This window comes from Harpia harpyja, chromosome 5 (genome assembly GCF_026419915.1).
Source record: "Harpia harpyja isolate bHarHar1 chromosome 5, bHarHar1 primary haplotype, whole genome shotgun sequence".
NCBI classification, from domain to species: domain Eukaryota; kingdom Metazoa; phylum Chordata; class Aves; order Accipitriformes; family Accipitridae; genus Harpia; species Harpia harpyja.
The window spans coordinates 41,996,303-42,284,660 of NC_068944.1; the positions used below are offsets into that span (position 1 = coordinate 41,996,303).

A 288,358-nucleotide genomic window follows, 5' to 3' on the forward strand; every position below is an offset into this window, starting at 1 on the left:
TTTTTTGCAAATTACAGGTATTTATTGATAGCTATCTTAGTGTGGCTTTTCTTAAATCTAGCAACAGTTTTTGTGCTTTCTTGGAAAAAAAGAGGAAAAAACACTAACAGTGAAGTTCCTTTTCCTGCTCTGTCATGTCACTGAGCCTATGCTCTCTGCAGGAGACACCTGCACTCCCATACTTCAGCACTCAGAGAGCTTTCTGTCAGGGAGCTGCTGGAGACCTTCAACTAGGAAACAGTAGCATGAAGCTCTTGGTAAGGAACTGTCTGTGTTCATATCTCCCCTACAGTGCCTTACCCATATCAAAGGATAACCTGTCAGTTAAGTGTTATAGGAGCTGTGGGATTACGAGATGTGTCTGTTTAGAAAGCTAATTCTGCATTTGGCCTTGGAAGCTTTCCCAGCCACAGTAGGATTGCTAGTGTGTCTCCCAAGCCAACTGGAAAGTCTAGATTGTAAGTCTGGGTGAGGATTAAGAGAGGGAAAAGAAGGTCTAGGCACATAGGAAGCAAAAATGAGAACAGATACCAGAAAGATCCATCATCCTTGGAGATACTCAAAAGCCATCTGGAAATAGTGCTGGGCAACCAGCTCTAGGTGACCCTGCTGTAGCACAGGGGCTAGACCGGTCCCTTCCAACCTCAACCATTCTGTGATTCTGTGGGAGAAAAATAAAAACTACAACCAAACCCCTGAGGTTTTAACACTGAGAACTTAGGATCTAGCCAATTGCACAATATGCAACCACAGACAGTTACGCTATCTTTAAAACCTCATTTAATAAGTTCTCTTTTCTATTTGTATTGCCCATAGTCTTGTTTCTTTTCTTCAGTCCTCATATTGGTTTACATAGAGCAGTGACAGTCTGCAGGTCCTGGTGTGGTCAGGTCCCAGCAGGTCTGGAAGTACTACTGCTTTGAAAAGTCAGGCTGTGTAGGGCCATAGAAACATATGTTCTCATTTTTGGATCATGGGAGGAAGCATCATTTTGCAAAGTGGGAGACTTTTATCTATTGGAGCAGTCTGGGTTCTGGTGAGATTTGTGAAATTTTACAAACATCCTCATCTGATGGGAATCATTAGAGCCACTATAGAGGACCTGCATCACTGGCAATTACCATTATGATTGTATGATCCTCATTAGGCTGATTAAACTAGGTTAGCACCATATTATTTAAGTGGCACCAGGCAAAGCAGCTGTACTTTGCTGGAGATGATATGCTAAAACTCTAAGCTGGTATGAATCTTAGAAGACTACCAACACACTAAAAATCCAAATAAAAAAAGGCCATTTTTTAGTGGCTACTATGGAAAATAAACACTCTGCCTCACTAAGACTGTGATGAGCAGTGAAACTGAGTATGTTCCAGCAAAACCATTAAAGAATTCTACAAGCTATTGCTTATGTTACAGGGTGCACTGCAAACTCTTTATAACACACTTACACCCAACCTCCTTCTAGGTAGAGGCATGAGTTTTAGGTCAGTAAGGAGGACTTTGAAGTCAAATGACAATCAATGGCTGTGGGAGCAGAACTCCCAATCTTTTGACTCCTGAAAAAATTCATCCTTTAACAGTTTCTGAATCAGGAGAGGCTTGTACTCTCGCATTTGCAGAACCCTACTTGATTGGGAGCAGGCAGCCTGATTCAGCAGATGTGCTGAATGTTCCCAATATTCTTCAAAGCCGTTTTGTGCTTTAAAAAAAATCTTTTAAAAAAATAAGATATGTGTTCTTTACTGTGTGGCCTTTTTTTTTTTTTTTAACAGGTGAATGCTGGTACAGCAGAATCAGTTATTGCAGAAGAACATAAGTGTCAAATCCTGAGAAGCTTGTTTTTGTTTGTTCTTCTCTGAGGGAGGAAAAAAAAAGCTGGTTATGACCCTGCTTCCAGAAAAGGTGGGGAACTAATTACTTGAAGTGGAGAAAGAATAAGTACTGCTTATTTGATGTAGCCATTAACTCACTACTCCCTGAAGCTAGCTGGAAATTTCTCATTTCCTCCACCAGGTTTTGGACAAGAGCCCTTGGCTGTTGGAGGGAACTCGACACAACCTGCAACCAGGGCACACCTACATAGCTGCTTGCATTATTGTATTGAGATGCTCGGTGTCGCTAATTGGGAATTTCATCGGTATCGTAAGAAAGGTAATATTTTAAGATTTAAAAGTAATTTAAACAAAATTTAAGGAAAAGCGCTGGCTGTAGTCCCTGCATCCCCATTCCCTTCTCTCCCAGAGACTCATTTCACTCACTCCCCGCGACCCTCCACCAGGTGAAGTTTGCGAGTGCCGGTCAGGCCCCTCACACCGGGCGGCCCCCAGCCTGGGGGCGCAGAGCAGGGTGGGGTCCCTGGTAAAACGCCGGCGCGCAGAGCAGCGTCCCCGGGGGGGGAGAAGCCCGTCCCCGGGAGGGCAGGGGAGCGGTGGCGGGAAGGAGGCAGAGCAGCCCCCACCTCCCGCCCGCCCGCTCTCCTCCCCGCTCTCCTCCCCCTTCGCTCGCTCCCGCCTTTTGTGCGCCGGAGCCCGGGCGTCAACGGGCGCCAACGGCCGCGGTGCTGACAGGAGCCCCCGGCCATTGGCTTCGGGAGCGGCGCTGTCGCGAGGGCGGCAGCTCGAGCCGCGGCTGTTCCCGTAACCAAGGCGCTGCCAGGCACAGGCGCGCGCGCACACACACACACACCGCACACACACAGAGCGCGGAGCGGCTCGGGCTCGGGGGCCGCCTTTGCAGCTCTTCTCTTCCCTGCACCATGCTCCGCTCCAGGCAGCGCCCGCCCGCTGCTCCCTGAGGGGAGACAGCCCGCCGCCGCCCCGCGCCCCGTTACAGCGGGCGACTGGCACCCGGCTAACCGCCCCCCCCCCCGCGGTTACCTGAGTTAGCTCCGTCCCGGGGACTTCGGGCTGCCGCCCCTTCGCAGCGCCTCACCCCGCTCCCGCTGTGGTAGCCCTTGGGCGGCGGGGGAGCGAGCCGCGAGCAGCCGGAGGGACTGCAGCCGCCGACGGGGGAGAGGAGCTCCAGCCCCCGCCTCCGGAGCTCTTCATGGCGTCTCACCAGCAGACCAGGATCCAAGCCTACCTGGAGAAGAATAAGATCGGTCCCCTCTTCGAGGTAAGGTGCGCTCTTGCCCGCCGGCCCCCCCGATGGCCGCGGCTCCCCGCGCAGCCCAGGTGAGCGCAGGGGCGAGGACGAGTTTGAGGCGCCGCTTCGGCGTCTGCCCGGCCGGGGAGGGGGAGGGCAGCGCCGGCACCCCCTGCCCTGCCGCCCCGCACCACGCGTGTGCCCTCGTGTCCCTCCTCCGCGCCCCTCCGAGTGTCTGTCGGAGCTCCGCGCAGCCCTCCCTGCCCCGCTATCCCGCCGATGTGCCCCGCTGGTTCGCCCCGCCGCGGGCGCGCCGCCCTCTGCTTCACACGCGCCCGGGCGGGTCGTGAAAAAGGTGCCCCTTCGCCCGCCCACCCACGGCCCCAGTCCCTGCAGGCGCCCACGCGGCGCTGCCCGCCTCGCCTCGCCGGCCCCGGAGCCCCGCCGTGGTGGGACGGCGGCCCGGCGCCGGCCGTCCGGCCGCGGGGAGCGGCGTACCGGCTCACCTCCCGTCCGCCGTGACGGGGAGGGGGCGCTCCCAAGCCCCCCTCCCCGCCTCCAGGGCGGCAGCGCTGAGCAGCGAGTCTCGGGGGGCGTGGGTGGGCGCCGCACGGCCCGCGGGCGAGACCCGAGACGCTGTCCTTCCGCGACCGGCTAGCGAGGAGGGAGAGGGTGGATGCCTGCCCGCCGGGAAACCCGCCCTCTGGACCGGTCACTCGGGAGGAAATCTGTCCTGCGAAAAGTCCATGTCGATGGTGTTTTCAGAAATTTTTATCTGCAGTCATACACTTGGGAACCGTATTTTTGTTATGGATTTTCCTTGGTCTTACAAAGATCCACTTGCTTGGATTTGTAGGTGCACAGATGTGAATATTTTACTATTTTGGTGCATAAGCTATGAATACTTAGAATTTAAAAGGGTACTGGAGCAATCGTGATTATCACCATTTTATCATCCTGTTTCTCATACAGTTTTACATCTAAATGCACATATATTATACTCTGGCAGTATTATCCCAAGACACAAGTCTCCCTTTTTCAGTATTTAACTTGTTCTCAATCAAGCTTACTATGCATGAAATCTTTTTTATTCTGGTACGGTGAATGCCTTGTCTTCAGTGTATGTCTTGGGTAGCATTTGCCAACCCTAATAAGAAAGGTTCAAATTTTGTAGAAAACTGTTTGCTAAGGGTCAGTTTTTGTATTTTGCATGGGCTGAGGCTGTTGTGAAGGGTTATATTGGCTCAGTGTCAGAGGTGTTAGATATTTTGCAAAAAAATAAACCTCCGTTTGATGGAACGGTAACTGGGTACTAGGGAACAGCAGGTGATTTTTCTAGTTCTAGAATTCATATAAACTGAAACATTTGTGTGGTCCAATTTCCAAATAAAAGACTGTTCAATCAACACAGTTGCTGGGGCTATATATGTAACTGACTCCTGTATATTTCAATGGGAATTAAGTGCCTTGGGGTTGTTGAGGAGTTAGGCCCCTGACAGCTGTCATTTTCTTCTAAAGTTTCTTAACCCATTGTCTTACACATTAAAATTCAAAGAAACTACTTGACATCACTGTTCTGAGTCACTGTGTTTTAACCTAGTTTCTCCGTAGTGTAACATGCTCATCTCTATTGTTTAAATAGGAGCATGCTTTAGTTATCAATAGTGGAGGAAAAAATGAAGAAGTTGTATTTGTTATAGCATTTCATATATCACTAAATATTTCACTAATCACCATAATGTAGGAATTTCATCGTGGTAGAAGGACTCTGTGGAAGGCTCTTTGCATAACCTTGCAGGCTGTCTACAGGTTGTTAGTGCACTCCTGTATACCGGGAAGAGATTTTTGTGTGAAACCCATTAGACCTAAATACTAGGGAGTGGATTTAAGATATAGGGCTGTAGCATTCGTGTAGCTGTTTAAAGTTATTTTAATCCATAACACTGGGAGGAAGGGGATCGTAATTCTTATCTCCTTCACTTCCTGATTAGCCGTTTAAAATCTACTTACATATTTAATTTTGGTGATGTATTTTTTGTTCTCAACAGTCTTTTTTAAGATCTATAACCTGTGCTTGATCTTGTAGTACTTGGTAAGGGGAAGACATGTATTTGAAGTTGACGGGAATTGATCAAAGACTATGCATAGGGTGAAGCTTACGCTCTATACTAGTATTCCTCTTATATATGCATTGTGGTATATCAAGAATACCATGTGTTCACAGTCAGATATATTCATTAAAGCATCAGTTTTTCATGTCTCCAAAAGTTCTGACACATTGAGAAGAGAGACCTGTGCTTCCTTGTTCATTGAGGAACAGCTCGCATTTTCTTACACCACTTCTGTTTTTGATGCTAATTAATCACCACTTGTCATGGATGACAGCCATCTTTTTTTGCAGTGAGTACTAATTTTCTCATGCCAAGTCAGAACAGAGTGGACTTGGATTCAGTTTTCTGCAGTGTTATTTGCTGAGCAGGTTATGACTAAAATTGCTCAATATATGCTTCAAGCCAACATTTTAGGAAGTGCATAAAATAATACTGGGTAATTGAGGGCAGTCACAGGAAAGAAGAAAGTGGAGAGAGGACATGCAGGCTTTCTGAGATGAAGGCAGGGATGGTGATGCATAAACAAGTCATATTGCATACTTGCATAGTGAATGATCAGTGATCAGGAGGACTTAACGCCATAGATCTTAGACACTTATGAAGGCACAGTTAGCTGATGACTGGAACAGTGGTTTCCTGATGATGAAGTACAATTCCCCTGCATTACAGTTGATCAGTAGATGCTGTTAGTTGCTAGCTGGTCATTCTGTTCCAGTTGCTTGCAGTTATCCTGGTAGTGTCTCTTTTCTCCATTCTGTCCTGTATTTGTGGCCTTCTGTTACTATGGTTAGGGCTTTTGGTACTTCATTAACTAGCAGTATCTACTTAAGAACCTCCGTCAGTTTTATTTCTTTGCTGAAGTTTTATATGGTTTGGCACTTGAATTATCTTTCTAATTTGTGTAAAAGAGAAGCGTTCAAAAGAAGTGCTGACATGTGATATGCAGGAAGACTGTAGGCCCTCCCTTGGTTAAAAAGTTGTTTCCATCTCTATAAAGAAAGGTAGGAGTAACCTTATGGTGAAAGAATTAATGAGCTTAGGCTGACTCAGCAGGCATCAGTCTTGTACTGACTACCAGTACCTGTTAACGGATAGTAGGAAGTCCTATCCACTCAGCTATGAATAGTAACACACAGATTCGCTTGATTCCAAACATTTTTACTAGTTAAATTGTTATTTATGGCTTAGAGGTGGGAAGGCAGGTGGGTGGGAGTTAGTGTGTACATCTAAGACTGTGTCAATTTTGAGATTTAAAACAGATTGCAAAACAACTTCGATACTTCAGCCTCATTTCCCCCTGCTGAATGTAGGTCCTCACATCATGGTTTTTCGAAACTGTTACTTCTCTGCCATTTCATTTTACAGGTGCCTAAGGTTTTTGCAGGTAAAATTCCTGTGAACCTATAGGTCAACCTCTAAATGCCCCAGGCCATGCAGGTGTTGTTAGTGCTGACAGTAAGGTCTTAAATTAACCCCTTAAATTCTGCCAGGTTTCATGAGCTGGCTTATCCTGTTCTGTGTAGGTTGTGTAGGTTTTGTGTGTTATGTTTTTACTTTTTTTTTCTTTCGCTTTTGAAAGCTTAGACATCTTTCTGTAAGAGATTATTGGCATCTGAGAATACTGTGGTTAGACACCTAGTTTAGATCGAGGAATGCCCTTTAGAAACGCCTCTCTTCTGGGATTTTTGTGGTAATATGTAGCGTAGCACTACCTGATTTATATATATTTTTTTTTTTTAGATTTTTTTTTTTTTACATTTAACTTGGAATGTAACAAGAATTCTAAATATGAATTATTTCTGTGATGAAGCTTCTCTGTTGTTTTTTTCCATCTTTCTAAAATGTGAACAGGAGGTGTGTGCCTAAAATTGGCTGGGACAGAGTATTCAGAATCAGCACCCACTCATTTCTGTCTGAGTGAAGTGTTGACCCACTTTGCATTTCAAGCATCCAATCCAACCAATTCTTTTCGTGTGCTAATAATCTCAATGAATAATCCTGCTGCCTGTGAGTATCCATACATCTAGACTTCTGTATGACTCTTCAGTTGTGTTCTCATTTGGGCAACCTGACAGTTAGTTTCTGTGAATTTGAAAGCTGCATCAGCACTCTTAAGAACAGATTGCAATAAATCTTCAAGAGCTCCAAGATAAATTTAGTGTTTTGGAGTTTTCTTATTTATAGAACTGCAGCTAAAAAGCATCAAGCAGGTACATTGTTGTTACACAAACCAGAATACTGTAATTTCTTTGAGTTATAAAAAGCTGAAATAACTCTTCTCAAAATAAACATACCAAACCCCTGGCTACCTAAGAATTTTTCTTGAAGTAATGTGGGTTTAGAACTATAATTTTCATTTTGAACAACACAAAGGCTGCGTTCATTTTACCACACTTACCTTGGTTTTTTTTAGCAGACAAAATTTCTGAAGCAAATATAATAGGAAACTAATTTTTTTTTAATTTATGGTGTTTTTTTTCCTAAATGAGACTGCATTATTGGTGTATATTATGCACTGGCTTCCATTATTTAATTTAAATAAAATAACTAGGCTTCTGACTTAAACCTTAACACATCCTAATGCACCTGTTTGGTGACTAACAGTATTTGTAGTGCACCTTGTGACTGAGTTAGCCAAAGTTCGGGAATGAATTCTGGAGTTTGGACCATCTTTTGAAGCAACGTTTGCCCTCATTTCTTAAATACACAAATGTAGACACAGTCAACTTGAGCATCTCATTTACCAGTTTAAGATTCCTCACAGGATCAAGTTATGTTTTAAGCTGCAATATCTGCAGTGTGAGTGATAGGGATGCTATCAAAGAATTGTTTTCTTTTGAGCTTGCTCAAATCTTCTTTTATTTTATTTTGGTATTATGCTTAACTGGTTAGATTCTGTTGCTAGCATGAAGGGGTCTGTATTCTGGATGATGTGAATTCGCTTTGAGAACCATTTAATTTCAGGCAGCTAGATGGAGCCTTTGGAAGACCAAGTTTTTCAGTACTTAGACATCACAAGCATCATTTTAGGTGCTAACTGATTACCCAGTGACATTGTTTCAGCCTGGCAGTCCCTCTTTCAGAGAAGCCAATATTAGCTGTTTCTTCAACGGATGTGTGGAAACCAGCAGTGATGTAGAAATGCCGCAGTGTTACACAGTGGGGGGTAGGGAATCATTTATAAATTCTAATTTTTTTTGTTGCCTGCTACAGTAGGACTTTGTGGTAGCCTTGATGTGCACTGAAGTAAAAGACCTACTTAAGGGGAATGAAAGTCAAATGGAAAAAAATGGTGCAGAGATGTCCTTTGCTTTTTGGAGAATTCACTGTGCGTTCTAATAGTTGCCTTGCTAAAGTTGTCTTTAAGGCAAAACAAGTGAAAAACCCTAATTAAAACTATGGATAGACCCTTTCCCAATAACAAACAGTTCCATGAGCAACGGCTTTATGCTTTTTGCTTGGATTTTGTGGTGACCAACAAGATGCAAAAGTTATCAGAAATTTCGCTGCGGATGAGGCATTCATAATTCTTCTCTCCTGTGGAATCTGGGCTTAAGAAAGGAGGTTGGTTCTGAATGAGGAGAATCACATGTTTTGGTCTTGCTACCTGACTAGTTAATCTCTCAACATTTGAAAGAACTTGCATTTTTGTGATGTCTACTCCTCTGGGAATTTGTCTGAAATTAGTCGAAGGTTTAAAAAAATACTGGAAAGAGACAGTGAAAGAGATCACTGATACAGGTATGCATTTATGGGGTCATAAACCTTGTTTCCACAGTGGCAAAAACATTACTTTCCTGAAAGGGAAATGTGAGCTTTCTTAATTGCTTTTAAAAAAAAATTCCTTCTGGGCACAAGACACAGAAAGAAATAAAAATCAAAGTTATATTCTTTGTCTAATAGTAATAATTACATTTGAGGAATTGTATCTAAAATATGGAATGATAAAATGAAAGAATCAGAATAACTTCTTTTTGTTACATTAACTTTTCATGTTTTTAAACTCTCAAAATAACAATTACTTTGTTTCTTGAGAGGGGGAGGAGAAGGTATTACTGGCTTGCCATAAAAAATAGCTGGGAAGATGAGACGTAGTTCTCAGTTGAGTTGCTCTCACTATCATGTACCAGCAGAGCCTGGCTGCTCAGTGCTAAGGTCTAGAGCTAGCAGATGTTCCTGTTTAAAATAAAATAGAATAAAATAAAATAAAATGAATCTAATGTCTTTGCTGTAGGACATGCAGTGGGACAATGATGATTTTGAATTTTTGTCTGGCAACCCTTGTAGTAATGAATCAGTCTGGATCAAAATAAGCCCATTACTACTGCTGTTTTTTCTCTTTGTGTTTTATCACATTATGAAGTCTCTTCCAAGTTTTGGATGACATTTAATGCATGGTGTTAATTAAGCCTGAAGTAAGCTCTTCAACTGTTTTGTTTCTTTTGATTAATCCAGTCTTTTGGTACAAAGGACAAATGTAAATGTCAAATATTAAATAAAAAACTTTAATGGCTTTAACTCAGTCTTTGATTTTTTTCTAATGTGTTCTTTGCTGTTACTGATCTATGCTTTTCCAAGTGGGCTAGATGCTATCCGTACCCCAGAGTCAGCACAGTCTCAGCCCTCTGGTTGTTTTGGAGCTTCTGAGAGGGAAGGGGGAAGCTAGTACCTCAACTGGCATTTCTGCCATGTGTGATGCGCTTCTTTACTATTCTGGAGCAAGTGGGTTTCTTACTCAGCTTCTTTATCTTGGCACTGACTGAAAAGACACCCCTAGAAAGACACCTGTTATTAGTGCTTGCTTCTTTTAAAAGTGTTACTTTGTAAATGGAAGTGATAAAAAATACAGTTAGAAACATAATATTTAGGAGCATTTTAACATCATGTTCTTTTACAGTTTGCCAGTAATTTTGAAGATCTAATCAATATTCTTTCCCTTTTTTCAATGTCTTTTCTTCCCACTTCGTACTTTCAATTTTCTGTCTTGTTTATGTAAATGAATAGGTGGGGACCGATAATTTCTCATTTTCATTTGTCTAGTGCTTGTGTTTTTTTTTTTTTAATTGAGATTTTTAATTTTTTTTGTCTTGTGGTATTTTATTTTTTGGGGAAAGCATCTGTGCTTTTGTATGAATGAGAGGTAATGGAGATACTTTGTTACCTCTGGACTTTGAGAGGTGGCTTCAGGCATTTTTATGTTCACCAACTTTTGGAACAAAGACTACCCAAACCCCTTAATGTCTGTAATATCCAGATAAAAATGAGGTGTTATTGACTGTCTTCTGTATTATCCCACTTGCACAGATGCACACTTTCTTATTCTCCTAGCTGTGAAGTATGAGAGAGGGATATCTTGTGTGTTAAGAGAAGATGCTTCTCCACCTGAAACCATGAGAAACAGTTAAAATCCAGCTGAAAGCAAAATAATTTTCAAATAGAATTGTTAGGAAACTGTTGGCCTCCTGACTAAGGCAGTGTGCTGTTGCAGACATTACTGAAGTTGGTGAAAACCAGCACTCATTTGATAGGAGGAACAAGGATTCATGACTTTAATTCTAGGATGTAGGAAAAGAGCTTGATCACTTGAAGTGCACGCCTATGCCTTTGCCAAGACAACCCAGCATCCGTATCTGCTCTCAGTATAGAGAGTAATATCCTTTTAAAAAGCTTGTAACAGAAACATTTGTGATGGCCTTAACTTTTATGTGAGGTACCATATGCCATGCTGTGTTAATGTCTCCTTTGGCTACTCAGTTTCACTGAATACCTATTTTTAGTTCCATCCAAAAGTGTTCAGGCAGAGTTGTTAAGTGGAAGTTATGATGCCCCTCTGGTTTGCTCTTCTGTTGGTTTGGGCAGTTTTCTTTCCCTATTCACATAAAATTCAAGTATTATCTTTGCATTAAATGTAAGAGTTTCCAGTGAAACACCTCAGTTTTGAACCTAACTTTACATAGCACTGTGAAGAAATGTCCATACAAAATGAAGAATGCATGTGAACCTGCTTACCCATGATAAGTAGAAGGCTATTTTACATTAGCCACCTCTTAAAAAATTTCTTTCCATACAGAGAGTGGAAATTGTTACCTTCTTGTGTATTTACATGAAGCATTCTTTCTCTCTACTCATTTTGCCAGCTCCCTGCAATGTTCAGTGAGTAAAATCACTCTATTCATGCACCAGATTTCTCTATAGTGGCTGGAACAATATGCTTATCAAGCTCTTTTGTTGGCTTCTGGAGGAGCTGTTTTCTGGGGCAGGAATCGTGAGAGTTTGGGTCTTTCAGCTGTGTTGGAGCCTTTTTAATCCAATCATTCCTCCTTTCATTGCTTGTTTTACTCCAGACACTGGTGGTTTAGTACTCAGAACTGCAGGTTTTGCGGCTGATCTTATAGCTAGTTGCTGCAGATCCTGTTCATCTTAATTGCTGGCTGCCCATTTCTGCTGTCCTTGTTCCAGAACTCGCGGTAGTCTCATACTACAGTAACCCAGTTTGGGAAGGTGAAATAGAAGAAAAGTAAGTCTGCAAAGAAGTGAAAAGTGTTCAGTTGGTTTAGCTTGGTGGGTCACCATGTGGTCTGATGAGGAGCATGGCATTGACTCAGGAGAGAAAATGTAGGTGGCCAGAGGGTGAGGAGGAGAGGACTACAGCTGCCTTTTTCTGCAGTAGCAAGCTGCTAGATGAGCATAAGTGATCTCCAAATCACTCCATGAGTTTGAACTAACTGCTCAGCCCTGTACACCAGGAGCTTGTGTGCTTAAGTTAGCTTCATATGGATCTTGCCTTTTAAAGGTGCGGTTCCCCATAGGTCAGGAAAATGTCATGGAGTCCGGCCCAGTCCCTTCTGTGAAGGAGCAGAAGAGGGAGGATGAATTGAATAATTAGGGAGGATGGCCTAAAGAATTAGGAGGAAATGGATCATATGAATACACTGAGCGTGAAAGTGAGAATGGATAGGAAATGGAAGGGGATGGGATGACAAAGATTAATGCTACATTGCCAATGCATTCTTTTTCTTTTCTTTTCTTTTTTTTTTTTTTTTCTTGTAATCTCAGTCCCTACAGTCAAATGGTTACCTGGGATCTGCACTTTCTTTTTTTAAAGAAAGGTTCTAGTGCTTGTGGTTGCTGAGAGTATGACTGAAGGGTGAGAAACACAGGGCAAATACAAGAAAATATAACTTCTTATCATCTAAAGAAATGTGCATGTTTTGCAGTGTCTGACTTACACTTCTAGTACTTCATCTTGGCAATACTGCTTGTGTATAGATTTGCCAGGGAGTTAAAGGTGTCCTTAGCACTACTGTTAGCACTGGCTGCTGTGCCACAAACTCCTTCATCAAGATTGCATTACACTCCAATTTGATAGGCATTGTGTCTCTGCTGCCATTTGTATGAGTGGAGAGGTAAACTGATGATTCGGAAGGATTCCTCTGGTCAGGTATCTATCTCAAGGAAAGGAATTCTGAATGATAAGTTCTGTGTTTCTTTTGGCGCACTAATGCAGAAAGGCTGCTCTGTGTTGTTGATAGCAGAATTTGTCCTAGAAGCCTAAATAAGTGGAAGCTGTCTCCTCTGGAGACTTGGGAGATGGTTCATAGAACTGAAAAGGAAGGCTAGTTTCATCTGTAGATGACCTTAGGAGAGAACCTGTGGAAGCAATTATGGATAGGGCAGTTAGGAAGAAAAAAATTTTATGAGGCAAATTCTGGGATAGTTTTGTAGAGATGAAATCGGGGGGCATGGATGTGAGTAAGGCTATAGTTTCATTTGAATGAGAAGAAAAGAGAGAGGCAGGTTAAGATTACTGTATTTCTGTGACTGGGTTTGCTGGGATTTCTCAAACTGAAATGTGTGTGTGTGTGCATGTGCATGCCCTATGCAATGCACGTAGGCGCTCTGAAGCATTCGGACATGCCGAGAATCCCACATGCGCTGGACAAAGATTCCACATAGATGTGGTAGGTGCTGTATGTTCCTGTTCAGACATATTGTATTAACTGCACATGTCCAGGCCCATTTGGCATGGCATGCTCAATGCACCCAATGTGATGTGGGTATTTATCTTCCTAACCATTCTGAAGAATCTTGTCCTTCCTGCCTAATCAGGACAAAGCAGAGATGTCCAGGGAAACACAAGCTGAGGAGAAAACCAAGGTTTGCAGATGCAGAAATTCCTCTGGGTGTACCATCATGAAACACCACTCCTAATTGTGCTGAGGATGAACTGCGCAGGATTAACCTTAGAGAAATGGCAGGCTGCAACTCACTCACTGAGTTAGACACATCCTTTTGCATGATGTAGAGCCCCCCTGAAAAAAAAAAGGTGTTTCAGAGCTCCTTGTAAGTGTGCCCTGGTTCAGAATAATGCCAGTAGATAATAATGCCTGTAGTCTAATACAAAGTGTAAGATAGTGAAGCTATCTGGAGACAAAGGCTGAATGGAGACTTACCAATATGGAACAAAGAAGGGATACACAAAGGGAAGACTAAATCGCTAGAGTAACAGGTTTAATCTCGATTTGTTATCCTGTGAAAGAGGAATACCTGAAAGAAAAAGATGGCAGGGGAGAAAAAGGGACAAAGGTAAATGAGAAACTCGGGAGAATTTATTTTATTCTGTGTTTCCCTATGGTAATAGAAAAAAGATTAGAGGAATGAAGTTGGCCAAAATGAAGATCCACTTAACATTTACTTAAACACTGAAGAAAAAGTTAGGAAGTCAGGAGAGGAAATAAAATATACAGTAGCTACGGTACTGAAATGGTAGCCAGTTATCTGGCTGCTGTTTCTACCTCTGCTACTGCTGTCCTGCTGCATTATCATGTATTATTCTGTGCTTGTGTTTCCCCTTCCTTTGTCTTGTTTATCTGAACAGAAACTGCAAACCGCTCTGGCTTTTACAGTCTTCACATGGTTTAGGAGTTTTCACAGCAAGGCCCTGAGCTCATTATGGCCCTTCTGCTTCCTCTTCTTTCTTTGTGCTGCCTCAGTGCCTGGTAGTGCTATTAATCCCATTAATTGGTGCCACACATTCAAAAAAATTGATTTCTCCTCCCTTCTCCCCTGCTTAGTGTGACAGTTCAGAGCATTGACAAGTCTCAAGGCTGCAGTGCAGTCCATGTGAGCACGTTGTGTTCCCACAGGGAGCCCTGCTGCAGTTGGTGAGGCCCTGATTTACAAGAGGAAGGCCTTCACTTGTAACCAGGCAGATTTAGTCTAACATTAAATTAATAGCAATCAAATTATCAGGAAGCTTTAATTGGGCAATCACTGTCAGGGTTGGGAATTTACTTTGCTGTGTCAGAAACAAACACAAACATACACCAGTGATTTGGAAGCATTGTTTTCTAAATAAAAAGCATAAGAGAATAAGATTAATAATGCTTTGGCTGTTGTTAAAAATAGCTCTACAACCCAAAAACCTATCACATCTTCTAAAATTACCCAGATCTCAGCTTCTAGAAATGAAGCGATTCTTAGTTGCCTAAGCTATTGCAGTCTTGATGGTAGAAGTGTCTGATGAGAAATGATGGACCTAACTATAGGTCTAGGTACAATTCAATTGTGTGTCCTTAAAAATTACCATTGCCACCCATTTAAAGTTTTCAATCATTAGTACAGTAGTACTTATTTAAATATCCACTTAAGGCTCTAGTAAGATATACTCCTTTAGTCCTTTGTTTGAAAACCTAAGCCAGAGGACAGCTTGTGGATGTTAAAGGTTATGTCCTGGGTAGGTTAGCAAGGGCATGCTGACTATATCTGCGGTGCCAGCTTACATGGAAGAGATAGTCAAAATGCAAATGACAGTTTTTAGAAATATACCAGTTTTGTGTATGTGTTGAAGTTACCTTGTTTGGGCTAGAAAGTGATTTTAGTAAGTTGATCCATATGATGTAATTATTTGAACTTGTGTTTTTTTATGACTTCTTTTAAAGCCATTTTTTGCTGCTATTTTTTCACTTGGAAAAAATATTTATTCATTAGCTCATATTTTTGTTACACAGAGACCAATATTAATATTTTCTCTTATTTCATACTTGTGCTTTGCATAATGTAAAAATGGCTTTAATATTGCTATCATATGTGTAACTTAGCTAATCTATAACGTATAGAGTGGAAAGTGTATCCTGCTTATGTAAGCTGATATTTATTTAGCTGTCCCCATTATCTCAGACCTACTTTATTTGTGGGCATGATATGATAAGTGTCAGCCTTAAGCCTGTGCAACCGATGCTCTTGTCCTCCCAGAGGCCAAACAGAAGTGTCCAACATCCTCTCATTTCAGAGACTTTTTTTCAGCTCGGTATTGACATAGTTCTCAGTTTTCAACTGCTCTTTAAAGCTGGTGGGGGGGAGTTCACGTTACTTAGGTGAGGATTCTGTAAGGACCTGGGCATTTTTAATGGAACAAATGATGACTAATCCATGCAGCAAATCATGAAGGTAAACTATATACATGCTTCAGCTTTTTTTCCAGTAGCATTACATATGAATCTGCATTTGAATGAACCTTGTTTTGAGCCATAAGTGCTGGTATTATACTGAGAGGTACAAAAGAAAGAGATCCAAAAATATGATTAGCAGTAGTTAGGTCACTTAATACTTTAGTTTAAGTCTTCATATATCCTGTATTGTGTTTGTCTTCAGGATGCAAGGTATGCTACCTTAAATTCCTTCATAATGACACATTGATGAGCAGATGTGAGTAGGTCTGAGAATGTAAAATTTTATAGTCTTCATTTTTGGAATATAGGGATTGACAGCAATGTACAACTTGGAGCTGGGTAGAAATATTTTATTCTTTTTTTATTCTTGTTGAAAAACACAGCTCCTTTAAACCTTGTTAAGTTTGATAAATTGAGATGTTTTGTTAAAGCAACCTGTAGTGTTTTTGTGATGAGTTGACTTTCAGCTGACCTTCCTCATTTGGCTGAACTGCTTGATGGAAATTACAGTTTGGATGTCTCTTAAGCTCCTACCAGCTCTCTCCATGGCTTGACTATGCTGAGAACAAACTGATAAATCGTGTGTGGAAAACATAGGCCTTAAATATCAATGACATTAATTCTGTCCTCCCTCTTCATGGTTCTCTTTCACATTGAGCAGTAGTGATCACAAAAGTAGGCCATCCATATAAAATTGAATCATTACACAGGAATGCAAAGGTAGGATTTATAGTTTTGGGTTTTTTTTGTTTTCCAGAAGTAACGTCAAAAAAGTCCATTGCTGATGTTTAAAAAAGTGAGCATTAGTATTTGGGTAAAGCTAGATTATTGCTTTAGATTTCAAAAAGAAGCCCATGAGAATAGACTGTTATGCCTGTGATGATGTTTCTTTCTGGAGATGGACTATTAAGTCGAATGGCTATTCTAAGAACCTTCAGAAGAGTGTTTGGCCAGATTTTTGGACTGGGAATAGGTGGACATTTATTCACTGGAAAAATATTGCTGTATCTTATTTATGTCACATTACTATTTGTGTTCAGCTGTAATTAAACCCTACATATTTAGAGGCTTTTTCTGATTTTAAAAAAATTGATATAATTGGAAGCATTGAATTTAAGATGTTGCAAATAATAGGCGTTATACTGCAAAAGTGCTTGAATGGTTTTTTCCATGACTACTTATACAGTGTTTTTGTCTAATATTTGACCATATGAAAATTCATCATAGTATTACACAAAATGGGATCTTGCCATTCTTGTAAGTCCTTATAATAATAGGTACCATTATAATAATAAAAGAAGCCTTTCTCATAGCATCTTTTTGCCCTACATTCAGTGGAACATTTAGTTTATTTCTTCTAGTTTTCTATGATATAAAAAGATTTTGTGAGCCTGATGTATATCAATAATATAATATGTATGTGTATATATATTTGTGGGAAAGGGGAATACTTTCTATGCCTCCCACCAGCTGGATGATTTTTGCATTTGATCCAGTACTTGAGCATTATTTTTATATTTTATACAAAAACTGTTCAAATAATGACATTCAAGTTGAAAGTCAAGCTGAATGAGTGTTACAGAATATGTTTCTAAAGGTCTGTGTGATTACTGCGATATATATAAAAGTGAACCACAGTAAGTTGTATGAGCAATTATAAACCTAACTTTCAAGTGTTTGTAGTGTTGGTTTTTTTTTTTAACTTTGAAGCATACTTTTGTTTTAACATAGGAAATGAGATTTGAAAACAAACATGAAATTTATCCAAATCAAAAATGAAGAAGACAAAACCGAGTTATGTGCTGTTATAGTCCAGGGACATTTACAGCCCCAGCTTGAAGCAGAGTCTGCAGCATTGGTGCAGCTGTGTAGTGCTGAGTGTTTAGAAATACACATTTGGTGTTGGACCATCTCTTCTGTTAAACACGTGCCTGGCTGTAATCCATCGTATCTAATATCTGTCGTATATTGTCAACAAAGTTTGATATTTTCCTTTGTAGAATACAACAGACACACTGTTCTTTCACTTCTGCTAATCAGTTGTCTTTTGCTGAAGAGTCATTTTCTGGGGCACCCTTTTCTGGGCATTGTAGTTAAATCAATTATCTGCTGAAAAACTCCGCTGTGTTTATATTGTATTTTCATCTGCTGGCTGCAACAAGAAAGAGGTACCCTGTTGTAATAGAAATTGTCCAGACGTTGCAAATGAGAACATCTGCCCAACGAGTTTTGAGTCTTACTTCCAGGCAGCACAAAGCCAGTAGATGAGGTGAGCAGGTAAATGTGTGGAGAGGATCTTGGAGGAATTGTAGTATGAGCATACATTTTTGGAAGGTAAGCTCAGTGCCTGCTTTGCAAGCATAGGTTTTGCTTTGTAGGAGCAGTCAGTTAGGCAGCTTGTTGTTCATCTTCAGTAGGCTCTGAATTCTCCTGGGTTCAGACCTCAGCCTTGCCAGGTCTGTGTGTATTCAAACCTTGACACTGAAGGGCCTGCTTTTCATGAGAATCCCGGATGGCAGCCTTGGGTGTTCCACAAGCCTGGGCCATTTTTAGGCGGAGACAGAGGCAGTGACTGTACTTTCTCAGGGATCAGGCAGAGCAATGAACCTGGTAGTGCCAGTGGGAAGCAGTTTGGGAACCCTGGAAGGTGGCTGGAGACATGTAGACCATGCGTAGCTTTGCGCTCAGGGTTAACATTTCCTTCCCCTAGCAATTTTGCTACTGGGTCTCTCATACATGATTCTTTGTGGTTCATGTTGCACTCTAAACCTGAATACTTCAAGCCTGCACTGTTTAGGTCAAAATGGACACCTGCATGTCTTTTTCCCTATGTGTGCCTAATTTTCAGTTTGTTTTTTAGTTTGACTATGATGGGATAGTCTTTCTCAGAAGTTTCTCTGCTTTGAGCAGCAGAAGTATATATTTTAATTTGACTTGAAATAGAGATTATCCATGAAGGCAGAGCATGTTAGAAATGTCAGAACTTTGAAAATAATATTAAGAAAAAAAAAAAGTATCATTAAAGCAGTTTTTCTGTCATCTTGCTCGCTGATGGGGAAAATCATACAGGTAATTTTGGCTTAACTGATGGATGATAAAAATGCATATGGAAGCAATTGCAGATGGATTTTTACTTCCAACTGAACTGGAATTATTAATGTGTCTTCCCAGTTGGGGCTGAAGATAAATTCAGGTGCACTGATACTCAACAGGAATAAAATAGTTGCCGGTATCATGTGGTAGCATGTAATAGATGGTAGTACACAAAATGCTGGAAGATCCCCTAGAGTGTAGAAAAAAAATGGTTAACATTGTTTTTTTATCAGTTAACAGTTATTTAGCTACTTTTATAATATTATTATTTCATGCATTTATAATAAAATTTTATTGTTATATCCATGGGCTGATGGCTTCTGCATGGCGAAAGATTCCCATATTCTTGCATTTAGAGACCAATTCTTTTTATTCTGATTTCATTGTGGGTTTTGCATTTTTTTTAAATGGCAAAGTTCAAGTGTATGTATAATTAAGCAAAAACTTCATCTACCCCTAAATGAACACAAGTTAAAATAACTGCTAATATAACAGTGTTACTCATAATAGTAAACAAGGAGATTTTTTATAATTTCCACTTGCAGTTAGAAAAGCACTGAGTATGAGCTGTGTTGAACCAAACTGAATGTGACTGTGTGTTCTCAAAGGCATTTGAGAGCTATTGGGTATCTGCTTGCAGATGGTCTGCAGTGGCTTTGGTGATTATTCTGACAAGATACTGTGCATCTTGTGTTACCTGTGAAAGGCAAATCAGTGTGACATTTCCTGTGGGGAGGGGGAAAAGGATACAAGTAACTTTAAGTCAATCAGGCAACTGCTTATATGTGAAATAACCTTTTGTCTTCTTAAAATGCTGTATAAAAACTACTTGTTAGTCTTATTTAAGGAGTTCCAGCCACATTTGTAGTATATAAATTCTGCAGATATAAAAGAACCCTTTGTATTTTGTTGTGATAAAAATTAATTTCCCGATTTTTCTATGGGAACAAATTCTGACCTTTTCAGTTCAGAAATCTCTGTTGTATTGGTGCATATTAAACATTTAAAAAGCTGATTACAACATTGATATCAAGTCTTATGAGACCAAGTCAGTCTCTCAAAGGTAAATAAAAGGAAATTAAGATGCATATCTGAATAGATATTCATCTATTTGAAGTGTATGAATAAAAGTTGTAATTAGACTGAGTATTACCAACAATTGTTTAGCTGCTGTAGTAAAGGAACACCTCCAAATGACATGATTTAAGTAAATTCTAACAGTCAGGGAGCATCTGTTAACTTCATTGGAATTTGTTTAGTGATCATTACTTGAGCAAATTTAGGGTTAATGTATTTAGGCAGCTAAAGTCCGGATAATTAAATCTGTGTTAGAGCTGCCCTATCCTGGACTCTGGTAACTCACATTTTCCATTTTGTGTCACTGTAATTGCTGGTTATTATTTGAACTTCCATGTGAATAGTTTAAAAATTCTTGGTCAAGATTAAAAAAATATGAAAGCATTTTTTATAATTATTTTAATGCATAGAACTTATACAGAATATTTAATAACTTTGGCTACACACACTGGACAGCAGAACTTTTTAAAACATCATCTCATATTTATCTTTCTATATAACTTGAGTAAATGTAATGCTGTAGTAATGCAACATTAGTTGTATCCTTTTTCCACAGGAGAAATAATATTGATTTGCCTTTTACAGGTAATGCAAGAGCTACAGTGCCTTGTTCCAAAAGCTGTCACAGCAGAGTGCCTGCTAATGAACACTTGATAGCTCTGAGTTTTAATTTTTCTGCTAACTTGGGCTTGACTGTCTGCAGCTTCATCATGTCTATTATCATGTGGTTTGTATATTACATGTTAGTTGCATGTGCTGGTCATGTGAGTGGTGGTTTCCAGAGGCAAATTTCAAATTGTGGAATGAGCATCAGGCCAAGGGTCCATTGAAAATAAGGCTTTGATGTATGAATGGGATTTTTTTGTGTAAAAGTCATGCTAACTTACAGAGGTTCCCTAATGTTTGTACTTCTGTGATGGCAGTTACGGGATTTGTCAGGACCTCCTTTTTTAAAGAAGGCCAACAAAACAAAAATCATTGAGGGTGTGATCAAAGGAATGATGTGCATTTAATTACAAGCCAAACTGCTGAACTTTTAGTGGAGTCTGAGGTTTGTTAGTCGCATTTTTAGGTCCAAACACTGCATGGGTGGTAGTATGTCTCAAAATGGTGATCCAGAAACCCCACGTATTAAACAAGAACTCACCCATAGTACTAAATGCCAAAGCACAAAGCAATGTCTGAAATATTAGCGAGGTCTAGAGTGTCAAGCTGGAGTTGAGAGGAGGTGTTGCTGTGCAGTGTTTCAGAGGTAACAGTTCCCTGTTTTCTCTTCAAGTGTGGCTAGAAGTGAAGCAGCTCTCCACAGTGTCAAAGGACTATGTCTATATTTTATCTAAACGCTATTTAATACTAGCCACTGGATTGTCAAATCGTGCTCCCTCTTATGTCACTGCCTGAATTATCTATCTGCCTATCTATCTTACTGTGCAGTAGCATAGGTTTAGCAGGCAGCTTAGAAACTTTCTTTCCTGTGATACAGCATAGCCTTGAGTTTAAGACAGTATCCTATGGGGTGAGGGATATGGGTTTGAATTTCCTCAGGCTGATGGTAGCCTTATATTGTATCTAGGTTCCAGTATCCTGAATGAGAACCAGAGCTCGTATGCAACTGGCAGGTATTGGCTTTACTATATTAGTGAGGCATCTAACATTGGTCATGGGTTAGGCATGGTCAGAGAACAGCAACTCCATCAGACCTCTCAGGAATCTTGATTTTCTTGGGAATCTCTTGTAGATCCTGTTATCTTCTCTAGCACCTGAGTTACTAATCTCCACAACTGTTTACATCCCAAGACTCTATTACACGGACAAATGATCCCATAGTGGCCTTATAAAATCAATATTCTAAATTCTTTTTTGTGTCATTACATCTTTAACTTTAAGCGTGAAGTTTAAATGTGGTAAATGTGTTTTGTAAATCTTTAAAAATTATAATCCTTTATGCTGAACAGATCTCTAACTAATCTATTTGAATCCAGTCCTATTTAGAAACCTGAAATCCAATGTCAGTATCATCTCTCTTCCTATAACTGAGGCTGCTTGCCACAACTTTGTATGCAACAGAAGTATGGACTTTCTTCATGTTAACCTAATGTTCATAGGTACTTCCCACCTGTAATCTCATGCAGTCCAACATTGCCTATTCACAGTTGTTAATTTCATTATACTTAATACAATTTTGCCCCAGGTATCACGTTATATTTGCATGTGAAACCACTACCCAAAGCCTTAATTAAGATGGCAAAACCCTGTTTACTCAGGCTGTTTGGTGGTTTTTTGTTGGTTTTTTTTTTTGAGCACTTAGTCCACTCTAGAAGATTGGGGTCTGCCTTCTTTCTAAAGAGCACTGATCAAGGCTTGCATCTTGAATTTAAAATGTGGTCAGAAGAGGTGGTCACAGAATCTCTCTTCTATTCACTTGCTCAGGGACTGTGACGTCCTGTGTTCAGTCCCCTGTTCAGCGTGCAGGGATTAGACTCATATCTCTGACCTCCTTGCAGGCGAGTGTCAGCAGGCTATAGCATAGCTATTCAGGCAGCTACCTTGGAAAAGTAATCTTGGATTGTGGTCACTTCCCCATGATTGGCTTTGTTTGATCCTGAAGTTTTTGGATAAAATAGGCACATCCCTTAGGTATATCAGATCACAAAGGTTCACTTACTGTTTATGTACCTGGAATATTTTCAAGTCAAACTGATGGTATCAATACTACAGAGATTGTCAAGATGCAATTTTATTTTGGGGTAACTTCTGTAACTCTCAGTTTAGATACTGAAATCTTTTACTGGCCCATAGTTTTCCTAGTACAATCATGCATAACCACACAATCCTTGAAATTATTATTTGAACTCTGGTAATAAAAAATTTTAATTTAATTTAAAATGATTGAACTGAAAATTAAACAGATCCACTCACTCTCTTTTGTAATAAGGCATACTTTAAAAAAAAAAAATTCCAGTAGATTAAAACCCTCCGTTAGATTATGCTCATACTTCAGAAGTAAATTTATTATAAGGGATCTCATTAAAGAAAGTGGATATTTAAGTGGACAGAAACATTATTTCTAATTCTAAATTTATGGCCAGTGTATGATTCTACTATCTTCGTTCAATGGGTAATTTCAAAACTGTTTGTATAGTAAAGCCACCACCTAAGTAGCACTATGCAAGTGATAGGATTTGAACTTCAGTCCAAGGCCTGAACTGGGTGTCAGCCTCAAAATGGCCCAGAAGGTCTGATGTGGTATGCTGAAATCTGTACTGTGGACATTCCAATAAAACTAGAATTTCTAGAACTGCTAATTACTTAAATACTGGAAATCTCTGCATGTACATACATACATACACCTGTGAGAGATTCCTGGCCAGATTCAATGTTTTAAGGCCTTAGGTCTGTGACCTTGGAGTTTATTTTTTTTTACTTACACTTCCAAATATTTGTATTTCTGTTAATATGCTTATGCTAAATACATTATTGCTTGTTTGGTTTTCTGTTGTGTTGTTGTCTCCTTCGTTCATGTGGGAGATCAGCCTCAGAAGTCTTCCTCATGCCTGCTAGTAAATTATCCTGTGGTGGCTGATAGTGTACCTGCTGTGCTGAAACCAATGAGTAGGCAAAGCTGCGTGACCAACATGAGCGAAGGATCTAGGATTTGGAAACGTATATCCACAGCTCACCAGAGAGTCCTAAGCGTGCTTTTCTTTCCTTCTCTCCTGCTGTGTTGGTGACTGCCAAACAGTTCCCAGCAGGAAATTCCTCTAGCAGTACACGCTATTAAACAACTCACAGTGACTTCTTCTGGAAGTTGCTGTTTGGAAGGGCTCTGCTCCTTGCTGGCGTTCTGCCTCAGGTGCCATGGTTTTGCATGCAGTTAGTAGCTTTTAAAATAGAAGTGTAAAAAAAAGCTTGTAGAAAAAATGATTTTAAACAAAATTTTTAACATTAACTGTTGAAGTGTAAAAGTCATATTGTCATTTTTTTCTTTGCTCCAATACTGCTATCCACAGGGGATGTTGTCTGAGTACAATATCAGGCCTTCTAATGTGACTGCTCACCACCAGTTTTTATTATACAGCTAGCAAAGTTTTGACAGGCTTTTAAAAGGATGAAATATGAAGTGAAGAAAACTTAGATTTTTCATTTTGCATGTCAATATTTCATGTATATGAAGAGCCATTTTATTACATACAAGCGATATAAATTTGACTGGCTTACACAGACAATTCATGGACTATGTGCCTTTTGAACTTCTAAGATGCATCTGATACCAAAAAAGAGGGTCGAAGAAACTCTCTAAGACTTGATTTTGGAGTTTTAGAAAGCAGGCATTCTTTATTGCAGCACTGGGTGCATGGGGGATCGCTCCACCTATCATGCACACCGTCAGGCCTAATTGTGCGGGTTAAGTACATGTTCTACATACATATTCACTAGATTTCCAAGAAATGTTATACATATTCATTAGTTTTCTGGGAAACTATTAGCATATGCAAATGTCCTTTATGCAGGCGTATTGAAGGTCTCTGGTGGTCTTCAGGAGTCCTCTGGTGGTCTTCCATAGTCTTCCTCACTTGTCCGCTACTTGACCCTTCTCGGATGATTCTGCACAATGTGATCTTCTGCATGGTTGATACATCTTATCCTGAAGAATGCTCGTTAGTGCTTCTATTATCTATGCTTACATTTTGATGTAATCCATATGGATACTTCTAAGCTAAGTTACCTAAGAGGGCTAAAGTCCTTATCTTCTTCAGAAACTGCAAGGCCATCCAAAAGCAATTTCTCACACATTTTGCAACATACGGAACCCCCATCCACCACTGATCAGCAAACAATCAGGCAAAGAAACAGCAAGGCCATTGTACTCAGAAAAACATCCTGCATCACACCACAGCCTGTAATATCAGATCTATGTTAACGTAATTTTACAGCAAATATATGTCTTTTACAAACAGAAGGAATTAATGCTTCTATGTTTTAGGTAGAGTTTGCATTGTATATTATGAATACATTCATGAGTATATGAATTACTGTTTACCTCAGTTGTCCAGTCATTACAATGATAATGAATGTATTCTCTTGAATATATGCAAAACACTGGAAAATCTTTTTCACTTTTTTTGGCATATGTACCCATAATAATAAAAAAACCTATTGAATATATTCAGTATTTCCAGCTATGCATGTTTTGTCCCCATATGTATATAATTTTTCTGCATGAGACCATAAATCTTATTCCTATAAGGAATTTAAGTTACTGTATTTAAGCCCTGTTTTTAAGTTACCTATTTTCAGGTTGCTTTAAAATGTTTCACTGACCATTTTCTGAGTTAGCCTGATGCTTTCAGTATTAGTACAATTCAATACTGTGAAATTCAGCAGTGCTGAAACTCTAGGTGTTAGAAAATATTCTTTACTTACACTGTGAATTTATCTGGGGTGTGGCTGAGCCCTAAGCTTCTTTGAAGTTGACTTTTTCTCTTCCAATTGCTTGTGCTCTTAGCAGCGTTTTGGCAGCTGACCTAAACTAGAAGTTCATGGGAGCGATCGAAGGCAGTGGCTCTCTAGCACAAGCATATTAGATTCATGCTGCCACTAGGTACTTTGTGGTTATCTACAAAAATGTAGTCATTATTCACTTGTATGTGCTTTGTATGTACAATAGACAGAAGAGTAGTAGTGAGCCATGTGAAATGGGAGAGAGAGGAGCACAACACCAGGCTGTCAAACTTGTGGCTCTGAGGAGTTTGCTATAAAAAATGATTCGACAGTGCTTTCTTTGAGGCCATGCCACTGTTGGTGGAACGAACCCCAGTGCACACCTTGTAGCTACCAGTGCAGTGAAGCAAGCAGGGGGGATTAGGGGATGTTGTTTCTGCACTACAGCTGGGACTGTTCTTTGCTGGTTGTAATATGGTTTCAGGCAATGGGTGGGATGGGTGTGCACCTTGCTCATGAGTTTAGGTAGGACTAGGACTTCCACCAGCTTTACACTATATCATCACTTGTTGCCCAACTGCAGATTTAGGTTCTTCTGTCTTCTACTGGAAAAACTAAGAGTAACAGTGTTGAAATCTGGGATTTTAAGTAGTAAGAAATTGGGACTCTTAATTCCTAGACCAAATTTATCAGTCATACTTCTAGTATTGTGCTTTTAGATATTATAATGTGACTGCAGTTGAAAAAATATATGAAAGTATAAAATCATGCCTTGCATAGTAATTTTCTTTAAGCACTGACAAATCAATCAGTTTAATTCCCCTAAACTGTGAGAACAGGAACTAGAAAAAGCATGAGAAGTGATACATGTGCAACATGTATTTCTGGTAAGTTTTTTTTCTGGTAGTATATCGGTAGTATATCTAATGTGTGATCTAATTCAGAAACATGTATTTACATTTTTTTAACTTTATTGGGATAAGTGATCCGGGGGTGGGGTGGGGGGGGGAAGACAGAAAAGCACCTGACAGGTGTGGTTGGTTGCTGCACACATTTTGAAAATGTGTATTGTCCAAGTTTTCCATGGGATGCAATGGAAAGGATTTCCATCAATCTTCAAAACATTTCCATAGTTAGATTCTAAAAAAGATCTGACATTTTTTTGGGTAGGCTCCTGGAAGGAAGGAAATGCTTGCAATTCTGCAGTCACAGAGCTGTGATCTAATTCATCAAGGCATTTTAAGCATGCACCTGGCTTTATAATCATTTACTTCTCATGCATAAAAAATACCTAAGCTTAAGTGCTTTGCTGAGTCAATCCCTCAATAAACCAATTGTTTTTTTCATGTGCAGCCTTCTCCTGATCGCCACTCATAAACCCTTAATAACCATTACTATAGTGGCACTGTACTGGGTCTGGCTGGGATGGAGTTGATTTTCTTCATAGCAGCCCATATGGTGCTGTGTTTCAGATTTGTGACTAAAACAGTGTTAATACACCTGTCTTTTATTGCTGAGCAGTGCTTTCACAGGGTCAAGGCCTTCTCTGTTCCTCACTCAGCCCACCAGAGAGCAGGGTGGGAGTGGGCAAGAGGTTGGCAGGGGACACAGCTGGGACAGCTGACTCAACCTGAGCAAAGAGATATTCCATACCAGATAATGTCATGCTCAGCAATCAAAGGTGGGGGGTAAATTTTCTGAAGTAGCCACTGCTTGGGGACTGGCTGGGCAGCGGCAGGTGGTGAGTGATTGCCTTGGCATCACTCATTTAGTTGTTTTTTTCCCTTCCCTTTGGTTATTAAAGTGTTTTTATCTTGACCCATGAGTTTTTCTCGTTTTTGCTCTTTTCATTCTCTCCCCCATCCCTCTGTGGGTGGGAGTGAGTGAATGGCTGGTGGGTGCTTAGCTGCTGGCTGGGATCAACCCACCAGAGGTAGCCACAAAAATACCTACTGCTTTAGTTCCTAGTATCACCCTCCCTCAGAAAAAATTTTGTGCCAGGTAGGTAGAAGATAAGTCAGTGAAGTTTAAACTGGAAATATGATACAATTTTTTTAACATTTGCAGTAACGAATCACTGAGCACAGGAACAAGTGGCTTCACCTTAGACCTTGAAATTGGAATAAGATACTTCAGCTGATCAGAGGAAGATGAGCTCTAGCCTCTTGAGTTAACTTTTACGAAACGCAGTGATGTGCAGTCAGTGTTGTTTTATGGCTGTAATTTAAGGAAATCGGTCCAGGTTGTAATAGTCTTTCCTAGCCCTTATCTGTGAGTATTCCTTTTGATGTAAATCCTACAGACCTCTCAGAAAACCAGTAGTTTTCATTTTCTTTTGGTTGAACTGTGAAGTGCCTCACCTTCAGGGTAGAATTTCCACTGGTTGATAGAGTGGGTGGAAACTGAGGAAGATTTCTGAATTACACTTTAGGGAAACCTTAGTGTGTTTCTGCCATAACACGAACTACGCTTGTTTGATAAATCCTGGCTTAGTTCAGATAATGATATGGTAGGCATAATTCCACAAGCGTGAGATTGTTACGCAGAGAAATAGCACTGCTGAAAAAAGCGTAAGCTGTTGTAGAAAATCTCTGTGATTTGAAAACTGTGGGAGAAAATGTGGTAACTGTTGACATGCTTGGCATATCTGAGAGCATGTCTTTAATATTTTGTTCTTTTACTGAGAAGTAGTTAATGTTTTAGAGTAACCTAGTACCAGTGACCTCCCTTTTGACAGCATTCTTGTCTGAAATGATTGAATGGGAGAAAGGAAATCTTTCAATAAAAAAGCCAAAGAACAAAGGCGTTTGATGCTATTTTGTGACCCCTGAAGTGGTATACTACATTTGGGACAATGATATTTGAAATATCAAGAATAAGATAGGAGGAAAAAAATCCCTCAAAGGATACATAAGTAAAAAAATACATCAAGAGGTTTAGGTAGATATTGCATGTTATGATGTGCATGGTGGAGTTTGATAAACTGTCATGAGCTCACTCAGTGGAATTTTGGAACTGTCCACCAGACCTCATCTATGCAAAAATTGCTAAGTAAGGTCAATGATGCATATTTTATCAACTGTTATATACATGAGTTGATTAATATCAGATAGGGCTAGTTCGTCCAACTCAGGGAACTGAGTATATGATTTGCAAAGGATTTGTAGTGGAAAGAATTTGTTGTTTCCATTCTGCTCTCCAGAGTCTCCCTAAACATATGGTTAGTAACTTAGGCCCCAAAATTGGTCTTCTGTTGTTGAACTGGTAGAGATATTTAATAGATGAACATTGAACGAGGACTGTTAGCTATTCGATGATGTTTGTTTTCAGACTCCCTCTTATTATTCTCATTGTATGAACCAAAAGTTTACCTCTTTTGTATATCAGAGTTAAAACCCTGATTTGAGATGTGAAAAAAGCAGTTTGAGACTTTGAATGTTAGTAGTCTGAGTCTGACAATGTTACCTGGGCCACTAGTCCCATATCGTAGATTTCCCTACCAGTGCCACCTTCAGGGGAATTTCGTTTGCACCATAGTATCAGGGCCACCATATAAGCTTTGTATTTTCTCTTTAGTTGTATGTCCAAAGTAACTTCTTTGTGGGGTGGGTTCCATGCTGTGTACTGCAGTTTTGGGATATTAAATTTAGCTGCACAGCTAGCTGAAACAGCGGGAATGAGTAGTGTTGAGGCTTTGAACAAAGAAAGTTGGTTGAAAATTTTTTAGTCAATTCCAGGTAAAAGTTTGAATATTTTCACAAGCTGAGTAGGACTACTAATCCTATAGAGGTTTGCTCTCAACTGTTTTTCTACCCTGGTTAATTTTAAACAACTAGTGTGGTGCAGGCATGTGAATTGTGTTTATGTGGAGATTTGCTCTGTGTTGAATTTTATTCCATAGGGAGACGTGGTGATAATTTCATGAACATTTAAAATACATTGAAGTCCATTTCGATTATAGTCTATAATGTGATTTTCTTCTTTTAATTCTGAATTGCTTGAGAAGATTTAAAGCCTAGCTATCTTCTGAAAGAAGGATGCTGGTATTTTTCCTTCATTTCCATCGAAAATAATCTTTTGTGGTAGAAGCAGTGATGTTTACTTTTATTCTCTCATTTAAGAATTGCAGACTTTTATTTTAACCAGTAAGAATAATGTTGAAACATGCATTTTTAAATATTTTTTTTTATTTCCTTGCTTTATTACTGCAGAAGTCGGAAAGGAATTCTAAACAAAAAAATGTGCCAATCACTAAAAAGTTTATTAAGCTTACTTCCCTTCCACAGGTTTTCATTCAATTTTATATCTTCTTTGTTCACTTACAGCCTGTATGAAGTGATTAGCAAACCTAAATTTAGAAGTTTGCCTGTCTTCTAAGTGTCTAAGCTCCATTGCAGTCAATGGATATATAGCTAATACAGCCAGTAGAGCCTGGAGAGCAATTCTTCTTAAGTGGACATACACTGGCTAGTCAACTGGGAGCTCTCTAGGCTCCCTTGACTTCATTGACAAGATCACCATTCACGTCGGAGTGAAGACTGCTGTATTTAATTGTCTTAATTTGGAACTGCATTCCATCAAAACCTTGTAGTTTAAGCTGAGCCACCTAGTCTCTTTGTTTGGTCAGGAGAGAAGGAGACAGACGTCTTCTGAGGGCAATTCACTCTACCTACTTTAAACATCTAATTTAAACCATGAAATGAGAGCATAATACAGTCAAAATCTGTGCAAGTAGTGCAACAGTCTGTAGAAGTCTATATAGTTAAAAACAAAACCTGTGATTGTTGTGTAGTTACTGTTATCAATTACAGAGCAAGATAGAATGTCTCTTAATTAACTTAATAACCTGATAGGTACATTTAGACATAGCTAATTAGAGTTTTCTTGTAATTGGGCCAAGGATTAATAGACTGTGAAGACTGTTTCATTTGTATTAAATGCATAAACAGTCACAAGGAAATTAAAATTTGAGCCTGCATTGAATAATTAATACAGGACCTCAGGATAGCACAATAGTGAAAGATTATTCTCTTTATAAAGAATTAATATATTAAGTTGCTGGTTTAGACCTGTTTTTTTCAAGATCTTTTGCAGCCTTACCAATATGTGCACGAATCTCTCTTGGAAGCATCCACAGATCAACTTTTGCAAGCTTCTTTTAAAACAGTCTGTCTTACATAGTTTAATAAAACTAGTGAATGTAAAAGCATATGAAGTTACCATTGCAGAAGAAAGTAGAAATAACTGGTTTCATTTCTGGTTTGCACAGTGCAAGGTAAAATCCTTGGAGAAGTTAACTGCCAGTTTTTCTGGAGCTTATATCACCTTTCTGCCCGTTCTTTCTCATTCTGGTCAGGGCAGAACCTAATTTTGGGCAATACAGTGGAGAAGCAGCAGAAACAGTGTCTTCACCCTAGTGCTCCAGTCTGTAGTAATCATGGAAGTTCGCTTTCACCCCTTTTCTGTGCTGCAGTGTCTCTTGTGGGTGCACAGGGAAATTAACAGCTACTGACATCTGAACAGGCTTCTTCACTTGTTACACAGCTGGAAGGGAGAGTCTGAGGGCAGTCCCACTGATAGAAAAGACAAAAGGACATAGACTGAAAGGAAGACATAGCAGCAGAAAGAAGATAGGAGGAGAGAGATTATGGGTAGTGAGCAGTTGATCTGGCAGCATGGAGACTCAATCTGCCATGACTTTTTATTTGTCGTTATAAGGCATACTGTGCATGGAAGAACATATTATAAAGGTAGAGAAGAAATTCTATTTTTCTTACTTGAATTAGGTAAAAATGATAACAAGAAAACTGAGAAATTTGAGCTAGAAAGGCAAAAAGTATAGTTAATATTTTAAGAGACATGTAAGTGTCTTGCATTTCTGTTTTCATGCATAGTTGAAACTGTTGAATTTTTCATCAAGAAATGAATCTCAGTTTCAATGATCTTGTGCCATTTTTACTCTGCTGTTAATGCAGAGGCGGCTTCATTGAGACTAGTTGGTCTTTTTCCTTTTCTTTTTCTTGTGGAACCTTGCCTACTTAGCACATTGTGAGTCAGACTGCTGCTAACCAAAAAGGAATTTTATTTTTGTAACTTGTTGTACAATTTAGTTTTTCTTATTTAATACATTCACTTTTGTCATCTTTTTTTGAAACATTTCAAACTTGTAAGAGTATATTTAGAGTACCACATAGTATGTTATTCCTGCTGTCTATGAAGGTGTCACCCAAGCAACAGATGAGAGCATCAAATAAACTTTGGATAATTTCATCAGAAGTTTAAGATAGTTTTACTAGGGAATGAGGCTAAGATGAGAATACCCCTAATAGGCATTCCTCATCTGTAATGTCTTTTTACCTTCAGTGAAGTGTATGTTTTTATTTAAAAAATGAGCTGAGTGCTCACTAAGTACAGTAACTGCCTGTGTGAAGTTTTTTGCTTTTTTTGTTGGGTGGTGGTTTTTGTTTGTTTGTTTGTCTTGCCCCTCCCACCCCTCTACCCCATGCCATAGCTAAGCAACCAAACACAGGCAGATAACATATTTCTTTGTAATTGCCAATTTGCTGGGGATGACAAGAGTCTCAAAGGAAGCATGAGCTTGAAGAGCATGGGTGGGGGCTGAGCAGATGGAGTTAGGTCCCTTGATGGACTGGGTGGCAGAATTTGGTAGGAGGGCAAAGGCAGTGAGGATCATGGAGTTGTGATCCTACTTCTGGGATCTCTGACAGTGTGACAGGAGGATGTGGAAGGAGATAACACCTCCTGCGTGTGAATGTGAATTTACACAGAGCATATGTCTGAAGCTATTATCACTGCTATTGTTATTGCTGGTTGGGGTGGAGGTGTTTGCAAATTCTGCAGAGTTTGGGAACGCAGCTGTGATAAGTTGGAGACCACTTTCACACCTTGCTTGGAGCAGCTTGAGAAGCAAATCTCAAAGAGCTTCTTTACTCCCCTTTTGCAACAGAATACTCATAGTAAAGAACTATGTCTTCTTTAAATGGCAGGCTTCGTAATCTGGGTCACCTTTGTGTTGACTTGAAGTTGTATTTACTTTTAATGACAGTGCTTAAGGCAGATCAGTTTGAGGCTTTTAACACAAATAAGTAGTATTTTTTTTGAACTGCATACTATTTTCAGTTTATGAGGATTCCAGCAATGTTGTTTGTTTTTTGCTTTAGATGTACAGGATTGGTACAACTCATTTGTTACTCCAGATAGGTAAAAGAACTACAGATATAGGCTACTTTTAAATTTTCTTATTGCTGTCACAGAATAGAACTGATTATGCTCTGGGACAGCACAGATCTCTATATCACTCAGGCCTTACTATCAATATGTTAACAGTAGATAAAAAAGTGGTCCTTTTGAATAGGAGCTAATTTCACATCACCTCAGAATAGCACTTTTTTTTTTTTTAAATTTGTGCAATTACGTTCTTTAGTTTTATTGCTGTGTCTCAGAATAATGTAAAGAATCCTATAATCGGTTTTATTTTATTAGGTCTGTTTCTGTTAATGAAAGACCATTTCTTCCGGTAAGAAGCAAATCAGTGATGGCAACAACTCAGTAGCATTTGTCTTACATTGACATGTAGACATTCAAAATTGTTCATCTCTGTATTATCTTTTTTAATGCTACATTAATTTTGCAATGTATTATTAATAGATTGTCACCCATGCATGTCTTTAAAAAATTAATAGTATTAATGCATGTATCTCAGTTCTCATCATCTTGCTTTTATTAATCTAAGACATAAAAATCATTTTCAAACCATGATTCAGAGAAATTATTTAAATTACAAGTAAGCTATTACAACTGACGCTTTTCTCTTGGTAATAGAATTACAAGCACAAGATTACATCTTTCCACTTGTCACTAATTCTGCATTTTGGCAGGGAAAAAAAGAAAGGTTTGCTGTTACAGTGTTGCCAAGCAACCAAAATAAGAGTTACTCCAATTTCTGGATTTTTCTTGTATGATGTCGATCAGAGGGTTTCTCCTACCTTGGTGAGAGACAGTCTAGATGAAGTTACACTCCATAGCTTTACCGTTTCCAAGATTAGTAAGTAGCTTAATTTCTCCCTGTGGAGTTCCATTCAAAACCAAAGTTACTCTTTTTTTTTTTTTTTTTTTCATTCCCTGTAGATAGTTATCAAAAATCATATCACAGATAAACATGTCTTCACAACACATGAGATAGGGCATGTTTTCTCTTTTTTGTTTTCTGAAGTTTAAATTTCTCTTTCTGAAATGGAAAGCTTGTTTCTGTCTCATTTTCACTTATAGCTAGTTGTTTATACCACTACTTGAATAAAAAAAATGGAAAGTCTTGGAGTGGACAAAGATAACTTGCTGTGTCTTAATAATCCTGCATGCTGTTACTCATGTTTACTGCTATTTGGTATACTCGCTCTTAAGTATCTTTTCCCAACACAATTAACTGATGGTAATACCAGGTAACTACCAGTATTTGAAAAATCATTTATTAAATGAAGGTGTACAGAAAAGATGAAGCAGAGATACGACTTAAGTGTGTGGAAGTTATGGAAAGATTTATGCTTGGGAATAGATGAAGAAAGAATAAATGCTCTTAATAATTTAGTCAGTTTTTTGTCCTGATTTTGTTGTAGATTCTTGTAATTTTTTACATCTGTGGAGCTTTTTTGTTTTGCAGTGGCAGCCACACATGTCCTGTGAAACTGTGTGGATTTTGGGCTCACATCCCACATTAGTCATTGATTTCCTCTCAGGGCACATGTCCATCACAGAGCCACAGCTTCTTTCTGGACTCCTAATCTGTGTAGGGAGCCAGGAAGAGCCTCGGCAGCAATATGGAGAGTTGCTTTCTGCAGCCCTGCAAGGCCAGGGCATGTAACAGTGATTAGATAGTATCAATGCATGACATAGGAGATGGTTTCATGTTGACAATGGTTTTGTATCCGTATCTGCAACAGTGTAATAAAATATTTGCTCACGTCTATACAGTAATATTTTGGAGGACTTGCTTTAAAAAATGTCTGCCTGTTTGATCAGACCTTGGAGTTCTCCGATACGAGTACATATTCTAACTAGATCATTGTTCTATGTCTGGGTGAGATCAAAGATGCACCAACCTTCCTGATACGCCAGTTTCCAATGAGAAGAAGTTTGGATGTATGAGTCAGAGAAGAGCTACTTGCTGCTCTGAAAAGGTGCTTGTTCAGAATGGTTAAATGAACAGTATTAAGATTGTTTTGGGTAAATTTGAGCAGGTAGCAGGGGTTGGGTTGTTTAACGTAAATTCCAGTGGATAAGTGACTGTATAGGGTAAGAGCACTTCAGACATGAACACTTCATAGGGCAAAGCTAGCAGTAGTTTGAGGACATGGGTGTTTCCAGCTGTTTTCTTCAAAGTTGAAAACAGGCTTTTCATTTATAAATGCTCCTTTACTTTTGGTAAATACAAGATTAGTTTAGGTGAAATATCCCACTAATTTTTTGTTTTGTTTTAATTTTCTAAAGGAGTTGATGACCAAGCTGATAACAGAGACACCTGACCAGCCAATCCCATTTCTAATTGATCATCTTCAGTCCAAACAGGGGAACCGCAGTCAGCTTCAGAGAACGTTGTCTGGCTCTGCTGCCCTTTGGGCAGAGAGTGAAACATCAGGTATGTTCTGTATGCTGGAAAGGGCTAGTCTCCTGTATAATCTTCCCAAACTTTTGTCCATGAATTCCTGGATGCACATGTACCTGCTGAACAGGTACTACTCTGTAGTTTTGAGCATGCACAATAAATCCTGTTTGTCCAGTAGATACTGAATTTAATATATATTGTTGGCTGTCAGCTCAGCCTCTGTATATATCATGTGAGTATGGATCAGAGGTACAGGGTGGAAACAATCCCAGTCTCAATGAGAAAGAAGGTGCATATAAAGGTCCCTTGATTCCCCTGCTGTCCTCTTTGCTTTCTCTTTCTCTTTACCTTGTTTTCCTTTTCCCTCCCATGGTGTATTTGTGCCTGAGATTAGCCTCTGTTGAGGTATTTTCTTTAATAATACACATTTTTTAACAACCCATCATTCCAACACTTACTGAGAAGATGCTATTACTACTTTATGAACTCCAGTGTGAATAATTTATGACTGTAGATCTTCAGAAGCATAAAAAAAAATTCTGAAATAATACCTGCTCTGATTCTAAAGTAGAAATTTTAGCTTTGATATTCTGGTACAAGCTATTAGAATGTTGGGTTTGTATTTAAAAATTGACTGTGATCTGTTTCAGACTATAGTAGATCTCAAATTGCTGATAGTCAAAATGTTAGTTGCCTGACAAATCAACTTTTTATTTCTATCAAATGTAAAGTTTTAAGCATAGGCAGTCAGACATGTAAGAGAATAAATGGAGGTAAAGGACTTTTTAATAACAAAAAATAAGATGTTATGTTTTTAATGAAAATCACATTAATGAATTTCTAAACTTTGTTTAGGAAATGGAAGAACTATGAAATTTAGCATAAATCAGAGATAGGAGAACAGAAGGAGCTGACTTTGGTTTGGACTGATAGGTCTTGTTTTTTCTGGATTAATTGTTTATTTTTTTTGAAAAATGACCCTACAAATGTTATAATTGCCTGATTCAATTCTTTTAACAGAAAATAAAGGAACAAGGAGAGATTTTAGAAGTTATGATAAACCTTGGCAGGTAAATGCAAAAAAGCCTAAAAAGTCAAAGAGTGACCTTGCCGTGTCCAACATTTCTCCACCATCACCGGAGTCCAAGTCATGTAAGAAAGCTTCACTGCATTATTAATTCATGCATACTTCCAAACCCATAGTATGTTTTTCTGTTGAATTAGGATTAAAATGGAAAGCAAACTATGAGCAGTTGAAATGGCTAGATAAATGTTAGAAGAGTTTGATTCATGCTTTACTTTCACTTGAGTTATGAATATTTAATAATATCCTATGTTGTCATCTACAGATAAAATAGAATTCTAGATAGATAGATAAAAAACAGAAGAATATCTGGGTGTCACGCACAATTTTATGTTCAGATACCAATTATGATTTTATGTTTTAGTTTGCATTGCCATTTTGCACGTGTAAAATCTGTTCTGTTGATATTCGTCCGAATAATATTTTTTTCAGTGGGTCAGGCAATACAAAACTATCAATTATGAACAGATACCGTTCAAGATATGCGGGCAGTGTTAGCAGAACAGGTGTACTGCTCTGAGGTTTGCTGAAGGAATCTAAATGTACACTGAAAGAAAAGGCAGAATAGAAATAGAGTGACTGAAGAGAATATTGTCAATGACCTGTAAAATAGAAGTAGTAAAAATAGAGGCAGCAAGCCTTAATGAAATATAGTGCTTCCTGTGTACTGGCTATTGAAGAAATTTAATTTTTAATCTTGATTTTTAATGGATTTTTTTTACATAAATATATCATACATCTACATATATATATGTGTAGGTACACACACACGCAGGTGTGTATACAAGATTTGTTCTTGAAAATAAATTGCAAAATTATATTTTTTTCTGTTGACTATTGTAGCTTTTTGAAATTTTTATAATAGCTAAATCTTTTTAATAACTCAGAGTGTGATTAGGTGGGCCAGATGAGAACAGATATATACTATACTGCAATATAAGGCTTGCTGTCTTTCCTCTAAAAGCAAGATGGGAAAGTCTAGACTGCAGTGGAGTCAAAGAAAAATCTCCCAGTGGCCTCAGTAGGTCAAAATATAGCACAACAATGGGTAAAGTAAATCATGATAGATTTATGCAGTAGAGACACTGTGCTTTTGGGTAATTAACAGTCTTACATGGTTATGAAACCTTTTTGATTGAGAATAAATAACTGTAACAAGTAAAAAATAGCTGTACAGGTAGCTTTTCTCAGGACTGTATCATCCTAGCAAGATTTATGGATTATTTTTTCTGGAAATGGAGCATGTGTGTCTGTTTCTTCTTCACAAAGCACATTCCTTGCTTCAAAAAGAGTAAAATTTGATCATCAGTTCCACTGTACCTATCTATGGGCACATGAATTTTTAAGTCAGTTCAAAAGAAGCGTGTGGATTTTAATTCACTTTCAAGAGAAAGTAGGGATATTCAGAGAAGTGGTCATAGTCATTCATAATCTGAGTCTAATCTAACAGTCTTTGCTGGATAACAGAAATTTATGGAGATACTCTGTTAGAAACAGTGGCCAAGGGTGTTGTGAGCTGTTCCTGTCATCATACTGTGTTCTTCTCCCTCCCTGTGCTTGCACTTCAGACTCTGTGATACTCATCAAGTAACTTCCATGCCATTTCCTAAAGATTCAGGTTCTCAGTCTTTATGCCAGGTAGAGGCGTGACATCATGTCACTCCATTTGTGTGCCTACTACAAGTTTCATGCTTGTTGGTCCTTAGGTTGTCCCAGGAGAGGGACAAAGAGGAGGCTGGGTACTCTAAACTACCAGGTCACATGTCAAGCAAGGAAATAATTTATACATCCCTAATAAGACTGGTCTCAAGGATCTGTCCTTGTGGACTGAAGGACAGCTAATAATGCTCTTCAGTTGGTAAGGCTTGCTCTCAAGCTACCCAAGTCCCTAAGTCTAGCAGCAGAGTTTGTTGGAGTGCAGCTTTACCCACAACAGAGGAAGATAGAATTAGGGTGTGTTTAAGGCAATTGGACGTACATAAATATGTGGCACTATATGGGATTCATTCTAAGCATAGTGAGAGGAGACTAATATTATTGCAAGGCCATTCTATCATCACTGAAAGGTCATGATGATTGTGGGAGGTTCCTGATGACTAGAAAAAGGCAAACATTGCATCAATTTTGAGGAAGGGCAAGAAGGAGACTTTGGGGACTACAAGCTCATCAGCCTAACCTCACTCTCTGGGAAGGTTATTGAGCAAATTTTCCTGGAAGGTGTTCCCAGCCAAAAGAAGAAGGAAAATGTGATTCAGAACAGCAAGCATGGATTTATGAGCTCATACATGCCTGATCAGATCAACTTGATTACCCCCTTAGATGAAATAACTGGCCCTGTAATCAAAGAAAGAGCAGAAGATGTTTAATACTTTGACTTTAGCAAAACCTTTGTCAGTCTCCTATAGTATCCTTACAACTCAATTGGTATGATATGGACTGGTTAAGTGGACAACAAGATGTGTGGAAGATTGGCTCAGCTGTTGGATTCAAGGGATTGTGACTGGCAATGCAAAGTCCAGTTGGAAACTCTATCACTAGTGGCATGCTTAAGGGACTGGTACTGATACCAATACCATTCAAAAGTCTTTCTTAATGTCCTGGATGATGACATAGAATGTTCTCTTAGGTTTGCAGGTGAGACCAAACTGTGGGAAGTGGTTGGTATTCTGAGTAGCAGGGATGCTATTCAGAGGGACCTCAACAGGATTGAGGAATGGGCTGAGAGGAACCTCATGAAGTTCAACACAGGCAAATGAAAAATCTTGCATCTTGGGTGGAATAACCCTGAGGAGTATTATAAACTGGGTTCTGAATGGCTAGAAAGTAGCTTTGCATAAAAAGACCTGGGGTGCTGATGGACAAGAACTTGAATATGAACCAGCTGCAGCTGTGTGCTCTTGCAGTGCTGAGGGTGAGCTGCGTACTAGGCTGCATTAGCAAGAGTATAGCCAGCAGTGTTTATTTTGCACTTTGAGATGGCATCTGGAGAATGTCATGGTAGACAATGGTATACTGGAGCAAGTCCAGTGGAGGTCAACCAAGGTGATGAGAGGGCTAGAGCATGTGATGGACAAAGAAAAGCTGAAGGAAATTGGTTTGTTCATCCTGAAGAAATGAAAGCTAAGGGGAGATTTCATTGTCAACATCAACTGTTACACTGGAGGGTGGTAGAGAAGACATAGCCAGATTCTTCTTGAAGGTATATAGTGAAAGGACAAGGGGCAACAAAAATTGTACTGTGAGGGTGGTCAAATACTGGAACAGGTTGTCCAGAGAGGCTGTGGAATCTACATCCTGGGAGATACTCAAAACTCAACTGGACAGTCTGAGCAACCTGCCCTGAATGGACCAGTTTTGAGCAGCAGGTTGGACTAGAAGACTTTCAGAGGTCCTTTCCAGCCTAATTATCCTCTGATTCCATGCTTTTCTGTTTACACCCTTTCATATTTTTTTGTTTTAAACCTTGATTCCTCTTATTATTTTCATGACTTACCCCTGCAACTATTTGTCTCTGCAGCTTTTTGAAAATACCTTGTGTATTTGAACTACAGTTTTTTTAATTGCTATCACAGAAGCTGGTTTCAGCCATGTCCTTTTTTGCCATATCTTGCTTCTCTTATTTTCTGCCAACAGCCAAATTAATACTGACATTTTTTTGACTTTTTTTTTTGCTGGGTTTATGCCAGAATCAGTGGGTGCCATGTGCCCCTTCAACCACTCAGATCAGCAGAAGGGAAGCATGTTCAGAAGCCATTTATTGCTCTGTCCAGACATGCACAGCATATTCCATTTGTTTTGTGCCTTCAGCTTGTACTTCAAAACATTTTTGGATGATGGTGTACATTTTTTTCCAAAGCCTCTCCGAAGAGGTAGTAAGGACTCATCTGAGAAACAGAATGTTTTGGGCCTGCTGAGACCTAAAGATTTACTCTCAGATTTGTGTTTAAGACAGACCAACCCCCACACCCAACAACCTAAAAAGCTCCCCAAAACTGCCAAAACAAACCCAAAATTTAATGGAGTCCATCAGCTGTAATATGTTCTGTTGCAGAGCTTTTTTCTTATGGCTGTCTTGTTCAAATGATGCTGAACTTGTAAGTTCATTCAGAACTGAGAATTGCCATTTCATAGGAATCTTTGGAAACATCAGGAGAATTGATTTATTTAATTCGGAAATATTTTTTTCCTTCAGCAAAGCTGATGTTGACTGCAGTGTGCATGTTATTCCTGCACAGATATCTCTTTCTTATGCATTCAACTTTTTTACTGGAAAGATTCCTCTTGTCCCTCCTCCTGCCTGTTACAATCTGTCACACCTGAAGCAAACACACAAACAAGAAACCCTGGTATCTAAGGGATCTGACCACTTGTTTGGTGTGTGCAAAACCAGAATTAAGCAGAAGCTACTGTTGTTGTCTGGCAAGGAAGAGGCTTGAAGCTAGGGCTCCTAGTGTGTGTGTGTACGTGTGTGTTTGTGTATATATAAATATATTTAATGAAATGTTTAGATGATCACATTCTGTATTTGAAGAAGAACAAATTGGAAGTTTCTAAATAGTTTGTGAAACAGACTTCCTGCTTCCCAGCTAGCTACTTTACCTAAAAAAGTAGGGTGATCTCTTCACTACCTCCATATTAAATTAGATCACACATCATCCTTTCATTCTGCTTCAGTTCACCATTCTCACCATAGCCCATTTACAATTGCATTGTTGGGTACTTCTGATTGTTCTTGGTCAGTCTAGGACTGTAGGCTATCATTCTCTTAGCCTTTTAATATCCAGGGACTGTGTAAACCAGTTTGGCTGTATTATCAAAGAACTCTCATCTGAATGCTATTGCAAGATTTAAATACATGAGTAATTTTATGCTCAATAATAACACTTTTTTGTTGTTGTTCTTTGAGATGCAAGATGGTCATACAATGTATTAATGAAACATAGGATTTAATGAGCAACTGGTCTGATTCTGTCTGCAAATCATGTCTTGAAAAGGCACATATATATAGCTAAAACAGTACTGATCTTGTACCATCATCCAGTAGAAAATAAATCTGCTGATTTATGACAGAATTCATGACACATCTGCGAATGAATCTGATGTGCATTTGTTGGGGGGGCGCCCCACCAGAAAATCAGAAATACTGGAAAGCATGTCTTTGCAGTCTTCTAAGATGAGATGGGGAAATCTCAGCTCCATAAAGGGAAAACCTAAATGTTTCTGTACAAATGCTATGATGTAGATGTAAAAAATCTTTTGAATTGTAGGCATATAATTTCAAGATAAAGTGTTATATAAATCTCTCAAGTAACAGAGATGAGGTTGAGGCAGGTAATGTGATAAGGGGTTTAAAATTACTGATATGATGATTTTGAGGAATGAGTGAGTATAATAAAGAGGAAGGTCAGCATATTATGAAAGGATTTTCCTAAGTGTGTGGTGACATATGCATGGAAATGATATATGATGGACTTCATATATACAGAAGAGAATCATGTATTTCAAAAGATCTCAAGGAAGGGTCATATGGTCTTTATACAGTTCTGCATGCTTCACACAAAGCCATCCATTTGAAAATGACCAGTGCTTGTTTATCCTATAGTTGGGAAGATACAAGTTTATATTTTAAAAACGTTTGTAAGCAAGCAGAAAATGAACCTTGGAAGAACAGACACATGCCGTATGATGTAATGAAGTAGATTTTAGTTTTAGTATCAGTTCAGTAGTTGGAAGAGTAGGTAAGTAAGAAGAACTATGTCTTCTCTAGAAGTAATAAAAATTTCAGTCAGTTCTAATTCTGCTTAACTTCCCCTCAGTTTTGGTTCAATAGAATGAGCCAGACTCATTGTTGAAACAAATTCTATTGAAACTCAGAAATGTTCCATGACAGCATATCTGTTTTGATACGTTTTCACTGAAGTACGAAATGGTTCACTGAAACACAGACTGTAGTACACCAGCATGCAAAGCAAATTTCCACCATGTTTTTGACTGGCTTCCTACCATCCATCTAGTGAGATGCAGTCCAAGCTTCCTGTGTTTGTGGGACATTTTTCTGAAACTAGGGACCAGACCACTGTCTCCTGAGCAAGTTTCCCTACTTTCCAAGGATAGAGCCTTGATACTCTCATTTTCCTGATGCAGGTTGGTCCATATACTCGGCAGCTGCTGGTCCTGGAAGCTCCACAGCTGTGGAGCAGAACTTACATTTGTTTCTCTCAGCTTCTGTCCCATGACAAATTTTATTTCAAAATCATATGGTTTCTCAAAAATACTGTCTTTTGGTATTTTGAAAAATGTGGTTTGTTTCAAGTTGACATGATATCAAATCCCAGCTTGTTGAAATTTTCTGCAACCTGGAAGCTCTATGGTTTGGTCATCTTTGTACATGGTTTTACAATATTAAATTATTGCCTGTTTGTATTTTGGTGGTACTGTGAGATTTCTGTGGTGTGGTGAGTTCAGTATAAACATGGAAAGAAAAGTCTGTCAAACTGCTAGTAGGACAGAGTGAGTGATGCTGTAGAATATACTGTTGGTACACTGAAGGGAAAAGATGAGATGGCTCAAAAAGCAGGCAGTAAAGGAGCATGTAATCTCAATATAAACCACAGGTGAGCGAAAATAGAGAGATCTTATTATAGAATGTCTTTCCTAGTTTATTAAATATTTATATTTGCAGTTAGTAAAGGTTTAGAAAAAATACTAGATGGGACATTTTGTTTTCTGTAAATATGAAAAAGGATGAGAAATACTGAAGTTGAGCTATTAAATTTAAGTTAATTATGCTAGGATCTATGAACAGAGGCAATTTCTGGTCACACAAAAATTTAGATAACATTTAATGATCATGGTGGTTCCTAAACCAGGGAATTATAAATTAAATGATTGGCATTTAAAAGTATCAACGAAAATTATAAGCTGTCCATCTGAGTAAAGGCTGGTCATACCCTAATACCTTAAGGCCTGTATATACTCACTAGGAACCACCATAGCTCATTATTTCCATTGTCCTCAGAAGGAAATACATGACTTGGCTTTTTTGAACACAAAGCAGAACCGGACTCTGACAGTCCAACTTGCCCCTCTCTTCTCCTTATTGAGGCTTCCTGTGTCTCTTTCCTCCTACTCTTATCTCTGTAGGTCCTTTTTAATGTCTCCTTTGTCTTCTGTCTTTGAGAATGTCTGTAATTGCAGTCTAATGTATTAACTTCCCTAATACTTACCCAGGTTCCTGAGTGGATGTTAACAGATCAGAATATACTCTGAGTTGTCAGACCCAGTATAGATGTCCAGTTTGAAGATGGCTTGGTTTATGTCTATGGGAGATGGAATCACATTCTTTGTGGTGGGAGGACTTAAACATACCATTGTCCCATTTCTTTACCTGGAAAGGATGGCTATTGACTTTTAACTTCAACTTTTCCTCGTGGACTTGATCCAAAGTGGAGCAGATTCTATATTCACACAGAGGGCAGTAAGCAAAAAGGCAAATTTCAATAGCAACAGTTATTTAATACATTTTGCAGTAGCTATCAGAACTCAAAGTCTGAGCATAATTTCCCCATACCATCATAAAAGCATTCTAGAATTCCAAATGATCATAAGATACTGCTTTTTTTGCACAGTCTGTAGGTGTCTGCAAATTTCCTTCTTACCATGTAAATGAAAATGAAGTTTGTAAGCATAAATTAGTTGACAACTGTCAAAATAGTAAATAAAAATTTCAGAGCTGTCCAGGATATATTGGACATTGTAGGCTTTGTTTCTGAAGTTATTTTTAAGTGAGTAGTTAGCAACCATTGAGAAATGCAACTGGTCCTTTCTGTTGGGAATGTGGACTAGGCATCATCATCTTCACACCAGCACGTGCAGTTCTCAGCATGGTAATGCTGTGTTTGGAGACAACCCAACAATTGCATTTGGTGGCGAAGGCGGCAGATTGCTTCGTTCAGAACACTGGCAAAAAGAACATGTTAAACAGCAGTTCCAGAGACAGCATCATTTTTTGTTTTCATTTCTACAAGTTGTTCAAAAGGTTCACATTGGTCAACGCAGCTCTGTTCATTGTGGGTCTTGCATATCTCAGAAGCTCCTTCTCTTTTTCCCTGCCATTGTAGGTGAAGTTAGCTCAGCAGTTGAGAAACTGTTATTTTAAAATTGAAATAAAGCTTTGGGTAATAGATAGTGAATAGGAGACTGTAAGCTCAGGACTGTGCTTCCCAAGGATCAAGTTTGTTTACTTTCAGTATCAGAATAAAGATTACAGGCTGTACAGCATGAGCAATAGGGACATATTTTGTTTCACTGTTTTTATGAACTGTTACCTACATTTTATGACTTTTTTAAAAAAAGATTGTATATACTTGTTGTTTTAAAAGCTTTATCTAAAATATTTCTCTTTCTTCTTGATAAAATGACTAGCAAAGCTAAAAGTACCAGTTACTCATTTTCATTTTGACATTTTTCCTTATTGGCCCTAGGACACACAATTCTATTTTAATGTAAATGAAGTACCTTCATATGCAATGTTTTTATTACATTTTTATGTTATTGCATTATTTTTATTATTTTTAATTGTTAATATTAATTATTCCTGTTTACTAATTAAATCAGTTGCAAGAATCATCCCAAGTATGGATTTGTTCATAGATGTTTTCATTTTTACTTCACATTGACCAAAGAAAATATTTCCAGCTGTTAAAATAAGAGGATAGTTAAGTAATTTCCACTCAGGGTACTTGAGCTTGTAAACTCATTTTGCAGCTTTTTTTCTACTGTAGGAGTCTGAACTACCAAATCTAAACTTCATGTATATATCTGTGTATATTTAGTGCCAAGGTCAATAGAGCATCCTAAATGGGATTGGAGGACAAAACCGGAGAACCATGATTTTGATGAACTAAATCATATTCTTCAAGAGAGCAAAAAACTTGGAAAAGCCCTTGAGAATCTGTCTCGCAGTAAGTTGATTGATTTTAGTTTTTTAATGTAACCATGCAGCCTGAATTGTAATTTGGAAATTTGTATCAAGAAGGTGGTCTTCTATTCAATGAAGACCAAGTTCATTGACATCAGTAGTTACGTTCCTGTTGATGAGGTTTACAGAATGTCTGAGATAATTTAGCAGCTCTCCTGCTGACTGAAGCTACTTCCCCTGTATCTCCTTTTTTTGTTACATTAGTTTTCTGCCAGTTTAGTGAGCTGAATTAGCTCATAAAAAGATCAACACAAGAGGCTGGTTTAAGGAAAATGGTGGGAACATGCAGCAGTGAGACTGCTCCTTTGGGTGGTAGCAGTTAGATTGGATTAACCTTTGTGAAACCTTAACCTCATTGATGGAGATCAGACCTGTCATTGAAAAACAATTAGGTATTTTGTATCCCCAATTAATTCCTTCCAGTTTCCAAAAGCAATTCAAATAAATATTTTAAACCATCTCAAGTAAATACTCAAAAACATGGTACCCAATTATTTCATAACAAAACCCAAGTATTATCCTGTAAAAGACATAGTCAAACAGGAGCCGTTTCAAAAATAGCATGCTAATATAAGGAGTAGCTCTGAGAATTACTGGATATGATTTGGAATAGTTTTTTTTTTTTTTTCCCCTTTCCTGTAGAAGAGAATTCTGAAGGACATTGGTGGGAGCAAACACGACTAACAATTATCAAAGTATGAAAAGTACTCTCTGCCATGGTACATGAAAACTTAGTACGGTGTGGTCTGGGAGACATTTGAATGAGAAATACTTTCTTTCTCCTCTCATTAAATTTTATCCATGGCACTTCTTGATTCACTGGAGAAATTGCAGATGGTGAGGTCAGAAACAGAGCTGAATGAAGAATGGAAGATCTGTTTTGTGGAGAGTTTTGAGATTCAACATTTTTCCAAATTGTGTCAAGTACCCAAAACTAGTTTGCCCAAATTCCCTCTCTCCCAAATGTTTTAGGTTGATCACAACGATTATATTCTGAGCAATTTTCATTTTTATATTAATTATAGTAGTATAGTTACAGGGCTCTTTTCAAATACATTTCTAGTACATTGGTCTATCTGCCTCTAAGGAGCTAAACCACCTCCAGTCAGGGTCTCTGATTTGCAGCCCCGCTATTGCCTGACCATGTTACTGTGATGGGTGCAAGTGTTGTTTTCAAGCCTTTCTCCTTTAGAGACTTGTAACCAAGCTTAACACAGATACAGAAACAGATACAGATTTTTTTTTTTCAATTTCAGAAAGGGTTATTTATTCACTGTCTGGAGATACAAACCAACAAGATGTGAGAGTTCAATAATAAAGGACTAAATCCACCCTTCAGTCCTACATCTTTGCCTTTCCTTGTGAATATTGTGTAGGTTCCACTGAGCTCTGGCTTCCTTATATCTAAAATACAGTTTGCAGCATTCTGTACCGCTCTTTGCCACAAAGTTTTCTAACCGAAGTGCAAAACACTGCAGCTCTTCTGGGCCCTAAGCTTGGACTGGAGGTGAATGTACCTGGTCAGCGTTGCTGGAGCCAGGTTTTCATAGAGTTATTTCACAAATGAAACATTCTTCACTATTTCTTGCTAGAACTTGATGTTGTCTGATGATTTATCAAGATAATATTGAATTTTAATCCTACTCCCCAGAGTGCTTTAAATCACTTGCAGCCTGATAGTAAGTTCACTTTCATGAATGTGCTCTCTATTTCTTCATCCAGATCATTAATGGAAATATTGTCAGACCTCTTCATGATTCCATTTCAGATCTGACAACCAGCCCTTGAAAGCTACTCAGTAAGTGCATTTTTTCCCACCTTGCAGTGATTTCACCTAGAATGTAATTCTCTAATTTGTTTACTGCAGTATCATCTAGGACAGTAAACAAAGTCTTATTATAGCTGGAAGTGTTTTTACATCTACTTCCTCCTCTTATCCACTAGGCAAGTTTCCCAGTTGAGAAAGCAATTAGACTGATTTGATGCAACTCATTCTTGATAAATTCATGTCAGCTGGTTCTTATCACCTTTCCTATCCATTAGATGTTGATAAATTATTTATTTAACATATTTTGTCAAATATTCTTGCTGCTGTCAGATTTAGGCTTGCTGGTTAGTAGTTCCCCACATATTCCCTTATTCTTTTCCAAAGAAAGATACATTATTTGCCCTTTTCTGTCCTCTCTGTTCCTGAAAGACAGTTGCTAACGGATTAGAGGTTTCTTCAGCTAGTTAGTTAAGTGCTCTAGAGTGAATTTCACAAGATTCTGCCACCTTGAATGTATCTAAGTATCAGAATATCTTTCAGCTTTCCATCATCTGGTTTGCAGTTTTTCCTCTTAAAATCACTAGCATTAAGCATCTGGCCACAATTAATTTTTTTGTAAAGACTGAAGCAGTGAAAGTATTGAATACTGGGATTTCTTTGTATCTTCTGTTATTTGCTTTCTCTCTCTTCGATGTAATAGTTCTGTATTTTACTTTGTCTTCATTTCCTAGTGTATTTATAGTATCTTTTCGTGTGGCTTTTTTTGTTCTTTGATAATTGTTACTCATTTTGCACTTTAGCCTTTTTGGTTGTATCATTTAAACACGCATCAGATTAATTCTAAGCTGTACGTCCGTGTTCCCAGTTTTTGTACTCCTGATTTTCAGATCACTTCAGGAAATAAATCTGTTCTGTGCTGTGATTTCTTCCATGTTCGGATGATATAAAAATTAAAAATGAAAAATGTGAAAAGTTTGGAAAAAAAAAAGAAAAGTTATAATATTGAAAATAAATGTGGTTTTATTGTTCTTCTGAAGGTAGAATACAGATTGCACATAGGAAGTATCTTAGGGGGTTTCAATGAATAGACACGTCTAGAACTTTGAAAGTATAAGACGCGTGAAACTCATTCTGTGCTGTACCCAAACAAGCATCCCATGTGGTGAATTTTACAAAAGCTATGACAAGGTCCCATAGCTATCTTCTCCAGTGTTAATGCTTGGTTTGGGCAGGCTAGTCAGTGCTTTTAATTCTACAAGCACATCCGTAAATTCTATGAGTCTAATGCTACATTTGATACTAATCTTGTTTCGAAGCAGTATGGGACAGGCACTGGGGCTCAACAAATAGTTGAGTATGCAAATGATCACTATGTACTATTGATGGCTTTTTACAGCACCCTCTCGTTTCATTCTTCAGTATTTTAACAGGGAAGAGTGCCACATAAAACCAGATGTTTGAAGTTAAATGAATTTTCCATCAAGTCCTGGAATTCATTTTCATTTTTAAAGATGAGCTTTGGATCTTGTAGTGAGTTTCCAGGACTTCATTGCCTGCTATGCAGCTGACACAGCCCTTGAATTAAACTCTAGTTTCTATTGCTTCATTCACTATGCAGTCTAGATACCTGCTGTGAGACAAACCTGTGCACTTCACACAGAATTAGAACTGCCTGAAAGCTTTGGAAGGTGAGATTCAGGCACTTGGATGTCTGGTTTCTCCTATGTTCAGTCCTCCTAGTGATTAAAACTGAACCTCCTTGTATTTGGAGCCCTCCTCCCAAGCTCCATCAAGACAATATGTGAGTAATTCTGTGCTGCAGTAGATCTGAGAAATCAGAAGTGACTTCACACTCAATGTTAAAAGTATCTTGCGAGTTTTGAGAGACTGGGGAAGAGTATTGCCATAATTACGGTCTAAGTGTGTTGGAGCTTGGTGATTTAAGTATACCGTTTTCCAGAGGCTTACCCATGTGGGAAATCTGGGTTTTGTTTGCTTCTCGAATCAGCTGTGTGTTATTGAAGTAGATTTTGAACTATCAAGTCAACTATTTAGGGGAGGCTTTTGTTTATGAAGCAACATACAGGAATATACTGTATTTACCTCGTGCATGTTTTGTTTTCTTTGATTGCAAGGTCTCTCACCTTTATTGCTGTCATCCTTCTCCATCAGCTGATCATAAGTAAGAAAAGTTCCATGCTGTTTCAAATGTATGCTCTTGTATTTCCCCTTCTGGCCTGTTTGCCTTTTAAAGAGAGTTAAAATCTCCTGGATAGCTAAGGATCTTGCTCATGAATATACCTGTCCTCACCCCCCCATCTTCTGAGGATGGAAAAATAGATAACAAGAGATGGAAACCAGTGAATTTTGAGTGTTTTGAGTGGGAAAAATGAGGACTAAGTCAGCAAGAGCTTGCTGCAAAGTAGGTGTGAAGTCTGCCTGCTTTGTGAGCAACTTTACGTCTTTTATATGAACAGTTAAGTATTAGAGTGCATATTGAAAATGTGTGCATATTGGATGTTTCAAATTACACATGGTAACAGCATTAATATGTTCTACTGTGAAATAAGTACTTTTTCATAATTACACATAGCCTTTCAACAGAGGTAACCAACATTTTGTTAGTAATGTTTGAATCCTCGTTAAGGCTACGTGTATACTACAAATTAGAGAGGAAGAAACAAATTTATCATGCTTTGAATTCAGTGAACGTTCTAAGGCCAGAAAATGGTAGTAAGTTAACATTAACCAAAGCTATTTGGTAATGAATCCAAGTCAGTTAGTTGGAGAGAATCCCAGAAATAATGCTTTCTAGCTATAACCAATAGGAAAAAGTGTACTGTTTTGTTTCTTAATTTGGAAGAGGAGTAATCAATCAATAAATAGTAAATAAGAAAGCCATCTGCAGTCTAGTAGAAAATATTGCTGGAAACCATAAAGAATTGTAGAATCACAGAATGGTTGAAGTTGGAAGGGACCTCTGGAGCTCATCTGGTCCACCCCCCCTGCTCAAGCAGGGCCACCTAGAGCCAGTTGTCCAGGACCATGTCCATGGCTCTTGAATATCTCCAAGAATGAAAGACCTCTGAGTCCCTCTGGAGTATCTGAGTTATTTCTCATAATGTTAGAATCAGTTGATGTTGTTTATGCATAGCTTAAGACAGACAAGCATAATCTTACCCTTTTAAGAAAAAGATAAAATAGTGAAATGTAAAAGCCTATGTTCTGTTTATCTTTTATGAGGAAGATGATAAGCAACAGGAGTAAAACTCTCATAACAATAAGGGTAGAACTAGTTCAAAAAAAGATCAGAATATGTTAACAAACCACTAAAATAATGTCCTTGGTTTTGTGGATGAACCTGCGAGTATGTGGGATGTGAGAAGTTTAATATATATATCATGAACTACTTCAGTGCATTTAGCAGTCTCTGAAACACATTAGAATGGGGCTTCATTTAGACGCTTCTACACTATAGGAAACTATTAATGATTTATTTTGCGGTTATGGAAGATGTACTTGAATGGAATGCCACTAACATTTATCAGACACCTCTGAATTTTCCCTCCTGATGATATAACTGATGATGATATAACTGCAAATGCACACCTGCATGACATGTAACTAGACTTTTATCAATCACCTCATGAGGGGCATTGTTTTAAGACATAATACTTTAGTATTTTTTTTCAGTCATACACAGTTGTTGATCTGAAATGGACTTTAGTCTGTAAAAATGACATATCCATGATCAGTTGAGCTACTAGCCCTAAATGTGCTCTTATAATTGAACCACAAAACTAGTCATCAGTATTCTATAGAGGCTTTTTCCTTTCTTGTGTTCAGGCTGAACTTTAAAATCATGTTATTCTTGTGTGAGATCAATGTTTGTGATTTATTTTGAGATCGACATTTTTAGATAAGCTCAATCAAACCTTTAAGGAAGATAATTTTATCTCAGTACTGCAGCTGTTATCCGATACTGCCTTTGCTCATAAAATCCATTTGCTTTTAGTGTGATGTATGAGTAATAATACAAAATAATGATATTTTCTGAGATTGAAGCAGGAAGAATGTGAACCTAATTATTGCTATTCAATTATAAAGTGGGGCTTATATGGCCGGGAGATCACTGGTACTTCAGTTATAAGTATCTTTTCCCTACAGATGTTAAATTTTTAATTACCGTCGTGGAGGTATTTGCCATTCTGATCTAGCCTGCTCTAAGCTTCAGGACTAGGGTCTCTTTTTGAGTTACAGTGTCCTCTGGAACAGTATTTGGCTTGCTAAAAGTTTCCCTAATGCTATTGCAGAACTGGGGTTTGTGTGACTGTCATCTCAGGTATGGTACTTTCTAGTTCTTAGAAGAAGGGGGTTGGCATTCAGGGGGTAGTAGAAGGGTGAGCTATGACTCTGTCCTTGGCTACTGGCCGTTGTGGGCTACCCACCTTAACCAGCCTACTGCAGTGTACACCTTTGCCTAAAATGAAGATTCTGCAGTGTTGATTTTTCTCTTTTGAGATGACCTTGGCCTAGAAGAGTTTCTGGAACATAATATTTGGTAGGTACTTTATTTCTCTCTGTGATTCATTACTCATCAAACCTAATCCTATAACCTGTATTCTCCATTGGAGCCACTCAGAACTTCGGATATAGAAATGCTGCAAGTCTAAAGCACTGATTCTTTTGCTGGGGATTAATTATTTTTATTTTTTTAGAGCCGCTATGGGGAGGAGAGATTAAATCTGTGTTTCCTAGATAGTGACTATACTGATGTATAGTATGCTGATATGTTAATGTGTAGTGCCTTGTAGATACACTGTTTCCCCTGTTCTTATATGGCTAGATGTTGGGAGGAATATTATCCTAATTCAAAGTGGATACCACTACAGAAATTTGATATATAGTTGTTTAATAACATAAGGACATATGCCCCTCATTGGCAAGAACTCTGAGGTTTCGATTCAATATGCCTTCACAGAAAATATCTGAGTTACTACTGGAAGAAATACGTCTAATTTTGAAAGTTGTAAAATGACTCAGTGTAAGTAAAGGAAATAATAGAATAATGTCTATTATGACAGTCAATGACAAATCTATTATAAAGTTCCTATACAGAAATGACTGAGCTGTTTTTGTTCTTGTGTATGTATTTTCTGGGCGAAACGCTTTGGTGCAACCAGAGGGTGGCGTGAAACAATTAATTTCTTCAGTTTACCTTGTGTTTAATACATGTTGTAAACGGGCACAGGGACTAGAATTTACTATGCTGCCAGCTGCAGTATGGCACAAGATTTTGCCATGGGAAATGCAAGTACATCTGAGATGGCCTGTCCCACCGGTGAGGGAACATATGCTTCCCCTAATTTACAATGGATAGGACAATGCATTGGGACAGTTAACTGCTGGGCAGTTGATACATGATATCGTATTCCTGTGTTCATGCTCAAGCTGCAGTATTAATAATGGTAGCATAATAATTATTGTCCTGGAGTTTGTTACAGAACCTGTGATGTACTATGAGGTTGACAGTCCAGCCATCCGCAAGTTCCCTAGCCTAGACTGATCCTGAGAATGAATTTTGTCAAGTTAGTCAGAGTTGCATTGGGGTTGTCTTAGTATGTCTAAATTCTGTATGTCAAAACCTGTATGTCAAATCCAGAAGGCTTTCTTTGGCAAGTAGGAAAACTGGCTTTTGGGACCTCTGTGGCCATCTTCTGGATGTTTAGGAAAATGCATAAGGTATTTACTCCCATTGAGCTGAATAATGGTAGTCTGGCACACATTAAAGTAGTAGCATTTTATTTTCTTATGACTGGGTACACATTAGACTTGTCAGATGTACGTTGTGCATTTAGAAAAAAGTAAGTCTTAAAAAAAATCTCAACTAATTTTTATTTTGTGTTATGTTTTCCTATAATTATTCAAGGACCACAAATAAGAGCAAAAATGGTAGCTATCTCTGAAGTTTCACAACTTTCATTCTATTCTTATACACACCTTATAATTTCAGGTGTGTATAGCATATGAAGATATTGCAAGTTTTTAAGCTACTGTAAAGCTGATCAGGAATAATGCAGCAGGCAGGGATTTTATGACTTACCATTTCAAAAACACCTGAACTTGTGTGATGCATACTGTTTTGAAAATTAATTTTATGCTGTTGAATTGAGAGCATCGAAGTGTCTAAAAATCATTTCTTCAAAGAGGAATAATACCACTGAGTGGAGAGGCATTAGGTACTGGATTAATTGTATTTGCCGCAGGAGAGCAGCAACAAATACAACTCTTCTGCTAAGAACTGCATACGAAACAGCTAGGCATTTTTAAGAGTCATGGAATTGTTACTAACAATGTTAATTTTTCTTTTGAAAGAAAGTTAATTTCCTGGTAAACTAGAAATTAAGCAGAGTGACCTAAGCAGAAAGTCTTTTCTTTACTGTGGAAGATACTCATTCTAGACTCAAAAGGGATTTTATTTCATTAAAACATGGTGCAGATACATTTTGGGAGGTGGCTTTTTCATCAAAGAAGATGCTATAATGCTGTAATGATCATCATCTTTATTTCTCCATTCTTACCATTGTGCTGCTGCAGATTGCCATAGGGATAGAAGATTGGGAACAGAAATCTAAGATAACTGTGTAAAGAATGGTTTTAATAACCCATGCTAATTTTAAAAAAAGGCATGACAAACAACTGGTTTAATATTTTAGGTATAAAAAAAGCCGTAAGGTACATGGCTAATACAGTAAGATATGCTTTTGGGCTATCTGCTTGATGTAGGCCTGATAATAGTAATTAAAGTATAATAAGTATTAATAAATTGCATTGTTATTACATTGTCTGGTAGTCATGTTTCATTTAATCCTAGTGTGCAAGACCTTTCTTGCAATCAGAGAGTATCTTGTTCATCCAGTTCTCTTAAAAAAACAAGCTATTGACAGGATGAAAGTGTTCCGGTTGAGCAAGGCTGTGCTACCATGAACAGCCCTGCTCCAGTTTTGTTGCTGATCAGAGATGGCAGTAATTGTGGCTGTGGAGCATTTCTGAAGGACTGTGAAAGCATGTTCAGAGCAATTACTTTATTGTTCCAACACCCTTACAGCACAGAGGGTCGTTACACTGAAAAGTAGAAACAAGTGCCCTGAATATGTCTGTGTAATTCACCAGACAGGTGAGTGGGCTGGGTACTTGTGACACCTGATCAAAATTCAGCACCCTTAATTACTTGTAAAAAGGAAGATTTTTTAAAGGCATAAAGTTGGCAGTTAGGTATGTAACTAATTCCCACTGTAGACCTTGTCTGTGAGCCTTAGCTGATGGTGGCAAGCAAACTCTCACACCGTTAGTCAGAACACTGCACTTTTTCTTTGCAAAAAATAAGAATGGTAGGACTATTGTATAGTTGTCAATCATAGTATGATATAAAACTATAGCAAATGTTGTCTGTGAGAAACAGCTGCTATGAGAGAAAGGGTAAAGCATGCTCCTTTATGCCTTTGACATCAGAAGACCTTCCCCAACAAAGGCAGGAGAACTTTTTCAACAGCCCTCTTCTTATCCACTGCTCAGTGACTTGGGACAGAGAAATAATGAAGCAGCCCTAAAACTTCCATTCTCTATGTTCACCATCATGCAGAGTCAGGCTTTAAATGCTTTAAGCTGAGGGAAGTCAGAAATAGTTGTTCCTAATAACATGAAGAGGAGGCTGAGGGGAGACCTTATCGCTCTCTACAACTACCTGAAGGGGGGTTGTAGTGAGGTGGGTGCTGGTCTCTTCTGTCAGGTGGCTGGTGATAGGATGAGAGGAAATGGCCTCAAGTTGCAGCAAGGGAGATTTAGGTTAGATATTAGGAAAATTTTCTTTACTGAGAGGGTTGTCAGACATTGGAATAGGCTGCCCAGGGAAGTGGTTGAGTCACCATCCCTGGAGGTATTCAAAAAGCGCGTAGACGGGGTACTCCATAACATGGTTTAGTGGGCATGGATGATGGTTGGACTCGATGATCTTGAAGGTCTTTTCCAACCTAAATGATTCTGTGATTCTATGTTCTAACAAAGCCATTGGATTCAAGGTTGAAGAAACTAGATGTGTCAATTTTTCTAGTATTAGAGCTTTTTGGTGATTAGGATTAAGTTGTGATGGAAAAAGGCTACAATTTGAGGAAGTGACTAAATTGTTAGGTAAAAAGTTTTTAGTGTGTGGACATTTTGGCTACATCTATGGGCGATTTGCCTAAACCTGAAACATAGCTGTTTCCATTTAGAGTAGTTTCATGGAATGGGCTGTCGCTTTGTCTCTAGCATTCTGTGATTTTACAATGACATTTTTCTATTTAGAATATATAAAAAATAAAATTTTATATTTCCTCTTTTACGTTGTATGAAAGCCACACAGAAAAAAATGAAAATAACTGTACAAGGTAGAGAGAGCACAACCAACTATTTGTTGTCAAATATACAAAACAGGTGAAAAGAGGGTTTTCTTTTTGAAAAATGCTGATCTCTGGATATTAGCAATTATATTAACTGGAGAGGGCAACCACTGTTACCATTACTTTGTAGAAATTCAGCTATTTTAAATTGTCAATGTATCACTTTATTTTCAAGTACCTGACAGTAACCTCTTTGACTACTGAAAAGTCAGGAGTTTGGTAAGGGTTAAAAGAATAACAGAAATCCTAAATAATCCTGTATGATAATTATGACTATCTCTAGCTGTGTTCTTAGGATTCTGGTTTAAGGTGTTTGGGGTTTTTTTTGATGTTATGGTAAATATGCAATGAGTTTGATTTTTTGAGGAACTACTTTGTGAAAACTGGAGTCCATATTATTTCACCTGAGAACTGCACCCAAAAAATGACCTCACTGTTGTGATTTTCTGTCTACTGCACACAGGGTGCAAGGCCCCCTCCTCTCAGTTTCAGCCGTGATATTTTGTCAGTTTGGCAACTGTGAAAGAAAATTGGTAAGAGTGGAGACACAATAAGTGTGTGGTGCAGTAGTGTCTTAGAAGAAAATGAGAAGCTTTTTTACACCCACCTTTTTATGGATTAATTTATCCCTGTCTCTGCTAATGGAGTTGTATTATCAGGAACTAATGGAGTTTTGTTAATGTTAATGGGGCTCAAGCCATAACATAAAGAACTTTGACTGACAGTATGGTAAATCCTGCCTCCAGAAGAATCACCATGCCAAGATTACTGTAACAAGCTCCTTAAGAAATTTCTTCCCTAGAATCCTTTTCCTCTTCTCTTGATACCACATCAGAGAGAGAGAGATAAAAAGAGTTTGCAGGTTTAATTCTGTGATTGCAAAGATAAAAATTTTCTAAACTTCTGAAATTTTATTTTGGGAAGATGTCCTCAGAAACTGCTATCTCTCTACTTGCTTATCTAAGAAACACAGTTAGTTTTGGTGTCTTGCTGCTGTTTGCAATTTAGTAAAGAAGAAATTTGGGGCATTCTGATCAATTAAATTACTCAGTGTTCTCTAAATTCAGCGTAAATTCTGGGGAACCAATGGGACTTATACAAAAAAGCATTTTACTAAAAGCACTCCTTTAGATTATGGATGTTTTTCAATTTTGTGTGCTTATGTGTAACTTAGAGAAGTTAGTAGAGCTTTTTATGTGAGGCATATAGTTGTGTGTACAGTACTTTCAATACTGATCTTCGATTAGCAACATAGGCAGTTGAATAGTAAAAGCGTTTGGCATTTTTTGGAATGGAGTCTTGGAAATGGCAGGGTTACCTTTTTGTAGTTTCTTTTGCCATACTTGAAAATAAATATTTTTAATGAGTAAGCCAGCACAGGGTACAATTGCTCTTGTATCCGATCCCAGGTTTCAAAGACCTATTCACAGAGCATCTGTGAAAGCAGAAGAAAAGGGGACCAACCTCCAATCTGAGGAAATAAACCCATATCAAAACAAAATGAACTGTCTTAATATTATGGGAGATTGCTGAGAAAAGGTAGTTTGTCTGTTTAGAGAGAGCATTTGTAGTCATAAAATGGATTGACCTTGGTTATGCAAAATATATCCAATGTGATAGAGAGCTGGTTGATGGAAATCAGGTTTTCAAAGTTGAGATAAAGAGAACCTTGAATTAGCTTTTTACTACCTTCAAGAGTGCAGTTATCTTCTCTCTAGTAAATGCCCATTGGGGGTTGAAGAAATTCAAAACACACTAAAGTCCTTTTGAATGATTCAGGTTGGTGCAACATGCTGATTATACTTATGGACATTAGTGTAGTGTCTGGGCTAAATAAAAAAGTCTGAAGTTATTAAAATGGGTTAATTGCTGTGAGGGGTAGAAGGGTTAGGCAAAATGGATTTTTTTCAATATAGTCTATTTTAGAACTATTGAATAACTGAAAATATTCTGTTAACTCCTGGCATATTTCTTATGTGTTGATGAGGTCTTAAAATTATAATTGCAGTTCTCCTAGGACTTCACTGTTTTTAAAACAAAAATTGATATAAGGAAGTCATCTAAACTGAGGATTAGCCATATAGAGTTAATGATTAAAAGTACAGTAAAAAACCAATTCATATAGTTATGATATACCAAATAGTAAGAAATAAAAAAGTCATGGAAATAAGCTTATGCTGCTGCAATCTTTAGTACGATTTTAGAAGGAGTAACTCTCCCCTCAGCTGATACTACATATTTTGCAGTATCATCTCTTGCATTCCTTGGAAGAAGTTTTCTTGATAACATGATGTGAATTAGAAAACAACTTTCAAGTGCATGTTCTTCCTATGCCTGGGTACTTCTCTATTTTGTTTTTACCACCAGGAGATGCTTGTCTTTAGTTTTTGAAATGAAGTTTTAACCTGGAAATGTTTCCTATCAAACCTCATAGGAACCCGGGAAATACTTTGCTTTCAATATATCAAAATTTTCAACATGGTAGCATTACATGTATGATTACTTGATCTCTCCATGTGACATGACTGAGGCATGTAGATGTGTAAAAAATTCTGAGACCAGCTGTGCATATTTAATGTACTACAGGATAGTCATAATTAAAAGAGTTAGATGACATGATGGAAGCAAGCATAGGAAAGCGTCAGGCAGGCATCAGCAGAAAGGACAAGAGCAAATAAGTTCTTGTTCAGAAGATTTAGAAAAACAGTTTTGCGTTCTATTGTGAAATTTTACTTTGAAATTTTCCTCTCTTTAAATTCCATTTGTTTTCATAGAATCGTTTCTACATTGAACCATGGAAAAAGAGAGAAGAGTCATGTCCGTGTTGCCCTGTAATTGCAGCATGACGTTATGCATGCTGGTCAGGGTGAGATTTGCATAATAATGTGTCCATATGTAAATATTATGTTGCTGGTTTAATTTTAGAAAGCAGGTAGAAGTATACTTAAGCTCGTTATCACTTTACTGGCACATCTGCTGTTTTCATTTCCATAGTTTTTCGAAAACTCATTTTGATAATATTGCAGCTGAGGAAAGTTAAGAGTATATTGTTTCTAGGCAATTTCACTAATGGAACAAAGTATGATACACTGTATGGTACAGCAGTGTGTACAGAACAATATGTAAACTTTTCAGATTAAACCTTACTTTTACTCACTGTAGTAAAAGATATTTATAGAAAGAATGTTTCTAAATCTTTTTCTTTTTTAATCTGTTTTATTTGCAGGCATTGCTATTTCTGATGAACTTGATAAGGTAAGATTTATTGTATACCTAATGAACACTACAAAAAGACAGATGATTGTAATAATTTTAGGTGATGAGAGCTGCTTCTCCCTGTCCTGGCATAAACACTTCAGTTCTGTTGGGTTCAGAGGAAGTTTGCCTATGGAAAGCTATAGGGGTAAGTACCATATATGTTGATACATTAAGAGCTTGATCCAGGATGGGCTGTCAACTATGGAAAAAAAATCTCACTGAGTTTAGGAGACTCTCATTGAGGACATGGAAATGCTTTTGATCTTGATACCAGCTTTGCTTAATATAGTCTGTTGGGTTACTTTGTGTACTCTTGGAAACATTTAGCTTTAAATACCTTTTATTCATGAAGTCATGAATTCTGCATTCTCAGATGTATTTTGTAAGAATATTTAAGAATAATTTTTGCTCCCCAGATTTGATCAGGAATGCACAGGGCATAAAGATCAGTCTTTACTTCCTTGCTGAAAGGAACAAACAATGATCTTTTCTGTTTTGGCCTTTTTGATACATTACTCAGTTAACATGAATTTTAGTTTTAGCTGTAAGAACTCTATGCTGAAAGAGTAATCAAGCTAATTTTTCAAAGTTCCAAAGGAAGCAGAACACCTTTATCTTCCCCGTTCTCACCAGTGAACAGCAGTATGCTTCTAGTGCCAAGAATCTTGGGTTGTGTTCTTGGTGTTAGAAACCATTACTCTCAGGGAAATAAGATCAAAAGGTATATAAGACACAGGAATAATGCCTAATACAGGAGACAATTTTAAAAATATCTTTCCTTTCTCCTGGTAAAATGAGGGCACGAACCTTTTGGACACAAGTGTGTATAAAATACCTCCATTGGGTTCTCCAGGAAAGGCCAGTTAGACAAGACTGATCACTGTTACCATGCAGTCATGTGCATATGGGGCTGCCATTTCAAAGCCATGGCCTTTACTTATCATTTTGCCCTTGATCTTGCTTTATCTCATTGTTCATATTGAGAGTATAACAGTATCTAAGTCTTCCTTCCTACTATTTCCTTAACTGTGCTTAAAAGTGATGAGAAATACAATTAGAAAGTCCTTCCATTAGAACACTTACCTTTAAGAATATTTACGAAGAACTCCATTTGGTTTTGTTTGCTGAAAAAAACCTATGAAATACTGTTTGTGGAAGGAAAAAGATGTTTTGGGCTAGAGCTTGTTATTACGTGCTTTTTACATATATTTTAGATACTTCCATGTTAATTTTTTTAAAATGATGATAGATTATTATTCAAAAGCATTCATTTTTTTAAATTTAATTATTCAGTATGAAAATTGAGATGGGAAACATTGTTTGTGAATTTCCTCAGGATCCAGTCTGAGTGAAAAGTTAATTTTCTTTTTGTTACCATATACTTCATTGTTTGTGATTTAAAATTGGAAGGTGGTGGGTTTTTTTTACATAAAACTTGCCATTATGTTATGTACATTCGATAGCTTACATTACCTGACACTGTTACAATACTGCATCTGCTTTAACATCTGTTTCTGATGAAGACAGGTAAAGTGAATGTTCTTGAAATCAAAAGTTATTTGTAAAATAAATAAAACCCCAAACAATAAAGCTCTTAACATGCTTCCTTTGTGCAGCATTGCTCAACAGGCTTCCAGGATAGATTTACAGAAGCAGTGCAATTTATCATCTCCATGGGCATTAGTGAGCTTCATTTCTATTTCTTGTTTGGCCCCTTAAGGATTTTTAATGGACATAAAGGCTAGTTCTGTGTTAAGAAATTAAGCATAGCCAGGACCATTCTGTGGAATCGTGCCTCCTAGGAATAATCCCTTACATGAGCTAATTCTTGAAATGTTCCTGTGACTTGTTTCTAAGTGTATTATTTGGGTTGGGCCAAAAGCAACCAAAGGATACCTGATAATGGTTTAACATTAGACAGAATTTGGTTCCATTTCACCTGAGCATGTTCCCAGGCGATGTTTATTTTTCAGGTATAAAGGTAGTCAAGTTCATTGTAATTTTTCCCAGAAATACATGCTGATACTACAGCTTCCTTATCTAAGCTGTGGCAGCACTGAATCATTTTTCAAAAGACATTCATCTGTGGTTTGGATTAACCATTTAACACTTCAGGTGCATGTCATGGGTCTAGAACAACATGCCCAAACTTGGCATTAGATTCTGTTAGAACATTGGCATTAGATAGTTGTCATGAGAGACATAAAACTAAACACAATAATAAATTCTTCTATACACTCTTCCTTGCTTTATTTTCCTGATGATCAGAAACATTCCTGGGGGTTATGACAGAGCCCATAATCCTGCTAGTTTATCTGTGGTTTAGACTATGAACCTGGAGAAAACAGAGAATGTGTGTGTATATTTCTTTATTTTTGTTTCTCATTATGTAAGTATTTAAAAAATTATTTCCTTCTGGCTGCAGTAACCTCTAGCTGCCTTTGTCAGGAGAGTACTTGATCAGTATTGTTGGTTGATGTAACTCCTCCTCCAGGTAATCCAGTTAATTAGTTAGTTGCTTAGTTACTCGAGCATTTAGATTTGGAAAACCAATTTGCTCTGAATTACAATCACTTTTGTGATTTTGGATGGGTGTTTCATTTAAACAGATTCTTGTCAAATATCTGCTATTATTAGCTTTATGCCAGTACTTAGGGCTTCAGTCCAAGAAAGAGGTAGAGAAAATACAGGCAGACAAGGTCTTCAGTCAAAATGGAAGCTTTCGGTTTGCCACTGTAATAACATTTCTAAGTTCACTGGTATCTTTGCAAAAAAAAAAAAAAATCCTAAGATTACTGCAATTAAAACAGATTTATTGCATAGATTCCCTTCTTTTTCATCTGATTTACTTCAGGCTTGCATAGTTTCGTGTTCTGTCTCTCTTGATGATTCAACCGGTGTCTCTAGGCCGTGGAAGCTATGTAAAATCAGCAACTGGCACTGCAAGTGTGGTGTGTAAAGAAAGAAAATGAGAAGGGATGCCTTGTGGCTCACAGATTTTAAGGCTAAAGTGCAGTATTAATATAATACAAATTTCTGAATTGACTCACCCTCCTTACTACTGAACAGAAACCATGCATGAAAGTGTGTAGTTTCCTAAAGCTCCTCAATCATGTGAAGAATTTCATGTAAACAAAGAATTTGAGCTAGGATGTTAGCCTTTGTGCAAAATTCATGGAATTCTAGGCTGATTTAAAAATTTTAAAGAAAAACACTGAATTCATTGTGAATTTCAGGTTTTTTTCCTAAGTCTTTGGACACTTCCCTGGGAAGTGGAAGTTCAAATACACACAGAAGTATAGAACAGCTATACTACTGACCATGGGGCTACTGATGATGTGCCTCCTCTAGAATTTGCTGCTGCTGGAAGACATTTGTCTATATGTCACAAAATAAACTGTAATATATGTTGCACTGTAGAATGTCTGCACTGTAAGATACATTGAGGCAAAATGTAGCCAGGATGCTACAGTGCAGAAATAGGTTTAAAATGGCTTTATATGGTTGTACCCATTTCAGCAATGTTTCTTAACCAGACTGTGCAAAAAAAAAAAAAAAAAAAAAAAAAAGGAGTCATGCCCTTTACCTCTTGCCACAGTTGGAGACTGACTAAAATATTGCCATTTTAAAGGAATTTAAAAGGAGGTAGGGGAAGGTTTATTCATCTTCTGGCTTTTGATTCTTTAAAGAACACTTAGTGAAGGTTTTCCAAGCTTTTTTTTTACTGCAAATACAGAGACTAGAAATATTTTCTTTTTAAATAGATGAGATTTTCACATAAACCCAATATTCAATGGATTGGTGCTTTACTTAAGATTCATGTAGTGGAGCTCTCACAGATAACGTGAGACCTGTTGTAACATTGTGAGATTTGTCTGGAATTCCCAACAAAGTCTTTCAGTCACTTTAAACATTAATAGTGGGAGACACCTAAGTGTTAGAGATCCAGAATTAAACTCAAGTGAAGATGATCTAATAATTTATAACAGATTTTGACCCTCAATGTTAATACTAAAACATTTTTTCTATGCTGTGTGTAGGGTGTACTTTCTTCTTATATGTAGTATTACTACAATGAACACAGGTTATAATTAATAAAATAGAGGAGACAACTACTCTGAGTCACAAAAATAAACAAATTTTGTCTCACCCAAAAGTATTTGTCACTATGGAAGTTCCCTCAAAATCCGTATCAGAAATTAGGAATACTGAGCTTTTTAAACTATGCTTAAATAAATGGATACACAAATGTTGTTGTGCTCCCTAGTAGGGGTTGCATACTGCAACCACATCTCAGCCCAATGTAAAGAGAAGATGCAGCTGTTCTCCAGTCTTTCTGTTCTTCTCCTGGTCTCCACATAAATGAAGCTAGAGTGTGTCAAGTTGGTAGCCACTGATGTGGATGGTAAGTGGATGACACCTGGACTGCATCATAAAATAATCCTCTAGATTCATTTAGTGCAGATTTAAATATGTACCTGTCCTGAAAATATTTCTGTGTGCACTAATGTCACTGTCAATCTCTTCTGCTATTTATGGGGGAATATAAATTGGAAATGAGTTAAGATTTTAAGGTTTACATAAAAAAAACCCCAAACTATAAAAACTTGTTTGAGAACAGAATTCTTCATCTGAATTTATTGAAGCTTTTGAAATAAGGTGCCAAATAAACACCCTGGTATTCTGAATAGACAGTCTCTGATTCTCCATTTATTGTTTTCACTGTGGCTGCTTGTATAGTTGAAAGGAGGAAAATAAATTAGGTCACTGAAACTGTAGTATACTAGTCTAATAAGATTCAAAAAGGAAAGCAAGGTGATAAAGTGAGGCAAAGCATGACTATGTAATGTAAATTACATTTCTATTAAGTAGAGTATGAAAGTGCTACTTTAATCCCTAAAATGTCTAGAAAAGAAATCAGCATAACAAGGATAGACACTGCATTCATGGTTTGCTTATTCATATGCTGATGGTGCAGTGTACAGTGTCAGGAAAATCTTATGGTACTGAAAAAAGGGCAAAATTTTAGGTGCTTTTCATTTTCACTTAAGGGACTGAAAGCTTTTAGCAAGATTAACACTGCAAGTCGTTGAAAGTTTAACTAGCTCCAGGAACCATTTTTATTAATTATTAGAAATGATCCTAGAGTGAAAGGGAAGGGAGAAAATGGCTAGAGTAGCAGGAATAAACCTTAGAAGGGGCCAAATGGTTCTTACTTAAAGAAACTAATGTAAGCACCTTGTATAATGAAGGCATTGTGGGCAGTGGAATAATCTTTTTGCCTAGCTCGTAAGCATATGATGGTAGCCACACCTGTGACAGGTTATGCCTGTCAAGTGACCAGAGGCCACTGTCATCTAGTCTACATTACCTGACTGACACAGCACCAGACAGATGCACAATATCTATATTTGTAAGTACAAGACACCAGTGGTTAGGTATTCTAAAACCTCTGAAGCTGTGGTGTTTTCCTCAGATTTCTCTTCTGTATTGGCTGCATTCCATTTTCAGTGGTCCTACTGTGTCACGTCAGCCTTGCAGAAAACAGAAATTGTGTAAAAAGTGAATTAGTCAAGTGATGGAGAACTCTGGAGAGACGTATGGAGAGTAGAGTGCGGTAATGCACTCACAGGCACATTGCAGAAAGCAGAACAAAAGAACAAGGGTGAATGAGTCTAATCCAGGGCCCAGGTCACATTTGGCTCTGTCAAAATGGAAGCTCTTGGAGTTCTGCTGAGCAAAATTACAGCATCTAGCCAGAGCAGGGTAAATACATTAATATGAAAGCAGTTTGCAGCCTTTTTTTTCCTTTGTTTAATTTTAGTAGAGGCCTTGACTTCAAACTATGGTTTTACCATACCTGTGTCAATTAGGAAGAGGCTTTAAAAATGGTTTGTTTTTAGGAGTCACTGTGCTGTACTTTTTCCAGATGCTCTCTCTTTGGAAAGCATTGTTTTATGGCGGGAATATTTATTTGAGACACTGAGCTAGGTAACAGCCAAGGATTTGTTTTCCTAAAATTTTCTCTCATTAAAGGATAGGAATAGAAAATATCTCTCCTAATTAGGAAATGTCTTTGCTAGCCTAGAAAAGAGTTTAATTAAAGCAAAATAAATATTCCTATCCCATCATTTCAGGTCTTTTTTTTGCATACATGTGTGTGTTTTAGTTTGACTGTACTGTTGTACGTGACCCTTTATCTACAACCGTTCTAGTAACATTGAGAACAGAGATACTCATCACTTCAGAACAGCTTTTTCATAAAATTTTTAAGGACAATTTGTTTCCTTAATCTAATTTCCTAATAAAATAATGCAAATTATTGCTATTGTTTTGAATAGTCCAGCTGCATTTTGCTTGCGTCTTGTAATCCTCTCCAGCTATCTTCTTCCAGTAAGTGGTTAAAAATAAGAATACTAGTTTCAGAAATGCAGTTTATTAAAATGTGAATACCATTTTCAGAACTGAAAGATATGTTATGTAAATCCCAGCAGGGTTATTTTTAAAATGCCAAATGCAGATGTATTTATTAGTTTTACATTAATTCATAATGCAAATAAGAGTGATGCTATTAATGTATGACAGTCTTTTGGTTGGGGTGTTCATTATACAACTGACCTCATCTGTTGCTTAGCAGAACTGACACAGTGCCAGTTTTAAGAGTTGTGCATTTATTAAAAAAAAATTACAGTTTTTCAAGACGATACCCCAGATTTCTACAGTTGCTACTGAAAAGTAAGAAATATGAGAGATTTGAGGCATCGGGGTGGTCAAATCTCTCTTGCATTTTTGTTAACGGGAGTCTTTTCATTAGTCCACAATTGTTTCTGATTATTTTGTAGCCCTCTGAAATGGTAACGTACTGTACTCTTTTTGTACTTTTTTTAATTAATGGTTCTATTTTCTATTTCTTCTTTTCTTTTCCTATTTACATGTGTGGTTGAGAACAAGCAGTGCAGTGTTTCTGTGGCTTTTTATTTCTCTTCAGGACACAACAGGTTTTAACACCCCCCTTCTTAGACCTCGTGTGATTGGAGAATGGATTGGCCGTGAAGAGAATGATGCAGACCCACTGGCTGCTGAGATGCTGCAGCCACCAATACCAAGAAATAAAAATGAGCAGTGGGACAGCGAGGATAGCAGCAGTCCTGGAGGAAGGTGGGATTTTTGTTCAACCTAGAAATTTTATAATTTGTGAAGCAGAGCTGTCTTTGTAACACCCTGTTTCTGAGAGCAGAGTGCAGGGCTTTTAAATTCCCATGCCATAGTGTGGTAGCATGCAGAATAAATGGAAGACATTAATGTGTGGCTGGTTTCTTCTCATGCTTTTATGTAAGATTAACTTTATACTCATTTGCAATCCCATGGGTTTATTCCCATGTATAAAGCTAAATGTATGTTGACATGATTGGGGTCCATTGTATAATAATTTTCTGATATATAGCTTCATTCAGATACTTCAAACCCTTCTGTCTTTCAGTGGTTGGTAGTAGCTCTTTGTTAATCTTCTTGACACTTTAGTGATAAATCTGATTTTCTCATTTAAAGGCAAGATAGACAAGGAAAACAGTATCTATGTTATTTTTAACAGGACTTCTGAAATTAATTTTCAGTTCTTATACTTAGCATCTGAGTGTTAATAACAATTCATTCTCAAAGAGAAAATTGTACTCAGCAGTAAATAATTTCTGATGATTTATTGCGCTTGACTGAAGGTGGGGGGGAGTTTGTTAATGTGCTTCAGCTACATGGAAGAGATTATCATTTTTACAAGGAGTCCATTTTCTGTGATTTAAAGATACCTTTTTATCACAGAAAGTGAAGTATTCACTTCCTTAAATCCCTTAAAAGGGATTCATGCTTTTTTTTTTTTCCCAAGTGTAAAGCTTGTGCACTGCCTCTGTCAATTGGCTTAAACACCTATGGCTCTCCCTTAGCCCTGTAACCTTTCTCCTTAGTTATAACTAGTACTCTGACTGCAACACCTACCTTTTTCTTCCTCTTAAGAAGGCAGAAACTCTCTGCTTTCCCTTTGAAAAGGTCTAAGGTATTCTTTCACTGTATGCTCCATGTGCCTTCTACATTGGAATTCACCTCCCTGTCACAAAGAAACTAGCCTGTCACTTGCTGTACTTATACAGGCTGCATTCATTAACTTCCCTCTTATATTGGGAATGTTTGTTATCCATGAGTACTTCTTTCATCTTTTAATTAGATTATTGTGGGGGAAGCTGCAAGTACTACTATTTCAAAGAAGTAGCAGCATGTAGTAATGATCCCTCAGGCAGACATTGGACTGGAACCAACAGAACTCAGACACTAGGTCTCTCCAGTGCAGTTCCTGGGAAAGTAATGGAGTCAGCAACTGGCACTGCAGCTTGATTGTGAGGGTCTGGGTTTCTTTTTCCTTATTCAGCAGTCCAATAAAGACACTGAATAAAGATCTGTTCCACATTGCAGAGCAAATTGAGGATATTGTATCCCTTCTCTCAATAGGAAGGAGCAGAAATAAGCATCTCTGCCTAATCTCTTGAAGGGAGCAAAGAGGTTTAGTTCTGAGTAACAAAGATGATTCAAAGCAGTGAGAAACCTCACAGCTAATGCTATAATTAAAAAATGTGATTAATGGCTTTGAGAATAGTATTTGAGAAGTCTCGTTGAGTATCATGACAAAATCACGTTGCCTGGTGTATGAAATAAGGAGAATATGGGATACCTGATGCCCAGAAGGACTCATGGGACACTGATATCTCTAGTTTTTAGGTGCAATAAGTGCTGAAGACCTGTTGAAAAATATGTATCGTTAAGTGGGAATACTGATTTTCAGTGAAAATGAATAACTGCTAAATTACATACAGCATATGGATTTACATTTGGATGACTGATTTTATGTCTGGGATAATTCTTTGCTTCATTAGCATTTCATCAGCTTTTGTAAGGCATTTATAAAAAGCATGTTTGCAGTCTTGCAAAATAATCATAAAATTGCAGAACTTCAAGATGGTGGTGATGCTAAAATTGATGCCACCTATATATGGACGTTTAAAAGACCCATATTGATCAAGGTTAATCTGAATGTTTAATAGTAGTTCACTAATAACAGGCAGTTTCTTCTAGGTCTCATTCTGTTTTCCTGGGAATTAAAGTACTGTTAGCAGAATTTGGAATTGACTATACACCAAATGTATGAGACAAGTAGTAGGTAATAACAATTTAGTTTTAATGTAGCATATACCTAGTACATACAAAAGTAGTGGGAATAATATGGGTTTTATGAGAACAAATGAAACTCTCAAAAGAGTGAAGTTGTTATCAGTTGTAAAGAATTTGGCTACTTCGTCTGTATTTCATTCATCTACTTCATAGTTAATGTAGCCTAAAATAATTCAATTACATTTTTACCTGGCAACTGAAAGAGGGAGCAATTTGAAATTCACATTAAATGTTTCCAATTATATCTTATTAAATTTGATTTAGCAACAATTTTAATAAAAAGTGATATACTATTGATCACTAATTCTCAGGATTTATGTGATAAGCCAGAAAACTCTCAAAACTAATCCCATTCTTCAGTTTACAGCATAAGAACAGGAAAGTGAAAACTGTAATTGTCCCATTATTTCCAGATAATATGTTTTCTTTTACCTATCACTAGGCATAAGGAAATGCTACATAAGTGAAATACTATATAAATATCCAGAGGATTAGGCATTGACAGATCACTGGTAGACTAATTGCCATCAGTGTTATGTGACTCCCTCCCTCTGTGTTGTTTTCACAGACCATAGTGTACAAGTTTTTTTCTGTTTGGTGGAAGGGGAAGCCCTGGGTCCTTACACATTCATAGCATGCTATGGGCACTGGATATGCTGCAGAGAATGGCATATTCCTATGGACCACGGGTCAGTTGATAACATGCCCATTTTCAGTATTGGTCTTTTCAGCATAAAGCAGATCATAGTGAGTACACACAGTATGTGATATTGGGGAATCTGTGAGTCGTCTGCTTTTTCTGTCTTTGCAACTGTGAACGTCACTTTTTGCTCCATTCAGTATTGGACAGTGGGAAAGAACCACTACTTCCTTCTTAAAAACATACATTTCTGTGATGATGAGCAATGGAAGCGCACATGTTGTATATCTGAAAGCCAGACCCAGTTACTTAAAAAAAGAAGGGCAATTAATTTTGAGCAACTGAAAGGACAGGTTTCACTACTACTTTGACTGGGAAAGATAGTGTAGCCAGTCTGAGGTAGCTGTATTAGTGGTGTCTTGTCAAACTGATGAAGGGTCATCTTTTTGCCCTTAATGTTCTCGATTGCTACAGAGGAAAGATTGTGTTTGTCACTGGTTTTGTACTTCTCTGTTGCTGCTGTAAGGGAGCACGGCAAGATTAATACGTGATAAGGGACCATATAAAAGTGCTGATGGCAATCCTGCTGGTACTGAGCTCATCTTTCAGAAATTTGAACACCGTGAAAATAGGATTAAACTCATTTCCAAGTCATTGTTATTAGTTTTCTACATGAAAAATTTCCTGGAGAAATTCTGAGAAGCAAGGCTTTTGGGAAACTTCCTCAAGGGATAATGTATGTACACAGTGGGGAATTTGAGTTATTTTTAATATGATGCTCTTGTTTCTTAGAGCCCAAAACAAACTAGAGCTTGCAGAGGCCCCATCCATAACCTGATGTCCTGAACAAGAAGCCTGTTCTTCATCTCCAAGGTCCACTTTGTCTTACTAGCATTTCTCTTTGAAGTGGGAAATGAACTATCATTGATTATACTAAATTTCGTACATTTGCAACAGATCTGCCTTCTTGCAGCAGACTGTAAGACAGGCTGAGGTGTTGCTGATGCCCTCATGTGGCGCCCCAAACTTCTGTCCCATTGTCTTTATCTTGATATTGTAAGGAATCAGAAATTGCTAACTGTAGCAAGTCCTGCCTTAGATCCTTCTTCTAACTTCTGTGCAGTTCCAGTTATCTGTTACTTAGCTTAGGGACAAAAGTCAACAAACCATGAGAACTGTTATAACTATATAGTTCTTAATCCTGTGGGGTCATGGTAACATAACCGCTGAAGGGAGCAGTTCTTTGTTGTCAGCTTTGTTGCTGTGCGATCAATGCCTTAGCAATACTGATCAGTAATTGACATCCTGTTGTTCTGTATATGTAGCTTATTTAGACTTGATTAATGCCCATAAAGTCAATGGGAAATTTCCGATCATCATTCAATCAAAACTTTAGATAGGAACTGAAAACACAAACTGACTTACAGCATCCAATGACCAGGGAATGAGTGACAACCGGCATTAACCTTCAGAACTGGAGGACATCATGGGCTACAGTAATTTGACAAATGTGTGACATATTTTGTAGAGAGCAGCAGTAAGAGAAAGTTGTGCTTTCCTCCCTCACAGCTTAAAAATGGAGCCAAAGACCAAAGGACTAAAACAACAACAGCAACAACATAAGAAACTGCTGGCTGCCATGCTTTCTCAGGACTCCTTTGATTCTGCTCAAAGCACAGCTCCATCTGTAACTGAAGAAGATATTGACAATGAAGATGATGCAATGGAACTGCTGGGTAACTGCAAAAAATTATGTGTATTTTCCGATACTTTTTTAATTATAGATTAATCTAAAAAGGGTAATATCCGATCAACCATAGATTAGTTTGAAACTGCTCCCTATGTTTGAAACTAAAGTATCCAGCAGCTGTGTGAAGGTTCATAGGGTTTAACTTGCAACTTTCAGGAGTGAATGTAATGAAGACCGTATATATGTGTGAATAAACTGCCAGCTGCATCAAAATCCCATGAAATATCAAGCTCTTCAGGTGCTAAAAGTAATTGATTTGATTTCCTGTGTAAATCACTTGCAGGTTCTACTTAGAGAATGTATTTATGTACAAGGAGCAAAATCAGCTTCACTGGCTTTCGTCTGGTTCTTCTTTTTCTTAGCTATATCACAGTTCTAGCTTCAGTGGGTTTTAACTGAGACTTCCTAGCTACAAATAGCTTACGCAATGTGAATTTGTAACCTCTCCAGAGGATTTGATTGTAATTTTCCAGTAGACTGTATTGTATGTTAAGTTGCACTCTGGAAGGCTCTATGGTCAGTGCTTCCTCCCTTTCCTAGAATTACTAGTTGTGAAAGGAGGGAAGTTGTTGAAGAAAGTTAATTAATAGTCTCTGCCATTTTTAAAAGCTTCAATGTAAGATGCTTAAAAGGTAGTCATGGATTTCAATTCCCCCCCCCCCCCCAGAGTTTTTGCTATATAGAACTTTGTGGGATCAAAGCATGGGAAATATGCAATCTCAGGATAGCTCAGCATTCTTACATTTACAAATTCTATCACAAATTACTTGTTTTGTGTTGGACTGTAATCTAAAAATCAGAAAAACACATGGTGCTTTACTCTGTTTCTGTTATGTTTCTGTTGCTTCCTTACTACAGTCTTCATAGAATCACAGAATAGTTGAGGTTGGAGGGGACCGCTGGAAATATCTAGTCCAGCCCCTTGCTCAAAACAATCAGCTAGAGCAGATTGCTCTGAACATTGTTCAATTGGGTTCTCTCCAAAGTTCTCTCTCCAAAGATGGAGACTACAATGTCTCTGGGCAACCTGTTCCAGTGCTTGATCATGCTCATGGTAAAAAAGTGGTTTTGTTATGCTTAAATAATTGTGAATTAATACATACTTTCTTTTTTTCAGTAGTGTTAAGTTTGATGCATGCATTTGTTTTTACAAGAAAGAAGAGATAATGGGCTGGATCATTCAGGTGTCACAATGGGTCAATTAGTTCTTTGTGCTTGAAGGAAGTCACAGTGTTTGTGACTGTGGGCTTGCAGTCTTCATGGAATCAGTTGGTATTTCCAGAACTAATCCATGGATTCCAGTGAAGGCCATAATTAGTCTGTAGCTGTGTTGCCTCCTTATTTCCTCCTGCAATTTACAGATCTTTCCAACTTTATCAATGTGACATAAAAAGAAAGCTGAATGCGTGTCTTGTGCTGGCATAAACCACAGGACTCCTCTAGGATTCTGTGGCATCTGGAAGGTACAGTAGGTAAGTGTGTGTGTATGATGTAATTGGCCTCATTATGTATCACATACAGAATAGAATCTTTTGTTAACTTTTGTGGGGATAGTGAGAAAAAGGTATCTGACAGATGTGTAGGTCTTCCCTTCCAGACACTTGAATCCCTGAAGGTATCTGGAACCAGAAAGGCAGTATAAGGGAAATTTTATTTTCTAGTGTCTTGACGTTTGGGCAGAATATTACCTGTGTACAAACAAGAGTTTTGTTTTTTTTTAATAAGGGCTCAATTGTAAGAATCCCTTCTGGTTTTGTGCCATGCAAAACCTGGAACGTTTTTCTATCATGCATTTCATCAAAACTGGCAAAGTTTATACAAAATCAACTTGGAACTAGGAATGGTCATAAATGGGACCTCTGGTTTGGATGGGGTGTTATATAAGTGATTCTGAGATTCTGAAGCAAAATCGTGGCATATTTGATGAGTAGCCACGGTTATAGTGATTATAATATAACCATATTGTAGTAACTACCACTGATAGAAAGTTCAATATGCACATCTTGCTGTTGAAAGTGTTGTGCTTCTGAAAGACTGGCTTTTATTTTAATTCTCATTTTGCAATTTGCTGACAGTATGTATTTTATATTTGATGTAACAGTTAGGTTACATCCTGCAGAACTGCTCAAAACTTGAGGGTATGACAAAGTGTTACACAGGAAGGGAGTTTTATTTACTTTTGAAGGTAACATAAAGAACTTAAGTTTCTATCAGCAAACATAGGTATTTGTCATTGCTATATTTTCCAGATCAGTAACTGTATGATACTGGGATTGAATTTTTTTATTATGTACTGCATTAATCCATTAACTGCTTTGATGCTTTTTACACTGCTTATATGCAGTATAACTAATTTGAAATCATGGCTTTCTGCCATCACTGAATTGCAGGGCATTGTTGCATATAGCTACTTGACTTGTTCCCTTTAGAGTTCAGTATTTGTTGCTTATTCAGGCCTTTCTTAAGAAATTGCAAAACCTCATGCTCCTAAGTCTGGATTCTGCGAAAACAAATTTTACTATTTATAGCAGATGATTTCAATGCGTACCCTACTTATAATGCAGGTTTTTGCAGAACGAAAACTTCCATCTTTATGTGTGTTCAAGAGAATCTTTTTCAGAGTTTGCTTGATTTATTTAGGTATTAAAAGCATGAAACTGACTGTTGGTATATTTTCTTTTTAAAAACCCCCTCCTAGTAGTCATCTCAGAATTGTCAATGAAGGTTTAGTTAGAATGAAACATTCTGAATAGAAGAAGCAATTAAGCTGTTATACTTCTGAAGAATCCATTTCAAAAGAAATATATATGCAAAGATGAAAAAGAATATTACGGGGCTACATTCTGATTTCAGTTACCATTCTTTATGTATAACATAAGATGCATAGGAAGGCTGTTAACACACTGGTAACTTTCTAACTGTGTTCAGTTATGCAGGGGGCTGAAATAGATTACTGGCAGATAACATCATAGTGGAAAGGATCTTCCTGACTTTACAGTTACAGTTCTCAGCTTTTTAATATTACATGTATTTATAAATGTAAAAGGTAATGTAATTGAGGTTTGTGACTGAAAATGATGTCAAGGGGCTTGTTTTGTATACATCGTAGTGCCAAGTATCGTGTTTTGTAAATCTAATCGGGAGCTGAAGTAGTTCTTTGTGAAACTCTGCAGGCCTTTTGAAATTCCATGACATTTGGGCTTAAGCTTTCGCGTTTGGCTGAACTCCACTGAGACTTTGAAATCACATTATTCCCTCAGTATCTCACTGATGTCCATTGGAGAGGACTGACATGTATTTTCCCTGAAATTGCCAGGAATATTGATTGAACAGTCACCAAAGCATGACTCATTTGGTTTTAAAAAATCAATTGTTTGATTAAGTATAAGAATATAATTGTTTAAATGTATTGCTATGCATAAACATACACATAGTAAAAGCATAAAGTTTTTTATAGCACACTTGGGACTTACATATACATTCTTGAGCTTTTTACAAATAAGGAAGATGAAAAAGAAATTCTTGTTTTACACAATATTGAGAACAAGTCCTATGAGGAACGGCTGAGGGAACTGGGGTTGTTTAGTCTGGAGAAAAGGAGGCTGAAGGGAGACCTTATCACTCCCTACAACTACCTGAAAGGAGGTTGTAGCGAGGTGGGTGTCAGTCTCTTTTCTCAAGTAACAAGTGATAGGACAAGAGGAAATGGCCTCAAGCTGCAGCAGGGGAGGTTTAGATTGGATCTTAGGAAAAATTTCTTCACTAAAAGGGTTGTCAAGCACTGGAACAGGCTGCCCAAGGAAGTGGTTGAGTCACCATCCCCGGAGGTATTTAAAAGACGTGTAGATGTGGCACTTAGGGACATGGTTTAGTGGTGGACATGGCAGGGTTAGGTTAATGGTTGGACTCGATGATCTTAAAGGTCTTTTCCAACCTAAGTGAGTCTATGATTCTATGATACTTAGTCATAATGCTCAATCACCTCTTTTCTTGTTGTCCAATCTTTATGCATGCTCATGATATTAAAAATGTTACCATATGTTAATACATGCTATGCAATAGTTAACTATGAAGCACCACTCCAAAGATAAGTGTACCCAGGAAGCCCACATGGGTGTGGTTGCAGTGAAAGGTGGTGATTAACTGAAGTCTGTTTCCTTCAATTGATGCATACACCAGTCTGTATGATTCTGAAAAGCCTCCATGATTTCAATGCAAATAATCATATATCTGAGATAAATTTAAGTGTTTGCAGCATCAGGACTTGTAAAACCACCTCTTCTTTTCTTCAGAGCTGGTTTCATAGTAATAGTGGGTTTTTGCTCAATGTAGAAATATTAAGTGAAAGTTCAGTGATTGTCTGCCTCATGTTTATGTGTAATTCTTGCTATGCAGTGACAAACCAGAATCTTTAAAGATAGAAATGCACTTTAAGTAATAATACACTTTTTAAAATTATTGCTTTGGGTAATATCCGGTATGTTCTGTTTGCTTTAATAACTCTTCTTCTAATCTTTAAAATTTCTTTTTTCCTCAAGAGCTTTCCAAATGTTAATTACTTGATCATTGTAACACCTCTGAAAGGTTGGTCGGTGATATATTTACATTTTATAACAAGAGCAGATAAACAGAATTTAGTGGAGATTGCCTTTGCCTGTAGGATGAGGCAATAACTCTGGTAGTCTACCCCTTATATAGTCCATACTGCTTTTCTAATAAGTCTCCGAGTGCTTTAATGAAAGGGTGTCCAATCTGCAGTGCTTTCAGTACATTTCCTCTCGTTCAGCAGACATTCCTGATCTCCTTGTTTCCTAGAGGTCTTTGTCAACATGCAAGAAACAGACTCTAGACCTGATAAATTATTCTAATATTAGCATCAGGTTGGTTTTCTTTGTTGTCTCTCCCAGCTAGACAAAAACTTCTCCTCCATTATGTGACTAGAACACATCATTTGCTAGAAGAGAGGCCACAGGGCCCTGGGAAAGATGGTATGTGACTTGCACTGCATCTTCAGAACAGTTTTCTGGCCCTCAGCCTGTTTTGTTGGGGTTTAAGTAGAGTGATTGTGTGGGAGAAAGCTGTGCAAAATGCTCATCATGTTCCCTTTTGCTGACTGATCTTTTTTGGAAGCTATTGGGAAATTGGCAACATTACCAGTGAGTATCTCCTGTGTAGTCCATGCACAGAAGCTGACACCACTGGGAGACAGTAGGCCTCTTCTGCATGCAGAGACTGGCTGTACTATACATTGCAAAATTTTCAGTGGCAGATGTAATGCACTGGTGCAAGTGTGTGTTACAGATCTCCGTTAGAAGGGCACTTGGACTCCATTAGGTGTGGATTTAAATACCTTTTTGAGGTGGTAAAAGGAGATAGTGTAGATAATCTTACATCCCTTCAGATGCTGGGAACTCTTAAGTTGCGCAACATTGGACAGACATCCAGTCATGGCATGATATGCTGCACAGATCCTGCCATGCTAAGGTTCACCGGCATTACAGACCTTAGAGCTCTTAGAAGTAAATTATTTAGTTTAGTTTTTCTTATAAGTAAAGAATTTCATTTAGCATTTCTACTATCAAGCAAAAAGATATTCACATGACAACATGGTGGTTCACTTTTAAGATAAGACCATGCAGGTGGTGTAATTGCCAAATGCCAAGTGGGAGCTGCCTACAGTCTTCTCCCTTACAATGACCAGGCTAACTTTATCCTTCAATCAAATGGTATGTGCAGCACAGCAAAGCACAATACAGACCTGCGGCTGCTCAGCTCAATTGTGTGGATCACGAACTCCTCATTGTACAATGGTCCTCAGGTTTGAATCACCAGCAAGCAGGAAAGTCAGTGCAGTACAGTATTTTTATGCCACTGGAAGAAGATAAGTTTTCTGTCTAGTCAGAGATGGTGATCACTGCTTTAGCCCAAGTTACGGGAAAGTGATAATGGCAGTTGTTTGTCTCATGTTCTTACCACTGAATTCTGATTCTTTACACTCAATGCAATAATAAACATCGATGTTCTCAGAGTCCAAGGAAATATTTAGCAAGGTATGATCCAGCATTATTCTTCTCTTAAAAAAAAAATGCAAAGTTGTTCATCTTGTAGTATGTCTTCAGAAGTCAAATGAAATGTCTTTGTATACATGACTTGACTATCTGCATCAGTACTGCCCTGCTGGTGAAACTTCTGAAAAAAAGTTACTGTATAGATAAATACTTAGATGCAGCTTTTTTGGAAATTGCCATATATCTACATGCTTCCATTTCTAATGTCTTACAGAGTGGTGTTCATAGCTTTTATGAAGCTATTAATATGAAGTTTTCTGTTTCCTTCAAATTTCAGCAGCTGGAAAAAGGAGGCATGCTTTGTATCTAAAAGAGAAAGAAAAAAAGCACTGTTTTATTGCTTTTTTTTTTTTTTTTACTTGCATTACCTTCCAAAGTGTGTAAAGCATTTACATACTTTTGTGCTCCTTGATGGTTATTACTGGAGCAAAAGAAGGTTTGTATTATATGGACCAGGCTTAGCATATGAACAGTCATGATGTTACTGCTCTGTGACGTATGAATGAAATATCTTACGCTTTACTTTTGTGAGATGTAATTGACTTTCTAAGTGATAGGTATTTGACATTCAGTGGCTTTTTCTTTAGAGTCTGATGTGGAAGATATAGTTCATCCCAAGTTGAATACAACTATTTGATTCTAGGAAATGCAATTTACTGTTACCACAATTTCTAAAAGGTCTGATCTTCAGTCTTTTGTTTATCTTCCATATCTTCAATCTTCTTCTATCTGTATGGTAGGCAATTTCTGATAATCTTGATTGCCAGGTACTTTGAAACTCCTGAAAGATTTAGAATTTGGATAGACAATGAACAGTTGAAGGCAAAAGTTCCAAAAGATGCTTTTTCCCTCTCTGTGGGTTGACCCCAGCAAGCAGCTAAGGACCACACAGGCCCTCACTGCCCCACAGTGGAAAGGGGGAGAGAATAGGAAGAACAGAAGCAAGAAAACTCATGGGTTGAGGTAAAGATAGTTTAGTAACTGAAAGGAAGAAGAAAGAAAGAAAGACCTGAAAACCTGAAACAAGTGATGCCAAAGCAATCACTCATCACCTCCCACAAGCAGACTGATGCCTAGCCAGTCCCCAAGCAACATCTACTTTGGCAAAAACCACCCCCCAGTTTTTATTGCTGACCATGACATTATATGGCCTGGAACATCCCTTTGGTCAATTGAGGTCAGCTGTCCCAGCTGTCTCCCTTCCCAGCCTCTTGCTCATTCACTGTGGGACAGAGCAAGAAACAGAGAAAGCCTTGACTCTGTGCAAGAGCCATTCGGCAATAGCTAAAAGATTGGTGTGTTATCAAGACTGTTTTATTCACAAATCTAAAACACAGTGCTGTGTGGGCTGCGGTGAAGAAAATTAACTCTATCCTAGCCAGACCCAGGACATCCCTTAAAGATATTTTTTTCCAAGTAACTACCGTCTTTTTGAAGACTGAGAGGTTGTATTGACATGATGGAAGGTTTCTTCTACTCTCTCTGGCATCTCCAGATACATAGTTCTCATTTCTTTTAGATAAAGGCTTTTATTCTCCTGAGATAGGTCGATCAGTGTACAGTTAGATCTCTTGCAACTGTTCTCCCATTTTATGTTGCCTTTCACTTATAGCTGATTCTGTTCTCCCATGGGTGTTTTAGACCACAACTGTGGACTCCAGAATGTCTTTCACACTTGCCCCATCTTTTGTGTTCTTTGCTTCTTAATTTGCCTTTGTTGTGCACAAAGGCCTTAGCATAGCACAGAGGGTACAGCTTGTAAGTGATGGTATCTGGCTGGGATTCTTAGGCTATTGCATAAATGTACTGTAAGTGGTAAAGACTGTAAAACCTGTAGACCTCAACAGAAAGCATTATGGTTACTATTCAGACAACTATTGGTCTTCTGTGGACTTAAATAAAGATGCATTCTTTCCTTCAGGAGGTCGTATTTGCAGTAACTTCTTTCTCTCACATGTATATTCTGCTATTTCTTTACTGTAGTTGGTTATGTGGAGTTTACCTGGAGGGATCCATATGCAGTATCTAATCTTGAGAATGTGTGATAAATATTGAAGTCTAGTGGAAAGGGTAGGGGAGAAAGAGCAGCAAAGAAACCACCAAGGTTGTGAAAAGGAATTTCACTTTTGAAAATGGGCCATTATGGATAACTTCTATTTTTATATTCAGGTTACAGGGATTAGCTTGCTCTAGCTCCAGTCAGTCTCATTAAATCATTAATCATCATCTTTTTTGCTTTTAGTGCAATATATGAATTGTTATTCTGTGCTTCAAACAATACAGTAAATGCTGATCACTTTTATGCAAATCAGTATACAAATGCCGGGTTTAGTAAATCAGTTGGAGTAATTATTTTTACAAAACAGCTAAGGTGAGATATAACCTCAAAAAGTATTTTTTTTAATTTTTTATGGCATTTTCTGAAATTTTAACTACAACATTATTGCAGATACTGTCAACAGTATTATTTACCGGTTTCCTTGATCTGCAGGACTATTGTCTAGAGAGAAGCCATAAACTTGAAATCTACTACTAATTTTAAAGCAATGTTTTCATGCATTATACTTGTCACTGAACACCTGTGTAAAAGTTTAACAGATACCATATTCAGGATTTTTTCTTTCTGCCAATATAACATCACTGAAGTAAGAGAGATGCACAAGTCTGTTTAATGTCATTCATGGAGTTCATTGATTTCAGTTCATCTTGTGGTCCTTTGCTAAAAGACAGCAACATCAATGAGAATCTTTTAGTTGATCTGAGTTTAAGCAAAGCTTTAACTGGTTATTCAAAGAACAGGGATTTGGTGTTTAAAGTCTTAAAATAATGGAATCCTGCTCTTGAATTTTACTGCCAGTAATACCACAGGTGTTTGATGTTTACACAGAATTTTTAGACTGACTAACTTCTAGTAAGCTTAGTAAGTTCTATAGTTTGGTTAAGAGAGTGTTTGTAAGGTTAGAATAAATTATTAATTCAATTAGTCACTTACTGCAACAGTTGTGTAGTTATTTCTGGTTTGATAAGCATAAAATGGGTTGAAACAGAAGTTGATTGTGCTTCATATTGCTAAAGGGAAAATGAAGAGAGAAAACCAATTATAGTTAGAGATACTAGATTCTCTTGAGTTGAAATGAGTTACATGAGCTAATAAAAAGCTTCGAAAGAATGATTCATTTTCAAGAAATAGATGGGTACTGAATATCACAATGTGCAGGAGCCTAAAATGTCATTTGCTTACAATTTACACAAGGAACCAAAGCTTATTTTAAGCCTATACCTAAAGAACAGAGTTGAGACACTGTGTAATCCTAGTCCCCGACTGTCCAGATCAGAGACCTAAATGTCTGTATTACCATAGCCTTTTTATGGCCTGTATGCCTGGGATTTCTTCTAAAGGATGGTAAGGGGACACAGCAACATGGTATAGATCACTCATTATGATGTGATATTGGTCCCAATAACATGGGATCGGACTGATACTCTTCTAGACTTGCAGTTCTGATGTTTAATGGCTGTTGGGACACAGAGGTTCCTTTAGAGAAGCTATAGGAAGAAGCTTCCTCCCGCCCCAATGCCATTTATAAGACAGACAAGAAGGTGATTCTCACAGCCCACTCTGTTCCCCAACCTTATTTCTCTGCCCACCTCCAGATGTGCCAAGCACATCAGGTGTTGGGCAAATAGTGAAGAGCTGTAGTTGAGTCAGGTGGCATATTATAGATAATATTTTAAGCTATGAAGTTTAAGGAAGTATCTTTTCATGAGTTGAGCATAGTTGTTTTGTGGAATGCATTGCCACAGAAGGTTGTGGAGACTACAAGCGTAAATATACAAAATCAGATAAATTCATGGAAGATAGATCAATACCACTTTGCTGGTACATTATCTCAGTCCCAAATTTGGAAATTGCGGGTAACTGAGAGGTTCTTTTCTTGCCATCTATATGCTGCTGGCTATTTTGAGTCAGGACACTATGCTAGCTGCTCCTCAGGTCTGATCCAACATGAATACTTCATGTACCTTGGTGTCTCCCATCATTTGAAGAGGTATAATTGAAGCTGTATATTTGAGGACTGTATGCTGTGTAATTCTGATCCTTTCTTGAAATTTTAGTGGCTGAAAATGGCCGAGGATTTTCAATAAATATTCATTATTTTTACAGAGTAGAAGATCTGGGATAGGAAAAATGTGCCCTTTGGTCCAATAGTGATTCTGGTCTGAGATCTTCTGACACCTTCTGACTCCTTATTGGATTCCTCCACTGTCTCCAGACACGCGGTTCTTTATCTTGTCGAGTTGCAGGTGCTGTTGGCAGTTGTAGCCTTGAAGCCTCCTTATCTTCTGAATACGCTGGCTCTGGAGGCCCCTGTTTTGACTAAGTAGGTACATGTTCACTAAATCTAAGTGAAAAATTACAGCTTGTGGCCTAAGGCTTTAGCAAATCTAGCTACTCATGCTAAGTAAGTAAAGCTAAGCAAACAGCATACTAAATCACACAACGTTATAACTTTAAGTGATTCATTCTATTTAAAACTTACTTATTTATGGTAAATGACTAATATCTCAATACTGAGAGGTGTCCCTGCTCAAGGGGAGAGTTGCCTGGCATGCAGTCCAGTTGCTGTCCAGGGAGAACTCAAATTGGGCTCATCCAACAATCTGTTGTTGGTAAAAGACCTTGTCGCTGGAGATTGCCACCACGCAGCCCTGCTGCCTAGCAGGGAGAGCTCAAAGAAGGCTCACTTAGGCTGTCATACTTATGGGATAAAGTGGTTGGCTCGTAGTGAAATTGCATATGAGAGAGGTATGCACGAGACTCCTTGTGCCCACAACTTTCACTGTGTCACTCTGCTCCTTTGTGGGTTTCCTAGAGGAGTTCTTGGCCTGACTACAGCTCAGGCCTTTACCTCCTTTGGAGCCTGTACCAAACTGCTGCTGGTTTGGTTAAGGGAGGTCGAGTCCATCCTTCACATAGGGTGAACAAGGTACAACTGATTACTGATTTTTCCTTTATAAGAATCATGGGGCTTCAGTTGAAACTGTCTGTAGACAAGTTTAAAACAAAGAAGACATACATTTTCATGTACTGCACGGTTAATCTATGAATTTATTTGGTAATGGTGTTGTGGATGCCAAAAATTTACATATACTGACAATAAGCCGGACAGGTTAATGGAAGAAAAATATATCAAGGGCGCAAGATATACATACTACCGCTGCTTCAGAAAGTCCCTGGCCATGAATCAGTGGGGGCTGAGGGATTATGCTAGTAAATAGAATCATAGAACTGTTTAGGTTGGAAAAGACCTTTAAGATCATCGAGTCCAACCATTAACCTAACACTGCCAAGTCCACCACTAAACCATGTCCCTAAGTGCCACATCTACATGTCTTTTAAATACCTCCGGGGATGGTGACTCAACCGCTTCCTTGGGCAGCCTGTTCCAATGCCTGATAACCCTTTCAGTGAAGAATTTTTTCCTCATATCCAATCTAAACCTCCCCTGCTGCGACTTGAGGCCATTTCCTCTTGTCCTGTCACTTGTTACTTGAGAAGAGAGACTGACACCCACCTCGCTACAACCTCCTTTCAGGTAGTTGTAGGGAGTGATAAGGTCTCCCCTCAGCCTCCTTTTCTCCAGACTAAACAACCCCAGTTCCCTCAGCCGCTCCTCATAGGACTTGTTCTCTAGACCCTTCACCAGCTTTGTTGCTCTTCTCTGGACACGCTCCAGCACCTCAATGTCTTTCCTGTAGTGAGGGGCCCAAAACTGAACACAGTACTCAAGGTGGGGCCTCACCAGTGCTGAGTACAGGGGGATGATCACTTCCCTAGTCCCACTGGCCACACTGTTTCTGATACAAGCCAGGATGCTGTTGGCTTTCTTGGCCACCTGGGCACACTGCTGGCTCATATTCAGCCAGTTGTCAACCAATACCCCCAGGTCCTTTTCTGCCAGGCAGCTTTCCAGACACTCTTCTTCAAGTCTGTAGTATTGCATGGGGTTTTTGTGACCCAAGTGCAGAATCTGGCACTTGGCCTTGTTGAACCTCATACAAGTGGCCTAGGCCATCGATCCAGCCTGTCCAGATCCCTTTGTAGATCTTTGCTATCCACAAGCAGATCAACACTCCTACCCAACTTGGTGTCATCTGCAAACTTGCTGAGGGTGCGCTCAATCCCCTCGTCCAGATCATTGATAAAGATATTAGACAGAACCTGCCCCAATACTGAGCCCTGGAGAACACCACTTGTGACCGGCCACCAACTGGTTTTAACTCCATTCACCACAGCTCTTTGGGCCATCCAGCTAGTTTTTTACCCAGCGAAGAGTACGCCTGTCCAAGCCATGAGCAGCCAGTTTCTCCAGGAGAATGCTGTAGGAAATGATGCCAAAGGCTTTACTAAAGTCTAGGTAGACAACATCTACCATCTTTCCCTCATCCACTAAGTGGGTCACCTTATCATGGAATGAGATCAGGTTAGTCAAGCAGGACCTGCCTTTCATGAACCCATGTTGACTGGGCCTGATCACCTGGTTGTCCTGTATGTGCCCTGTGATGGCACTCAAGTTGATCTGCTCCATAACTTTCCCTGGCACCAAGATCAGGCTGACAGGCCTGTAGTTCCCCGGGTTCTCTTTTGAGCCCTTCTTGTAGATGGGCATCACGTTTGCTAACCTCTCACATTAACTAACCTCTCACATTCACATAACGATAAAGTATCGTTATGTACTTGCCCTGTTCTTGCTCATCCCTAGGAATGAGATATCCCTAGGATGCTGGATAAATGGATGTCCAGACTACTTTGTACTCCTTAAGGACACTTAAGTTAGTTTAGACATACTGCTGGGAAATCCTTCAGCGGCAATATATAAGGAAATCCAGCAACAAATATAATTTCTTTTGTGGCTGGATCTGTTTTAGTGAGGCCGCTGACTCTCCAGTATTAGTAATCTGCAATAACTTCTGCATATACTTATTCTTTAGTTTACACTGAAGCTCAAAATATGAATGTTGGAGTTCAGAAGCTGGTTGGGGAGATCTGGCCCACTTGATTGACTAGTCTGCATGCTAAACTGCTGCCTGTTCCTGAGCAATCTCCTTCTCTTTTCGGAGTGTGCAGGGAAAGGAAGCACAAGAGAAAGAGTCAGTTACAACTGTCAAGCTTGTACTTTGGTAAGAAATGACAGGATTTCTTCACTTGGAAATTCAGAAGGCAGTAGTGGAACTGCATGAGCTCTGGTGAGGCTTCCTTGCTACTCAGTTCAACACATCTGAAATCACTGTCTCTGTGGTGGGAAAATAGGATTGATGCAGAGTTATCAGACCAATTTAGGGAAGTGGGAGCAGAGCAAGAGGTAGTATGATTACCTGGTTTCAGGTTTCATAACCTCTTACAGCTAGTGTTTGACCTGCTTCAGTGAATTCCTCTGCTTTGGGGCTCTTTTCAGCTACTGAGGAGAGATTGTTCATCAGAGCAGTAGATAGGGAGAGGGCTTATTCAAAGAGACATTTGTGAATTTAATTCATATTGAGAGGCAAGGATGCAAATGCAAAAAATTGTATCTAAACACAGCAGAGCTTAAAGTTATTTTTCATGTTAATATGTGGCTTATTAGCTTATTAGTGTCATGTTTTTCTGAATTGCCAGAGAGTCGTTTTCTCTGAATAAATTGTCCTTTGTTTTATATACAGATGCTCATATCATAAGATGCTCACAAATAGATAATTACTGCCAGTAAGTGCATTCAGGGAAGTATAAATTTAACAGGGTTTTGGTGGATGGCAAAAGAGATTTATTTGTATATTTATTTATATATAAAATAAAACATATGGATTATAAAAAAATATAATAAATAAAATATATTTATTGCAAGAGACCTAGGTATTACACCCCGTTGTCGTTTAACCCCAGCCGGCAACTGAGCACCACATAGCCGCTCACTCACTCCCCCTGCGGAGGGATGGGGGAGAGAATCGGAGGAGTAAAACTGAGAAAACTTGTGGGTTGAGATAAAGACAGTTTAACAGGTAAAACAAAAGCCACGCACACAAGCAAAGCAAAATAAGGAATTCATTCACCACTTCCCATCAGCAAGCAGGTGTTCATCCATCTCCAGGAAAGCAGGGCTCCATCATGTGTAATGGTGTCCTGGTTTCAGCTGGGATAGAGTTAATTGTCTTCCCAGTAGCTGGTACAGTGCTATGTTTTGAGTTCAGTATGCGAAGAATGTTGATAACACTGATGTTTTCAGTTGTTGCTCAGTAGTGTTTAGACTAAAGTCAAGGATTTTTCAGCTTCTCAAGCCCAGCCAGCGAGAAAGCTGGAGGGGCACAAGAAGTTGGCACAGGACAGAGCCAAGGCAGCTGAGCCAAACTGGCCAAAGGGGTATTCCATACCATGTGACATCACATCTAGTATATAAACCAGGGGGGAGTGGGGGCGGGGGGAACCGCCACTCGGGGACTAACTGGATGTTGATCGGTGGGTGGTTAGCAATTGTACTGCACATAATTTGTACATTCCAATCCTTTTATTATTACTATTGTCATTTTATTAGTGTTATCATTATCATTATTAGTTTCTTCTTTTCTGTTCTATTAAACTGTTATTATCTCAACCCACGAGTTTTACTTCTTTTCCCAATTTTCTCCCCCACCCACTGGGTGGGGGGGAGTGAGTGAGCGGCTGTGTGGTGCTTAGTTGCTGGCTGGGGTTAAACCACGACAAATGGTTACTTGGGAAGACAAACACTATCACTCCAAATGTCTCCCCTTCTGTCTTCTTCTGCCAGCTTTATATGCTGAGCATGATGTCATACAGTCTGGTGCAGGAGGTAGAAATAAACGGACGCCTGTAAAGCTGAAAGCAGACGACGTTTATTGCTAAAACACACACATATTTATAATCACATATTCTGCAAAGTCACTGTACACGTGCACCAGCATAAAATATGATTGGTTATATCAACTCTGTACACGCGCATAAACATAGGACATAATTGGTTATACCAACTAAAACATGCGAAACTTGTCTCAGTCTAATTGGTCAAGATAAACTGCTGAATTGAGGTTCTTTGTGCCAAGTTCCCTTTATTGTGGAATGCGCACCTGTGTTCTTCTAATTGGCATCTTTCTTTTTTTGTCATCTTGTTTATTCTGTTCAAGGTCTTCTAAAGGTGTCTGGAATGCTCTTGCGACAGTTAGCTAAATATGTGTCCACGGTCTGGAATGTGCCTTTGGCCAGTTGGGGTCAGCTGTCCCAGCTGTGTCCACTCCCAGCTTCTTTTGTACCCCCAGCCTCCTCGCTGGTGGGGTGGTATGAGAAGCAGAAAAGGCCTTGAGGCTGGGTAAGCACTGCTCAGCAATAACAAAAACATCCCTGTATTATCAATGCTGTTTCCAGCACAAATCCAAAACATAGCCCCATACTACCTACTATGAAGAAAATTAACTCTATCCCAGCCAAAACCACCACATGCACCAACTTATGGCGCTGTTTATAATATCTGACAGAATATGGTGTATATAACAACATGAAGTAAGAATTGAAACAAATGAACCAAGACAAAACTATGAATGAAATGCTTCTAAATGTGGTTTTCTGTCTGTCTTTCTAAACTGGAATTTGTTGAGAGGAAGGTGTAAATCCCTGTAGAAAAACTGATTCCATGGCCATGCACTGCACAACACCACAGCACCTTTTCCAAAAATTCATACTATGTTTTTCAGATATATTCATTACTTGGTGAAGCCTTTCCAAGTCCTGGAACTGTTATTTAATGCTACTTACAGAAAATAGTTATTTAGTTACATTTCATAATGCATACAGATGTTTTAGGTTCTGGTACAGTTAGTGGAAAGTATACAAAATTTCTAAGGTAAAATATTTGTTGAATCCGATGCACCCAAAACTAAGGAAGCAGTATTTTAAATACAGAATATTATTAATATCTTACCTTCCTATGTAAATATTATGATTAAAAACTTGTTAGGTATTTTTTCCCAGTAGTTTATACTGTATTTGCTTCATTTTTCTGTTTTGTTTGGGTTTGACAGTAGAGTTTGGTACTATAAATGTGTTTGAGATGTAGGTTATTTGTGTTTTATTCCTAACTAACATATTAAAGTAGGTTTTAATTACTGCTTTTTTGATGTTGTTCAGTGTATTACTGGCTTCTATTAATAGTTAGATTTGAAACTTCTATTTAGCCTGTTTCCCCCCCCAAGACTGATGATGTATGCCATGTAAAATGATCACCAGAACACATTCGTAATCAAAATATATAACTTTTGTTACATTCATAATCTTATAAACTTAATTTTACATGACTTAGTGAAATTGTATTGGCACTTGTCAAGACATGAGCTTACATCTTTCTCATGTGGAGCACTATGCCTCTTTCAGCAGGGTTTTGGGAGAAACTAGTAATTCTTATGTATTAGACTTGAGTGCTAAAGTTACTCCTTCCTCTGCCATTAAAGAAAAGTAGAAATAGGGAGGAGAAGGTATATTAATGTTATATGTTAGTGTAGATAAATATCAGTTATATGAGAACTTCACTTAAGCTACCACATATGAATAGATTCTGGAAGGGAACAAAGCATATTGTGATAAATCATATCCTGAAGTTGTCACAGAACTTGAGAATCACAGAACTGTGTCCTAGTCTCAAGGACAGAGTCAGCTTTTAGGTGACGAGCCATGAAAAGGCTCAATCTGCTTGAATCTCATACTTAAAAGGTCTTGTGAAAGCTAAATGTGTGTGGTTGAAATACATAGCTGTACTCGAAATAGTGTAAGGCCTAAGCAGGTCAGAAGACTCAGTGGCAGCAGAAAGAGTTACTTTTTCATACTTTGCTTTAACTGTTTTCTGCACCTTTCTCTCTCTGTGTCTCAGTAGATCAGTTAAATTTGTTTCTATTTCAGGTGGAGTATTTAATGGAGTTGATCCCAAGTCTGATAGTGCTAGAATGGGGCCATGGGCTAGGATTTTATACATGCCATCACAGTCATGAGAAACCAGGTATCTAATACATCGCTGTCCTCTCACTCTGCTTCACACAACCAACTGTCTTTTGATGTGGAATGCAGCGTTTGATAACTAAGTACTAGGTACAATTTGGGGACTTCATACGGAGTAGTCACAGGTAGTTTGCCTTGAAATGTTAACTATTTCTCTTATTGTTTGAAGTTAGGTAATGCCTTTTCTATATTTACTGTTTAGGTGATACTCTTAAGATATCTCTTTGCCCCATAATCACTCATGAATTCATTCTTGCGTTAATTATTCCTGCTCTGCCAATAGTATGGGAAAATGACACAGAGTTAAATTAAAATTTATTCCCTGAGGACTGGTTCCCTTTCTCTCTTCCTTAAGAAAATGGACTGAATATTTTTGGCTTTTCTCTGGGCAGGAAAGGGATTGCTTCTTGCTCATTCCAACAGTCTGTACATTTTGATTCCAGGATTTTCCACCTCATCTACCCCAACTGCTTTTAGTTAAAGGTAAGGTGATGTAAAAGTTGTGTGGTTATTACTCCATTACTACTCCATTATCCTTTTGATGGGTTTTTCCATTGTTACAAGATAGTGCTTTGTGTCACTCAAACTAACTTGGCCTCTGTTTGCAGGGTAGTTGTTTGTCATGTGGCACAATAACACAGCACCTGATGTTGTATCTTCTAAGATTTATAGGCAGCAAATCATATGACTTGGTAATATAGCTACCATCAAAACCAGTAATAAAAATCAGTGCACAAGAAATATTAGTGGATCGCCAGGGAAAAAAACCCCAAACCCAAACAGCATCTATACTACCAGTTACTAAAAGCCAACTCTTAATTTTGGCTTGTAAGATTAGCATGTGCTAAGACTTGCCATCTGGTTTAGCAATTGGTATAATTAAATTCACAATTGTCACTACAGTTTATTGACGCAGAACTAATAGAAAGGAACATTCAAAACATATAGATAAACCCTGACAAGTTTCTGAAAGGCAAAAGATGAGTAGGGAATGCTGAATGTCAGTTCATTACTTTGGAAATCAGGTTGAAATCTGTATGTCACACTGGACACTACTGATGTTGTTAACTCCAGAAGACTGATCACTTAGTTGTTAATATGTAGTTAATTATTTGGGTTTAGATTCACAGATTTGCAATGTAGGTATGAGAAAAAGACTGAGAATTTTGTGGATAATTTTATTGCAAGGAAGTAACTGGATTGTAAGGTCTTTGCTCAGACTGTAAAACTGCCATTTTTTAGTATGAATCCTAGCACAATGAAATTGGAGGTGACAAGTACTGTAACAGCATGAGGGAATAATATTAAGAGCTTCAGTAACACATTTTTCTGGAGATGCGTGGATATTTCAGAATAACTAGTATTTCCAATAGAAACTACAATGAACTAGTACTTAAAATATTTCATATCCCGTGTAAGCATAATATTGTCGACTATAGCTAAAATAATGAAATTAGAGGAAGTATTCATGACTTAGGGAAGTTGTGATGGTATAGTTAGGAGCATGAACAAAAAATAGAGCCTTACCTTGCTTTTTCTGCTAGGCTATAAAAAAAACCCAAACAAAACCATGGCAAAACCTCATGAACAGAAATGTGGATCAAATGGGAAGTTCAGCTTTCCTGAAGCTCCAACTGCTGCAGCAGATCTATCTACTTTGATGTGATGGGATATAGCGGTTTTGAGATAAGATGATAGTAAAGAAGCAGAGATGTTGCCTTTTTCATGTGGAGATTCACCCTGTTATTACACCTTGTGTTTTCTTGTAGCCTTTCTGAAAAAAAAAAGTGTTAAATATGTGGAGTACTGTATGGGATATAAGTTGTGTAGTAAAGAGATTGTGGAAGTTACGCTGCAGGAAGTGTAGCAGCTAAGAGCAGATGACATCCCTTTTAAGACTGTCCAGCATTCATAACTGTCGTGGTTTAACCCCAGCCAGCAACTAAGCACCACGCACCTGCTCGCTCACTCCCCCCCACCCAGTGGGATGGGGAAGAGAATTGGGAAAAAAAAGTAAAACTCGTGGGTTGAGATAAGAACAATTTAATAGGACAGAAAGGAAGAAAACAATAATAATAACAATAATAAAATGATAAGAATAATAAAAGAATTGGAATATACAAAAGAAGTGATGCAGAATGCAATTGCTCACCACCTGCCAACCGATGCCCAGTTAGTTCCCGAGCAACGATCCCCCCCCGGCCAACTCCCCCCGGTTTATATACCGGACATAACATCACATGGTATGGAATACCCCTTTGGCCAGTTTGGGTCAGCTGTCCTGGCTGTGTGGCCTCCCAACTTCTTGTGCCCCTTCAGCCTTCTTGCTGGCTGGGCATGAGAAGCTGAAAAATCCTTGACTTTAGACTAAACATTACTTAGCAACAACTGAAAACATCAGTGTGTTATCAACATTCTTCTCATACCGAACTCAAAAACACAGCACTATACCAGCTACTAGGAAGACAATTAACTCTATCCCAGCCAAACCTAGGACAATAACGTAGGGGTCCTACCTATGGGGTGAAGCTGAGGGAACTCAGTTTGTTTAGCATGGAAAAGAAAAGGCCTCAGGGGTACCTAAGAGCAGCCTCCCAGTGCCTAAGTGGAGGCTCCTGAGAAGAAGGAGCCACACTCTTTACTGAGGTGCACAGCAGGAGGGTGAGCGACACTTGGCATAAGTTAAAACAGGCAAGGTTCTGATTAGATATAAAGAGGGGGAAAAAAAAATCAGTATGTAGATATTTAACTGCTGGAACAGGTTGCTCAGGGACTCCTTGGACCTTGGACATTTTCAAGTCTCAATTGGGTAAAACTCTAAGCAACTTGGCTGACCCTGCTTTGAGTTCCTGAGGAGAGACAGAGAGTTCCTGAGGTCCCTCTGAGCTTGAATGATTCAATGAATTGTTAGTGTAGGGAGGGCCATGAGCCCCTGAGATGTAATTTTGTTGTACTCTACTTGCAAAATACTGAAAATGAAACTATTAGAAAGTAAATGTTAGTCTTTATCTGAATACTACTGTGCAAATAGATGTTTTACCAAACAGAACATGCAGATTAAGACAAAGCGATAAGATGTGGACTTCAGAAGGATGAAAAAGTGAAATAGGCAGTGAAACAGAAAACTTTCTGTGTGATTAGAAGACATGCGGAGGAATTTATAATAGTAGCTAGTTTGGATAACCTGTATAAGAAGTATATCCATCATGCAAACATGCATGAATGATTGCTGTATTCCCTTATTCCTCTCATAATGTATCTATATTACTTAATATAAAAACCCAGTTTCAAATGTGGTAACAAGTTTTATAGGTGCAAGTTGAGCTTTTAACTAAGTAGTAGTTGATTAGAAGTTCAGTCATCCAGAAGGGAGATTAATTTACTGATGAGAATTGTATTAGCTCTCTAGTACTGCCAAAATGCTGTCAGACCTCATGGTTGTCTCCAGAATGTGCAGAAAAAAAGAAGCTGCAAGCTGATTCAAAACCAAAATGTTGATTTGAAAGAAATCAACAGAAATTTAGAAAGAAAAATAGATGAAAGAGGAGAAAAAAGTTGAAGAGTAGTGTCAAGATAAACGCTCAGAAGAAAATATATTTTTATGCCACATTTTAGAAGTTGATATGCCAAAGTAATTAGTATTAAAACTATACAGAGAGAAAGTTAATATAAAACTACCCAGACAAGTAATTACAGCCCATTACAGTTGTTGCCCTCTTCTGAGCCCTTAATGTGAACTGAAATGTCTGAAGTTATCTAAATAAGTGTTAGTGAATGGCTTCCAATTTTTGCTTTCTCTTCAGAGCAAGTAACTTCTAAAAAAAATGGTGGCAGGTTTTAAAGGTTAATACGTAGCTTAGTATCTCTGAGGGCAATAACAGGAAGTTAAAATGCGGAGGTGAAGTGCTGTGAATAAAAGTTAGTAGAGCTAATAAGTTTGAACCGTTTAGCTCTGAAAACACACCTAACTGACAGGTTTTGGGGGGAATAGGAGAATGACAAGATAGATGGAAAAGTCAGTCCTCTAAGCACAAAGTTGAAGGCATCCCAGACTTTGTGATAGAAACACGTATTTAGCTAGAAGAAACAAACACAGCATTGACATCTCAGGAAGTGAGGAGAGGAAAATACAGAACTAGAAAAGACTAGTGCTAGGTAAGGCGAGTGGGAGCCTGAGAGCCAGAAACACCTTGTCCCTTTCGACTGCTACACAGCCTAGTCAGGATACTTTGGAGCCTCCGCCTTTGTTTAAATTTTCTGTTTCATATTCTTCAAAATCCATTAACATTGTAGTATTGCTGGGGCTTATGATTATTTATTTAGATTAAAAAGAAATGGAAATAGGGTTTTGCAAACATGTAAATTTTTGTTCAGATTTGATGAGATTAATATTGTTTAACAAAAGAAATAATCTAAAGGCAAAAGAAACTTCTGATGGATAAGTAATATTTTCCTTTAAATCAATGATGAACAAGCTATGTGAACAGGGGACAATAATGAAATCTTCTATTTCTGTATTGACCAAACCTAAAGATTTTTGCTTGTTTTATATTGATCTCTTACAAAAACAGGTTCCCATTAATTTCATACAGTACAATGAATTCAATGGAAGCTTGTTTAAAGGTTTGTCTTTGGATGCAAAGTTATCTCATAACTTGAGTATCACCCTAGCACAAGTATTTGGACATACACAAAACTTGTTGCTCAAAAAGTCATGGTTTTCTCTCAAAATGATTGGTATAGACTTAATCTTCTGCAGTTCTCTTCAGTACTGACTCAGGCTAATGCCATTGCCATCTGTGACAACCCGGAAGCGTTTATTTCCAGTTCAAGAAAGGAGTTTTCTGTAATACACTGGAAGGAATAGGTAGAATGACTTGGCTTATGGATCACTGAGAGCCATGGGATGTGACCTGAGATAGATACTTTCTGCACGCAGAGATGAACACAATTCCAGAGTGGACTGATAGGGGTAACTGCTTTTGGCATACTGGTTCAAGGTGCTGCTGTACATTTGCAACTCGCTCTGTATCTCATTGGTGTTGCAGTGATATCTTTGTCCTGCATCAAACCTTTTATACTCTGAAGACGTTCCAATTGGGATACTGTGATTGCTGTTTACCCTGAAATTCCAATGAAATCAGTGGGAATTATGTTCAGGTGAGACTTCTATCTGATAACCTTACATTTTCTACGAATCTGCAATGTTAAAAGCCATGCAAAACTATTTACTGTGAATAGCGCTTTGAACAAACTTAGGCTTTGACCCTGCAAACAGCCTTACTAAAACAAAGAGACTTGTTTCTTAGTGCGTTAATGCTCCTATACATTGTATGGACTATTACGTCCATTTGCAACAGGATTGGACCCTACAGGTTCAGCCTGTCATTCTCGTGTTCTCTGTTTGAGTTTGCAACAGTTTTCAGCATATTTTAGAATAACTAGCCAACATAATAAATGCAATTGACTAATTCTAATTCATTTACGAAGAGATTGTCTTTTAAACACATGGCTAAAATAAAGAACTAACTTAGTTACAGATATATGCTTCTCCAGTTTACAGATCTAGTTCCACGGTCTACTGGGTGATTAGAAAATAGGAATGTCTAGTAAGGGAATTCAATATGATTATTGATGAACTGAAATTTTTTTTACGGCTAGAGGAAAACCCCCTGGATCGTGAAGCCCATGTTGTCGAAAGGGCGCTGTGCCCACCAGGGGGCGCTGGCGGTTTGCTCGAGGGGTTGATTAATCTGACTGTAGATTAGATTTAATCTATTTAGAAGGCGAACAGTGCTTAACGTTGCTGGAAAAAAATCCCATAGGTACAAGAAAAGGGAAAAAATCAGTATACTGTAAACCTGCAGTATTTTTCTTTTCAAAGGTTATAAAAATAAAATGGGTGCTTTATTCTAGTAAGAGGTGCATGCAAATTCACACTGAAGACTGCATGTGACTGCAAGAACTGATAACCAATTTTTAACTAATGTTCTGTAGTTCACTGTTGTAAGCTCTGACAAAATCTTTTTTGCTGCTTTTTGCAATGAACATGAATTTTAAACCTGTAATTGTAGATAAGTGTACATCATTTAAAAGAAACATGCAGAAGAAATGAGAAACTTTTTTTTTTTTCTCCTTGAAATTAAAAAGTAACATTTTCATATGAGGGAGCAAACATCTTTTTCTTCTGTATAGTCAAGAAATGCTGTATTGTGCGGCAAAAAATTAGGCTTTACAAACCTCCATTGTAGTCTGTTACAGTGGCTATCTTTGAAACTACCCAGATTTTTCCATATTAACAAAATGTGTTTCTTTTTGCCAAATTTTCCAAGTCTAGGTCAGTGATACTGTAAGCCTGTCGCATGACTCATCTAATTGTACAAATTGTGAATATCTGGCTTATGGCATCTTGATTAATGTAGAAGCAAGTGAACTGAGAAAGCAACACTTGTCAAAATGTGGCAGAATCATATCAAAAATTGTTGCTCATGAAGACTGCTGCTTCCCACTTATATTTGTAATTTATCCCAAATTTTGTAAACCTGCTGGCAAAGCAGTTCCTTAAGCATAGGGAAGGGAATAAATGCGTAGGGAAGAGAAGTGCTGATATTCAGCTAAGGATGATGAGTTTAGATTTTTGCAACAATGAACTTTGTTGTTGTTGTGATGCACTTGAACTTAATTTAATTTTATAGCATTTGTAATTAATAGCATGAAGTTAATGCTAGACTTATCAATAGTGACATTTAGATAGTGCTGGGAAATGATTTACAGACCAAAATCCTGAAATAGTATATAATGTAACATGTGTTCAATCGAATATATATTGGTATGTAGTACAAAACTACAGTTAATTGTATCAGAATAAAAGAACTAATTTGCGTGGGCCAAAGGAGAAGTGAAACACAAAGTGGTCATCAAAATAGTCATCTTTGATTCATCCTTCTACCACAAAATTTATTAAATTCAACCCTGTTTAGCTACAGTGATTATGGTATTCTTTTCCTGTGTATAAATTGATACTATTTCTATAAAATGTTTATCGCATAATAAGGTTTAAAAATAGTTTCTGTGTAGAGACCAGAAAAATAATCTCTTTGAAAGAAGAAGTAAATGTATAGAAATTAAAAAACTGGTTCAATATCTCCAACTTCAGCTGTTTAGAATTTTAACCAATTTGATACTTTCTCCTGAAAATAAAATGGGTTTTGTTGGTAACAGAATTTCTGCTCAATTGGTGCGTTCAAAAGACATACCGCATTGGAGTAATGGGACAGTTAGATTTTTTTTATTTTTTTTTAATTTTGATTAAAAGTAGTGATGTATATTCAACTTTTGTGATTAACTTCTGAAGTGTATGTTGACCACTGTATACAGCTGCTGTCAAATCTCTCCCACTGAACTGATTATGTAATTTGTTTTCTTCTAAGATGTTGTAGGTTGAATGAGTTTAAAGGGCTTCCATCTCTTTGGCAAAGCAAATTTTTTGCTGTATATGTATTGCTTTCTCTTTTCAGACTTTACTTCAGACTTTTAGTTTGTAGCACACCTGGTCCTTTGTTAGAATCATGTGGAAAAATTGAATTTTAAACGGTTCTAATCCTGCCACTATTTTTGTGGTGAGTTGTTTAAGGTGTGACTATTTTAGCTTCTGGATTTTTTTATTGTTTGATTTGTTTATACAAAAGCCTATCTTAAATAATTGTCTGAGTTAGTTAAGTCTGTTTAAAGAAGGTAGTGTTCAGAGAACCTGTGGCTTAAATGAAAAAAAAATCTAATGCTTCCCTTTATTGTGTAAGGGAAAAAATAGTTTATTTTGCAAATCATTTTGTAAAAGGAAATGTAGCACTGAGATATAATCACCTATATTTTAAGAGGATCTTTCTACAAAATATTAATAAAAGGTTTTGATTTATGAATATGAAAGGCTCAACAGTCTATGATGTAAAAGCCACTGCTGATAGTTTTTTTTTTTTTTTTTGTGAGTGATCACTTTCTCATGGAATATTAGAGGAAAGAACAAGCTAATACTATTCAAAAGATGCTTTTAAATAATATCTGTTTCTAGAGCACAGGCATTGCCTATCTTCCTTTCAGTGAGATTATGTGTAATAAACTAAGGTGTTCATTATAAACAAGTGCAAGCTTGCACAGAAAATACTACTGAAAACCATCAGTAGCTTGACTTAAACTTCGCTATAGAGAATAAAGTATTTACCTGAATCTGTTGCTGCAATTCAACTGTAATTCCTCAGAGAAAAGAGTGCAGAATGGAGAATAGTGTGAATTATTTTGTCAGGGCATGCCATATATTAACGGAAGTGAGTTGGAATGAGCAAGCAAGAATGCAAGAGAAAAGAAAGGCATAATTATAGCTTAACAGGTATAAAGTAAAGTACATTTATAGGGAATTTCATTTGTGATAAAACTATACCTGCAGGAGTACGTCAAGGTGCAATAACTTTGTGAGCTCTACTATTAGCAAGTGGCTTATCAAACATATAACCAAAAATAGTAGAAAAGTATGTATATAAGTAAAACAGCGGGACACTTAATCAGAAACTCAGAAATACTAGGCTTAGGGTTCTGCTGCATATGTCATTTGAACTTCTTGTGCATATATGTTACAAGATAATTTTTAGCTATATGATTACTTTTTCTTGTTCTCCGTGCCTGTTTCCAGCCAAGCCCATTCTTCACTTTTCTCTCCATCTTAGTTGCACTTCATCTTTTCTTTTTTCTCTGCTGACTGCGAGGCATGGTCTCAAGTTCTGGTGCCTGGTAGAACAATGCTGACAAGCATCCAGCAGAAAAATTGGTTTATTGTCCAATATTGGAGCCTTTGGTAAGAATGTATTATGTAGAGACGGAATATTCACCAGATAGGATATATCTGTCCATATTCCCATATTGTAGACACAATAAGATGTTAATCTTAAGAGCTTTTACTAACTGTGGATGAGTTTGAGCTTTAGAGACACTTACGAGGAGGCCACATTGGCTGGGTTTTCCATAGAAGTGTCAATAAGATGCCTGATAGCAATAAAGTTCTCATGACTTGCCATAAAATTTTGGATTCCTGCTTCAGTGTCTGAAGTCTAAGAACTCCTTAGTGATATAGATTCTTAATTTTCTTAACATGGGCAAACTTGCTTTTACGTTCCTAACTCTTAGAAATGGTTCAAACAATTTAATTCAACAAGTTAAAAAAAATCCTTTTGAGAGGTATAAGAAGTAAGGAAAAAAAAGAGCTGAAATTGCATTTTTTAAATAATATTATAAGAAATTGAAAAATAATCGTACACTGGAAATTGTTCAATGTTTAAAGCTGTACTCATCACAAATGTCTCTATTTTGAATAACTTTTCAAGGAGATGACTGGAGTGGTAATCTGGAGATCATTAATTTTCTGAAGTAATCTGCAGAATCATAGTTGGTATTGGTGAGAAAATATACGTCACTTTTTCCACCTGAAGTTCAGTATATTTAGATGAATGACCTCAAGTAATCTCCATCAGAATAGTCTGTAATGCACATATATATGTATATGTTTGTGTATATATGTATACATACATATATAATCTTTTCTGTGACTGTAGGATTTTGCTGTTCTGTATTACTGACTATAGAGTAGTATTCCTGAGACATTGCCATGAAGGGGAGGATTGATTTAAGATTTTAAATTTGAAGTCAGGAATTACAGTTTGAGAATGAATGTTGCAGCATTCTTGTAGTTTGTTGCTAATAAAAGGATACGATGTTAGCTGTGACAATTAGTTATGTCTTTCTGCTGTGTTTCCCTGTACTGTGGGGATCACTGAACGTGGCAGATTATTTTTTCAATGCACTTTAGTTTTGAAATTGTAACATTTATAATTCACATGGCTATTTAGACATGCCTTAAAGAAAAGTGTGAATATTAGATTGGACTGACTATCAGACATTTTAATTATTTTTTTAAATGTTTTGTTCCAAATATGATCAAAACAGGAATTTAAAAATTTGCTCTTTGTCTGAAACTGCCCCATATCCCTGCTGCGGGCTGGTGAAACTGACATTCTTGTCAGTTTCCCTGCTAATAGTAGCTGTGAAATTGACAAGAATGTTGATGTCATGGAGGACCCAGATAAGACTGGCAAGATCTGTGGCTCAGGGGCAGCCCCTGTGTGGATTGTGCAATTACAGACCTCGGCCACCTATCCCAGAACTGACAAGCATGGTGTGTGCCCAAACTCTGCAGTTAGGAGACGGTTATAATGGCATTTTGACTTAAGTGTGTAGCATGGAAACCTGATCTTTGGTCAGAGCTAGACCTTCTTTAAACTGCAGGCTTCTGGCCCCTTGGAAACTCCAAGGCCCTGTGCTTTGGGAGGCAGATGCTGGCTGGTGCCAGGTAGGCTTTCTCAGGATTGTGTGATAGCAACAAGCAGGTTCCAGCATCACTGTCTCTGAGACAGACCTACCAAAATCATTGCTGCTGGGGAGGAAAGCTGGAGTAAATCTGTTCTGGATTGGGCCGAAGTATAGGAAACCTGGTATTTTTTGAATTAAATATGTTTAAGCTTAATGACACAATTCTTTTGAATATAGCTGAAAGAATTAACGTGGAGATCTGAACATCAGTCATCTGCTGTTAGTTAGTGTGAAGCTATTTATCACTGAAATACTTTTGGTGACATTCAACTAGAAACTAGCATGAAACGTGACATACAGAACAGGTTATACGAAAGTTATCTTTTCATTATCAGCTCAGAACTGCTTTTGCTAAAAGAAGTGGTGAGAATCTGGAATATTGTTCGTGATCATCAAACTACATTTCTGTTTTCAGTGGTCCAGAACAGTTGCTCAATTCTGAAAAGCTTGTGCTCTTTTCACCTCTAGAGAGGCATTCCTTTACTTACAGTATAGCAAATACTTCTGTCTATGGTTTTACATATTTTAACAGGCTCTTGGATATTGCCCCTTTGCATGTTCAGTTAACAAAATGAGCTGAAATTTAGATAAAGAATAAATAGTCCATGTACCCCCTAGGCTTTGCATTGTCCCTTAAAGGCAGTCTGCCCAATACAAAATAAATGGATCTTGGCTGTGAAATAAATAATGTTTTCTTGGTGTAATCAGGCTGCATCAAAGGGGAAGCTGCCAGGATTTACAAAACCATTTAATACAAGGAAGGGTTCTGCTGACAGAATTGTGAATGCAAGGCAAAACCACATTTCTTTACTTGTATCTTTGCCACATAATTAAGTTTCAGAAAGTTTATAAGTTAGACTTTGACTCTTAGTGGTGTAACATCACATTTATGTGGTATTTCAAGTCACCTTTATGTGAAGATTAGTTATGATTGTGATACAGCAGTATTCAGGAGGTTATAAGCATGTTCAATGTCTCATTGGGAATAAATAGTCCATTAAGTTCTGTTTTGTTTGCTTGTTAACCTCCCCTGATGCACACATTTTATCAGCATACATCAGAAACTTCTATTGCACCCTGCCATTCCAAGAATTGTCAAGAATTATAAATCTATAAGTATTTTGTTGTATGTTACTAGCATCAGTTTTGCGACATGGAAAATTACAGGTTTGTTTATCAGCTGGTATGTAATGTCCCAGTGTCATTAACTCCCACTGAATATCTTTCTACAAATATCTTTACTTGAAATATTACAGAGCCCAGTTCTTATTTATTAACCAACATCTTGTGTAATAAAAATAGAAAATACCATTTTTCAAAGTAAATGCTTATTTTAAATTAAAACTAAAAAAATTTGAATTGATTAGAAAATTTGTTTCCAGTGGTATGACTTACTTAGAAAAATGGTATTTAAATTTTTCTATGAGTTTACCTATGCAGTTTGATTAATTTTTAGTTAGTTAGTTATTAGGTCCAGTTTTGAGAAAGAAGACATCAAAGAGGTTTCTGTATAAATATTTCACAGCTTCTGATAAGAAATGGATGGTTAGGATGTGAGGTGTAACATTTTTGCTGAGGTTAATATTGGGCTCAAACACTAAATACTTAATCATTGCTTTCTCTTTTCTCTCAATATTTAGTAAACCAACCATTTTAGCGGGGGGGGGGGGTTTACCCCCTTTTTAAAGGTGGACGTGCACAGTGATGTTGAAATTATTTTTCTCCCTAGAAAGCTATAAAAAGGGAACTGTTCTAGTGACTAGGCTTGAGTGCAGCTGTCTTTTCCTTTTTTGTGTATGTAATTATGATTCTGTGAAGGTGTCAGCAAAATATTGGCTAAGGAGTGCCAGTATGTATGACTTACTTGGACTTTCATAAAAAAACTTTTGTCAATGTCTGTCACAAACGGATACTAAGGAAATAAAGTATTCACAAGGTGAGAAATAAAGTGCTGTCATGGATTAGAAGCTTCCCATGTGGCAAAATAATAATAATAAATAAATACAGGGTACTTTATTATTTTAGCAATCCAGTAGCAGTGGAGTACCTCTATTAGAATATTATAGTTTAATATATTATTATTCTCCACTGGGAGGTAGGTGATAAGTAAGGTGATATTTACAACATTTCACAAAAATATCCAAGTTGATCAAGACCAGAAACAAGTGAAGACTTTTCTAAAAATTAACAACATGACAGTAGGTGAATTTTGTGGTTGAGAAATGTCAGGGAACATATGAGAAAGAATGATTTGAACTACAGCTACAATTTTCAGGCTGCTAAATTAACGCGAAAGATTATGATGAGGTGTTTGCAGGCCCATAACTGTTGTGGACATAAAAAGAGCCAGGTATGTTTGGCCCATGCTATTAGGTCAAAATATAACGTTGTCTGCACTGCATATCCTGCTTGACTTCTTTCAAGTCTCTTTCAGTTGTCCCTGTGTGTATCCAGTGAGCTATCTTGGTTTGGTATAAAGGCTTTCCATTCTAGTCACCCTGATCTCAGAGCGGACATAGCAGAAGGAAAGGAGATTGGAAAATGTGAGAGGGAAATGACTGGAGACAGGCAGAAGTTGAAGAGTTTTATATATATCAGTCTGGAGAAGGAATGAAAAAGGGCATGCAAAATCATAAGTGAGTATAAATTGGTTCTTGTTCGACTTCTGACAGATTTGCAGCAGGAGATTGTTGGCTGAAGTTACTGCCACCCTCAGCCATCTGCCTTGCCCTGCACCTTTAATAGATATGGAAGCCCTCAGGGCAGAGACATCTGATCTGCTTGTAAATCAGCTTGTGAATCACTGTTGTTTTCAGCCCAGTGCATTAAGGAAGCCTGTTTCTGCCTAGGAGAGTAGCAATGTCTGTCAGAGGAGAGGAAGGTGGTTTCGGCTGGTAGCAACATCAGGCAGGGTGAGTCTGCCAGAGACCTCATACATTTGATATTTCAAGGACAAAAGCTTATATAACTGTGACTACTGAAATCTGATAAAAAGGGAAATGCTTGTTTTATCCAGTGTGTATTTAACTGGTGGAAACGTTCACAGTAACGTAGTTGCAAAGCCACCAGCTTAGTGTGTTGTAAACCAGTAGCGATACCCCCTGTATACCATTTTTCCCCCTCTTAAGTTTTCAGTCCCTGGTTTCCCATGAGGCTAGTTTTCTATGCACTTATATGATTTTATAAGGTGTGCTCATCTGTCTTTGAGTTCTACTCCTAGTAACTTTTAAATCTACTGACAAATTTCTGGCAACAGAATTTGACAGCTCTCAAATATATGAAATTTCTTCCAATTACTTGAAAATTGGTATCTGGATAGAAGACAATCTCATTAGTACCACCCCTGAAGCTTCAGTACAAACTATAGAGGTACTATTGCAGATTGATCAGTATTATGGCTCTGAATCAAACAAAGCATCTGCTGACTTGCTCAAGCAATTTGGGACAAGCTGTTTGAGTTAATGAAGGAGAGGAAAAGAAGGAAGATGGGCAGAATTACTAGGGAGACGATACTATAAGAAATATGGAGGGAAACAGCTGAAATTAACATGAAGGAATTATTCGGATGTAACATAAATCCATAAGAATTCAAGAGTCATTAAGTTTGCTGCTTACTGAATAACTACCTCTACTTTTTTTTGTTTGTGTTTCTTTCCCTGACCAGGCAGAATTTTAATTTTTTATTGTTTGTTGCAAGGTGTGTGCTTTTACCATTGAACATGATATCAAGTGCAACATTGAATTTAAAAATAGTAAGATAAAAATAATTTCAAATGCTGCAAGCAGTAAATATGACAAACAGTAAATAACATGACAAAATCCAAACTTTGTTACCTGTTCTTACTTGAAAACAGTTCATTCAACATATATTAAAAGGCTGCTCCTTGGCCAGCCATTCTTTCCAATAGTGTTTTGCATGTGAAGAGATTCTGAGAGTGTTCTGTTTTGTAAAATTAAATTGGAGTGGAATAATTTTTTTCTAATGGTTGTAATTGCTGAAAGCAAAAAAGAGGGTGGAGGAAGAATAAACATGGAGAAGAAAGAACAGAGTGAAGTAAAAGATCATTTGTAGCAAAGTAGGAAGGGAACAAATGCTTTTTCAGAAAGGTAACTTTTCTGATACTTGCAATACTCAAAATTAGATTTGGAAAGCCTTGATAAAAATGAGAGGAGAGAGAGACTGAAAACAAAAAATAAATAAAAGCACCTCTAAACAGCTGTTCAGCCCACCTACAATTTCAAGTATTCCATTTGTCTACTTTGATTGCTGTCTTAACAAATTACATGACAGAACATTCATCGGGTAAAATTATGAATACTACAGTAAATGCTGTGACTGCCCTGCAAACAAAGGATAGCTTCAAGCAGTCCAAGTCAGATACCGCTAGCAATGCCAGCTTTTGTAATGTGCATGTAGCAATTTTGAGGAGACCAAGAAGCTCATTAGCCATTGCTGTGCTTCATAGGATTACTGTGGCACACAATACCTTGAGTTTGCAAGTTCACTGCTAGCTTAGACACATCACTGTAGTAACTGCAGTGCACCTGCTGACATCAAAAGTAGTGCTACCAGCTTCTTTTCTTGCCTTTTCTTTAATGACCTGGCATTCATGAAGACATAGTTCTTTGTATGAGAATTTACTGGCAGTAAGTATTATTATATATAGGACATTCTGACTATTAATGTAGCAAAGATGAGAAAGAGGCAAAATATAGCAAAAGCTATACTGAAGAGAAGTGGTGGAGTGGCAGTCTGCAGAGACTGAAAAGAATTCAGGATATGAGAAATTCAAAACCAGGAGAATTAATGAAAAGAGAAATCAGGGGTAATCATCAGTTTATACCATCACACAATAAGAATGCTGGAAAATAAATAAAAAAAACCCTAAAGGAGCATTTCAGCTGAAGGATGTCTGTCCGTTGTCATAAATAGCTACTTGATCCTTTGCATAATTAGTGAGGACTGGAAGGGTGAGGGAGAGGCAAGTACAGTAAGAAAGAATACACCCAAATACCAAATCTCAAAAAAAAAAAGTGTGCCCATGGGCAAAGATGAGGCAAGAAAGAGGAAAGATGCTAGATTTAAATATAATGATCTGAGTTATCTTTAATATTAAATCATTTGAAGTCTATGAAGTTACAGTAAGTATGGGTTGACATTGGAAGCTGTTATATGTAATTCTGTATTCTGAGTCCTTTCTTATTATTACACTTATCATCGTGGTTTTTTTCTGTACTCAGAAGGAGCATTGGTTTAAGCTTAATATCTATTTTTGGAGCAAATTTATCTTCTAACCATTTGCTTCGGAGCTGTGAAAGTTTTGGCAATTTCTGTGTGTTGTCTCTGCACTTACCTACTACTGCAGTGATCTCAAGATAATACATACAATATTTTTTGCAGAAACTAAATCCAAAACAAGAGGTGTTAAAATAACTCCTAAAACTCACTTCTAATGTCTACTGAATATTTCCTCAAATTGTAGCCTGCAGGATTTCAGCTTCACATTCCAAGGAAAATAAAAATTATATTTCAAGGGGACTTGCATCAAGGGGACATATTATTGTTATTTTCTCTGAAGATCCTTCCTAACGGTATCCTCTATTTTAACTTCAGTAACCATCCATGACCCTGGTTTAATTTAACTGGTTTTTATATCACCAGACACTGAATTGAAAAAATGTTAAGCTGTATTTTAAAATGATCTCTTCTGATTGCCTGTTTAAAACAGTGCATCTCTGAGCAAGAAACCTCAAAGAAGATATCGAAGAGTGAGTCTGATCTGGGCCAAAAATCAACCCAGCAAAAAAGAGGTAATCTTCAGACAGCTGATCTCCTTGGCCCAGCTCATTGTGGGCCACAGAAGCACTACTGCTAGCTAGCGTAAGGATGGGAAGTGCTAGTCGGCTAAAGTGGGAGACGGACAGGTCTGACTCTTTCAGTGGCAGTGCAGACTTAGTTTAGCTTAAACTGATTGTGAAACTGCTCCTTAAATCATCACTATCTTGGAACAATAAGCTGCACAGGAATCGCACTTAAAAGAGTTAAGTCCTGGCCTCACTGCAATGAAATATGAGTTTGGCCACTGATGCATATAAGCCACGGTTTTGCTGGGAGGGAGTATGATCATGGGAAGAGAGATGGTGAGTCCCCTTTGGAAGAATATATAAAAAGGAGGATGGAAATGGTTAGCAAAATATTGAGATATTGAGCAGCTGAAAAAGAAATGAAAATTTAATAGGTTATGTATGTATGTATGTGATGTTAAATGCATAAAGTTTATACATTCCTGGACTGAGAAGCTGAGGTTACAATGGGCCTTTGTGACAGAAGGAGGAGTTTTGAACACAAAAATGTTACATTTATTGGCTTGCTGTTTTCCGGGTAACATTGATGTAGCCCAAGTTTCTTCTCTGTAGAGAAATGCGGTATCTTTGAAGTATACAATTATGAAGGAATAAAATAGAAATGAAAAGAATTATAGTCATTCCATTGTTTTTAATTCTCTTCAGAGAAAGTTTACAGTCCTGGAAATAATTAAATATAAATAAATATGCAAATAATAGGATTTTTCAGTTTTGATTTTTAACCAGATGCAGAGAGACAAATCCAATTGTAGCTTCAAAAAGGTTTCTCTCCTTATTTTATTAAAACCAGAAGTTATAGAGAGATTGTTTTCTTTTCAATAGGATGAGAATAAAAACTTGAAAAGATGTTGTAAATGAAACAATAAGAATACAAAATTATTCTTAAAGGCATAGTTCATAATAAAAAAGTGATAGTCACATATTTGTCCTTTCTAACAAAGGTAAAGAGCATACTTCCTTATTTCTCTAAAACATACCTACATTATTGCAGAATATTTAAATGTTACGGACTTTTAAATTTTCCTATTTTTGAAACTGTAAATGCTGACATTGAAGTACCAAAGTAGTATTCCATATAATCCTTTCTTAGTCTTCCTTCAAGTCTCTTCTGATGTGAAATTTCAGCTTCAAGTTTGGTCAGAGAAATAAAGTATTGTCCAGTAGGCTGGAAAAAGTAACATTTGTATTATATAAAATTTGCATTTATTGTTGTTGTTTATAGATCATTATTATAAATCATTATTTATTGTTTATGTGAAATGCAAATGAAGGATGACTAATTTTGTTCTCACGCATAATCCTTTGCCTAACTCAACTCAACTGAAAACATAGAGCTTCGAGATTTGGAAGATAAGGCATACATGCCATGTGCACATTTTACAGTTTTTATGTAGAAATATTCCTCTTGTTGCTTGTAGATTTCTGAGCACCTGAAGGCAAATCAGCTGGTTTCATCTGCAAAACACTATAGAGATGGGTGCATGTCCTGCATATGTCTTACAGAGAAGTTACCATTCACTGTGGTAGTTTGCTATTACAGTATTAAAAAAATAACTGTAACTGAATATATATTTCCTTCTTCAAACATGGAACTGTCATTCCTAATTAATGCCTGTGAAATTGTTTCCTCTTGCTCATCTGCCACATCTCTAAAAGATTACTCCAGCACATCAAAGTCAAATGCTCTTTCTTTATACATGGATTACTCTGCATTTTATTTAGGACACTCAGAAGCTGATTGAATGATTGTCATTTTTACATATACAAAGGAACTTCATGTATCATTTCATTTCTATTTCTGACTCTGTTAGTTAATTAGTGTATATATGACCATAGGCAAATGTGAATTAATGACTGTGGAGAGACAATTCCTCAGAATGTCAGAGATTTAATTATTCAATCACTATCACCTAAATGCAGAAGTACTCTAAGTAATGTTTGGGATAGAGGAGACTTGGCAAGGTGTCTGACAATAGTTTGCAGACGTATTTCTCCATTTGGCTGTATGGGGAAATGTATCTTTGCAGGGAATTTTATCAAATGTTTTTCGTGCTTGGATGCCCTTAGAGGGAGAGAAAAATCTTTTGACATGTTTGAGTATTTCTGAGAGGAACTCATTTTCGTGCCATTTTTCAGGAAATGGATAGCAACTGGGTTATGTCAGTCACAAATAATTAGGCTGAATTTATCATTGTGGTTTTTTATGAATACTCACATCATGATCTGATAAAAATAATACTTGTTTTGTGAACTTTGCTCTAAAATTATGTCTAGTTATCCGAGACAGAATATTGTTAAGGTCTAGCTGCTGAGCAGTAGTTATTTTTTCATCTTTGAATATTGATTGTCTATTGATGTGTTCAAAAGCATTGTTGCATGCAAAGTCTTGAATAATGTATTTGCTTAAGGAATTAGAACTCTTCTGTTAACACTTCCAACTTCTGTAAACCAGAATATAATACCAGTGCCTTGGGAATTCTGTTTCTGATAACCTGTTCTTTAGAATTTGTATTATATTGGTTTGGTTTGTTTATATTGGACATAATTTCTAACTTGTAAATGAGCAGTAATTTGGCAATATTTCACATTATATTGAGTCTTCATATAGATAAATATTTCATAAGTAGGTGATACCTGAAACAGAACATTAAACAGATGGGAGACTTTCACTGGTGTGATGGCAAGTTATGTTAGCTGCTATAGGTATTTACTCAGGGTGCTTATTGAAAGGGTTATGAGAAGGTTTACAAACTAAGCTGCTCAAGTGATAGGGAATAGTAAGAATTTTTGACAGTTGGGAGAGCTTCTTGCTCAGGACTGTTTTGGGGTGCTCATCTGAAAGGGAACTTAGAGTGTACATAGGTAATTGAAAATGTCATTTGGAAGCTGAAAAAGGTATTTCTGTGGATCTGCTGAAACATTATCAGATGTTACAAACTGTTTCTTGTGTTTTGGGAAACTGAAGGGGCGTTACATTTGGAGGAATGCAGTTGAATTGATGTGACGTCATTTTATGGATGAGCAAATGTGTCTGTACGTTAGTTTGAGAATAATTTGTATCCATGATAAAGAAACTGATAAATTACTAAGTTTTGAAAATTTCTTTGAGCACATTGATGACCTCTCTCATTTGCGGTAACTTTCAAAGTAGCTGCAACTTCAGTTTCTCTTTCAACTATTGGTAGAGTAAGACTTATCCATGAAATCTGCATTCACTTTTAAAAATCTTTATACAGTGATAATATCAGAATTCATTTAATTCATGTACATTATCATATTTCAGGAATTCTAAAATAGATTATAAAAAGGTGATGAGAAGGGAAGACATTGTGTGGATAGCAAGAAATCTTAACCTGCTTCTCATGTTCAAGCTTATTTACAAGTTCTAATCGAATTAGATTATATCACCTTGGCATTACTCAGTTAAATAAGAAAAAACCAGAAAGGCAGTGATTGCTTGGCAAATGTAATAATTTTTTTTAAAAAATCCAAAATCATATTTTTAATGTACTACCACGTACTATTAAGAATCATATTTTGGTAATATATTAGGAATGCTTTTCTGAATACATACTTTAATACCAGTTTTGAAAAACTTTGATTCTTGAGAGTAGCAAAATTACACTAAGTTTTAAGGTCCTTAAAAGCAGCAGTGGTGAGTTGCAGATGGGATATCCTTCCATCAATGTAAAAATGATGTCTTGCTTACTTTTGTTTCTGATAGTTTGATAAACATCTGGTTTTTTTCTTCTGGTGCTTTAGTCCTGTAGAAACATGTTCATATTCCGAATTGTTAGTGTTGCTGAAATACCTAATGTTTTTACCCCTTAGGGTATGGCTGTGGGAGATGGGCTGAGCCTAACTGAATACGATAGATTTCTTTCACTAAGGAAGCTGGTCCTACTTCCTCCTCTGTTCCTTCATGCAGGGCTATAGGCTCCTGTTATTTCCTTTAAACTGATTTTAATGCTTGTTTGACCCATCAGTGCGCCAATGCAGCTCACTGAGCCAGATGTAGAAGATTCCAGCCATAACATAGTATTTTTCCCCTGAATGAGCTCACACCAAGGTCAGATAAGAATCAAGTACTGGTATAACTGGGAAGGGTAGAAAGGCGTAAAAGCATGGAAATAAGTGGGACTTTATCACTGGGAACAAACTACTGGATTACAGAACTGCACCCGTAATGACTGCTGGTTAGCACCTTGGAGTTTGACCTCATTCATCTACCACCTGAGCTAATAGTATTTGAAGGCCAGTGAGCTTTGTTAGTGCACCTGAAGACTGAAAATCATGAATCACTTGGCCTTTTTGTGTTTACCTAACTTTCCTCTTAGTGCAACGCTACCTGTTTTCTTTTTGCTTGAAATAGATCTCCTCTGATGTATATTGTTGAAGATGCTTTCAGTTTAGACTTGTTAATTTTTTTATTTTCTCTGTTCCTCCTGTTAATATGGTTTGTACTGCAAGTTTGACCTCATTTCATTTTTAGATTATCTATCAGTCAAACTGCCTACACTCTAGGAATTTAGTACAGATGGTTCATTTTGAGAAGGAAAATATACTGAATTAGTAATTTGTCTTCTGTGATACTATGTACTCTTTTCTGCCACCTCCTTCCAGGATATGATGATTGTGCTTCCTAAGGTTTTGTGTTTCCTTCATGCTTGTTTTTTCACAACTCTTTGAGGAACATTTTCTATCTGATGTTGAACTGGCTTTCCATTCTAGGATCTCTGCCTCCCTCTCAATTGGTAGAATTGCTTTGAATGGTTAGCCTGCAGTTTTTATACTCTACAAAGGATGGCATACAGTGGCCACCAGGGCATGTGGTTCACATTCTGTTCCACTGCTGTGGGCTCCAAAGTTAAACACATCCACAGGATTTTCACAGCTCTCATATTAAAGAGCTGAAACCCAAAAGAGGGAAACTTGCAATATTTTAGATAAATTTTCAGTCTGTGGAGGCAATGGCAAATGCCACTTGAGTTCACTGGAGTCATGATTAACCTTAGTATGTCTTGAGAAGCAGAATTATCAAGTAACCTCTGATTTGTTTACAAGATAGTTTTATAGTTCTGAAATGAGATCTTCTGGAGAAATGTGTGGTTCTAATTCATATCCAGAAGATAAAGTAGTATTGAGTAAAAGCAAATGTATCTCTATGATGTATAAGAGAGTAGGCATGAGCTAACATTACATGAACTAACATGCTGCAATGCCTGATTTATTATTTAGGCAATAATCTTGTCCTGCAATATTCAGTGGAAGTGTAGCAACCACGTGTATTGTATGTACCACTAGATTATTTTCCATTTCAGCCAGCTCTGTCTTGTACTGCAGTACGCTTGCGCAAGCATTGTGGCAAAACCAAAAACCTTCTAATTTTCTCTTATCCAAACCAAAAGCATGAGCAAACATAACCCAATAGTGCACTGAACTGGTAGGTTACACAAAACAATCTAACAGAATAAGCAGCACCTATACAACACCTGCAATTACACAGGTTTTTCAGTAACCAAAAGTTTCTTTAAAAAGCATTTAGTTCTCTTCAGTAAAAAAATTATTGGAGAACTCTGTGGTTTATTTGGAACTTTATTACCTGGCTAATCTATTGGGTGTGTGGGATGGTTTTGACATACCTGCTAGTTTATCTGCTTGACCCAGCTGGAGAGATAAAATTATATTTAAAAATTTTGTTCTACCCTCTCTCAAAAAACATCGGTGGTATGAATTTAATCAATGAGTGAGGAAGAGCATGTACTGTCAGCTGTGATGCCATTGGTATGCTGATGGTATCCAGCTCAGTGTCTGCTTCTCTGAGTGTAGATAGTGCAGTCTTCCAGATGTCCCAGTGTCTGGCCAAAATAGGGGTAGTGATACAAAACAGATGGTCTCGTCTCAGGACAAAGCGGAGTTGACGCAAGCTGATAGAGGGGTGGAACTGGAAGAAACAGCAGAGCTTCAGTTGTTGGATGCCATCTTACACACTCCTCCTTATCTTTGATTCACAGTTAGCAGAGGTGGTGTGGTTTAACCCCAGCCAGCAACTACGCACCACGCAGCCGCTCACTCACTTGCCCCCTGCCCCCAGTGGGATGGGGGAGAAAATCGGGAAAAGAAGTAAAGCTCGTGGGTTGAGATAAGAAGGGTTTAATAGAACAGAAAAGAAGAAACTAATAATAACACTAATAAAATGACAATAGTAATAATAAAAGGATTGGAATATACAAGTGGTGCACAATGCAGTTGCTCACCACCTGCCAATTGACACTCAGTCCCTGAGCGGCGATCCCCCCGCCCCCACTTCCCCCGTTTATGTACTAGATGTGACGTTACATGGTATGGAATACACCGTTGGCCACTTTGGGTCAGCTGCCCTGGCTGTGTCCCCTCCCAACTTCTTGTGCCCCTCCAGCCTTCTTGTTGGCTGGGCTTGAGAAGCTGAAAAATCCTTGACTTTAGACTAAACATGACTTAGCACCAACTGAAAACATCAGTGTTATCAGCATTCTTCTCATACCTAGCTCAAAAACATAGCACTGTACCAGCTACTAGGAAGACAATTAACCGTATCCCAGCTGAAACCAGGACAAGAGGTAACAAAGAGGGCAGTTGTCCCTTTGCAGTTCGGCAGAAGTTTGAAGACCAGTAACAAAGATCTACAGTTTGCTTCTTCTAGTTTATTACCTAAGAGTTTTGGTGATTATCATGGAATTACTGATATGTTACTGTCTCAGTCAAGACTTTAATGCACCTAGAGCTTACTATGACCTTTCACATACAACATACTAAGTATCTTTTGCTAAATGTGCCTATGCATGCAGAGAGTTTAGAGATTTCTTCGCTTTCTCTCTGCCTACCCAAACCGTCCAGTCTGAGATCACTCATATATAAGTCCCTAAATTAAATCGAACTTTGCTAACACAAGAGCTTGGTCTGCAGCTGGGTTCATTTGGTTATAGTGCTTGACTGAAAAGCACTTTTTAAAAATGGGAGATGTGCTAGTTTCTTGGTATAAAATTTAAGCTGTACAAGCATCTTGTTTCTTACTTAGTGCATTTCTCTCTTCATGAAGAAGATTCTCTGAAGGACAACTAAGGTGTTTGACTACATTTGGAATTTGATCATTTTGATAAAAAAAAAAAAAAAAAAAGAAATTGGGGAAAAAGAGATATTTCCACTGTAGGAATACTTGATCTAGATAGGTTTATGGAAGAGAACATACAGATGCTCTAGTAACTGGCACTCCAGAAATGCTTGTACTAATTTTCAAAAGCAAGCTGTTGGAAGGTTCAGTGTTACTGGAAATGTTTGGCATAAGATTATTTGTAATTTTTATGCTTTGCCTCAACTTTCATTTCAATAAAAGGTGTATGAATTTCCACTGGCCTGTTGACAAGCCAGCCAAGCTTAATCCTGCCAAGGGGCTGGTAGAGTAAATTAGGTGGATGCAAAGAAATATGAATGTGGCCCTCAGTGCAAAAACTGATTCATACAAAGCTAAACAGTTTAATATCTTCTCTGACTGGCTGAAAATTCGCTGTAGTTGCTTTATGTTTAGTGAGGTATACTACTGAATTAATGAATTATTATTCATCTTAGATGATTTTTGTAAAACTTCAGATAAACAGCATGCAAATTATCGGTTTAAGTCAAAATAGATTTAATAAAGAAAAACGTAAGCGACAATGTAATGTGAAATTCAGTATTTTGGATATATTTTGTAAGGAACATCTGTACTACGTTAATCAAATACACTTGAAAAACATTATGGCTGGCTCCTCTCTGTTAGAAAACAAAAAACCATACTGAAATTAAAAACAAAATGAAACCTTTTAAATATACATTCCTTTCTAATGCTGTGATATTTTTGATATGATTGGAAAAAAGCTTACTGATTTAAACACGGCTTATTCTATTATTATGACAAAGCTTTTTTTGGTGGTTTGCTTTAAGAACGCAGAGTTGGACTGAGGTCTGAATTGCATATTCAAATAAATATAGTGGTTGCTTAAATAAATGACATCAGAATTGGAGCTGATTAGAAATATTGATCAAAATTTGCTTTTAATTTTAAGTTTTTTTACTTAAAGGTAAAGTGCAAAAAAGAAAAGTTTGCCAAGGAAAAACATTAAAATACATTCCTTTAGATGCCTTCTGAAGTCCAGAATTTCTGGTTGTTTTGTGGATTTTCTCATGACCTTTTTGTGCTTCTATATTATTATTATAGTGCAAGTACTTTTGTATAATTATGGCAGTTGCAGTAATGCATTATAGAATGTGATGTAACAAGTGAAAGATTCTAATTTTTTTTTTAAATGTAGAAGTAATTAATGTGCTCAAATCAATAGTAGATTCCTGCTATTATAAAAATAAAGTGTTTGAAATAATTCTTTAGTACTGAATGAAACTACCTAGTTGATAGTTTAAACCAATGTGTTTGAAATTACTATTGGTGTGCAGCAACAGTGGTTATATAATCAGTTATTGTTGCTGAACTAGTGGGTGAGCAGTGGTTATTTGGTGATATTAGATCATTTGTCCTAGGATTACCAGTAGGGAATGATAAGAAGGCATGATGCCAGTCCTTTTCAACTGTGGTTATGGACTTTCTCAGTTAAATAAAATGAGACTATAATGTTGCATTCAGTCAGTAGTTTGGGCAGTTGGGATATCCAAGACTTGTTTTATAAACTTCATCTCCCTGATTTGAAGCAAGGATCTGAAGCCCAGGCACTGCATCTTAGAGACACTCCTATCCCCTAAGTCAGTGCTCCATCAGTCTTCCCTGCAAGTAGTTTGTTTTCTGTAGTAAACAAATATCACACCTAGTGGAAAAAGGGAGAATAAGCAGGAGCCCTGTGGGCCAGTGCTTAGTGTAGTTGCCTAAGATACTGAAGTGTGCTCTAATAAAACTAGAACATCTTCATCAGAAAAGGCTACCTCCTATGTTAATTCTGGTCCCAGCTTAAAATAGGAAGATGGAGAAACTGAAGACAGATTCCTCTCACTCTTGCTGATTAAAAGTGAGAACTCTAATCAATGATTCATTGTATGTTTCAGTACCTGTGGACAATGCTGCTTTCTGTACTCCCATGTTGGTTTTGTGGTTTTGATTGTGGGGTGGGATTCTGCTAGATTGGCTCTGACAAATCATACAGGTAGAGGTGGACAAGCAAACTCAAGGACTTAGCAGCATCATGTTTCAACTGGTTTTCAGTGGATCCATCAGTGGAAGCACAAACATTAGGGAATTCATTGTCAACTTGAGACGCTTATAAAGATGTCTTCAGAACATTGGGTTCAGGAATCTAAAATGTCTCTAAGGAGTGCAAATCTCTTGATGGATTTACTTAGGATGATATTTGCATCAACAGTCTATGGAATGGGTCTGAACTGGGCCAAATTTCAATATTTGAAGATGTTAATAGGAAGACATATTAGAACATATGCACCAGACTAACAGGATTGTCTACTCCATGACATCAAAGTCATAGATGAATAAGAGGAAACAAAATGAGATGTTCTGTAGCTAGTGTATTGCAGAAGATAACTCTAGTTTTGCTTCGGTTGAACTAAATGATTAAACATCATTTTCAGGAGTGAAGCATCAAGTGTTCTAGATCAATGGTTGTCTTTGTCTGGAAGCTTAATTCCTGCTTGTCCCAACAGTTCTTTCAGAATTAAGGTGGGATTTTTATTGGGTTCTCTTGGTATTGGTAAGAAAATTTATCTAAACTAGAGAGGATTGGTTAACGTAATAAGAAACATATAAGTATGACATAAAAAGCAGCATAAAATCCTGGAACACAAGCAGAACTGCTATCGGCAAGTAGGGTTTTGTTGGTTTGTTTTTTGGGGTTGATTTTTTGGGTTTGAGGGGGGGGGAGTTGGTTGGTTGGTTGTGGGTTTTTTAATGAGAGTAGTAGAGCGTATTAAGAGTCTGTGCTTCAGTCAGCAATCCTTGACAAGTCAATGCTATATACGTGGAATACATCAATGTCTATCACGATGTAAGAACAGTGCCCTGAGAAATTCATTGCTTCAGAGAAAGAGGCATTATTTTACTGGTGGTGCATCAGAATTGACTGGTGGCCTGCAAGAATATAAATCAAAATTCATTACCTGAATTTTTTACGCTCACATGAAAACATTTAGTGCTTTTCTTAGCATTAGACTGAACAGACTTTGAGGTGTCATAACCTCCCTAAAGATGAACCAGGACTTTTTCCAGCTTTGCACCCTATACTTCTTGAATTACTCCTGGGAAATTACTACATGTTTTGTAATGGAGGAAGGAGACAAAAGTGACTGGATCGTATCAAACAATGTAGCACATAACCTGATTATGTGAGCCTTTTGTGCAACTGAACTTTCACTGCATTTAATAGGAGTTTTGCATAAAAAGAGCTCTGTCCTTAAAGTGAATGGTGTGCAAGTCTTGTAGATGTTTGTAAGATGATTCCACACCCTGTCATCCCAAGACATTAAGCAATCTTGCAGTTTCTAGAATACTTGGCATTAGTGCCCTTTTCCCTCTCCCCAGCCCTTCCTCCCCCCAAAAAAGGAAGTAAATAATTACAAACAACATCCTATTTAAAAATATTACCTTGTTACTGGGCTATGTTCTTGTTTAGCTGAAATAGATACCCTTTTTCCCCTTCCCTTTTTGATCAAACTTGGCTATAAAAAACCACAAAGAATTTAGCTTAGTGTGGCATTATTATTAATACAGAAAACATCTGGTTCTGTGCTATGCTATATTACATTTGTGATCTTTATCTCACTTCTAAGTATTTTCGTGTATTGTTGTTATGGCAATGCATGAAGATTGCAGCTGTGTGAATTTATTTTGGTGAAATGCTGATTTGAGAAAAATGTAAGGGTTTTTTGTTTGTTTTGTAGGTAGTTTTTTTTACTACACAGAACATACTTAATGGAAATTGCGATAGGATCAAGGTGGGGTCTAGACATACCCTATTCATGTAGAGAATAGCAGAGAATTAACATTAAATCAAAGAAATACAGTACACAGTCATGCATTAAAATAACAAATTTTATTAGCACAAGTGAGATTGTTTCATTTATGTGAACTTCCAGCTTATCACTGTACAAAGACAGGTAACAATTTTCTAGGGATTTGAGAAGTTTCACAGAATTCTTGTCTTCCATCACGTAAGCAGTCATCAACTTGGCTTTTCTTTCTCTCTTTTCTCAGTGAATTACCTCATTGCTGCTCAATAAAATCACTGAACCGCTCAGCTGTATCATCACTAGTTGGTCTAGCAAAGAAAACAAAGAAAGAGAAAAGATTCAGTGGTCCAGACCCTGTAGCGGAATTGACTTCTCAATGAAATCCTTTTTTGCTAAGACTGATTCTTTCCGATGTTACATAGAAACATCTGAACCTTTGGAAACCTTTTTTTTATTCTTAAAATGCATTATTGCACTCATTGTTTGTATTTATTTTAATAACATCTTTATTTATGAACAGATATTCTTCTGCAAAACATGCATCAATTGTTGAACAATATATATACACACACACACAGAATTTAGTATTAAAATTACTGTGTGATTTATTGTTGTTTTTTGTTTTTTCTTTTTAATTAAGGGCCTTCAATAATGAATGTGGTCAATCAGGAAGATTGCCAGATGGCATGTAAACTTGCTCACAACTCAAAAGTTCCCATCCAAAGTTATGGGTATTGGGAACCAGGCAGCTTCTCAAAGCCCAGTTGCTTTAGTGAGAAGAAAGTGCAATATCTGCACTGTAAATTTGAGGCATCCAGGAGAAACTGAAGTCATTCAATACTGAGGCAGAATTGCAGTAATCCAAGTTAAATCAAAAGCTGCAGTTATTCAGATTTGGTAGATGGGGTTATACTTCTCTGTCTAGCTGGAATATTAACAGCTTTTTGTAGCTTGCCATGGACAAATTCCATCCAATGCTGAATTAGATCAATGAAAATTCCTTGAGAAAAATTAACAATTGTATATGATGTAGTTGGTTTTGTTTTTTTTTTTTATATCTGCATTGTAGCAAGCACATTACTGCTATTGGTCTTAACAGCATGTGACAATAAATCAATACTTCATAATATTCTGCCTGCTTGTCTGTTAGCTACAACTATAGGCACCTCTGAAATCCACGTTTTGTGCACAAAGTTTCGCTTAGTTTTCTCTTGAGAGAAAAATGTTGGTAGTTGACTAAAAATGAAAAAAGACATGTTTTTGATACACAGATTCAAATATAAAAAGTATGATAGAGGGCAGCCTATGTCATCACTGTATTTGAACAGTCTTAGTTGTCAGAGAGCCAAAAGTTAATCAAGCAGAGAACAGTTGAAAACCTCATTTAAAGAAATCACATCTGTTTAGGGGAAAAAAAACCTGAGGCATATGCTTCAATTTCATTTAAACTGTAATCCATCCAGTGGTTTACATCGGTTAAAAAATATGGAACTTTTCACACCTCTTTAAAGCACAATTAAACTGTATTTAATACATAATGTGTTCCGAATATGTAATACCTTTTCTGAAATGACTCACAGATGATTGATTTCGTGATTCTTTATCATATAGCCTTCCAAGTCCTTTGAATTAGTTTGTATATTAACCATAGATGAAATTCAAAGGAAAGGGTGTGGAAATGGTGTAAATAGATGCCAGAAGCTTCAGTGGAACTGTCAATTTATACCAGCAAGCCAACAAATTTTGGGAGGGAGGAGAGTTTTCTCAAGCAGTAAAATAAAACCTTACAGATAAGAAAATCTAGTTCAAGGACTTCAGTCACAGAAGTTTCATATAAGTTTAGCCTTGCTGTTCTTGGATGTTTCTTATTAAATTGGGTGTCTCCCCAAAAGACTGTTGTTAGCATGGCATAATCCTGAGAATCTGACCATACTGCCCAAAGTTTGAAGCACAGTGGTAAGAGTACTGTGTATGAACTATGGAGGACAACTAGAAATATTTCAGGTAATGATTCAGGGGGTTCTATCTCACTCTTTCATGTATGAAGAGGAGCCTAGTACTAAACTGTGTGTCTATAATGACTACTTGTGTATTTTAAATTCTAGCTGAACATGGCCTCTTCTGATTTTAAAGTTCTCTGTGACTTTTCCCCATCTGATGTTGGGATTTAAAGTCTGCCTTTATGCACTTTCTGCTCCACTCAGATCCTTTAACATCAGGTTTCTTTAGTAAACATAAATATATGAGAATACATGTGTATACATTATCTGAAAGACATTTTAATTAGATGATCACATAATGTATACCATAAGCCACATGCATCAGTTGGTACATGGAATGGTTGGTGCTCATTTAGTAGCAGCCAGGTAGTGTTTTGCTTGTTTACCTTTCAGCTAGAACCTAACCAAATTATAAACAACTGGAAATTGGGCTTTATGGATACATTAGGTATACAGAACTTGCCTATTTTATGTTAGCAAAAAATATACAGATTATTCCCAAAGAATGTCCTGACTGTAAACCAAGAGAATTCATTTACAGTCTAACTGAGCTACCCTATTCCAGTGTGGTCTTGGGCAAAAAATTCTCTGAGACCCCCAGCTGTCTTCCTGCAAAATGGGAGTGATTTTACAGTAGTAGAAAATCCAGTTGTTATTATTAGGAGTTGCCCAAATATTACAGCAATATGGTGGATGTAAGTATGCACATCATGGTCTCTTTCAATGTGATATATTGTATCCATTTCACATTTTCTGGGTCTAACAGAGCACTTTTATTTTAGGAATATTTTTTCATTGCTAAGTGAATAGATGATGAAAAAAATCAGAGGAGGAGCATACACTCAAAAAATGAATTTTCTGTTTGATATGCCCTATGTCAAATGGAGCTATTGGACAGCATCTCTTGATGACAAGCTTTTTATAAATGAATCAGAGAAATAAAGATTGAAAAAATATGCAGCACTGTTTGAAGTGGAAATGATACTGAATATTCTTCAAGGAACCCCTTGTAATAGGGTGATAATATATATAAATAAAAATCCTCTCAAATGTTTTTTCTTATTATTATACAAGTAACTGTGTGTGTTTTGATCCCAATTTTTGAGTTGTTCTATTCTTTATTGATTCTACAGGTGAAGCACCTTTATTGCTACAAAATTTAATCGTGTGTTCATCCAGTCATTCTGTCTTGTTGCAGAGGATCTTGATGATCTAAGAATGGAAGGAGTAACAAGTGTGATGTCTTCTGGGAGCAAATTCAATCAAACTCGAAGTGCTCATACGTCTGAGCCTCAAGCAAAGGTCACATTGAATATCTGTGCAAGATGTGCCAGGTAAAAAGCAAAACAAAACCAGATCATGCTAACCAATACATTCTTTTCCCCAGGTTTTCAGCTATGTGTTGTGCTTATGGGCCAGGTGATGACCTCTCCTGTGCTAAAGAAAAAATAATTACTGAGCTACTGGCTACCCTATGACCTCTGGCATTTGGGTTGTGCAACTTATGTTTATGCTTGATATGTCGCATCAACAATGAATCAAAGAACATAGTTAGTATTAGGCCTTACTTCACAGCTTGAAACTATTTTAAGCCTTTCTGTCTCTGAATTTCATTAGTTATTTGAGCTTCTGTGGTTTTTCAGGGGATGAATCAGGGAATTTAAAGGTTCAAATCCAATTTGAAAAGCACCTGTATAAATGGAGATTTAGTTGCACAGGTGCAGTTCAGGATTTCAAATAGTTGCTTCTTAGCACTTTATAATCTCATCCTGTTTCACCTCTGAGAAACAATTTAATCAAGTTGAACCCCTTTTTGTTTTGACAGCTGGAAATAATTCTTGCATTTACAGTATGAGGGCCTAATAAACAGGTTGCTATTCCTGTAGCCAAGTCAACTTGAGAATGCAACACTAACAGAAACCCCTTAAATTTCCTAGATGCATTCTTCTATGTAGACAAAAGCTCATTTGGAGAAAGGATTTAAGCCTGTTTAAATGACAAAACTAGCCTTCTCACCCTTCTGTTAATGGTTCAGATTAGCAAGAACAATACAGAGGCATGCCAATTTTATCTGCCTGCCTTTGCCAATGGCTGCTCTATTGTGTAGTTTGAGAGGGGATTAGCCGCTTGTAAATAAAAAGCAACCTGTGGTGAAATTAAGTCAAAAGTTTGGCCATATGCCACCCTACGTTTCTACTTTTTTCCCATTTTGCTTGTAAATTAGTAGTTTTAAAAGGCACTTATGTAGGAAGAGAGGCTTCAAAACAGTTTGTGATGCTCTGGGAGCATATCTACAGGCATACCAAATCTCTCGTGCAATAGCATCTCCTTAGCAGGGTTGTGGAGCCTCAGGGAACTTCAGCTCACAGTACTGTCAGAGCAGAAGTGACTGGACAGCCTTGTAATTCTAGAGAATTTTGCTGTCAGCAGTGTGGCCTTATGCTTTAAGAAAAGAGCAAACACACTAGTCATGGGATTCTTCCCAATTCACTGGAAACAAATTGCTTATGTTGTAAAATGTTTCCAAACAACTAGCTACATGAAAGTGTGGCACCTTTTTTCAACTGGCATCGGTTGTCCATGAATTAACAAGTAGAAAGGTAAGGAAAAATAGAAGTGTTAAGTTTTCTACATGGTCTTTTTGAATTTACATAAAATCTTGTATGGATTACTATGAAGGTTAATTAAATTTTAAATTCCCTAAAGTAGCCGCTAACAGCAGGTGCCAAGATACTATATATTCTCTCAATCCTGCACACCAGGGAACAAAGGGCTCAGATCTTGAGCCAAACCTAGCAACCTTGGCTATTGCTATTGTCCTTTAACTAGCTGTAGTATATGACTCTGCAGTCTAAAATATGATTTGTGAGAGAAGGATCTCACAAAATGCCCTTTTGTCACTTCACTTATCAGAGAATGCAAAGCAGTGCTTTATTTCACCTATACACCTTAATTTCATTCCCTACCCTGTTTAATGAAGTCAGCGAGCAACTGCATGATACCTACTTGGCTGTGGTTCTTTTCACTCTTGTTGCAGTTTAGGAGTTTCTTTAAACTTTGGAGGAATCAAAAAAATATAGCATCTCATCAGTAGCAAGGGAAGTCAAAAGAGAGAAATGGGTATTGCTGTTGTATTCAGTAGTGATGAAACTAGCATTTATTCTTCAAGATGATGAAGTCTGTCTATTCTTTTGAAGCGTTCCTTCTTACTGAGTCTGAGGACAATTTTCCACTCTTACTTCAAGAGAGAGTTATTAGTGCAGTTAGCTCTCTCTTTCGATACCTGCACAGCAGATTTGTCCAGTGCCTTCTTGTAGCAGCTGAAGTAGTGGGTAGAGAGAGTTGCATGAAGCAAGTGGCTTCAAGGACACAAAGATAGGTGTTTTTCCAGTTTGATTCCAAGAGCAATTCAATTTTCTGTTACTCGGTGATACAGCCATTGAAAATACCGTGCTATAAAATCACAGCCTGAGTCATCTCTATGAAAGTTTCTCAGTGTTGGCATTTATCTCCATTGGTATGACAAAGCCTAGTATTTATTGTAAGGTCATAATACAGAACCTATTAGTATATTTATTTATTTATTTTAGAAATGATTTTTTTTTCATATTCTCTTCTCTAAGTAGTCTTGTGTGCTGTACAGTTTAGATAGAAATACTATGGGATTTGATTGTAGGCACATTTGAATACAGTTGAAAAACAAGTCAGTGTAAGTTGTTGTTATGCATACTTTTGTTTACAATTAAACAAGTGTCTTTCCTCTTAATTTTACCCATTTTTTTTGATTGTATAAAGTGATTTCAAATGAATGGAGCTATTAATGGCAGTAGGTGTTCTGCAGATAATAAGGTTTGTGAAATCAGATTACCAAATCAGGTGTGCTGAAGCTATTTTAGCTGTCTGTAGGAGGAATACGACTTTTTACTTGAAATTTGGTTGGCGGAGTTCCAAATGTTAGGAAACATGCTTCTTGACTCAGACAAAAAGTTTAATTTTACTCTTGCATTTGCATAATCTAGTTCTTTCACCTTGCTGTATTTTTTTTTTTAAAATGTTCTGCTCTGATTACTTTCCAGTCAATTTACCTTCTATGATGCCTCCTCCAGAAAGTTTCTCGCTTCCTCGGAGATGTTGGGGCTTTTCTGAGAGGGATTTATTTAAACAATTGAAGGAGTTCCTCAGTACTAGCTTTAATGTAATTTGGCTTAAATTTTTGGGTCTCACTTGGGAAGGACAAATAGTCTTATCAAAGTTCCACCCTACTTCTTCATTGAAATTGTGTCTACGTTTTAGACCCTTCTGCTACTAGGATTACATTTTCTTGCCCTGTATCATTAGAACTCCCTCGTTATTTGAGAGTTAGAGAGAACAGGTCTATGGCTATGTGTAGGTTACTTTAGCCTGAGAGGAGTGCTGGTTTAATTCTGTATGCCCACTGAGAGCACCTGCAGTAGGGTACAGTGCAGCGATATGTCTTATCTCTTCTGTGGCTTCTATAGCTTCCTACAAATGGGCTAAGCATGGGAGTACAGTGACTTGTGAGAGGAATGGACTAAACTGTTTCCCCCATGCTGACATATTTGTCATTGGACTTCATTTAACTCCAGTTTAGCTCCTTCCCTTTGTACCACTCAAATATATGAGAAAACCAGGACCCAAATTCTAGAATGTAGTAATAGGAGGACAATACTAGCAGCTTCTGGTTCCCTCTTTCTCTGTCAGTACAGCCTTATTCCTTTGCTAGTAACTGGCATTTAGTTCAAGGTAGTATTAAATGTCCTGTGTAGCTGGTTTTCTGGGACCGTCACTAGGCTGTTACTCTGCACAGTAATAGTTCTTCCCTTTGAACTCCCCTATTCTATTTCTGATGCAGTACTTAACACAGTGTCAGAGGAAGATCTTAAAAAAAAATGCCAAATGGGAGTGACTGTAGTTAGACATAAAAATCTACTTTGTTACAAGGCAAATTAAATCCAATTTATATTGTGGGGAAAACCTGCAATGCTGTTGAGGCACTGCATTTGGCAAAATATTCTCCCTTACCTTAAGTCTCTTAGACAAAAGTAAGAGCTTTTTCATGAATCATAAGAAATGAGACTGAGAATGGACAGAATTTAAACTAGAATAAAACCCCCAACCTTTTAAGGTTTTGTTTGGGTTTTTTTTTTTTTTTTTAGAAACTGGTATCTAACCTTCGATGCTGATAATTTCACCAATCACCTTCAAATAATAGATAGATAGAGTTATCACAGCCCAGGTCAGTAATTTTAATAAAAGGTGAAGTTCCTCACCCAGACTTCTACGAGGTAAAGATGGGGGATGGGGGATTCTTTCAAGCTGTCACACCAAGTTAGTTTTTACAGCTTATGATTAAAAAAACCAAAAAAATCCCCCCCAACCCAACCAAACATCCCCCCTCCCCCCCCCAAAAAAAGTAAAACACAGAGAGAGAAAAAGAGAAATAAAAGGAGGGGTTAATTCTCCTGGAGTATAAATTGGTTAGTAGACTGGGATATAGCTGTAAGAAACAGAGAGCTTACTGTTTTCTGTATAGATGTTTCACACACGATGAGCGCAATGCAGATGGATAACAGCTTTAAGAGGGTTTTCAAATGGGAAAGTAGCTACAGAACAATGTTATTCCCATAGTTGCTCTTGGAGTACAGTGCGAGTTAAGCAGCATATTAAGTCATCTAAATAAAGGGGTGACATCATTCACAAGGTGGAACAAAACAAGGTTTATAGATACAGAAAAAAAGACTACAAAACCCCCTGTATTTGGAAGGTTTGCTTTTTGCTATTTAGTCCAGAAAATTAGCAAAGACACTTTTAGTACAACTGATCTGGATTTAGATCATTTGAGTAAAATTATTATAATAAAAATTCCTTCTTCATCTAAGGGCACAACTAGTGCAACTGACTTAGAGAATAGACTGACTCATTCTATAACACGATTTCATGAATCCTTTCTCACATACAGGCAAAACAAATGAATTTCAGGTTTGGCCGATGAATAATAAGACACCCTTGCACGTAAGCAAAACTCATATGGGTTAAATAAAGATGTAAATGACAATTTGTAAAAGCCAAGCAACAGTTTCATATTTTCTCATGTATTGTGACTTGCACTCTGAGCATTTTGCAAGAATTTAATCATGCATAAGGTATAAGATAATATTAATGTACTATTGAATGAATTTTAGGTGGTTTTCTTTTTTGTTGTTGTTTTTTTGTAGGGACCACCCATTAGCCATGTATGCCCACTGCCATGCTCAAAAGTTAAATCTTGTTCTTGTGGAGTCTTGCCAATGCATTCCTAGAAGTAAGAAGCTTTTTGTTTTTAATAGCGCAAGGGCTGCATTCATTCTTCTTAACATCAATAGAATACAAAAAAGGGGTTGCATGTGATTAAAAAAGAAATGGGATTATAGAAAACATACTGTGCCACAAGCTTGAAGGCTTCTGAACAAGAATGTTGGGAAGGAGCACTAGTCACATACAAATGTAGGTTTGAGATGCAATATTTTAGTTAATATTTTAAGATTAGCTAGAGCAAAAGCAGAATGTCCTAAGGCCTTTTAACATATTAGAGGAATCAAATATATAGGTGTAAACAAAGTACATCTGTACATTAAAAAAGTAAATGTGGGTTTTCTAACCATCACCATTGGGATGTGGATTATAGTTCAAGTGTAGTAACTTGTGTGCTTGAGCTGCTAATGTAGAATGAATGAGATGCTCTTTGCATACTACCATTTATAGGTCCTCCAAAACTTGGTTTGGAAAAAATACTCAAAAATTCTCATGTCAGTTTGCCTTGCCTGTGTAATCTTCATTGTTGCCCTGCTCATCATCTGTATCTGACTCCTTTAAGATGTCTTGTCCTCCAAACAATCTTCAAGTTAGCTTGCTTATTTACCAAGACCAATTAACTTTTCTTTAAGTATCTGGGATTTTTTGCAATATTTTAGTAAGTCTGGTTTTCTACAGTGTGGTCTCCACCATTTCCATGTGTACTTGGGACATAGTTATATAAACTATGTGGTATTATGTGAAATTTAAGAATCACATGTAGGTTCTCTGACATAGACCACTGGACTTCAAGCAGATCTTCATGACATAGAGCCATGAGGACCATGAATGTGTGTGGGAGGAGACAAGAGAATTGAAGGATGTAATTTGTCATAAATTGCAGAATAATGGAGGAAAGAATGGAACTGTTGTCTGAATGGGCCATGATGTATCTCTGTAGAAAAGAACAGGAACTAATTGTTTGGTTGGGGAATTCTCTGGTGTTAATCTAGCTTTGACCATTTTAGATTCTTACAGAGTAAGAGTTTGTATGGAGATGCTTTATCTGAGTATCACAAAGCTATAACAATACTAATGAGACTTGAGGTCATTAAGAAGCATTTGGTGGAAAAATTGATAATGAGCTGTGCAGAAAATAGTGTCTGAAGCTTGACAAGTGGATCTCATTTAACTATCAAAAGCAGAAAAGCTGATGACTGTAAATAGAGAAAAAACTGCTGTTAAACAAGCTGTGTTACTGTATGTACTGTCCGCAGACAACACAACTGAAACTTCAGACAACAAAGAGAAAAATTAATGAAATTAATTACCCCTGTGAGGAAGATCATAAATACTGACAAAAGACCACATTTAAAAAGCAGTTAAAGATGATGGGCTCCTGGAAGATTTTCTCAAGTGAAGGAAGGAGGCCTACTGAGCTTCCTCAACTTCAGCTGTGCACTAGATCCCTTCTTTATTGTTTATGGCTAGTCTGCTCTCATTGTCATTGTGTTCCCTGCACAGAAACCATTGGGATGGCTCACTTGTCTCTTGAAACAGGATGGGTCCTCCTATCTTGTCCAGGCACGTAATCCCAGACTAACTCCACAGCTGGGGATGGGAAGGTGTCAGGGAATGGGTGCTGCACCATGCAACATTGGGATAGAGTCTGATCAGGTAGGGTGAAGAAGAGGGGCAACCTCTGACATCCCATATAGATGCCATAGATCCTGAAAGAAGGGAGGATGCAGAGTTTGCTGCTGGTGTGGTTTTTAACAGGTGGTCTAGGTTTATGTTCTGCCAAATTAGACCAAGCCATCGCTGTAGATGCTTCTGCTCTGTTTTCAGCAGACTGCTGTTAAAGTCTGAGTGTGAAGTCTTTCCCAGGCTGAGCCATTTTGGTGTGACTCACTAAAGGGAGTAGTACCTTGAAAATGCATGCAGGACTAAAAGATGTTAAAACTCCATGGACTGTTTTCCCCTTATTCTGGGCATATGTAACAATATGTGGTGTCTGGGTGAAATGATAAAAGGCTATGCCTACATTGAAATCTGGCAGGGAGATTTCTGCTTGTGCAAAAATTCCTTAGCTGCTACATGAGTTGTCAAAACTATTCAGTGCATCTGCAGATGCTAATTTAGAGGTGGTTCAGGTATGTTTACATGAACTATAATCATCCCTTTAACTGCAGCGTTAATATAAACCAAGAGGTGATGGAATTAGATAGAAGAGAACCTGATCACTGGGAGTATACATTTATCTGTTCCTAACAGAGTTAGGAGTAGAGCACTGTGTATGTGACTTCAAAGGATGTCTTTAAATTCCTTTTTTTCTTTTTAGACTTTATCTTCCTTCCTAATTAAATGTTTTGTGGGGAATAACCTACAAATGGTGGATCCTGGAATGCATATGACTAGAAATTGGGAATTGAGGAGAATAAATTATAAATTCTGATATCAAAATCGTGATATAACATGATATATCTGTTTGGAAAATCTAACATTAAATTTCCTCTTTAGACCTGACCCATAGTTTTGATTCATCTTTCTCCTAGCTTTCTTTGCTATTCCCCCAAAACCTGTGTAGATAAATGCATAGTGAGTATTCCATCAGAGCAGAAGGTACAGAGCATCCAGATCACCTGCATCTGAATCTTTTATTATGTTCCCCACTAAGTTCCATTTTTTCTGTTTTTTATTGACTGCTTGATTTTGAGTCATTATGACCCCCTTTTCCCTGCTAGCTTTATTCTCTATGGTGAATTTTAGGTAAATTTGTCCTTTTGTACATTTAAATGGTTTTTGATTTGTCTAGAGTGCAGCCTTTTACACAGAAATGTAACAAAAAACCCCCTAGAATTTGTATTTTTCTTATTTGTGGGTTCTATGAAAGTTTTTAGTCCTTTTCAGTGTGCAAATACCTTTGAAAGATGTAATCTTTTAAAGGAAACAGCTAATTTCTGTCTAATCATGCAGCAGAAAGGTAGGAAACAGGACAATATGTCATACAATTTATATTTCTAATTAATCAATAATAACATGGATGTGTCAGAAAGAATAACCTCTCAAATCCTCCATATAATCCCTGGCTTGGCTCTGTACACTGTGATGTAATACTGGGGAATGGATACAGGTGTACATGTGGTTTGGTACATGTATTTGCATAAAGAATAGTTTTTGTACATCTGCCCAGTAGTGGTAAGGCCAGCTTAGTGACTCAGTTTCTGGCAGAAACTTCTGGTTTATTAATATTCCTGAAATCTGGGAACAAATTACTTCAAAGTACCAAGGGAAAAAAAATGTTTCCAGACTAAAGTGGTTGGTACAGAAATCATTTTGGGGGAAAAATTCTTTGATTGGAGTTCATGCACAGAATCTTAGGAAGTTTATGTCTTCAAATGTTACCAAACTTTTTGATTATGTATACATATTTTTTTCTTTCCCCTCTTGCATTTCATATTAGCTTTCTGTCTGTGTACTGCTATTCTTACAGAGGAGAAAGCACTAAACGTTCCAGATGACTCGTGTCACTATTTTTCATTCTATTTTTCCTTTATTTTATTTTTTGTAACCTTAGTTTTATTGGACCTCTTGTTTCAAAGAGCTGAATTTTCCTCATGTTTGTTTGTGCTAGTTTCACAGACCTTGTCCTAAACAAAGTGTTTTATCTGCATCTTTTTCCTTTTAAGAGTGGCAAACAAGCAAATGAAACTCTGTATAGTAGTGCTTTATAACTTTTAAAAATATCCTTTCACTTTGGAAAATTGTGGAGAAAACCCATATTTTTCCTTTTGCTACTTAGAACTTCTTATAAGGTAGAAAAACGAAAAGAATTACAAGGAAAGAAAAACTTGCGGCAAGAAAAACTAGTAAAAAAATTTTCATTTGGCTTTTTGGCTGAGTTGAATCTGGGCAGTGATTAATTTGCCCAGCTTTGATGCATAAATAACCACAGTAGCGTCTTCATTGTCTTCTCTTGATTTTGTAAGTGTTAATACAGCTAAAATAAACCACTTTATCTTTCCTTTTCTGGAGTGGTGTACCAATTTGGTGTCTTGTTCTTTCAAAAAAATAGGAAAACACTAAAGAAAAAAATAATTCAGAAAATTTTTTTACTGGTCCTAGTGGTTATCAGAGACAGAGAACATAAATTAATTTTTAAGAGTTAGTAGGCTGATTTGCTAAGTTGTCAGAGTAACACACTGGCTTGCCTTTTCTTTCACTGACTCGTGTTTCTGTTGAACATCTTACTATATGCAAAATAGAGAATATCTGTGTGATTTCAAATGATTTTTTGAGTTCGTGGATCTAAGTTTGACCTCTAAAATGCACAAGATATTATAATTTTTAATCCCAAACCTTAATTAGTTTTATGGCAAACTCCCAATGAATGTGTCTTTCACAAGAATGGCCAAGGTCTCTCTATTTTGAAAATCTTAACTGTGTCTTGGGAAGGGAACAATATAAGACAGGAGGTTTATATCAATTGCTTAGACAGAAATCCCAGGAGGATCAGACTTATTTCCTCCCTCTTTTTTACCACAATTTCCCACTGATAAATCCATAAAGCAATAATTTCAGACCTATCAGAAGTTCCACAAAATACTATGATAATAAAAACATCATCTGTTATCAAAAATTATGTAAGCTGTGAAGAAACCAGTATTTTCAGATGAAGCATATATCTCTTTAAAAGGAACAGTGTGTGTCTGTGTCCTTGCATTACACAGTATTTTCAGATGAAACATTTCCCTCTGAGTTTGATATAACAGCTATTGTATTTCCTTAAAGGCTGCACGTGTGGGGTAGACTTGTTGTTTTTGACATAAATAACTGTCAATCAGCATGAGAGAAATGGAAGAACTCTGAAGAAAGATAAGTGTTTGATGTTAGTGAAAATAGACTTATACTTGAAACGTGTGCACTAGGTACATAAAATTTGCACGTGAATTGCATCTTATACATACATACTAACGTATTGTTCTCATGATAGGACTGGTTTTGGAAGTGTGGCACCTAGTGTGCCAAGTTCATCTGGAGATAGCCCTACTATAACTTTACTGACAGGGAATTAGTATCTGGTTTTGGTTATGAAGGAAGAATACAGTAAAAGATGCTGTGAATTAATGATGTGTCCCTAGAACATCTTTTCTAAGAACTATTGTTCAACAGTAGCTATATTTTTTTTTAACTCAGGCTGGTTGTAAAAAGATGGAATTGGTATGAGGAGGTTGGTACACTTGTAAACATTTAAAAGTGCTGTTGAGAAATTCTAAGAAAAGTAGACTTAAAGGATTTTTTCATTCTTTTGCATGTACCAGTCTTGATTTGTAATAATGAAAGCAGTAGGAGCATATCTGAAAATGAAATTAATATTATTTTGTCTAGTCCTGAAAATTATTGTACTGTCTTTCAATTTAATAGAGGGTAACATCCATTTCATCCTGTTCTTCATTTCTAGATCTTGTCAAGACATGTCTGTCTTTTCCCCTACAAAACACATTTAACCCCCTCAATAATTTAAAAAGACAAGTGCTTTCCCAAGCCTTTCCCCTTCCTTTCCCCTGCTCTCTTTGATGTGTGCTTTGCAAGCTAATTCTTTACTGCAGTGTTTATAGATTCTTTCTGTTTGGTGCTACACTGTGATGTATATCAGCAATAGCCGTTGCTTCTGGATGCAAATGATATAGGGAGGAAGTCAGGAGATCATGAGCTTGGGGAAGCTTGCTGGTCATAATTTGAGGCTCTGGATAACAGTTTAATATAGCTCTTAAAGACACACATGCACACACACACACACAAAACTCTTTCACAAGTCCTAGAAAAAATGGTTCACAGAGGAAGAAAGAGTGTTAAGCCTGAAAAGACTGACAAAGACTGTAATTTTTCTCCTGTGAGATAATGGTTTGAAGCCAGCAGCAGATAAAAGATTGCCATAAGAATAGCTTAATTCCCCATCTTGTAAAAGGATTAGATAATTCGGTCTCTTTATGGATTCCTTACTCTGGGAGACATATTTCCACTTTTGGTTCTCCTCAGAAATAGCTGCAGAGTGTACTTATTTAAATGCACAAAGACCTGCATTCAGACATTTTGAAAAGGCAAACAGCACACAGAAAAGATTATGTTGCAGGCTGTGTCAATGTGTAAGTTTTGCTCAGCAAGTGGATATTCTAGTTTTACCAGCTGAAAACATTATGGTTGTGAATTATGTATTGGTGATATGGAAACTTTCCACAAAAATCTTCAAGACTAACTGGAAAATAATGCTTTTAATTTGCAGAAAGAGAATGGACTTCAACCAAAATTCATTTTTAACTGTAGTTTTTCTGAATTTTCAAATAATTTGGTGTGTTTCAGTGTGCATGCACTTAGTGTCCTTAAGAAAGTGAGTGCAAAAGTAAGAAACAGACTGTGATCTGAATAATATCAGTGAAAATGGAGTTATTTTAGATTAACTGTATCTTAGATCAGGGTGAAACTCAAAGAATATGAATGCTGTATATCTACATAAATAGAATTGATGGTAGTAACAACATACTCCTGCCTGAGAGCCTTGCAGCACTTCTTTGAAATGGATTTAAATGAATTTTAAATTTCTGCTGGGGAGCATGCTGAATATGTCACTAAGTTTATATTCCTACATTTTATTCAGAAATTTTGTTAAATATCCCTATTTATTCATGTAGTCTTATAGTTTTAATTTTGGAAACATCTGCCATCCTGGATAGTGTTCTGCAGGATAATCCAATAGTCCTCATGCTTCATTTCTCTTCAATGCAGAAGCTTCCTGTATTTTGGTCTATGGTGAAAACAGAAGCTATGACACTGATTTTTTTAATATAACAAGGTGACATGCTGCAGAGCTTTCCCATTATTACTTCAGACTTGAGAGGTGCCAGCCACTCTCATTACTCACTGAATTCACAATCCTCTGTTGTTTGCCTTCATAGATCTAAGACACTTTTCTTCTGTAGATTATTGATCTGAAATTTGTATAAACTTCTTTTAAAATCTAATCTTTGTTAGGAAGCTAGAGTATGTAGCTAAAGCAGATGGAGAGTTTTACCAGCAAGAGTACTTTTGCCTATACATTGTTTAGTAATATTTATTTAATATAATTTTACCATAATATTAACTAGCATAGTCTATACTGGAAAACTGCCATCTTTTTGTCTCCGTACCTGTGAATACACTAAGAATTTTGCTGGCACAGTTTTAACATTTTTATTTTTGTAAAAGACATTAGTAGAACAAATGGAATAGGTCAGAAATTCCTGGCTTTGTATTTAGGTGCTGGAGAAGCTTTGGATTTTACACCAGTATAAAAGAGTGCAGAACTTGTGGAGACAGTAAGTCAAGGTACATGAGATCAGAATTTGGATCAGTATGTTTGAAAACAAAGAATGAAATAAACTCACCATATTATAGGCAAGTCAGGACAAATGATTATAAAGCTTGGAGTACTGTTACTGGTGTGGTGTTGAGGTTGCTAGGGAAAGGTGCAAGAAAACATTCAATGCAACCTAAAGCATGTGGGAGCTTTCAAGACTTTTGTTGTCTGATCTCTGTTGCTATAACTTCCCCGGAGTTATGTATTTGTTCTAGGGAAATTATAATTCAGTAGTACAGTGATATCAAAGAGAGATGTTAGATGTAGATGTAATGTTTTAGATTACAGAAAGGAAGCAAATGATTTGAAAGGGAAAAAAAAAAAAAAGGAAGTCCAATAAGTCCAATTTATCCTTCTCAAAGGAAGTCCAATAAGTCCAATTTATCCTTCTCTTCATCTGTGATTGAAACTCCCTTTGGTTGCCAAAGAAACATCATCATGTTATATTTTTAATAAGTTTCTTTTGTTAATAAGTTCATGATATTAATTAATCTTACAAAATATATGTTACAGTTTTGGATCCAAATTAATAACTACTTCATAAAGAAACTAACTGTAAATCACTGAAGTATCTGTTGGGATGTTTTCAAAAGCATAGTTAACCCACTTTGAAATAATTTAAGCAAAACCAGTGATTCAACATGCCAAAATCTCCTTAATTAATATTCTAATACAAACATGACACTACTTCTGTTTTTCAGAGTTGAGAACTTTTCTTTGGAGTTGTAGCCTTAAAAATGTACACTGGTCTTGAGTGAATATGAAAACAGCTTTACTGCTCTTTTTGCTGAAAGATTTAAGGATTCTTTGCTGAACTTTCCCCTACTTCTCACCATATTTATCTAAAAGAAGTCAGCTGAGTCTAGCAAAGCAGATCAGGAGTTTTGCAATGAAATGTGTCTTCTTTAGGAAATAATGATTCACAGAAACCAAAACGTTTTACAGAAATTGTCCAGATTCAACAAAATTTAGCTGACACAGGGCAGAGCAGAGATAAAGGCTGGAGCTGCAATTCTCAGACATGTAATTTCCCACTTCCTCCTCGGGGAGTGCCTTTTACTGTCTTGGAGCCCCTGGAGGAATTTTTCTTTAATAATAAAAATCCAGCAGAAGCATTTGTATTGTCTTGAAATAAGAGGTTTTCAGGATTTCTTCTCATGTGGAATTTCAAAGTTTCTGTTGTTCACCTCTGGGGAACATCAGAATTTGAGCAAATTTATCCAGCTCTAGTTCGCTATGTTTAAAAAGAAAAAGAAGTCCCATAGTCATGTACCAGAATTTGAAGGCCAGCCACATACACAGTTATTCTGTAACTCATTGCCTGTAGTTTTTTGTTTGGGAATTAAAGGAGAGTTTGTCCAAAAATGATAACCCTTGTTCTGTTTGGGGTTTTTTGCTTCATTTCTGGAAGGAACAGAATGGGAATTTGGTTATCTGAGTTTAGTGACATATTTCTGGAAGACTATGTCAGAATAGTAATCTAAGTATAATCCCAATTCCTCTGTCTGTGAGTGAACAATCACCCTCCTCTGAAGGTGAATCTCCACTCCTGTTTAGTATTTGATTTGACACAAAAATTTCCTAAAGCACAACCTCCACTATACAGTAGCACAAGGCAATTTATGATGCACATACTTTGCATTAGTAGTCTACACAAAGAACAAATACTAAAGAGCATATATCTCAATTTTAGCTATCAGAAACATTTCCATTTCTTTGTTTTCAGGATCCTTAATTCCTTCTCATTAGGCCCTGATTTTAGAAAGTACCTATGCTTGTGGTTAAGTGTTTTTATTTATTTTTATGAATCTGATGTAGTCCTTTGAAGTAATTTTTTTTTCTTCTAATCCATTAATATTGTGAGAATGCTGTTCACCAGTGAACTTTTTTTTTTTATTGTAGTATTATGCTATAACATGGAGTTTAATCTCATTTACTGCTAATTTTAAGAGTATCATAGGACAACAGTGTTGACATAGAGGACAATCATAGTGTATGTCTACATTTAATGCACTGGAGGAGTTATAGGTAGGAATTTGTCCTGCATCTGTACTTGCAGTCTTGTACACACTGAAGCATAGACATACCCATAATTGCCCTCAAAGTAGGACTTTGTTTTACCTCTTAAAAATATGTTTTGCTCAAGTGTGAATGTTTCCACAAATTTCAAATCTGAAAATGCATGCCAACTTTAAATCGTGGAGAAAAAAAACAATTTTAATTTGGCTTCCTCAACTGTTGCCTGTTATTTTTTTCTCCAAGATATAGTTTAATTCCAGTGTCCTATTGCCTAGAAGCTTTGCGGCTGTATTAGGGCTACTGCATTGTTTTAGGGGTGGTGCAAATGGAGAAATCACAGCTCCTCTAGCATTACTCTCTCCTTCCATCCCCACTATACCCACACTTTATTAGGTACCCATTATAATTAGTCATTTTAGTATGGTGTTAGATGGATTTTAGATTCATACAGGGAATTGTTTTGTAGGATCATCTTTTCTCTTTCTTTTCAGCTTCTAAGTTAGGTCATCAATCTAACATGTTTCTAAAGCAGCAATTAACATGTCAAGAAGCTGTCCTCTTAACAGCTCATGTAAATTGGATATTGATGGGTATCAGAGAGATATGAAAACAAGACCATTAGTTCTGTCACAGAAAAAGAATGGAGAAGTGTAATGACATGCTATGTAGCTGATTACAATACAGAAGAGCAATAAACTGAACTGGACTTTGGATATTTTCAACATTTATTTTCTTGTCATATATGTCAAGTTTTGGGAGGGACTAACTTTCAGATAGTAGTGACAAGTTTCACCAACCAGTCTGCTTAAGTAATACCAGTTTGATAGAAGAAACGATCACCAAGAAATATGTCCTAGTGAACTGTGTTAGAAAAAGTAGATGTTATTTCAAAGATTTGCATATTGCAGAGAACAGACCTTCCTTATGTAAGGGTCCTTTCTTGTGTCTACTTCTATATAGCTGTAATTAGATAAAATTCTGTAGATAGCTACAACTGTAATATTTTTGGCATAATTAAGTAGCATGTGTTACAGTATCAAAAGTACTTACTGGTAAATTTCAGAAACTAAAAGGGAAACACTCTTAGTTTTTCCAGGTCATCTAATGGGCAGTATGTTGCTGCTGTGGAAATCTCGTTGACTGTTAAAAAGTCTTACAGCAAGTATTCATTCATACTACTTATTCATTCCTTCTTTAGTACTAGCAGAATACTCTTTGCTTTATGCAAATACATGGAGGAATCTGACTCTATAATCTCATTCAAACAGACGGTACAATCTAGAAACAAACGATATGCTGGATGACTGTTCAAACTCAAAGCAAAGCTAATCTTGCAGAATGACTGCTCTTACTGTGCCAATTTATTTCTGGCTGCTAAGTAATGCTAGAAGTAAGATCAAGATGCACTCAGTGTTTTCTCCTGATAGTAATGATTGGATTGCCGCAGGGATGTTATTGTGGCTTTGGAAACAGGGTGGGAGGATGAGGAGGTTGCTATGAAGGAAAATAAAGTTAGTCCACGAGGCATTTCCTCATTAAGTTGTGCCATCAGAAAAGCTCAGGAGTCTTTCTTTGAGTGCTAGAATGGGTCTTTCTGAAAGGTCAGGCACAAGAGAAGCTTGAGACTTTGTAGCACTTGATCAGTCTCTTGCAGCTGGACTCCAACAAAAAGACACTCAACAAAGCTCATCTACCAGGCAGGCAATGCAGATCTGCACCGAATCCTCAGCCCACCTGCATGGTGTACAATGTCCCTGTCACTAAATTCATGTTACAGATACTTACGTGCTGCATATTTAATCCTTGTAAAATTCCCCTGGAATATTCTGTCATCTTGAAAATGAAAGTAAGTTGAAACATTTATGGCCATTAGTGTGCTTTATTTCACTTTTTTTTTGGAACAAATGGAACTAGAGCAGGAACTAGTATCTGATACTTCTCTAGCGTATTGCTTCTTGCACTGCCCGCAGGATGAAATCAATGAGTCGGTGAGTTGTAATCATAGGGATTTACAAGTGTTTCATTAAGACTGTTGGTAATTGTGATACCACAGAACAATGTGTTCTGAGGTGTTGTCGGGCACTAAAAATTGCCAGAGAAATATTGAAGATGTTCAAAAAGAGGTTGTCATATTAGTCAGAACGGGGTTTTATGTAGGTTTTCACACAGCCTCATTGGTGAGAAGTTACACAACGTAAATAACAGAGTTAACTTCATTTTCATTTCAGTTTAGCAACTGGGATTCAAATAATAGTTTTATCTTAGTATTTTTTCATCTGGTAAAACAGGTGACTTTGATTGAAATATCAGATTGTAATATCCTCATCTTGATGACATGCCCTGTTCTCCAACAATCTATGTTTTAAGAAAGAAAAACATCCTAAGTGCTTGAGTTCAGCAATGCACTTGGGCATGAGTTTAAACCAAAGAGTAATCTCTATAGATAAATGTGTTACTGAATCAAAACATTTATTGTTTTGTATCACCTTTGTGCATGCTGAAGTAATTTTTCATTTCTCTAGTGAAAATTTAAGATGGCTGAACTTTTAGACAAAAAAAAGAAAGGTTGGTTTTTTTTTTAAGTAGGTTACTCCTACTTCCAAATACTGCACCATCACTAACAGAATAATTAACATAGTAGATAAAGGCAACTCACATGGAAATAATATAAAATCTTTGATAAAGTGATAAATCTTAAACAGTTGTAGAAAACATTGCTTTTTCAGATATCAAGTCAAGAGGAAAGATTTCCCTAATCTGAATCCTAAAGGAATCCAACATGTTTTCTTTTTGCTGACTTTAGTCACTGCTGTTTCTTAGATAATACTGTGTGTGCTTATAGATTGTTCAGGAGTGTGAAAACACCTTTTCAATGTAGTGGATGAAAAAAAAGTATCTATGATTTCAATCTTGACTATTTTTCCTATTTGCTGTTTCCTTCCTCTGATGAGGCAATATAGGATTTTATTATGCTGTGACTCATTCAAGGAATGTAGTTGAAATCATTTTGTCCTCTTTTTGCATACTCCTATAGTATCATATTTTCTAAATCATACTGGCAGTACGACCGTGTTTCACACACCCACAAGCTTGTTTATAGTGATAGGCCTGGTATAATGCTGCTGCACCCATCCTGTAGAACTTATTCATAATGTCTTTGGTCCTGAAGTCCTTGGCAGTTTTCATGGAACAAATCTTACAGAATGCATTTTTGGGTCAAAGGAAATTGAAGTATTTGCCTGGAGGCTGTTTGCCTTTGTAGCTCTTGAAGCTCCAACATGCAGCTGATTGAATGTAACTGAAACAATGGTCTTTAAGCAAGAGATCGCACTATAAACAGAATGTATATAGAAAAAAATGTTGGCTATCAGCTATCAAGTTTAGACTCCCATTAAAATAATTAATAGCTGAAATAATGTTTCGGTTACTAAGTGAAAGAGTCCATAAAGTATTAGTAAGATAGTAATTTTTAGGTAACTTGTTTTTTTGTGTTGTGTTTTTTTTTAAGAGTACACATTGAAAATAACAGCCAAGATTTTCAAAGCTAGCCACCAGTTTGGAAAAGCTTGACTCTTTTTAGATTGCTCTGCAAACAAGGATGTGACTCTCATATATGTTGTTCTTTTTATAATCACCTTTTCCAAAGCAGTGGATTAAAAGCTTCAGCACAACATTTTGGTCATAATTTTACCTTTTTTTGCTAAAGCAATTTCTATCTGGTATCTGGCAATAAAGAATCGAGTCTACCTTGGAGTTCACACTTCCGTGTACAGCTAGTCTGCAAGGAAAAGAGTTGGAGATAAAAATGCTTTTGTAGTACCAGGGACAAGATAAGTGGATCTCATAGTTTAGGCCTTCTAACATTAATGATGCTCGCAACATGGTGCAATGCTCTTTTCTTGGAAGACATTCGGCAAGAAAGAACTAGGGAAGAAAGTAACATAAACAAGGACAGATCAGAAAATTACATCTCTGATTGTATAATGAGCTTCCGAAGCATTCAGAAGCTCTTCTAGACGTATGCTTCTTTCTCATCGATTGCTTAAGAATTTTTAAGTGTCTTCATTTTACTGTGGAGGCATCTTATGCATAGAATTACTACTGAAGAAGAAGTCAGAATTGTCCAAGTAACAAAATTCTTTTGGCGAGCAATAGTGTTTGTGACTTTTTTTGTTGCTTGAGTCACATGAGAATCTATTCCAATACAAATCCACATGTAAGAAATAAATAAGTTGAGAATTGGATGTGAAAATGAGGTCTAGATATGTCAAACATTTTATTCACCCATCCAGCTACCCATCCACCCACCCAGTTCACCCAGCCATTTCCTCCTATAAAGGGAAATCATATGAAATGGCTTTTCTGACTAGATACATTGAAAAGATTTTTTTTGTTTTTGCATGTTTTTCATAAGGCAATGGGCCACTTAAATATATGTAATTTCTAGAAGTTGAGAATAATTTCACTTTTTCATGTCTGGTTTGGATTTATGAAAGCTCAGAATGGGAACGTATTATAAAATCATGAAAATTCTGATGGGATAAAAGCAGCAGCTCCTGCTTCTAGAGATAATTTTTTTATGACTGCAATATAAGCAGAGAAAGTTGGAGTAATTTTCCTTTTAATTAAACACAAATAAACTATCAACATGGCTGCAGAGAAGAGTACATCACTTCTGGTTCCTGCGATTCCATGCATATCCTTATAAGCTTGAATATGCGCTTGCAGTAAATGTGTGTGTATGTAGTAAAGGAGGACAGGTCAATTTCAATACAAAGGAAAATGATGTGATTTTTGAGATCTTCCTTTTTCACGTGGTTATTTCATTTGCAATTTGTTTTCTCCCTATTTGAATATCTTTATGATAATGGTACAAAGTTATTTGCTTCTGTTTGACTGTCACCTTTAGAAGAGCCTGTTTGACAAGCTAGGCTTTTAAAGAATTGGTAACTAGAGCATTACAAACCAGGTACAGAGCTATAAAGGATTCATAGAAGTAATTTTCAAAATTAGGTTTACAGCTTCTAAGTTTTACACTTTTGTTGCCTTGAGGAGTCCTGTGTTCTGTGGAACTGCCTCCTCAGGTAAGAGTCATTATGAATTTACATTGAGCTTTCTGTCATAAATAAACCATTCCAGGGACAATAAAAGGGAGATAAAGTAATTGGGGGGGGGGGGGGGGGGGATGGTTTTGAGAAGGTACATGACAACAAATAGATGACTTAAGATCCAAATATATTAGATAACTGTGAAAGTCATAAAATGTGAAATTCAGATAGGACAGATATGGGTTTCTGCTTGGTTTCAAAGGTTAATTCAAAGTTTAGTGTAAAGCAGCTGCAGAGGGTGAGAATACAGAGTGAAAGGAACTTTTTTTAAGAGATAAGTTATTTCTTTCCCCAAGGTTTTACTTCAGTGCATTTTTATGATTCCTGAGCTTTGCAAAATTGAATTGCATTTTCCTTATTCTTTTCATGTCCGAATAAATTCAAGGTAAGATAACTTTTATGTAAATGGCAGTTATATTGTATTAAGAGTTACAAACTATTTCTTCAGAGCAGAATCGGTACTCAAGATTCATAAGAGCCTGAAGAAGGATGGTGGGACTCTTGGGATGCTCATTTAAAAGAGATACAAGGACTATTTTTGTAAATTGCTGTCAAGGCATTGCAGTCAGCTGATGCAGGGGGAAAGCCGGAAGACAAACCCTGCCATAATTACTGTATTTTTATTTTAAAAAGTAACAAAGGAGAAGGAAATATTCTTGCATGTATTTCCCTGTGGTGGGTTAACCTTGGCTAAGGGCCAACCCCCCACCCAGCTGCTCGCTCACTCACTGCCCTCAGCAGGATGAGGGGAGAAAATAGGATGAAAAAGCTTGTGGGTAGAGATAAAGACAGGGAAATTGCTTGCCAGTTACTGTCGTGGGCAAAACAGACTTGACTTGGGGAAAATTAATTTAATTTACTGCCAATTAAAATAGATTAAGGTAATGAGAAACAAAAAGACAAACATTAAACCCACGCCTCTCCTCCCCGCTTTCCCAGGCCCAACTTCACTCACTCCTTCCAGACTTCTCTCCCACCCCCGAGTAGCGCAGGAAGGACAGGGAATGGAGGGTTGTGGTCAATACATAACATCTCCTCTTTGCCCCTCCTTCCTCCTCACACGTATCACCTGCTCCGGCGTGGGCTCTCCCCACGGGCTGCAGTCCTTCAGGAGAAAAATCTGCTCCATTGTGGGTTGTCCACAGGCCGCAGTCCCTCCAGGACATATCCACCTGCTTTGGTATGAGTCCTCCACGGGCTGCAGAGGATATTGGCTCTGGCATGCTCCTCGCCATGGGCTGCAAGGGAGTATCTGCTCCGGAGTGTGGAACACCTCCTCCTCTGACCTTGTTTCCTACTGCTGTTTCCTACTCTTTCTCTTCCCTGCTCTTCTGCCTGTGTGGCATTGTTTGCTCTTCCTTAACTATGTTTTTTCTGAGGTTTCCCTCATTTTCGCTGAGGGGCTCAGCTGTGTCCTGCCATGGGTCTTCTGGAGCCAGACTGAACTGCCTGTGTCTGGCACAGGGAAGCCCCAGCCTCTTCTCACCAAGGCCACCCCTGCAGCCCCGCCACCGCCAACACCTTGACATGGACACCCAGTACAGTCCTGTTCAATTAAAATATTTTTGAATGTAGTGAGGAAGCTTGCAGTTTCATATGCGCGTGAGCCAAAACCCCACTGTTGTTAAAATAAGTCTTACAAAAATACATAAGCTAGGATTCAATTGACTGTTTCTTAGAGGCCACTTTTGGTTACTAGATGATCTGGGATGGTATGATTGAAACATGGATATCGGCTTTTCAGCAAAGCTACCCTTTTAATTAGGACAATGTTGTGAGTAGGGTATGTAGTCAGAGATAACACTCTTCTGTGTCTTATCTGTGGAAAATGATTACAAATGTTCCATTTTTCCACAATTTAGATTGCAAGGAGATAATTTGGCAGAAAGGCCAGAAGATGTCTCCATGGTATCTCAAACATCTGAGCCAGCAGTGTCAGACTCTGATGGTAAGTTACATAAACGTTTGCTGCTCATAAAAAAACCAACCCAAAACCAACATCTTGAATTTAAGAGTAGAGGTTATGTCTGTAAAAGATTAAACACTGCCAGAGATGTTCCTGGGCATTTGAACTCATTTGTCATGGCCAATTAGCACTCCAGAATAATTCCTAGGCATATTTTGGGAGCCACCTTGGGTCAGGATTCATTCTTATTAGACACTTTGTATGTTAGCACACTATTTTGGGTGTAAAATAGCTTAATAGTGTAGATATGGGCTGTTCATTTCCAGTTGGCCTCTATGCCTAAGAATGGTCTTTGAAATATTTAATTTAATACTACAAATGCGTCCACAGCATTCAAATAATATACAGTAAAAATAAAAAGAGTTACAGAATTTCTCCCCTGTTTCTAAACTAAGTATCAGAAATGCTCCTCTGATCTCTCCGAGCACCACTGACTAGAATTAAAATATAATAAAAGGGAGTTTATACAGTAGCTCTGAAGAACAGTTTTTCTCCTCATACAAACATAATCATATGCTGTGCTAATCTGCAGTCAGGACATTCAGCCTTATTTCAATTTCTGCTCAGGTTTTTGAACAGAATAACACCTGAAATCTAATGGAAAAGGTACTTCCTAAGGGATATCTTGCCAGAGAATGCCCTGCTTTCCTCTGAAAGATTAAGTTGATGAAGGTTAACTTTATCTTAGCTGTCACTGGAATGGAAACAGAAGCGAATAGAGGTTTGAACAGAGAATCTGCAAAGATAAATCTTTCAGTCCATTCTCTTACTGTTGGGTAGAACCAGCTGCGTCTATTAATAGGAGGATTTGATTTGCAGTTTAGTCTTCAGCAGCCACAGACAAGTTAGCTATGTTGATTAATTAATGCAAAACAAATCGGAACTAACTTTTGTTGTTTTTAATTATCCTACTAACTCTCTGCTATTTAGTGGTACTAGGTTTGCTATTAGGTATCACGGCAACCTGAGTTTTTGCGCATTTCTCTTGCCTCATTTGTAAACCAGTGTATGTCAGCATTAGTACCTAGTATGGCTTTAAAGATAAATTTTTCAAACTAGTTTTGTGAGAATGCATGGCTTCATGCAGTCATGCCATTTGTTTTTCCTTTCATCTGCCATTGATCACTGTATAAAAAAAATTAATAGGGGACTCAGAATCTCAAAATATGATGTTCTTACAAGCTTGATGAAGATTATCAGCAAGAGAGACCCAGACTGGTGACTGCACTCAAGCCCTGTGAAAGGAAGGCAAAATTCTTCCATTATGAGAGTAATCCCCAGGAAGGGAGGTGGTGGTGGCTTGTTTGGGATAGGTAAGGGGATATGCAAGCATGAGATTATTGCAGCAGAAACAAGTAGAGGGGTAAGATATACATGTAGGAAAAAGTTCTACAGTTCCTGAAACAATTTGTTTTGAACAGATCTCTGCCTTCTTTTTTCCTTCCTGCATACCCATGTTCTTGAAGTGGAAATACGCCCACTTTGCCATGCCATCTTCTGAAACTGTAGGCTTCGGTAAAATAGTAAGCTGTTGCTAAATGGCAGAGGCACCAGGATTAAAGGTGAAACTGTCAGAAGGTGCTGGATGCTGTGTAATAATGAAGCTGGATCTTTCGTGGTCACAGAGTATGGAGCACAAGAGTGCTATAGCCATTGTAACTTGGACTACTTTTATCCACTTCTGGATACTCTGTAGTCAGTATGGATATAGAGAAGATGGAGAATGCTTGCCCTAAAAAAACACCTCCAATAAAAATATAGGGAGTAAAAGTTAGATAGGTAGGTGGGGCAATGACATTCATGTTGTTCTAAACACATCTACCTCATGTCTGTGAATATACATGAATCTGTTAGTCATATAGCTAGAAAATAGCAAAGCCCCTAGGGTAGAAGGACTGAGGTCAACAGTGAGGTACTGCCAAATTTCTGTCAAGAAGCACTCTCAGAAATGTTCAGCTTTTCAAAATATTTTTTCTTTTCCTGAAATGTTGGCTAGTAATACATTTTGATTTGAAAAAAAGCACAGCTGGATTTTACAAGTACGCACAGACTAGAAACAGGCACAGAACTCAGGCAACTGCCCATTCTATCAATCTTTCCTATAAATGCAGCACAATCCTTGTTTTCAGTGCATCTGATATTTATTTCCAATAAATACTATGTATGAGAAGAAGATAATAAAAGAGACTCCTAAAGATATTGTTAGAAAACCCTAAGTAACCAAGGCATCATGTTGCACTGAATTTTTAGTTATGTCCTCTTAAGAATGTATTATATCATGAAAAAGTGACTAACAGGCTTCACTTACCAGGTTTATTTGAATTTATTTTCTGCTTTTACTTACCAGTACCAATGACCTTACTGAGAGAAAACTATGTGTTGGGAAGTGCTGATGTAAACCATTTGTTCAAGAATATGCAAGCAAGGTGCTGATGCACAGCAAAGTTGAGGGTCGCTTTCTTTAGATAATGATCTGTTTCTGGGTTAGTGGGAAATTGTTAAGTTGTTGGAGCTGGAGCATCTCTCTTGTGGATTTCAGATGAACAAGGTTCAGAAGTAATTGGCAGCACATCTGATCTAACAGCCCTTATAAATAAGCCTTACTAAAGCAATTCCACCTAATAAAGTCAATGTAATAGCTTATGTAAAAAGATCATCTGCAGCATCAGGCAAGCATCAGGCACGCATCAGGCACTATACTGACTCCACTGGCAATCTGGATCTGGTTCTAATTAACCGCTATACTGATTTCCCTCTAGTATAATCCTGCTGAATTGGACAGAGTTGTGTTTGATCTAAGTAGTGAAAATGAGAGATGGGAATTGGGTCTCAAGATCGGAGAACACAAGACACTTTAATGCTGCAGTTTCTATTTACTGTCCTAAACTATACCGCTCAAAACTGTTTCTCTTTCCCATTGGACCACTTCATTGGAAAGAACTAAGGGAAGAATTTGATAGCTAGGTTCTTGATTTTGATTAGAAGAGGCAGCTTTGGTGACCACACAGGAAACTTCCCCTGTAGATGCCAAGCCTGTCAGGTTTGTCTCCTGCATCAGTCCTCCATTGAGCCTTGCTCTTGTTCTGTACAGATGGATGGGCAGAATGGCTGAGGCTTCAAAAGATAGACACCGCAACAGGATTGATCCAGTAAAAATCTGCATTTGTCAACCCCCAGTCTGTTTTTCAGGTTGGGGGAATTGTAAAGGTTGTCTACTGCTGTGTATTTTTTTTTTAAATTTGGATATTAAGAAGTAGTATCATAAAAGGATAATTGTTCATTTAATCCCAGTTGCCTATAAGTACCATGGGACCTTGTTTCACTTGTTTTGGTCTTTTTTGCCGAAAAGTACCTTACTCTTTGAGTGAAAGCCATGATATAAGGCAGAAAAAGAAGACATTATTGCAAATAAGATTTTTGCAGTCAGTCCATTCTTGTAGAAGAAAGCTTGAAATACAATAACTTATTAGGGAGTAAACTCAATACTGGATAAATGAAAAGCGTAGCACTTCTAAACTTCTAAACCACTCTTCAATTTGTCTGAGAAAAGCTGTTTGTGAGTTACTTTACAGTGTAGTATGCAACTCCACATATTTCTGAGGTGTGGGCAAAGACTTGTTTCTTTTGTGACTCTACCTGGAATGATATGATTGGACTGAAAACGATAGATTATATGGTACTATACCACAATGTGTACATGTGGTATTTCCTATTCTATTGTGTTATTAGATCTACAGATTATGCTGTGATACATAATATTCAGTTTGCTAAATAAATTTTACTAAGCAAATTTCACATCAGTAGTTCATTTCCTATCAAACAGGAGTCACTGGTTTTTATTATTTGCAGTTAGCCAGCTCCTGTTTCTATCCAGTAGAAACCAGAAAGTTTCTACTTGAAGAAACTTGAATAGACTAGGATGTGTAGCTCCTATGTATTTTTTTTCCTTTAAAGTAGGAAAGTATAGTATATACTTCCAATATAGTAGAAAGTTCAAAACAGGCATTTGGTTGTAGACGAAAAGTTTGACATTGGGGATGTTCAATAGAAATAGCAGTGTATGAAACACATATAGTGCTATTCCAGATGGAACTGCATGACCAGGGTAAAAAATTAGTAAGGATGCAAATATGTGGGAATTAGGGTTGCAAACTAGATATGGCAGTGGCAAAACTGTGGCATCATCTCGCAACTCCTGCACAGTTCTCTGACCACAACTTTGCATTATCATCACCTCTTCTTCCTCCACTTTCATTTGTGTTTGCAATGAATGTGGTAACCACAGTTGCTGTACTTCGGTATAGTTCTGTCTTTATAGTAAATATAGGCTGCGATGTTTAACAAATCAGGGCACTCTGGAAATATAAGGACCTCCCTGCTAAGTGTCTGAATAACAGCAGAACCTAGGGAAGATCATGGCATCTTGTTTTCTTAGACTGCTTATGAGCAGCATCTAAGTGCCTAGCAGACTGTCAGGCAGAGTGAAAATGCATAGCATGTTACTTGGAAATTGCGTTCTCTGACATAGGTACATAAATTCTGTTTTAAGTCATTACGTATGTGTCAAAGAGGCATTCTAGACTTCTCACCAAGTCATGTTGTTTTACAAATGTGGCAGTATGGGGAAAAATTATAGCTTGCATGGCTTTTAAACATTGCCTAAAGTGACCAGAACTTTTACTTCAAGGTTTTTAACTATATTCTAATTAGTTTAATGGAATTAATTAAATTTAATTTTATTGATTTTATTAAAGCTGAAGATCTACTACGCACTTGTGTAAAGGACAAACAGTATTTATTTTTAATAGTAAAAATAATAAATAACCTATGAGACACCTTGGCAGCTGAAGGAAGCTTGCTTATCACTCTAATCATGTTAGAGACGCTGTTCCACGTTGCATTAAGCTTATAAATTAAAATCAGACATAAAATCAGACATAAATTAAAATCCATTGAAGTGTAACTGAAAAGCAGTGCGTTTACAGTAGCCACATTTACCTTCCCAGCAGTTAATTTATAGGCATTTTATTTTCAAAGTGACTAATGCTTACTTAATTAAAGTGATTTACTTTTCTTCTACCTCTTTGGAACAGCTCAAGTACCTGGGGTTGAAACACCTACAGAAGATATTGATGAATTTCAGAGTGCCTCTCAAGTGGCAGGATCTGTAAGTATCTTCCCTTTTGGATAATCCTGTAATTTTGAAAAATAGTTTGACAAATACTGGATTTTGCATAGAGATAAAAGTTGTGCTTGCCAGCACTGTCATCCTAGAGAGAAGAAAACTTAATTTACCTAACCCTTCTGAATTTTCAGTTCTCTGGCTGTTTTAATTTTTTCATTCTAGGAAGGGTAATATTTTGAAATAAATTATTATAAAGTCATACAAAACCGTATGTTGTTGGACTTACTTGTATAGCTCCCATTGAAAGTGCAGCCATTTTATACTATGTCTATATGTTCTTAAATGTTAGTCAAATATCCATTTTACCAGATAATATTTAATTTTACAAAATTAAGAGAACAAAGTAATTAAAACTCTAAATTTCATTATGAAATATGACATTATAATATCTCAACTATAATTTAGCTTTATGGTAACATTTGCTTGGAAACTAATAAACAAGAGGTGTCTATTTAAAATGTATGGCTAATTTATATATTTTTTTAAATAATGCAATATTATGCTTGGTAATATTTTCATCAGTTCTTTTATTGTGAAATTTAAGAAAATCTTTTCAGATTTGCAGTTTGCAGAAAATATAACCAGCAATAAAATAATTTTTGAAAAATTATATAATCAGAATTTTGGTGCTAGTTGTATTGCATCAGAAATTTGAATATAGGTTAAAGAAGGGATTGCTTTTTTCTAAGGCAAATAACTTGATGATAGTTGTTTGTTTTTGCAAAATTTTAGACAGCTGTAAAAGGACACATTAATTCCTGTTCAACCATAGCAATACTGGTTTATAGCACACTTTAGTGTTGATAAAGTAAGTGAAAAGAAGGGCTCAGTATTTGTCAGCTAAGGAAAAAAGGGCAGTATTAACTAAAAAAAAAAATGATAATGCAGACTGATCCTGCAGTCTTTCAGGAAGCTGATTAAGTACTACAAATAAAGCTAAATAATACTGAACATACAGTATTTCCAACCAGAGTTATCAAAGCAGTTGGCAGATACGGAATTCCAGGTCAATTCCTAAAGCTCTTTGAGAACTTGGAGTGCAAGAACCTTACAGAGCATTTGCAGATATTGGTCAAAAGGAGTAAGGAGCAGAACTTTAGTTGTCATTGTTTTGAGCTTCTTTCTCAAGCCTCCTTTCTGCTTCACACCAGTGAACAGACAGGTATAATAAATTTTGCAGCAGTTTCTGAACCCATGTTTTTCTTATTGATTTGGACCTGCAGCTACCAGCTTTGATTTACCAGTTCTGCAGACATGTAGCATAGGGAAAGAGCAACAAATAAATTGAATTGCACAGAAAAATAAAGATACAAGGAAAACAAAATATTGTTATGTTGATTAGCAAAAGCTTGCTATAGAAATATAGAGCCTTCAACTGAGTATTTTTAAATATATGCTCTGTGTGTGCATGCTTGTGAACAGACAAACAATATGTACGTGTATTGTTTAATGCTCTGCTAGTTCTAGGCATAGGTAAGGTTGCCTGGAGTAGTAGACTGCCAGAGGCAGCAAAGCTGCCTGGGCTCAATCCCTGAAAGCCACACTGGCTATTGCTGTTATTGGCAGTGCTGCAAAGAGAAGGTGAGAAGAGCAGTTGAAGCTATTGCTCTGCCCACCCAACCTCTCCCTAGGGCAAAGGCAGCTAGCTTCACTTTTCCTGAGCTCTTGGAAAATGCCTTAGCCTAAGTTACTAAGGAGCCATAAACCAGTAAATGTTAGTTGACCTGCTTTGGGGTTTTTTTGTGGTTTGTATCTTAAAGCTCTTAAATAGTGTGTAGCTAGCTGATTGGGTACTTTTCTCTCTTTAAAATGGCTTATTGTTTAGAATAAGATGCAGCTATCCAACACTGTATGTTTGTCTGCAACTGTATCTCCTCAAAAAGAAAAAAATGATCCAACTATTGTTGTTGCCTTTTAGGGCTCTGAAGGAATAGAGATCTGTTCCATGGTCCCCTAATAACTTCCAGTGAGACTTATTCTTTGAGTGTTGACATATAAAATATAGAGGTAAAACTGAGGCTCCTCATAGGAAGGCTGTGAAGATAAATGCATTCTTGCAATGGATTCCCACAAATCCTTCAAAACAGTAAGAAATAGGCCTGTAAAATTACTTCAGAATTGATACCAAAATACATTCTCGTGACTTGAAATGATTTTCAGATATTATATGAGATCCAAGATGAGGGAAAAATAGAATAAATACAATGTTGATCAGACATTTCTCATAAATTGGACAAATTGGTTCCTGACATTTACTCAAATGTGCATATTACGTGGAAAAATTCCTGATCTGGTTCAAGGTGTGCCATGTTTAATACTGGTACTGCATTCCAATAGGGTAATTTGAGTCTGTTGCTAGTTAAATGGATCATTATCATAAATTTCTCTCTACTCATGTATATTTGACAAATTTTCTTTAAAAGTGCCTTGGCCTTCAGAGGAGAAGTGTTTTGAGAAAAATTGTAGGATAAAGTAGCAAGAATTATGCATAAGGATCTTTAGAAAAGAGCTCTGTGTGTTCTTTGTTCAAGTCCTGTATATAAGTCCACATGTAAGATCTCTGATGGGGAGACTAAAGCAATCTGGATACCAGTACTTAGAAGAGATAGGCAACATCTATGTCTATAACATGCTTCATGTAATTTATACTATGGTTACATGATTTTCTTAGAATATTGTATATGTTTACTGTTCAATTTCTGAAGATTCTGGAAGTTTTTGTAATTAGACCTTTTTCCTTTAAACCTTTTTAATAGAATCTTTTGCTATGCTTAATTTTTCATGGAGAGAGTTGATATTTGAGAAATCGAGAACTTATATTTTCAGTGCTGCACAGTCCCAAACAAGGCATACTGAATGAATAAACGAGTAAAGCTAGCAAAAAGCAATCTGAAGTATTTACAGGAATCGGCACTCTTCCCAAGTGTTTTGCAAGGATTCAAAGTGGAAGCAGCATTCAAAATGTCCTTAGAGATCCTAATTTACTGCAGGGCTCATTTTCTGACAAATATTTTAATGTAACAAAAAGTGCTAGGCAAAATGCAAAGCTTTTTCTTGAGATTTTTGCAGTGTGGTGAACTCAGAGTCCTATTTTACTTTATGATTTTGTAAATGAGTTTTATAAATATTTGGTTAGCAAGCTTTAAGAAAACACTGAAGTAATACTAGGAAATAATTAGGTGGGCTGGATCACTGACCGAAATGGAAAAGTAAGGTATCGGGGAAGTTACTAAATTTACAGTGACTAACATAAAGAAAGAGAGCACATGCACTGGGCAATTCACATTGAGTAGCCTTTGCCTTCCGAGTTGCTTCTTTTACCACCTGGATCTAACAGGACTCATACTTACTGGTTTTTTATGTGAATCTTTGCATTCACTCATCTTTCTTTGCATGTGCACATAAAAAGGTATATTTTTCTTTGCAAATTATCCATGTAAGGCAAACCAATCCAAGTGTAACAGAAACTGTGGAAAAAAAAGTTGTCCAACTGCAAAAGGCATTTCTGCATGAATTTGCCTTGGGTTTTTGCTCTTTATTACTGTGGGAAAAATACTCTAATGAATTCTTTTATAAAGGTGTTTTGTTTTAAATAAGTTTTCTCCTGTTTTCCCTACTGCTTTGGAACTTTTCAGTTGCTTTCCTAGAAGGAACACACACATGGATTTTCTGTGATACATACAGAAATTCCTTAATGGTAATTCTATTTGTGAAGTGCCTTGAGACTTCATGCACAAGGAAAAATTAAGCTTTTAATTCTTGCTATCAATGATGTTGAATTCAGCTATATTCTGGTGATACATGATTTAAATTGTAATTGTTAGAAATTTTCTTAGCTTTTCCCACTATTTTCCCTGGGAACAATGCTGAGAAGTAACTTAGTTACTTGTACAAGTTGGGGTGTAATTGACAGCTATAAATCACCCAAAGTTCAGTATTTAAATCTATAAATTATTTGCTGGATTGGGGTCACTGTTTAGCATTTATCAAGTTAGTCATTTTAAGGTTCCACTGCCACATCAGGAACAACAGCAGTGTGCCTGTGAGGTAGGATGAATTATAAAGGTCATATTTATATATTATACACACAAAATTAGAGTGTTCTGATACAAAAGTTTTCAAATCCAAGTTGACTTTTGTAAGTATGTGGAAATTCAGGCACATAAAGTTAAAATTTTAAATTTTAACTTTAAATTTTTAAATTTTCTCTAAAAATAATAATAATAACAGATAACATTAGATTAGTGCAACTCCTCCACAGCTAGTCCAAAAAAACCTGCAAACATGTAAGTTTGATTACTGTTAACTAAATTAACGTAACATCAAGGTTCTTGGGAAATAAGTGATATTTCCTGCAAGTAGTTAAGCAAGTAGTTTGAATTACATACCTTGAACCTCTTTGGTTGAGACATTCCTATGTAAAACAAATCCCATAGAACAGACAGCATTTTGTAAATACAGCTGCAAAATAATTATTTCTTACTTTTAAAATTCTCTTTTACTTTGGAGAACACCTGAAGTACTTAAAAATTTTTTTCACTTCTTACCTGCTCATATTCTTTTTGCTGGTATCATGTTGCATATTGCAAAACTTGAGCCCCCTAGGTGTCTGCCTGACCCCTGTGATGTGTGATGAGGCTGCCCCATCTCCCTGCCCAGATCCCCAGGGATAAGGGCTGCTTCCAGAAAGTCCCTGGCTCCTCACAAGTTCAGTTCATCAGCCCTGCTGGCAGGCGTTGCATGCAGCATGTGGTTAGTGCTTCCAAGGAGACCTTTCATGGGGCAGACAGAAGGGCAGATGTCTTCTGGAGTGAAAATACTCTTATTTGAAAATATTTAATCCTCTAGAATGTAATTTTAAGTTGAAAGAATTTTATGACCTTTAAAAAAAATATGTAAAAAAAATCAATGAGTACCTTGTTTTTACATGTCTAAAATTTTGGTTTCTTGGGCATGACAAATTCAAAAATACTAGTCCAAATAACAGTAAGTAAAACAGGACTGAAGCTTAGAAAAAAATTGTTCTGGTTACACTTCAGAAACTGAAACAAATGTGATTCCCAGGTGCCCACATATATCTTCCTTCCCTCTTGCCTGTAAACAGAAAAACTATGTGTAAGCTAACTCAAGCCACCATTTTTTTTAGTGTAAGGTTTAGTGTAAAATGTACTGGCTGACTGCCATGGGAAGCAAAAAGCTTGTAATTTCAATTACATGGCATTTCAAGTAGAACAGGCCCTGATGTGGAAGGTGGGGATTAGAGGTGGCTGCCAACATTGCAACAGAGCTGTGAGAAGGTTTATTAGTTTTACAGTACCAAAAAAACATGTTGACTAGCTCACCTTATGTACTAGAACAGACTACGGAAGCTGAAAGATTAAACATTTGGTGAACGCTTACAGAAAATACATATTGTGTGAAGAATCTTCAAACAAAATATTGCACAAAAAGTTCTGCTGCATGAATAACAACTGTCCTTGCCAGCTGCTTGGTCAGAACGGAAGGGACACTTGCAAACAAATTGTTCAATAAAGGGGATTTTTTTTTTATTTTGAGGGATCTCTGTCAAATGTGTCTATTTAAGATATTTAAACTATTCAGCAAAGAAATGGTAGGTTATACATAGAAAGCTAAGCATGGTTGTCTCTTACAGTATTACCTCCTGAAGTTACCAATAAAATTTGCACTTGATTAGAAAACTATGTAGAAGAAAAAGTTCAATCAAAATCCATTGCATATATTTACAGCTTGCCAGGGACTAGCTAATTAATTTGGTTTCACCTCCTTTTCCTTGTTTCATTGTGATCATGCAATTCAGATAGTCTTTAAAAATGAAGAAGCACTTTCCCTTGTGAGACGGGGACTGTTCCCACACCTGAAAAGAGATGTGTATGTGTGCTTGAATGTGCATGTGAGTACCTGGGTGTTTTACTCTGAGGGAGGCCAAAATGACATAGAAACATAATGCTGCATTGTTTATTAACACTTTTTGTGGTCCACAAGAAAGAGTAATTTATTTTCTAACAAGCACTTGATTTCCAGATGATGTTGTAGGTGATTTGGAGGCCTTCATCTTGGCCTTAGCTATTCTGAAATGTTGCACCTCTGTAGAAACTCCCCAGGTGTGAGTGGGTATTACACAGCCCATGTCAAGTTAGCTCGATGCTGAGATCAAGCCATTCACATCTGCACTGGGTTTTTTTAGGGATAAAAGCTTTACTGATGTATGCTGTCAAACTAACATTGCTGCAGATTGAAGCACATACAGTGATCTTGGAAAAACTTTCTTATTCATGACCTCCTTAATTGTATTTCTGTTCCACTGTGGCATTCCCAGTAAGTTATGTTTTTTTCCAGAAGATCAGAGAATCAGTGATGAGAGAGGCTACCTTTGGCTTTATTGTTTGTAATTTTTTATTTTAGCAGTAATTTGGCTAAGTGGTCTAAGTAAAAAAAGCATTAATGAATGTATTGCATGTGAAGAAATTATGATGATATGTAAAGAAAGCCACTTAAGAAATGGACACACAGTTGACCTTAAAAGTTGACAAATGTGTCTTGAGGGCTTTGTTTGAACATATTTCTGGTGCAAAGAGACAGTGCCTCACCTTCAAAGTTTGAAGGTGATGACCAGGGCCCAGAGCTGTTTCTACAAGTTAGAAAGACAAGGCTGTCTTTCAGGAACATCCTCATATTTAGATCTTGTTAATCTTGTTAATGTAAATAGGCCATTTATAAATTTTGTGCTAATATTTATAAAGCTTAATGAATAACCAAGGGCAATTGTAGTTTGGAAGATACTTTCGGCTTGTGTTTATCTATTAGGAATAAGGCTGTTGCATAAATTGTGTGCTGGAGACACTGAGGACCTCTGTCTATGTTTATGCATTATTCACTTAGATGAACTCATAGTCTCAAAATGTTACAAAATATTTTTTATGTTCAGTATTATCTAGATATATAAAAAAAACATTACCTGAGCCTGCCTCCAAAAATGTTGTTGGTTATAGCCCTGAAATATCTAGCTTCAGAGAAGGAATAAAAAATGGTTACACTACAGTTTTAATGTCTTAATAAACTCTTTTACCTTTTTTTTTCCATGTCATTATTATTTTCTGTTAAGTGAGTGTTTAATTGGAAGGCACTATTATAAGCACATAATTTATCATGAATTAAATTGCTAATATTAAATATCACATCTTTCATAACTAGCATCACAATACTGTTCTAGTCTTTTGTGAAGCTATTGTCTGACAAAATGTTATAAGCTTGTGATATTACTTAGAACAGAAAAATGCACAGGAAGAGTTACGAAAAATGGGCAGAAAATTCATCCAAAGTTACCTTGTTAATTTCACAGGGTGTTGGAACTGTGTATCTGAAAGGGAGTTTGAACATAGAACAATATGTAATAGTAGAGACTGAATATATGTACATGTATTTGTTTTAAATCATATACAAGATTACTATTTATTCTTGGAAAGAATGTATACATCTGTGCTACACCTAGAACTGACCACAAACTCTCTATGTCTTTGTAGCTGTGTGTTAACAGGATGAAGGCAGACACAAATATTTATTAAATGCACGTGTGTACCTCTCTTTGTATGCCTGTATGTGCTTATACACAGGCTTATCTATATGTCTTACATGAACTTATATAAGATTTTAAAACCTGTATTTAAACATACAAATGTATTGTTGATGTTTGATGATCTTTGTGATTTGGAGTCTCCTAATTGCAAGGGATTTAATTTAAACATTACTCATGTCTTTATAAACATCTAAAGCACTATGATGATGACTACCATTAAAGAATCATTTTTCACCATTTATCTTAGATTCTACTACAGGCAGTAGAGAGCTGCCTTTACTCAGACAGTCACCTTAGTTGTATGTGTCTTACATGATTGCTGTGCATAAAGGAAAGGAGTACAGTAGAGGAAAAGGCAGAATGTAAGAAGAAACAGTAGAGGTTTGTAGAAGAGAAAGAGAACTCCATTTCATTTCCAGAAAATAGGACATGGAGAGTGAAACCCTCTCACCAGGCTAACATTTGGAAATCTGTGTTTTTAGGAGGTTAGAGAGTTATTGAAAACCCATAATACTTTGCTTATGATAAACTTGAATAGTCTGAGTTAAGAATATTAGAACAGCAATTTGGTTTTCAAGTATTACCATAGACCACTGACTAGTTTTTATTCCGTATTTCATCAGAGTTGTGTTTGTGCATGAAATTGTATATTCAGAAAGGATTCATCCTTATAACCTTGGGGATTTTTCCCCCTATAGTCGTTATTGAAGTTCTGCTGCTTTTTCCCCCTTATGAAAATATACACTATAAAATGTATATAAAAATGGCCTTTTTCCACCATAAAAATTTTGGGACAAGAGTATATCTAAAAACAGATTGAAAATTAAAATATTAGAGTTTTGTTACAGACTGTATTGTCCCTTCCCATCTCTTATTTAGTTTTGTTTATTTATTTCAGAGGAATTGTTCACAGAATAAAATATTCTTCCATCTAGAGATAGATATTGGGTAACTAATACAGATTAATATTCTGTAGTGACATCAACAAGCCAGATTATGATTTGGATGGAGAATTCACAATGAGGACTGAAGTGACAAATGCTTAAAATCTCTTGGGGGAACAGGTGAATCAGGTCTAGTGATCTGTCTGAAACAAATGTGTTTGCAGGATCAGTTCCACTTCTGAATAACTTACTGTTTTATTCAGCTGTTCTTGTGTATTTACCTGGGATTAAATACAGGTAACTTTAATCAGAGCAGAACTAGTATAAAAAACAATTGGCAAATCAAAAAATATCATTAGTGTTCTAAAAATGTTGTGAGTTAGTAACAACAGAATTATCTGCAGCTTCCAACTATTTCGTATGCTGATAAACATGACTAGGCTTTTTATGTATGCATGTGCAGCATTACAGTATAGCTGTTGCTTTGTAAATACGAATCTGTGTTAACATATTTTAAAGATACGTGGTTCGCAATGATCAGTTGCATATGAGGCAGTGTTTATTTGGAACAGATTAAAAATGGTGTAAAATATATCCCATTTAACATTTCACTTCTGCAGAATTATGCTTACTTTTCTAAAAGGGAAGGCAGCTACAGTGTTTTATTTAGTGTTTATGGTTAAGCAAATTTTTTTGTGACCAGAGATGACATCAAACCTGTATTTTCATGTTCATCCTTTGAACTGTGGTACACCTTTCCCTATGACATGAGAGTCCAGCCAGAAAAGTACCATCACGTGCTGCAGCTGTGTGCAGCAACCCACATGTCTGCTGGTGATACAGTTCCAGACTGGCAGACTGCATAGCAGCGGAGCCCTGTGTGCCTTCCGTGAACAGCGTCACCAGTTTGGGTTTCCCTCCTCTGCTCAATCATTCTTCTCCCTGAAATTACATCAGATTAATGTCTTTGAAACCATGGCCCCTATCTAAATTTGTTTGACATTTACCAAAAAATTAAAAAATTGGAGGTGAATGACAATGAGACCAAGGCATAAACCTTGTTTCTTTAGGAAACCCGGGAAAACACCAAAACCCCCTAGACTACAGATGAAATGTTTTGGTGAGGTAATAATGTAAAATTTATTTCAGATAGGCTGTTAAGAATGCTTTAATTAATGGTTTTGTTTGTTGTTTTTATGACCAAGTCTTGCACACATGGTCATATATTTTTTGTGTATTTCAAATAAGCATTAAAAAAATTAATCAAGTTTACCTCATAGTATATTTTAAAATCATTTCTTGTAGCTGTATTGAGTGGGTTCCAGAAAATGCAGGTAATTTTGAATACCACAGTGTTCCAATAGCAGAGGTGACTGGGGAGGTGGCCTGTTTGCCAGCATCCTTTCCAAACTGCTCTGTTGCCCTGATGATTTAGTTGCTGTTCCTGAAAGGAATACTCCTTGCAGTGATAAAACAGCACTGGCAATTTTGATTTAGGAAATGCTGTGATATTCCCAGAAGTGCTGCTTCTCAGAGATACAGTGCCAAATGTTACGGTAATTTAAAGTAAGTGCAACCCCCACTAAGTAACTGGAACTGCACAGAATGTAAATCATTGAAGAATTTGTCCTGTTATGATGTCTCAGCGTGGAACAAGAGCTTGTGTGAAGGTATATATTTGAATTACCTCAGAACTGTTGTTTTTAAATAATGCCTACTATTTATGTTATTTAAGGTAAGAAATGATACTTTGTAATATTTTGCATAAAATATTATATATTCTACATAAAAAGCACCAGATTCACTGTTCTAAATGAGGATACCACTTTTTTTATTGTTTCATGTGTAAATGTGAAACTACATTAAAAAATATTCCCTTTTCTTTTTATCTGTCTAATTCTCAGACGGTTTGGACCCTGGATGCCATGGGTGTCAGACCTGGAGGTTCCCCAAGGCAGAAACTCTTACAGGAGTCCTTAGCAGCAAAAGAACTTCAGACCATGGAGAAACACTTAGCTGGTATGTATGGTAGCAAGGGATCATAAAACACCTAGCAGTACTTACCCAGCTAGCTCTGCAAATATTTTAGGCGAATGAAAAAATGATCTGTCTCACGTGCTGATGAAAAAGATAAAAACTTTAAACTTCCCTCTTTCTCCATTGAAGAGCAACAGCACAATTACTGTTGTGTTTGTAGATGTAATGAACTTTTCTGTAATTACAGTAAATATAGTAATTAAACACTAATTAAACCATGTTAAATATGCTGCAGTCTGACAGCTTAATAACACACCTTTTTTTTGTTTTCACATTTCACCAAGACTTATGCAATAAGGAGGTACTGATGATTCACCTACATTTAAGTAGTCTTTAGAAAAGGCTGCAGTGGACCTTTAGCTTGAGAATAGCTTGCTTTGCAGGAAAAGCCCACCTTGTTTATGAGACTTCTGGCTAAGTGAAGTCTGTTATCTTGCATGCAGTGGAACATCTGCAACATCTTTGATGGAGTAACCATTTCTGAAAGGTCAAACAAACCCCCCCTTTTTTTTTCAGTGAAAATATGTTTCAGAGCTCTATAAAAATTAGTGAGGGATATCCTAGGATATAGTTTGCAATTTGTTGTTCTTTGTAATCAATATTTTCTTATCTTCAGCTTTAGTTATAAGGTATGACGTAGACCTATCACATGCTAGTCCTATGTTATGCATACTATTTGTCATACGGTGAAAGCTGAGCTTCATGGGCCAACTCTATGAAATGCAATGCAGAAGTGGAACATAAAGACTGTGTATGTGAGGTGGAGGGAGAAATGAAATTTATCTGACCCTTCTTTCAATTAATTCAGAGAGTAAAGCAGAGGGCTTACCACTTTCAGTGTGATTTTCTAAAAGACTTCGGACATTTATCCTACCAATAATATTGGTGTGAAAGGCTTAGGAGATGTATGCTCTAGAGAGAGGTACAGCTGTTGTAGTTTTGTCCAGGGGCTGTTACAGCTGAAGTCAAGGCAGAAGACAAAGCTATGAGCACAATGAGGGAAGCACTTTAGAAAAAGGTTTTGCTTGGAATGGAACAAGAACTAAAAATTATGGTATCTACAAATGAAATTTTAGATGTTTTTTGTTTCTGAAGACAGAGATACTGTCATTCAATCTTTCTTGACAAGTTCAAGTCAGTGTAGCTATTAGAGATGTAGCCACTGCCAAAGTAGACTGAAAATCCATGAGCCCTCTCTCCGAGGAACATCTAGTGGGAACCAGGAGACCAGCAGGCCGAGCTGTGGTCGCCAGGTTTCTGTGACATAGCAGGGACCTGAGTACCCCAGGGGCCTCTGCCACTGAGGTGGCACTTGCCTTCCCTTGTGTTGCTGCAGTTGTCACTCAGGAGGATTCTGGTGAATATCACCCTACTTTGACTGATGTCCTAACTGGTCGCATTTCCATGGTTGTACAAGCTGTTCTTGTATGGAGTATGTTTGGAAACATGCAGTTCCTTTAGATCTCCCTTGACAAAGCTGACAGTAATAACTACCATATTCAATAGAATATGGAATTTTAAATACTTAATTGACCATAAGCTAACTAGCTACATTCACTTAGTCTCAGAGATTTGGTCTGCTGTTGCATGACCTGCAAGGTCTTCTCTCTCACATCAATGCTGCTGTTGTCATTTGGCTTTGGGCCCGTTATTTCAGTAATGCTGTAACATGGGGTTCAGTTGTTCTACTCTTCAGTAATTTTTGTCTGCCTGAGAAATTGACAAGAAAACAGCCCAATTATTAGACATTGGACTCATATTCCTAATAATTCATGTCCTATTATAACACCAGTGCTGCTTGAGACAACTACTCCCCTCACAGACAAGCATAACATAATTTCCATGAAGAATTATCTCAGAGGACCTCAGATAATAATGCTGTGGTTTTGCTTAGCCTTATTTGTCTCATACATTTGCAAAGTTCAAGTGTCTCTGATATCAGCAAGTCTCTTTGTTGCAGTTCTCTTACCAAGCGCACTGGAAACTATTAATTCTACCCAGTACTAGGCAGTCATTTAGATGCCTGAACTATGACTTGGATTACCTGTGTAATGATGAAATGTGGTCCCCTGTCTCAGATACACTTTCTTAAGGAGCCTGTCTTTCTCTTATGGACTACGTGCTGGATAGAACTCAATCCTAACATAAACCACAATTTAGTGCCTGTGCCTAAATTAGGGACTAGCACCAACTGCCAGCAACTGCGTCAGTACCTTGATATTTGAAAGCAGCATTTTTACAAAATCAGATATTGAAGCAATCAGGTTTTTTTTCCTTCTCTACATATGGCTCAGTAATACTTTTGTCTAAGATCCAGTCTCTTATGTTACTATGGCTGCTTTATATCACACGCAAGTGGAGAATATTTTTTTTTTTTGGTAGTTAATTTCAGTATCTTGCCAATTTGGTTTGTTACACTGATTCTGTGGTCATTGGATACTTCTGGAATATATTTTATCACAAAAAGAACTGTTAGATGCATAAATGGTTTGTAAGTGCATTATGAATCATATCCTTATTCTGGTATTTCTGATATGAAAGTAAAATGCCTTTGTGTTGCTCTGTTGCCTGCATTTTATTTTCCTTTAAATGACATTGACAAGAGATTTAAAAAATCCAAAGTCATAATTCAGTTCTGGTATTTACTATGGATCAGATAATACTGTAAAGCTGGAGATGTGTGATTATTTTTTTTTTCTTTCTGGTTGAAAAGCTGATATTGAAGCAAAATCAGAAAGAAGATGTGTGCTAAATAAAACTGAAAAATTACACTATGGAAACATGTTAATTATATGTGGGGAAATGATTAGAATAATTTGTTTATCTGCAGGCCTGATCATGGAATTAAGGAAACATGAGCCAGAATAAAATGTTTATTTAACTCTTATTAAATCATTCAATATTCAGATAATTTCTTAGCATACTGAATCATCATGGGGAAGTTAGAGGTCAGTAATTTTGCAAAGACATAGGCTAAGCTGAACCTTTAAAAGAACATATTCCTCATTTGGTTTAAATCAGGTAGCCCACATCATTGTCATTTATTGGCCCCTGAATTTTTGCCAGGCATCTTACAAGTTCCAAAGTGATGTGTATTGATTTTTTTAAAAGCATAATGGAAAAGTACTTTGAGACATAATTATTTCAAAATGGAAATAATTAATAGGTCAGCAAGGTGGCAATTAGAAATATTCTTAACTGTGTGCTAGAAACAATAACTATGTTTTGAAATTTACTAACAGCAAAACATTTAATCCTTTAAGAGTTGAGAGACACTTTTATCTGAGGCTTTCACAACTATTTCAGTTTTACCAGCTTTTCTAATAATAGCATTTGAAATGTGTGGAATATCTTAGACTATTAACATGAAATTAACATAGCTTATTTTCCCTTTTTCAAGGTGTTATTATAAAACAAGTTAATGTTAAAGGCAACACATCTTTAATTATTTTACATACAGCATTCCTCTTATATCTACTGGTAAACACAAGTGAAAGAAAGTCTGATTTTCCAATATGCAGTTTAGAATCTGTTTCTTTTTGGACTTTTAGAACCTGAAATTATTGCTATCAAAATAAAAATGAAATGCTTATTTTATATAATTTCAGTTAATAGGTGTTTAAATCAGTAGAGCCTTGGTGATTTACAGCTTCTGGGACTGTGATTCATACAGTTTAGTGGGAAATGGCATTGCTTTTCTAAAGATAACCAACTGTCCATATCAAAACCAAGTTACAGTAGAGTACATGCCAGCAAGAGTGAAAATTTGTAACAATTGTGTAAGATAAAATAAACTAGTAAACTGTTCCTTAAGCTTGACATTTTTACTTGGGAGGACTTTCAGTATGTTAGCAATGCTAACCTAAATTCCAGCTACCCTCACCTTTGTTGGATGTATCTGATTTAATTCGTTAGAAGCATTAATATGATTTAAATTAATTCAGAAGACACTTTTCATCACTACCCCTGATCTGTTCTGTTTTTAAATAGGATCTTATTCCTTATGCCTGTGTGAGGGGTAGGGACTGGACCATCAAATGGTGGCCACCTCTTCTCCTCGGATTCTAGATGTTGGTGACCTTGTCACCTGCTGTGGCACTGCCGGCAGCCCAGAGCACAAAATTCAGATTCAAACAGGATCACAGATCCAGATGTGCCAGAGTTCAAGGGTTATTTCCCTCAGAGATTTGGTTGGGCAATAGACAGCGAGGCCAGAAGCAAAAGTCTCGCTTTGAACCAGTTTTGGATTGCCTTTCACTGCAGCTGAAGATGTCAAGTTTAGCTCACTGCACCATCTTGGTTTGATACTAATGAGAAACTGTGCAAAAGCCAGAGAGAGATAACTCTGAAGAAATGAGAGGGATTTTTATAGGTTGTACTGATGTTCAATGAAGAAGTAGTATTTTGTTTCTGTGGGATAGCTGTTTGTAGTAAATCAAATGTAAATAAACTTTGAGGAAATGCTTGTCAAACATTTGAACTGTTAATTCTGATGCCTTATATTTTAAGGGTGAATAGATTTTCTCTGCACAGCTTCAGGTTGTCACTTACATTGGAGAAAATCACTGAGTTTTAAACCAGAAAGAAACAGAAAGTGAGTTTCTTTCTTTCTTTTCATTTTTGTTTGTGTGTGCACAGATATTGAGAAAGACCTAGCGCTATGGGAAGAAGCAAGGCTCTCAAGAAGCCCTAGTATCCAACATCATAGTTTAGTTACATCTGACCATCAAGGCCATCTTCAAGCCACACAGGGCCAAAATCCGAGGCCTCAAGTGCCAGCTCAGACAGGGAAGAACATTCAGCTCCAAGGAAACAAATCACCACCGCTGCCCACTAACAGCAGAACACAGATCTCCAGTGTTGCAAACAGTAGGCCTCCAACGCCCGGTACACAAACCAACAGGCCACCAACTCCATCAACTCCAGGGAGCAGACCTGTGACCCCGAATAGCTTGCTGTCGCGGCCTCTTACCCCTAGCAACCAAGGAAATAGGGAAGGCATCATTAGTATGCAAAGAAGCAGATCTTTGACATCTAAGAGCCAAATGGGGAGGACCCTCAGTGCTGCTTCAGGGCTCTCTGTGCACATGAGTGGAGACATTGTTGGAACTGTCACTACTCAGAGAAGCAGTTTATCAGAAGTAAGATTTTCAATTTAATGTTTTTGCTATATTTAAGAGTGGCTATAATGTGAAGACTAGATTATGTTTTATGTTGAAGTAACATCAGTATACCTAATGTAACTTACTACTCTGAAAAGAACTTGAGATATAATGATGAGAAAATTAGCAAGGAAATACTGCTCAGCTTTGAGAGGTACTGATTAGAGAATGTCAGGATTATTACAGAAATCATACTGAAACACTTGTGTCCCCCAATTTTTCCATGAGCTCTGTAGGGTTTTGCCTGCATGATGCATAGCAGTTTATTAGCCTCACAGTTTTTTCTAAGAGGTGCATACCTCTGGAATATTAAACACAACTTTATCTTATCTTTATGATTCCAAGGTGTTTTTTTCCTGCTGCACTGGCAGTGGATAATATTTCCTTGGTCTGCTTCTTTCATTTTTTGGACACATTGGAATGATTAGTTAGGCATCGCTGAATGGACAAATTTTCCGAAACACAAAACTGAACTGCAATGAGAAAATGTCCAACATTGTTGAATCACTGTCTAGTACTATATGCATGTTAACTACGCTGATTCAGAGCATAAAAACTTCCTGTCCCATATTAATGGCTTTTACAGGATTAGTCTTTGTTTAAAAAAAACCAAAATGTTAAAGTACCTTGTAAATTTTGAGTGGGATTCTCCTCTGCTAACCTTAGCTGCCTTAAAGATAACTTTAGTGTGTAGGCAGTGGAAATGAAAGCACCTGCGAAAGAATAGCCCTGCTGTCTATCTCAGATACATGCCTTACAAAGGTGAGTTTTTTTCTCAGGAAATGCCAGTCCTTCTATACTGACTCAAAAAGGACGTATATATCTAGATTGCTAATTTTTTAATGGTGGAATAAGTCGGTTCCCACCATTTATTATGAATCTCTTTGTAATCCATTTGTCAAAGCCTGGAGAGCTTTTTTCCAAGACTGAAAAAAATACCATACCTTTAGATAATTATTTCTGAGAAGTATCATTTGTTTTAAAAATCTGTTGGGTGTGACACTTGACACAATGTATTATCAGTCTAACGACTTCTTAAAAAAATTAAAAAATGGTGTTCATAGTGATATTGCTTAGAGATGCCTGTAGGAAAATTAGAGATTTGATACTTAGTATAGTCTTGCAATTAAGTATATGGCCTCCATTATTTATTATGAAGGAAAGGAAATGAGGCACAGATAACTCTAAAACTAAAGAATTTGGGGAGAAAATCTTACTTAAATTTGGTGGTGAAAAAAAATCCTCATTTTGGTGTTTGAATGGCAGTGCACTAATCCCATCACTCGAGCTACTTCTTCACCTAGAATTGGATATCCAACTTAAAGACATGAGGACTAAAGGTGACTACAGTTCTGTTGAAAGTATTTTCACGGACAGTTAATATATTTTCAAACTAGAAATTTTCCATGGGAAAAAATACGTAATTTTAAGAAATATCTGTTTTGACAAACAAACCCCGTTTGTCTCCTGTTTTGAGGGGTGGGTGTGTTTGTGCGTTGGAATTTTCTCACATACCAGAAAAGGAGAATTGACATTCATTTTTAACTAAAAATGTTCAGAAGAAATGAAGGGGTTCATTGTTTCTCACTGAACACTTCACTCCTCTTTTTTCTTTCTTTCTTTTTAAGCAGTCCTGTTCTTAACTGATACATAGTCACGTGATGCCAGCTAGAATTACTGTGTAGACTCCTGAAAGTGCCATGTAATGAGCAGTGCATCTCCACCAAGGGACATCCAGTCTGTCCATCACTTCTGTTCTTTCCTGTAACAAGGCAGGCAATTAAAAATGCTTTCTTCCACAGCCTTTCTGTAGTTATAGTAGTAATAACCATGATCCCATTTAATTTCCTGTGACTTTTTACTTCTGTTTGCCAAATCCCAAGCTTTGCTGATAGCTCTTACAAGAAGTGTCCTCTTATGCTTTTAATATATATATATGTCTCAAGAACTTTAAGAAATGAGCAATATTCTTACCCTGTTTTACCATTAGAGTAGCACGTCCAGTTTCATCCAGCCAGCTCACTGTAAAGCTGGTGTTAAATCTCAGCATTTCTATGCAGTAATTTATCCTCTGTTATAATCCCTTCTAGAAGTGGCAAATTCTTTTCTTTCTCTTTGCTCACTGGGTACAATAGTACATTGGCTGCTAGTGACCCAGCTCAAACCGTATTTATCCTTTCCTGACATGCACAGGTGACCTTTGACTTAATGGAAACTCGTCTTGGGACTAGCTCTGCTTGCAAGGGGAAGACTGCTAATATGACATGTTCATACTGAAGACCTTCCTCTACCAAGCTGTAAAGGCCCTTGAATGTCATAAAGTAGCTGGTGGAGGTCTGGCTCATCTGCCGCTCCTAGCCCCATCTTTGGAGTGTTCTACTATAAGCTTTGGGAGCTCTTTTAAGCTATCTTTGCCCACTGAAGTTCCTGGTCACTTAGGGAAGTGGGCTTAGACAGAACATATCCAGGACATATCTCTGTTCTAACATTTTTTGCCATGTTAGAAGTATCCCCCTATTTGTGGCCATGTGATTTCATTCTCTTATGGCACAGCTTCTCTCTGACCATGATGACAAATTTTTAAAAGTCAAAGGTGGTCTGGGGTAGAAGAACAACAAAGTTCTCTCTTTCTTTGCACTTTTACAGATCACAAGCATATAAAACTCAAGAATGATACTGTAAATTATTTTGCAGCTTTCATTGTGGGTTCTGTATCCTCTTCCTGTATAAAACCAGTAAAATAAAAGAAGGGAAATTGCCTTTATTCTTTTTAGCCTTATGGTGTGAACTGGGAATTTTCACTAGATGTGAATACACTGTGGTTATATTGCCAATCCTATAGAAGATACTATGATAAGATTTTGCAAATAATTCTCCTTCCTTACTCTTAGTTGATACATATTTGATGAGAATAAGTCAGTTGAAAAGGATGTGATTACTGGCTACCAGGAGCATGTTTTACCAGAAGGAGCTTGAATTAAAGAATTCAGAATCTGCATGGGTTTACACTGTGTGCTGTCACTTGTTTATTTATCAGGAATTTTAACATATATCTCAATGCCTTACGTATGCTTCCTAGTTTGTAATCTGTTTCAGAGTAACATAACAAGTCTAAAATACAAAAATATTACTGATAAATACAGTTCAGAGTTCTTCTTAAGTTTTAGTAAAGTTCATGCTGTTGCTCAGGGTGGTTTAATCTTGTTATAGCACAAATCTTAAATAATTTGGCAAGTACTTAACATATCAGCTGTTAAGAATGTTTTGGGTTTTTTTAATGCTCAAGACTTAAAATTATCTGAGATTTTGTGGACAAATTTCTGCCTCTTGGCGCACATAATATTACAAAGTTCTAACAGGTGTGGTTTATTATCAGCTCTGTTCAGGGCTGAATTGAATTATAGCAAAGAAATGCTACCTAGAGAAATAGTTTTATAATCTCTATAAAACTAATAAATCAGGGTTCCAGATCCTTCGGCAGAGATACTTTTATGCATTTACTTTATCCTTTAGTGTTTTGTATAAATTGACAAAGGAATGTTGAATCCTGCTTATCTCTTTAGGATGGATTCCATTAAAGTGACACAATTCTGTGATAGTTATCAATAGCTGTTGAGATGAAAATACTACTGACTCCCTTGTTTGCCATTTCATTTTCTGAACACTTGGAATTTTACAAGCATTTTATTTATCCAGATAGTTTAAAGTGGTATTCAGTAATCTTTATTGGTCTGTCATTGTTAACAGCGGGAAATTTCAGCTTATTTGAATATAGCATTGATTAACACAAGTGTTCCTCCTACTTACTGGAGTACAGAGCATAACTTTATGTGATGAGGACTCTCTTTCTGGTCAGATACTTCCATTCTGTTCTGCTGCCTGGCTCAGTTCTTTGCTCTGTGTTTTGGAAGATTAAAAAGTGTGCTGATCAGTGTGACAGCCACTCGCTTCTCCTGCAAGAATCCTGTTCCATGAACCAAAACACTTTGCCCAGTTCAGTGTTCTAGTCAGCAACCTTCTCAAACACTGAGCACATTTGAAACAGCAGTACCTGCATAAGGCCTGGAGCTCCTGCCTGAGCTTAGTGTTGGGCCATTGCAGCGGTCTTTGTGGATTTTTTTAACAGATTACTAACAGAATTAATAATTTACTCCCAGTGAGTTAGATCTTGATTGAACAGCCTTTGGTCTCCAAGAAGTTATTTAAACAAGCCTGGTTTCTGTTTTTAAACCAGATAGCCTAATAAAAATTATGCTGTAGCATTGTGCAATACAATTTAACTTTGCATATGTAGATTCTGGTTTTCGGCTGGTGTAAAAGAAGACAGGGCTATTACCCCCCCTTTTTTTCAGGTACTTATAAGAATTTATGATACCTGGCCAGTGTTTAAGTTTGCTTTAAGAGACTAGACTTGCATGTTTGAACTGCTTTTGAAAATAAAACTATGCATTCCAGTCTCATCTCTCGCCTTGAATATTGCAAAGGAACCCGTCAAAGTATTTTATATGTCTGTGTGTGTACATGCTCACATATATATGTGTGTGTATGTGTATGGAAAAATATTTTTGTATACATACATATATACATTATATAAAAAAGGAGGCAATTGTAAAACATTTTAAAAAGCATATATTCAGCTGTGTATGGATTTTTAACTTTGTAAAACATTTATATTTTGATGCTTAGAGTTTTGTGGTATCTTGGAGACAAAAGTTTCCATATCATTTTTCCTTCTTAGACTTTCTCCTTCTCCAATAAAACCGTAGGTTCTAAATGAAGTTTCAGGTTCTTGTTCTTAGGAGATTGGAGACAATGAAAGATCTGACAAATCAAAGCCTTACTTAAGCAAATTGTGCATGACATGTCTAGGCATAGTCCAAAAACTGCAGGGACAGATGGCATATCTGCATTTTTAAGATGAGTATGTATATATCTGTGGCTATAGCAGATAGATAGCTAGAGGCACCTTTTTTTTTTTTTCCAGAATAGATAAATAAATAAGAATTAAATAAAAAAAAATCTGGGGAGCCTGCATATCCTCTACATTCTGGTTTTATTTCACAGCAAGATATTTGTTTTTATTAAAGGTTTTCTCCTCCCTAGTTAATTGAGGCTATAGTGTTCACTACAGTCTGCATTGATATAGAACCATTCTTTATCATTTTATCTAAAATAGATCTGTTTGTGGCAGGATGAATTCTTACAACAGCTTCAGCTTGCTCATCAACCTTGGATATTGCCAAGTGACACAGAAAGTGAAGGAGTGGAAGCTGACCAAGACAAATGTAAGTATATTTGTTAGGACCAGATAATATGTCAAAAATCCTCAAACTTTTAACTTCTCTTTTTCATATCTTCAAATCCTGTGAAGATGTCATGCCTGCGCACTGGAGCTTTTCTCATAAGTACCAATTACTCATTTGTTTGAGGGCTGAACTTTATAGGATTGGTTTACATAAGCCTTCCTATAGTCACTGAACAATGACAAAATGATCACAGAACACAGTTTACTTAGCTAAGTGAAACAATTTGTCCTGTTGTGTTAAAGTAGCTGTTGCAGAGAAGTAGCATGAAGGTGAAATAGGTACTCCGTTTAGTAAATCTGTATCGACCAGCAAAAAACACCACAAAAACCCCCAGTAGCTCTGAAAGGTAGAGCCTTCCTCCTCAGGCCTGTGACTCCATTTTCTCTATTTTGCCTGCATTCTTTTGAATTCCTCTGTATGAAAAAAAAGCTCTTAACCATACAAGTAATCCTTCATATACTACACTCTTTGAAGCAGTTGTCTAATCATGAAAGCAAAGGTCAGCAGGATCATAACCTAAATGACAGTACAAGTAACAACAAGTAACATGCTATAAATTGCAATACATTCAAACTGTAACAAGTTCTATCTGCCTACAAAGTACCTGTAAGTAATATTGCTGAAAACATTAAATGTTTTGCATTTTCTTTTTTAATTCACAGTAGTTTTGTGATCTGCAAGGGTGAATATGCAAACTATTTCCTAACATATTTTAGGTGATATACTTGAAAAGAACAGATGATTTAATCAGCATGTTTAGAAAACTTAATACATTCTACTAAAACTACTTTAAATGTGCAGAGTTAAAATAAGAAAAAGCCAATTTCTTCACAGAATGGAACAGCTGTGTAAGGGATTAATGATTAATAATCATTATGGCAGATAAACAGAATATATTTTTAAATTATGCCACTTAAAAAAACTAAGAGTTTTCTATTCATATACTAGTTTCACAAATCCATACATAGCCCGGGGTTTGACTATGAAATTTCAATTTGCATAGTGAGATACTGAAGAGCATGTGCGAGTTTTTTTCACACTAGTACAGTGTTAAAATGAAGTTCTGTGTGTCCACCTGATTTTAGTCCAAACCAGTAAGTCCAGTTTGACTTCCACCTGAACCTTTCACTTATCTTTGGGCTGAAGCTCTCCTTAGGTGGCCAAAGGGAGAGCCTGGTACCTGCCTTTTCTGTGCACATGAATTTTCCTGTGTATTTTCAGTAAAGAATTTACAATCCCACAAACATCGGTAGGACTGGCTGTGCACACATAGACTGGTACTAATTATGTAATCAGGGAGACTGATGCTTCAGGACACATCAGATGCACAGCATGGTTCTTTTATAGCTGCTGTACCTGAATTGCATGGGTGTGAGGACTTCTGAGCATCCAAGGTCCTGTGCTATCAGATTCCAAGAATCCTGGTAGATCATTGTCACTGCCCAGTGTGACAGAGTGACAAATTATAGATAAAAGTTTCTGTCCTACCACCAGATCAGTAGAGATGATAGTTGCCTATACTAATAACAATTGTTTTTCCTGGATCTAATGGCACTTAGAACAGAGAAGTGAAAGAAGACCAAAAGTTAAAGCATGTTGTTAAGGGCATTGTCCAAATGGCTCTTAAACACTGGTTTGGGGCATCAACCACCTCTCTAGGAAGCCTGTTCCAGTGTTTGACCACTCTCTCGGTAAAGAAAGGCTTCCTAATGTCCAATCTAAACCTTCCCTGGTGCAGCTTTGAACCATTCCCATGCATCCTATCACTGGATAGAAGGGAGAAGGGATCAGCACCTCCCTCTGCCCTTCGCCTCCTCAGGAAGCTGTAGAGAGCAACGAGGTCGACCCTCAGCCTTCTTTTCTCCAAACTAGACAAACGCAGAGTCCTCAGCCGCTCCTCACAGGACATGCCTTCCAGCCCTTTCACCAGCTTTGTTGCCCTCCTCTGGACGCATTCAAGGACCTTCACATCCTTCTTAAATTGTGGGGCCCAGAACTACACACAGTACTCAAGGTGAGGCCGCACCAGTGCTGAATACAGCGGGATAATCACCTCTTTTGACCGGCTGGTCATGCTGTGTTTGATGCACCCCAGGATGCAGTTTGCCCTCTTGGCTCCCAGGGCACACTGCTGGCTCATACTGAGCCTGCTGTTGACCAGCACCCCCAGATCCCTTTCTGCAGGGCTGCTCTCCAGCCGCTCCTCTTCCAATTTATGTTTGTGCTCGGAGTTACTCTGTCCTAGGTGCAGGATCCGGCATGTGGACTTGTTAAATTTCATCCCATTAATCATTGTCCAATGCTCCAATCTATCTAGATCCCTCTGCAAGGCCTCTTGTCCCTCAAGACACTCAACAGCACCTCCCACTTTGATATCATCAGCAAACTTGCTAACAGCGCGTTCAACTCCTGCATCCAGATTGTTGATAAATATATTGAACAGAACTGGGCCTAGAACTGAACCCTGAGGAACACCGCTGGTGACCAGTCACCAGCCAGATGTAGCCCCATTCACTTACAACCCTTTGAGCTCTGCCCTTCAGCCAGTTCTGCACCCAGTGCACCATGAACCTGCTCATCCCATAGGTGGACAACTTGTCCAGAAGGATGCTGTGAGGGACAGTATCAAAAGTCTTACAAAAATCCAGAAAAACTACATCCACCACCTTCCCTTCATCCACTAGACAGGTAACCTTATCATAGAAGGATATCAAATTAGTTAGACAGGACTTTCCCGTTGTGAAACCATGTTGACTGCGCAGTTAACTGCAGTGTAGTTAACTGCTGCACCCTTTATACTAGGTCAGTGTCTCTACTAATATAACTAAAGGAGTAGAACAAAAATGTTTGATCAAAGCAATACTTTCTGTATCTGAAATCTAATAATGATAAATGTTATTAAAATAACAACAATAACGTTATCATCCCCATCTGAGGTTATATGCTAGTGTCATTGGCAAGCAGAAAGTGCAGAACTGCCACTGCTGACAAAGAGAAGCTGCCAATTCACAGTTGTAAAGTGGAAAGTCAGTGAGGGGCTTGGCATACTTGCTGATGCCAGTGCTTGTAGGTAGAGCAGCTGGCAAGATTACACATCATTTTTCATCCTAAAGTTAATAAATCTGTGTGGATGTTGTGTGTGTGATTTAGTGTTGAGGGGGCCCAGGAGTTCATAATTTATGAGTTTGAGCAGAAGAGCTGCAAAATTAATCTTTACAATAGCAACACCTGTTCTTTGACTGAGCTTTTAATAAATTATATGTGGATAATATTTACCACATTCTTTGACTACTTTGAGATAATAGCAGCCAGGTGTAAAGCTAATTTTTGGTAGTGGGAAAACTAACAATGCAAAAAGAGAAGCTATGTGAGTCACCTTGAGTTCTTTTAAATTAATACCTTTTGATTAGTGTTCTACAAGAAAAAGAATGAAAAAATTTGGGGGTAACAATTTCAAATGTAGTCAGACATAAGAGTTTAAAGAGGCTATTTTCAAAGCCAATGATAGCTGAACAGAATTGGGTCACTTTGGCATCTCAACATCTCCCAGCAAACATCATTTGCAAAACAGATATGACAGTGCACATCTTGTCTTATGGAAATGAGATCTAGGTTCTCAGTTCTTGTAAATCAGACTTTACTTTCTAAATCCTTCAGTCTCTCTGACAGCATTTTAAAAACTTGTCCTTATCAGCAAGATCCAAAGATAACTGGAAGTCAATAATTTTTAAACCTTCATACCAATTATGACAAAATTTGAAATCAAAGAGGTACTCATATAAGAGTATAAATGATTACAGCTTAAAAGATTTTTTATGTTAAAGAAGGAAAGAAAAACATTTTTAAGAAGCATTGTTGAATTTTTTAGCATACATTCTCCTTCCTCTTTATGTGCTTAATTAAGTTTGTGGCCATGTCAGAGCGGGAGATAGGGGTATAATTATTTGCTCTTGTGATGTAAATTTTTTATTAAAAAGTAGGAACCAACACATGCTTTTTTAAGAAATCTTTGACACTCTGTACACACTAAGCAAAGAGAAATGAAAATGGCCAAGGCAGTATGATCCAAAATCAAGGGTTTGTGGTTCTTTTTTCATTTTAGTGTCACTAAAAAGCCTGTAGACAAGGCCTCATGTGTCTTTCTCCTCAGCTGTCATTCTAAAGACAGTTCTCCATTATTACCTGTAGTAGTTTCCTTGTGTGCTGATTCTCTGCTAAGAGTTTTCAGAGGATGCATAGAGATTATTCTTGGAAAGATGAGGGATCTGGAGAAAATACCACTTCCACAGTTCTTCAGTTTGGTGGGAGTTCTTTGAGCTGGCAAAAATAATATTCTTCTTTATGGGGTACTGATGCAAGGAAACGGAAGAGCTGCATCTACAACCACCAGGGCATTTCTTAGCCAGCTTTCATGAGAAGAAATTTGGCCTTTCAGGGGACTGGCAAGAGTCAGCTTGAATTTTCACTTGAGAACAGGTCCTACAGGGACTGCTGGTTGGAAATTTCTAATGCATCACTAGCTTCCAAGAACCTTGAAAAGTCAAAGACCGTCTTTTGGTATAATTTGACCTACTATCTCTAGTCCTGGCATGGATTTACTGCCCAAAAGCCCAAGTCTGCTTTCTTGGGTGCCTAACTCAAGAAGTGACCCACGCAGCAGATTTCTGCAGGTCTCTCAGCCTTGGACATGGAGGATCCCTACCTGCAGTCAGTCCATTTGGCAGATATACATGATAGGTGAATAACATAGACTCTTAGCAAACTTGCTACTTGGTTAATCCATCTTAAATATATATCTGTTTATACATTTATTTGCCCTTATCCGCTTAAGGCATCTCAGTTTCTGTAGTCAATGGCACACTAAGTGGTGTGGCTACGATCACTTCACTCTAACTTCAACTTGCCAACAGGAGTACTAGATGCTCATTTTTAGCTTGGCTGATCTGGGACAAGGCCTGAACTCTCACCTACTGACCTGTGGCAAGATACTTAAATGTTTTGTCACTATACATCTGCAAACCTCTTCTCTAAGGTTTGCAGTGGAAGGTCTACTGCTGATAAATCAAGGCTGATTGTTGGGAAAAAGTGGGATTTCCACTCCATTCATTCTTGCACTGGTCTTGAAACTCTGCATTCAAAGGCACTCTGCTGATGACTTCAACAGGTATTGAAGAAAACCTTCACTTTCACACTCTGCACAAACATCCACCTAGCAAAAAGACCCAAAGAATGAAAGACAGTATTTTGTAGAATCGAGAAATTCAGACTGTGTTCCAGTAAAATTCCAAACCGTACAATACTTGTCCATGGGTAAAATTCCTTACACTGAGCAAATTCACATGGCTAAACAGTTAGTTTTTCTTAATTATGAAAATAAATGTTCCTAAGGTTTGGAAAATCGCTTGATCAGAGTTGATAATAAGGAGGAGTTTACTGCTGGAATAATTTTTTGCTGTGAAAGTTTCCTTTTGCTAGAGCCAGGTACTGCTCAGTATGAGTAAGAGTGACAGAATCAGCTTAGAGCAGCAACTGTTGATTGCAACCTTTATGACATTAGCACAAACACATTCCATTTCTGTCAGTCAAATTCAGCTATTTGTGTTCTGCTCTGGTGGAGTATAGCAGCGCTGTAAACATCTCTTTCAGTGGGTAAGAGTTTAGGGCAAGGCTAGATTTGGTTTCTCTAGGGAGTAAGGTAGTTATGAGGCATTGCTCAAATGCATTAGTCAATTATATGTCTGGTTAATAAGAACATAATATTTGTAGTTGGAAATTTTTCCCAGTGAATAGTAAATTTACTATTAATATGTGCTTTTTTGTCCCAAAAGTGAATCTCAGTTGAACTTCTGGGAGACTTTAATGCCAGCTTCATGAATCTTCTGGAGAAACTTACTGGTATCTTTCTTTCATTTAGTATTTCAAGAGTGATAATATAAACTGGAGTAAAAAAGTTGTATCACTCCATCCCACATAACCTTTTTAAGGAGTGTCATACTGCTTTTGTCTGCTTGGGGTATGAGTAATTTTCCAAATTTCTCCACTGTGCATTTGACCTGTGTTAAAGAAGATACATTGTCTCTCATTCTCCTTACCAGTGTCTTAGCTAGGTATTTAGCCTGAGACAGTTCTAAGTTCACTTCAGAAATGGGATACCAGTAAGGATTGTGTTCCTGTAAACAGAATTTCTCTTAGGCCTATTGGATGGTCTTGGCTGGATGTCTTGTAACGCCCATAGCTGAAGCTGCACCGTTTCATATAACTGCTTTTTGAGTCTGAAAAAGAGAGGAAACAATTTTCTAGCATGGAAACTTGCCCACTTGGATTTAATTATTTATAGATAATGAATAAAAGTAGAGATCAACATTATTTCTACCAGAAGTTAGATGACTGTTGGATAGTGAGGGGAGAGTTCAAATACAACTAGGGAAAGTTGGAACTAGACTCAAGACTCCTATTTTTTGAATGGATGTGCTTAAATCTAAAGCTGCCATTATCTCCTTATACTATTAAGGCTTTAGCTCATGTCACTTTATTTCTACTGACTAATATTTGGGTTTGTGTTGGAAAAGTTCACATTGAACTAAATATTTGAGAGGAGGAGGGAATTTTCCATTGCAGTGAGGAAAAAAAACCTCAAAATTTGTTGCAGTGCAGAAAGGTGTTTTCAGTACAGTTCCCAAATGTAAGGATATCTTTTTCTGCAACTTGCATTATTGTGGTAAACTTGGATTCCCAAAGACATTTAATGTAATAAAAAATGACACTGTAATTTAAACAATGGCATAAAAAATTATCAGGGCACACATTAGGTAAATTAAAAGCTGGCTCACTGAGGAATCAAAACCTGGAGTTTCTAATGGGAAGATGTAGATGAATGGCGCTCGTTAGGGTCTGATAGGTTTGAATAATTGGTGGGAAGGACAAGTTGAAGTTATTAAATGATGTGAATCCCCTGGTATAATGGCCACATTCCAGTAAAATGCACTTTATTATAACCAGATGAAATATATTTGAACCAAATGAAATATATCTGGCACCAGAGAAACATATCTGTCTCTGCTGCAGAATAATGAGGCTTTGTCCTGGAAAGCAGTGACCTAATGGATTTAGGATGATCATAGAAGATCATCTCAGTGTGAGCTCTTAGCATAATGCTGTCACAAAGAAGGGTAGACCATTCCTTGAATGCCTAAAAAGTTAAGTAGCAAAGTAATTATTCCACATATTAGTAAAAAACTGTGGTTTTGGTGTCTTGCCATTAAGAAAGATTGGAATTACTTGAGAGATTTCAGAAGATGATTAAAAACAGTCCAGGGTTTGAGAAACCCTGTTATGAGTTTGCCTCACCTAAAGGCATTCAGCTAGGAACCTCGGAGATGACTTGGTATCTGTAGGTAGACATTTAAATAAAAAAGATTCAACTCATCAAACTGTGATGAAGGAAATTAAATGCTGTGTCCTAGCAACCAGGAGCCTTAAGCATTGTAAGCAAAAGTTAAGGGAGGCAATGAACTTGGAGTCATTAGCATGATGTGATAGGGCTTTCTAAATGACAGATGATAGATAATCCAGTGGGAGATTCTGTGGGCACTATACAGGTATACGTGGGCTCTATACAGTGTACAGGAGGTCAAACTAGATGATCACAGCAGGATTTTTTGTCTTGGTATCTATGAATATACTTACTCATTCTCATAAAGAGTAGTCTGGATGTGCAATTTCAGTTGCTTTCCTGGACATGACATGTTAGGCATTGATAAAGGTGCACATGATATAATGATCATGATTCTACATTTATGCTACCTGTTTTCTTACAAACCCTTGAAAATGTGCATAACTGTGTGTACATATAAACACATTTTTGTGATTTTTATTCTAAGGTTTATTCTAGTGATTTTAAACTGTAAAGCTCCCCCCTAGTTGTTTTTATTATCATAATTTAGTCCTTGGAATATAAAAATAATTTACTTGAGAAGGCAGGATGCCTCTGGATAAAGTAATGGCTGTCCTTAGTCATCTAAAAATACACACCTGGGAAATACAAGATATGACAGTCTGGATTAATAGTGACCATAACAAAGATATTAATAAAATACTTTTAAACTTTACTGTGCTCTAGATAGTCATAGAAGTCTGTAGATTTCAAAGCACAAAATATATTCATGCTAATTTTATCTATGTGAATATCCGGTATTAAATGGCAGTGTACATAATAGCAGTGTTATAAATATTTTGCTTTGAAAAGATTTTAATTTTTTTAATTCAAAAATCATTTGCAAGTGGAGTTCTAAGCTTTCAGGAAAAAAATATTGGCTGTCCTTAATATTTGAATTCTACAGAGTTCTATGCCTTGTATAAACCACTCTGGATAGATACACAGGTAAGTTCAACAGATAATCATCTATGCTCAGCACTAAAAAAATCTGCTAAGCTTTATTGGAATTTTATTCCAAAATATGAATATAAAGATATATTGTTTTACATACATCACAATAAAAATACTCCACTAGCTGTATATTGATATAGCAGGCTATATATATTGATAGAATAACTTTGATTTGAATTACAAAGTATAGTGTATGTGTTGAAACACAGGTTGTTTAATATTGTGCTGTTAAAAGATCAGTCTAATAGAACATAATAAAAAATAATAAACTTCTACGAAAGTAAAGCTCTTCTCTAACGTGAAAGAATTTCAGAGAGTAAAATGAACTAAAGCTTTTACTGACAAATTACTGACAACTAGTTAACAAGGCTAGCCATTATAGCAAAGAAATGTAACTTTTTAATGGGAATGCAGGCTAATTTGCTGCATGTTGATGAAGGAACTTTAATTAAATCACTTGATTCAGTTTTGATTATATCAGATTGATCCATCCCCTTTTAGACTTTGCTCTTCCAAAACACTTGTTGAGTAAAGGTAACTTAAATGTAGCTCTTTGCGAAGGCATGCACTGAACTGAGAACTGTTCTTACTGGAAAATCTCTGAGTAAAAAGAATATTTATACTCAGATAATTCAGTCCTGTGTTGTTGCTCAGCCATGTGGCTGCCCAACATTTGTGCTGTGTGAATCAGGAGGAGCTGTGGAAAATATGTGAGTCTGACAGTGGTGAGCTGAAACTGCTTCAGCTGGCCTTTCAACTAAAAAATGCTCATGAAGAAATACCCCTAGGGTTTTAGTAAAGACAAGTGACTATAACCCTGTGAAAATTGTGAGGTGCGAAGTCATCCTATGGAATGGCATCTAGCCTTAAAGAGCACATCAATGAGCTGTTCAACTGGGGGACTGCTGTCCAGACTTTCCAGTTGGAAGGAACTGGCCATTTCATGTGTCCTTCATAGTACAGAGCATTGGAAAGAGGTAAGGACCAAATTATACTGATGAGATCATTTTTTTATGCCTTTCTTGATTCCTTTCTTTGCCATGCTGGCTGAGTGCTTTCACTACAGGCCAAGAAGATCTTGCTGCAAACCTATGTGTGCTTTTTATTCCACTTAATTGTCCCAACTTTTTTCAAGAGCTATCAAACCCAGTCATCTTTCATCAGCGCCTTCTGTAGTCATTTACAGCAGTGAAGAAAGAGCATGAAGTAGCCATGAAGTACTACCAAAGCACATTGGTCATGTTCTACACCGACTTTTCATTCAATTTGTTTGAATGCAAATGACCCCATGAAGTGCAAGACCCAGGGAGCAGCAAGCAGGGAGTACATCCTTTTGCAGTAAATAAGGCCTTGAACGGCTTTTGGCTCCACAGCTGACTGATTGATTCACCAGAGCGGCCAGATTGCTGCAGAAACCAGAAAAAATGTAGAATGCTTGACTGTAATCCCAGGGTGCAAAAATGACCAGGAGGTGAAAGATCTATGAAAGAAATCTGTTTTCTTTCTTTGGCCCGGTATTCTCCAAGCTCTAAAAAAAAATTAACACTCCTTATTATCCTGTTGCTGTGAAAGTGTTTTACAAGGCCAAGATTTATTCTAAGCCAAAACTGTAGAAATTCCTCTTGTATCCTATAGGAAGGATTTAAAATTCAAGTAGGAAAAGCCCTGTAATGGAGAAGGTTAAGATCTTGTGACATAATTACGGTGACTGTTCTTAACCCTGTCAAGGAGAAAATCCATGAATGTGGAGGCTGGCGGAGAGTGAGAAGAGAGGAAGGTTGATCCTTCTGTTCATTTTGGTTAAATCTTGTTTGGCAATGTGTAGTGCCAGTGTGAGTGTTACAGCAGGATCTGGGCAACGCTTATTTTCTCCATGTCTTATTTCCCTGATCTGCGAAGTGGGATGATAAAATGTGATAACTGACAGCAAAGCTATGAGAAATCACCAGTTAATGTTTCTAAAATGTGTCATGAGTCTGGGCCCCAAATCTAATGTCTATCTGTATTTCTTTCTGGTGTGATTTCACTAAATTTAAAATGGCTGTGGTTTTTCAGTTATTTTCCCCAAGTCAGTCAGTGGTGGCTTCCTGCTTGTATTAACTACTTTTAAATTATTGTCATTCCCTTTTATATTGGAGAAATCAGCCTGTCAAGGTATGACTTGTCTTGCCTACCTTCAGCTATATAAAAGTGAGAGAGTCTAGTCCAAGCTATTTGTTCTCTGAAGGAAGGAGAGAAACAAAGGGTCCTCGAAGGACAGCTAGAGATCCGGCTTACTGGGGGTCTGAGGCAGGTACACTGAATCCCATCGCCCTTTCAGGGTGTGCTTCATCTCTTGCATCTCCACCTCGACACTTCTCTGTCTCATGTCAGCTGAAAGTTGATTTGATCTTGCCAATACCATTTCTCATCAGTCAAGAATTCCATAATGGCTATGGGGTAGCACAGAATATATTTTCTGGCTGGCATCCCATTTCCTTTTGCAGCTAAGACCACCACAGTCCCTGGAGGTTTTGTGGGTAACAGTCACAAGAAGAATCTGCAAATGGAACAGTCTTACATATATTTGCTTTTCTTTTTCCCCCCTTAAGACAAATTTGTTACTTAAAGATCAACTGTGACAATGCTTGAATGTCTGCTAAATGAAGTGCCTCCAAGGAAAACAGTTGTTAAACATTAAGTATAAATGACAAAAAAATACATATTAGGTTAATAAAGGATAAGAACTGTTGCTAAGATTTCCTAGGCTTTATTTCTTTTTTTTTTTGATGCAGAGTTTTTCATGGTATGTACCTTGCTCTGTTGAATATCAGTACAGTATCAGATATAAAGCCCAGGCTTATCACCTGGCAAAGTGAAACTTAAAGGTCTTGTTCCAATTGTATTTGATTGATTAGCTGGAGATAATGGGAATAGCTTGTTCCTGCCCAGTTTCTTTAATCTCCCAAAGAGGGCTTGCATATTTGTGTGTTCAAAAGGAGTGAATAAATATGAAGCTGCTGTGCCTGATTTCCTTCAGTGTTTAAAAATGGCAAGGTGAAGGCTTCTAAGGTAGCACACAGATCTTTATGCATTCAGCTGTGTACTTAAATGTGGTTGTGGTGTTTACTTCTGGTTTATAACCCTGATCCTCTAACTGGATCCATGTAATATGTCCAGTTGCAGCATTCCATCTTTTACAGCCGTTTGGTGGGGGGGTGGCGGGGGGAGGGGAGGTTGTGTTACAGTCAGCAACATTTGCAAAACAATCTATTTCAATATGCGTGTGTAAATATTTGTAAAAGCAAAAATTCCATTTTGCTTTGGAGAAGGTTTTCAACCTGAGTACAATCAGAAATGAAAGCATTTTTATCTCAGCTTGTCTGATCCATCACAGTTGCCTAGTATGTTTGATGCTTTTTGCAACACTGGTCATTTTTTGCAATCTATTACTAGTGTTGAAAAAGAAGCAGCAGAAAACCCCTCCAAAACACTGAATAATTGGAACAAATAATATAACTAAAGAAGCTGTGATTTGCTTCTGCATATTTTAGAAATAAAAACAAATTGGGATTCATCAAAATACTGATCAATGTTGCTTATTTAACTGTGAGTTCAGCATTATGGAAAACTTTTACAAAATGCAAACACAATGAAGGATTAATTTTCCCTTTTATCCTATTTTTGTGTACATTAAATTTTAGCCCTCATTTCTGTGTTTTTCTGTTTGATTTCACAGGTTTGTGAAATCAGTGGGATTGTTGAAGAACAATTTAATTAAAACAAAATTATGGTGATCAAAACTACACCTGAAAATTTGCTTTAGTTTATACATAATAACTTTAAATAAAGTTATTTTTCTAGTATCAGCAGTACATAAGTGGAACCGCTCTGATATGTGGATGCTCTAATGCACTGTATCAGAGTATTTACTGTGGTACAGTGGCCTTAGGAAAGAAGGGTAACTGTCGCCTTTTAGTATAAAGTTACTGTAATGGTTTTGTTCAGTTTATACCCCTGTTATTTTGGGTTAACATTTGATAAACTAAACTCTGCCTGACCAAAACAAACTCTACCTAGAGATTTTATGTGTTTTAACTTGTCTAAGGTTTTCTACTCCTTATATTTTTGTAATCTTTACTCTTTTTTAGATTAATAAACATTAAAGTATTCGCGCACGTCTGCCAGTGTGTATGTCCCATTCAAGTCTCACAGAGACTAGCTGTTCACTCACAGTCACCTGCAGAGAGAGGTCAGAAGGGGGAGGGAGAGAAAGAGTATGTGTGTGGGTAGCAGAAACAGGTGTTGCCCATGCTGCATAGCTTTGTATTGAGTTTATCTACTTTGATCTTTAAAACAAATAAAGACTCTGTTAAAAAGGGAACATATCAATAAGGAATGGAGCATGCATGCAAAAATAAAGCACCTAAAGGAATTGCATATATATGATAAAGCATTAGTTACCCATATGGATTACTGAAACAAACTTGCTGTTTACAATAAGCTAACTGGTGTGTGCTGTGTGCTTGGAACTTTAGAAGATGCTTTTGCACAGACATCAAATGAAGGGATGTGGCAGTTGCATTTACTGATTTCATTTACCTGTTAATTCTGTCAAGTGTGTTCTCAATTTCTTTTGTCTTCAATTCTGTATGCTTGGTTCCTGTATCTTAGGCATAATGATATAATGAAATTGCTTGCAACTGTTAAAAAATACAGTATAACAAACCATCTATTTGTTTAAGAAATAAAAATGAGTTGTCTGTCATGAATGTTTCATAGTGTGAACTTTTTTTGCTGGCTCACAAACATACAGTGCTAAATACACAGTAAGTGTGTGGTCTGTCTTAGTCATGAGGAAGTAAAATAGAAAGTCACATTGGGATGAACAACTTCCTATATGTAAAATGTTTAGCATACTGGAACCCCATGGGGATAGTCCCTTGAAGTTCATTTCAGGAAGGGGCTTCATTAATTTGTCATCAGTAAAGAAAATCTGTTATGCTGTGTGTATTTGCAATATACTTGAAGGCTCATTTGCATATAGGAGAGCATATGATCACTGGTATGCTCTATTTAGTCAGTTGTGCTCAGTAAAGCATTCTTGTGAAACTAGTATCTCCTTTTCATGGGTTTTATTCTTCCTTAGTGGCCTGCATTTCATATTTTACCTTGACACTACTGAAAAATGTAAAGTAGGTTTGCCTTTTTTGCTTCTCCCAGTTGCTTCACTGAACATCTGTTAAGCTCCATTCTTTCTGCTTCATGCCATGACTGAGTGAAATTATGACCATATTTATTCCCTGGGAAAAATCTCATTGGCTTCAGTGGAACTAAGATTGCCCGCAACAAGTTGAGAAAGAAATTAGAATTTGGCAGCATCTTAATTCTAGAAGTTTTTGCATATATAAGAACTTGAAGACAGTTTTGGTGTGGTAGTGCAAAGAGATTTGGTCAGGGATGTGTCTGGTTTTATATTTTGATTACGTGTGAAGAAACAAGACAAGCTTTATACAGGAAGGCAGAATATCAATACTGCTTCAGAGAGCAAAAGACTTCTCAGCTATACAGATATAGCGAGTACCATCAACACTCATTAGAATGATTAATAATTTAGCAAGTGTGAATTGTATGCAAATGTCTAGAAGTGTGATAGGATGGCTTGACTCTTGAGTGGTCCCAGTTGTAAAAGCTGTGAAGTCTTGGGCTCCTGAGATCTGGCTGTTCTTGGACTGGCCAGAACAATGGTATTTTTCTGAGACACTTTCTAAGCTGAAGGGTAGAGGATAAAACCATGGAAAATATTACTTTATTTTCACACTAAAACATACAGAAACCCCCATGTCATTCTTTTGGTTTAGTTCTCGTGATTTTGACATGATCTCATGATTTTTTAACACTTGTGGTTGGCACTACTCCCTCTAAAGCGTATGGCAAGAAGTCTTGGCTGATGCTCACACTCAGCCCAGCAACTACTGCTGGTATTGTAGAGGAGAAACAGCCAGCTGGTATCCTGACTGTGAACAGGCTGCAATGAAGTGTAACAAGTCAGGAGAACTCCAAGGAGGAGCTGAGATGCACTTAATAGGCAACAAGTAGCTGGGCTTAGGGGGCTGGGGAGTATAAACAGCAGCTGGGAAGGCCATGCAGAAGGCATGTGTGATAAACTTGTTTTCACCTTTGAGCTGTGGGAAGCCTTACTCATTTTCTGTGTGACCTTTTTGGCTTCAGGAAGCAGTTTCCATTTGTCAACTGCTTATGTAATAAACTCTGCCTCTGTGATGCCTAATTGAATTGAGAGTCAGCTGTGGAAGTTCATGTTGAGGCTGCTGTAGTTAGTTTGGCAAGTGTATCAAGGTGGGGGTTTTTGTTTTGTTTTTGACTCTGCACCAGGCACTTCAAAGTTGTCACAAAAAGTTCAGTGTAAGCTACATAGAAATGTGCTCCTCTCTAGCTGCATGGAGCAGAGTAGATTCAGTGCTTTTCAGAAAGGTACTTCATCGGTCATTGCCAGTGCCATTCAGTTACTGCTTTTTGATGGAAAAAGAGCCACGATAAACAGATAAATTTTGCCTAGCCATATGTTTACATCTTAGTTTTTAGAAGCATTTACTAAGGCAATGCTGTAGGGACATAGTATTCTCAACAGTACTTGTTAATGAAAAAAATACATATCTCAGTATATAAAACTGCATGTAGCTTGTCTAATAAGCAGCTGTCTTTCTTTCAAATGCCAATTTAGAATAAAATGCCTTTTATTGTCATACGAGTTTCTGCTGCTTCCTTTTAAGACCTGCACTCCCTTGATACTTTATCTGAATAATCTTAGAAGCAACCTTACTGCATCTCTATTCATTTCAATAACACAATAGTATTAATAGGTTCCCTTCTGTACTGCTCATTTCAAGTAACTTCATCATTTGGCAGATTTGAAAGAGTGACTTCTTGCTACCCCAGTGTCTAGCTCTAGGATTTGGAGGTGTGGCTTAGGGAGAAATGGGGAAGAAATTTTATTTGCAGAAGTTACTAAAATGAAACAATTTATTTTGAAATATCCAGCGGAAGATTTCTCTGAGCAAATCCTTATCTTGAAAACTTAATAATTTAAAAACACTTACATAACAACCAGCTGTGCTGTGCACATACAGTATTAACAAAAGCTTCTGGCCCTGTGGGAATATGCTTCCTAAAAACATGGCTTTATTCGCAGTTTAAGTCTCTTTCTCCTGAGTCAGTAATTACAAAAGAGGGAGGGAGACTTGTTTCCTGCTCTCTGGAGTATTGCTTCAGGTATGTCTACATTTCACTTACAGAGGTAACTAGCTGAGTGCAGGGGAAATTCTATATTGCAACAACTAAACTCGTAGCGATATATGAACTAAATGAAAGCCAACTCACATGCATGCATGTGACACTATTGTTTCATTGCTCTGCCTATATGTGGACATGCTTTACATTTAATCCAATGAACTATTAATGTAAAATACAGAAAAGCTCCCCTGGGATAGATTACAGCAACCTGGACTTCTCTGCAGCAAGTACGCCAACCATGAAGTTACCATGCTTTTAGTAGCTTTATATGACTGGTTCCAGGCAGCTTCCCAACAAAAAAAAAAGTGCAAAAATCTGTATTCAGAGGCAACTAGCTCTTCCTATGCTTATAGAAGTTTGGTGCCCATTCACTCTTGGCCCTGGTTTCTACTCTGGATTAAGCAGCAGCTAGTTAGGCAGTGCAAGTACCTGGTTTTGTAGATATTTTTGCCCTTTACAGTTTTAGCTGAAAGTGCAAAAGCTTGAGGTTAATGCAGTAAAGTTTAAAGAGACCATTGGCTTGACAGCATTAGCTTACTTAATGGTATATTGCTGAAATACTAGTCAAATTAGTTTAAATTACTTTAATTACCAAGTTGCTGATTAAAAGAAGATACATCTTTACAAGTTAGAATTCTGACACGACTGTTCCTTATGACTTTGGTTTCTGTTTTGTTTCCTGACATGTTACATAAGACTAAAGCATAGCCAAATAGAACCTAGTTTGATGGCTTTTTTTTTTTCCTTTGTATAGTACAGTCAGATACTCTTTTCTATGGCTTGTCTGCTTAAGAGAACATGCAGCAAATTTAGTATGTACTGTCCAAGAAGTTTCCTCTATGACAGCTTTAAATCTATCCAGGTGCATCGTCAAGTGAAAGCACTGTACTGGACCTTAAGTTTAGTTCAATCAGCAAAGCAGTCTAGTGGTGTTTTCACTTACACAAACACAGTACAAATTTCACTTTATCGAGAACTGGAATTTAATCTACAAAGTTCCATGCATATCTCTATTGTTGGAAGGTGGCAGTGCTTTAGTGATTAATATTATGCCAGCTGCCATTCCAGAAGAAGTTGTACTGTAGAATTTGACACACTCTCCACTAGTGTATCTTTATTGTATGAATAGCATCTGTATTACATTTGAGCTTCAAATTATTTTTCTGTAACTAATTATCAGCCAATCCTGGAGAATGCTTCTGATTCTGAAACAACTAAGTAGAATCACTGAACCAATGTCTTCTGTAGATTCATGGACCACCTTCTGAGAGCTTAGTGATGGAATACTGTCCTGAATTGTGAGAGAGGCGGAAGGAACCTTCTTTTTGCCCAACAAAACCAGTTACAGCACAGCTCTAAAGAGACACCACAGGAGATCGAACATAAATAGTTCCTCTTGTGACTGACTTGAATGCTGAGCTGCTGATTCTCACCAGGGTCCTCCTCTCCCAGAAATGTACCCGTGTTTGCCTACAGAGGGAGTGCAATAGGAAATGGGGCTGGGAAGGGCCTCCAGATATCATTTGGTTGCTAACCCTGAGGCAGCATAACTGCTGGTAAACCATTTCTGACAGATGTTTGTCAAATCTCTTCTGAGAATGACTGGAGATGGAGAATCCCTCTCCTTATCTTCAGAAAATCATGTACCCAAATGCTTGTACTTTTGCTTGACAGTGGTTTCTCAGAACAAGATCTTTTCCCCTTGAATACATTCTTCACATCTTAAATTGTTTGCATCGTTTCAGCTCAGATAATATTGAATTCAGATGCCACCCAAAGCAACAGAATGAAATACTGGTCCTACAAAACCTTTTGAATTTTTGCAATGATGTAATTGTGGCCGGGATTTCACCCAGCGTTACAGACAGTTCCTGAAGAAGCATTGTTACAGGCCATGAGATGTGTCAGCCACTGACAGCAAGGACTTGTGCTCTACAGGGTGCACATGTTGCTGCTCTGAGAAGCCCTGCTTCTGCACTAGAAATCACATTTGATGAAACAGCAGAGGGTCATTTGAGCCTCCATGCTTCAGCCATTGTAGCTGGCTCCAAAAAGCGCATGAGGAATTCATGAGTGCATTTCAAAAACTTGCCAAAATGCTCCCTGGGGCCTGATAAGTACCGTAATTCAAAATCTCTCCATAAGTGCCTCCAGAAATCATTCTCTTCATATTGATGTGAGTAATCCAACACCTACACACTCACAACTCCAGGTTTAATAAAGTGTGGGGCCCTTTAGCTGAGATTCCAAAGCAACTTACACTTCCTATCCCCCCAGGTGATGCTACATTTCTGCATCCAGAACATATTATCTGTTATTGACTTTTCATCTGGACACAGATCTTACAGAACTTAAAATATTTTCCTATGAAGACGTGTTGAAAACATTTGATGGGCTTGCCTGGGGAACTGTGATGCATAAGCCTTCTGGGAGAGACTTGTAGCATCAACCTCATCCGTAATTCTGTGTCTGCTCTATGCAAAGACAGTAAGCTATTTAAAAGACAGAGCTAAAGGTCTTCAGGTAAAAACATACCCAAAACTCCAGATAGAGATGTACACTCACTATTTCCCTTTAAAAGCAATTAATTCACAGTATGACAAATTAAACATTATCTTCTGTCACTTGTTCTGTATGCTAAATGTTTGTAGAGAATAATACCATGTCCAAATGCTGGAACACTGATTTTTTTCAGCTTTCAGACATGTCAGAAGAAGGTTAACTCATTTAACAAAAGTAAATGTTGTACCATGTAGATTTTAAAAGTATAAGAGAATGAACTCAGGAATGTGGAAATTTTTAGTCTTGGATCCAGATGAAGCATCTCTGGTCAGAATGTTTTATTTGGGGCATGATCTAACTCAGTGTAAAAACTATACAATATCTCCTTCTCTGCTCCATTCCACTGGAACCACATTCAAGTAGACAAGATACACTTCAACAACCCTTCATAATACTTTTAATATTAATTCTGTCTTCACTAGTGATTCAGAAATCTGAAAACCTTGACAAGTATCATGCAAAGTGGTCCTTATCTCTTCAGAGAGATACAGTGAGACATTACCAATACTAAGGAATAAGCTGTAGAGTGAGTGTCGGATATTGACGTGGATTTTTGCTTGACTTGATTCAACCTCTGATGGTCATGTGGTATCATGCTTTTGGCTAAACTGCTTATCTGACCCATGATACTTTTCAGCTCTTCGCTTAGTCTAGTTATAAAATGCTATACATTGGTCTATTATAATAGAGACACTGAGATAAAGTTTTATCCTCTACTTACTGATACAGAGGAAATATTACTAGCAACCTTTGTGTATATGGTATTCACTTCCATGACACAGTTTTTGCTACATCCAGCATGGTCTTCCATTATTTATAGCATTAATAAATTCTGTGTTCAAAAAGCCAGCTGCTTCCTAAACTGTGAAAAGCATGATATCCAAATTGCTCTGTTGTCTTTTTAAACTGGGGTATTCTCTTCTTTGGTGGGCAAACTTGTCCTGGCAGAGAGCAGGACAAGCAGCTCTATCCTCTTGGCACACTGAAGGACCATTCTCATCCTTGCTGCTTTTCCAGCAGATTCTGCACTGTACAGTGAAGTTCCAGCTCTTGCAGTCCTTATGTTTTATGAGCTTGGAAGTCATCCAGTTTTATTCTTGGACATTTATTAAATACCATCTGAAAATTTTAATCATTCTTTCTAAACTATTTCTTTTGGGGATAGGAGAACTTTAACATAGATTAATTACAGGGCTACAATTTTTCCATTAGGATTATCTGTTCTCCTCCTTCCTGCTGCCTCCATACTAAATACTGTTTGAAGTACTTAATTGAGGTGGCTACTCTAATCCAAATATAGAATTTTTGAGTGTTTCTGGGGAGCAATGCTAGTTTTTCCTCCTAGTAACTGTAATTTACCACTACCATGGGATTTTGGGGAGAGTTAGGATGATAACTGAAATAGACCTGAAACTTAAGTTGGATCAATTTACAAAAGGTGCTTAAGGGCAAGGGACATATTTAAGTCATCCCTCTGCCCCCCCCCCCCTCAACTCTTTTAATATATTGCTTACTGAAGTGGAACACAGCTGTTTGTTTCTTTCAGCACAAGGAATGAGCCTGCATGGGTTTATGTTTCATTGGTACCTTGGCAAGGGAGGAAATAATCCCCCTCCACCCCTCAGGGTATTTCTTTCCAAGAGGAAGCTGAGATCCTTCTTTCTAATTTTACTTTTTGTTATGAATGCAGCTATGACAGACTGTTTATAAGAATGTTTAAGGTATTTCATTTGTTTTAAGTTTTGAACTATCATACCACTAATGCAGTCCAAAGAAGAGGAATATGTTATTATTTTCCCTATTTGTTCATGCTGAAGGATTTTGGAGAAAATACTGATCAAACCCACTAGATGACAAAATAATTATCTATCTGCATCAGACAGCACTGATATGGTGCTGTGAGTTCAGGTTGTTGCTTAAGCTCGATTGATTGCCGTACCTTCTACCCTTGAGAGTGCCACAGGCAGGAGACTGATCTTGTCATGGCTCAGTGATTGCCTAAACAAAATTAACATAGTAGAGTCCTAATATTTCTCCTTCCATACCTTTTCTGTCCTGGAGAGTCTAACTGCTGATTTTAGTATGTTCATTGCCAAAAAATGGAGTTACTTCTCTTTTGAACAAAAAGGGGATGCCAGGCAACACCACTATATAAGTTCTGACGTGTAGATACTGGAACGGAGCCGTGTGATGAATCATGTGTGTATAATGGCACGGTCTAAATTGTTTTTATTTTTTAATAAATGTTGGTGAAGCAAAACACAGCTTTGCTTTCGTGTCAGAGAAAACTGATTTCCATAAAAATATTTCAGGATTTCAAGAATAAAATTGTGGGGGTTTTATGAACAAAGTACTATTTAAATATAACTGGCTTGACCTTTTCAGATTTCTTTGTTTGACACAATATGATAAACTTATGAATTTGCTGAATTTTCTTTATGGTTTTGTATTGCTTCAGTTTTACCAAAAGCATTCAAGGAAATATGGGGGGAGGGGGAGCGGGTAGGAAAAAATTGCCTGCTTGGTAGCATTCACCTTATGCTTGTAACTGTTTTTATCTCAACCTGTCTGTCTGTCTGCCTATCTATCTATGTCTTTACCTTAGCATTGAAGGAATGAGCCACATGAGAAACAAACTTCATCTTCTAACATGTTGGATTCCATAGAAGCTTTGAATTTTAGTAGTGTGTTGATGTTGTATTGTTTGTAAAAGCTGAATTTTTCCATATGAAACATATTCGTAAGATCTGCCAATAAAAATCTCTCATTTCTCCATTTAGTGTGCCAACAATTGGTACACATTTTAATTTCATATCCTATGATGTCATATGAATACTATAGTGTTCTGTTTATGGTCTTCATGCTTTTTCACTATTGGAGAAGTTTGATCATAGTTCACTTAACTGTCAAATTTAGTTTTCTCCATAGCAAACTAACATTTAACACTCTCACAGGCTGGTATTAATTTTTAGAGACTGTTCTCCATTCTTCAATAAAAAATGAGTAGTCTTTGTTTATATTTTAGTTTGTACTAGTTCATATTTCTCAGTAGGAAATCACATGCTACCAGATAAGAGGAATTTTCTGGGCTTTTCTTGTTTGTACCATTTGTTTGCTTTTTTTAATTAGTGGGGTGAATGGCATGGCATTTAGCCACACAGAATATGTAGCTAAGTGTCAGCTAACATTATGACAACTTGTAAGTGTTTTAATAGTTTTTCACAGGTCCAGAGTGCCTAAAAGGTACCGTGGGCGTTTGCCAAGTGTGCAAGGCTGAAGGGCAGTGAAATCTGTCTTGAGCTGCACAAGGTTGTGTGCTTTCCTTCCTTCCAGTGCTCTGAGCTCTTCAAGTTCCTCTCCTTTAAAGCTGCTTTAATGGCATTTATGCTGCACCTTTTTGTCTTCTTCCTGGTCTGTCTTCAGTATGTGACTTGCCACGTGAAACTCTTCCTTTTGCATGTAGGCTAGGCTGCTCTGTTGCCATTGTATTCTCCTTGGTGGAGTATGGGAATGGCTTCAGTGGTGTCTTCACAGGTAGAGAAAAGTTTGTGTGCATTGGGAAGTGAAGAGCGTTTGTACACGGGTGTTTCTATGCTGCTGTATGGGCTGTGTGTGTATATGGATATTTCTGTACATCTCTCTATTGCTGTCTTTTTGAACAAGTGGAACTGGGTGGGCATCTCTGTGTACCATGATGGGAGGTCTCCGTGTTGCTCACAGCAAACATCCAGACTTTCTCAAGTGCTTGGTCATATGTTTCTGAAGTGCCCATGCCACTACTGCTAGGCTACTTCATCACTGTGAACAGAAGCCCCCCCGAGTAAGCGGATTGCTAAATCAGTTTGGGAAACAGAGATGCTTGTTGACATCCTTTAATGCACCCCAAATCCTCTGTCTTCTCATTGTTCCCTTGCCCTGCTGACAGCACTTTGAGTCTTCTGTGGTCATCCGACACTGGTGTCCCAGGAGGGTGCCCTGCTACTGTCCCAAGATAACTGGTCCTGTCTGAGGTTTGAGAACAGGCTTAAATCCACAAGAGTGTTGTTCTTATCCTTAAAAGGATACAATTTAGTGTTGCTTATGCTGCTGCCAAGCAACTTTATAGCTCTGGACAGGGCTGTAAGGGGGCATTTAAAAATGCTTTCTGAAAACCATCTATTTAATGCTGATGTGCTGAAACACTGCAGAAAGCGCTTCCCCCAGTCCCACAACTTGACTTACAGACAATATTTGCTGTAATCCAGTTTTGACCTGCAGAGCTTTCAAATCTGCCCTTTGCTTTGTGCATTCTGTACAAAGAGGTACCAATTTTCTCTTTTGTGAGGGAGGGAACAAGTTATTCACATGGTGAGAGATCCTGTAACTTTACAGAATGAGGAAATCATTTCATCGATGGCAGTGGAAAGCAATATTTATGCCACAGAGAGGAGGAACACTCTCCAATATATTATACGGGATTCTAAATTTATTATACACTTTCAATTTTTGCATTCTAAAAATTCCTTTTTGATAAGATTTAAGGTTCCTATGGTGAAATATTTGGAAATGGAGACTTTTCTTATTGCTTGTATTGCCTTGAAGTTGAAATTGTTCATTTAATAAAATATTCCCTTTCTTTACATGTCATTATGAAGTTTTCTTCTCCATAGAATAACTTTTAGTGACTGGCATACTGGCATATTTCAGAGGAATGAGATTTAGTTAGAGCTAACATACAGGACTTTGGAAACAGGTAGAATAAACAGATAGATACAATGTTTAATCTACCACTGTACAATTTAGTATACTTTTTGTGTGAGCGTTAGGAAATTAGTTTTTGAGCTTTAGCCCAGTGCAAAACCAAAACAAGTAGCAGCCTTTGGCCCTTTTGGAATGTGATTGTGTATTTCCAGTGATGACAGCCAGCACCATTCTTTGATTTATAGCAGAGCAACTTTCATTTAATATTGACCATATGGCAATTTTCACCACCTACATTGTTTGTGACCTATGTCAGTACTACACAAAGCAGTGAACCTTATTCCCAGGCAATTCAACTAAGACAGAGGATGCTGCACTGTGGCATATTGATTGATAGCACAAAGCAGTGATAATTAGATGTCTCGGAATCCTTTATAAGCAGGCTGTGGGCTTTTGAACCTTGTTGCATTAGTTTGACAGTATTGATTATCAAATGTGCCAGCTTGTTTTCAAACTGTGTGTTTGAAATACATGATGACAAAAAGGTGTCATGGAACAAGTTTATGTAATATAACCCACAGTCTTATTTTAATTTACATTAATAGATAGTTTTAATTTATGCAAGAAATGGGGGGGGGGGGTGTTATTACTGGGAATCTTTGACACTATAGCTCACATTTTCAGGTGAGAACATCCCAGATCTTTTACAATGAAAATTTTCCTCCTAGCAGTTTCTCTTTATTTTTACAGTTCTAATTGCTGTGCCACATATTGGAACAAAACTGAAGGTAGGAACACTTAACCTAGAATTCGGAGAGGAAACATTTTTTTTTCATTATTTGTGGAAATAAATACCCATTATTGGAATTCACCGAGGTCAGTGACTTTGTTGATATGCAGGACTGTAGGAGGGTGTTGTGGTACAAGTGAAGAGAGCTCAGTTTGGTACCTCACTGTACCCACGTTATTTATACACTGGTTCTGTGTGGCTAGTTGAAAAGGGAAGTTCTTTGTTCCGTCCCGTGGCAGTGCCACCAGACATGCCAGACATCTTTACGCAGGGTCATGCCACTCAACATATTTGTCCCCACTTGGCAACTTTTTTTCCAAAGGTGTGTGTAGAGCTCTACCCTTCAGTTGACTGACTCGGGGTGATTTATGGAATACCTAAAGCTTTGTGAGCTAGACATGACAGTTTTACTGAGGCTGGATAGCATCTGGCTTTGCAGTTTGACTACCCAATGGCCAGTACGTGCATCCTCAGGTCATCAGGGCCTGTTCTGTTGATGCTGGGTCTACACCAGCTACCACTGTGAAACTGCCCCTTCCCTTGTGCCAGGGCTAATGTATCACTGGCTGTGTGATGACCTGAAAATTAACCGCTGGCTTTTGTCAATCGCCTTCAGCCAGATTGTTTCCTGGATCTACTGCTATTTGAATTTGAACTAGCTACAGATTTCTGTAAACCACAGTCCCATCTTGGATCTAAGATACAGCTTTCATGATTGCACTATAGGCATATGGAGGTGCGGTGGGGGTTGAGGGGTGGCAGGGAGAAATGCTGATCCAGTATAAACAGGCAGTGCTTATAAATAAACAGTAAAACCACATGTGGACAAAATGGCCAGTATGCATTCTCTAAGATTGCAACCTCTCACCTGGTCCTGACTGATTGCAATCAATTATGAACTATTGACTTTACTAGGTGTTCTCTCAGGTGCTTTCTGATCCCATAATTGCTTCTATAATGGAAAATGGAATTAAGTGATAAGAGAGAGAGAGCACTCAAAACACATTTACTGTATCTGTGGTGGGAATGAATTGCTGTGATGATAGAGTTGGAGAAAAATAAGTTCTGGGAAGGACAAGAGTGATAATTTTTGTAGTCAAGGAGAAGGAAAATAAACTAACCTGAGAGAAGAAAATTATTATGTCTAACTCCTGCCTCAGGAATGCTAATAAAGATTGGCTGGATACCACTTAGGTCTCAGTGGGACTCACGCTAGCCTTTTCAGATGTTCAGTTGCTTGCAGGTGCTGCACACCAAGTACCTATTAATGTATGCACAAGGGACAGGCATTTGGATTTGAGCGAGTATCCTTTATGATGGGTCTTACCAAAACTTACTGAATGTCCCTACCAACTGTCACAAAGAGAATACACTTGTGACTGCTTAGCAGTAGGTCATGTGAGGAGCATCTCCCTGGACTCCTGCTCCTCATGCCTCCAGAACATTTATGTGTCTAACTTCCATGAGTTAATCTGTTTGATGGTGTTTCCTCTTCTTCTTCTTCTTCTTCTTTTTTTTTTTTTTTTAACACAGTGAAGTACTTTCTTTAGCGCAGTGTTTGTGTATTCATTTCAGCCACATCAAATCACAATGATTGGCTCTAATACTATCTGTAATTGTGAAAATTTAGTAAATTTATAAGGATGGAATGCTTTCATTAAAAGTACCTTAGTCCTCTCATGGTCTTGTCGGTATCCTTAGACTCCTAAATATATGATTTGTAAATGTGTAGTGTTTAAAGTGTTAGTCATGTTTTGTTTCATATTAAGGTATGTGATACAGATTTTTAAGGAGTTCTGCCCACAATTTGGGAGGTTGGATTTGAGGTACATTTCTTGTGTCTTTACATAAAAAGAAAAGAGCCACATTTGGTAGAAGTCAGTGTGGCTACAACAGTTTTGTCACTGGCAAGCCCTTAATTTGTATAGGTTTCCCAGTCTGGTTTGTCATGAAGGTAAAAAATGCTACTGCTGATAATGATGATAATACTGAATATAAAGTTAGCAGAATTCTGATGGGAATTCATTGTCCTTGCCTGACACGTACTTTTTCAGACAAGCAATAATTTATTCTTGCAAAAAGAGTCTTAAGTTCTACCCAAGTATGCCAAATATGCCTACATAAATGTAACACATACTGACTTCTATGTTGAACACCAGTGTTTACGGGCTGCAGAAACAGACAATACTATGATGAACATGAACAAATAAAGGAACTTGTTTTTTACGTCTAGCTCTTTGCAATCATCTATCCTTTACAATCACGTAGGGCCACTTTTTACTGCCTTTGATGAAAGTAGAGTAAAAAGGGAACTTGACTGATTAGAGAAATACAGTTCTCAGACTGAAGTGATGAGAAACTTCAAACTATAGGCTGTAGACCAATACCACTAAAACTTTAAGAGCTTTGATACGGATTTTCCAGCAGTGGGATTTCACACCTTTTGTTTTCAGATTTCATTAGTGGTCTGGGACTAAATAAAAAGGGAGAGGCTTCTCTTAGATGCCAAGAGAGTTGATCACAATACCACCTAACAGAAGGGAGAAGAAATCACTAATACCATTATTGCCAATTTGTTTATTGCGTAGAATCCCTTACATTTAATGATTGTGTTGTGGCAATTTAAATGATACCAACAGCAAGCTGGTGTCTCTTTTTAGCAGGTTAGGAAGTCTGGATCTTCTTTACTTAAAAAAAGCTTTAAGCTGAACAACCAAAGTCAGATAGAATGTGTGTTTCACTGAACATTTAGACTTCGCAAAATTGATTGACTCTTTATCCAAGAAGGAAGAGAGAAGTTACTGTACCTAGTTGCCAATTAGCTGAATAACTTAGCTCACTTAGCTGTAAAACCACTCAGTGCGTTGAAAGATTAGCTAAAAGGGTCCCTGGAAAATCTCCAGGCCTTTTTTTAAACTAATGCCATCTATTTTTAATAAATTTTGGCATGGCACTATCTTCTTTACAATTAACAAGCAGGAAAAGCAGCTGTTTCTGTTTGTGTTTCCCTGATGTGACAGAGTCCCTGATCCCCTTCAGCCACCAGTTTGCTATTACCAGAGGAGGTTGTAAATAAGAACTTTTCCGAGCAACTTGATAGAGGGATGGCTTGTGTTAAATGAAATGGGCTTCTCCATATTTTATCAGTTGTGATGGCAGAATAGGAAATAACTGTTGCCAAAATTAATTCCTAATATACTGAATGTCTGTGGTGGAAAGGATGCAAAAAATACACCATGAGGGAAAAAGAAGTCACTTGTCTGAGTAATTTCTTTTCTCCATAAAGCATGCATTATGATTACATCCATTGTCATGCCATTGGGTGAGGGTCTTCTTCCATGCCTCTGGTCCGTTATTCTACATGCAAGCTTTTGGTTTTTTCATCTGCTATTCCTCATTAGTTTGCCAAGTGCCAGTTAATGTTCCTGTACAAGGAGATACTCTCCTTGCTCATGCCTGTAGTCAGAATGAAGTCAAAGAGAATTCAGTAGTTGGTATGATAAACAGGCTCTGCCCTACTCTCAACAGATAGATACACTCAGAACATACTTTTCCTGTATGTAAAAGGACTAAGTCACTAAGTGCCCTGTCCCCCTTATGGGAAATGTTTTGAAGTAGTCTTTCAGGAGTTGAAAACTCATTTCCCAGAATGAGCCTTAAAAACAGTCAGATACATTGCATGTCTAAGAGGTGTCTTGCCTTACATAAAATCCTTGGATTAACCCTTTTGTTCATTCTCCACTCACATTGACATTCCTGCCTTTCAAATGTGCTGCTTCACAACTCTGCCAGATGAACGTGCTGAGCACTTCTGCTTTACAGGACTTCCACTGGTGCCTGTGGGAGCTCAACCCAAGGTCCAAGGACCTTATGTCTAAGTGGCACTGTTGACTGTGTGCTTGGAAAGAACGGAGCTGGAAATTAGGGAAAAGATTACAGTCTGGTTAGTCTGTTCCTGGAACTGACTGCAGTTAGCGTAGCTTCCCTGTGCATGGAGCAAGGACCCCTGTCATACAAATAAAATGTGGGCTGGACACAGTTTCAGCCACAAGCTTTCTATAGCTTTCTGCTATTACGAGACTCAAATGTGACTTTTCTTGACAGTTGCTTTGGTCTGAGATTAAAAAGTTCTTACAGTAATACAGGTTGAAGTATTGCTGCCCCTCGTCCCCTCATGTTAGGTTTGCCATTGCTGATGTGTGCTGTCCTCCCAATTTTGTTAGCAAAGATGTTTGTGGCGGTTGCAATGTGAGTTGGATTGGAACCAAAGAAAATTTTTTCCAAAATGAAGGAAAAGCAGCAAAAAAAAATGGTGTGTATTTTCACATTGATCTGATTCATGGTGCAGTTCCAGAAATAGCCATGCTAGTGCATTTGAGTATTGAAGGATACATATCCAAGCTCCACACCAGACTGCTCAGATGCTGGGCTTGATAGTAATGCTTCTTCCACAGCAAAGGAGCAAACTGAAGGGATAACAAATTGTGACGTGAAGAGAAGAATAATTACTCATCTTGGGAACCTCCCCAGCCTAGTTTGACTTTGGTTACCAGTAGCACTTGTACATGAACATGCTGTTAAACAGGCACAACATGATACTGTAATGAGTTATGTCGTATAAAGCTGGATATTAATCAAGAACATCCAGAGAAAATAGGTCATGATCTGATAAGATTACTTTTTATCAGGGATACAGTATTAACCTTATTTACCTCTGATGAATGTGTTCCTTTGTTTTCATGTGTATATGCTGATTGATTTTAAACACTGTAGATGAGTAGAACTCAACACAAATAAAGGTTATCTATCTTAGATACACCATAGCAATAGTACTTTCTTGTCATAGGCATGTTTGAAGAATGGCTCTTGATTTAATTTCACTTATGCTTTTTCTCAGTAACTGAGAATGTAACCGCTTTTAATAACATGGCCTTTTTGTTTGTCATGAGTACAGCACCCAACTAATCTGCTCTGATTTTAACTAGTGTACAACAATAGAAAGTCAGGTCCTGTTCAGCTCTGGTTTTAGTAGATCTGATAGGTATCATTCATAGTATCATCTCCCACCTATTTATATTTATATTGGAAAATCTTTGGCTTTGGATGGCTGATAATAAAAGCAGAATCAAATGAAATAGGGGATGTGGTATGGCTTCAATAATAATTAAGGTTGAAGCCCAGCTGGGTGTACTGTTGCAATTCATAGTAGCTTCATGCATTGGCATCTTTCTCTAGCAATTGAAAAAATCTCTATTGGATTTGTGCATTGCTAAAAAGCATATACAACTGAATGGTTGAATGCAAATTTTTATAAACATTTAAAACATTTAAATTTAAATTAACATTTAAAAACATTTCCATGCTAAGAGTAATAATCTTCAAAAAGCTTTATCTTAGTATCTTAATCCAGTTAAATATGAATGTTAAAATGTTGCATTAAATTCTGTTAGGGCTAATGATTAGATTTTAATCTTTTTTTGTATATATTTTGAAATTTTTGACAGGTCAAATCAGCTGATACCATAGGTACTATTGGCTCAGCTGATGCTATCTTATTCCAAGAGGATAACCACTAGATGAATGCCATGAGATTTAAAGAATGCAGAATAGTTCCTGGTTTTAGCCTGCCTCATTTTAAGGGCTCCCTCCATTTGATTACCAAGGGCCTTGGGGCATAAAACAAGATAACCCCAAACTAAACTGTATTTTTGTAACCTAACCAAAGGATGAGCCTTGCAATCAGTTTGCTGTATACTTCTGATTACATTAAATCAGTATTGTAGCAGTGATAATGGATACAGGTCCCTGCTCGGGGAGGTAGGCGAATCCACTCCCGGTCTCCCTCACCTTCCCAGTTGCCCCTACTCAACAGGTATGGGGCTCTGGAACTTGAGGACCAGGCCAGTGAAGATCAGGGTGTAGATGAAGCCCTATCTAGGGAGGTGCCTAAGCCCAGTGGGGCATCCCCACGCATTCTCACATCCTCTGGAAAAAGAAAAAGGAGGGTAATTGTTGTAGGCGACTCCCTCTTAAGGGAGACAGAGGGCCCGATATGCAGACCTGACCCATCCCACCGGGAAGTCTGCTGCCTCCCTGGGGCCCGGGTAAAAGACATTACCAGGAAACTCCCTGGTCTGGTTCGGACCTCTGATTATTACCCATTGCTGGTTGTGCAGGTTGGCAGTGATGAGATCGCAGAGAGGAATCCAAAGGCAATCAAAAGGGATTTCAGGGCACTGGGACGATTAGTAGAAAGATCAGGAGCACAGGTAGTGTTTTCCTCAATCCCTTCAGTGGCAGGGAAATACACTGAAAGGAACAGGAAAACACACCTGGTCAATACGTGGCTCAGAGGCTGGTGCCGTAGGTGGAATTTTGGGTTTTTTGATCGTGGGGAGGCTTACACAGCACCGGGCTTGCTAGCGACAGATGGTGTCCAGCTGTCTCAAAGGGGTAAGAGAATCCTTGCTCATGAGATGGCAGGGCTCATAGAAAGGGCTTTAAACTAGGTTCGAAGGGGGTAAGGGATAAAACTAGGTGCACCAGAGATGAGACTGGGGGCAGCGTGCCGATGTTAGGGGTGGATTCAATGACGCAGCTCAAATGCATCTATGCCAACGCACGCAGCATGGGCAATAAACAGCAGGAGCTGGAAGCCATTGTGCAGCAGGATAGATATGACTTAGTCGCCATCACGGAAACATGGTGGGATGACTTCCATGACTGGAGTGCTGCAATGGATGGCTACAAGCTATTCAGAAGGGATAGGCAAGGTAGAAGAGGTGGTGGGGTGGCTCTTTATGTTAGGGAATATTTTGACTGTTCAGAGCTACACGATTCTGATGACAAGGTGGAGTGCTTATGGGTGAGGGTGAGAGGGAAAGCCAATAAGACAGATATTGTGCTGGGAGTCTGTTATAGACCGCCTGACCAGGTTGAAGAGGCGGATGAATCGTTCTACAAGCGGCTGGCAGTAGTCTCAGAATCATGTGCCCTTGTCCTTGTGGGGGACTTTAACTTTCCAGACATCTGCTGGAAATACAACACAGCAGTGAGTAAACAATCTAGGAGGTTCCTGGAGTGTGTGGAAGATAACTTCTTGACACAGCTGGTGGGTGAGCCAACCAGGGGAGGAGCCTTGCTAGATCTGTTGTTTACGAACAGGGAAGGACTGGTGGGAGGTGTGATGGTTGGAGGCCATCTTGGGCTTAGTGACCATGAAATGATAGAATTTTCAATTCTTGGTGAGGCAAAGAAGGTGGTCAGCAAAACCACCACTATGGACTTCCGGAGGGCTAACTTTGGCCTCTTCAAGGCACTGGTTGAGAGAGTCCCTTGGGAGACGGTCCTGAAGGGCAAAGGGGTCCAGGAGGGATGGACATTCTTTAAAAAGGAAATCTTAATGGCTCAGGACCAGGCTATTCCCATGAGCCGCAAGTCGAACCGCCGAGGAAAACGACCGGCCTGGCTGAATGGGGAGCTTTTGCTAGGACTTAAGAAAAAAAGGAGAGTTTATCATCTCTGGAGGAAAGGGCGGGCAACTTGGGAGGAGTACAGGGATCTTCTTAGATCATACAGAGAGAAAATCAGAAAGGCGAAAGCTCAGCTAGAACTAAATCTGGCCAGTATCGTAAGGGACAAAAAAAATTTTTTTGCAAATATGTTAACAGTAAGAAGAATCCCAAGGAGAATATCTACCCTTTAATGGATACAGAAGGGAACGTAGCAACCAGTGATGAGGAAAAGGCCGAGGTACTTAATGCCTTCTTTGCCTCAGTCTTTAATAGTGAGTCCAGTCATCCTCAGGGTACTCCACCCCATGAGCTGGAAGGTAAGGATGAAGAGCATAACATACCCCCCCTTAATCCAGGAGGAATTAGTTAGGGACCTGCTACGCCATCTGGACACTCACAAATCTATGGGACCTGATGGGATCCATCCAAGAGTACTGAGGGAACTGGCAGAGGTCCTTGCCAAGCCACTCTCCATCATCTATCAGCGTTCCTGGTCAACAGGGGAGGTCCCAGAGGACTGGAGGCTTGCCAATGTGACTCCCATTTATAAGAAGGGTCGGAGGGAGGATCCGGGGAACTACAGGCCTGTCAGCCTGACCTCGGTACCGGGAAAGATTATGGAACGGTTTGTTTTGAAAGCACTCACACGGCAACTCCAGGATAAGAGGGGGATCAGGCCCAGTCAGCATGGGTTTACGAAAGGCAGGTCCTGCTTGACCAACCTGATCTCCTTCTATGACCAGGTGACCCGCCTAGTGGATGAGGGAAAGGCTGTCGATGTTATTTTCCTAGACTTCAGCAAGGCCTTTGACACTGTCTCTCATGGCATACTCCTGGGGAAGCTGGCGTCTCGTGGCCTGGATAAGTGCACGATTCACTGGGTGAAAAACTGGCTGGATGGCCGAGCCCAGAGGGTAGTGGTGAATGGGATGAAATCCAGTTGGCGGCGGGTCACAAGTGGTGTTCCCCAGGGCTCGGTGTTGGGCCCTGTTCTGTTTAATATCTTTATTGATGATTTGGATGAGGGGATTGAGTGCACCCTCAGCAAGTTTGCAGACGACACCAAGTTGGGAGGCAGGGTCGATCTGCTTGAGGGTAGGGAGGCTCTACAGAGAGATCTGGACAGGCTGGATCGATGGGCTGAGGCCAATCGTATGAAGTTCAACAAGGCCAAGTGCCGGGTCCTGCACTTCGGTCACGGCAACCCCATGCAGCGCTACAGGCTTGGGGAAGAGTGGCTGGAAAGCTGCCCGGCAGAGAAAGACCTGGGTGTGCTGGTTGACAGCCATCTGAATATGAGCCAGCAGTGTGCCCAGGTGGCCAAGAAGGCCAATCGCATCCTGGCCTGTATCAGGAACAGTGTGGCCAGCAGGAACAGGGAGGTGGTTGTTCCCCTGTACTCGGCACTGGTGAGGCCGCACCTCGAGTACTGTGTTCAGTTTTGGGCCCCTCACTACAGGAAAGACATTGAGCTGCTAGAGCATGTCCAGAGGAGAGCAACCAAGTTGTTGAGGGGCCTTGAGCACAAGTCTTATGAGGAGCGGCTGAGGGATCTGGGGTTGTTCAGTCTAGAAAAGAGGAGGCTGAGGGGAGACCTTATCGCTCTCTACAACTACCTGAAAGGGGGTTGTAGTGAGGTGGGTGCTGGTCTCTTCTGTCAGGTGTCTGGAGATAGGACAAGAGGAAATGGCCTCAAGTTGAGGCAAGGGAGATTTAGGTTAGATATTAGGAAAAATTTTTTTACTGAGAGGGTTGTCAAACATTGGAATGGGCTGCCCAGGGAAGTGGTTGAGTCACCATCCCTGGAGGTATTCAAAAAGCGAGTGGACAGGGTACTCCAGGGCATGGTTTAGGGGGCATGGTTAATGGTTGGACTCGATGATCTTGAAGGTCTTTTCCAACCGAAATGATTCTATGATTCTATTCTATGATTTCTATAAACCAGTCCTTTCAAATGTTAAAACTTGAAAGTATTTGTGACCTAAATGAGATCTATTTTCAAATATACTTTCCTATTCACAGTCTAAACATAAAATATACTGACAGTGGCAACCAGCTTCACAGCAAGGCATTTGTGCATTCCCTTTTGATTTTAAAGAGAGACTATATAGACTATACCATGCTTCACGTGGTTCATGTTAAACTATTTACTGATTTAACCTTTTATTAGTTAACAATATCTGAATAGTGAATAATAGAGTAGTTAAAAAGGTTATTCTTAAGCTAAGCCAACATAGTTGTTAGAGTTTGTGGCCTCTCTGTTATTGTTCATCTAGCAGCTATGGAAAATAGCTATATTATGAATCACTGTATGAAATATTTTTGAATACCATGTTATTGAATTCCCCATGGAACCTGGCTGGATTACAGCACCACTTCTTTTCCTACCCATTATCAATAAAATCCCACAGAGATCATGCTAGACTTTTAATGACCTTTGCTTATAAAAACATCAAAACTATATCTATCCTAAGTTGACAGCTAATTAAAAAAGGTTTGTCTCAAGTCTGATGTGGGCATTGGTTAAATAACCTCTTCAAGCACCTTCATTCATACTTACACTGTACTATGAAATAACAAAGTTTAATAGTTCAGACACTTTTCCTGTACAGAACACAGGCATTTTATCAAAACTAGAACATTAGAAACACAAACCAGCATTGAAACTGCTATTTCTCAATTTTGACATGAATACTAGCATTCGCCAAGTGAAATTGTAGTGATCATAGCAAAATTATTGCCCTTATTTCAGCTATGCTAAAATCAAGCTTTGTCTTTTATCTTTTAAATCTCTACAGTAAGTATTCCTACTTCCACTGAGAGAAACAAGAGATCTGGATGTGGGTTCAAACCTTTTGCAAGAAGATTTTTTCATGTACTTTTCCCACAGCCCCACAGTTTAGGGAAACCCACTCATTATTTTCTTCTGGTTTGTTTGCTTGTTTGTTTGTTTGTTTGTTTGTTTTTCCATTCCTGTCTTTTCAGGCAAAATGGAATAAAAAGTGCTAGGTGATTTTCTGACTACACATGGACACTGAAGCAATGTAATGCACAGAATGGACAGTTCTTTTAATGGAATGTCACTAAATGCATATGTAGATTATCTCAGCACTAATAGAATCTCATTTTCATATCCAAAACATACTGAGTTAATCACACAGACACCGCTTTACTGAGTCTGCACATAAATCTCAAATTTTAACAACTCTAAGTTAACAACTAACACTAAATGTCCTGAATCTTTTCAGGCAGAAAACCAATGAATAGATTTCAGCACAGATAGATGCTAAATCCAGCAAGGTCCTCAGCAGAAAAACAACCATCCTGTCTTTTGAAAGGCTGCAAATTCAGAAAGTGTCCTAGTCCTCACTGAGCTCAAATCAAGGTCTTTCAAAAAGGAGAGAAATGGTTATTTTCACTCTGGTGTTTAAGATACTTCCCACAGAAAGACAGCTGCATGGTTTTGCCTTTCTTGATTCAGAATAAGGTTTTGAATATGATTTTCCAACATCTTGAGTGCTTTAGGCAGTGGGATACAGAACCATTTTTTAAAATTGGGTTTGCTGTAGCCTTGTGAGTACTGAAATTTTATGAAATGTGGAACTGCCCTGCCAGGCAAAAGAGCTATATCAGACTAGTTAGTGCTTTAGTTGTGAGGACACATGCTTGAATGGGTTCATGGCCACTCTGGCATCCAACCTTTTTGAAAAGGCTGTGCATGTTCCTACAGGAAGATTCTGTAATTATTATTTTCCAATTATGAATTATTTCACCGGAAGTTCTTGGCCCTTCTCTACTTCTGACTGCCTCCATGAAGCAGTTGGTAAAGTCTATAAAATTTCTTTTGAGGAGTTGAAAAATCAGTAACTAGCCCTGGTAGAAAAAATAGATGTGTGAATGGTCATCTTTCTGTTTTATTCTGTACCACTAGCCTCCTGCCATGTGTTCTCACTGAGCAAGAAAAGAAGCTCTGATGATAATGCCAAGACAATGCAAACTTTAGAAATTATTAGTGTAGACATTTCTAGATCACACTATTGTCCTGATCAGTCGAGACTACTGATAGTTATCTGGTGACATATTCCATGGTGACAAACCATTTAGGTTTCTAGACCTTACATTAATTCACGGAAGTGCCACACTGACTCATTTAATCCACTGCAAAAACCAATCACTATAATAAGGATATAAATATTTGTGAGGTGTTCTTTGGAAGACATTTTAGCTCTTCCAGTAAAGACTACAGAGCTATTATTCAGTCCAGTGCAACATTGCACATCCTGTGCCATGCATCACGTAACATTGCTCTGTACCTGTGCATGCGCAATCTTACTTAGGAACAAATATCTAGAAAATGACGCAGAAAGCTACCAAAGTGGTTAGACAGCTGGGAAAAATGCAATGCAGGGATGGGTTTTAAGCCTGGCTCTGCACTCACTGATTGGCATTGCAAGGAGCTGTCTCCAACCATCAGGATATTCAGCTTGAAAGTAAAACTTCTGGAGGGACTCACCAATGCTCTCTCAAAGAGCTGAACGGGCCTCTTTTCTTTCTTTCTTTTTTTTTAATTAAATGACCCATTTTGTGCCTGGTGGTCCTGCTTGTATTTACCCCATATGATATAGTGTGTATTATGTAATCAGTAAGTTACATGATTGTCTCGTAAGTCAGCCACAAAACCTATGGCAGAGCTTCAGACACAGCAAAAGTTAAATGTCTCTTTTCATATTATAATTTAATTACAGGCTACTGGCCCTATAGCCATGCAGAGTTTTGTTTGGTGAGCAGGCTCAGTAGTTGCCAGTTGTGCTGTGAAGGTTGAACTATGCTGAAAACATCCTTCTGGTTGTTGTACATGGGTAGGTCAGGGGTCCAGTTACCTGGATGGAGCTTTGCCTGGGTTCAATGCCCGGATCTCCCCATTAAATTAGTTTCAGGGGAAGGCCTTTATTTTGCTGTAAAATGTGACTGCTATCACAAAAGGAATAAAAAATGTTGCATTGGATTGTTGAATAATGACCAATTTCTTTATATAGCCAGGTCACCTACATGTGAACACATGGTTGCTGCAAGCCTGGTATTGTGGCCTCGATATAGCTGCAGAAGAAATTTTCCTTCTTTCCACTCGCTCCCTGATAAAGAAATATCCTACCATGTCTTCTGTTTAAAATTCATTGCTAAGACTGGGTAGTCCAAAAAGGGGAAAGCAGTGGAGCTATTTTAATTTATCCTCCTACGTAAAAAATAGACAGTGCTTTCATAAACAGGAAGAAATAAGCATCATTAGGAAGCATATTTGGACTAAGTGCATTTTCTAGAAATATTTATGCTCTGCTCCTTGGATTTGTGATAGTACAGATATTCAGCCTACGTAGCTGGGAGGAAAGTGGGCTTGTGTCATTTGCTTCATTATGGGGTGCAGGCTGGTCTGTTCCAAACCCCCAAATATTTGTTCCTCAGAACTGTTTTATGATTTCTGGGATAGAAGTAATCTCCATTTGTATGATGGTTGATTCCCTTATTTGTTATGTATATCTAAGACATCTGTTCAGTTTCAGGGGGTTTCCACACTACGTATCAATTTAAATAACTTTTATTAATTACTTATTGTTTATAGCACTGTATGTATGGGAAGCCTATCACAAATCACATCAGTCAGAAAGGGCATGTAAATGGAGCTAATTGATTTGATGTAACTGTATTACATATTGGGTATAACTGAGCTAATAAAATTACACTTTTATAACAATTAGACACCTCAAATCTCATTTGCCACTTTTAGAGCAATGATGTCCTTTGATTTAGTAATGTGCTGGAAAGGGCTGTAGTTGTTGTAGCTCTGTTTAATTTGATATTGTCATGGTTTAACCCCAGCCAGCAACTAAGCACCATGCAGCCGCTCACTCACTTCCCCCTCACCCAGTGGGATGGGGGAGAAAAATCAGGAAAAGAAGTAAAATTCGTGGGTTGAGATAAGAACGGTTTAATAGAACAGAAAAGAAGAAACTAATAATGATAATGATAACACTAATAAAATGACAATAGTAATAATAAAAGGATTGGAATATACAAGTGATACACAATGCAATTGCTCACCACCTGCTGATCGACGCCCAGTTAGTGTCCAAGCGGCAATCCCCTCTGCCCCCACTCCCCCAGTTTATATACTGGGCATGACGTCACATGGTATGGAATACGTTGGCCAATTTGGGTCAGCTGTCCTGGCTGTGTCCCCTCCCAACCTCTTGTGCCCCTCCAACCTTCTTGTTGGCTGGGCATGAGAAGCTGAAAAATCCTTGACTAAAGTCTAGACTAAACATTACTTAGCAACAACTGAAAACACCAGTGTTATCAACATTCTTCTCACACCAAACTCAAAAACATAGCACTATACCAGCTACTAGGAAGACAGTTAACTCCATCCCAGCTGAAACCAGGACAGATATTGAAGACATATACATTTAAAAGCAATTTTACTAAAAAACTGAGCTGTGTTCAGGTAGAAATGGCATTCAGCTGTCGTATTTTAAACTTCTTTCCACTTGACATCCTCAGAAATATGTGCCAGTTATGATGGACTGCCGTATTATTTGCAAGACTTAATGTGTGCTGGACACTGTATTTTTCCTAAGTAATGCTAGAACCAGGGTCTTTTCTGCTTGAGACTCAAAGCTGTACCCATCACAGTGGTACAACCCCCTTCAAACATTGCATTTATGGCAGAGACTTAGATCTATGCCTTTGTAAACTGTTCTTTTTATATAATTTTCCAAGTAGTGAGCAGTACAGTTCTGCTTGGTTTATTCTGAGTTTTGGTTTTCCCTCTCTATCCTATACCCTGCCGCCTTTGCCATGATTTCTAAATGTTTTCATACAGATTCTCTGTATGGTCTTGAAAATCTCTCCTGACTTAGTCTGTGGTTAGCAACAGGAAGACTTTTGTGAGTGATAAAGGCTCACACACAAACTAAAAACCAAATGAGACCTGGGTTGAGCAAAATGTCAGGGTCTTGCAAAATACCTGCCCTGGCCATCAAGGCAAACAGCCTTTTGGCTGCAAAGCCCAAACCTCAGAAATTCCTTTTTTCCTACTCATTTCCTATCTTTCCCCTCCTTCCTCCTCACTTCTTACTACCTTTTATTATGGAAACAACCTCTCTTTTTCTAAAAAACTGAAGGCTCCAAGTCTTGCTCTCCTTAGCCTTGTTGCTGCCCATTATTCTGCCATGTGCTGACTAGGAGAGCATCCCTCTTCCAGATTCAGGAGCTGAGACAGGAAGGAGACCAGAAAGCAGTTGTGAAGTTTGCTTGTGCCTCACAACAATGCCTGAACTGGGAAGCATGCACTCAAAGGAGGAGAGTAAATAACAATAAACCCGGTGCTCTGACAACGGTTATTTAGGTTGCTGTTATTATGGAGCATTTGCAGCTACTAAATGGGACTTGGCCTTAATCTGCCAGTATAAAACTGTCATTAATTACAATCACAAGTACTTAAAGATCTCCAAACAAAATGGGTTAAACAACATCTCATCACTTTTTAATGGTTTTACAATTTTAGTTTTAAGAGGGTAGTTATTGTATACTTGTTGGAGTCTGCTGGTCGTGATAATGTTGGTCTCAGAGCGATGTTTTCTTGGGCTGGTAGAGGCTTTTTGAGATCTTTTTCTTTTTCCAAGTCTCAGTCCTTTGAAGTGGTTAATGGAGGCTAACACACGGTAGGAGATATTGGTTAAATCTTTGTCAGCACTTTCAGTTCCAACCTAATTTAGGATCTGAATGCTAGCCCGAACTCATTAACACTGAAATCATCAAAGGTGTATTATTATGGACCACCTTAATTTACATTAGTTTTGTAATCTAGCCCTCATTATCTCCTTGAAGCACCTGACCATTAAACTCAGTTATGTAATGGTTAATCTAATAACGTTTACATAGTATACATCTTGTTAAAATTGATTATGTATCTATCTTGGACAATCACTACCATACCACCAGTCCCAAGACAGCACTATAATTCAGCATGCCCTCTGAATGCCCTACAGACAAAGTCATGCCCACCCGCACTCAGCATCTGTACACTGCCAACATGCCAGCGCTGAAGCAATCACGATCTGCTGCAGCTTCGCTGGTTTTGTAGCCTCTGCTTGTTTTGGACTCTGAGAGGAACAGTCTGAAGACGGGATTTGTTTGGTATTTTCTGAGTTTTCTCAGAGTATAATTTGAATCAATCACCTCTTTCTTTTTTTAATATAATTTGATTCCAAACCCCTATTTTTCTCTTTTGTTACTGAGCTAGAGTTTCACTTTCACTAACCAGGATTGGAATAACCTCATATTGTGTCTCTGAACGTGACAGTTGACATCCTGAATTTATACATTTATATATTTTAAACCACAATTAAAATACACTGTGTTGCACTTTAAAAGTTGATATCATCATCTTCACTTTAGCTCATTTTTCCCTCCCTTCACCCATGCCCCCATTCCAATGGTGGATTGAAACCAGGCTTTCTGGCTACAGCCTTTTGAGATCTGAATTTGATCAGTGATAGAGCACTGGAATGCCTGATTTGAAGTAGAAAAGATTTATTGCAATCAATGTTAGTGCATGCAAAGTCACGCCATCCTGTTTTGCAAGTTACCTATTGCCTCTCTCTTCTCTCCAACCACTGCACCCCACTTACACCTTACTGTAGAACAGTCTACTTGAAATCCCACCTCAAATGAGGGTGGGTTTTTTTTAATGATTCATTCAAATATGTAATAATTATGATCAAAGCATATTTCACAAATTGAAATTAATCACATTTTTAGTGTTGGCCCACGAACAATAAACTTCTTACAGGGAGCCCTATTAGAGATTAGTGGAAGTTCAGAACTTAATTTCTCTTCAGTGTATTTTTGGGGGGTAGTAAAGGATTTCATACAGACTTTCTGGCTCTATGTGAGCTTTCCTTTTGGCACAAGTTTACTTAAAAATAAAAATGTAGAACAGACAGTAGCTGCATTTCATAAACCATTCTATTATTTCAAGTTGATTTTTAATACTATATCTAAACTGACAGAAAGAAAAAGCTTGGCAAGTGTGTTAGATGAATTATCTGTGATGCTTTTAATTTATAAAGGAGATTGTGACTTGCTTTTAAGCACGAAATCATATTAGCAATTGGCAACTTAAAACCATATTTTCATTCCTGTTGACTTTCGTATAAACTGTGCATGGAGTAAATAAAAAGTGTAGCCATCAGTCAGTAAGAGAGCTTGTGGGGTTTTTCTTTTTCTTTTTGTAACATTATATATGTACATGTAAAATTCAGCCTATTGGGAGCAGTTTGTTTATGACAGAAATCTGTTTCAAAGGGCTTTTAAACATAGAGTTTATCTCACAGAGTGTGAGTCTATCTGGTTTTGCTGTCACAGAGATTCTTATGACACACTCACAGTGTGAAGATGAAATGAAGCTCCTTTCCTGAAATATGGGCAAGATTCCACAAAATGTCTGTTGCTCAAAATCGATAGTGGAAGAAAAGCAATTTACTGAGTAATAGATCACTTCAAAAAGTGCCAAAAAGCTGTGAATTATTTGAGAGATATGACCTTGATGTCCCCTTATTGTCCCAGAGGATGACGAAAGTAGAGAGAGTTAATTTCATGTATGTCCCTCATGCTGATATTTATCATCAGCACTGACATAATCTTAAATTTCTTTTAAAAACCCTTACAGTACACCACATCCTCCAAGATGAGCTTCTAGTGTTGGCCAAACATTCCAGATGAGTTGCAACAAAAGGGAAAGCTTTAAAAAGTTTGAGAAAGAGCATACATGACAGCCTTGAGGGAAGATGCTAGCTGCTTCGCAAGGTAAGCACACAACATGACAGAGGAAAATATAAGGCACGCTGGAGCACAACGTAGAACAAATTTTTTTAAAATGGTCTTTTGGATGTCTCTTTAGAACTGTCCTGTGAGTAGGCAAATCAATGAGAAGTGTTCAGCCCAGCTCTTGGTGTGGCTGGATTTGCTGTTTAGTGAGGCTGTTGGTACAGTGAAGTCCCATAAATTCCAGATGTTTTCAGGATACACTCACAAGCCAACTAGATATGTGGTTATAGTTCATGTGGGTAGCCCAGGATCCTCAGGGTTGCTATTATTATTCTTTGCCAAAACTTTTCACAGAGTATCCAGAAAGCTAGATTAAAGGCAGGAATCTGCATGCTGGTTTCTACCAGTGGTGTGGACCCACCTTTACAGGAACCCCTGCTATGAACAGGCCTTTGCCAGTGAATTTTTCTATCTGAAAACAAGAAAGATAAAATTTCCTTTATCTTAGTAGAAGTCCTATTTTCTGGAGGAGTCATGAGACCCTTTTTCCCTTTTCTGTGCAGAGAAATGGCCAGTCCTGCCACTTCATGTCCCAGAGACCCTGTAAAATGAAAGGGTGAAGCCTCAGGTTTGTGCTGGGAGACTTTGGAAGTAGGGAAGCACATAGACTGATGTTTCTCTCCAGAACATTGAGCCATGAAGGTCAGGAACAGATTCTTTAATTGACAATTCGGTACTTTGAATACATGCAGAGCTGAAACCAAGCTAAGCTTGAGGGTTAAGAGTCTAATCAGCTACTAACAGTTTGCAAATCGTATGTTTAATTTACATGTAATACAGTTTTCCCACTGCTGACACTGGAGAAAGTTTGCCTGCTCTGACAGCCTTAAGCCATTGCGATTATATTTGATTCTAGGATTTATGAGTGAACTTTCCAGACCCTTTTCTGAATGTTTTGCACTTCAGTGTGTTTGTGTGATCTGCCATGGCAAGATCTACGGAATTAAAGGGGAGGACACCTTTGAGAAGTTTTTTAATTGTATTCAGAAGTCAAGTGTCCGTTACAAGATGATTACTCTTGTGGAATAAAATTGTGTCCCTTTTGTGAAGACTCTACTGTAATTGTTTTGCTAATTTTGACTTAATGTTTGTAGTGAAATGCTCAAGGGTGGACTATTGGTTACTGAGCTTTAGTTATTTTACCTGAATGTTAACTGTGTTTTAACACAGCCAGGGTGCACTTGCTGTAAGAGCTAATGCCAGTACTAGTTCACAACATGAAGTTACTTCTGTTTATTTTCCTTTTAATTTATTTGAATGATGTAATCTGTGCCGTTACCTCTTGGTCTGTGCTTGCTAACCTCAGTGCAGCTCCTTCTGATGTTTTAAATCACAGTGACTTTAGTAGTACATGCAATTAAAGACCATGTCTGGATGTATCTTAGTTGTTTTACCTGTTGTAGGTGTAAATTATACCTGCGTAGGTCACAGAATAAAGTCTGTTTAATCTGTTTCAGGTGGTTAATCTCAAAACACCACCTCTAGGATCCTCTTTCCAGTTTGTCAACCTCCTCTCCTTCCACTTTGTGTCGATACGTCAACTGACTCCTGGGGTGGACACAACTGCCTACCTGCAGTTGTGTCACCCTCTGCTGGGTTATCCCGTGTCTGACCTCTGTTTTGGCTAAGCCAGCCTTGCCAGCCTCAGTAGCCATCATCTGCTGCCTCTTACGTGCATTTATGCATTCACAGGAAAACTCCAGTCAGGCATCCATCTATTCTGTTTAAATTGCTGCTGCTCTGCTGCAGTGCTTTTTACTAAGCAAGGCATCAGTCAAAAAATTGACTGTTCTTCTAAACTCATCAGCTAAACAGGCTTTCAAGTCATGTTTATGGTCCATCTCGGTTTATTCTGGCTAAGGAGCTGCCTTACCTTATTTCACTTGCTGAAGTTGCCCATTGTACCCCTAACTTTATTGATATTTATTTGGACAGCAGAGGGGAAGCTGACTGGGTGGTGCTTGCACAGCCTGAGTCACTGGAAGGTACTAGTGAGTGGCTGGGACACAAGGAAGTCCTAGAGGTCTCTCCAGGGGAAAGTCTGGGACTATGTGCAGACCTTACTACAATAAGGCCCTTATCCTTGCTTGAAAGTTGTGTGTGCTTCTGTAATAGAGAAATAAATACAAATAATAACACCTTCATCTTAGCCCTCATACTCTTCTGAGCTTTGTGTTTTTAATATATTAACATAGGCAGGCTTTGGCACTGTTTTTCTGTGTTTTCCAATGTGAAAATTAATCTGCAAAGGTTAATAAATGGATATTACATATTCCTGAAGTACTATATAGTCAAGTAACAGAAATTCTTAATTATTTGTGCAGGGACTAACTGGCAAAGTGAAGGCAAAGACTGTGACTGAGGTCCTTGTGCATATCAGATACAAAGTGAGCTTGGATCAATTCCACATAGACAAAGACACATGCACAGTTCAGCTCACCTACCTCTGACACACAAGCCCAGGTGGATTTATTCTCCCAGTATGTATGCCTCTCATTAATGCTATTAAGAATTATTGCTCCAAACAAGATGAAAATATGCCCTTAAGCTAGTGGTTAAACATTTATTTCCAATCTTATTTTTGTTTTTTTGGAAACATAGAAAAGAAATATCCCTTGTTTCCCAGGTGGACTAAAGGGAAACAATATAAACTTTGTATTTTAGTGTTAAAAATGTAAACACAGATGAAATGTACTTCAGAGCTCATTTTGCCAAAGCTTTTCTTGGATGATTTCCATCAGCGTACTTATTGTAATTATTTTCCAAATGTTACCCATGTGATTCTCATTTGCTAGATGTTTAATTCCCTATCTTAAATTGGGGCACCCAGGTATTACTAAAGATGGCAGACACCTAAAGATTTGTAGGTTCAATCTGCATAATGGCCCCACAGTGGTCACATAGTGCTCATGTGCTCTTATATGAACTACTGGTTGAAATTCTATGTGTGGATTCAGTCTTGTGCCTTTTGAAGCTAAAAAGCAGATGTTATCCATGGCATGATACTTCATGTATAAAATTAATATTTAAAATTTACTCTTTTAAATTTATTTCTGGTATTCCACATGCAAAAGCCTAAGGGTTCCCATCAAAAGTAGCTAAAACAAGTCATTAAAGATCTAAGCAATTGCAGTATAATTAGGGCTACCATTGAATTATCGTCATCACCTACTTCTCTTATTCCTCCTACCCTAGACACCTGCCACAAATAAACATTGTCTCTCAAGTACAGGCTAAAAGCCAAAACTTGTCAGCTTAGACACTGGTTTATCAATCATAAAGGTGTAGCTTTTACCAACAATAAAAATTTTGGAGATATAATGCTCCTTTCACTTATCTTTGTTCTATGGCTAAATCACTTTATTGAATTTAATACCAACTGTCAGCAGTAAAATGCAGTGTCTGTCCACTAAAATGTCTTCATCCTACATGAAAGTGGCCTTTCTCCTCCTCTTTCACTTCCTCTCCTACTTTAGAAATGACTGGTTGGATCACAACAGCGTTGACAGTTTATCTGTCAATTGGGGATGCTGTAATGCTGACACCAAAGTGACTTTATTGCAATCCCAAAAGAACATTAAAAAAATCCTAGAAAAGGGCCAGCCCCGGCCAGAATGTTAAATGCAAATCAACTCTATCAATTCTAGGCTAGATCTCAAGACAGAGTATGATTTCCTCTTGCGATGTTTGAATGTCTTGGCATGCCTGTGGATACCTTGTAACTCCCTGAAAAATGTTCTGCACAGCACTTTTTTGTTTCCTAAATCTTCACTTTGAGTCAGAATATCTTTTAATTTTATGTAATACAATATACTGCCCCATTTACTGAGGCAGAGGGTAGAAAACAGAAAAGCCAATGGATCACATCCATCAAAAAGCAACTGTTTCCATCACTATCCCCTGCATCCCTCCCAGTGTAAGAGGCAGAGGGCAGCCTTGCGTTTCTTTATTTTCTATCCTCCTTGGCTTTACTTTATGTTTTAATTCCAAATGTTATGAGACACAAGGTGGGTTATTCAAAACTATTTATTAGCTTGTTAAACTGAAATGCCTTTGCTCCTTGGCCAAGTTTTATAGGAACCCACAAAACATTGAAGTACCTCACAGGCAGTGCCCCACCTTTGTAGATGACATCAGTGCAACAGGACTTGATTTTTCAATATATCTTTAAACATATTTTTCTAACAAGTACACATTCTTACATGTATTTTCTTTCACTTAAATCAGCCAAGTTATATGCAGTCATGATTTATGTCTCCCAAAGGGTCTTAAGAATTTAGAATCTATAAGCCTGATCCTAAAGTCTTTACTCAGGCAAAATGCCTAAAATAAACCAGAGGATATATAAGGCTTCATATAACATTTGGCCATGAAGAAAAAACACCATTAACAAAAGCAATTACAGGTATCAAAGGTGAACTTTGCCTCCTATCTAAAAGTGAAGGCATAATAATTAAGATACGCTATAACTTATTCCACACATACAACTTCCACCAGTTTCCTTGACGGACTCTCTCTTTCCAGCAAGGATCATCTACTCCATCACAGCGGGCACCCGTACACATATATGGGCGTATCTTTATGAGCATTTTAGCTCGGACCAGGCGAGCGAGCACTCCTGAGGAGACTCATCCCCGCTCGCCCTCAGCCCGCGTCGCAGAGTGCTCTCCCAGCACACAGACAGGCTGCCTTCTGAGCTAAGCCAAGCCAGAAAATGTGCTCCAGGAGCTGAACTAACGCACTCCCACCACCCACTGGCATTTGGTCCACATGGCCAGACTACAGCTCATCTGAACCAATCCCCGTCCCCCCAAACGCCGACAGTTTGGGAGTCCAGTCCTCAGCACTGGCCGTTTCGCTCTCCGGATCCGCTGCTGTTGGGCCGCATGACTCGCCAGGGTAGATGCAGCCACACATCATGTTCCTCATGCTCCTACTACAAAGCAGGCTGTAACTGCAGCCTCAGCAACTAGCCCACATGTCTGCTGCACATCTGTGCAGTGAACAAGTCTGTGATACGGTTTGGGGGGGGGTTGTTTGGGTTGGTTTTTTTTTAACTTCTATCAGGGAATCTTGAAGCTGGAGTTACGGTTTTCTGTTATCAAATGCAATTTCATTGAAAGGATCTGTTGCATCTATCTGCCCTGATCAGTCCGTGTCTCAAGCTACCATGATCTCAGTGTTTTATAGACAAATCGTATGTTCTTTGACAATCTCTTACCTGGAAAACTGCCCCATTCTTATTGTGGCAAGGTTCATTTCACTAAAACCAACACAATTTAGGCTTGCCAGCAGGTAAGTTTCAGTGACATACATATGTCAAAGGTTCAGTCAAGCAGTGGCTTGAGCTGACTGAAATCCAGGCTGCCCCTGCTAAGCTGGTATTTCCTCCGTCTTGGGCCACACTGAGCTGCCCAAATGCCTGCACAACGGACTAGTTCAGGGAGCTTCCCCATCAAAGGTTTGGGGTGGTTTTCAGCAAGTCAGCTACGTATGGCAGCTCGCTCTGCCATTTCTCAGCCAAACTGCTGTGGCAAGGATGACTGGACAGGGACAGGAGTGCGGATGAAGCCTGGACCACGATAATTCGGACTCAAAGAGTTTTATACCGCAGTGGAACTGCAGGCTTGTGCAAATGGAGTGACACTGATTTATAGCCATTGAGAACATGGCCTGTAAAATTTAAGTAAAAAATCTTATCTGGTACCTATTTCAGAAAGCATTCACTCTGTATTTGGTGTGAACCACTACAGAATTGGGATTGTCCAAGTTAATGGAATTAATTGTGATACAGTTCCTAAAAAACCCCCCACCCTTTTAACGGAGTCTTTTCCCTCGTTAATCTCTCTGTTACCCCTTTTTTCCTCTGAGTGGAAAGTTCACATTACACTGTGACAAGAGAGCACTAGCAAAAGTCAAGAGAGAGCCCACTTCATGTACTGTTTTGGAAGTTCCCTAAAGTGAAAAATGATATTCTGGAGGATGAAGATTCCACAACGCCTTAGGGTACAGTACATTCTCTAAAAATGATGCCTAAGCATCTTTTTTTACTATCTGTAATACTTTCAGCATAGTAAGATTATAGGCATGCTAGTAAGGATTTGCTGGGAGCTATAACAGTCAAATCTTTCCATAAATTATCAGCACAAAAAAGCAGCCATTTACTAGAAATTGATTTAACACTAACAAAATTGTGCTTATCTTAATGAGTTAATTTGGTGTTCAAGTGCATATCATATACATTTCCTTGGGGCTTTAAATAGAATCTAAAAATACTTGTAATGGATATTTAAAGTGAATTGTCTTTCTCTCATAGCATGGAAACATTAGGTTTATGTCTGAATTAATGCAATGGATATTTAAACAGATGAAATGGAAATTTCAATGGAAACACAGAATGGACTTTTCAATATAGAAGCATGTTAATTACAATCCAGGACTTGATTTATGGGTTCTTTTATTAATGTATTTCAAATAAAAGGCTATAAAATTGGAAGGTCATGAAGAATTGCTGACATCACTTATTATGATTATTTGCTGTCTTGGACACTTTTATTGATGCCTTAATATTCAGTAGCTTTAAGCTACCTACCATGCTGAAAACAAAAGACAACTGAATAGCTGTATATTCCTTAACTGTAGAGTGGTGGGGCCTTTTTTTTTTTTTTTTTTTTTACAGCAGAAATGGACCTCCCTTAAAGCTATTCAGTATTTGTGATGACTTAAGATTTTAAAAGTAATTGAATACTTAATTAAGAATTAATCTAGAAGTATTAAAATTAATTAAAAGGTCAGCTTGGAGAAGGTCAAACAGACCTGTTTTTTTAATTGGGGCTGACTTCAGGGTATGAAGACTGCTCAGGTGATGATGGTAATACCTGAGTAATCAAAGTCCTTCAGTCATGAAGAAGAAAAAGTCCATTTCTTGAAGGTGTAACACTAAGGTGAATACTAAAACCCTCAGTGTAAATCTGGTTCATGTTTAACAATAACATTTTCCTCACTATTCCAAACAAATTTTGTTTACAGATTAGATTTACAATCTGATTTACATTTACAGTCTGATGACAGATTACATTTAATTCTTCTTCTTCTTCTCATCACAACTGTCCCCAGTTCCTCTAGAGAGGTTAACTTTACCGTAACTGGATCTATCAACCAGAGACCGTAACGTTGTGAGCAAATGCACACTGGTGTCAACAAACTCTCAATATTGCAGAGAATTCACAAAATTTGTAATACATTAGAGGAGCTTTTCTCCTAAAAATAAGGAGATGTTCTACAAGTGAACAGCTGTATCATACATAGGGAATGTAGACAATAGCCACTGCTGAAGAACAGTGCCGGAGTCTTTTTAATCCACTGTTCTGGAGAAAAAGTAAAATCATTTGATTTCTTAACATTATAATCTGTCCTTAGCCAAATGTTTTATTAAGCACAGCCAAATCTTGTTAATCCATATTATCTATATTTCTAGGAACACCCAAACTACCTTGTAGTTTGCACTACTGTTTTAGTCTGTAACATTGTATATCATAAATACAAAACTGTAAAGCCAATTAAACAGAATCCTGCTCAAAGCAAAATAGGGCCAAACCCAAAAGAACTTTTAAATTGAAGCACAGAGGAATATATACAAAAATTTTCACCCTATGCTGTCGAAGTGAAAATGAAGTAGAAATGTCTAGTTCTCCCATATATAATGCTTTACCTACATATTTCTATTCTCCCTTACAGTCATTTGAACAGTATGTTTTAGTAGATTGCAATACTGGTTAGACATTTATTTTAAAAATTAAGAAATGTTTAGGAAATGACACAGTTTAGCCAGTGGCAAATAAGTGAAGTTAAAAGTTGGCCTTTTGCCACGGAAAACAGAGACATGCTCTTAATGTGTTGACTCAAAGCTCATAACATTTCTGGCAAATGAAGCATGAAACATATTGTCAGATATGTAGAGACTGTTACATCCAGCAAACTACACTACAGGAATGCTAAGATTGCAAGTCAAGCACTCAGAAGTTAAAAATTGCTGGGGTTAAAGCTGCCTAAGTAATATTAATTCAACCTAATTGTACGTGTTACGGTGTTCTTTAATTACATGATAATTGCAATACCTATTAAGTGCAGAGAACCTAGCGTACATGAGAGCAAGTCCAACTGTTACTCCAGCTCTGGCTGGACTATTTCCACCCAGTCAATCGCTGTTCTTCCATATGGCCAGATGCTTGGACCTCGCGGGGTCGCCTCGATGACATCCTTCTGGGAGGGGGAGGTGGGAGGCACACGTCTCTCTGCATGGCTGGGCTCAGAGCCAGAAGTCACGGTGCCAACATAACCTGCAAAAAGAAATCCCAAGAGCAGGAGCTAGCCCTGCATCTACAGAGCCTTGGTCACCTGATTTATTGCATGAGTCTGCTTGTGGGAACACTTGATATATTTTTACAGAAGCTGAAAGGTGTCAGTGAATAAAACAGAGGCTTTCAAGAAGAGAAAGGACAATCTTAGTACTACAAGAAGCTGAAAAGCACTCCAGTATTGAACTGGCCCTTATCTCTCTTTCTGCCACAAAGTTCCTCATACAACGGTAATCAAATGCTTTTAATTAACTTTCTCACAGCTGCCTACTGCCAATCCCAGCACCAGCTGTAAGAAATGGAAAGAGAACTGCTTCAGGAAAATCATACTTATTTGTGAAGCATTATAAAGTACTAACATTAGGACTGAACTCAAAGACCAGGAATAAATACTTATCCTGTATTTAATACATTAATGTGACGACAAGTATAGAATAGCCAGCCATGTAGCGGCTGTTGTCTGTTCCATAATCACACGAAGGAGGCTATGGAAGAAATGGGCAATAGTGTCATTAGAGACTGCAGTAATGAACATGTACAAAGAGTTGATTTGTAATAACCTTAATTCTGACATTTTTCACTTTTGGAGGGTATTCTTTGTTTTTCTGGGTTCTATTTTGTCTGTGTTTTAAACATGTCATGGTTTAAGCCCAGCCAGTAACTAGGCACCACGCAGCCACTCGCTCACTCCCTCCCCACCAGTGGGATGGGGAGGAAAATCAGAAAAAAAAAAGTAAAACTTGTGGGTTGAGATAAGAATGATTTAATAACTAAAGTAAAATAAAATGTAATACTACCCATAATAATAATAAAATATAATAATAGTAGCAATAAAAAGGAATATTAAAAAATTAAAAAAATAAAAAGAAAACCCAAGAAAAAACCAAGTGATGCACAATGCAATTGCTCACCACCCACTGACCAATGCCTGAGCAGCAATCTGCCCCTCCTGGCCAACTCCCCCCAGTTTATATACTGAGCATGACGTTCTATGGTATGGAATATCCCTTTGGCTAGTTCAGGTCAGCTGTCCTGGCCATGGTCCCTCTCAGCTTCTTGTACACCTGCTTGCTGGCAGAGCATGGGAAACTGAAAAATCCTTAACTTCAGATAAGCACTACTTAGCAACAACTAAAACATCAGTGTGTTATCAACATTATTCTCACACTAAATCCAAAACACACTGTACTGTAAGAACAAAATTAACTCTCTCCCAGCCAAAACCAGGACAACACAGCAAACTAAGGGAAGGAGCAGGGGAAGGAACGTCTGTCCACAACGGCAGGGCCAGCAAGAAGATTGGAAACTTCAGAACTCAGCAAAGATCTCAGGCATCCAAGTTGTCCATGGTTGCAGCAGTAGGCTATTACCTAGCGTGCAGCCACAAATTTTAGTCGTGGTTTACACAGCAGTGGGTTTCATTGCACTACAGAGGGACTCAGGACTGCTGCTTTTCTTCCCAAGTTTCTGAAGGGAGCAATTTCACCACCGGCTATAGACATGTTCATTTCTGCTTCACAGCCCTCTTCTGCTCCCTTCTGCTTCAGTCCAGACTCCCTGCTTCTGGTTCTGACCTCTCTCAAAACATGCCTTTTGGTTCCTTGTCTCTATTTCCCCTTGGATCAGGTTGTTTCTTCCTTTACTGCCAGGATGCCAGTGTGAATGGCATGCCTGCTGGATAGGAACTGGTTTTCTGTCTTCAGTTCTGCACTAACTGCACGACAAGACTACCCCAGCCCTTGCAGCTCTTCTCCCATGGAAAGACATGCATATTTCCAGTATTCTCAGCCGCAAGCATTTAAAAAATCAGGAGGCAGACCACAACAAATCATGGAACTGCCTTCACAGTCATAAGACTCTGTAAAAAAAAAAAAAAAGACTTTTGTTGTTCTTTTTATTAGAGTTATTCGTTGTTGAGTTTATTTTCAAATCTTTTTTTGAGACTTCAGCATGTGCTCACACCGTGTTTTCAGGCTTTTCATTGTAATAGTGAGTGCTGGAAACCTTCTTTAGAAAAATATTGGCAGCTGAGATTCTTTTAAGCTCAGCAGGACTTCAGAAGTTGACATTTCAAGAAAAACATAATATGGTGCAAGAGATGGGCTAGAACCAGGAGGATTGTCAGCTCTGCCCCTCAGCCAGCACACAGGAGCTGTGTGGGGATGAGGCACGCTCAAGGCCCAGGGGATATTTGGAGAATTTAGCTGCCAGGCTCCAGCTGACTGTGCTGAGCATGTAGCAATGTGCTTTCCAGAGCTGTCTCCATCAACTTTTTAATTGCCACAGATTTTTGTAGGGAGAAACCTACTGAGCAGATTAATGCCCCTGCTCCAAGTGGCAAGGATACTAGACTTCCCTCATGAGGCAGCTGGAAGAATTTTTACATGGACAGCAAATTTTAATCTTATCACTCTTCCTGGAAGTGGGTGAGCCATTTAAGATGACACTCTCTAGAAGAACTCAGCCTGAAGCGAGCAAACAGCAGGACATACTTCAGCATGAACAATTGAAATATGGCACAGTTCTGAGCAACTCAAGATAGAATTTTACTGGGGAAAAAAATCAGGCAATTAGGCATTGTTACCACTAGTGTATAACATGTGGTGAACTTGGGGATTCCAGTGAATTTATTCCATATTTACTTTTGTGTTTGTTTCAACATTTAACTATGTATTGATACTATGTGACAATGTTTATCTACTACAGTTATATTACTAGATTTAAATATCTATTTTAATTAAATTATGTATCTAAAAGGGTCTGTTCTTTCATATTAATGGATGATTCCTTTATTTTAAAACCCATCTTTAAATGTCATTTCAGGAGGTTACCCTAGTCTAAAATTCTGGAGTATACAGAGATATCTTTCTGAATAAAGACACTATTCAAAATTTCATTTAAATGTATAACATTTAGACATAAAGAAATCTGGTATTAAGAAAGCGATTATTTTTTCTTTGTGGCAGTTTTGGAGCCAAATTCTGCCCTGCCACTTTTGGAAACTCTGCTTTACTTAACATGAGTTGGCAGATTCTAGAATGGAGAAAGAGAGGCAAGATATATTTGATAAGCTTCAAATTTACACTTCTTGACTGTTTTCTACATATTTGTATACAGATTTGAATTCAGTTGGTAAATATATTTCTTCATAAATTATGGATATCACAGGTTCACTTACAACCCAATGTTTGAAAATGCTGGAATCTTTGAAACGACGACAGGCCAAACCCTACCCTGTTACACTGGACTAAATCCAAAATAATTCAGTGAAGAAAATGAACATTCGAAGAAAAAGACCTGGAACTCAGACTTACCCCAATAAACTCACTCCAGATTCACATTAAGGAAAGGCTGACAGCTCAGTAGAGTATCTAGCTGGTGAATGCAATTTAATGAATACAACCATGATTCAAATTAGTCAGGAGGAGGACTTAACAGATGACTGTTGTGGTACTGACTGTGTCACACTTGTATTATATTCCAAACATGACTTTCTTTTTTTGCTTCACCTCCGAATCTGCCCCAGATATAGAATACTTAAACCTTTGTATCCTATAAACCTGAAGTTAGAGCTCTCATAAACTGCAAAAAATTACATCAGTCTTCTACATACAACTCTTAAAGCTATTAAATGCCTACAGTATGCTGCACACAAGTGATAAAAGTATGTATGTGTGACACTATGTCTGCTTGGTAGTGGAAAAGGAAAGATGTTGAAATACCCAATTCTACTATTAAATAATGACTTGCTTATGAGACTCACTGACCTATTAAATACAAACATCTGGTTTAGGTGTTCAGGATCCAAATGAATTACCCACCAAAGACTAACCAGGCATATCAGACCTCAGCCCACTCCCAACAACCAAATCACCCAATATTTCACTTGTGGAAAAAGTTAATGTTTTGTTAAAGGTGCGGCTAGTCACATAAAAGTTGATTTTTCCAGTACTGACAATAAGGCTTTATGATTTGTGTTACTGTATTCTTCATCTGTGTTCCGTTGCTATTCTAGTAAACCTACCAAACAACTTCAGATTTCTCATGACTGTCCTCAGTTGTGCTGTGATCCCGTCCTATCTGATAATTTATGATAAGGTCTTGTTGGAACCGGGAGAGAATGCACCTCAGAACTGTGGAGAATAGTTTGTGTTATGGCTTGAATCTAAGATACACTTTTGCGTGAGTCAGTATTAAACAAGAACTTGTGCATGGTGTTGAAGGAGCTGTAGTAAGTGGTAGTGCCAAAGATTTTAGTGATACTAATCTGGGACCTGATTACTTGTAAGTATTCTATTTTTATGATGCTAATGGGCATGGGTCAGCCTTGGTTCACCACTTATATGGCTTGTTGTGGCCATGCCACATATGCTCCAGTGTTGTTCTGGGAGAGAACTGCTCAAATCTCCATGCCTGCTGATGGCTGCAGAGGAATAAGCATCAGTGTGCTTCCCTTTCCTCTTACCTTGTCTGGTATCTCTTCTTAACACATTGTTTTGTTGCTGCTCTATGGATTCACTGAGAGACAATTAACCTTGCCTCTGGAAAGGCAGAAATCTGACCATTGGCTTTGTATTGCAGAGAACAAAGAAGGAAGTGTGCCACCGCTGGGTATTTGGCACTTCATGAAATGATGTTTTCTCAGAAGCCTGCATTAAGCCTGCCTCCCTGGCAGGAGAAAAGCTGTGTCTGTGTGCAAACCAGGTGGCTGCAATTTCTGTCTAGCCATGTTCAGGTTTCAATTATCCAGTAAGGCATCTGTGCCTGCTACGGTCCTGGGTCCTTTAACCCAGGGAGAGAGATTGGATTGTTCTAGTTAGAGTAAATGAGCTGGCTGCAGAAGTCGTCATAGCAAAGCTCCTGTCTCCAGCAGGTGAGCTGAATGGCTTTTTCTAGCAGGAGCAGCAGTTGGACCCTGGCACTACCTGCAGAATAACATCTGCTAGGAGGCTGGCAGACAGCAGAGGGAAGACTTGGCTCTATGGGCTATAAACCTTGGATGCCTTCTTACCCAAATTTTGTCACATTCTCCCATTAGTGAGCCAAGTGTTGCCGAAAGAGAAAAGAATATGTTGTCTCACAGAAAAATGAACACTAGAGGGAAATTCCCAACCCTGATGTTAACACAGCTAAGCTCTCCTTTGCCCTGGTGAAGGAATGCAGAGCAGTGTGTGAGGATGTGAGGATAGGGAATAGAGAACAGGTGGAAATATACTTTAGCAAATGCATGACATCTGCTGCCTTACACATTCTCTAAGTGAGAGATGCCTTGCTAATGGCTGTACATAATTTTCTTTCCTCTTTCACCCCCCCTCCCCCATTCTACTCCTTATTTTTCATTTGCTGGCAATGCTTTGTAAAGACGGTCTATGTGCTCACTAGTCTACAGGTCATCTACTTGCAGAAAACTGCATGCAAAAGAACTGTATGTAAAAAAGTCACTAATTGTTAATACCTCGATATTAACTAGTCCCATCTTCTGTTTGCATGTTTTATCCAATGTATTTCTGATATTTTAGATTCTTGGCAAGCTGGAGCAGGAACTGCATTTTACTATGGCTTTTTAAAACTACATTGAAATTGCAAAGAAAACAGTTTACATGGAGCAGGAGCCATGAAAATAAATTATTTCACAAAGAGACATCACACTGCACTTCTTTTGGGACCTTAAGTAACTTTTCCGGTACTAAACCGACCAAATCTAGGCTGCACTGCAAAATTTAGCATAAACATATCATCACTTGTGTTAAGTGGAGCCGTAGTTACGAAAGTTTTAAACCCATCCCAGTCAATCATCATCACTGGCAATGCAAAAATAATTGTATTTACAGACAGGAAAACTTCTCAGATAAACACATTAATAACTGTTTAACATTTCCCATTAATGTTGTTCCTGTTTATCAGTTACTCTTCAAACAGGTTAATTTGAATTTGATAATAGGTGGCTTAGCATTGTGCCATCAGATGCTATATAGAGTCCCCAAACATAGATTTGTAAGGCTAAGCTAGCTTAGTAAACTAATTTAATAACTTATATTTAAATATACTTAAGGACAATGCAATAAACCTAAACAATTCACATACTAGAGCTGTTTATCCTCCCTGAATCTGTTTTCAATAGCTGACTGTTGTTTAACCAACATAAACAACTCTCTTATTAAATCATGTATAATTTTGGAACTTGGGTTAAAGCATTCCCGCAATATTTGGTGCAGATGTTATAAAGTTGTAAAAATCTGCAAAATACCCTGTTTTAAAGCTGAGTATTTTAGGATTAGGAACAAGATGGGTAAACTGAATGAATGTCGAACACACTATAAATTGTGAAAACATTAGGCAACTGCTTTTTGCCTTGTTTGCCTTTGTGGTGAGGGTAATAAGTACTGGGACAACTGGGAATCTGCTTGATCACAGAACATAACCTGCCATAGAATTTTGAAATATCATGGATTAAGGCCCAACACTGAATTGAGTCTAACATATGAATTCGTTCTACAAAATCGTTCTTCTACAGGTACCACCATATGTTAGGTATCATCAGCATTTATTCTTGGGTGATAGAGGTTCTTCAATGTTCGCATGCCCAGAGCTACCCCAGTCCCTGCACCTACTTCTTCCCTTTCTTGAGTGAGATTCAGGACCTAGGACGGGAGGCTTGAAAAGCGAACCACTACCTGGTGTCCTCTGGCCATGGCTCCATAGACAAAGCTGGCATAAAAAGTCCTTGCTCTTCCTTTCTTCAACCGATGGTTCTCACCCTGCACTGCCCTCCCAGGTCCCTTTCCTTCTTCCAATTTTGCTGCGTGGCAAAGGGAAGGCTGTTCATTACTGCACCGAAATCTTCAGAAGGAATTTACTGTCCCTCACAAGTATGGTCAACCAGCCTTAGAGTAGTGAGGGCGGAGAGCTTCTCTTTCTTAATTTCAACCTGACTGATCCTTGTCCACTTGCTTACCTGACATATCAGCTAGATCATCTAACCCTTTGGGCCATGGTCACATTCTGAGCAGGCCTGAGTAAGATAAGAAGGGGCATGCTCCCAATGCCACCAAGTAAGGTTTGAGGATTGTGATGTGATAATAAATTGAACAGAGCAGCCTCATATTATGTATTGTGTTCCTGTAGCTGGGCATTCTGGAGGTGCCATGCAATTCATCACTGATGCTGGGACACATCCTAGAACCATAGGGTAGTTTCAATTATGTTTGGAATATGATTGCTTCTGAAACTACCTTTGAAAATATTGACTGAGAATGAACAGTGAAATATTGTTTATGAACTGTGGGTGTCAGGAGCACTAGCTCTGAGGGGCATGAATCCTGATCACCTTGATGACTTGCAGCTCTGAAATCTGGTGATTGCCTGTAAGATGCCATTTGGGAGAACAGAAACATTTCAGTGCCCAACCCAAAATTTCCTTAGAAGCTGCCAAGGGGTGTTACAATCTCAGAGGCTATGTACCAAGGGAGGAACTTACAGAACTCCAGCGGAAGTGGTGGCCTGAGCAGGTGACTCAGTGAATGAAAAAAAGATGTGAGGTACTGCAATAGCATCTCAAAATAAGTGATTTTGGTTTTCAGTTTAAACACTTCACTATTTTGATAAATCATTAAGAAAAACCAAAGCCTTAATCAGAATGTGTCTTTTTTTTCCCTGAGCATGCATGGTTGTACCACATGTGGAATAAAGGAAAAGGAAGAAACCCTGTAAGCCATGTGAGCCATTCGCTTTACAAATGCTAAGTTACAGGAGGACAAAATTAGAACATCTAATTCACCCTAATTTCATCCCATAAGTGCCATACAGTAACAGGTGGATCATGATTGTGGAATTTCAGTGTCTGTGGGACAGCCTGGCATGTCTGTGTAAACTGCTGGTAAGGGCACATCTGTGCAAGGGCGCTGCCTCTGAGTTTGGGAGCTGGAGCATGGCTGCACACCCCTGCTACATGACCAGGGCTTGGATTTCTCTCTGATGACTGAAACCTCTGAAACTGCCAGAATGTTTCAGTCACACACAAATTTTGCTAACTCTTGCCTTTGGCAGCCACCAGTTCTGCCTACATGTTATACTAGTATCTTCCAAAGATACCCCGGATAAAATGAGTGGGAGTAGCTGCTCATGGTTAAGCAACACCCGTACTTCCTTCCCCTCCCAGCTGTCAGCCTTTGCCCCATCTCTCTCAACTCCCCATCCCCTGACACACATTCCTTAATTTTCCCTTCTGTCACTCAGGCACACACTTAAAACAAGTTTCTTCCTCTTTCCTGCCTACTCTATCAAGTGGATCTAGTGTGCGTGAGGACTTCCGAGAAGTGTTTTATATACATGGTCACACTTACTCCTGCAGGCTGTAACTGAACGTTATGAAGTAACACCACTACTGTTCCCTGAAATCTCATGCTTCAGAGAAACTTGTTGAGAATTGCTTGAAGGGTCGCTATTTCCCATTGTGCTCCATGACAGTAAAGCCAAATACCCCCAGGGAGAAGGATGACCTCCTAACTGGTTAGGAGATGGAGACAAGAGAATTGCATTAAGAACAAAGGGTCAGAAATACCATTTGCAAAATCATGGCCCACTGAGGTCAACTGGGAAAGAATGAGGGGACATGGCAGCCATGTTGAAAGGAGAATTCACAAGGCTTTGTGAAATTTCTCTGCTGATGAACTTTGTTATGCAGCTTGTTTGGTGATGAAAATTAACACAAAGATATCACTAAATTTTCCTTTTTTCAAAAACTGACAATAATTCAAGGGTTTTTTTAGTACTTTTTTTTTTTTAACAAATGTGGTTGCTCTGATGAGTGCCTGCCTGTGAGTGAAATTACGCAGGGGTCCCCAAACTGCTTTGAGAGTGTTTCTTGCAAATAGTACGCACTGTACATCTAAACCTAAAAAGTGTGTTTGATTCCAAGTAATGCATCTGTCTCAAATAAAACAAAGCAAAACAAAAGACTGTGTCCTGAGACCCTGAGAGACAGTGAATAAATTAATTTGTGGGGAAAAAAAAAAAGAAAAAGATGCAAAGGCATGGAAGTATGCTTTCATTTTTTATGTTATAACTTTAAAGAACTGATCAGAAAATAAAAATCAATGTTATTTGTTGGGGTTTTTCTGCTTTTATAGTGGAAATGATGCTTTATTTATAGGCCTGCCACTAACTGTTGCTAGAACCTAGTGTTCCTTCTCAAAATTAATACCTATAAATAACTGACATTGGAGAGAATAAAATCCAGACTCTTGCACACATACTGTATTTGTACATCTTCTTTACTTATTTATCTTTGTGCTTTGACCTATGTAATTTTTCTCTAGATGTCTAGACAAATTTAACTTGAGCAAATTAAAACTTGAAATGACATTTATTTCTGTTAAACAAATATGTAGCTTTGAGAACATAACTAAATATGTTATGAATTCTAACTGTAGTGCACTAAGTCACATACTTGCTTGACAGAAATAAATGTTGGCTAGAATCAAATTGTAAAACTCAAAGTGTACTGCTTTAAAAATAACTAATTAAAACATAGAATATTTCTTCGGGATGTACTAAACCAGGATAAAAGGAAGTGTATCTTTGGTGTAATTGTATTAGCTTTCACACACTCAGTTACGATTTTCAGACAGCAGGGAAGAAATCAGGAATACTGTTAAAAAGCATCTGCTAAGCAGATACTTGTGAAAGACTATGAATCATTACTGTGTACAGCACGTAGCTTTAAAGGAAGATTTTTGATGCATTAAATGTTGATCCATGTAATCCTAGTTATCCTTCCTTGTCTCAGCTGTTTATTTCTAGTTACAAGGTCATTCAGCTCTTTTCTGTATCTTACGTTGAATTTTACATTAGAGCCATGAAACATTCATTTCCTTTTATTTCAGCTGCACAATTTAAAAAACAATTCCCTAAAAAATACAGATGCAAAGTATTTTGAACCTTAAGAAAAATCTTAGCAATTTTGGAAAAAAATCATTATAAGTTTCCTGCCTGAGATCTTACTTCCCATGATACGGATTATGACTTGGCTTTCAGGACTGTTCTCATTTAATCGTGTCATTTTAACTCCAATATTGTGATAAATTTGGAGCTTTTCCCACTTACTTCACTGAGACATAATCAGTTCCTTGTTGAAATAGTTTTTTGCCCTGAACATTCTAACTTTCTCATGTGATAATTTCAAAATAAATTCTTAATGTTAAACTAGATGATCAGTTGATAACAAATCTGTAGTCTTACCCAAGCTGTGAGCTAATACAGCACTCAACATTTTTGTTTGTTCCTGAAAACAAAAGTTATACCAATATTGAAGGAGGTGTGTTTTTTTCCTATTACTTTTAGCTCCAGAAATTTAAACTGTAATCCTGAAAGCTGCATGTGCTTTACATCTGCATGATGCAATTACCTTCACTGGCACCACTCACTTCTTCATCTAAACAGCTCCCTAAATGTGTTTGCAAGATTGGAGTCTTGGAATATCTTGATTTTAAACAATACAATTCCATCAGTACGTAATGGTGACTTGGTGCTGTCATTCATTCAGAAAAATGGAATCCGAATTGTTTCAGCCAGGACTAATCTTTCTCTTCAATGAAAACCATGATTTTGGCTTTTTGTTGCGCACAGTGTTGTTTTAGAAGAGCGCTTGGTCACTTTTCGAGAAGGATTATATGTCATATTGTCTGTGATAGCAGTGGACTCAGTCTGATGACTTTGGAGATCCCTTCCAGTCTCGTACTTCTATATGAACCCAGTCAGTATTATTGTTGCTGTTCAGATGGGGATTTTTTTGTTTATATGTCCAAAATTTTAGCTGAAATATTACCCTGTACAGCAGCACGTGTGTTACACTTAGAATGTAGGCCGACACTTAGAATAGCTGTAGGCTATTCTACAAAAGTAAGCCGCTAAAAAAGATATTCTGTGATTACAAATTTACTGGTATATTCCCACAGTGGCGAATAGAGAACACAACTGTATCCACTGCTTTTTTTTCCTCATAGGTTATCCTCTTTTAAAAGTGTACCCTGTAGGTGTTCATGTTAGCTGGTATTTCCTTTCAGCGTCTCCAGTAAGTTATCCTTTCATTGTGGGTAAGTAAGAGTTTGCAAAACTTTGCACCCTTATTCTTAAATTAAATACTGACAAGGAATGGAAGTGTAAAGCATGCTAATAAGCAAGACCTCCCTGTGGGAACCTGTGATAGAAGACTGTTTCACATTGAGAGGCAGACAGCGCTGTTGACACAGGCTGTCAAAAAGGCTTCATGTCTTTGAAAGAAAATCTTAATCTTCTTTATTCATGTGTGAACAGGTCCAGGCCTTCATCCCGTAGCTCATACGCATTGACTGTTTAAACTGTGGGTTGCTAGGCTTTGGGTAGGGTTTGTTTGCTTGTGTCTACATTGTACGAATGGATGAGGACTGAAAATTAAAATCTGTCTGACACAGAGCACTGCTTTTCTGTCTCTGTTTGAAGAGACATGGCAACCCAGGGTGAAATGAAAAGGAATTTTATTGAGCGCAAAAACTGCTCAGTGTTTAAATGTTGGATGCAGGAACTGAATGGTCAATTTGGGAGGCTTGTAGGTTGTTTATAGACATTGGGATGGCTGTCAATCACAGCACAATGGTGAAATTTGTGTCGGAAAAAAAGTGCTTTTTAGTGGCTGAACTCCTGTTTCCTGTTAAAATGCTCACATCAACAAACAAAAAGAGGTTTTGTCTGAAGTTTACAAGCAAGAAAATTTCAGAATAACAGAGATGCTGCTACTGTTGTGGCATCTTTTGATCATTGCGGCACTGACTATTTAACATTTAAAACCAAATTTTACAGAGAAAGATCCTATTGCTCTGTGGATCAGATTCTGCTCTACTTCTGTGGCTTATAAATCAGGAATAAGTCAATTAAATGAATGGAATTGTGCTACTGAAAAGCAGTATGGCAGTGGACTCTGAGACTTTACTGTGCATATATCTGTGCTATTACATACTTTACTTAGATACATTTTATATGTTATTTATATGTTTATAAATCAATAGCAATGAGAAGCAGAAAATAAATAACACCTATAAAAAAGTAATCTCTTTCAGCACTTGTTAATAACAAGTAGAGGAAAGGGGCTTATTTCAGAAGCAATATTCCCCTTTCCAGTTATTGTTAAAGCTAATTGGCAGCATTTTGCTACTTCATTTTACAGAAGTTTATATTATCTCAGCTATAAAATTTCATACTGAAACTTGGCCAAATGTCAAACTTGCACTATAGGCTTTGAAACAACTCAAAAAAAAAAACAAACCAACCAAAAAAACAAACCAAAAATGAGGGAACTGAGGGGAAAATAGAAATAAGCCTGTTTTATCAGAATAGAATTTAAAATGGTAAAGCTGTTGGCTTTTTCTGGTTGTATAACATGAAAAAGCATGCTTTACAGAACACTGGCTGAGAACTCAGCCCTCAAAATCTGATATAAAATGTGGTCTCTGGGTCCCTGTGGGATTCATAGGGGGGAAGAAAAAGAAATCAGTTTCTCCAATTGTTTTCCTTTCACCTCAAACCATTGCAGCCCCGCAGCCCCAGATCTTTCTGCTCCAATGGTGGGGGAACCGGAGAGGTTCACATGGGCCAAGGCATGGCAGACCTATCATCCAATTTATAGACCATATCAAGTTCTTCCCAACCTTATGAGCATTCAGCCCTTATATTTTCCATAGGCACTGGGGGCTTGCAGACTGTGGTAGGACATGTCATGCAGTTTTCACGTTCTGAGCAGCAGGGCTCTTCCTTTGTGTTCACCTTCATATTTTCACTAGCTTTCTCAATGTACATATATGTGTTTACACTACTTTTCATGTCTTTCTGAGCAGGTTTTTCATTGGCATGTGTGGTAATAAATTACTTGCCATTTTATATGGCACAGGTGTGTGCATACTTAATTCTGGAATAACTACCACCTTCGGTGCTATCAAATATGGTAGCTATTGCCCAGATCACTTGCTTCTTCCTCCTCCCCCTTAAATATATAGCCTTAAAAATCTACAATATAGACAATGACTGAAGTGGTCGTGATGAAGAGCTCTCCTGTGTAATTTTTAAATGAGAGGGCACATGTGAGGGCAGACTCTCAAAAATAAAATTTACCATCATTCTGCAGATATCTGAAATTTGTTGGCTATGTATTTTTTGGAAACTTTGCTTAATTCCTTTAGTGGCTTAAGTTACAGAATTCATACAAAACACAGAGAAGTAATCATATCACTGCTTTCCAAATCGGAGTTGCTCTTTTTTGAGATCCATCTGTCATTCTTTCAATTTAAATTTAGCATAGTAAACCAAGTACAGCCCTAAATAGTGATTTAGTAATTGGTTATTTACTGCAACTCCCTCTCTTTTCAGGTTTTGTTGTCTTTACAGGCCTGAGAAAAACCAACAAGAGTAACTGAATAGCTAAAGAATACTTTAATTTACATTTGGCAGGAGAATGAAATTTTTTTAGTCACTGTATATAGCACTCGACCTGCTCAATGCAGCAGAGTAGAGGAAGGTCTCATCTGGAGGTTCATTTTTCTCTCCTCATGCATCCCACATTGCTCTTTGCAAAAGAGTTTTCTCTCTGCATTACCTTTAGCCAGCACTGCGTTTGGCTTCAGCGGGAATGCAGCTTCATGGGTGAAATGCTCTGGGGTTTGCCAAGCACCGTGCTTCAGTTCTTGCCCCTGTACTGCCACCCTCGGCAGCTTTGGGTGATTTGTATCACTTAGCTATACATCATTTTTCCTTATTCTGTGAATGGGAGCAGTGATAAGGTTCTTCATAAAAGCAATGATAGATATTGATTTTATGAAGAGCATAGTTGCTGTAGTTTGTTACTACTCACAAGTCTCAGCTGAGTAAAGTCTTTCAATTTCTTTATAGTTCCCTTCACCAATACGTCCACACAGCTTGTGTTGCTTCCTCCCTGCATGACTAAGAGGTACATATGTCTCCTCTTGCAGAAAACTAGAACACTCATATTTGTGCTTTCACTCATCATCTTCCACAATAACTCTTGTAATGTACTACTACTTATTATTATTCTTGTTCTAATCTCTTTGAAGGGTACCAAGGTGGCAATATATGCTGTTCTTGCATGATCAATACATTATTCTTGTTTATTACCAAGCCACTTCCCCTTAGTGTGCTTGGCAGATACCTCTGGAGACAGCTTCCTGTAGTCTCTCCCAGCTTTATCTTCTTCTGTCCAAGGTTTGCTCCCTTTGCTGTCAGTAATGCCAAATGCAGAGCTTTCTTAATATGCTTCCCCTATTCCCATCGTATCGATTTCTTCCTCTCTGCCATGAGCTGCTTTCAAAGTCTTGATTTGCCAAGGTCTTCCCATCTTAAAATGTCTCCTAAAGACTAACTTACTCTGTAAGTACTGTGAAAGGAAACAATTTTGTTTGCTCTTCATTCCTGGTGTGCTTTACTCTTCCCTCTGCAATGTAGACTCCTTGGGGGACTGGGGATTGGGTTGGATTCTCTGGATGTGGACAAGTACTTTATTTTTTAAAAGATTATAGCTGGCATAGAGGGGCTGCTGCAAGCTTGGCAGATAGCTGGGAACTGTATGCTGCATAAGGTGGTCGAACAAAAAACTACATCTTTCAGGCAGCAAGTGTTCCTCCCCCTCCCCCCTTCCTCCAGGCTTTATTCTGGAGGTCTAAGTTTATAACAAAAGAAACAAAAAGGTTTTTATATAAATGGAAAAGCAAATGGAGCCCAGCTCATGTTACAACTCAGCCTTCTGACAGCCAGGAATGGAGATCTGCCCTACTTAGAGGCCTCTCTTTGCTCTGAACTGCAAGGGAGCTTTTAATATTCCCTCACTTGCTCTGAGTGCTCTCTGATTAGACCTTCAGCTCCAGCTCGATATTAGCCCAAACTGTACATTTGGCAAAGGTTGCTGCAAAAGTTTTGTCTGTACAGCAACGGCAACAGCGGAGCCATTATCCACTGCCTCGGTGCTATCAGGGTATAAATAAGAAGCAGGGTATATATGCACAGTGTTGTTATTGCTCAGAAAACTCCACTGTGTTGCAAACCCTTTAAAATAATACACCGAGAAAGTATTTTGACTTTCCATTAGTCATAAAAGCCAACATTTTTAATATGCATAATTAAATTTAGTCAGGGAGATAAATGTGTGTTGTTTTTTCTTTTTCTTCAGAGACCGATGGAAACTGCCCAACACTTTTGGTGCTGGTGCTTAAATATGTTTAAATTTAAGAGGGTGTTTTAAGTTAATAAAGCAGGTGCCAGAATGCCTTAGCTAGGCGAAGGCTAAATTCAAACTTCTTACTCAGATGCCTAATTTTAGGCAAGGCAGTATCTATAGGATTAAATGTCTTTTATTAGACTAACTATTTAGAAAAAACAGACATGGGAACACAAATCATTCTCTTGTTATGCACTGAAAATTTTGAAGAAATAATTCACAATTTAAGAGATGCTCTGTGCTGAAAATAAACCACACTTTATACTTGATTTCTTGGTATGCAGACTTTCTGCAAGCCATGTAACAAAGGTGGAACACAATTTTAAGTGGCAAAAGCCTGGAGAAGCTGCAAAATGTAGTGAAGCCTGTATTGAAAGCTACAGATTGCTGCCAGGCTTTGAGGCTGAATCATTGTAATTTCATGTTAAGCTGATCCGTAGGTAAGAAAATGTTTTCCTATTTTTGGATTCTTTTCTTCCTTTAAAATGAGAGCTTCCCCAAGTTTATGGTCTGTAAAATAATAAAGACTTTGGAGGGTGAGAGAAAAGAACAAGATTATCCTATGGCCCCAAAACAAAATGGAAAGTGTGGTCACTGGCAGGAACAATTTGAATCGGATACATTTTATGGAATAAATCACTATCTGGCTTTCTGTAGGATTATCTCACTACATAAAAATGACTGAAGAGAATAAGAAACTTGGGCAGAACTATTCAAAGTAATGCAAACATGGCATACAGAGCATCCCACAACTCCTTCCTGTGCAAGGTTCATCCAGTGTCATCATCTCTTTTCTTAAATTTCTTTGCCCTTTGTTATGCTTTCTGCTTTTGCAGGAGAGGGAAGCATGAGGAGATTTCAGGGATATTATTTTCTCTAGTTTTATAAAGGGACCAGATAACAAAACAGAACCCAGATGACCTTTAGAGCTGTGGGTGACCCTTTTTGATGAATGCTGGGCACTCGTATTGTGATGTGTCCTTTCCACTTACAGCCCATAAAATCTAAATTCCCAAAGTGCATAGCTGCAAACCTGTGCTGGTGAAGAAACAGATGGACGTAAATCATTGATATTTGGAGCCAACCATTTTCCTGATGCCAACTTTCATGCATTGTAAAAATGGCTAATTGCTTTCCTTTCCTAACTGCCTTTCACTCGCTGAGATGCCATTAGCCTTTAGCTCTTTGTTTTTATATACCCGGCTATTTTGTTAGTGCTCTGCACTCTATACCCTTGCTTCTGTTTCTCAGGATGCTAGACAGTGAATTATCTATTCACTTCAGAGACATCCCTCCCAATTTCAAGAATGAATGCAAAAGGGAAGTTGGATAAGCACTTTGTTTCTCTTTTAATTTAAAATCTACTAAAAAATTATGTGTGGGTTGGAGTGTGTGTGTGTGTAAGATCCTCCAGTTTCTGCTAACAGGAGAAAGATTTACAGGGAGAAAGAATTCTTTAGATGACTCTTGCTGCCTCATGAGAAATACTATATGCAGTTTTACAGATCTACCTAATTTTTATGCCTGTACACTCCTCCTTAAAAGGATTGCCGGATTTGTCAAACAGTGAGGTTCGGCTATAGTTAGCTTTTCCTTCTCCTGGAAAGAATACATTGACTTTGACTGGTTTGCCCTTTGTCAGCCTGGTCTTTAGGACTCTGAATCTCTTCCTAAAGTCTGCTCTGTAGACAGCAAAATGGAAAATGAGTGTTCATTGCCTGAGCACTGCATTGCTTTAGCTAAAACTGAGAAGACTTCATTCTATATTCTAATAGGTCTGGCAAAAGGAAGCCAAGAGCCTCACAGGGGGCCAGCAGGTTTTTGGTTCTCCATCTGAGTTTGCTTCTGAGCTTTTTCTTAATATCACAATGGGCTCTTGCTGTGTACTTCTAATGCCTCAGCAATGAAGTCAGGGTATATTATGCCATCTGTCCAGGAGTCAACACTGCAGGTCAAGCTAATTTAAACTGGCACTTTTCATCTCCCTATGCCTGTATGCATTACATTTAATAGTTTAAGTGAGTGATTGTATCTCCTGACCCTGCAACAAAGGACAAAGCTCATGTTTGTATTTTTTCATTGTCTTTAGTTGTTATGGGTAGGGACATTTGATCCTTTAATGCAAAATATAGTTAAACAAGTGACTGATACTCAACTTTTGTTTTAGGAATGGTTAGGGGTTTTAAAATTATTTTTCATCCCCCCTTCTATCTTTTTTTTTTTTTTTGAAAGGTAAGTAAGAAGACAAATTCATATATGGTGGCATTTTGTAAATTGAATCCCGGATAGAAAAGTTTAAATGTAAAAATCAAACCTATTATTTCTTCTTCACATTGACAGTTAAAAATGTATGGGGGGAACTGTTTGCCCTGTGGGAAACAGAAGAGTTAAGTGATGATTCTGGAGCAAAATTATGCTCATAAATACTTTGGATGCTATGAAAAGAGCAGCTTCTACATCATTATTTCTCAATCCTCTGCAATGAATTTTGAGGAGTTAAATGTATAGATATGATAGGTGAATCATCAGAATGGAGGTTTGATAAATGAAAAATGTGCACAATAGTATAATAGATGTCATAAAATCCAGGGAAACTTGTCTGAAGATTAGTACTCAGTTTGATTTGTCTGTCATGTTTTTCCTCCTTCTTTCTGCTCTTTCTCTGACTTGCTATTTCTCCAGGTCACCATGTTTCCAGGATTTTCCTTTTTCTGTCTCCAGAGAAATAGAATCATTGCTGAGGAGGGAAGGGGAGGGAAGGGGAAGGAAGACCACACACAAGTATTTATTTCTTAAACACATCTGAAGTTTGGAACAGGAATACTGTTCGTATGATTAGGTTGTCAATAAGCTATTTTCCCTCATTTACAAAAATGTTTTACAACTATGATAGCATAAATCTTTCTCTTGCAGCCATACTAGCCCAGGGCACCAAAGTTATGACTGTTGATCTGAAGTTAATTTCAGAACCAATTGAGGTATATCTATGCAAATTAACTGTGTAGAGAGATGTATGGGTTGTTAGTTTTTGTTGCAATAAAGAATCTTCTTCTTAGAGAAAACCTAGTCCTATCTGACGGCCATGGCCAGCTACTGATCTACTAACTACCTTTTCGTGATAAATCAAAGCCATGGCACCATTCAACGCACACACACACATCACACACACACACACACACACACATCTAAATGTTAAGAAATGAGAATAAATACTTTGAGCCTCAAACACTACATTGGGGCAGAAAGAAGAGGCATATGGCCCTCCTTGTCATCCAAGGGACCCTGAAACTGAGAGAAGCCAAAGGAGAAAACACGACTGAGTAGAAAGCAAGCATGCGGACATAAAGGTACAGCCTGCCCAAGGTACAGCTTATAGCTGAAAATGTTTGAACTGCCAAAATTAATGTTTTTACAGAAAGTTATGAATTTCACACCTGCTCTCTGTACTAGTGGTGTTAGACTTAGTACAAGGAGCACAAACATATAGAATCACTCATTAACAGGGGTAGAAGGAACAGAAAACACAAAATGCAATAGGTATTTTTCATGTAATACTGAATGTAATTTTATATGCATGTCCTTATACAAGGAAATTTCTGTGATACAAATAGGTACAAGCAGGACAAATAACAAGATTTTTAACTAGGATTAAACAATTGGAAAGAACTATAGTTCTTTCAGAAACATTGCAACATTTTCCATATTAACCCTTATATTTTAATACTGTTTCTCATATTTACTGCATCTGAAATATACTGAAATTTGGTAATACTGATATATGGTTTATTAATCAAAATGTCACTGTAAAGTAATTCTCACCATTATTATGAGTTAAATATTGTATTCTAGGTAAAGGTTACCTGTCCAGAAGCTAGATTCATAATTGAGAAGCAAGGCTAATGGCATATTAGACCATTGGTGAAAGAGGAAAATTATGACAGGCTATAATGGTGACTTCATTGGCTGTTATAAATCTGGCAGTGTAATGATGTCATATAGAGCTGTGTCTTTAAAAAGACATTAAATTAATCCAGTAAAGCAAGACAAAAGTGGCTTAGAATTACACGTTAATATTAAACCAGAGCACACTGTAATATAAACTCAAAATCAATTCCTAAAGAAAGGCCTTGGCAAATATAATGAATAAGTACAGAAACTCCCATTATCAGTAATAAAACTATTAAAAAAATTGAAGAATGAACATTTATTAGTTTAAATGTGTTGTACTTACACAGCATGATAGAAAAGTGAGGTACTTATTCATGCTTGCACGTCTAATGTATCTAAATCACAGGAAGGACCACTGCAAAAGAGCATTAGAGAGAAGAGGGGAAGGGACTGTTAGTCATTAGCAGCAAAATAAGTGAGAAGTTTTTGTGGGATAGGGAGTGCTGGAAAGTGATTTGGCCTCCTTTGCTTCCAGCAGACTAAATGATGTTATTCTACATTATAAAAATGGACCTAACAACTGGGTATTTTTCTTTAATTCAGCTTAATTCCTGCCTGTTGTTGTCTTCAGCCCTTGCTGCCATGGCAGCACATTTCCACCCACGAAGCACCAGAGTCATTGATAAAAAACACCGTCGATGGTACATATTGCAGCTGTCCCCTGTGCTTCCTAGAGTACTGTTCCCCACAGGAGAAGACACACTCTGGATTTTGCCTCGATTGGCATGGCATAATGGGTCCTGCACAGGAATGAGGAATTCCCTACACAACTTTCTGAGATCCTTTCTAGCTCTGTTTTTCTATGCATAGGCTTTCTGTTTCATAGTCCCAGCTGAACTTAGGGATGAGCTTGCCCTTTTGCATTTCCCAAGAGAAGAAGTCTGTTGGGGGAGTTGCTGCTCAGGACCCCAAGGTTTGGGGAGCTCAGCCTCCAGAAGAGCTTTTTAGAGCACAAAAAAGCAGCCAAGCCTGTGGCTCTCACTCTGCTTTTCTTTGTGGTAATTCACCTGCCTGTTTTGTCTCAGACAGTCTTGGATTTATGAAGTTTTACACTGTGTGTATATATCAACCATAGATTTTTGACTGGGTGAAGGCAAAGCTGTTTATCTATCATTTACACTATTCGTTTTCCTTCCTGAAATGCTCATTTGAAACACAGCAAACAACACAATGGTATCTTACTGCATTGCACTCTGAAGAAATTCTGTGAACTACCAGTTGGTAACATAGCCCTGTGTTCATTTTTTCCAGCAGATAAAAATGCAGCAGAACAAAAAATTCATGGGATGTGGAGCCCACAAATCCTTTCTGTTTGCATAAGCTTTTGGGAACAGAAGATTTTGTTTTCCCTGCACATCTGACTTTACATGAATTTTGCTTTTTAGGAAGAAAGGACATTCTGTGGTTTGGTCTGCAGATGGCTAAATGGATGATCGTCCCTGTGGGCTTTATAAACCATGCTTTTGGCTTGGTTGGGAATACCTTCTTAGAGGATTGATGCCAGGTTTGGCGTTTTTTTTCCCTCTACTGTGCATGGTGCTTTGCTGATCTATATTTGGAACAAGTCACATGCCAGTTGCAATAGGACATCTATTGGTAACTGACATTAAAAAGAGTCCACAGAGATTAAAAGAATATTGTTTTTTCTACTGCTCTTCTTTTATCTTCCTCTCTTCTCTCAGAGCTTTTGTAAGTTTATTTAGTAGGCAGAGATATGGTGTGTAATAAATAAGGATATTTTATAACAAGCTTCTGGCAAAAAATATACTGGACTTACTGATACTTGATGAAATATGAAAGAAATAAAGTGACAAATGTACAGTAATATTTGGCTAGGTATAGACATTATTTGTTGAAATTGCTTCTCAAAATCAGGAAATGATTGGAAATGATGAGAAATCATTAAGATTGATGCTGTTGCAATATTAATATATTTCCTATCTGTTCAAATTTTATTAAGCCTTTCTCCCTATTAAGTAGAAACTACAGAAATGTAAATCTTATTTACTGTGCATGACCAATAAACAAATTAGCCAAAGACAACCTTCAGTCTTTTCATTTTTCCCTGAAAAAGTTTAAATTAATAGGATGTTTTTGATATGATGCTAAAGACGAAAAAGAAAAGGAAAAAAACCCCTATTATATAGCTCCTGGACGGAATAACTTGAGCATTTTTTTCCAGTAGTGACATACTGCCATGTAGTGGCACCTTATCTCAATAATTAGTTCTTATTTTGTTTAACAAACGTGTGGTTATTTTCCTTCAGTCAATCATGCCTGGTAAACGGATGTTATTTTAAATAGTACAACCAAAAATGAATTGGGTGCCAGAGGCTCAGAAGACTGTTCTGCTTTCAGAAACTGGAAAGCCCATTTCTGATTTGGGAGCATGCACAGTCAATCTGAGTTCAGAGTTGCAGACAAGTTGTGCTCTGCGGTGTTATTCTCTTCCTGGCATATCATGCTTCGTGCTGGTGTTGTAGGGCTCGTTCTGCACTTTCTGCTTCTGTCTGTTGCAGTACAAGTGCTCAGGATGATGAGTTGAAGTTGTAGTTTACTGCAAGAGGGTTAAGGGGGTGTCAAAGTCCACTGCTGTCTTTGAGACATTCATAAAGAGCCAGTTGCTGCTGTAGCATGTTAATACACAGCCATTTTACACAGGAACACCTTTTGAGAACTTTTGCAGCTTTCCTTCCAAAAATGACTTTGCCTGCTTAGCTGGAAGTTTTTTCACACGCGCAGTCACTTTGAATTTTTTTCCTGTGTTTATTTTCTTACAAAGGTACAGCTGACCTCACATATTTACAAGCAATAGATAAAAATACTTGGATAATAATTAAGGACGTCATTTCTGTTCTATAAACTGGCTTGATTTTAATAAGTGCTGAACTCGATCCATCTGGAAGTAAGGGCCTAGTTCCTTCAAACAGATAAACACCCTAGAGACTTTGTACAGCTAAGATGTCTGCAATTTTTTATAAGCTAGCAGAGAGGCTGTTTTATTTAACATAGTTAACATTGAAAATATTATTTGATACTAAGCTTAAAGGAGAAGTGCAAATTCTAAACCACAGGCTTTGTTAAGGCTTTCTAATTCCATTCTAATTATTATGGAAGTCTGATGTTTGAATAAGGCCAAGTCATCTTTTAATTCCTAAACTGGCTCCCATAAAAGGCTAGAAAGTCTTTGATCTGTGTAAAGGAGAAGATCAGCAGGGAGAAGCCTCTGCTTCTGTTTGTCCAAATGTTGCAAGCAGAGTCTCTAGGCTATAGCTAACAACTCAAATTATATTTGTTTGTGTCTTAGACAGCCTTGTTGATTTGCATATAAAAGGGATTTCAACAGCAATATCAGCTCTTTCATGGGATTTGCAATGGAGGAAAAAGGCTAGTTAAATTTTGATCTAATAGACTGGCCTGCAATGATGTAATGTAATTAGTGTCTAGTAGTATAGATATTGCCTGATGTCATATTGCTAAAGTTACCTGGTATGTACATACCAAGGCAATAAAGGCCATACAAAACTGAGGGATAGAAACTTTTCCAAAATTAGGTTAAAGGCATGGAAATGGAATGGAATGGAATGGAATGGAATGGAATGGAATAGAATAGAATAGAATAGAATAGAATAGAATAGAATAGAATAGAATAGAATAGAAGTTTTCCTGAAAGGAAGAAAATCTCTGGAAAGCTTATTCTAGGAGGATATCAGCTTATTCTAGGAAATTCAGCCTCAATAGATGTGTAAAGTTTGTAGAATACAGTTTCTAGCAAGGTCTCCTGAATTTTTTTCATTGGACATTATAGAAGTAAACAGAAAGTACAGAACTAGGCTGAAGAGCAGGTCTGATTATTTAATAGGGAACAATGTGAAGGAAACACAAGACTTGTAAAGAAGGCTACATGCATCAGCTTATGTTGTTGGCATTTAGTTTTATTTTGACTGAAGTGGGAGGTATGGTACCATGCAATAGCACTGTTGTCTGTCTTATAACTGAAGTGGTTACACTTCTCGTAAGAAGAAAGGTTATTTATAATCACCTGTAAAAATTGCCTAGAAGTAATTTTTCTGCATCGCACACTCCTGTAATGACCTTCTTTTTCCAGAAGAAAGGCTAAAGATAGTTTCATGAACAAGTCTTCCCAGTCTTTGTTTTCTCCCTTCCATTGACAGCCTCAGGTGGGGGCTTAGATAGGAAGGAAGAATTGTTCTTGCAGCTGAGACCTTGCTGTTCTCTTCTTGATGGATGCACAGGCAATGAGTATTTGTCACAACCAAGCGCACATACGAGAAGGATGATCAGCAACCATGTGATCAGGCTAGGCTGGTGCTTATCTCTTCATGTCTCTAGAGTCCTTGACCACATGGTAAGGATGATACCTGCCTACTCCATTACCCCCATTTGACCATTATCTTATTTCCCTTTTAATGTTAGCAAAAAAAATCATAATTTAGCTTACGTCACCAAACTTTATCCCTTGAAGCCTTACACCTTCCCTCTCAGCATGAAATACAGCAACTGTAGAGGTAAATGTACAGTTTTAACTGGAATAGTGAAGATGCTAACTAGACTAGAATTTGTTTCTGGTGTTAAATACGATGCTTCAGCACGTTAACTTCTACTGTTTCTGTGAGAATGATGTAATATCATGACCTCATATTAAAAACTAATGCAAAGTACACCTGTTCTTCTCCAACTAGCATCTCAGTACTTTTAAACAATGGGAATGTGTTGCTTTCCTGCCTGCTATTCTCAGAAAGGCACATGTGCCCCAAATACTATCTTTTTAAACTGATGTAGTTGGAAAAATAAAGGATGTCATCTCTTCCTGCAGACTTTGCCTTCCTTAGCTATATAATGAGTAATTGTTAGAATAAACGGTCTGGATAATCTTAATGACATCTGAAGAGTTCAAAGCAAAGTCTGTAAAGTTTGTCATCACTGCTTAAGTTGTCAAATCACAGAAAATAGTCCTGGAAAAGACCTCAGGAGGTCATGAAGTCCCTAAACTAAGATCAGCTATACCTATCTTTTTCCTGAAAGATGTTTGTCTAACCTTTTCCAGTGATGGAAATTCCGTGACCTTCCCAGAAAATCTATTCCAAAGCTCGCTCTAATGTTTAACCTTTGATGCCGTCACTACTTGTTCTTTCCACCATGAGCAAGTAGAACAGATGATTTTTTTTCTTCTTGACAAGAGCTTTTCATGTAATTGAAGGATGCTATGATCTTTCCCCTCTTTGCCAGCAAACTATTTTTCTGTCTTTGTGTTTTCTAATCTCTAACCATTTTCTTTGCTCTTTCCTGGAGAGGTGATGAAGCAAAAAGATTTGATATCCTCCTTCTAACCCTGTTACCCTCCTTTCAATCTTCCTGCTAGTTTAGGAAGAACAGAGATAAGATTCTTTGGATCATAGTGTTCTCTCCCAGGTTACCTGAAGGATTTGCTCTGGTATTGTTAACTATTTTTACTTTTGTTTAGTCAGCTCTTTGCTTTTGCTGCTGTTTTTTAGATGTTTCTGTGTTGAATATAAAATCATTAATGTGTCTCTCAAAAAATTATTCTTCAGAAAAGTTTTGTCACTTCTTGTCTTGCTGAACACATTTCCATCTGCCTGAATAGGACAGGTTAGACATGCCCTTTTGCATTGAAAGCTTTGGTTACCTTGGTTTCCATATAGTCTGCATCTGTAGTTAACTGTATTAGTTAACTTTGGTTAAAATATCATCACCAAGGCTCTGATTTAAACCATTACCATAAACAAAAGCATTATTTTTTGGGGACGTCATTAGAGACATCATATCCCTTTGGTTCCTGCAGCCACTTTTTTCTAAGACATTTTGCCTTGTTTAGAGCTTCGGAATCACCTGTGTATTGAAACTTCACAGTTACTTAGCAGCAGGGTTTTCAGTTCATTTTGTGTCTGCACTTTGTCTATTGACTGAACGCCACCCATTTCCACTATGAAGTGTGGGATGCTGCTTTTTTCTTTTTCCCTAAGCAGCTGTCCTCCTGGCAGTCCTTGCGGTGAACTTCTTCCAGGTTTGTTTCAGCCCTTGAACTTTACAGGACTGAGCCAAAAACTTTGTCATAAAATCCCATTAATAATCATCTGTTTCTCAGGCTCATGGGATCAGTCTTCTGTTATGTTCCCTGACTGGAAACTCCCAAAGCCTTGCCTGATGGATGATCTCTTGTAACATCTGTTCTGGGACTGTGCTGGTAAGTCATTATCAATTGACGCGTTGTTGCCTTGCTAATGTAACCTGTGGACAGGAGATTAGCTGGAACTGGCTAAAACTGAACTTTTAGTGTTCGGGCTTTGGAGAAGTGTGGAACAATATCAAAAGTATGTGTCAAAAATGGATGTCTAAATTAGACGTTGAAATAAATTCTCCACCACCCCCTCCCCAGTAAAGTTAAATAACAGTACTTGCACAACTTTGTAACGGAGAGAAAAAAATCTTTCTTTTAAGCTTACCTTGTGGTCATATTTATTCTGTGTGGTTCCAGCTGAAAACTGAGGGCATATCCAAGCTGTATTTACCTAGTCAGTCAGGGACCAGCTTCACTGTGTGCCCATGGACAGACTTACTTACATTCAACGAACCAGTCACTGCCTAACTATATTAGAGGCATGCACTGAGCTCTGAATTGGTCCCCTGTGGAAAATCTCAAATCAAGCATAGTGCTTCAGCATGAGCTGAAGATCATCTTTGGGCAGTCTGAATGAACTGGTTTTTGATAAGGACCAAGCCAGCTATTGCCTAGTCTGGAGTAGCACTTCTTAAGCACAGCGCTCTCGTGACCTTGTTGCTAGCTGTGTGCATGGTGACTGAGTCAACATATAAAATATATTTTACGTACATATATATATACATTTTTATATATATAAACCAGTAGGTTTTGGACTTCTGAGTTAGGCAGAGCACTTGGGAGCATTTTGTTGCTCTGAATCCTTCACTTACGGCACCCATTGGAACACATTAGTCCTGGGCAGGTGTGTTGGACTTCCTTCCGTACATAAATGCTACTATGTGACTTAAAATAGCTTTGTGCATAAAAGAACATAAAAATAAAATTGTAAAGGACTTAAGTCAGATAACAGTCTGGGGATTTGGAATTGCTTTAGCCTGGAAAATCAGCTTCTGGTCTTGAGACAACCTTTAATATGGCTGTCAAAATTAGCTGCCGGTCCTTAAGGTTGTCTATGTGACCCTTGTGAGGACCCTTTCTGATTTTCCATGAGTCTTGTCTGGAAGTAAAGGCAGTAAGTCCTTTCTCCTCCCCTTTCCCAATGCCTTTTGAGATGCAAGTGTTCATGCATGTGTCATCACAGTACTGAAGTCCAAGAAAGCAAAACCTTGAGGCCAGGGTCTTTGAGAAATGTCAGTAAAGCCATATATACATCTTGCTTTTATAGTTGGAAAAAAATAATGGTTTCCTCTCATATTTGAATTTGAGGGGAAAAGAGAATTTTCAAAGGCATGAAAGAGTTCAGTCTTCTGAGCATGAATATCTAAGCAAGATGTGATCCTAAAATGACAAGGAGTCAACATCTGGGTATGTTTTCCCACATTAGCAACTGCTATCCTAAACTGTGTTGTTGTGTGTGATGTTAAACAGCTGCTCAGTTTCACCCAGAGGTAAGAATATTCTGTATCTCACTTACATTTTGTTTTTTTAGAACTTTTGAGATGAAAAGCTCTCAGAGAACGTGTAAAGTAGTAGCACTGAAACTGCACTGTGCTTGGTACCTAGAAAATCATGTTTTAATTCAATAAAAAGCTGCTGACATATTATAATGCTTATTCTTGGCACAACCGTATTACATTATCCAACCACCGTTTCTCATTATCTACATACCAAATTGTTCAAGTGAGTAATTTGAGTCTGTCCCCACCATGTACTAGTGAAATACCATACAAATAGCTGTCACAAATATTAACAGCTGGTCCATTTCAAGGTGCTGTTGCCTTTGTCTACAATTTACAGTAAGAATGAAGTGTATCCTGCCAACAGCATCAACCCATCCCACATGCTGAAATGCCTGGTGGCTTTTGAAGCTGTATGTGCAAGTAGGGTTTCATATCAATCTGCTTTCTGGGGAAGAAAAAGGGTTGTATAGGGTCAGGGAAAAAATTCTTTGGGAGTTGTTGATATTTAATGAAATTACACTCAGGAAGTTTAGAATGGATAAAAAAGATGAAGATTTTGTAAACTATGCAGACGTTCTTCCTGTAGTGATTATACACAGGATACTGAAATGTAGCACACCAGTGCTTGTGGTTTTTGTCTTCATTTCTGTGTCTTAAATGGGATGAATCACACTACTATAAAGAAAAGGCATGACTGTAACACACCTGCACTGAGTGGGACTTTCACATCCGTAATTCCCTGAAACCTTCATGACTTTGTGTAAACATGTTCGTAACAAAGCAGAAATACAATTTTGTATGCACTTACATTCAGAAATAAGATGCAATGGTGGACTCTTACAGAAGAATTGCTAAAGTGAGAAGTACGGGTGTCACTTCTTTCAAAAGTTTCATAGTAAAAGTTTCTTTTGAAGGTGACCTTGTTTTCTAAGTCCAGCTGGAAACAGTTAACCACTTTCCTGACTCTATGACCAAACTTAGCTCTAACTGCACTTGCAAAATCAGTGGCTCTGGAGTTAACTTTCTGTTAACTAATGTAGTTCAAACCATCCCTTTGCTTAATTATATAATTTTTTTTCCTTCAAAATGAGCTCATAACTTTATTCCACAAAAGGACATTGTGAGATGCTGCTTTCCAGTTTGTCTGAACTGAATTACTGCAAAGGATCTGGCTTGCAATGTTAGAACTGTGAAGAATATTCTAAAAACCCTTTCAAGTATAGATCCGTAGGTATGTCTTTCCTAAAATCTATGGAAGAACATAACTGAAAATGGTATGGAGACATTTATGCTGCTTATTAACTATGTTGTGTCTGAATCATTGCTATAAAAGAAAAATCAAAGGCTGGATTAAAAATGAGATTATTGTGGTAGCCGGAGCTATATTTTGAGCCGATGGGACCCGCTGAGTATACTAGGGTTGAAAAAGAGTCTCATCCAGCCACTTTTGCCCTCTTTTTCCCTAGCTGTGTTCAAACAAAAGCATGTGAATGCTCTCACAGTGAACCAGACAGGGCAAAGGTTCTCTTATTTACTACTTTAAAATAATAAAATAATCTGCAAAACAAGCATAATTTACCCGATATGCATGTTAGTGAATTCTGCTCTACTGGGCAGTTTACTTTCACTCATTGTAGGCACTTTTGAAATTGTAATTCAGTACTGTAATTCTTACTCCACAGTAAGTGGTACTTTTAGAGTCACAAGAAAGTCCTACAAAGCATTCTCTCCCCCTTGAGGAATATTACTCTGTATTCACCTCACATAACACAGCCTCTTTACAGATTGCAAACGTCATTCAGGTCAAACCAGTCTGCTAGTGAGTCTCCTCTAAATAAACTTTCTTTTATTCCCCTGGTCTTAAAGTCTGTTCACTGTCTATTTTCTTTGCTCTTTTGTGTGCAGCTAAGATTTATGAGGATCGTTGTTACAAGCTATACGTTTTCTTACATCAGTCCTTTTGGTCTCAAGACCTTGGAACAGAGAATTTACAGTGGCCATAAAATGGACCCCCCAAAAATACGATCCACCTTTGCAAATGTTCTGCATTTGACATAGAAAACCAGTGGGATGAAAGGCTGTTCCCATTACTCTCCATGCAGAAAACCAGCTCCTGACTACCATTAAAATTATAGAGGAGCTTACACCAACTCTCTTTTTAGAAGTTAGAGGAAATTCTCACCACTGTAAGAGTCTTCATCTGTACCTTTGTAGAGAGCCAAGCTGGCTTGAGATCTGAGAAACTTTCATCTTCAGGAAAATTCAAGCGCAGCTCCCAGACTTATGCTTAGGCCCATGTCTAAGGGAGCTGTATTTCTTCATGGAACATAATGGAATATTCTAAACAAAATATGAAAAGCTGTTATAAATAAACCTAATTAAACATTTTCAGATGAATAAACAGTAGTTTTATAACCCTTGCTATGAAATCTCATAATCTTATAATTAATTCCATGTTTAAAATAAAAATGACAGTTTGATGGAGTTGCTTTGAGGATTAAATAGGGAAATGTACCACATGCAGTTTTCCTGCTCCGTACACTACAGATTTTACATGGGAATGACATCACACTAAATAAAAAGACTGGTCATCTATTACCTGGATAATGTGTGCTAAATAATGATGAACCTGGTACCTTGCGTATAGTTTTCTTTCTCAGAGCTGAGCTTCCAAAAGTTCTTTTTGTTCACATTTCCCAAAATTGGTCATCTCAGGCTGAAGCAGCATCTGTACAGTCTATGAAAGGTAAGAAAGTAAAAAATCAGACTTTGGTTTGCTTAGGATGTATTCCAAGATTACATGACTTGTGTGAGGTATGTTTCCCACTGTTACTAGCACGCTGGATGAGTTCTTAATTGATCTCTTGTTCTTTCTTTTCTGGGCAGAATGAAGTCTTTGAAGATGAATACTGGCTCATAAACTAAATGCTTTCAGCTGTTGCTGCTGAACATAACAATTCCTAAGAAGATTTTTGTCAGTTGCTTAGACATTTCCTTGGTTTTATGGAGAAGAAAAGGTTGTAGTTTAACCCTTAAACAACTCCTGGATAACATTGCAAGTCACACTATATGTCTACAGTAGAAATTTAATAGCTGGAGAAGGGAAGCATGCTTTAGTAAGGCAAAACATTTAGAAATGTGAACACATGACTAGATGTAGGATTTAATACGGCCTGTTTGGCAGGAGGTCATATTCGTTGATTAAATTGGTCTACTCTGTACTTAAAAACCATGGATGAATAAACTTATATAGACTTAAATATTATTGCTGTGTGTATACGCAGTAGCAAGGTGAGAAATGGTTGCAGGACAAGACCAACATACAGCATGCTGACACAACACAAAGCAGTATCTATCCTTCACAGAAAGCCATTTCAAGCCTTTTCTTTCCTTTCTTCTGGAAAGGAGTGACATGCTACATGGTGCAGCTGGTAGATTGGCTTGGCTTGATAATGCATGATCAGAGCCTCATGAAATGGTTTTGTTGGAAACCCCCTGTACATACCATATGCTAAATGAAAAGCAGAAGCACAGTGGAGTATGTTGGGAGTTCAGGCACGCCTGAGTTGAAATTGTCCCATAGCAGAACTTCGCCTCTCTGCCTTCCTCTCTCCACAGAGAAGCAGGGCACAATATTCTCTTGTTTGCCTGCCTTGCTGGAGTAACTGATGACAATCAGTGTATTATCAAGTATGTCTACTGGCAAGCTGTAGTTATTGGTTAGTGTTTGTCTTTGTGTTGAAGTATGTATTAACATGAAGGCATTTATTCACCCAAGTAGGGGCAAGACTCCAAGTAAAGTTTACAGGTAACTTGCTGTACAACCAGCCCACTGCTCTATCATCATCCTTATGTCCCCCACCCTTCTGTCACACATCTTGAACCACACACCCACCACCTACCTCTCCTATTCTTCTGCTGAAACCCCAAACCCATTCTCTATGTAATTTCAGCTGCATATCAGCCCTTTTTCATCTGCCTCCCAAGCTCGTATCACACGTGTATTTTTTTTCTCACTTCTCATAGTCCTCTCTTTTGATCCTCTTCAGCAAGACAGCAGATTGCTTCAGGTACCTTTCAGCCCTACACACATCATGTTAACCTTGCCCTCGGGTAACCTTGTACCTCGGGTGGGGGTAACTGGAGTATGGGAGCCTTGTGACTGCTGCCTGGAATTATTGTGGGGTCCACAACTAGGGGGAAAGGAAAGGAGAAACAGGGATCTCCAGTACATCTGGGGTTGGACCCAAAACTCACTTTATTGTATAAACTGCTGTGGACAAAATTATAAGATCTGAACCCTCCATTTTATTGTGTGTTTGCACCCTCTGGAAGTCTTCTTTGTTGGGAAACCACTTGAGCAGCCATTGAAAGTCTTGGATGAGGTGGGGGAATGAGTATCTAGTCAGCTGAAGTAGGAATAAAAGAGAAATCCATATGGACACAAGTGTGGAACAAGGAGTGAAAGCTGGTGCAGGTTTGGGAACAGCAGGCAAAAAAGGCCTGTCACATGCAGGGTACTTGCCCACTTGCTGGGAAGTACCTGGGGTTCCCCATTCTCCCTGCCCCTCTTCTGACAGCAGATCTCTCAGCCACTTCTGGACCAAACTTCAGGTTTTGTCCCCTCTGTCTGGTGTACATAACAACTGACAACCCACTACTATTACCAGCTGCAGCTCAGACAGTTCATGCTGTGGACTGAGGAATTCTTACCCTGATAATATGCCTTTTAAGAATTCACAGGAAAGATTTTTTTTTTTTCTTTTGCAGATTTAACAGCCACCCCTGCCTGCAGCGGGTAAATCACATACAGGAGACTGCCTTTGGGATCAAACTCATGCAGTTGTAAGCTAGAAAATACCAGAACTAAGTGTGTGTGCTTGTTTGTTTGTTTATTTTCCAAAATTAATTTAATCCTCCAGTGATTTGCTTTTAGATTATCTGTAACTTCTGCGATCATGTACTTTCCTGCAAGATCCCTGCCTCATTCAGTGCAGAGAGTACTTACTTAATGAGCAACTACATAATCTTTTCTCCTCTGTGTTTCTCCTAGCCTTGCTGTGTACTACCTTGCTATACGAACCACAGTAGTAATTTCATGGAGTTTTCTGTAAGACTCATCACTTACTTAGGGTTTTCTTTTTAAAGCACTTAAAAAAAAAAATCTATTTTTTTCCCATTCCTGTGAGATAAAAGATTAATTTTATTAAAATTCTAAAGTGGATTTTTTTTTAAAAGTAGCCCATTCATTTTGGATACCCAGTTCAAGGCTCATAACTTGAACACAAAGCAATAAGCAGCTTCCACCAACTGAACAGCTGTGATAAATGTGAATAACACACCTTGCTGAGCAACAGCTGGGACCTTCAGGACAGGTTGAATCTAGTTGTTCAGAGGGCACAGATGTAACTTACCATGAGCACAATCTTTCTTTCACAACACTGTACTATACCATGCCTTGTGTTTCTTTCTATTTCTGCAGCAAGCAGAGTTCTTGTGAGCAATAGGTACCTATATTCAAATTAGTCCTGGGTAATGGTCTACTCTGCTCAGTCAGTTGGACAGAAGCCCTGAACTAAAAATAGTGCATTACAGTATTTAATTTCACAGCCTCTTGAATGTACTTGCAGAAGGATACTAGCTTACAGCTACATGGGCAGTCTCATCATTGGCTTCTCTTAATTGTTGCAACCTTAGATTTTTTTGTAATGTATTTTCTTTTATGAGTTTCTCTTCTTTTTCAAGAGGTTTGCTAAATTAAGGATGACTTTGGAAGTCAAAGGAAATGTTCTGTTTTAATTGCCCTATGTTTTCTTATGTATTTGTAAATACTTTCTTGTATAACAATATGAAAAATCTCTTAGAACTGATAATATCTCCACTACCTCATAATTACAGTTAGTGCTTCAGTTCTCCTGCATAACGCTTTCATGAGAATTGAGGTAGAGTTAGGAATGGAACATTGTTTAGTAACTATAACTGGAATAAAATAAGATCTTAGTGTGCTATGTTGACATTTTTCTTGCTACAATTAGCTTTAACACATGATACTACACTAAATTTGTGGAGTGTCTGACCAGTATGTGCTGCTAATAAATTGGAGAATATGCTGGAGATGTCAATTCTGTACTTATTTGCAAAACTTCTAGCAGTTCATAACCAGTGCTTTGCCTTAGACGTCACAAAATCAAATCCTTATTATATCCCATGAGTTCCATATTAAGCTGGAATTCCAATGGAAATTCATGAGGGACTTTCTGTCTGCGGGGTTTTGTAATGTGGCTATGAATACCACTAAGAATGTTTTTCTTAAAAGCTGGATATCCACACATGCCCTATCGGTAAACCACTGGGTTGCTGAATTAAGATTTTATTTACCACTGGAATAAATATACTACCCAGTATACACATAGTTGGGAACCACATATGGGAACCATTCATAGGCTATATCAACATCAGTTAAGTTGTTTGCTGTATTTAGTGCTGTATGTTAGCATTGGGAAGTATATACTTAAAATCATTAACTTTGCTAGTTAATCTCTTCATCTCTTCCTTTGAGCATCCTCGCCCTTCCTAACTTGGAAATATTTTGCTGTCCAGTCGATCATGTTTTGAACTTGTTTTTAGAGAAAATTGTACCATCTTACTTGGATGACTTTTTTTTTTTTTTGCTTAGTGTGATATTTGCTTCAACCTTCATGCTATCAAAAAGATTTTGAAAACTTAAGTTTTTCATAAACGGAAGACGTATACAAGGCAGAGATGTGCTGGTTTTTATTGAACACTTATTTGACAAAAGGCTCTTAAGCTTTTTTTTTTTTCCCCTCTCCCAAGAATCTATTAGCATGCACTACATATAACTTCTGGAAAAAAGGAGTAAAATGCATTGGCCTGACACAGCATTTTACTTCTAATTTGTTACCTGATGATATGGGCAATGAGAAATGAACCTGTGAATAAAACATTTTTCCTGAATATTTTAATAAGTCATTTACAATTTTTCCAGCTTATTTATGGCCATAACCATTTGATACTATATATTTTTTAAAAAGCTGATTGTTGGCACTAGCTGATACACCTGTCATAATATCTATTTACATTATATACATCCTCTCTGCCAAGTTAGGTCATAGTTTACAATGTGGTTAGTACTGAATTCACAACATGGCACAATTCTGTACAACAGTCTGAACTTGTGAAACCAACTAAATGGTGGTAATCTTATAGGGACTTTTATTAAGCTGTAGCTACACATGGGGATATTGGAAATATGTTGCTGAAGTGAAAGTAAAATTTATATAATTAATCATTTTGAAATGAATTTTCTTCTCTGTGTGTGTATTTTTGTTCAGGATAATTAGCTAACCACAGTTTGTTTATATAAGGTGTATGTAATCTGTTTATAGAGCATGGCAGCTGACATAATGTAGCTCTTGGAGAGCTGTCACATTCCCTTCCCACAAGTAACATTTGAAATGATAAAACAACATTCAGATGAATAACTCCCCACCAGGTAAAAATCATTACAGCCCACATTCTCCAATAATATTTTCAATCTACCTTGTTAAACCTTTCCACAGAAACAAACACAGATACAAGGCCATTTGCTGTAACTGTAGAGCAATTCTTCAGCCAGTCTGGGGCCCCACAAATGTGTCTGAAGTTTACTGTTACTGAGAAGTGTGTTTGTTGTAGACCAAAATGTTATGATATGATCCAGACAAACAGAATGAGATTTGATTAGGGGATTAGAAACATGAACACACAAGCCTCATGTCATTCAGAAGGAAATATGACATATTAGGCCACGGGGAATTTGAGCCAAAGTGTTTACCATCGCTGAGACTCACATCATTGTGCCTGGGCTCTGGAAAAGCTCTCGCCAAGATCACCCCATGCTGCTCAGAGGAGAGCTTTCAGAAACCCCAGGATATCAAACTTCTCCTTCTGATGGCCCCCCAAATATGCATATTTTTTTGGATCAGGATCCATGTGAATGTATTCTTTCTGGACTGGTATATTTTTCCCTGCAGAATGATAAAGCAGGCACCATATAAATATAATTGTGGGATCTGCTCCATGTGGAAATGTCTGTACGAAGATGGACCATGGACATAGCTGCCTGTAGCTTCTGGGAGAGAGGCCATGCCAACAGGAGCTAGAGCTGATGTGAATGGCTCTAGCTCTGATGTGCAGAAGAAACACTGATCCCTTTTGTAGGGATAGAGTACACTTCAGCAGGCGTGTATTTGATGGAGGCAAACCACCAGGGGAAAGGTAACCTGGCAAAAGCGATGACTGCTGAGGATCAAATTTGCTGGCCCCCAAACAGCATAAACACATGTAGTGGGAGGATCCGAACTAGAATAAATTATCCAGTGAAACACTCTGGCAAGGGTCCAAGGGCTGAGCTGTGAATATCTCCTTCCTTCAGTCTGCAGTGCTAAAGCCAAGGGTGAAGAGGAAAGGACAGTTAAAACAAGTAACCATATTGACGAAAGAGCATGGAGAAACACTGCCTCTTCTTGTGCAGTGTCTTTCCCCCTAGACAAAGCAGCTTTCAGTTCTTCGTGCTTTCAGCCTGGCTCTCAGGACACAACAACAAGGCAAGGAGACAGAGAAATGTTGCTGGCTTTTGCTACAGATTTCTGTCAATGAGATCCTCGTCCCACCCTGAAGGAAATTCATTGCCGTATAGCATGTCCCAGCATTGAAGCAGCACCGATGTATGTATGTATACAAGTGCAGGTGTTTGACCTGGAATCTGTACGCTCTCTGGCCTGTGGAGCCTCTCACAGGGACCCCATTGCACAGCCTGCAGGATCCTTCTGACCTCGAAATTCAATTTGCAATGCTGCTCCTACCCATCTGTGGACTTTTTTACATGACGGCTTGATCTTACAACTGCTACTTACTGGTGATAGCACCTTTTCTATCTCACCTCAGTAGCACAGCCCCCCACTTTACTGCAAATGAACTAGGTGTTTGCCCCTTTGCCAGCTCTGAGCTGCAAACTCCCTCAACATGCCCAAACTCTCCATTTCTGCAGAACTGTGCCTCCAGTTGAAAAGCCAAAAGAGACTGGAAAGGATCATGTTCTGCAAATGGGTGAACTTAGTGCTGAATTCTATAATGGTAGGAAAAGTGGCTGGGTGATTTCAGTTAGCCTTCCCTTTGCCATACTGCTGCAATTCAAGAACCAGCAGGCACAGTTAACATGGGACAGTGATAGTTTTCTTTTGCTGGAAAGACATGTCAGGAAAGATCCTTGGTTGGTAGACTGGTTACCTGGAAGTGAATTGAGACTTACGTGCAACTGAGGATCTACTCCAAGGAGAAAAGTCCCAGCTTCATTGAAGTAACTGGAAATTTTGGTATTTCATTCAGTGAGACAGGCTGTAAGTCCCAATTCCTTGGGATGTAGGAAGACTGCAACATGAAACTGGAAGAGGTATATTTTTCTTACTGCAGATAGGGCTAGGATAGATGTAGGAATGAGGTGGAAGGTCAAGGTGGAAGAAGGAAAGGTCATTCCTTTAATAGTGTGGACTGTGAGATGTGCACCAAGCACCCGCCATACTGTACAGTATCTATAGCTGGTTGCAAATACTCCTTCTGTTGAAAACAAGCTGCTATGGCAATGATACAAGATATAGTGTATGCTAGTTGCTCTGCGAGTAGGATGTCCTCATAATCCTCTTTAGTATCAACCTGTGACTGTTCAGTCCTCTGACTAGTAGGTGGGCACTGAAGGCTTCCTCATGGTGTCTCATGCAAGAGTGACAGATATTTTCTTCTTAGTACTTTCATTTTGTAGATATGTGTACCTGAAATATTTAACCTTAGTTCTTTTAGCCTTTTGGGAGGTATTTGTTGTGCATGTACTCTGTCTTCTGGAAATGTCCAGTATTTGACCAGAATACTGAGAGAGGGAATAGGACATGACCTACAGATTTATTTCTGAGAACATTCCTGCACGATAGTTATGTTTACACTGCCTGTATATCCTCAAGCCCGCACTTAAAATGTAGATCAAACAATATTGCCAACATGTATTTTTCCTTATTGAGAGTTTCTCCAAATATGGAGTCATATTTGCTGTTCTGCCAGTACTTCTGCAGTAGTGTCTGGTTTATATTTATGTGCAATTCCTCTTGTTAAAGAAAGAAAGAAAAGCATAATGGCCAATGTCTGGCTGAATGTGCAATGGGAGTATTGACTCTATCATGATTTCAGATGGGTAAATGATAAATAAATAAGCAAGGAGCATGTGGTGATGAAGCTTTGGGTATAATGTTGCTATTCTACCATTTCTAATATGTTCAGGTGACACTGAGATAGTCATGTAATAGTAGCAAGTAAAAACTGGGCATCGAAGTAGTCTGCTCTCAAGCTATTTAATATGCAATGTACTGCTCAGAATCCTGCTACAGTGGCGATATAGATAAATAGCTAGGTCTTGCACGTTTGATTCAAAGTTTGTTAATAATATGTGATCAGTTAACTAGTACAGAATGAATACATAAAATTATTTAATCATTTAGAAATCACAAAATTTGCTAAATGATAGGGTAAGGAAAATTGAATTTGTTCAGCTCTTTGTCATCGCAGAACACTCTAAGCTAGCCTTTAATTTTCATTACTGGGTCAAGTTACAGTGTCAAGTCTACTTCATGGGCATTTATGAAAGGCACATTTAACAATCTTCATTAGGAAAAATGCTCTGATTTTTCCTGAAGGCTCATAAGAAATTGCACAAAGAATGAAAAAATCTTAGACCACTGATCTGGAAAGCACTTTCTTTTTTGGCATTCTTTATACTATAAAAGGGCAAAAGCCCAGTATCTGCAATGTTACTCAGTTTGGTATATTTCATCGTCTTCAAAAGACTTCATCTCTCTGGACAACCAAACCCCATTAATCTAGGGAAAAAGAGTCAGCACTTAATAATAGAATGTAACTTTATTGAGCACTTAAACTGTGGCCAGGCAAAGCAAATACACTCTGAATCAACCCAGTGCAGTGAAGTGGAATATAAATGTTGCAGAGCTTATCTATGGAAGCATGTTGTCATTTTTCTGAGGTTTCTATCAAACTTTTAATCAAAACCATAGCTGAAATTGGCCCATGTTACTGTGATCATTTTTGAGTGTTCTGTTCCGTAAAGTCTAGCACACAGATTTATAATGTTTGAACACTAGTACTGTTGCCAAAAGTCGCAAGAAAGTTGCAGGCCTCAGACACACATCATCAGTACATGTTATATATCTACTTCAGAAGCAAAGGGAAGTCCACTGGAGATGGCCACAAATGCACTTCAGTGCCTAGAACCAACAATGCTGATAAAGTTGGAAGATGATCTGGGAAATGTATTACTTTAATGAATAAGGAGGAACATATTCACAAAGACCAGCTGCAGACTAGGTAGGCTAAAGGCCTGTATTAGGTCCTGTAAAAGTCAGTTTGGAATACCTATAGCTAGAGCTCAGGTCTGAACTGCACTACAGAATGGCAGCACTGATTTAATATATTGCTTAGTGACATGTGGTTTTTCTATTCAATCCACTTTTCTTAGCACAGCTGGCCATTGTGCCTCTTACCTTTCCTATGTACAGCAGTAATGTGAGAATCATACTAATATACACGAAGGTAATCTCCATATACGGTCCCTAATGCCTATTGCACATACCTGCAGTTCACATTTCAAACTTCTTCAGGTAGAAGGATCATAGTACTGCCATGAGCTTTATTTTAGGCTTGCTCCTTGTTTTGTTGTCTTCAGTGCATAAGAACAAGCACTTGCTTATATGTTCTGATAGACCATTGCCTGTTAGCAATAGACAAGTTTCTTTTGCCTGATAGTGCATCTACTAGAATAGCTATTAATCTAGTGATTTCATATAGCACTAGATTTATATCTTGAAAAACACATATCTCATATTTCAGCTATCTTTGTTTTGTATTAGAAACACAGAAATGAACACAACAGCCTAAACGAAAACCAGAAGAGAGGTTTACCTAATGCCACAGCTGATACTTTTGTACAGATCTTAATACCATAAAAATGTTGTAAGGAATATCAAAAGAAAGAATAAATATGTGTCCATAATTATATAATGTTAGTGAAGTGCTAATTTAGTAAATTATACTAGTTAAACATTCCTTCATTAAAAAGTTTTGAGAAATACAGGTTGATCAGAAAATATAAAACATTATAGAGTATAAATTAAGGAAAGGAGATACTATGATTATCATGTATTGATACTTATTTTTTCCAAGCAGAACATTGTATGTTGTTGTATTTTGATAATGGCGTAAGCGTGAAGAATTAACTTCATGTAAGAAGTAGTAGGCAATGTAAAATGTTAGGTTTTTTTACTAGTGGGCTGACAAGTTAGTGGTTTGCTTCTAATTAATAAAAGTTAGAAAATATAAAGACTATGTATATGGTGATAAGATGAAATATTGAACTAATTGTGTGAGGCATACCAAATTTGGAAAAATTTAATCCAATTGGTTCTCTTTTTCCTGAACTCCTATCTCATCGGGCACTGGCTTTGGAGTAACTCCATTCTGTACTCAATTTTCAAAGAATTTCCATCTGGTTTCATGATACTGGCCCAGTGTTTGAAAGGTAAATAGGCATTCAAGCACGCAAGATGCTTTGCAGAGTTAACTGACCACGATCAGGGCTTTCTGAGACAGTCACATAGTCAGTAGGGGGAAAAACTGACTCATTTATATGAAGCATCCAGCTTCATTTTCCTTTATGTAGCCAAGACCCCAAATTACCCTGATGTGCTTGGCTGAGTATGTGATGAATAGGTTGGCTAGAGGAAGGAACTGGTACTGTCTATAATTTCCATGTACCTCTGGGAGGTCCATGTGAGGAAATCTCAAGCAATAATTTGCAGACTCTTCACATGAGGTAGTTCGGGATTATTATTTTTCTGTTTTTTTAAATAAATTGCATAAAGTGCTTTGAACAGTAGGAGTAGCAAATGATGAAAATTCCTTCAAAACAGTACAGTGTTTCCTGCCTAACATGTACTTCTTCCCTTTTGATTCTTACCTGGCTTCTCTCCCTGTAGCCTCTGAACAATTCAAGTCTTTCATGCCTCTGTTTAACAGCAGCCCTGTAAGTTAAAGGAATAGTGGTGCCTACGTCTAAATGGCTGGATGAGGCGGCCTTCCAGTCCTCGGTGAGACACTACCATACACCAGCCCACTCCAGGGTTTCTGAAGAAACAAAATCCAGAGGCTCTGGCTAGAAGGACTCTGCAGTGACCACCACCCTTGTCCCAGCCAAGCCGTGGTCCATGCTGCGACCCACTCAGTCTAGGTGCTGTCATAATTGCCAATTGCGCTTACTCCCTATAAAACATCCTGGCGGGGTACAGGGAAATAAAACAACTTAGCAAGTAGGCTAACCTTTAGCAGACCTGTTAGTTGAAAAACTACTGTCGTGGTTTAACCCCAGCCAGCAACTAAGCACCACGCAGCCGCTTACTCACTCCCCCCCCCGCCCCCAGTGGGATGGGGGAGAAAATCGGGAAAAAGAAGCAAAACCCGCGGGTTGAGATAAGAATGGTTTAATAGAACAGAAAAGGAGAAACTAATAATGAAAGGATTGGAATGTACAATTGCTCACCACCCGCTGACTGACACCCAGCCAGTCCCCGAGCGGCGATTCCCAGCCCCCACTTCCCAGTTCCTATACTAGATGGGACGTCACATGGTATGGAATACCCCGTTGGCCACTTTGGGTCAGGTGCCCTGGCTGTGTCCTGTGCCAACTTCTTGTGCCCCTCCAGCTTTCTCGCTGGCTGGGCATGAGAAGCTGAAAAATCCTTGACTTTAGTCTAAACACTACTGAGCAACAACTGAAAACATCAGTGTTATCAACATTCTTCGCATACTGAACCCAAAACATAGCACTGTACCAGCTACTAGGAAGACAGTTAACTCTATCCCAGCTGAAACTAGGACAACTATCTACATATTCAAAACAGCAAAGGCCGTGCTGTTTACAAATAATACATGTTTTGTGTTTACAGCATCCATTGAAAATCATTAGGTAGCAGGGATCACAGAACTGCTTTCAGCTAAGCCAGAAATACAAAAGTCAGCTGTTACTAATAAACTCCAATTTCAATTGATTGAATAATTATTTTATTCAGCCAGTTTTCTTTTGAAAATGGTTACATCAAATAGTTTGAAAACTGTTCCAGATGTCAGTTTTCTTTCCCATTGGGAACGCATGAGCAAATGGAAGATAGGTCATTTGATCGATGAAAATAGCATACGTAAGTATGACTCCGTATTCTATCTTAATATATCTGACAATCAATTTCACTCCTAATGAAACTAAACCGGAGAGTTCTTTTCCTAATTTAGACAAAAATTCAACTGTGATTCTGTCTGTAGTCAAAGAGTACACTCCTGTGTCCCTTCCAGCAATGAGTACCTCTGGATGTTTGAAGGTGAAAGCTTTAATCTTGATACAAGTTCATCCTTCCTGATGTAATTTAACTTAATGTCAGGGTTTACTGAAAGTCTTCAGTCAAAACTATTAAGAACACATTGGTTTTTGATTGAATGACTCTTTTGTGAATCACACTACTTCCTACAGCATATGTTGACTCTTGGTTGAAATTGCCGGAAAACCAAAAGTGCTACCTTGGAAGTACTTTCTCCATTCTTCCCATCCCCACTTGCTTCTGTGTCCAGCTTCCCAGGTCAGATTACACTGCCTGTAAAGCATTTAAATGCCTCTTAGAACAGTGAGATGCAGTGTACTGTGGAGGCAGAGAGGACAATATGTCAGAGCAAAAAGTTTGCAAACAATTGTTTTTCTTCCCTCTTCTCCTGGCTCTGAGATCTGTTACTCTGAAATACTGATTTACAGCAAGATCATGTTACTTGTTAACATATTAGTCATACTTTTGACAGCTTAATAAGATTCAATAGCACATTTTAAAAAGCTGACAAACATTTCAAAATATGATTCCTGACATGTCATTAAAAATAATTCTATTCTAAGGTAGAACACTTCCTTTAAAAAAAAAAAAACCAAATTAAAACCAAACAACAACAATTCACTATGCTATTTTAGGGCTTAAAACAGTGAATTTTTTTCACCAAAGTTTCTGGAGTTCTGAGACAGTAAATAAAGCAGCTATTTATAATGTCTTTCTGTGGCCTGTAAGGAAATAGATACAGTGAATACTGTAGTTTACGCAGACCAGCCCCAAAGTGTTAATCTATGAAGACTAATGAGCTTTATCATGTAGGTTTGCTCCTTAGAAACAAAAAGTTCTGGATAAAATGCTGGCTACCCTGAACTTAGTGGGAATTTAATCACTGACTTCAGTAGCTTTGACTGTACCAGTGAATAAAAAATGCTTGGGACTCTTTTCTGCACTGCTGCATTCAAGTTGCCTCCTGGGACTAGCTCCATGCCACCTCCTGAGCCCTGCACAGAGGTCGTGTGGGAGAGGACTACTTGGCCCAGGCCAAAGTCATGACAAGGACTCTTCTGGCAATCAGCAGCGCAAACTAGCATAGCCATAGCCAGCGAGGCTAGAATTTCACCTTCTCCATCCAGTCTCTTCTAACTGAAGTATACTTGTCCCCTGTTTCTCTGTTCCTCCCATAATTTCAATAGCTGGAAGATTAGTTCATAAATACAGGCATCGCATGATTTTTTTCCAATACAGTTCAAAGGGAACAAGAGGCTTTCTAGCAAAGTAGCTGGTTAGTAGAAAGTTGGATTTGACTGAATTCCTCCGCCCCTCCCCACCTAAGGAAAAAAATCTGTAGAGTAATAAAATTTTAAGTGTCCTTAAAACTGTAAATATTAAGCAACTATTTTATTTAATTGCATACCATATGCCACATTTGGCACACATTAAAATCTGCAGGTTTTTTATGTGTTTCTTACTGCTCAGTAACTAGTACTTAGTTAAATATTTAAACTAAAACTTCTTAAAAACAGAAATAACCTACACAAGTTTATAGTCTCCTGTCATGCAAGAAAGGAAAAGGTAAAAATCTGTAACTCTTTAAAGCTTTAGAGAGTCAAACCCCATGTATAATCAACAGACATCACCTTCCCGCTGGATCACTGCAACTTAGGTCATATGCTTCGTCTAACATAATTTTTACAAATTAAATTGTCCTGTAGTGCAAGCTTAATGCATCCTCCTATCTCAAATCTGTAATTAAGCATTTAAATGAATTTTCTGTTTTTCAAAAGTCTTCAATATGAATTATCTCCTATTGACCATCTGTTGTGTACCTTCTTCCCTCAAATATGACTCCAAAGAGTTGAAAATAAGGCTTTGTCCTGTATTGTAGAGTACTGATGTTTTTTCACAGTAGGAAGTCATATAAGATTCTGAAGGCAGAAAGGGCTGTACCACATGCTAAATCACATTAAAAGTTATTACAATTAATTTTTGTAGCCTTTTTAAGAAGGAAAATTTTTGCCAGAAGGAAAAATTTTAGACCACAGAGAGGAAGAATTGCTGGCTTTTGATTCCCTCTCTTAGGTTGTAATGCCATAAATAAATTTTTTGGGGGGTAGAATGGGAGTAGAAATATTCACTTAATGAAACCAGTTTAAAAAAAAAACCAAACCAAAACCAAAGCCACAGTTTGCCTGAAGCTAAAGGACTAAGAGCTCGCAGCCTCCTCTACTCTACCTTTCCTCAGTAGTGACAGGAGATTTTCATAGGTGAGATGCAAAATTATGGCAAATGTTTCACTTGTATTTTGCCTCAACAATCTGCATTTTTTTTCTTGAATGCAACTCCATTGGAAATATGGAAGCACATGGAAATAGAAGTGAGATTTTTGCTGAAAAATTAATAATCCACTAAGCAAATGTTAGTTCTTGGGTGCCTTCCCAAGGTACAATGGAAAAAATGTCTTTCTCCAGAATTTCTTTTTTTTTTTTTCATTTTTTAGGATGGATTGAAATGACAAAGCTTTTGTTTTGTTAACAAAAGTCCCTCCTAAAGTCTTCCTCAGCTCTGATCACATATGGCGTTCTTTAACTTTTAGTCTCTGATCACCAGGAGCATTAAATCAAACCATGATCTAAAGTCATCAAAGGGATAATGTACCATGAAAAGATGAAGTTAATTCAATTTCAATAACTTTATTGGCACTATATGGTGCCCAGGTACAGTAGAAGTTAATCAAGACAATGAATATCAGACATCTACTCACTGAAAATAATTTAGTATTAATTTAGTGTGGATTTTACACACAGAGAGCTAACTTCTGCACTAAAACATCAGCTGTTTTTAATGCTGCTTAATATGCAAAATCAGCACATTAGTTTGGCACAGATTTCTAATGGAACAGTCCTGACCTTGTATCAGAAAATAAAACTATGATTATGCAGAGAAAATAGTTATCTTCAGAAAGTTTGTCATGTCTGATGATAACTTTTAAAACTGTGGTGTGTTTATCACTGGGAAAAGGGTCACTTGAAACTCAGAATTTGTTCCCTTCTTGTTCACATTTTATTCTTGAACAGAACAAAGTGTTCCTCATTCTTCATTTGTGGCTCCAAATTTTTGCAAATAGAAACTCATCTGCTGTATAGCTTGCTTATCAAGAAACTCAGTCGAAAGCTGAGGATTCAGTGATTGTACAGGCCTTGCAGCATAGAATATTTCCTTTTCATTGAAAAGAGTAAATACTAAATGTTTTTAATTGAGACTCTAATGAAACAGGCAGTGTTTCCCACTTCACTTGGTTCCCTCTATAATTTTTAAAACTTTCTTGAAAGCCATCTTAAAGAAGCATTCCTCCAATGAACCGGTTTGTTAAAATATTTGTGCAAACTAAACATCTGAAGAGGCATGTTGCAAACATGAGTCAAGTGGAAACTGAGGTTTTAAAGTGTATTTGAAAAAAGTATTATTTGTAAGTTATTTTCCCTTTTTTGTTCAGGATGTTCCGCCAACATCATAATTTCTGGAAGGATAATATCCAGGAAGAATTCAAAGCAAGTTGTTCCACGTAAACTATCTTCTGTTAGCTAATGGCGGACCCTTCACTAGCTTCTAGTAGTGCATTAATTAATGTTTAGGAAACGGAGTGAAAGAACTCAGGTAGTCAGCATCATGTAAATCCAATATGTACTGGAGTTTTAGCATAATAAAGTATTTGTCAAAAAGGTAGCAATGAGAGGGAATCTGCAGATATGTCTAAAACTGCTTCTATAAGGCTTTGAGAAAATTCATATTAACAAGTCCTTTCCCTTCTATAATGGCAAAGGCATGAAAGACAGTGCACCAATATTTTGTCAATGGTAGATGGGCTTCTTTATGACTAATGAAGTGTTAGAGCTGCAATTATTCACATTTAGTGGTATCCTTAGGAAAGACGCAGTTTACTTTTTTCTTTCAGCTCTACTGCCGTTGCTTTCTTACCCATTAATTCCTGAAGAGGCATAAGCACTGCAGCTCTTATGACTGAGTAGCATAACAGGCTCAAGAGCCAGGCAGGCATAAATCCCATTTCTTAGACGTCTTCTGCGGTGCTGGCAAACCTGCAGTCAGGAACACTACAGTAGTGTAAGTTTAAAACTGTGGATGAGCCTCAGCCTTTCTACTTAATGACATGTATTGCTTGTATGCAAATATGCAATGAAAACGGAGCCACCTGTGTTTGATTTTGTGTGTTTTAGTTTTTAATGCAGTTGTTAAGTACCAGATTAATTTCTTTGTACAAACCTACTCAATTAGTCAGATCCGTAAATAATACATTAAATCTTATTCTGAGTTTCCTAATAAAGCACGTTGAACCATTCCTTTTAATATTGCTATTATGACCTATTATAAGAAACAAGTATTACTTTCCTCCCAAAGGGGAGGTCAAAGATTAACACAGCCTCAAGTGGAATCTTTGTGGTAAGAAGGAGGAGTAGAAGTTTGAAGGGTTACCTTAAATTACCCCAGCAGCAATTAGGTTTTAGAAGTTCAGATTTACCAGTCCACTCTCAAAAGACTAAGGCTACTCAAATAGCAGGCAATGTCCTGTCTGTATATAGCATAAAATACAATGGATTGGGCAGTTGGAAAGAAATTGCTGATTTGCTAGCAGAGTTAATGAATGTCCTTTGCAAAAAAAGATATTGTGCTTGGCTTAAAGATTTGGATTTTAATGTGGGATCAGAAAAAGGAAATCAGACTCTTTAATTCCTGATACATGGTTCTTCCAGTCTGTTTCCAGAAGCTTTTTGTGGCCAGGAGTGATAGCAGAGGAATTATTTGCTAATTATTATTTGTTTTAGCAGACCTACAAACTGTACTTTGACCTAAAGATTGAGATTCCAAAGACCCATTCTCCTTGGAACCATGAAGCTAAAGAAACACAGACAAAGTCATGAACAAGTGCAACCTTTTTTTACCTGTCATGAGGAGAATAAAGCTTTTATCATCGTTAATAATAAATGACTACAACAGTTATTGCTTTCAGTGTAAGGAGCTGCAAGATCAAAGTAATACAGCATTCTCCAAAGGCATACAACGAGGAGTAAAAGCACTATTCTAGTACAGTGAAACAGAAATTCTTACCAAAATGGTGGTCATCCATTTTAAACTGAATGATACTCAAGGAAAGAAAAAGATCACAGTTGGGCTTTTTTGAGGCATTATAATCCCAGTCAGCTGAAAGCTCTGAGTAATGAACTAGATGATACTAGGAGAGGTTGTCCATCTAAGCTTCCCAGCAGTAAGGAATTGACTATAACAATTTATGGACTTTGCTTCCCATGGAAGGAAATACGTGTATGGCTTTCCTGATGCAACTGAAAGTAAAAGCTGAAAGATAAAGTAATTGTTCCCAGGGCTTTTCACATCAGACTTGATTTCTGCATTAATCATCTCTATCACAAACAGTCCTTGGCTGTAGTCCATAAAGACAAAGGAATGATTTCACAAAGCAAAGGAAGACATTTTTCATTTACTTGTGGATGTCCTCAGTCTGAAAGGTAATCTTTCAATAACAGAGAAATTTAATGTGAAAGCAATGCTATTGACAAGTAAGGTTAAACAGACTGAAGGACTGTCAAGTTTCACTTCAGATCCTAAGTAAAGGCATTGGTCTTTGTGCCCAATATGATTGCAGCTTTTAATCCTGGAAATGTTAAGGCTAATCTTAACTTTCTTTTCTTTCCCTTGCCCTTCCTGGCAATTGCTGAACTGTGTAAACCAATCATGATGCTTATTGTGTCACTTAAAAGGTTTCCCACAAAACTTAACAGGTTTCCCACAAAAAAAGAAAATTTCACAAGTAAAAGGATGGAGACATAGCAGTCTGTATTAATGTGCAATGTAATTCACACCCTTCTCACATACAGCTGGCTGCTGAGATGCTCAAAGCCTGGAACTACACACACAGTAAATGCATATGAACTCATGTCTGAAGACAAAGACAGCTGATACAAAGTTGGAAGTCCTTTTAATGAAGAACTATGTAGTAATGATTATTTAGGCAGAATGCATAGGGATTTTTTTTCCTATTTCCAGTGGGAACATTTTGCTCTGTGAAGCTGAAACAATGCTGAGTTTGGGCTGTTGACTTAGCCTTGTTTACCACAGCATTCTTGGGTGCAAGGTGGCCTAGGAGGACATTCAGCCATGCTCAGCTGCGGGGCTTGGAGCAGGGTTCCCAGATCTGCCCATCCACTGGGACACCTGTAGCATAAGGAGTGCTCCTGTTGCAGACAGGGAAACGCTGGGAGCCCAGGAGGTGAGCTGGCAAGAATTTAGACAAAGTTTCTAATAGAACTTATTTTTCATCAAAAGTTTGCCTGACTGGCCTAGTATCACAAAGTATTTTAATGACTATGTTTTTCGGAATAAATCCCTTTCATTGTAAGTTTCCAATCAACTTCAGTAAGTGGCAGCGTCGCCATGTCGCCTAGCTTCTCTTTTATCTTTTCTTTCGTGCGATGGAAACATTAGCATCTCCGTACTCCATGGAAGGGTTGTGATCAAGAATGTTTTTCCAGTGCTATAATGTGCCTGAATCAACATACTTTCCTCTACAAGACCAGTGTATAGAGCTGGTGAACTAAAGTTCCTGGTTGTTTTTTTTCCTTTGGGGGGGGGCAAGGGTATGGGTGAAAGTAGAATCATTTTGAGACCTCTGGAGGTCACAGCTTCACAGTTAGACAAGGTTGCTCAGGGCTTATCCCGCAAAGTTTTGAAAATCTCCAAGGATGGAGATTTGACAGCCTTTCTTAGGCAACCTGCTGGTTTTCCCTTGCTGCAGCTTGTGTCTGTTGCCTCTTGTAATATCACTGTGTGTCTCTGGCACCATCTTCTCTGTAACCACTTGGCAGGTAGTTGAAGGTGACAGCAATATTCCTACCTCTAGCTTTCTCGTCTTCAGATTGAACAACCCCCGTTCTGTCAGTTCCTTTTCATACACCATATGCTCCAGCCCCCTTATCATCTTGGTGACCCTCCACTGGACTTGCTCCAGTTTGTCAATGTCTTTCTTGTACTAGGGAGCCCAAAACTGGAGGCATTACTCCAAATGGGGTCTCACAAGTGCTGAATATAGAAGAACAAATGGTCCTCTTGACCTGCTAGCAAGAGTATACTCTTGCTAATGCAGCCCGGGAAGTGACTGTCCTCATCCCTGCAGAGGTATACTGCTGGGTCTTGTTCACCAAGACCCCTAGTCCCTTGTCTTCAAAGCTTTCTCTCGCATCAATGCCAAGTCTTTATGGTTGCATGCTGTTATTCCATCCCAGATGCAGGACTTTGCATGTGTCCTTGATTTGGGAAATGGTGCATGCATAAGTGCATTCTTCTCCATCATGCTTTAAAACCCAGTTTGTAGTCATTGACATATTATTTGAGTAATACAATCCAAATACTACTGCAGTCTCTAAGTTCTTATGGCTGTGACTGGTTCCAGCCACAACATATGGCAGGGAAAAACAACAAAAACAGGCTCTAGAGATAATAATTTAGCTTTCTGAAGTGAATGTTTTGCATGTAGGATGAAAAATGTATCCCTTAGGATGTTTTTTCAGTGGGGTTTTCATTTTAGCACCCAAAAGCTATAAATATTAAATGCACTCCGCATTTATTGCAAATGTTACTGTGCATGTATTTGGACAGCTATACACTTAGCGGTGACTGGATGATATACAAAATACCTTGTTTGCCTAAGTAAGCACCACTAAAATTCCTGCCACATATTCAGGCACTGGATCTTAGTGAAGGCTTCCAAGACATGGTCAGCAGCTTCTCTGCTTAGATCCCTTTGCAGACTCAGCATTCAAAGAAACAGGACGAAGAGAGAGTCTTTGCCAGAAAAGAGAAGGAAAAGCATTTTGTTATGAGGATGCACAGATGGGGAATTGTGCAACTCCATTCGTATAAAACCACAATCTGAACAAACCTGGGTGAGGTTTGGCAGGTGGATCCAACAAACCAGCCTTTGAGAATGTGTGCCTACAAACCTGATTGGTGACTTGCAGCCAACTGAAGGAAAAATAAAAATGGTTGTGATGGCTTTCCTGCCACCTCTCCTGTGCACCATAAGGGGCCAAAAGGCTGCAGCACATAAATCCTATTACAAATCATTTGCTCTTCTTATTCTGGGTTAGCTTTTACCTTTTTCTTGCATTTAAGACAGTAGGTAGGATGAAGTCTTAGCAGGATTAAAATCAGTAGGCATTTTCACTGTGCATTTTCACTCCAAGGATGGAATCAGCACTTCGACTTTAACTTAAGCAGTTTAAAACTGACTTGTCTTTTCCAAGATAGCCATCTGGACTCTTCTGTTCTCAGTGGTGAGAACAGAGGTACCTAATGTACAGGGTATTCCAGCAGGTTACATACCTATCTTGGAGTCCTACTCTGCTTGTTTCAGTTTTCCATTTTGAAGACAAATTCTACAGCTACATATAGACTTCTAAAAGTGCTTAACACTTAACATAATTTTGTGGACTTTAATCTTAAAATATATATGCAAGAGTAAGGTACTACCTTTTTTATATAGGGTAACTTTTTTAACAGATATGAAATGTGATTTTTCAAGCTACAATGAAATCATAGTTGTTCAATAGGGAGGCAAGTGAAGGTCTGCATCTGCTGTTTCACTGCTTAATCTCATTGCTCAGTTTCAGTCTATGACAAAGATCGGGAAAAGAGCTACTAGAATAGGGGATGGGGCTGTGTGTGTTAGAATTTTCCTTGGATCTGATCTTATTGTGAATCTGATGAGGTTGCTTTACTGCCTAGTAGAAAGGATTAACATTGGGCACACAAAACTGTTAACAACGGCAAAAAGTTTGACTGTAAGAAGTTGAAATATCATCAGTTTTGCTTGCATTTACAAATGGAACTAGTAAAAAGCCAAATATTTTCTGACCTCCTCCTGTATTTGAAATTGTTCACACAGTTGTTTTATTATACTAAATGCTTTGCTGTGGAGTTGGAAATTCCTTGTGCTACTCCCTTTTTCTTGTGTAAGTTCATAGTAACTCTTGATAGTGGAGATCCAAGGCAAGTACAACCAGCAATCAGGCCCAGAACTTTCTCCCTAGAATCATCAGAACTTTAAAAAATTAATTCTGCTAAGACTTCTTAATAATAATAATAATAATAATAATAATAATAATAGTAAATTGTTAATTTTTTAAACTTTTTTTTTTATTTTTAAGGTGAGCTCAGAAACACAGGCTGCAGAACTCCCATATCAGCCCTACCTCTTAGTCATCAGCTGAAAGTGGACTTCATAGAGAACCAAAACCCTAAAAATCCTGGGAACTCAGCAGGTCGTAGGTTTGTACTTCGTTTCAATGGCTACTTTTGATCTCATAGTGCAACTGTGGTGAGTGTTGATGGATCAGAAAAAGAGAAGTTAAAAATGATAAACAGGGCGCTTGATTCTGTATCACAAACAGTAAATGCAAACTCCTTTAGGCACTGGAGAACTCCAGCTCACTTTTACTGTAGCTGGAAGGCCCTGAAAAGCTTTAAAATAGCTATGCAGCCGCCATGGTGATCTGCTTAGGGCAGAGCAAAATATGTGACCATTTATCACACACATACTCTGCTAGAGTCACGAAATTTTTGCAGGACTGGATGTATGAAACAACTAGCGAGCAAAGCAATCAAGTAAACCTGACTGTTTTATTCAGTCTGGGCATAAGAAACAGTGATTTCAAACCATTGTCTTTCATATTTTATGTCTCCGGAGCCAAAAACTCATGAGAGAACTAAACTGTGGGAAATCAAAAGCAGAAAATATGTTTGCATATTTCAAACACCACCTCCCCACGACTGTCTTGGCTTGCTCAGCACTGATCCATCCCACTGCTGTTCAAGCACCTGTACATCATATCCCTGACCTGGCTGACAGGGTGTGATGTTGTCGGATAACAATGCGAAGTGCCTGCATGATTAGGGGCTGGCCGGGTGCCGAGGGCAGACCTGTGATGTATGCACCGATTCAAGGTGCAGGATTCCCAGATGGCAGCGCAGCGGTGAAGCGGTGCTCTGTGGATGGGATAAGTGCCCTCATTATTCACACTCTGGACAGCATAAGTGCCTCCATTATTCACATGTGGGTCCATTGTATATTGAGGAAAATATGTATCTTTATTGTTTATACAGTCACAGTGCAGCACTTTATCAAGTTTAATGTTACTGAATTAAGCATGCAAGCACATGACCTTTTTAACTTTTTTTAAGTTGTTCCTATCAGGCTGGTAGGTGATCTCAGGACTCAAAATACAGCGACCTATTTTATCACAGAGGCAAATGCTGTGCCAGTGAAGGATTTACATCTCTTAGTGGAGGATGAATCGGATATAATCAGATGGAATTACTCTTGATCATAACAAAATTAAAACACTACCCCATACGTTTGATTTTTTTCTAATGGTGTTCCTAATCTCAAGGCCAAAATGGAAGAAATACAAATGAAAGGAGCACAGTTTGAATTTAAAATGTAGTACAAAAGCAAGATACAAATATTTTGAAAGGTTGTAAGGGATGAAGGGTATTTATTTTCTTAAATAATACTGTGTCATGGATGGTATACAGCCACCTACTTTACTGTTATAGAGTACTGATTAAAGTTTTTATAACAGCCCAAGTATATAACTTTTACTTTGATATATGTCAGAAGAGAGTAATCTGTATTCAGACTCTGAAATACATCACCGAAGCTGTTTAAATAATTTTTTGTATATAACACAAATTTTGAAAGCTTTTGGGAAGAAGGCAGAGGGTAAGTGAAAAGTCCCTTTGCAGGTCTTCACATTATGTTTCATGCCAGTGGGGACACCAAGGACTGAGTGGCACTCACAAGCCCTGCTTGGTTAGACAGGGCCCTCAAAAAGTTACAAATTAACATTCACCAGACCAGAAAGAAGTAAGATGAAGAAGAGCAGAGGATCAGCAAAGCAAATGAGGGAGTGATCTTCTGCAGAACAGTACCACAAATCAAACAGCTGTTCACAGACAAGTTACCCAACAGGCCATTAGGAGATGTTAACTCAAGTGCAAGAGCTGGCACCTTTAAAAAAATACTACCAAATTGTTGGGGGCAGGGAGATATGTCTTCCTTTCATTAAATTTAACCCAAAATTTCTAGGAGCCTTTTTGATAGCACTTAAAAATTAACTCAAGTTAAAAAGTGCCTTGAGGAATTACTTCATGACTGTATCCATTTGGTGTGGCCAAATCCTGTTCATCACCGTTAGCCTGATCATGGGCAAAAGCTCTGGAAATGACTGGCTGTGTTTTCTCTTTTTACTTTGAAAATGGAGCAGGAAATCTACCTGAAATGACTGATATATCTGCTAGAATGATAGAGTGGTAGCAGCTGAAACAGCTTCTCTTCTGCTACGAACAACTTCATTCAGACTGGTCATGTGCAGAGATATATGACTTTTTTTTCCATTTCTAGCTTCAGTCAGTGGAAAGATTTGCAGCCGCGTGGGATGTGGAACACCTCCAAATTTAGCGCAGGCAGTTTACACTGACTAAATAGGCAGACTGTGTGGGGGGAAGTGAGGATGCTTAAAGTCTGGAGAATTTATTTTGCAGCTAACAAACAACTGTTTAGACCAGTTCACTTAAGAAGCAAAGCAGAAAAGTTGAGGTCTGAGCCTCTGGTGTCCTGTATAGCCTGTGTCCCCATCTGGCTGTGTTGCCTGTCCTGAGCTATTCAGACTTTGCCTCAGTACCCTGCCAGCACAATGGAACAATACTCACTATCCTTCTCTGAAGCCCTGTTAAGCACTCTGATACCTTTAGATGGAAAAGAGGCTATGTGAGAATGCTTTCTTATGATATGAAGGCCAATTTCTTGCTAACTTAATATTTGTCTCAGATGCCCCTGAATTTTCAAACCTGTCAAAGTCCCCTAGACCAGGCACAGATCTATTGGAAAGTCTAACAGACCGTGTGAGAATGTTCCCATTGCTGAATTTCTTTTTAATAAGTCAACTTTTCTTGCTATTTATGCACAATATCAGGTACAATGCACAAATCAGAACTTAATATCACTGTGTTAGGTGCAATTCTTAACGCAGAGGCAGTGGAATTACCCATAGACCTTAAAAATAACCTTTCCTGCCCTCCCTGCTTCGGTCTGTATCAGGGTTGCATCTGGCACTCTTCCTGCCAACAAACAAGCCTGGGTAATCTTGCTGCTGGTCCTTCTGCTGGTTGGTATTGATTACTCCTCTCACCTCAACGTGAAGAGAAGTATACATTTCCTTATCGAACTCACAAGGCCAGATGCTAAGAATACAAACATCCTCTGCTACCCCTGCAGTAATAATAAACATTCAAAATAAGCTAAAGCACAGACTTGTTTCAACTGATTTGAAGAGATGACCAGATAACTGCCCATGACACATTTAAAGCAGTGTTCGAACTAGTGGCAAATGGGGAATTACTATCTGCTGAGCGCAGGCAGTGCTGGTGCTCATCTGGAGAAGTACTGCTGCTCTGCTTAGGAAAATATAGCAGAAGCACTCAAAGGCAGGTTGACTGTGTCTAGCAATCTGTCATGCAGTTTGTCCCAATTTACTAATGTAAATTAGTAACTGACCTGACCAAAACATATCCTTTGGTGATATTTTGGGTCACTGTTAGTTTACAGGCAGAATTTTTCTTTCTACCCGTCCTTATCAGTGTCCTGTGTAGACAGACACAAAATAAGGAATCCTATCACCACCATAGAACAGGGTATATATTTTCCGCAGGGTTTCATTCTCTGGGAGGAAAGGAAACTAAGAATTAAGTGATAAGTGAACTGCCAGCTAACTGGAAATGCTGGTTATATTTCAACAATAAAACAATTATACAGAAAGCTATAAAATTTAGGTATCGAATTCACCCTATACCTTTACAGTTAGAGGCTTATAAATTTCTTCTACTGGGAAATATTAATCATGGCTGATCTTCCTCAGCAAAGCTGACAGAGGGTAGTAAATGCAAGGGGAGAGAAACCTGAAGCCTAAAACTTGAGCTGTCTCGAGTCACTTGTTTTGTATTGCTTTTAAACAGCCAAGTCGCCTTCATTTACAAGCTTGTAGCTTGCATCTTAATCTCACCTTAGGAACAGCCAAGGCTGATGTCTCTGTTGATGCTGTAGGTATTGCCGTTTCTTCTATCTTGCTTTGTCACTCTAAGCAGTTAATTGGACCCATCCCTTCATGCACGTTTCTAAGCAGAATTCCACAGTGCTCCAAAGTCGACCTTCTTTGTGTTGTCTGCATTGTTAACTATCCTGGCCTGGACCTTACTGCTTCTTTTCACAATTATAGCAGCTCCCTCTTCTTTCATCTTCTCATACATAAGTTGTTTTCATGTTATGCAATTTCTGTAGCCATTTCAGCTTCCTCAAATCCTTGTCTTCAGTTGTCCCCACATACAGACAGCTAGACTGAAAATTGTAACTGTCTTGTTTTCACAACTTTCCCCTTCCTAATATACCTGAATGAATCTCCTCCTTCATTTTTAATGCAGCCTTCAACCTTTATTTTCTCTTTTCTTTTTTTTCTTTTTTTTTTTTTTTTCCACAAGTCTCACCATGTATTTGCCAATTCTCTTTCACCATATAGATCACTCCTCTAACTTGTGATGTGATACCTTCCAGAAAGAAAGCAAGTGTTTGTGGCTAGGTAATATGGCATTTGGGCAATGCTGACTATTTTCAGGTCCTTTGGAATGACAAAGACTGGCAGATTGATTTGTGTGTTAACACAGTCTTGTTACCATTACTCTTCTCTATTCTCCCCACTTTCCCTACTTTCATTACATTTATTTGTCACATCTTTGTTGAAATAATGTTGTACAGTATCAGTAGTAGGGAGTGTCTCTGCTGCAGCAGTAGTAACAGCAGGTAGCAAAATGATGCTCGATCCTGACTGGGACCTGTGGTTGCAGTGCAATAGAAATAAAGAAGGTTTTAACTAATTTTCAGTGTTTGAATGCTGAGAAAGCTTGGGTTCAGGTGGTGAAGGCACACTGGGCTATATTAACCAGGAGCGTAGCCTGAAGGGAAGTGATTATTCTGCTTCATCCAGCATTTGTGAGACTGCATGTTGCATGCTGGGTCCAGTTTTGGCTCCCCTGGTTACAGGAAAGATACCAAAAACCTACAGTAGGTTCAGCAGAGGACTCCCAGAAGGCTGGATCATGTGCCCTATGATGAGAGGCTGAGGGACCTGGGCTTGTTCAGCCTGGAGAAGAGACAGCTTTGGGACCTACAAGGATGTCATCAGAAAGATAAAGCCAGGCCCTTCACCAGTGACACAAGGTGGGAAAATGGGAGGCAATGATCATAAATAGAAATGGGGTAGATTCTAGCTGGATATACAGAAATAATTTTTCACTATGAGGATGAACAGCCATTGAAACATGCTGCCTGGGGAGGCCACGGTATTTCTGTCCATGGAGGTTTTCTAGTCCCAGCTAGAGCAACCTGGTCTGAATTCAGTGTCGACCCTGCTTTGAGCAGGAGGTTGAACTGAAGACCTCTTGAGGTCCCTTCCAACCTGATCGTTCCTATGTTCCTATTGTATGATGAGAAATCCTGAACTTTCACCTCTTCTTTTTGTGTTTGCTCCTGGACGCCCTTCACTGCAATCCAGAGTTTTATCCTAAGCTCTTTCATCTAAAGTTGTATCAGAACATTTTGGGATAACACTGATTTATTGTGGAACTGCTATGAGAGAAACATACATCTCCACATGTGTCTGCAGCTTCCCAGCATGTAGGTGAGTTTGAGAAAAACTGTGTGGAAAATGCATAAAAGAGACCGCAGCTTGCCTGTTTTTCTTCCTGGTGACAAGAAACAGATTTTTTTATTAGGAAATTAGTACAGAAGTATTTTATGTTTGCCCCACATGTTGAATTTTTATTGTGGAATTTTTAAATTAGATGTTTTGGGGCAGGGTTGTACACTGGTTCATTCTTGAGAAAATTATTGTGCTTGGTTGATTTGACCTGGAACACTCAGTTTTGATACAGCTTCCTCTTATTTTCTTACTGTAGCTCTTTGTTTCCTTAGAGGTACTTCAAATACCTTTTCTCTCTTACAGGCTGGACACCTTGGAATACTACATCCCCTTCCTAGCCCAAGCACAAGAAGCACTTCTGCAGTTATGTGACTGGGGCTTCAACAGTAATTCACTTTTTCAGAAACCCTCTTAGAATAGAGTTCATGTTAACAAGCAGTGATTCCAGGACAGAGGCAATACTTTGGCGAGTGCAAATGGAAACTGTTGCTGCACTGAAGAGGTGTTTTCTTCTTTAAAATTTAGGAAGGATCGTGCCATTTCAAATACCATGTTGTAACTTTCTTAAGCTAATGATGACTTTCAAAGAAGATCTGAATTATAAGCCCTATTTAAAAAGGAAAAGAAAGAAGAAAGGAAAGGATAATGAAGGCAGAAAAAATGTCTCTAATCTCTTATATTTAAAGTGACATGCTTATTGCAACACTCCAAGGCTTCCCACTGAGTCCAGCACTTAACGTCAGGTAACACAGCACCTCTTCTGTCATCTGAACAGCAACACTTACCTAAATTAAGAGGAAGTTTGTGAAAATTATGGATATTGTATCCTCTCTAATGTTACCGACCCACCCCACCTAGGAAACTGCAGTAATCCAGTCTGAGAAGAGCATTAGAATCCAATGCAAGTTGATTTCATGAAAATGTTAAATCTGATCTAGTAAAAATATTAAATCCTGAATTACTCTTTTTTTAATTAGGATTGTGAAAAAACACTGTATTTATTGATCATCTTTGAGATCATAACTCATAAAACTGCTGGAAAAAGTGCTCCATGATTTTAATTTTTAGGAGTGGAGGTACCAGTTTCCATTGGCAGGTAGCTGGGAGGAGAAGTTGGCATCATCTGATGTTTTCTCTTTCTTATAACCAGTGCAATAAACCAAAACTATATCATCACTCTGCATTTCTCTCCTCCAACTCAGCTTATGGCTATATTCATCCCTTTGTTATTTCTTATCTAACAAATAATGTCTCAGCTGTAAACTAGCATACTTCAGAGTGGAAAACTACCATTAGAAAGGACTGATTTTCTACTGAATGTGTACATTGTGCCACACTTCTGCTAAATAAAGAAGAGACAGTATTCAAATATAAAAGTCAGAAGGAGATATTTCTTGTTTCTGCGTCTTCCTAAGAAAATGAAGGCATCAGTCCTTTTCCCATTTTACTTGCTAGCAGTATGTATGGGGCAGTATGTATGCTGTAAGCAGCATTCTTATTCACTTCACAGATTGTCAGTCAGAAGAATTCCACTGTGTATTAAAAACGTGGATGTGAATATACAGGGTTGTGCAACTATAAATTGAAGTGATTTGATGTGTCAATAAAATAATAATGGCAAGCACTAAAATCCTTTGGCTGCGAGTCAAGTGTGATGTAAGAGTTTCAAAGAATGACATAGTCCATTTTTCTTGCCTGTTTATTGCATTAACCCCTGAGGCTGCAGTTACCAGATGTTACTGATGTCTGAGGTACTCAGACACTAACAGACAGATGTAAAAATGTCAATATTTCTGACTTTCACTTGTGAACTTTCTATTCGGGAGTTAGTGCTCCATTAAAAAATGTACATGTTTACGATAACCATTAGTACCATTAAAAGTAAATAAAACAATAACTATCCTTAAATTTTGCTAAGTTTCACATAGTCCAAACCAACGCTTTAAGTAAAACACGTGTAAAAAAGACCCATCGTTAGAGCAATTCTTTCTTATTTTACCAAAGAAATTATGATTTCAGACAGTTATTCCAAACTTTAGTAATTTGGGGGTGGTAGTGTCATTTGTTTTTTTAATACAGCAATTCCTCGGACCCCCTGAAACAGCCTTATATGTTGTGCTAGGGCATCCTTTGTGAAGTGGCCTGGATAGTAGCACTAAACTTTCAGTGTGACCTTTCTATATCTAGTTCCTCAATCCCTCCATCTTCATCTAATTCCTACAAACTAAGAAGGTTTAATTCTTCTTAACTGCCCATGTATTCTTCATTTTTCAAAGGTGCAAAGCTTCCCACTAGAGTATTGTCTAACTGACAAGTCCTCCCAGTGTAGATCTGCTTGAAGAGGGTGAGAGGTTAAGCACCAAGTTAATGTGATGACATGCAAGCAACAAATAACTGGAGTAAGTGTGGGTTGTTAAAAGTCTGTTGACCTGCAAGGTGTTTTCAGAGTTGCACTTCTGCTTGATGACAGGTAATAATGGTTCCAATGAGCTGGAGGCTGGCATGCTGTTAAATTAATAGCTCACACCAATTAGACTGTTTCTGTAGACCACATGGGCAATAAGAGGTTATTAAAGATAAGTGTGGCTGACAAACAAATCTGCACCAGAGATTGTTTACGTGAGTGGTCAGGTCACCTTGTCAGATGAGCTCACCAGCACCTTTCTTCTGTCAACAGCTTTACCAATTGCTGTGGCACTGGTTCACTTTTTTATTCTACATCACCCCTGCTCAGAGACTATAACAAATTGTTATGCCCATCTCAGAAGTATTTTAAATTAAATGGATCTTAAGACTTAGGGCATTTAATTTGGTATTATTCATAGTTTCTACATGACCTTAATGAAGCTTTAAGGGAATGAACAACCTAACTTCAGACACCTGAATGAAGTGCTTTAGTGCCAGTTCAGTTATCAGGGCTTGTCCAACAGTCAAATGTCTTACCCCAGCATTAATTTGGAAAGTGTTTAATTAGGAGGTCTAAATGGAATGTGAATTCATGTGCTAAGTTTTCTCAATTTATTTTGCAATATCTATCAAAAATGTAGTTGGAATGCTGCATGTGTCTCTCCCTCAGACAAGACTCAGTAGAAATATTGAAGAGGTGCTATTAGATGCTATTCCATGTACTGATCACTCTCCACTGCTTTATTCAGCATTGGAGTCCCTTGTCTTGTTGCAGTTGGTTGAATCTTGCTTTTGCTTTCTCTTAGCTAGATAAATCCCAATTTTTGAATTCCAAAGTATAACTTTTATTTGCAGGTTATCTTTGAAGGACATAAGAATGGCTGCATACAGATGTGCAAGCACCATGAGCAATACAGCTCCTACAGTTTTGCTCCCTTTACTGTCAACTGATATGATTTACTGCTTTCTCTAGGGAGACACCTTGCTTTTCTCACTTTCTAGGGTTTACTTGGGATGGATTTTCATGTATTGCCTATTCACAAAAAGGCAAATGAATGTGCCGCATCTTTTTGATAGTCCTGAGTAATCAGAAAATTACACAGCTAAGTAACAGCACTTCACCAAGTCATTGTGAAATATTTGGGTAGCTGGGTAGCCCTCTTCAACTCCTATATTCTCCTTCCACCCCAGTTCCTTCAAGCTGCCTCTGCTGCCATCTCCTGCTCAGAGCGCGACCAGGGACAAGCAGTTCATCTTGCCAGGTAGCAACAGGAATAGCCTCCATCCATCTAAAAGGCTGGGGTACTGTGGGTTTAGCACTTAATTGTGCCAGGACCCTCCTGAAGAGTGCACCTGCCTCCTACCTGGAACAGGGAGAGGTAGCCTCTCTAAGTGCATCATTGTCTTAGAAAGGCCACTGAAGTGGAGGAGCTAGGGAGAAAGTGGAGAGACAGAGACAAAAATACTGGGTGTAACTGCTCCCCTGTGTTTTCAAATTGTGCTCTGAAATTCATGAGACAGAAAAACAGCATGTTTGACCAAAAATCCCAGATGCAAAGAACAAGCAATAAAGATACATACTCTCTTGTTGTAAGAAACCATGAGTTATTTAAGATGGACATCCTTCTCCAATACTAGGCTTTTGTCCACTGTAAAATATCTCATCATTCTGTATCACTTCTGCTATGAAACCAGGCTTATTATAATTTTTGTGTGTATTTAGAGATCAAGTTGAGGTGAAAGGACATATATGAAAATTGGTTTTATATAGCTAGAAGTGGATAAAGCTTTAAGCTTGTTTTTTGAGGTGTACAACATCTATTATTGGTGTGGAAAGAAAATACAGTGCAGTTAGTTCAAAGATAAACTGTGCTGTACTCATGAAAAAAAGTGTCTTTAAAAGAACTTAGTTTTGGGGAACTTGGGGAGCCAGCAGGCTATTAAACCAACCTTCCTTCCTTCCTTCCTTCCTTCATTTCTTTCTTTCTTTCCTTCCTTCCTTCCTTCCTTCTTCTCTCTTTCTCTCTTTTGAAAAAGACATCTGCAGATTGAAAATTTCCTAGCTTGAAAAATACTAAAGAAAAATTGACCAATTATAAAACCTGGAATATGTTTACATTAGTAGAAAAACTTTTTAAAATAGAATTTAAATTTTTTTTGGCAGTTCACTTTTAAAATGGGCTATTTATTCTATAATTGTGCAGCATACGTTTTATTGCAATTTATATGGTTATATTGAAATTACATGAACTGGGGCACCTAAGGGAATGTTTACATTTCAGAAAAAAAATAAAATTGGGCTGGATTGAAATGCAGCATGAATCATAAGAGAAGTTTAGAAGCACATGAAGATGAATGTGTCCTTAGTGACTCAACGGAGAACATCTGGTAGGTGAGATGCTGTGTAAATAAATACCTGAAAGGACCTTGGTTTTAACAAATATCAATAAAGCATGAAAATGTACTTTAAAAAACTGAGAAATTTATATTATTTTATTAATTTAGGAAGGATAGAATATATTGTGTATTTGTCTGATGGTGCTGGGAGATTCATGGAGCTGACAGAATAGCTAACTGGGATGAAGTCACTCCAGAAACTCAAGGTCAGCTCTGTAGAGGAATAGTGGTGCAGTGCAGCTGTGTGGCACACATCTAAAGTTTAGGCACGTGGCAGCCACACTGACAACTGGAATTCTTCTCTGGGAATCTGCTCTCGTGGGATGGTTTTAGGATGGGTGTACAAGTAGTTGAAGCCAAAGAGCTGTCCTGAAAGTGTGGTGGGACCTTCCCTTCTCACCTGGCTTCACCTGGTTTCTGGCCTCCACTCTTTGGTCTTGCCAACTCTAGTTTCCACCTGGGAGGTGGAAGCACTCGGGCATGCTGAAGGAGGGCACTTGCTCAAGTTGCAAGATCTTTTCCAAGCCCGTCTATTTGAAGAAAGGTCAATTATTGAACTAGCAGATTTTAACCTGATTACAGTTCTCAAGACTGTTCATTGGAAACCAGTTACAGACAGATACCTCAAATTCAAACCCAGATTTCTCTATAAAATATTTTATCTCCTAAGTTGGGTCTTATTTTCTGTATCTGTCACTATACAGAAAGAAACATAGGGCCTGGAAAGAGAGAAAATTTGGATTTTTGATTTGGCACTTGACTGATAGCGAGAAGGCTTTAGTTCCGACCCACACTTCAGGGATTTCTTAATGTTTATTTTGCAATAAACAACAATTGAATAAAATGCACAAACATTTCATGGAACAGAAATAAAAGCCACAGGCAGTGTCTATTCTAGGAAATTACATGTGCCTGGAACCGTTTCCTGGCACAGAGAACAAATGGCACAAGAATGGCCCATATTCATACTACTAAACACTCTTACCCTCCAAAACGGGGTAGCCACATCCAAACTGTCTTGTGGGAATTGTTCCTGGCACACATTAACTCCCAAACCATGTCCAGGATCTGTTTGGGGAGAGCAAATTGGCTGGTGCCAAAACCATCCCAGAGCATGCTCTGACGGTGCAACAGTGTGGACACTCCAGCACCGGTGCCTGGGAATGCTCCCTGGTACAGGTCAGCTTACTGGCATAGGCAGAGCTGAAACCTTCTCTCTCACAGGTAGGTTTCACTGGGACAAGAATGCTATGGTCCTTTTTTTCTTTTTTTTCAGCACACAAAGAGAAAATGGCTCCCCCTCCACACACCCACCATGGCAGTTTCTGGCCAAATGTACTCTCTTGAATGAGACCTGTAGATCTGAACCCCTCTGAGCTGAGGAAGCCGCTCTTCCACTGCAGCCACTGTCTCCTCTTCTGACTGACTGTTTTCACTTTTATGGGTTTTTTTAATACACATCAATTTTGTCTTGATAATCATACAATGAAAACTCAGCTCTCTATTCTTACCTGCACTTCCTTAGCAGCACAAACTGGTTTAATCTGGTGATGTTGTGGTCTCACCATCCTCTGTGTCCCCCTGTGAGTCCCCCTGAGAGATGCATGCTGTCCCTTCTTTCATGCCTGAACTGGTTCTCAGGTAAGTGACTATGTGAGTTGGTTCTGGGAATTGATCCAGCCCAAAATTAAAGTCTTTGTTTAAGTTTTCAGCCAGATCATTTCCCAGAACTGGCTTGCTGCTAGTGTTCATGTGAAAGAAGAGGTAGGAATAAATGCTTGTAGGCAGCTCTTAATTATACAGACATAAGCTCAAATGGAACTTTTGCAGCAGGTAGGCAGGAACAACACCAAATCAGGATTTCATGGCAGAAAGAAACCCAGGTGCTCTGCCCTCCAGTATGAAAATTGCTGAAGGACGCACTGAAGCAAAAGCTGAGGCACTTAAGAAACTTTATGTCAAAACCACTCCTGCCTGCAGCCTTTTAACACACTGGAGGTTATTGATGGATTTCAGTATAATACTTTAGGAAACAGGCATATAACTGTTGCCTACCACCAACTTCAGGTATCTGCCTTTTGTGAATTTGGACCTAAATTCTTCATAAGGAAGCCCAGTTCCCAAGCATTCTGAATCCCTGAATTTTTCTGAAGCTCCCTTCAAGAAAGTGAGGTCTTCCCAGACAATTATATAGTATGTTTTATAGTAAGGTATTTAAGCATTGCTTTTCAGTATAAACAAAACATGTAATATTTAGTTGGTGTGAATTCTTAATTTCTTTTTCTTTTTTTTTGTAGAAGTACCTGATGTTGTGCAGTTGGACTTAAGCTGTGTGTTCAGTCATCAGAAAACAGAGAAAAAGACATGATCTATTTTGTGATTTACTTAGCTGAGTATGTAAGCAGCAGGGTTTTTATGTGAGGAGCTAAAAGAGAAATGAAGCATATAATATTTGCATACTTAAGGAATTGCAGCCTATATTTGGGGTGTCTTATGTTTACCAGCCACCAAGTTTATTTGTATAACATGTTCAGGTCTAGCAATCTGAAGAGATATACTAAATCTTTTTACCTACAGAGTCTGAAAGACTTCTTTTTATTGACCAAAATGGAAGGAAAAATCCTCCAATTTTTTTGATCCTTATCAAAATAAGGGCTATCCATGTTAATTCACAATGTTAGTCCATAAACATTTTTTAAAGCAGTAAGGGAGGGAACACACACAAGTATTCAGCACAAAAATACCATGGATACACTTTTCTGTAAATGTTAATCTCCTAATAACATGAAACTCTCCTTCATGTGAATCCAAAAGAACTATACCTGGGCAGATACTACCATTTTCTTTTCCATGAATATTTGAGTGTTTTAAACAAATTCATTCTGGCTGTATTAATGACTGTTCTGTATTTTCTTTGTGTCAAAATTCAGACAAATGTTCTTATTGTCTAGCAAGTTGGCAGAAACACTGAATATTGGAGAAAAATGCCATGTGACCTATAATTCCAATCAAAACGAATACTATGACTCAAACAGGGCCAATCCAAAGCCTATTTTAAGTCAGTGAGAGATTTTCCATCAACTTCAATAGTCTTTGGATGAAGTCCATGCTGCATACTGGCAACAAACAGCTCATTCACAAACTACAGACCACTGCTTGTTTGGTGAAATTTTGGAATGAATAATTTTGAATAATGAAGAAAAAATCGTCAAAATTGTAAGCAGCTCATGGGCAACTGGTGCACATGAAGGGGGGGGGAATTCTCTGAAAAGAGTTGCTGTGCATTAGTAAGCTTACTTTGATACAACAAAAGTGCGGCAATGAACTGCTTGATGGTTGATGTCTAAACTCAGTGAGCATCAGTCAGGTGATATGAAACATAGCAGTTTAGGTTTTGATTCACTTATTATTCAGTGTTACCTTACATATATTTCAAATGGAACTTTAGAACAAGTTTGTGAAATAGTTGGTGGCTCCTGCAGCTGGCAACTAGTGCTAGTCTTTCCTAGCACCAGCATCACCAGCACAGCTCACTAAACCACCTCTGGTGTTTTGCAGCTTCCTTGTGTTCCTGTTTGATTAAACTATTCCCACCCCTCAATCTTGTAAGCATATAGTTTAGTCATTACATAATTACAGCAGGCAGACTGAAGGGCCAGCTTATTCCAGTTTGCTGACAGTCGTGTCTTGTTCAGTCTTGAATATCTCCAAGGCTGGAGATTCCACAATCTCTCTGGGTATCTTGGGAACCCCGTTCTAATCATGCGGTACTCTCATGGTTTAAATTTTCTTTCCCTGATACTGAATCGGGATTTTCATTGCTGTGTCTTGTACCTGTGGCCTTTCATCCTATCACTGTGTACCTAGAAGCAGAGTCTGGCTCTGTTTTTTCTGCAACTTCCCATGAGGTCACTGAAGTCCTGCAAGACCTTAGCCTTCTCTTTGCAAGACTCACCCTATATGCTGTATTCTGCAGGTGCCTAACTATCTGGTGGCCTTCCACTAGACTCGTTCCAGTCTTGTATCAGGAGCTCAGAACTGGACACAATACTCCAAATGCAGTCTCTGAAGTCCTGAACAGAGTGGAAAAATCATCTCTATATAAAAATCATCTATATAATGCTTGTACTGTTCTTGAACATCATGAGGTTCCTGTGAAGCTGTCAAGAGCCCTCATATCTCTCTACCTAAAATAAGGCAACAAAATGCAGCCAAGTAAAGCAAATGGCATATTTTCTGCTGATGAAGACCATATGGGATCCATTTATTGCTGGTTACATGGTTAGAGTCTGCCACAAAATGATACCTGCTTTCTGTCTAGCTTTCTGTTGTTGATTGCCAGGTCACCAGGTCTTCACCAGTAAAAATATGGCAATAATATGGCAATGAAGACCTATGATGTCTAAAGCAGCTTAGCATATCCTGATGTGTCTACTGATACAATGTGCCAAGAGTAATTATGTCTCCAAATAACTTGCTTGTTACCTGTAAGACCAGCTCAGAAGTCTTTGACTGAGTCTGGCCACTTAGTTATTTTTTGTGCATTTCACATTTAAAGATTATCTAGCTTGGTTTGCCAACCCCTAGTCATTATAAAAAGTAGAACTTATCAACCGTGCCCATATATGCATGCGAGAAATACTGCAATTTCAGCTTGGTTATGAGAAGGTACTGCAATAACACTGAAAAGATTTAGAACTGTATTGCCTTGCCTTCTTAATACTCTTTCCTGGGCTGATCTCTTTTCAGGATAGAGAGGAATGTATATATTGAGTAAAACAATAAATTCAAAATGTTCTCTTAAACAAGGGGAAAAAAATCCATTAAGGATCTTGCAATTCATCTGTTTTAAGAGTTAATCAGATTCTCAGATGTGATGACCACACCTTCATTTCAGGCTGGTTTAGGAAGCTGACTGAACTGTGTGTGATCACTTTTGGTGTCATCTAATTTGGAGAAAACTTGTGAAATTCTTTAAAATACCTAGATATTCTGTGAACTGCTTATAATGCAAAGCTTTGTCAGTCAAAGCTGAAAGTACAATTGGTTGATAACAAAGCCAAAAGGTGGCATTTTCTTCTGAGCTGACTATTTCTCCACAATATCCAAAGTGCTGTGATTTGAAAGGTTACAGCATACCATAAGTCTAGACTTTTCCCTAAAGCATATATTACATAGCAAGTAAGAAGATGGAGGTTCTCCCGTGTGGAAAAGTAGAATTTGAGGTACTCCTGAGGTGGAAAATCTGGGTTCACACTTGTATCAACATTGTTTACATCAGAGTTGTTGAAAAAAAAATTATTTTGCTTACTTTAGGTAGACACATCTGTTACCTAGTGATGACTGTAGTTAATTTTGCTCACACTCATGAAAACCATAAAGAAACCAGGGGCTATGATTCACAGAGAATGAAACTTTGTATTTTGTCTAAACAGCTGTCTCAACTTACTTGCTTTCTACCTAAACTATTTTTTGGACAACCAGTTTTCTTAAAAATTTAGTGCCTCTCCCCTTCATTCAAAACCAGAGAATATTAAATGATGTAATTTGGGGAGATAGATTTCTTTCTTCCTTTACTTTGAAAGTAATATTTGACTTTTAAAGACATGCATTGGCTGGTAATTTCACTTTCTTTTCTGTGGAATGCCACTGTCACAATTTATGAGGTTTCTGCTTTATTTCAGTGTTTCCTCACTGTCCTGACTATTAAGTCCCATTTGTCTCTTACTGATTTTCTTAAGAGCTCTTCACTTGTGTCAATATCTCATTTGAGAACTGGGTTCTCAAGACACCTTTGCATATAAATATCACTGTTATTTTCAGCTGGAGCTGTGTTATGAATTTTTTGAAATGTCCATATACATTTTGGCCAATTGCATGCATCTGATCGGAAACTTAGTAGATTGACTGTCTATGCTTTAAGTGTTTTAAAGAGAAACATTGTTCTATCTTCAGGCATGTGCATACTATAATTAGCATTTCTCCCTACAAAAAGATATTTGTCCAAAATCTGGTTATGTATCCCATAATTCTACCAAGTTCCCATAATCTTTTCTGTACCACAGCCAACTAAATAGTGCACAAGAATTCTTATTGTGGACAGTTATATTGCCTGATTTCATAATAGACCTCAAACATACATTTCATACTTTCCTTGCGATGGGCTAGGGAATCATGACTAAACAGTGGTGAGCACACTTAAGCCCGTCAGTGACGGATGTCTCGTTTGCTGGTTCATTTATGTACTATTCATTGCCCTCTGCTGGATGTGGCTTGGCATTTGTTTGGGCAAGATCTGAACAAATTGTGCTGGTCTCAAACATACGAATATTAACACCAAAAGAAGTGCAACAGGTCCCGGTGAGGTGGTTTAGAGAGTTTGTGTTAGGTGCCCAGGCAGCATGCATCTTCTCAAGGCAAAATGAATTACCTTCAAAGAACACTTCACAGCACTGGAGAGGATTTGATTCCTCATTGTGGAGCTACTTAGAGCTAGCTTGCATGAAGTGCCTCTATGGTCATAAGAACATGGTTAAATTTCCATGTCATTAAATCTTGCATATCATATGATTCCATCCAGTCACTGCCTAGGGCAGGGCCCCCCTCTTGGTAGGCTGGCATGTAGTTAAGTCTTCAACACACAGTTGGGAGAGGAGGAGAAAAGACCAGTCTTCCACACACAGTTTGTCTAATAGCCTAGCGGTGAAAGCATTCAAAAGGGAAACCTGAAAGTGACACTTGGCTGAACATCTGGAAGTCGGGGAATGTGGATGAGACTCCACCAGGAACAAAGCTGCCTCTTTGGACTACAGAGGAGCTCAGCTGGGAAAGAGGCACATTCTTGTTCAACATGGAAAAAAAAACCCAACAAACCCCACGCTGTTTTTGTGGGAGCCTGAATTCAAAGACTTAAACCAGGAGAACTTTCAGGACAAAAGCTAAGTGTTTACTGATTTTTTTTTCTTATTTGGTTACTTTTTCCAAATAATTTTTGTGCAACTGGAGCCTACACCCTACCTAAGTGACCGCGTGACTTCTGAGGCTAGCACTTTGCCCTTGCATGCATCGGGAAGGTATGACTTATATAATGGAAAGATCGCTGATTGTCTTTTCTGTTTTGTATATTTTTTTATATCTTCAAGTGTTAAGAATGTGATTCTAACTTCTCCACTGCATAACGCTTGTGATTTAGCTCTCCATCTTGGTGTCTGTCATCATATAATCGGGAATTATGTGGCTGTCCTGGTTTCAGCTGGGATAGAGTTAACTGTCTTCCTAGTAGCTGGTACGGTGCTATGTTTTGAGTTCAGTATGCGAAGAATGTTGATAACACTGATGTTTTCAGTTGTTGCTAAGTAGTGTTTAGACTAAAGTCAAGGATTTTTCAGCTTCTCAAGCCCAGCCAGCGAGAAAGCTGGAGGGGCACAAGAAGTTGGCACAGGACACAGCCAGGGCACCTGACCCAAAGTGGCCAACGGGGTATTCCATACCATGTGATGTCACATCTAGTATAGGAACTGGGGGTGGGGGCGGGGAATCGCCGCTCGGGTACTGGCTGGGTGTCAGTCGGCGGGTGGTGAGCAATCGCACTGCGCATCATTTGTACATTCCAATCCTTTTATTATTGCTATTGTCATTTTATTAGTGTTATCATTATCATTATTAGTTTCTTCTTTTCTGTTCTATTAAACCGTTCTTATCTCAACCCACGAGTTTTACTTCTTTTCCAGATTTTCTCTCCCATCCCACTGGGTGCGGGGGGAGTGAGTGAGTGGCTGCGTGGTGCTTAGTTGCTGGCTGGGGTTAAACCACGACAGTGGCAATAAAATGGCATTTGATCCTAGATCTTCAAAATAGATCATCTTCATGCCAAATTTCTCCTCAGTCCTTACCCCATCATTCAAAGAGCTTTGCTGCTCCATTGCCAACTTGTCTTTTAACATAATGAGAAGTGATTGAAGTGAGTTATTATTCTCTTCCTCTTCTTTTCTACCACACTGTCAAATACTACCAATGAAGGAGTCAATGTCATGAGATGCTGACTACCTAAGTTAAATTCAGACTTCTTAGCAATTACATGAAATATTGGATCACTTCCTGTTACACTAGGCAGCAGCCTTTTCCAGAAAAGAAAACATTTATATTTCCAGCATGAAGAAGTGCTCACAACATTTTCTTTTAGTCTCACAGTATTGCAAATAACAGCACTAGACTGACAGATGAGCCTACGAAATAGCACCTGGCCACCTACGTTAACTCATAAACCAGAGGACTGCAAGCATTAAAAATGTCATTGCCTTGCTCTCCTGGCTTGAGCTGTGAAAACTGTAATTATGTGGGAGCCAGACCAGTCAGGTTGGATGACGTAATTTTGTAGAAAAAGAGACTGTAGTAGGATCATTCTGCTAGTTCTCTTTACAGCCACTCTAGTGCAGGACTTGCATGTAAAATGCGTGCTCCATAATTAATAGAGTAGTATAGGCTAGGATATCTGGGACCATAAGAGAATGTGGTGCGTTAGGCATGTAGACATGCCAAAGCTGTATTTCAATCTGCTTAAAGCAGAAACAACAAAAATCTTACGACATATGAGGCCAGCTGAATAGGGGATTGCAGTCATTTGTTTATGTTATAGTTATGTCTCTTCTAGAATAAAGGTCTGCTTTAACCAAGGCACAGGAGTTGCTTCAGTGAAAGTACCAGGAATTAATGCACTTTGTTCAGTATAGCTGTGCTGCTGTTTTGTTGCCTTTGTGCTTTTCTGTATTGTGACATCTGCCTTTTAGATAACTCCTCCACAGTGCAAACTACAGCCTTCTACAGCAATGCCTTCTGAGAGATTTTGCCTAGGTAATTCTGAGGTAATTTAGGCATCTTTTGGAGAGTTATGGGAAATCCTGAGATAAATTAGTATCCATACTTTCTGGAAAACTTGTTTAATTTCCTCAGGAACCTGTACAATTTTCCTTCCTGGAAAAAAAAAAAAAATCCTATTCTTTTTTCCAAAGCGAAAGCCAGCTTGGAGTCACTATTCTCACTTCTTCCACTGCTACACAGGCTTTGCTAGAACTGTTGAAAAGCACTGTTGAATATTTGGGGAGATATACAGTGAGAAAAATCACTGGCAAATTCATCATGACCAACTTGTCTCTTGTGCAGATAGGATCTGAGCAAATGTAGTGTTAAATGAAAGAATATTTGTTTTGTTGGACCGCTAATGTCCTTCATTTTGCCTGAGACAAGGAACCATAGAGTGATAAGACCTCTGATATGTTTTTTTTTAAATTATGTGTACATGCAGAACCCTGGTAGGTTGCATCATTCTCTCACTCTTGTTCCCAGGTATGTCCTCTTAATACAGAAGGACTTCACATCTCATGTTAGCTATATACAGGTTTTTAACTCAGAGCTCATGGCAGTACATGAAAAGAGTAAGATCTGTCCATGGTCCTCACAGTTAGCTCTTTCCAAGGGCGGTTTAACTTGTAAAACAACCGGCACGCTCCTGCAAAGCAGTCTCTGGTTTTAGCTTTGAAATCAAATGTTCTCCATCAGATGATAAGAGGTAATACCATCACTTACATTTCAGTGAGATGTACGAAGATAATTTCTGCAAAGCTTTCATGTCAATGAAGAGAGGAACATAATACAGTACAACATCCATTGGAAACGAGTGCAGTAGTTATGTGATGGTGTATGTATGGTTTTCATCAGGATAGTCCTACTAGCGTGGCTAAGCCCATGAAAGGTCATTGAAGAGCTTCCATCCTCACCATAGCTCTACGGTTGACTAAGAACTGTTATTGAAGGAAAGAAAGGAATTTTTATTTTGGGGGCAGATTTCAGAATGTAAAAGACATCAATATATGAAACATAGCTACTGTATAGTTACAGAAACAGAAATCTTGGTTCTGACATGATTCTAAGCAGGTGAAAGTATGTGAATTGGATAATGCCTACTGCTAATACTATAATGAAAATTATGTTTGCTTTAAAGTTATAAACTCAATTAAGTTTTGATTGCATCACATGGTCTGTGGTGGCTGTTAGAGACTGACCAAATTTTCCACAGAAATGATTTTTATTAATTTGCTGGGAGCTAGAAATGAATAGATAGCTACACAAAAAGGATAAAGTGATCCACTATGTACTGCTGGAAGATATATCAGGCTTACTATATAATACAGAATAAAGACCCAGAAACGTCGGTTGACCTGAATATATTGGAGCTCCTATACATCATGAAGTATTCCAAACATTTCTGCAATTGCTCACTTTGACAAGCTTGCTGGCAATACTTAATTGATGAAAATCCAGTGACACTTTGCTTATCGTGACTCCCAAAGTAAACCCAAACTCACCGATGGTGTAATCTACATGCAACTATTGATCAAATTTTTTTGCTTGCAATACTTTTCTTTATATGAAATTAAGTCATATTTCATTGTTCTACTGCTTGTCATTGAAAAAGAAACAGGATTTCACTTAGCATGAATTAATTAGTTCAGGTAAAATGCAGGGAGAATGCAGGCTCACTATATACAATAATTCAGACTGTACTGACTTCAAGAAGCTAATACAATATAATAAATCAAACCTATACTTCCTATTTCTTTTACTGAAAGATCTCTGTAGAGATACTAGGTTTCTTTCTCTTATAAGAGCTTCCTCTGTAAGGTTCTTTTTTTCCGAGAGTTTCCAGCTGCCTGAATTAGTTATAGCATACTCCCTGTGAATATGAATTCTTCATGTTACAGTTAAAGTTATTTTTCTCAATTTCATTCATGAGATACAGCAGAAAGCCAAATGATGATTCCAGCCATTTAGATGGCTCTTCTTTGGAGTGAGTTCGTGTTATCTTACATTGGAGAATAAGAAAAGAAAATTACATTTGTTTCATTGACAATCAGAAACAAGCAAAGACTTGTTGAAAACGAGCATATCTGAATGACAAGATACTAAATACATGGAAAATATGTTTTCTAATCAGTAATAAATTATGTATCCATCCAAACTCAATTTATTTTACTTTTCCCTCTAAAAGAGGTGAATGGTACAGCAGTGGTAGATCAGTTTTGGTGCTGAGTAGATGTTTTTGACAGTGATATTCCAGTCTCCAGATTTTTAGTTTAATGTTAAATGAGAGCATCCTTAGGGGTAGAGTTTTAATGCTCATTATTCATTATAATGAAAAGCAGTATGTTTAACACCTAACTCAGTTGGCATCATGAATGTTCTTTTGTTTTCTTTCATTTTAAAAGAAAGATGAAAGATTTTTATAATCTAAGACAATGTTTTTACCTTATTAAATGTGTATCCTACTTTTGGACTCTGACTCGGGCTATTTAACTGAAAAATGAGGAGACCAAATAAAGTCATACAAAATAATTAATGGTTAAAAGGAGCTTCTGTGTACATTCTGAAAATAAAAAAGACCATGAATTTAGCAGGATTAAAGAAATATAGAGCACTGCTATTTATATAGTTAAATGTATTACCCATAGTTAAGACACACGACTTTTTTAATGCTAAGGTTTTTGAAAGGGATATGAAACGTTACGTGTCAGGGTATAACTCAGACTGTAGTTAGCAGCATTTAGGAAAAAAAATTATTACTGGCAAGTTACTTCATAAGTACCACAGAAATTAAGTAGATATGCATGTACGCCTACACTAATCTCCCCAGGCCTGTTCATGCAATCTAACCACCATCAATGGTAATTTCTTTCCTCATTTTTTCTTCAGGAAACCCTCATATTAGAAGGACTATCATCATAATATAGTTCTTAAGTATCTGAAAATGGATATTTAAAATTCTTTGTTCTAGTGGAAAGATACATGAGGTTTGGTCTTTTTCTGATATAGCTGCATACGTCATTATTTGGTTTTATCTGCAATGACATCAGTGTGAATGTTTCCTGAAATAAACAACTCTATTGTGCACTTCTGTTTTGTACTTAGGATATAAGAAGAATATTCAGAAAATATAAGTACACATAGGACATACAAGGATGTGTATTGTAGAACAGTCCAGTGCTGCCATAATTCTTTTCCCTATCTAATCCCTTGTTGCTCTCTGTCCCTGTTTCTGACCAGTCTTTCTAAAGTTGAGGTTAATTTACTTTGTACAACTGTCAATAATCTGAATTGTTCTGTTCCTTGGACTCCTGTCTGTGCTACTCCACAAAGTTATGAAATGTCATAACTTTGTTTATAGTTTATTGTTTTGCATTCAATGGTCCTCTGGAAAATTTACTCATGTAAGTACCACTTTGAGCTACCTTATATTTTGGCTGGGCATGCTTGGATGATGACTGGCTTAACCAAAAAAAACCCCCAACTTAGACATTCTTTCAGACTCCCTCAGAGATAGGTAAGAAAATAATCAGAGACAAGAAACTCTGAAGGGAAGAAGCAAGCCCTACTTATAAGCATCATTAATTTTAGGTATTTGGTGCCACTCCACCCAAGCTACCAGTTCTAGTGCTGACAATCCATCTCATGACTGTTTGTGTTCTTCTGAAGTGTTCTTGAAAAACTGCCTCTGAAGTATGTCATTTACTAACTCTACTAATTTGCCTTTTATGGTACAGCTGCTTGCTGAGTTTACTC

At 38.0% G+C, this 288,358-nt stretch overlaps 1 protein-coding gene across 3 annotated transcripts; it reads left to right on the forward strand.

Moving 5' to 3' along the window:
• Positions 1-2,545: 2,545 nt before the first annotated feature.
• On the forward strand, positions 2,546-178,445 carry C5H8orf34 (chromosome 5 C8orf34 homolog). Of its 3 annotated transcripts, none has more exons than XM_052788306.1 (14): positions 2,546-3,114; positions 34,763-34,910; positions 35,898-36,029; positions 44,796-44,924; positions 58,374-58,402; positions 65,394-65,563; positions 69,828-69,994; positions 117,562-117,697; positions 139,037-139,122; positions 144,234-144,307; positions 154,708-154,822; positions 159,479-159,981; positions 165,194-165,287; positions 177,413-178,445. In XM_052788306.1, exons 1-14 carry the CDS (start codon positions 3,046-3,048, stop codon positions 177,418-177,420), a joined length of 1,860 nt encoding a protein of 619 aa, XP_052644266.1. In that variant the 5' UTR covers positions 2,546-3,045; the 3' UTR covers positions 177,421-178,445. The 3 variants fall into 3 exon arrangements, with proteins under 3 accessions (XP_052644266.1, XP_052644267.1, XP_052644268.1); XM_052788307.1 differs by having other exon boundaries at positions 177,825-178,445; XM_052788308.1 differs by lacking the exon at positions 44,796-44,924.
• The last annotated feature ends 109,913 nt before the right edge of the window (positions 178,446-288,358 follow it).

What these genes read in the sequence shown, in the direction of transcription:
- C5H8orf34 (XM_052788306.1), top strand. Translation starts at nt 3,046, where the DNA reads ATGGCGTCTCACCAGCAGACCAGGATCCAAGCCTACCTGGAGAAGAAT. An exon ending in ATCACCGGAGTCCAAGTCAT is followed by an intron (nt 36,030 to 44,795) that starts GTAAGAAAGCTT and finishes GTGTATATTTAG; the next exon opens with TGCCAAGGTCAATAGAGCAT. An exon ending in TGATGCAATGGAACTGCTGG is followed by an intron (nt 69,995 to 117,561) that starts GTAACTGCAAAA and finishes GTCTTGTTGCAG; the next exon opens with AGGATCTTGATGATCTAAGA.